General features: G+C 45.7%; 3 protein-coding genes and 1 long non-coding RNA gene across 21 annotated transcripts in view; 1 reads left to right on the top strand and 3 right to left on the bottom strand.

Moving 5' to 3' along the window:
- Positions 1-60,171: 60,171 nt before the first annotated feature.
- IFT43 (intraflagellar transport 43) lies at positions 60,172-169,039 on the bottom strand. Of its 4 annotated transcripts, XM_027552495.1 has the most exons (10): positions 168,730-169,039; positions 164,563-164,616; positions 161,384-161,476; positions 119,160-119,224; positions 88,776-88,808; positions 88,020-88,138; positions 61,427-61,499; positions 61,110-61,185; positions 60,568-60,630; positions 60,172-60,438 (listed from the first exon to the last, which is right to left on the bottom strand). In XM_027552495.1, exons 2-10 carry the CDS (start codon positions 164,572-164,574, stop codon positions 60,319-60,321), a joined length of 654 nt encoding a protein of 217 aa, XP_027408296.1. In that variant the 5' UTR covers positions 164,575-164,616; positions 168,730-169,039; the 3' UTR covers positions 60,172-60,318. The 4 variants fall into 4 exon arrangements, with proteins under 4 accessions (XP_027408296.1, XP_027408297.1, XP_027408295.1 ...); XM_027552496.1 differs by lacking the exon at positions 164,563-164,616 and having other exon boundaries at positions 168,749-169,038; XM_027552494.1 differs by lacking the exons at positions 164,563-164,616; positions 168,730-169,039 and adding an exon at positions 164,348-164,452.
- LOC113899143 lies at positions 98,697-106,934 on the bottom strand. The gene is made up of 2 exons (XR_003512847.1): positions 105,671-106,934; positions 98,697-99,096 (listed from the first exon to the last, which is right to left on the bottom strand). It is a non-coding gene; the product is annotated as an uncharacterized LOC113899143 (long non-coding RNA).
- Positions 161,462-194,535, top strand: TGFB3 (transforming growth factor beta 3). 2 transcript variants are annotated; one of them, XM_027552492.1, is made up of 8 exons: positions 161,462-161,549; positions 169,737-170,948; positions 179,865-180,028; positions 180,524-180,653; positions 186,488-186,595; positions 189,194-189,359; positions 191,957-192,110; positions 193,283-194,535. In XM_027552492.1, exons 2-8 carry the CDS (start codon positions 170,471-170,473, stop codon positions 193,439-193,441), a joined length of 1,359 nt encoding a protein of 452 aa, XP_027408293.1. In that variant the 5' UTR covers positions 161,462-161,549; positions 169,737-170,470; the 3' UTR covers positions 193,442-194,535. The 2 variants fall into 2 exon arrangements, with proteins under 2 accessions (XP_027408293.1, XP_027408294.1); XM_027552493.1 differs by having other exon boundaries at positions 161,474-161,549; positions 170,119-170,948.
- Positions 194,536-197,686: 3,151 nt separating this feature from the next.
- The window catches only part of TTLL5 (tubulin tyrosine ligase like 5), a 317,823-nt gene continuing 227,151 nt past the window's right edge, over positions 197,687-288,358 (bottom strand). For 11 of the 14 annotated variants that reach the window (XM_027552476.1, XM_027552477.1, XM_027552475.1 and 8 more), the window contains 4 exons: positions 277,791-278,008; positions 252,640-252,722; positions 248,659-248,781; positions 197,687-198,339 (listed from right to left, as the gene is read on the bottom strand). In XM_027552476.1, coding sequence (XP_027408277.1) covers positions 248,660-248,781; positions 252,640-252,722; positions 277,791-278,008 — 423 coding nt within the window. In that variant the 3' untranslated portion in view covers positions 197,687-198,339; position 248,659. The remainder of the gene's footprint in view (positions 198,340-248,658; positions 248,782-252,639; positions 252,723-277,790; positions 278,009-288,358) is intronic. The other 3 variants (XM_027552486.1, XM_027552484.1, XM_027552485.1) reach the window with 1 other exon arrangement.

The following is a 288,358-nucleotide window of genomic DNA, read 5'->3' as shown; positions in this document are numbered from 1 at the left end:
TTTGTTGGTTGGATAAATGGGTAAAAAATCATGGAACCTTAGAAAGCCTCCCATGTGAAGGCTCTGGAGCTACCGCATTCTATTCACCGCCTCCTGGCACTCCGAGGTGGGCGGGGCAGGATGTGGTTCTGTCCTCCGTGTGGCAATGCCCTGTTGGTGGACACTGTGGTTGTTCCTGGTTCGTCACTACCTGGTGCAGCAGTGGACAGTGTGCACTTCTCAGCTGGTGCACACGTGCACAGGTTTCTCTAGAATAGACGTGGCTCCGTGGGTCACAAGGAATGCAGGGTTTTAATTGTCTCTCCCAAACAGTCCTTTCCAAGAGGCTTTACAACTTATTCTCCCTCCAGCAGTATGTATGCCCGAATTCCTGATAATCCTTGATATTGCAAGCGTGCGTGCTAAGTCACTTCAGTTGTATCTGACTCTTTGCGACTCTGTGGACTGTAGCCCACCAGGCTCCTCTGTTCATGGGACTCTCCAGGCAAGAATACTGGAGTGGGTTGCCATGCCTTACCTTAATGGGATCTTCCAGATCCAGAAATTAAACCCATGTCTCTTATGTCTCCTGCATTGGTAGGTGAGTTCTTTACCACTAGGACACCTGGGAAGCCCCAATACTTGATATCATTACACTTGAAAATATTTACCTATTTAAAGGGTAGGAAATGGTACCTGCTTTTTTTTTTTCACATGATTACTTATACCAAAAGGTTCCTACTATAATTTCTGTGCAAGAAAAGTAGAGAGAAAGAGGAATCCCAGAGTATATTCAGGGAAACCTAGTGAAATTATAATAGCTGACATTATTAAACACAGCTCTGTGTACATGCTAAATCCATACCTGGGAGGCAGACACATCTGAGTTTGAATCCTGGGAAAGCCCCATGCTAGCTGTGTGATCTCAAGGGAGTCACTTAGCCTTTCTTGGTCTTGGGCCTCCCTATCTGTTAAATGGGGGAAATAATGGTACCCACATTACAGGGTTGTAAGAAGAATTAAATGAGTTAACATTTGTCAAGTTCTTAACATGCCCGCCCATCACGCTGTATAAGTGGTCATTGGATAACTAAAAATGGATAGTTATCCACTGGATTACTAACATTAGAGTCTACATTTTTTTATATGTATTGATTCATTTCAGTCTCCCATCAGTTTTAATGAGGCAAAGACAATTGTTAATCTTGTTTCAAGGGCAGAGAGGTTGAGAAATTGGTCCAAGGTCACATAGGGCAGAGCTAGGACTTGAACCCAGATTTCCAGCACCACTTAACCACTGCACTGTATGTCAATGCTGGGAAAGGAAAGAGGCAGATTTTTCTTTTTGTGGGAGCTGTGAAAAGTGGAGGAAAACTCTGAAGTGTTGAGGAAGAGGCCACCGCAGCCTCCATCAGAGGACACCGCAGCCTCGTCCAGGGGAGCACTCTTCCCTCCATCCGGACTAGTTCTGGTCCAGAGTCCAAAACCTGTGTCCACACGCAGCCCCAGCACTTCCTCGATCTCTGAGCTTGGGCGAACCGCCCACCTGGAGAGCCTCCTGTATTCCTATGTCAAAGTGCCATCTGAACAGTCTTCCTAGGTGGCACTAGCAGTACAGAACCCATCTGCCAGTCCAGGAGACAAAATGCCAGCAGACTTCCCCTGAGGATTAAAAGCAATAATACCCACAAAAGCCCTGAGTCTGACAGAGGCCCAAGAAAACCTCATTGTCCTTCCTTCCTGGGGCTTTAGGGCCATTTCTCTATTCAACCTCTTCCTAATTCTCTCCCCTTGAGACTCACATCATCATGAGGGTGGACCAGTGACATTCCAGGGATGGGGTGCTGAGCACAGTCTGCTCCAGGTACCACAGTAAAGGGCTGCATTTTCATAAAGAATTTAAAGACACATCATTGAAAGTCAGCCTGCTTTTTATTATTAACATGCTCTAGTGATTTTAAACTATACCAGTGATAAAATCAGAGAAGGCAATGGCAACCCACTCCAATACTCTTGCCTGGAAAATCCCATGGGCGGAGGAGCCTGGTAGGCTGCAGTCTGTGGGGTCGCTAAGAGTCGGACACGACTGAGTGACTTCACTTTCACGTTTCACTTTCATGCATTGGAGAAGGAAATGGCAACCCACTCCAGTGTTCTTGCCTGGAGAATCCCAGGGATGGGGGAGCCTGGTGGGCTGCTGTCTGTGGGATCGCACAGAGTCAGACACGACTGAAGTGACTTAGCAGCAGCAGCAGTGATAAAATACTCCTCCTTGGGGAAAAAAAAAAAAAAAAAAAACCTTTTGTTGATTTAAGTTCTAAATGCCTGCACTCAGGGTGAACCAGCTCCCTACCCAGCCCTTGGTACAACACTGGGCAGGAATTCTACTTGGTGCAGGAGCATCTGCTCCAATAATGAGTCTTCACCTGGACTTCTTTGGGGGAGGGTAGCAAGAGGCAAGGAGCCAAGGGAGCATGACTCTATGGACCACAGATGAGAGCCCTTTGCTGCTGCTGCTGCTAAGTCACTTCAGTCGTGTTCGACTCTGTGCAACCCCATAGACAGCAGCCCACCAGGCTCCCCCATCCCTGGGATTCTCCAGGCAAGAACACTGGAGTGGGTTGCCATTTCCTTCTCCAATGCATGAAAGTGAAAAGTGAAAGTGAAGTCACTCAGTTGTGTCAGACTCTTGGTGACCCCATGGACTGCAGCCTACCAGGTTCCTCAGCCCATGTGATTCTTGCTGCATAACAAACCATTTCAAAGCAACATGGCTTAAAACAAGCACCGTGTTAATGATTATGATACTGTGGGCTGGTTGGCCAGGGCTCAGCTGGGATGGCTTATCTCTGCTCCATGTGGTTCACCTGGGCTTGGTCTGTGGCTGGAATTTGGGCTGAAAGATACAAAGCCTTCCTCTCATGCCTGGCCCTTCAGTGGAGATGGCTGGGACACTGCAACTTTTCTTTACTCCTAATTTTTCATCTTCTAGACCCTTCTTTGCATGTGACTGTTCTAACAGTATGACCTAAACAGTTTTTACCCTGTGGCTCAGAACTCCAAGACAGTGAAAGTAGATGCTCTCAAGGGCCTCTTTGGACCTGAGCCTAGAACTTGTACAACCTTCCTTTGGCCACCAGTCATGGACCAGCCCAGGTTCAGTATGACAGGGAACTACACAGGAATGTCAATCAGAGAGGCTCAGTACCCCACCCAGCAAGGCACCATCTGGAAGCTGTGACTGTCCTGTAGTCAGGGAGTGGTTGAGCCTGGGTGACAGAGCTGTGCAGCTGAGGGTTTCCTCTGAAGCCTTCTATAGCCCCACCCCAGGACACACTTACCTTACTCTGGGTAAGGCCTGGTCTCCCCAGGACCACCCCTCCCCCTAAATTCACCCGCTGGAATATCCCTTTCCTACCCCCATGAAAACTTACTCTCGGGATTGACGTGCCCTACTGACCTGTGCTGACATGTCATGCTGTGTGTGAATAAGCCCCGAGCAGTCCTGGGCCTGGCCCTCCCACCTCCCAGGAGGCCACAGCAGTCTTCTGGAGCAGTGAGTGAAAGTGTTAGTTGCTCAGTCATGTCCGACTCTATGCAACCCCATAGAGTAGCATGCCAGGCTCCTCTGTCCTTGGGATTCTCCAGGCAAGAATACTGGAGTGGGTAGCCATTCCCTTCTCCAGGGGAATTTTCCCTATCCAGGGATCGAACCCAGGTCTCCTGCATTGCAGGCGAACTCTTTACCATATGAGCCACCAAGTTCCTTGGTAAAACTCCAGGCACTTCAGCAAGTGGGTGCAGGAGAGGTTCCCGAGCAGGTGGGGGTGTGGTATCTCCTGGTTGCCTGTGTCCCTGACTGACTATATGCCAGTGGGAATTGCCCATTTGTCTGGAAAATTAGAGCCCCCTCAGTCCAGGCCATTCAGGGGAGTTTTCTGTTCATTACCTTCTCAGCTTGTTCTCTGGGTGCCATTCCTTAATCATTTCCTTCAGAGCTAACAGCAATCACTACCACACGGCAAGTACTGCTTCTCTGTCCCAGCCTTTGTGTTGAGGTCTTGGGGAACTGCCTCACTGCGTGGAGGGAGCTGCTATCTGAGGGGGTGGGGGAGCCCACTGATGCTCCTCCATCTCCTGTGCTCTGAGCCCAGGTGCGAGGCCCATTATCCAAGACCCCTTCCGGCAGGCCCTGCCAGTGCCTCTTAGCGTCTCGCCCTCCCCCTCTCTCTGAGCTGCACCCAAGTGTGTGTGTCTATTACAAGAAGGGGGAGAACAAGCCAGCAGTATGTCACAGGAGTAATAATTACATCCCCAACTCCCATCATGCCGTCTGCTGCTGACCTTTCACCCTTCCTCTCTTTTAATCACCCCCCAGCATCACTCACTCTGACAGAGCAGCAGCACGGGCCCTGTGACCTGTCAGCCCGGGGACATGACTTATAGGGCCTCGCAGGTGGACAAAGGGAAGGGAGATAGGCCACATAAATCTCCCTGGTGAATAAAGGAGAGTAATGGAGTGCGCTCCCCAAGCCCTCGATAGCAGACTTCCGTGGTCCTGTTATTCGGCGCAGAGTTTCGGTGATGAGGAAGTGGCCCCGGCTGACGTGTGGGTCCCAATCAACCTTGCCAAAGCCAGCAGCCTCTACAGGAGCCCCAATGTCACATCCACCCTGATGTCCCCGGAGGGGGCAGGACAGGGGAGGGCAGCTGGCTCCCAGGCTGGTTTATTGCATCTGCAAGTGGAGGAGTGCTTAGTTGCTCAGTCGTGTCTGACTCTTGTGACCCATAGCCTGTAGCCTGCCAGGCTCCTCTGTCCAGGGGATTCTCCAGGCAAGAATACTGGAGTGGGTTGCCATTTCCTTCTCCAGGGGATCTTCCTGACCCAAGGATTGAACCCAGGTCTCCTGCATTGCAGTCAGACTCTTTACTGACTGGGCTACAAGGGAAGCCTGCAAGTGGAGAGGAGAAAGGGAACCCACCTCAAGCCAAGCAGCCCCTGGCCTGGCTGCTCCTTGGGTGGTGGTCCCTAAGCTTGGTCAGGAGCTTCTTCCAGGAAGGGGAGAGGGCAGGAGCATCCACAGGCCTGGAGCTCGCTCTCTAGAGAGAGCCCGGAGTGGTGCCCCTTACCTGGTAAGAGGTTCCCTGGACAGAGAACATTGAGGGGGTGACTTGGCGGATTGTGTGCAGGATTCATCGGGATCCTTTCAAGCTTCACTAATTAGCATGAGAGAACCTGTTCTCACTAAGGCATCTGAGAAGGAATGGGTACCCAATGGCCTGGAACCCTGAGCTGGGCAGGAATATCCCCCTCCCACAGGCAAACCCTCGAGTGGGGATGAGTTGCTGATTCTGAAACTCATTCATTACGACACCAGCCGCCTCTCAAGTCTTTCTTTACCTGTTCATTTCGCTGTGGGGCTGCAAGCTAGGGCCCATGGGTGTCTTTTGTTTAGTCTGGAGTTGTTTTATCAAATTAGAATTTGCAGTTCTTCAGACAGTACTGGCTCGTTCCAGTCCACACTCCACAGACACCTGCCATCACACTTAATCATGGTTCCAGTCATCTACATCACCTGCCTCTTCCCTATAGATAGTTTGACCCCAAGGAACCCCCTGAAGCCCAGGCCTGATTCCTAGGTGGTCCCAGTCAGACCCTCCATCCTTCTTGAGGACAGTTTCTGCCTCACCTCCTACATCTGTCTGGAGAGCACATTAACTTCCTTGAACCTTTTATAGCTTTTACTGCATTTGAGACTCAGAATAACTCCCTGAGATGTCAAATGGCATCATCCCCATTTGGACAGCTGGAGAACATGAGTAAGAAGAGTAACTGGCTTGCTTTAGGCCACACAACTGGTCAATGAAAGACAGAGGAGGACCCAGAGATTTTTATTTCAGATGTCTTTTTTTCCACCAGACCATCAGTTCAGTTTAGTTCAGCCTCTCAGTTGTGTCCGACTCTTGGTGACCCTATGGACTTTAGTACACCAGGCTTCCATGTCCATCGTCAACTCCTGGAGCTTGCTCAAACTCATGTCCATCGGGTGAGTGATACCATCCAACCATCTCATCCTCTGTTGTCCTTCTCTTCCTGACTTCAATCTTTCCCAGCATCAGGGTCTTTTCTAAAGAGTCAGTTCTTCGCATTAGGTGGCCAAAGTATTGAAGCTTTGGCTTCAGCATGAATATTATTAGCATGAATATTATTCACCTTGCAATGAATATTAGGATTGATTTCCTTTAGGATTGACTGGTTTGATCTCCTTGCAGTCCAAGGGACTCTCAAGAGTCTTCTCTAACACCACAATTCAAAACATCAATTCTTTAGCATTCAGCTTCCTTTATGGTCCAACTCTCACATCTATACATGACTACTGGAAAAACCATAGCTTTCACTAGATGGACCTTTGTTGGCAAAGTACACCAGACCATAATTCTAATGAATTGTTGCCCCCACCACACTCAACTACACATTTATAGTTGGATCATCATATCTCAGACTGCAAGGGCTATTGGGTCCAATTCTCTACCTTTATGCACAAACAGCCTTCATGATAACTCCAACACAGAGAGTCCCACAGCCCCTGCTGACACCTTCTGGGGCCAAGGGACTCACCATCTCAGAGGGATGGTTTATTCCATCCTTGTGGAGTGTATTTGCCTTTAGAAAACTCTTTCTCATCTTCCTGGAGCCCAAATATGTGAGGTCCTCTTACCACCACCATGGACTCTTCTGCTGCTCTCAGTATCCACATGGAAGTGGCCCTCTCATTTGAAGGATTTGAAGACCCTTTGTCAGGTTCAACAGGCTCAGTTGCTGTATTGGTCAGGATCACAAGGGACAAAATACTGACCCTAAAGGGAATTTATTCATTCATGAAACTGGCACGATCCAGGATTAGGCATTAGGGGACCCAAGGGTACAAACAGTGTTTTGAGGTGCCTGTCCCCATTTCTCAGCTCTGCCTTCCTCTACACTGACATCGTTCTCAGGTAAGTGCTCCTGATATGGAGGCATCTGGGTAGACTCAGCCTAAATCCCACCAACTCAGTAAATGCCATGAAAAAGAGTTCCCCTTTCCCAAGAATTCCAGAAAAAGCCATGGGTAGGACTGTCTCTGACTGAGCTTGGGTCACATGTCCACCCATTAACCAGTCCCTGTGTCCAGGAAGATGGAGATCTCTGAATGGTCAGGCCCAGGTCATACACCCACCTCCGGGGATTGGCCCCACCTATATGACATGCCCAGTGAGTTGGGGGGAGTCCCTGAAGGAAAATCATGGAGCACTTTACAGAACATGGGAAGATGGAGATTGGCCCCCTGTAGTAGTCATGGTTTCAAGGCCTAGCCATCCTGCTCATTCTCTCTCTGTGCGTTCTCTGGTATGTTTCTTTCCTTGTGGGGTGTAGTTCAGAGAGTAGAACTGAGTCTCCCACAGGTGGTATCATCTGTGAAAAGTGGGTTCCAAATGTGTCCTACCTGACTCCTGGACACTCCACTTCTATCAGACATGCAGGGTCCCATTCGGGACCACACTGCTGTTCTGGCCCCCTGCGCCTGCAGGCAACTAACACACCCCGGTCTTGTACTGCCCTTTGTCTGCCAACCTCCACCTCTTGGTTATCACAATGAGGATTTTAAAAACAAAGGAGTAACACCATTCAAGGCAAACCGTTCAATATCACAGTAATCCAAGTCTATGCCACAACCAGTAACGCTGAAGAAGCCGAAGTTCTATGAAGACCCACAAGATCTTTTAGAACTAACACCCAAAGAGGATGTCCTTTTCATTATAGGGGACTGGAATGCAAAAGTAGGAAGTCAAGAAACACCTGGAGTAACAGGCAAATTTGGCCTTGGAATACAGAATGAAGCAGGGCAAAGACTAATAGAGTTTTGCCAAGAAAATGCACTGGTCATAACAAACACCCTCTTCCAACAACACAAGAGAAGACTCTACACATGGACATCACCAGATGGTCAACACCAAAATCAGATTGATTATATTCTTTGCAGCCAAAGATGGAGAAGCTCTATACAGTCAGCAAAAACAAGACCAGGAGCCAACTGTGGCTCAGACCATGAACTCCTTATTGCCAAATTCAGACTGAAATTGAAGAAAGTAGGAAAAACCACTAGACCATTCAGGTATGGCCTAAATCAAATCCCTTATGATTATACAATGGAAGTGAGAAATAGATTTAAGGGCCTAGATCTGATAGATAGAGTGCCTGATGAACTATGGAATGAGGTTCGTGACATTGTACAGGAAACAGGGATCAAGACCATCCCCGTGGAAAAGAAATGCAAAAAAGCAAAATGGCTGTCTGGGGAGGCCTTACAAATAGCTGTGAAAAGAAGAGAAGCGAAAACCAAAGGAGCAAAGGAAAGATATAAGCATCTAAATGCAGAGTTCCAAAGAGTAGCAAGAAGAGATTAGAAAGCCTTCTTCAGCGATCAATGCAAAGAAATAGAGGAAAATAACAGAATGGGAAAGGCTAGAGATCTCTTCAAGAAAATTAGAGATACCAAGGGAATATTTCATGCAAAGATGGGCACAATAAAGGACAGAAATGGTATGGACCTAACAGAAGCAGAAGATATTAAGAAGAGATGGCAAGAATACACAGAAGAACTGTACAAAAAAGATCTTCACGACCCAGATAATCATGATGGTGTGATCACTGACCTAGAGCCAGACATCCTGGAATGTGAAGTCAAGTGGGCCTTAGAAAGCATCACTACGAACAAAGCTAGTGGAGGTGATGGAATTCCAGTTGAGCTATTTCAAATTCTGAAAGATGATGCCATGAAAGTGCTGCACTCAATATGCCAGCAAATTTGGAAAACTCAGCAGTGGCCACAGGACTGGAAAAGGTCAGTTTTCATTCCAATCCCAAAGAAAGGCAATGCCAAAGAATGCTCAAACTACTGCACAATTGCACTCATCTCACATGCTAGTAAAGTAATGCTCAAAATTCTCCAAGCCAGGCTTCAGCAATATGTAAACCGTGAACTTTCAGATGTTCAAGCTGGTTTTAGAAAAGGCAGAGGAACCAGAGATCAAATTGCCAACATCTGCTGGATCATGGAAAAAGCAAGAGAGTTCCAGAAAAACATCTATTTCTGCTTTATTGACTATGCCAAAGCCTTTGACTGTGTGGATCACAATAAACTGTGGAAAATTCTGAAAGAGATGGGAATACCAGATCACCTGATCTGCCTCTTGAGAAATTTGTATGCAGGTCAGGAAGCAACAGTTAGAACTGGACATGGAACAACAGACTGGTTCCAAATAGGAAAAGGAGTACGTCAAGGCTGTATATTGTCACCCTGTTTATTTAACTTATATGCAGAGTACATCATGAGAAACGCTGGACTGAAAGAAATACAAGCTGGAATCAAGATTGCCGGGAGAAATATCAATAACCTCAGATATGCAGATGACACCACCCTTATGGCAGAAAGTGAAGAGGAACTCAAAAGCCTCTTGATGAAAGTGAAAGAGGAGAGTGAAAAAGTTGGCTTAAAGCTCAACATTCAGAAAACGAAGATCATGGCATCTGGTCCCATCACTTCATGGGAAATAGATGGGGAAACAGTGGAAACAGTGTCAGACTTTATTTTTCTGGGCTCCAAATCACTGCAGATGGTGATTGCAGCCATGAAATTAAAAGACGCTTACTCCTTGGAAGGAAAGTTATGACCAACCTAGATAGCATATTCAAAAGCAGAGACATTACTTTGCCAACAAAGGTCTGTCTAGTCAAGGCTATGGTTTTTCCTGTGGTCATGTGTGGATGTGAGAGTTGGACTGTGAAGAAGGTTGAGCACCAAAGAATGGATGCTTTTGAACTGTGGTGTTGGAGAAGATTCTTGAGAGTCCCTTGGACTGCAAGGAGATCCAACCAGTCCATTCTGAAGGAGATCAGCCCTGGGATTTCTTTGGAAGGAATGATGCTAAAGCTGAAACTCCAGTACTTTGGCCACCTCATGTGAAGAGTTGACTCATTGGAAAAGACTCTGATGCTAGGAGGGATTGGGGGCAGGAGGAGAAGGGGACGACAGAGAATGCAATGGCTGGGTGGCATCACTGACTCGATGGACGTGAGTCTCGGTGAACTCCGGGAGTTGGTGATGGACAGAGAGGCCTGGCGTGCTGCGATTCATGGGGTCGCAAAGAGTCGGACACGACTGAGCGACTGAACTGAACTGAACTGAACACTATTCAATTAAGCTTAATCATTTCAGCCTCATCATTGCAGTTCATTGGAATCATTTAACAAAAGTTAGTTCTGGCAGTCTGAAACTCTGGTCATATGTTTTTTTATTCTAGTCCCTGTCATATAAAGCTTAGTAGGACAGGATTGAGAGCACAGCCCTATGGCCTCCCTCTAGAGACTTCATCCAGCCTGATCAGTTCAATGATTAGAGCTCTTTAGTGAGACTAACAATAGAACCAATCTCAAAAGATTGTCATGATGATTAAATGAGCTAATATTTGTAAAGCCCTTAGAACAGGACCTAGCACATGGTGAGTAATATGAAGGTGTTGGCTAAACAGACAGCTTGGGCTTGATTAATCAAGAGATATGAACTAGAGCTGTGCTATTATTCAACCCCCATTTTCTGTACCAGGCCCCACGCCTCTTGTGATAGGTTTTATCAAATGCCTTGACATACAAGAATGATATCTCTGCCTTTCCCCTCATCGGTATTATAAAACACAGAAAGTGAGGTTTGGCTGGTATGAACAATGATGACCCCTTGTGACCCACATTCCTTTCTATGAGCTCCAAATCCATCTACTTGATAAGTGTAGTGTTCTAAAACTGGGGACTATCAATCTTTCTGATCAAGAATGTGTGGTACCACCTATTGGAAATTTTGGACAACATGGTATTAGTGTCTCTGTGCTTGGAGTCAAAGTTATACTCAATCAAGAAGAGTAAATTCAGTTTCCTTGAGACCCGAAAAAACAATCCCCAAAGTCAGGACCCTGCCCTTGATCACTCACCAAACCAAGCTAAGCAATAAAGGAAGGTACTTGGATCAGTTAAAAATGCTGTGACCCACAAGTAACAGAACACACAGACACCACAGCTTGATCGTAAGGATTGGTCTAACCAAGAAGTTCAGAGGTGGTAGGTCTCAGGACTGGTTGAGCATTGGTTAACCGCGTATTGAGAACCCAGACGCTCTCTGTTCAGTTCTGCCATCCTTAGCTTTTGATGCCTCATAGTTAGAAGGCAATGGCACCCCACTCCAGTACTCTTGCATGGAGAATCCCATGGACAGAGGAGCCTGGTGGGCTGCAGTCCATGGGGTCGCTAAGAGTCGGACACGACTGAGCGATTTCACTTTCACTTTCATGCATTGGAGAAGGAAATGGCAACCCACTCCAGTGTTCTTGCCTTGAGAATCCCAGGGACAGGGGAGCCTGGTGGGCTGCCATCTATGGGGTCACACAGAGTCGGACATGACTGAAGTGACTTACCAGCAGCAGCTGAAGCTCCAGATATCATGGCCTTCAAAGAGGCACAAAGACAGTAGATTCTCTTCCTTTTCCTATGGGGTAATAAAATATATTAGTTACATGGTTTTCCCTAGCTACAAGTAAGGCTAGGAACTGGAGTATCTATATTGTACAGAGAGTGATGGCAAGGGATAAGTGGGTTAGGAATGGCTGCTGGGTAGCCAATAAACAAGGCCTACCATGACTTTCTAAGCAGGATGATAGCCCTATTTATCCACCACCACACCCCAGAGCCCCTGGAGGAGGGCATGGCAACCCATTCCAGTGTTCTTGCCTTGAGAATCCCCATGGACAGAGGAGCCTGCAGGGCTGCAGTCCATGGGGTCACAAAGAGTCAGACACGACTGAGCAACTAAGCACGGCACAGCACCCCCTAGACCATATGTTAGCACTGGAAGTAACCTTCAATTCGTCTTGTCCAACTTCATCTGGCTACGATAAAACAGAGGCCCAAAGAGAAAAAGACTTGTCCAAGGTCACACAGCTAGTTAGTAACTAGTTAGTAGCTGAACAGTGTTTTTATACATAAATGAGGATAATAATGTTTTAGTCAAGGCTAGACTCTCTCTCAAAGAGAGAGAGAGTTAGGCTCGTGTAATTCTGAGAGTTGACAGTCTGAAATCTATAGGGCAGGCCAGCAGCCTGGAAATTCAGCTAAGAGTTGATGTTGCAGTTTTGAATTCCAGCTTTTAAGGAGGGCAGCAGGCTGGAAATTCAGGCAGGATCTCTATGTTGCAGTCTTGAGAATTCCTTCAGGAAATTTCGGTCTTGAGATGTTCAACTGATTAGATGTGGCCCATCCACATCGTAGAGGGTAATCTGCTTTACTCAAAGTCTAAGTGCTAATTATATCTTAAAAAATACCTTCACAGCAACATCTAGACTGGTACTTACCCAAACAACTGGCTGCCAGAGCCTCACCAAGTTGGCACATAAATCAATCATCACACAGTAGCATCTATCCCATAAGGTTGTTATGATGATTAAATGAGTTAATACTTATAAAGCTCTTAGACGTACAGAGTCAGTACTTGAAACTGCGCTAAATAAATAGATGTGTAAATGAACAAACAAACAACTGGGACTTGCACCCAGGTCTTCTAGTACCATGGTTTTCAAACTGTGTTTCCACACTGAAGCCACACGCACAGGGGCATCAGGATGCTATAAACCTTCCCAGCAAACAGTCAGCATCTGCCAGTGTGGAGGAAATGCTTGCTATCTGCCAAACACAATGTGAATGACCAACCTGAGGTAGTTCACATCTTCAGCGTTGGCTCATACTACATTCTTTACAGTGGTCGCAAGAGGTTCAAGAAGCTGGATTTTCAGTGGTTGCTACAATAAAAGTCAAAGCAGAACTGGTCAATCTTATTCCAAAGTCTGAGAAGATGTGCGGTGTCCAACAGGCACATATATCCCATCAGTATGTGATTACAGTTAACAATGAAATAAAATCTTTTTAAGTTTACATTTATGTCAGGACTTCCCTGGTGGTCCAGCAGCTAAGACTCTAGGCTTCCAATGCAGGGGGCCCAGGTTCGATCCCTGGACAGGGAACTAGATCCCATGTGCCTCAACTAAGAGTCAGCATGGCACAGCTAAAGATCCTACATGCTACAATGCAGATGGAAGACCCCACATGCCACAGCTAAGACCAGGCTCAGCCAAATAAATTACAATAACTTTTAACATTTAAGTTTGTGTGTGCCTTTTTTTTTTCCCAAATGGCTAATCAGTTGTGAAAACACAAATGTTTCAGCTATTTAGACCTAACTACTTAAGAAAAACAACTTTTAGGTATTTCTTTTGACCCAGGGGTATCGCCAAAAAAAAAAAAAAAAAAAAGATCTAGACCCTAAGAGTATAGTGAACCAAGAATGTTTAGGAAACTTTGTTCCTTCTATTTCATTACATTTCTCATGATTGCGCCTAATACTTGTCCACCTCAAACATCCTGAAAGACAGCAGGAAGGGTAAGGAGTTTGGCAAGGCTTCATTTACTCAGTGACTGAAAAAAGCCCTGGGTGGGGGCGTTCCAGGTAAAACCAGGAGCCTGGCAGGTGGGCCAATGGGTCGCCCTGTCTGGCCCTAGAGACAAACCCAAACCGCAGCCCTCTTTTCCTCTGGGGCAGCATCTGGATGCTAAGCCTTGTTCCCCCATCCCCACCTCCGCCAGCCCCCACCGCCAGAGTGAGGCTCAGCTGAATGGCTTCGTTCTTGCTAGAAAGGGCACTGCCATGCAGTCCTGGGGCAAGGGAGGGGAGAGAAGACCCTCCCTAGCCTCCCCAGCTGGGCGGGTACCTTGGAAGAGCCGCAGTGCACAGCACCCCTGCCCTCCCCCCATCTGCTGTTTAACGATGATGGAAGCTGCTGTCAGTGCGCGGCGACAGTAATAAACACTCTTCTTAATAACACAGGGTGTACCTCTTATTAAAATGAATGGACTCCCACAGCGCAGCCTGGGGCTACACGGCTGGCAGCCAGCCGGGGATGGCAGCCCTCAACTGGAGCAGTTTATCTGCTGTAATTACTGGCAGGACAACACAGTGGGGGCTTCTGGGGGCAGGCTGGGAGTGGGTCCAGGCCTAGACTCAGCTTAGAGTTAAAATCACACATTTGGAGATACCCCACACAGACCTCACACCCAAAAGCCCACCTTTCCACGTCCAGGGGTATAAAGACACACCTATCCAGAGTCACATGCACACACCTGGAGTTGACACAGGAACGCTTTGATGGGATCTGTGTGCCGACATGGTAAAAGGCAGCAAGAGGGACGGCCGTGTTCTCAGGGGTGGCCCGATACCTCAGGGATGGGTGAGAAATGCGCGCTGTGCTTAGTCGCTCAGTCATGCACAAGTCTTTGCAACCCCACGGACCACAGCCCTGGCAGGCTCCTCTGTCCATGGGGAGTCTCCAGGCAAGAATACTGGAGTGGGTGGCCATGCCCTCCTCCAGGGTGAGAAATAGGGCTCTGCAAATAAATAAAGCTCAGGGATCACCCACAGAACTTCAAGGGGTGCAGGAACCAGGTGGTAAGCTGCTTGGCAATGCTCGGGATCAGAGAGATCTACAGAGAACTCCGGGCCTATGACATCACAGTAACATGGGCATGTGCTCTTATGGCACCACGGGAGGCACTTAACAGAATTGACCATTTTAAGATTCGTTACTTAAGAGTGCTAAAGGAATGTGTGACTGGACGAGTGAGTGAATTAGTGAAGTAAACACAAGTTCTGCAGGGAATGTGATGAGCGTGAGGACTTTTCTGGGCACACGTACACAGACGCACATGTGAACACACACTCAGGCACAGACACACACACAGAGGCACACAGACACATACACATGTAGATGGACACACACACGGGAACATACAGTCACACATGCACACACCGGCAGACACACACACGTTCACAACTCATATCTGACACGCCCCTTTTTTTGGCTCAACCAGTGCTAGAAACATCAGTCAGTGCTAGAAACACACACTGTCAGCTCAGGAAGGTGACCTCAGACCCACCATGAGAGACTCTGCTTTTTAAGATATTTTCCTTTTGAGAAGTGAGAGAAAGGTGTTCTGTGAAGACCCAAGAGAAGGTGAGACAAAGGGACTTGGGGACCCACAGCATTCCTTCCTTGCAGCCCCCAGTTCAGCCCAGCCTGCCCGTGATGCAACTGAAGCCCCATCAAGCAGAGGCCTCGCCCTTCCTTCCACTGAGCCGTGTTGCCCTGTTTTTACAGGGACCTAGACGCCCCTCCAGGACTCTCCACAAGGAGGGGTCTTCCCACAAGGTGAGTGAGTGAGTGTGTGTGTGAAAGTCACTCAGTCAAGTCCAACTGTATAGTCCATGGAATTCTCCAGGCCAGAATAATGGAGTGGGTAGCCTTTCCCTTCTCCAGGGGATCTTCCCAACCCAGGGATCGAACCCAGGTCTCCCGCATCGCAGGCGGATTCTTTGCCAGCTGAGCCGTAAGGGAAGCCTCCCACAAGGTAGTGGTTTCCAACTCCATTCCTCCCCGGCCTTTGCAGGGGTTCCACTGGAGGAGGCCGTGGGGAAACTGAGAGAGAGAGAGAGATGGAGGGACAGAGTGAGGCAGGGAAGGCACGAGTCTGTAGGTGGGTGTGCGTGCGGAGGAGGGCCAGAATTTCTACTCCCCAGGAGGAGCGAATCTCCTTTTCCATCCTAGTATGAGGCTACACAAAAGAATTTGCCCAAAGGGCTCCATTCTTTACAAATATACAGAAATTGAAAACCACCAAACTAGCCTGGAACAACTGTATCTTGCTTATCTCAGTTCAAGCTGGACCTCAGAAGCCATGGAGATGAAGCTTTAACCCATGAGATGCTGATAAAATCAGTCATTTCCGGCTTCTACCAAGCATTTCCTCTGGGCCAGGCCTGGCTGTGCACTTTAGAGAGGCCATCTCATCTAATTCCCACATCAACCCTGTCATCATCTCCACTTCATAAAGGAACAAGCAGATAGGAAGTAACAGTAGCAGGATTCACTCCCAGGCTGCCTGGTCCCAGAACTCAGGTTCTCCATCAGTGTACAGCACTGCCTTTGGAGGTAGCAAGTACGTGAACTTGACCTCAGGAACCAACACTGCAACCCTCAGCATTTTCCAGCTTCTTGGAAGCGATTCCTCACAAATGAGATGCTAGGTGGGAGGCAGCCTCTCACACTAGCCTCCTACAGGTGATCGTGGCTGCTGTAGGGGAGCTGTTCCTACACCTTATAGCCACGGGAGTTCACTGCTTCTGGATTTGGACGACTAGCTTGTATCTGGCCAACTCCAGCTTCCAAGAGTAACTACTAAACCTGGACTTAAAAACAATACATACAATCACGGGTGACCCTTGGGAACATTAGACCAAGTGAAATAAACGAGTCACAAACAGAAAACACTGCAGCAGCTTTTCTGATCACAACTGTGCGAAACTAGAAATCGATGGTAAGGAGGAAACTAGAAAAGCCACACACGTGGAGATTAAACACCATGCTAGTGAATGACTACTGGGTTACCATTTCCTTCTCCAGGGGATCGTTCCGACTCAGGGATTGAACCTGGCTCTCCCTCTTTGCAGGCAGACTCTTTACCGACTAAGCTACAAGGGAAGCCCTTAATGGGTCAATAAAGAAATTAAAAAATACCTTGAGGCAAATGAAAACAGAAATACAACCTACCAAAACTTATGGAATGCAGTTATAAGAGGAAAGTTAATAGAAATAAAAATGCTTACTTGAAACAAGAAAAATCTCAACCTAACTTTATACAAGGAACCAGAAAAAGAACAAATGAAGCCCAAAGTTAGTAGAGTAAATAAACAAGATCAGAGCAGAAATAAAAAAGAATAAAGAGGAAAAATATAAGATCAATAAAACTAAGAGCTGTTTCTTTAAAAAGTTCAATAAAATTGACAAAACTTTAGACTCACTCAGAAAAAAAGAGAAAGGACTCAAAACCAGAAATGAAAGAGGTAACATTACAATTGTTACCACAGACATAGATGATGATCTGCAAGCAATTTTATGCCAACAGATTGGATGACCTAGAAGAAATGGATACATTCTTAGAAACATAAAGCCTTCCAAGACTGAATCAAGAAATAGGAAATCTGAATAAACAAACTACTGGCATGAAGATTGACTCAGTAATCAAAATCCTCCCAATAAACAGAAGTCCAGAACCAGGCAGCTTTGTGGTGAATTCCATCAAAGAGTCGAGAAGAATTAATGCCAATCCTTGTCAAACTCTTCCAAAAGATAGAACAAGAAGGGACACTTACCAATCATTTTATGAGGCCAGCATTATCCAGACGCAGAAACCAGAAAAAGATACCTCAAGAAAAGAAAGTCACAGGCCAACATCCTTGATGAATAGGCTTCCCAGGTGACTCAATGATAAAAAATCCACCTGCCAATGCGAGAGACACAAATTTGATCCCTGGGTTGGGAAGACCCCCTGGAGAAGGAAATGGCAACCAACTTCAGTATTCTTGCCCAGAGAATCCCATGGACAGAGGAGCCTGGCAGGCTGCAGTCCCTGGGGCTACAAAAGAGTCAGACATGACTTAGCAACTAAACAACAGTCCCTGATGAATAAAGATGGAAAAATTCTCAATAAAATATTAGCAAACCTAATTCAACAATATATTTTAAGGATCATCACCTCAATCAAATGACATTTATTCCAGGAATACAAAGACGGTCCAACATATATACACACATTATTAATATTATTATGAATATTATTCAGCCAGAAGAAGAATGAAATGTTAACATTTGCAACAACAGGATGGACCCTGATGGCATTATGATAAGGAAAGTGAGTCAGACAAATACAATACACTCTCAATTATATGTGGAATCCAAAAGAAAAAACCAAGCTCATAGATGCAGAGAACAGACTGGTGGTTGTCAGAGGTGGGGGAGCATGAAAGGGGCAAAAGGAGTCAAAATGTATAAACTTCCAGTTAGAAAACAAGTCGTGGGGAGGTTGATATACAGCCGAGCGACTATAGTAAATAATACTGTATTATACATTTGCAAGTTGCAAAGAGAGTAAATCTTAAAATATCTCAGCACAAGAAGAAAATCTGTAACTGTGTATGATATGGAAATTAACCAAACTTGATTGTCGTGATCATTTCACAGCACATACAAATATTAAATCATTATGCTGTGCATCTGAAACTAATATAAAATTGTATGTCAATTATACCTCAGTAAAGAAAAAGAAGAAAAAAAAAAGAAAGTGGTTAAAATGGTTAAGATGTGTATTTTCCCACAAATACAAATGGAATGAAGGGTTTGGAAGAGCTAGGCTAGCAGGAAGTGTCCTCGGAGAGGGCTGCAGGGGATCTAGGTGTCAAGCCTTCAGCATCCGTCTCTGGTCCTCCTGCTGCTACTGCTGCTGCTGCTACTAAGTCGCCTCAGTCGTGTCCGACTCTGTGCGACCCCAGAGACGGCAGCCCACCAGGCTCCCCCGTCCCTGGGATTCTCCAGGCAAGAACACTGGAGTGGGTTGCCATTTCCTTCTCCAGTGCATAAAGGTGAAAAGTCAAAGCGAAGTCGCTCAGCCGTGTCCGACTCCTAGCGATTCCATGGACTGCAGCCTACCAGGCTCCTCTGTCCATGGGATTTTCCAGGCAAGAGTACTGGAGTGGGGTGCCATTACCTTCTCCAGGTCCTCCTGCTACCACCACCCATCTTGAGCCTTCCCACACTCCCCAGATGTTGAACAGGCCAGTCTTCAGCTGAGGGTGGCCCTGCAGCAACCTCTCCAAAATTAACCCCTTGCTCCCCTTTTCCTCCTCCTCTTTTCCCTTCTCCCCCTCCCCATGGTTTGCCCTCCTGACCTGAGCCACAGCTACAAACAGCTGGGATGCTCCTCTGGTTCCATGTTTCCACTGTGCTTAACTTGGCTCCAACTATGGGAACCACAGTGAAAGAGGAGAGTGAAAAATGTGGCTTAAAACTCAACATCCAGAAAACTAAGATCATGGCATCAGGTCCCATCACTTCATGGCAATAGATGGGAAAACAATGGAAACAGTGAGAGGCTTTATTTTGGGGGACTCCCAAATCACTGCAGATGGTGACTGCAGCCATGAAATTAAAAGACGCTTGCTCCTTGGAAGAAAAGCTATGACCAACCTAGACAGCATATTAAAAAGCAGAGACATTACCAACAAAGGTCCATCCAGTCAAAGCTATGGTTTTTCCAGTGGTCATGTATGGATGGGAGAAGGCAATGGCAACCCACTCCAATACTCTTGCCTGGCAAATCCCATGGACGGAGGAGCCTGGTAGGCTGCAGTCCATGGGGTTGAAAAGAGTCGGACACGACTGAGTGACTTCACTTTCACTCTCATGTGTTGGAGAAGGAAAAGGCAACCCACTCCAGTATTCTTGCCTGGAGAATCCCAAGGATGGGGGAGCCTGGTGGGCTGCCGTCTATGGGGTCACACAGGTCGGACACGACTGAAGCGACTTAGCAGCAACAGCATGTATGGATGTGAGAGTTGGACTATAAAGAAAGCTGAGCACCAAAGAATTGACACTTTTGAACTGTGGTGTTGGAGAAGACTCTTGATGGTCCCTGAGACTGCAAGGAGACCCAACCAGTTAATCTTAAAGAAAATCAGGATTTCCCTAAATATTCATTGGATGGACCGATGCTGAAGCTGAAACTCCAATACTTTGGCCACCTGATGGGAAGAATTGACTCACTGGAAAATACCTTGATGCTGGGAAAGACTGAAGGCAGGAGGAGAAGGGAACGACAGAGGATGAGATGGTTGGATGGCATCACTGACTCAATGGACAAAAGTTTGGGTAAATTCTGGGAGTTGGTAATGGACAGGGAGGCCTGGTGTGTTGCAGTCCACGGGGTCACAAAGAGTTGGACACGACTGAGTGACTGAACTGAACTGAACTGATGGGAACCACCAAGTTAAAGCAGAGCCAGTTCAAAACTGCATTTACCACCACAGTTCAGGTGGTTCTAGGACCAGCTTTTGATGGTGGGTGAAGAGGAGGCAGGGTCTAGAATTTAATGATCATAAAATGACATGCCTTTGGTGCACACCATGTGAAAAGGGTTTCACAATCATTGTTTCCTTTTATGTTCACCACAAAGCTATGGTGGTAGTGTGAGCCCATTTTACAGATGAGGAAACTGAAGCTCTGTGTGATTACACAAATTGCCCAAGGTCCCAAGCTTTTAATCACTGAGCTATGCTGCTGCTGGTGGAATCCAGACACCTCTTCCCCTCCCATGAGGAAAGAGGATGGCAAGTGCCTTCTCTTGGGATGAAGGATAGGGACTGTAATGACTTCCGTCAAGCCTTTGGGCAGCTGTGATGACAGGAGTGAGAAAGTGGCTGGGCAACACCCACTGTCGAGGCCTCCAGTGACTAAGCTCATCAGACCCTGGGTCTAAAGACGTCTAATGAACAGGCTGGCCACTGGGCCACCCGTGGTGGGGCCCTGCAGGTGAGGCGATCAATAAACCCCACTTTGGGCCCCTCCAAAATTTGTGTCCAGGTGTTCTCAAGGGAAACCTTAAATGGAACAGGAAGCTGTGAAGAAGGGCGTGGCGCAGAAGGGGCAGTCTCACCTGATTTGTGTTGGCAGTGATGACATCACCATTGGCAGTGATGACAACACCATTGGCAGTGATGACATCACCATTGGCAGTGATGACAACACCATTGGCAGTGATGACATCACCATTGGCAGTGATGACATCACTACTGGCAGTGATGACAATAATAACCAAAGCACCACTGTTTGCGTACCTACCATGAACCAGGCACTTGCTCTGATCGTCTGCATCCTTGTTACTAACATCACCTGGAAGCTAATTACAAATAAAGGCACTCAGGCCCTACCCCAGCCTTGCTGAGTCAGAATCTCCATTTTTCACAAGGTCCTCAGGTGATTCACAGGCACTGCCTCACACCTTGTCTTATTCAGTCCTTAGTGCCATGTTCCCAAGAAATTATGTTTTTTCTGTTCAGATTTTACAGATGAGGGAACTGAAGCCCAGGGGGGTGAATTTCATTGTCCAGGGACAAGAGGAGGAAAGAGTTGGAATCTGACCCTGTGGACAATGTGACTTCAAACCTACGAAAGAGGCGAAGGGAAGTTTATGAGCTGTTCTCTGATTTTGGGCTTTTGATTCTTGTCTTTTAACCAGGCTGCCCCCCAGAAGGACACAGGAGGCTCCCTGCAAGCAGGAGGAGTTACTCGAGGCCTGCTCTGGACCTCAGCCTTGCCCCTTTCTCCTGCACCCCAAGTGGGGCTTCCCTGAACTTGGGCACAGCAACCCCTTGAGGGAGGCGCTTGGGAGGGCAGTGCTCAGAGGGAAACAAGGATGCTCTCTCACCTGCTGCTCCAGCTTGGTCCTCCTGACACTCATAGGCAGCCAAAGACATTCTCTCCCCTGCCCAGGAATGTGGCGCCCACTCCCTCCTTCAGGAACCCCACGAAGCCACGCGGCCTATGCCAGCAGCATCTTGGCCTGTGGGGCTGTGGCCCACTCCGTGTCTCATTCCAAACTCCTCAATCTCTCCCATTAGCTGAGATTGCAGGTTCAGAGCACAAACATCGCCACCTGTCACTGCAGCCGCAACTCCTCCGCCAGCCGGGAATGGTCTCGTCTCCTTCAATCCATCACGGAGGGTTTCTATCGCTCTCCCTCTGTGAGCCCTTCCCCCAGCGCCTGGCCCAGGGGAGTTGCTTCACTGCCAGGTGGGAGGAGAGAGGCGGCAGGAAGCCCAGGGCAGGGACCTCTCAGGCCCTGAGCCTGGTAGTACCTGGAGAACCCAGCCCCGACCAGAGAGCACACCTGCTTCAGACCCAGAGGAAGCAAATGAGGTGGTGGGAACAGAGGGGTTAGTTGCTCAGTCGTGTCCGACTCTGCAACCCCATGGACTGTAGCCAGCCAGGCTCCTCTGTCCATGGGGATTCTCCAGGCCAGAATACTGGAGTGGGTTGCTATGCCTTCCTTCAGGGGATCTTCCTGATCCAGGGATTGAACCTGAGTCTCCTGCATTGCGGGCAGACTCTTTACCATCTGAGCCAGCGAAGCCCCCAGCAGGAGCAGAGGGCTTCCCTAACACTCCCCAGGCGTGGGATGTACACTTGCTGCCCTTGGAGATGAAGTCACTGTAATCTGGGGGCCTCATCCCTGGGCTTTCTGACTCCGGGTATCTGGGGCAGAGCCTGAGAACCTGCATTTTTTAACAGAGCTGCTCCATGTGATTCTGAGGCCATAGGTCCCCGGATCCCAACGTTGAGCAACTTGGTTGATGGAGCCTCTTATCAGTAGGTTAGGCCGGATGGTGCTGTTGTAACAAACAACCCCCACACCCTCAGGGGCTTAATACTATAACGATTCATTTCTTGCATCTCCATGCCCAAAGCTAGCTGGCTGGAGGTTTCTTTCACTGAGGTTATTCAGAAACCCATCTGAGGAAACTCGTCTAGACCAGATTTCTGTGATTGCGGTGAGGAGCACAGCTGGGGGGTCCAGCGGACAAGTGCTCAAGCCTGAAAGCGACACAGAGCACTCCTGCCCACAACCCACTGGCCAGAACTAATGCTAGCTAGCACCCTGCCCAGCTTTGAGAGGATGGGGAGAAGTAACCACCCCCCGCCACGTGTGCCAGGGGAGAGAGAGAGGAGTGGGATACGGGGGAACCGTCTGGGCGTTCCCCCTGGACGGCACTGAGGCTGAAAGCCCAGCCCCTGCCTCTGACGCCTGACCCACTGGCTGCAGCCCAGAAGACACGAAGGAAAGCACGAGGTGAGTGCCTGGGCCTGCCATCTGTTTCCATGGCACTTAGTCTTTGCCAAAGTTTAGTCACATGCGTTATTGCATCAATGATTCTTGCTGCAGCAGAATTATTTATACATGTATATTATTTGTTATGTTGTGTGTGTGTATGTGTGTGTGTGTGTGTGTGTGTTAGTTGCTCAGCTGTGTCTGACTCTGTGCAATCCCATGGACTGTAGCCCGCCAGGCTTCCCTGTCCATGGAATTCTCCAGGCAAGAACATTGGAGTGGGTTGCCATGCCCTTCTCCCATTTGTTACAGGTTACATCATTTCTCTTAGCTTTCAGAGCAGTTGAGCCTATAACCCTTGAGGCCACAGTTAGTTACAGGGGAGGACTGAGGTTAGTGCCCAGGTGTTTGGGCTCCTAGGCCAGGGCCCTTCCGATCAGGCTCAGGCCAAAGCACAGCCAGGGCAGGCTGGTCCCATGAACTTCAGGCTTGTTGGTTTGGGCTGGGCTTCCCTCAGTGGACGGGGTCCTCTGCCCTTGGAAGTCTCACATTAGGTCTGCAAGGATCCAACTCCGCTCTCCTACCACTATGATGCTGCTGTCAGCCCCAGAGCTAACCAACTTTCTTTCTCTGCCATCTGCTGGGAAAAGGGAGACTCCATCAGCCCCTGACCACCAGCAGTCTCCCTAATAATATTTAGGCCCACCTCTCCAAGCCTGGGGCTTCCCTCATAGCTCAGTTGGTAAAGAATCTGCCTGCAATGTAGGAGACCCTGGTTTGATTCCTAGGTCGGAAGATCTCCTGGAGAAGGGATAGGCTACCTACTCCAGTACTCTTGGGCTTCCCTTGTGGCTCAGCTGGTAAAGAATCCACCTGCAATGCAGGAGACCTGAGTTTGATCCCTGGGTTGGGAAGATCCACTGGAGAAGGGAAAGGCTACCCACTCCAGTATTCTGGCCTGGAGAATTCCATGGATACAGTCCATGGGGTCACAAAGAGTCTGACACGACTGAGCGACTTTCATTTTTCACTTTCACTCCAAGCCTGGCAGACAACACGTGCCAGGATTCAAATTTAAGGGTGATGGGGAACTTGCAAGTGAGTGGTGTATCTGAGACTAGGTAGGTTTTTCTGTGGGAAGTCAGGGCAGGAGTTTGGGGGCAGGAAGACTTGTCCAGTCATTTTTGGGAAATTAAGGAGATGAAAAAATTAGTCTAATCAAACTCTTATTTTACTGCCTAGCTATGAAATCCCGGCTAGAAAAGGCCAATGGAAATAGGAAAATCTGGTTACACAGTCCACATTCTCAAATGTTCCCAGGGCCCCAGGAAACCGTGGAGGCCCACAGAGGTCCTGAGGCTGTCTTCAGGCAGGGCTGAGTGCTCGCCACAGCCAGTGCAGCAAAGCAACTCTAAGTACTGAAATGTGGCCACTTCTGTACTTTTCATCTTAAAATAGGTTTGTGCCGCCTCATACATGCCTTTTATTTTCTCCTAAGAAAAATACAACATGGGGGCTCAGGGGTTCCCAGATCCCCTGAGAGACTGTGTGCTGTCACTGAGCCACTCCACAACCTTCAACCCATACCTCATTTTCCTCTGCCTCATCGTTTTGCACCCACTCTCAGCCCAGATAGTCAAGGGTCGGGTGGAGAAGAATGAGCCTGGGCCCGCTGACCCTCTGCTGGGGTATACTTATGGGGTGTATGGCCTCAGATCATGAAACTTCACAGAGACTGGGAGTTGGGGGACAGGGGGATGGGATAATTTTCAAGTTCAAAGACCTGGGACGGAGTTCCCGGCTCAATGATTTCCTATCTATGTGGTCTTGATAAATCTCTTATTCTTACTAACTTCCTTATCCATAAGATAGGACAATAATAACTGTCTGCTTTCTAAGACTTCAGTTCATTCCTCCAACAAATATTTACTGAGCAGGTGCAGCAGTTGGTGGGGGTGGGAGGGAGTGGACAATAACCAAGGACAGTAAGGAGGTGCTTACCGTGGAGGTAATGCCATGAAAGAGGCAATCAGGATGGTGAGATAAAGGGTAACAAGGTGAGGCTGGGAGACGGCTATTTGGACTAGGAGATCAGAGAATGTCTCTCTGAGGAGGTGGCATTTGATCTCAGACAAAAGTGCATGTGAAGACCTGGGGCAGTGCATTCAGACCGAGGGAAGTGCAAAGGCCCTGTGGTAGAAAAGGGCTTGTCAGGCTGGCAGGCACTGGGGCAGTGTTTTGGGAGAAGACAAAGTACTCAGTGAGGCCAGCCCTGGGAGAAAAGTGAGCTCCAATGCAGGCCACAATGAACAAGGCCTAGGGACTAGTCCGTGGAAGTCCAGGCTTCCTGCTTTGTGATTTCTCCCCTCAGACCTGTCCCTGCCTTGTAGCTGCCCCAGGGGAACCAGAAGTGGTTAGGCAGCTAGCTAGACTGCCCTGGGATCAGAGAAGCCTTCCCACCTCACCTGGGCAAGCTCAGGCACTCAGTTGGCCTGGCTCATAGGAGGGGAACAGCTCATGACCTCTCAGGCCCAGACAATGGGAAGGGCTGGTGTGCTCACTCCTGGCCAGGTGGACCTGGATGAATCCTCCCAGGAGACGCCTGGGCACCCACTCAGCAGCCCTATTTCTGCCCTCCAGTCTACACACACAGAGGAAGAGTGACCTCTAGTGATGGATGCCTGGCAGAGAGCTCAGGTGCCCAGCTGGCTGCCACCAGGCCCTGCTTCAGAGCCCAGAGTGGGCAAAGGTGGGGCAAGACTTCGTGGGAACCAAGGAAGCCAGGGCAACTGCAGACCCAGAGCACAGGCTGTTCTCTGAGGGGTGAGAAACAGCCTCGCGTGCTGGCCAGGGCACTCAGCTGGGCTAGGGAGCCCTAAACAGAACCCAAGGCTGGGTGACCTAGGGGTCTGAAAGTCCCCCAGCCTCGGTTTCCCCTTCTAGGCTGTCCAAGATTCCCATGAGTCTCCTATTAAGACTCTACAGTAGGTATTGGTCTCTTCATTTTAGAGATGAAGACATGGAGGCACATATGGGGAAAGTACCAGAGCCAAGATTCAAGTCAAGATCAGTGTCATCCAAAGGCCACCCCTTTCTATTGTGCCTCACCCTCCCTCAGCCTGGACCTCACCAGGGGACTTCTCAGGACACTGGTGAGCTCCGGGGCATGGTCAGCCCTCTGGGCACCCATCTGGGGCTGCATAGTATGGGAGGCAGAGACAAGTCAGTGTGCATGAGCAGGAAGCCCGTGTGGGCAGGGTACTTGTGGGTGCAGGACCCCTGTGTATTCAGGGTCCACGCATGTGTGCAGGCTGTGTGTGCAGGAGATGGCTTGTCCAGCAAGCCCTGGGCCTTCCCAGGTCTACCACGCATCCACCTTTTATTCTTACCCAGGAACTAGCTGAAACCCCCATCTCAGGATTGAGGGCAGGGGTGGGAGGTAGACGCTGAGGCTCCCCTTTATTGTGTCTTCCTGTTCATTTGCACTTCCATCCACACAGTTGAAGAACTTGACAGGAAGACCCTCAAAGGTCCTGATGTCTGAGTCTTCTCTACAACATCCAGCTTCAGGAGGGATGCCTCCAATGGCAGAAACCCACTGCCTCTATCACCACATCCCATTCCAATCTGTAGCATCCATTAGTCACAGAAAATTCCTCTTTATGCTAAGCTGTCATCTGCCTCCAATGAACTTTGAACTATCAAGTCTGGCTTTCTTCCTAGAGTCATATGAGATAACTCCATGGAGCCTTCTTACGATATCTTTGACGATTAAAAACTCTTCTAAGAAAGCTCCTGCAACTTGCAGAGGGATTCCCTCTGGTTATTGCATGAGAACTGGTCAGAACATGTGTGAGAAGCTACTAGAGGTTGAGAAAGAACCACTGCAAAGCAGTAAGTCCAACAGCTTCTCAACTTCACATCCGACTGGAACTAGTTTGTGTTCCTGCCAGCCCCAATGGAAAGACCTCATAATAAACTGGGCGTGGGGTAAAATCCCTGGAAGTGGGGACATGTTAGATCTAGATGACAGACTATTCTGGATCAGCATAATAAAGCACAGAAGTGATGACACCTCCTGGATGAATGATTGCAGGGAAGAAAAGGGGAGTTGAGGACCAGGGTCAGGGCTTGAAGTATAGCTTCCTGTTCACTACACACCTTTTTTCACTGTTTGGAATTTTTTTTTTTTTTTTTGGCTTTGTCCACCTCACAAAGCCTCCAAAAATTATGAGCAGCACAGCCTATATTTCTTCCGAGGCTTGGAATTTTTACTGTGTGTATATATTCCTTTTAAAATACTTTTTTTTTTAAAGAGGGCAGGCTCTGGAGTCAGACTGTTTGAGAATCTGGCTCCCTCTCTTGTAAGCTGGTTAAACTCAGGCAAATCGCTGAAACCCTCCAAGCCTTGGGTTTCTCGTGGATGAACTGAATTTTGTCCTTTTGTTTCAGGTGACCATGACCATCCCTCAGTTCCAGAGATGGGCATATTACTATGATCTTAGGTGGTGGGGTCTCTAGGGTGATTAGATCATGAGGATGGAGCCCTCAGGAATGCAGTTAGTGCCCTATATAAGAGCCCCTGGATTTGAAAAAAAAAAAAAACTGAAAAAGAAGAGATACATGTATATGAATAACCGAATCACTTTGTGGTACACCTGAAACTAACACAACATTATTAATAAACTGTTCCAATATAAAATAAAAAGTTAAAAAAATTAAACTCTTCTGCAGGGAAGATCTAAATAGACATTTCTCCAAAGAAGACATACAGATGGCCAACAGACACATGAAAAGATGTTCCATATTTCTAATTATAAGAGAAATGCAAATAAAAATTACAATGAGAATTATACTCCAATAAAAAAAAAAAACCACAATAAGGGGTCACCTCACACCAGTTAAAATGGCCATCATCCAAAAGTCTGCAAATAATTAATGCTGGAGAGGGTGTGGTGGAAAGGGAACTCTCCTACACTATTGGGAATGTAAATTGGTGCTGCCACTATGGAGAATAGTATGGAGGTTCCTTAAAAAACTACAAATAGGGTTACTGTATGATCCAGCAATTCCACTCCTGAGATATATATGCAGAAAAGACCTGACCACCAATTCAAAAAGATACATGAACCCCAGTGTTCAGAGTAGCACCATGTACAATAACTAAGACATGGAAACAGCCTAAATACCCACTGATGGCTTCCCTGGTGGCTCAGATGGTAAAGCATCTGCCTGCAACGCAGGGGACTCTGGTTTGTTCCCTGGGTCGGGAAGGAAATGGCAACCCATTCCAGTACTCTTGCCTGGAAAATCCCATGGACACAGGAGGCTGGTAGGCTACAGTCCCTGGGGTTGCAGAGTCGGACATGATATCTATCCATTGATAGATGAGTGGATAAAGAAGATGTGGCATATACATACAATGGAATACTACTCAGCCACAGGAAAGAGTGAAATAATGCCATTTGCAGCAGCATGGATGAACCTAGAGATTATCATACCAAGTAAGTCAAAGATAAAGGCCATATATCACTTATATGTGGGATCTAAAAACATTATACAAGTGAACTTCTTTATAAGATAGAAATAGATACACTGACACAGAAAACAAATGAATGGTTATGAAAGGGGAAAGAGGGGAGATAAATTAGGATTGACAAATTCTGATTAACAGATATATACTACTATATATAAAATAAACAACAGGGATCTACTGTATAGCACACAGAAGTACATTTAATATCTTTTAATAACCTATAATGGAAAAGAACCTGAAGTGGTACTCCTGAAACTAGCACAGCATTGTAAATCAACTAAAGTTTAATAAATAAAATAAAAATGAAAACATGGAGAAGAAATGAAGAAGATTCTCTTCTGCAAGAAAAATAGTCTGGGTTCCTTTGAGCATTTCTAATTGTCTAGCTTCTCTCCCACTCTGGCCGCCTCCTGACAACTTGTCTCTTCAGAAGCGAGTCAAACACGTTGGGAAACTGTATGTGAAAAGGACTCTTTATGGTAAAGAAGCTTGGGCAAGAAAAAAACCCATGAACATAACCCAATTTTACTATATATGCTGTACGTTCCTACAAAATAGGAGGAAAGATCGGAATCAATCAGTTTAGAAAGAGCAGAAATAGTATAGTTTCTTGTTTATGTTGATTCAACAGCCATCCTAGAGCTATCAACAAAAACCCATATATTTAGTCAATATATAGTTGCTTAATGAAACCAGAAGGTAGACGAGAAGAAGAGAGAAACATACCATCGCCTTATTTTCCCCACCCCGTCTCCCTGCCATCAACCACTGGGCCCTAGAACATACCTTCAATTCAATAAATATTTATAGAGAACTTGGAGGCCTCAGAGCTCTGGCTCACCTTCCTGTTGGGGAATAAATCCTTTTTTTTGCTTTGTTTTGGTTGCACTGGGTCTTCGTTGCTGTGCTCAGGTTCTTTGTTACGGCACGGTGCCCCGCAGCATGTGGGATCTTAGTTCCCCAACCAGGGACTGAACTCACGTTCCTTGCACTGGAAGGCAGATTCTTCACCACTGGATCACCAAGCAAGTCCATGGGAATAAGTTCTTGAATTGTCCTTATGTGAAGTGACCAGATATTCAGAGTGGAAAAGAAGCCATTGTGTGAGTGATAGAAAATTTTTTTTAAGAGGAAAATTTTTTTCTTCCAACTTGATACCTGTATCCCAGTTCCCTTCTGAGGAACTGTTTCTCCTCCGGTCTCAGCCCTCTGCAGCCCCAACTCAGAGCTGGTAATCTAGTCCAGAGCCAATTCCAGCTTCTGTCATCCTGTTCCGCCAGCTGATTTATAAACAGGGACCTGCCTCAGTCAAAGCCAATGGGACACAACGAGTCTATTATTTCGGGGAATCTGAAAAGAGGCTCCTCTAGATAGATCTGAGGACCTAGCGTGTGAGATGAGTGCAATTATGCGGCAGTTTGAACATTCTTTGGCATTGCCTTTCTTTGGGATTGGAATGAAAATTGACCTTTTCCAATCCTGTGGCCACTGCTAAGTTTTCCAAATTTGCTGGCATATTGAGTGCAGCACTTTCACAGCATCATCTTTCAGGATTTGAAATAGCTCAACTGGCATTCCATCACCTCCACTAGCTTTGTTCGTAGTGATGCTTCCTAAGGCCCACTTGACTTCACATTCCAGGATGTCTGGCTCTAGGTGAGTGATCACACCATCGTGATTATCTGGGTCATGAAGATCTTTTTTGTACAGTTCTTCTGTGTATTCTTGCCGTCTCTTCTTAATATCTTCTGCTTCTGTTAGGTCCATACCATTTCTGTCCTTTATTGAGACTCTTGAGAGTCCCTTGGACTGCAAGAAGACCCAACTAGTCTATCCTAAAGGAGATCAGGCCTGGGTGCTCATTGGAAGGACTGATGTTGAAGCTGAAACTCCAATACTTTGGCCACCTGATGCGAAGAGCTGACTCATTTGAAAAGACCCTGATGCTGGGAAAGATTAAGGGCGGGAGGAGAAGGGGACAACAGAGAATGAGCTGGTTGGATGGCATCACCAACTCAATGGACATGCGTTTGGGTAAACTCTGGGAGTTGGTGGTGGACAGGGAGGCCTGGCGTGCTGTGGTTCATGGGGTTGCAGAGTTGGACACAACTGAGCGATTGAATTGAACTGAAAATCTGGAGCTGCTGCAGCTATCTTGTAACGATGAAGTGAACAGGCTGTAACATATTTAAAAATGTAAAAATGAACGCACTGATTTTTCCCCAGAAGGCTCTTGCTGTCCTGCCTCTGTATGTTTAGGTTTATATGGTATGGGGGACAATCTCTGCTCCCTCCATCTAGCCCATCTTCCCTCACAGCCATCCACCTGGATCTCTGAGCTCCCAGACTTGGTATACATTCCAGGGCCACTGCCTTCTGCATTACCATTCTCTGTAGACACTTTCTTCCCATGGTGCCCAAGAACACTAGATCCCTTCGATGTCCACAACCAGAGTTTCTAGATCAAAAGTCAGCACCCACACCTGACCAGCCTGGCTGGAATGGCTCAGTTAATGAGACCAGGGATTTGCCACCTCTGCTTTCTGGAAAAATCTGGAAAATGTTTTGCCTACGAAGGGTGCTGGGTCTTGATTGAACACACACACACACACAAAAAAACCATGAGCATGGTCCTGGCTCCTAAGTGAGGAGAATCACCCTGAACTTAAAGGGTCAGTTGCACAGCCCAAATGTAGGCGGCCCAGCATCACCACTGTCCACTTATTGTTCTTAGTCCTGGAGAAAAGAAGAGAAGAGAAAAGAGAAGGCAAAGTCTGAGATCAAGTGCCTTCGGACCTGGAGGAAGCAGTCTGTCGGCAATCCTTATACCCAGTGCTGGGAGGTGGCGTCCTGAGGGGGATTTTGGACCCTGGAAGGGACCCAGGCCCTGCCCTCTGCACTCCTGCCCCTGCCTTCTGAGTCCCACAGCCCTGAATATCCTCTCCAAGGTTGGCCCTGATCTCTGCCTCACCCTAACTCAGGTTCTGGTTCATAGGGTCTTCAGGAGTGGGGACCAAATCTCAACAGCTCCCTGGGGCCTCTCACAGCATTGAGCACACTAGAACCAGCCTTCCAGCCCCAGGGGAGGGATGGAGAGGATTTGCAGGGCTGGGTCAAAACAGGGAGAGTGTGGTTGCTGTGATGGTGTTTTGGGAAGGGCTGGGGGACAGTATGAGGCCTCCAACATTTCTGGGGCTTGGAGACATAAGCAAAGGTCTTCCCACCCACTTCTCAGGTGGAAACGTCTTCTTCCCCATTTGCCCATCACAAGGAATGGCAGTGCATGACAGCCACGTCGGGCCGTTCTCAGGCTGGAATAGACCTCATGTGATTTCATTCATGTAACAAGTCAATGAGCTACTATGTGCCCCTTCTAGGAACTGGAGAGATGGAGCGCACAAAATAGAATCTCCATTCTTTTGAGGACTGTGTTCTAATGGGGAAAACAATGAATAAAGATGAACAAGAAAATATCCAATAGCAAATACATGCCAGGCAAAAAATTTCAATGGGGTGAGGTGATAGAAGACTACTTCAGCCTGGGTGGCTGGGGAATCTGAATTAAAAGGAGTCAGCCTTGGATGTCCCTGGGGTCCGGTGGTTAAGAATCCACCTGCCAGTGCAGGGGACATGGGTTCAATTCCTGGTCTGGGAAGATCCCACATGCTGCAGAGCAACTAATCTCTAGCACCATAATTACTGAAGCCCCAGCGCCCCAGAACCCATGCTCCACAACAGGAGAAGTCACTGCAATGGGAACCCGAGCACCGCAACCAGAAAGTAGCCCTCGTTTTCTGCAACTAGAGAAAGGCCCACATGCACCAATGAAGACCCAGTGCAACCAAAAATAAATTTAAAAAAATTTTTTAAAGGAGTCAACCTTAGGAAAATCTAGGGAAGAACCTTCTGGATAGAGTGATGGGCTAGTGCAAAGGCTCTGGAGTGGGAAGATGCTTGGCCTGTTGGAGGAAGAGATGCCAAGTAACAATGTCTTGCCTTTTATCGAGCACTTATTAAGTGTCAGGCAATGTTCTAAGACATTTACATTTCATTTAATCCTCACAATCGCCCTACGGGATAAAGGACTTCAACACTGCCTTTTCAAAGATGGCAAGCCCGACACATACAAAGGTCGCCCAAGGTCTCATAATGAATAAATGGCTAAAGTGAAAAGTAAAGTCACTCAGTCGTGTCTGACTTTTTGCTACCCCATGGAGTGTAGCCTACCAGGCTCCTCCGTCCATGGGTTTTTCCAGGCAATAGTACTGGAGTGGGGTGCCGTTTCCTTCTCCAGGGGATCTTCCCGACCCAGGGATTGAACCCAGGTCTCCTAAATTATAGACAGATGCTATACCATCCGAGCCACCTGAGAAGTCTAATAAATGGCTAAGTTGAGACCCAATTCCAGGCAGTCTGACTGTGGAGTCTGTCCTCTTGACCACCATGCAAGGCAGCCTGAGGCAAGGGCAACGCTGCAGAAATAGACTTGAGAGCCTCAGACATGGATGACACTTAAAGTGGCAGGGCTGCCCTAGGTGGCTCAGGGTCAAGTCGAGAGAGAGGAAAGAAAGAGAAGAATGCCGATAGGAGCCCTCCAACCTTAGGAGGTGGAGCAGAGAACAGGGAACAGAGATGGAGCAGCCAAGGAAGCGGGAGGGAAACTGGGGCCTGTGTTGTCATGGCAACCAAGGAGGAGGCTGTCTCAGAAAGAAGAGTGAATTCAGTGGTACCTGTGTAATACACTGTGGAGAGGCCAAGTGAATTGAACACAGAGAAGTGACCATAATTTGGTATCAAGAGGGGTTGCTGTTGATCTAGAGAAGAACAGCTTCAATGCGGTGGAGGGGTCAGAAACCCCACTGGAGAGGTTGAGAGAAGAATGTAAGGTGAGCAAGTGGAGATGGCAAATTCAGTTGGCTCTGTGATGGAGGAAGACCAGGAATCCCAGGATTCCCCAAGGACTGGGCCTGTGGTCTTCAACCAGGGGTCTAACTTTTCTAAGCCTCAGTTTCCTCATCTGTAAAATGGGGATGACGGTGATGCCTCTTCTGCAGGACGGCAACGAGGAATCAAATGAAAGAGATGAAAATGCTTCAAAACCCACAAAGCCCTGTGAAGACGTAAGATGTTTCAGGGGTCTCGAATGCCTCTCTGTGTGTGAGTTGGGATTTGCTCCCTCCCCCTTTTTCCGGTTTAACCATCTGTCTCTCCAATCTGAAATCTGTTCTGCCTGACCCCTAGCTGACCAGAGCCTTCCTTCTCCCTCTGTCCTGCCACAGCCTCCTCTTCACAATCCTGGCTTGGCTCTGGGGGGCTCTGTTGAATATGCAAATGTCTCCCCAGCCAGCTGGTGTCTGCCTCCCAGAAACACATGTTCCAAAGCCCCTCTGCCTCACCAGGGAGGGGGGCCAGAGCCTCTGCTGCCTCCCCAGCCCAGAGAGGACACATGGCCAGGCAAGGAACAACACAGCCAGCAGATGGGGAAGGGCTGCTAGGCACAGGCGAAGATGCCAGGAGAGGGGCTGGGGATGCACACCAGTGGGCAGGGAGGAAGGGGCAGTGTCAGAGGCGTGCCCACACACCACGAGAGCACGCTGTCCACCCAATGCATCTGTCCCTATTCATCCATCCATGGGGCTTCTTGGTACATTTTACAGCCTCCAAAATTCTACTGGGTTTTGCAAAATCAGCCTTGCCTACATTAAATATATATATATGTCATAAAATACTTGAGACCTACACAAATGTATCAAGAATAACACAAAAAGACAAGTATACACTGCGATATTTAACATGTTTAACTAATAAGGACCTACTGTATATATAGCACAGGGAACTCTGCTCAATGTTATATGGCGGCCTGGATGAGGAGGGGGGTTTGGGGGAGAATGGGCTTCTCCTTGCGGTGTCTTTTCTTGTTGCTGGGAAAGACTGAGGGCAGGAGGAGAAGGGGGAGACGGAAGATGAGATGGTTGGAGTTTGAGCAAGCCCCAGGAGATTGTGAAGGACAGGGAAGGCTGGCGTGCTGCAGTCTGTGGGGTCACAAAGAGTCGGATACGACTGAGCGACTGAACACCAACAGTGCCTAGTAGGGCTGGAAGGATGAGCTGGCTGAACAGGGCTGCTAACTACCAGCAGCCCCACCATCACCCAGCACGACACAGTGTGCCAAGCGCCACTCCAGCACTTGTTCAAAACGTTTAATGTATTTACTTCCCACTGCACTGTGTCTTTGTTGCAGCGAGAGGGCTTTCTCTAGTTGCGGTGAGCGAGGGCTACTCTGCTGCGGTGCATGGGCTTCTCACTGTGGTGTCTTTTCTTGTTGCAGAACGTGGGCTCCAGGTACGCGGCCTCAGTTGCTCCGCAGCATGTGGAACTTTCCCAGACCAGGGATTGAACCCATGTCCTCTGCATTGGCAGGTGGATTCTTAACCACTGGACCATCAGGGAAGTCCCCATTCCAAGCCTTTTATATGCACTGATTCATTTAATTTTCATACAACCCCATAGGGTAAATACTATTATTTCCTCCATTTTCCAAGTGAGGAAATGGAGGTGCGGAGTGTTGAAATGACTTGCCCAAAGTCACAGTTATAGAGCCAGGACTTGACCCGACCCTGCATGCACCACAACACTGTTGCCCCACGTGTACCCCAAGTTTCACCATGTGCCCCTCCTCATCAGCCAGGTGATGGTCACATCTGGACCCCAGAAGTTGGTGCCCAGAGGCTAAGGTCCCGAGCCTGGGGACACAGCTAACTTGGTGCCTAAGGAGCCCCAGGAAAGCATCAGGCACAGACAACAATGGAGCAGGGTCCTTCTTTCCAGGGTATAGGTGGTTGTGAGCTCGGTGGGAGACCCACCCCCGAGGGCAGCCTGGAACAGCTGCTCAGATGCAATAGGCATTGTCCTGCTTATTTGGAAAATTGTGGATAGAATAAGAGAGAGTCAAAGTTTTTGACTGTAGTTTCTAAGATCTCTTTCATCTCCCAAGTCGCATGACTCTACAACAGAAGCTGGCAAATATATCTGTGGTATATGCATGTCTGACTCTCTGTGACCCCATGGACTATAGCCCATCGGACTCCTCTGTCCATGGGATTTCCCAGGCAGGAATACTGGTTGTGCTCATGCTAAGTCACTTCAGTTGTGTCTGACTCTTTGCGACTCCATGGACCATAACCAGTCAGGCTCCTCTGTCTGTGGGATTCTCCAGGCAAGCCTACTGGAGTGGTTGCCATTTCCTTCTCCAGGGGATCTTTCTGACCCAGGGATCGAACCCATGTCTCTTCCATCTCCTGCACTGGCAGGCAGATTCCTTACCCGTTCCGCCACCTGGGAAGCCCATTTCTGTAAAGACCCAGAAAGTAAATATTTGAGGCTTTGAAGACCATACAGTCTGTGTCACAACCAACAAACTTTGCCAGTGAAGGGCAAAAGCAGCAGACAGTATGTAAACAGCTGGGTGTGGCTGTCTTCCAATAAAACTATGAATATTAGGAAGTTGAATTTTATATCATTTTCACTTGTCCTTAAGTACTGTTTTTTTTCTTTTCATTTCCCCTAACCATTTAAAAATGCAAAAACCTCTCTTAGTTCACAGGCCACATGAAAATGGGTGGCAGGTGGCAGTTTGCCAACTCCTGCTCTAGAAGAGCCTGGATGGGGAGACTAGGAGTCCTGGGTTTGAATGGCAGGTCTGCCATTCTCAGCTGTGCCATCACGAGCAAGCACGTAACTTCTCTGAACCTGATACCTCCTACATACAATGGAGATACCACCGTCGACCCACCCCCACCAACTTGGACTAAAATGAGAAGATTCGAGAGCATACAGTCAGGTTTGGCAGCAGAGGTGGTCCTCCGGAATGTCAGCAGGTCCATGATTTATCCCCCTAAAGCTCTTCCAAGCTGAAAAGTTGAGGACACGGCTGGTCCCTTTCCATCCTTTGCTGCCACCTCTTCCTCCACCCCTAGCCCTGGGTCACCTCAGCTGCCCAGTGCCTGCTCCTCTGAAGGTCCAAGCCATATGTCACAGAAAGCCCAGGGTCAGAGCGTGCTCTGCTGGCCTCCATGAAGCCTGTGGCCACAGGCCTTCCCTGAGAGGGCAGTGTCCATTGTGTCAGGGTCCTTGGGAGTATTCACACACATTGCTCATATCAGACATTCAGACCTTGGAAAGCTCTTTATTCATGCCTCCTTTTTTTTTTTTTTTTAAACTCTTTGCCATGGAACTTTACTGACTGGGTGATTCTAGTTATACCAGGAATCTGGCTTCTGCAAATGCCCTTGTGTCACCAACATGGGATACTGTTTTCTGAGGAATGGCAAAAAGGGATGAGGCCTAAGAGCAGGAGCAAGGGATGGAAGCTGGACCTCATAGATCTGTAAGCATCCCATCCCCAGGGCCTGAGAGTGGGCAGCACTGAGCCTTGGAGGAAGGACCTGGGCAAAGGCTGGCATGCAGAGTCCCTTCTTGCAGTCACGTGTCATCTAGATTCTGCCCCATCGGGAAAGGGAAGCGGCTAGAGTTTCCGTCTTTGGTACTTTTAAGCCCACATTATGTATGTCTGGGCCAGGGAGGGAGGGGACCCAGGGCGAGGAGCATCACAGGCAAGGTTCCCCCTGCATCTCACCCTCTGTGTTAGCTTGCTAGGGCTGCCAGACCAATGTACCACACTGACTGGCTGGCTTAAGCAACCGGAATTTACTTTCTCACAGTTTAGAAGGCTGGACGTCCCAGATCAAGGTGCTGACAGGTTGGTTTCTCCTAAGCCCTCCCTCTCTGGCTTGCAGATGGCCACCCTGTGACCTCACAAGGCCTTCCTCTGTACGAGCATCCCTGCTATCTTCTTCTAGGGACACCAGTCATTTGGGCTTAGGGTCCCCTTATTGGACTTCCCATTACCTTAACTGCCTCTCAAAGATCCCCATCTTCACACACGGTCACAGTCTGTGGTACTGGGGGTCAGGACCCCAACATAGGAATTTTGCGAGGCCCCAGTTCAGCTCAGAGCACTGTCTCTCCACCTCCAAGCCTGAGCTCCTCAAAGCCTCCCGCAGCCCATGATGACGTGGGCAGTGGGGGAGCCCTTGAGGTCCCCAGCCCTCAGGTTCTTGCAGACAGGAAAGGGCAGCCTTACAAGGGATGGGGTAAATGTTTTTGGAGGTGGCGGTGGAGGTAGGAATGAACAGCACGTGAAGTGGGTAGGAAAGGCGGTCGTATTCGTGTAGAAGTGGCACATTCCTTGAGGACCTGAAGGAGGAAACAGACAGAACAGGCTCCTCCATCTTGAAAGCAGGACTCCATCTTGGGCTGGACTGTGGACTTTGAGCTATATGCCCAGTATCTATGGAAACAACATACCAACTGGAAAACCAGACCCTCTGGATGGAAGAGCCCCAGGGCTCGAATCTAGACTCTCCGTGGCCTAAAAGAATACCCTAATTATCTATGTAACTGAATAGAATCATAAAGTCTATTATGCTTATTGGGGTATGACCACAGGCCTATTAATAATTGTCCACTGTTAACTACCTAGGCTTAAGGCATATGAATCACCGGTTAACTTTGATTGTATCTTTCTTTTCCTTTGTTCGGACTAGTTTCAGGGAATTTGGGGAGGTGGGTTTGGGCACATACACTTAGGGTATAAAAGGTTTTCACAAAAACTGGTCAGGGTCCTTGGCTAAGAGGAGGCTCTGCCTTGGGCCCGCGGGTGTAATAAACTGCACTCCACTATCTGCATTGTCCTTCTGAGTGAGTTTGTTTCCCGGGTCGCGTGGCTTCAACAGACTAACATGACCGTCTGTGATTCCAGGGACTAATGGGTTGGCGGGCTCCCAAAGGAAAGACACTCTTGACGCATGCAGACCCGCAGCCTGGAGGCAGCATCGGCCCCTTGAAGGGCAGCACCGGCCCCAGCTCCACGTATGGCTGGCAAAACCGAGTAGCAAACCGAGGAGCAGCCCAGATCAAAGCGAGCCCCACTGCTGCCGGTTCAAAATCACTCCATGGCTCCCCTGAGCTCCATCCACCTCGCCCTCCAGTGGGCGGAGGGTGCAGCAGGGTGGGAAGAGAGGGCACCCAGCACATTGGCATGGCCTTCACCTCAGCCTCTCAGGCCCGCCCCAAGCCGTGCCCTCTCTCCCGCCACCGCCCCTTGGAGAAAACTTTCTCCAACTTGTGAGCTTCCTTCTTGAACTTTTCCCCGCTCGGCCGGGGAACGGGGCCGGGGGGGGGGGGGGGGGGGGGGGGGGGGGTGTGCGGCGCGGGGGGGGGGGGGTGGGCGGTGCGGCCCGGGGGCGGGGGGGGCGGATGGCGCGGGGGTAGAGGGAGGGCGGCTGGGGGGCTGGGAGCTGCCTCACGCGCCGCCTCTCCCCGTGCGGCCGGCACCTTCTGGTACGATTATTAAACGCAAATTACAAAAGACGTGACCCACGCGATCTTTATTTCTTCTTTCAACAAGTGCTGCCTGCAGGGCCCTGATTCCGAATTCCGTTTCAATTATCTCGGCTATTTTAGACACAAAGCGCCCGGTGTTTGTGATCGGCCAGCGACGAAGGAGGCGAGAGAGGAAGGTCCGGTGGCTCAGAAGGGTGATGCCTGCCTCTCCCGTCTGAACTTGCATTTGCGGCAATTAAAGGCACCTAAAGCCAAAGAGGAGACCGGCTGAAACAAGTCGCATCCCCGCAGTACCCGATGCCCTGGGTGTGAGGTTACAGACCCACAAGCCCCAGTGGCTCCCCGGGCAGGAGAAGGGGCTGGAGCAGCCTTCCTGGGGGCTTCCCTTACTGCTCCCTGTGCTCCTCCGTGCTGACGGCAACCTCAATACTCCCGGATGGAGGAGGCTTCCCCACCTCTCATCATTGGTTCTGGGGTGAAGATGCAACACAGCTCCCCTGTACAAGGCTGATGGTGCCGGCAGGAGGACCCTCAGGAAGCAGAGAAGGAAACCAGTGGTGAATCCATTATCTTCCAGCAGGACCCACAGTGCCCCAAGCGCGACATCAGAAACCCCGGAGAATTACATCTTGCTCCCGGACATGCCCAGCCCTGGGCCACGCACACAGGACATGGTGATGAAGAGCCCCAGTTCCTGAGTCGCGGTCCCTGAAGAGCCCTGAGTCCCGGAAGTCCGCCCTCCCGGCTTGCCATTTACAAGCCAGATGACCTTGGGCAAGCTCTGTGACCTTGCTAGACCGACATCAGGGTTTTCATCTGTGAGAGATAGGGACGGTCATGGTAACTGCACCCCATAGAGTTTTGGGGAGGATTAAAGACAATATGATGGCGAGCCTCAGCGTGATGCCTGGCACGTGGAAGCATGAAGAGCGCCAGTGGATCTCTAGGCCAAAACCAGTGGAAGTCTGAGTGGCTCCAGCCAAAGCCACAGGTGTAAACATGTCAGGGGTCCCTGCCCTCCCACCGGCCACCCTGCCCCCTCCCGGACGCCTGTGATCCTGGGAAGGCCTGGGGGTGCTGGCCAAGTGCTGGTCCGCTGGCCGCCCATCCCTACTGCCCGGCTGCGGGGACCGGGCCTGCCCAGTCATGGGAAGGCCGATTTATAGCTGCGCTTAGATGGCTGGCGAGCCATCTGTCACAGGGGCTCGGGCACCTTGTTCCACCTGTGTTGAGTGTGTTTTATTGGTGTTGAGCAGAGTGAGGCCAGAGCCGAGTCGGGGATAGGAAACCCACTCAAGTGAAAAATGAGGAGAGCCAAATGGGATTGAGAGAGCGATAGGGGGAGAGCCGGCGAGAAGGAGGTGAAGGGGTGGATTGTAAAACACAAGACAAATGGGTGCTGTGGCCTTGGGGTTGCTGGAGACGGGTACTGAAGGCTGGGGCCTTCTACACCTTCCCCGCTCTCTCGGGGACCCATGGGGGCCTAGGGAGGTGCCAGTAGCTGCAATGGCAGGCAGGTCAAAACCATCTAGAGAGGGAGAGAGACATAGCCACAGACAGAGATGCAGGAGTAGGGGCTGCAGGCTCTGGACTGATGGAGCCTCTGAGTCTGCAGGTCATGGTACAAAAAAAAAAAAAAGGTTTTAAATAGAAAAGCAAACCCATCTTGGGGCCCAGGGCTCCCCAGTCCTCTCCTGGCAGAATCTCGCTCCCCAGCCTACTCTGGGAAAAGGAGGCCGGGCTGATCAGCTTCCAATTTTACCCCATTGCCTTATCGTCCCTCAGCACGGAAGTTTCAAGTCCAAAACCATGAAAAGGGGCTGCGGTGAGGCAGATTTAGAGATTTCCCTGTTAGGAACAAGAAAGGAAAGAGAGGGAGACAGGCAAAGGAAGTGAGGGAGAAAGAGAGGGGGAGAGTGAGGGGGTCGGAGAGAGAGACACTAGGCTTTGTGCCTGCAACAAGCCACTGAAGGTGCATTTTTAATTAAATTTATACAAAATGTGTCAGTTTTATCTCTAGGTTTCAAACCTGACTCTTTTTCTATCAAAGAGGAGTATTGATCTCCATTGCCCCGGAGCTACCTGACTGAATTAAACAGAATAAATAGAAGGAGGAGGACTGAAAGGGCTCAGAAACAACTGCAGAGAGGCAAAAATCTAATGGCTCCACAGTCATTTGCTGCAATTAAAAAACAAAACCATTTAGAGAGCCTGTTAACACCTTGAAGTCAGAAAACTCTCAGTTCAAAAAAAAAAAAAAAAAGGCTCCAAACAGCTCCCAGGCAAAACATTTTAATTGCTCTAAATCCTTCTATCTCTGGTGGGCACTTGGGTATCTATGCATTTCCCTGTGACACCCAGGCACATGCGTGGTTCTGTCCCCTGGCAGTCCCCCCTCCGCCACCCCAACCGGCATCAGCCCCCTAGTTCTCTGGTTGTTTGCACTGAGCCACTCCCAGCCCCAGACGCACACTCAGGCTCCAGCAGCTGGCTCCCTCCCTCACTAGGCAAGTGACTGTACCTCTCTGCACCTCAGTTTCCTCATCTGTAAGAGACAGGCAATAACACACACTTTATGGGGCAGTTGCAAGGATAAAGTAATACAGGAAAGGACTCTCTGTGCAATGCCTGGAAAGGTAAAGGCATCCACAGACCTCAAGTTCTCAAGGTGGTGACTTTGCATAAATACTGGCCATGGCACCCTTCCCTGCATCTTACGAGCAACTTCTTTGAGGTATTATGACCCTAGCGTGTTTTCCTGGTTGGGCCTTTCTCCTCATAAGAGGCTCAGTTGCGATTCTGGGGCCCCGTGACCTCTCATTTGGTCTCTGTGGCATCGGGAGTGGACGTTCCCATCACTGAAGAGACTGGCAGTGACCGACAGGCCCCAGGATGGTGGCGGTTCTATGTGGCTGTGATGCTGCTGTGGGGAACCGCAGACAGGAGGCTTCCTGGCGTGTGCTCGTGTAGTGCCACAGAGCTCTGCACTTTATTTTTAGTATTTTTATCGGCGTATAGTTGTTCTGCAGTGTTGTGTCAGTTTCTGCTGTAAGCAAAGTGAATCAACTCCATGTTTACATATATGCCCTCTCTTTTGGGTTTCCTTCCACGTGGGTCACCGCAGGGCACTTGAGTAGAGTTCCCGGTGCTCTACGGCAGGTTCACGTTAGTTATCCATCTTAGCAACCCTGCACTTTAAAAAGGTCCCAACACTGGGCTAATGCTCTGTGGTCCTCACTTTGAAATTCTGAATTTTTGAATAATAGGCCCCGCATTTTCACTTTTCACTAGGTGCTGCAAGCTCTGTAGCTTGTCTTGACCTCGGCATATCCCCACCGCACCCTCACGTGTTCCCTTTGTACTTATTTCTGTCAAGTACCACGGTGCTGCCAGTTACTCAAAATCATGGAGGAATCTTCACGTCTCTCCTTCACTGCCCCTTCTGTCACTGAGACCCTGCTGCCGCTCTAGGCCAGGTGTCGAATCCACGTTCATCCCTTTCCTTTCAGTCTGAGCTCCCCTCAGCTCAGGCCCTCCCCACTGCACATGTGGGAACTGCAGGGATTTCCCCCTGCTCAAGTCTCTTCCTCTTCAGTCCATGCCCATCAAGGCACACTTGGGCCTGGCCGGGGTCTGTCACTCAGCTGAGGTCAGCCCGCTCGTTCGGGGCTACTCGAAAGTGTGATCCTGACACCTGCCGTAACAGCACCACGTGGGGGCTTACTAGGAGGAATTCAGATTCATGGCTGCCTACCAAATTAGAATCCCAGGCGGCCGCGACCGACCGGCACGCTAAGCGCGGCCGAGAGGAGCCACCCCACGTCTGAGGTCAGGGGCAGAAGCCGGGAGGGCCCCATGCCCGAAGGGCGGCGGCCAAGAGGAGTTACCCCACGTCCGAGGTCAGGGGCAGCGGCCGAGAGTACCAGCCTGTGACAGCGCAGGAACGGCCAAGAGGAGCTACCCTGCGTCCGAGGTCAGGGGGGCGGCCGAGAGGAGATACCAGTGTCCGAGGTCAGGGGCGGCGATGAGAGGAGTTACCCCGCGTCCGAGGTCAGGGGCGGCGGGCGGGAGGAGCTACCCCACACCCCCACGCCCGAGGCCAGGGGTGGCAGCCGGGAGGAGCAACCCCACGTCCAAGGAGCCGTGGCTGCCCGGGCGCAGGAGAGCCTAGAGGAGCTATCCGACGTTGAAGGTCAGGAAGGGGTGTGGTGAGAAGATACGCCTCGTCCAAGGTAAGGAGCAATGGCTGCGCTTTGCTGGAGCAGCCCTGAAGAGATACCCCATGCCCAAGGTAAGAGAAACCCAAGTAAGATGGTAGGTGTTGCAAGTGGGCATCAGAGGGCAAACACACTGAAACCATACTCACAGAAAACTAGTCAATCTAATCATACTAGGACCACAGCCTTGTCTAACTCAGTGAAACTAAGCCATGCCCATGGGGCAACACAAGATGGGCGGGTCATGGTGGAGAGATCTGACAGAATGTGGTCCACTGGAGAAGAGAATGGCAAACCACTTCAGTATTCTTGCCTTGAGAACCCCATGAACAGTATGAAAAGGCAAAATGATAGGATACTGAAAGAGAAACTCCCCAGGTCAGTAGGTGCCCAATATGCTACTGGAGATCAGTGGAGAAATAACTCCAGAAAGAATGAAGAGATGGAGCCAAAGCAAAAAGAATACCCAGCTGTGGATGTGACTGGTGATAGAAGCAAGGTGCGATGCTGTAAAGAGCAATATTGCATAGGAACCTGGAATGTCAGGTCCATGAATCAAGGCAAATTGGAAGTGGTCAAACGAGAGATGGCAAGAGTGAATGTTGACATTCTAGGAATCAGCGAACTGAAATGGACTGGAATGGGTGAATTTAACTCAGATGACCATTATATCTACTACTGCGGGCAGGAATCCCTCAGAAGAAATGGAGTAGCCATCATGGTCAACAAAAGAGTCCAAAATTCAGTACTTGGATGCAATCTCAAAAATGACAGAATGATCTCTGTTCGTTTCCAAGGCAAACCATTCAATATCACAGTAATCCAAGTCTATGCCCCAACCAGTAATGCTGAAGAAGCTGAAGTTGAATGGTTCTATGCACACCTCCAAGACCTTTTAGAACTAACACCCAAAGAGGATGTCCTTTTCATTATAGGGGACTGGAATGCAAAAGTAGGAAGTCAAGAAACACCTGGAGTAACAGGCAAATTTGGCCTTGGGATACGCAATGAAGCAGGGCAGAGACTAATAGAGTTTTGCCAAGAAAATGCACTGGTCATAACAAACACCCTCTTCCAACAACACAAGAGAAGACTCTACACATGGACATCACCAGATGGTCAACACTGAAATCAGATTGATTATATTCTTTGCAGCCAAAGATGGAGAAGCGCTATAGAGTCAACAAAAACAAGACCAGGAGCTGACTGTGGCTCAGACCATGAACTCCTTATTGCCAAATTCAGACTTAAATTGAAGAAAGTAGGGAAAACCACTAGACCATTCAGTGGCCTAAATCAAATCCCTTATGATTATACAATGGAAGTGAGAAATAGATTTAAGGGCCTAGATCTGATAGATAGAGTGCCTGATGAACTATGGAATGAGGTTCGTGACATTGTACAGGAGACAGGGATCAAGACCATCCCCATAGAAAAGAAATGCAAAAAAGCAAAATGGCTGTCTGGGGAGGCCTTACAAATAGCTGTGAAAAGAAGAGAAGCGAAAAGCAAAGGAGAATAGGAAAGGTATAAACATCTGAATGCAGAGTTCCAAAGAATAGCAAGAAGAGATAAGAAAGCCTTCTTCAGCAATCAATGCAAAGAAATAGAGGAAAACAACAGAATGGGAAAGACTAGAGATCTCTTCAAGAAAATCAGAGATACCAAAGGAACATTTCATGCAAAGATGGGCTCGATAAAGGACAGAAATGGTATGGACCTAACAGAAGCAGAAGATATTAAGAAGAAATGGCAAGAATACACAGAAGAACTGTACAAAAAAGATCTTCACAACCCAGATAATCATGATGGTGTGATCACTGACCTAGAGCCAGACATCCTGGAATGTGAAATCAAGTGGGCCTTAGAAAGCATCACTACGAACAAAGCTAGTGGAGGTGATAGAATTCCAGTTGAGCTATTCCAAATCCTGAAAGATGATGCTGTGAAAGTGCTGCGCTCAATATGCCAGCAAATTTGGAAAACTCAGCAGTGGTCACAGGACTGGAAAAGGTCCATTTTCATTCCAATCCCAAAGAAAAGCAATGCCAAACAATGGTCAAACTGCCACACAATTGCACTCATCTCACACGCTAGTAAAGTAATGCTCAAAATTCTCCAAGCCAGGCTTCAGCGACATGTGAACCGTGAAATTCCTGATGTTCAAGCTGGTTTTAGAAAAGGCAGAGGAACCAGAGGTCAAATTGCCAACATCCGCTGGATCATGGAAAAAGCAAGAGAGTTCCAGAAAAACATCTATTTCTGCTTTATTAACTATGCCAAAGCCTTTGACTGTGTGGATCACAATAAACTGTGGAAAATTCTTCAAGAGATGGGAATACCAGGCCACCTGATCTGCCTCTTGAGAAATTTGTATGCAGGTCAGGAAGCAACAGTTAGAACTGGATATGGAACAACAGACTGGTTCCAAATAGGAAAAGGAGTACGTCAAGGCTGTATATTGTCACCCTGCTTATTTAACTTCTATGCAGAGTACATCATGAGAAACGCTGGACTGGAAGAAACACAAGCTGGAATCAAGATTGCTGGGAGAAATATCAATAACCTCAGATATGCAGATGACACCACCCTTATGGCAGAAAGTGAAGAGGAACTCAAAAGCCTCTTGATGAAAGTGAAAGAGGAGAGTGAAAAAGTTGGCTTAAAGCTCAACATTCAGAAAACGAAGATCATGGCATCTAGTCCCAGCACTTCATGGGAAATAGATGGGGAAACAGTGGAAACAGTGTCAGACTTTATTTTTCTGGGCTCCAAAATCACTGCAGATGGTGACTGCAGCCATGAAATTAAAAGATGCTTACTCCTTGGAAGGAAAGTTACGATCAACCTAGATAGCATATTCAAAAGCAGAGACATTACTTTGCCAACAAAGGTTCGTCTAGTCAAGGCTATGGTTTTTCCTGTGGTCATGTATGGATGTGAGAGCTGGACTGTGAAGAAGGCTGAGCGCCGAAGAATTGATGCTTTTGAACTGTGGTGTTGCAGAAGACTCTTGAGAGTCCCTTGGACTGCAAGGAGATCCAACCAGTCCATTCTGAAGGAGATCAGCCCTGGGATTTCTTTGGAAGGAATGATGCTAAAGCTGAAACTCCAGTACTCTGGCCACCTCATGCGAAGAGTTGACTCATTGGAAAAGACTCTGATGCTGGGAGGGATTGGGGGCAGGAAGAGAAGGGGACAACAGAGGATGAGATGGCTGAATGGAATCACTGACTCGATGGACGTGAGTGTGGGTGAACTCTGGGAGTTTGTGATGGACAGGGAGGCCTGGCGTGCTGCGATTCATGGGGTCGCAAAGAGTCCGACACGACTGAGCGACTGATCTGATCTGATCTGATGGGGTCCGGGAATCTGCTTTTCAACAGGACCTCCCAGTGATTCTGAGGCAAAGGTTTGAGAAAAGCGAACGTGAAAGTCACTCAGTCGTGTCCGATTCTTTGTGACCCCATAGACTATACAGTCCATGGAATTCTCCAGGCCAGAATACGGGAGTGGGTAGCCTTTCCCTTCTCCAGGGGAATTTCCCAACCCAGGTCTCCCACATTGCAGGCGGATTCTTTACCAGCTGAGCCACAAGGGAAGCCCATGAATACTGGAGTGGGTAGCCTATCCCTCCTCCAGCGGATCTTCCCAACCCAGGACTCGAACTGGGGTCTCCTGCATTGCAGGTGGATTTGAGAAGCACTGATTTGAAGTGCTTTAAAAGGTTTGAGAAGCACTGCTCTAAAACAACAACAACAACAACAACAACAGAAAAACAACCTTTTTATTTTATATTGAAGTACAGCCGGTCAGGAGCCTGGTGGGCTACAGTCCATGGGGTTGCAAAAGAGTCGGACATGACTTAGCGATTAAACAACAAGAATAACATATTCAATCAGCAATGTTGTTCTAGTTTCAGGTCAACAGCAAAGGAACTCAGCCATACAGATAGATACATGTATTCACTCTCCCCCAAACTCCCTTCCTTTCCAGGCTGCTACATATGTAATAACACTGAGCAGCGTTCCCTATGCTATACAGTAGGGTTGTTGGTTATCCAGTTTAAATATAACAGTGAGTACACGTCGATCCCAAACTCCCTAACTACCTCTTCCGCTCATCCTTGCCCCTGGCAACCATAAGTTCGTTCTGAGAAGCACTGCTTTTGATGAGCATTGGTCATCAACCAGCCATGCCTCCCCAGCCTTCCAGGCCCAGTGTGGCCCTGCCTGGGACGTGTGCCCCTGCCCTCAGGCCCCTCTGGGAAAGTGGAATGTCCAGGCCACCGAGCCCATCCATCCCCTGCCTATCAGGAGAACTCATCATGCCCATTTCCACGTGGGCAGTAGTGGGCTGCCCAACGTGGCTTAATTAAACAGGGGAAAAGATCAGGTTAATGCCAGATAAGCAGGCAGGATTAAAACAGACAGAAAGAATGGACAAAGGGGGAGTTGTCAGCACCCTGGCCTGTCTAGAATGATTATTAATAATGATAAGCTGGAGAACAAGAATAATAAAGGAATAATGAACTGGTTCTGAAAGTGACAGGAGATGGGATCTGATAGAGAGATGAGCCCTGGGGGCCTGATGCCCTGGGGATGGGGAGCAGGGTTTGTGGTGGAGGCTCGGGGCTGGGGGAAGGACTCTCTTCCTTCAAGGAGGCCAAAGACCCAGGAGGCCGATTGGACCCAGGGCCCAGTTAAAGCTATATTCACTCTCCTCCCTCTAGATGACTGCAGATCTTAAAGCCGTGCAATGCATCAGGATCACCTGGGGGTACCACATTGAAAATGCAGATTCCCAGGCCCGACTCCAGAGGTGCTGATCCCCCAGGTCTAAGGTGAAGGCCAGGCATCAGCATTTTGGATGCCTTCCCAGGAGGATCTGTTGTGGTGGTCCGTGAACTTTGCTTTTAGAAACACTGATCGTATATGCCAGGGATGGTATCTACCTGGAGCAGGGGGTACATGTCATGCTTGGATCATTCTGAAAACACATCTGGCAGCTGCTGCCAAAGGAGAGAGAGAAGAGGGGTGGGGAGGGGTGAATTGATGCCTTCCATGTGAGCTCTGCAAAGCGGGACAAAGGCAGGCCTACATCCAGGGAGGAAGTTGCACCAGCTTTGGCCATGCTGTCATGCCCTGGCATTGGCACTGACAGATACAAGCACTGCTATCTCCTTTGGCCAGGGGTCACAAACTCACAGTGTCCACGGAAGCAAAGAAGAGGCAGGCCTGGGGGCGCCTCCAGGGTGCGCAGTATGGGAAGGCGGGTTCGGTACTACCGGATCTTTGCAAGAAGCGGAGGTCTGTTTGCTTTTTCCTGTGATGCTCCTGATTTTTATATGCTGTCAGGTAAGACATAAATGTCAAGAAAACTGTTAAACTGTTTCAGCCAATACATTGTGAGTGCAGACTGCAGTCTGTGAGATGACAGTTTGCATGGTTCTTGAACAGGGTCGGAGGTGGGCAAGGTGATAGTTGAAAGTGCATATACTCAGGTGCCCCCTGCCAGGTCTCTAATCTTGCAGGTCAGGCTTGGGAACCTGTTTGTTGGGTAAGGTCTGCGGAGTCCTCAGAAGCAGGCGGGCCGTGCCAGGCAGCCGCCTCTGAGAAGCCCTGGCTTGCAAGTATTGTCGTTTTGCCTCTAGACTCTAGGGTAACACTTTAAACAGCCCACTGAAAGGTGGGCAGACAGAAAACCTGACGTCCTTGTCGTCCTGTGCCCAGTGCTCCTGTCCTGCTGAGTGATGGGCAGAGCTTCAAGGCTCTGGCATTGCCGCGGTACAAAAACTGCCCCTCACGGAGGAGACCCCCGTGTGGGGTCAGAACCTTGCTGCAGCCCCAGTAAGGAGAAGGAACCAACAGAACACTGGATGTACCCCGAACAGGAATGGACTCTTCCCCAACTCATCCAGTGTTTGATGAAGATGAAATGAGAAAGCCCTAGGTTAAGCCTTACTTTCTCTTACCTGTAAAATGGGCACAATCGCAGTACTGCCTTGTTGAGTTGAGATGGTTGAGTGAGATACCCTACAGAGAGCATTGCATCTTTTGCCTGAAACCTGGTAAGGGCTTCATAAATGATAGCTATTATTGTTGTTGTTCAGTCACTAACTTGTGTCTTCACTCTTTGCAACCCCATGGACTACAGCCTGCCAAGCTCCCCTGTCCCTCACTGTCTCCTAGAGTTTGTTCAGATTCATGTCCATCGAGTCAGTGATGCCATCCAACCATCTCACCCTGTCACCCCCTTCTCCTCCTGCCCTCAATCTTTCCCAGCATCAGGGTCTTTTCCAATAAGTCGGCTCTTCACATCAGGTGGCCAAAGTACTGGAACTTCAGCTTTAACAATCTTTCCAATGAATATTCAGGGTTGATTTCCTTTAGGATTAACTTGTTTGTCCTCCTTGTGGTCCAAGGGACTCTCAAGAGTCTTCTCCAGGACCACAGTTCGAAAGCATCAATTCTTTGGCACTCAGCCTTCTTCTTCATTTTTTTTTTTTTTTATGGACCAACTCTCACATCCATTCATGACTACTGGAAAAACCACGACTTTGACGATACAGACCTTTGTCGGCAAAGTGACGTCTCTGCTTTTTAATATGCTGTCTAGGTTTGTCATAGCTTTCCTTCCAAGGAGCAAGAGTCTGGTAATTTCATGGCTGTGGTCACCATCTGCAGTGATTTTGGAGCCTAAGAAAATAAGGTCTATCACTGCTTCCACTTTTTCTCAACCTATTTGCGTTGAAGTGATGGGACTGGAGGCCATAATCTTTGTTTTTTTAATAAATGATAGCCACGGCTGGACATAAACATGAACCGGGACACATGCTAACAGGGACACAGGGGCCGCTTAGCTCTTAGTCTTAGCCAGGGACAAAGCTATCTCAGGGGACAGCGCCTGACACTGCCTGGCCCCAGAGTGCTCATCAGTGAGTTAGACACACGATCGAGAGGCCAACAGGGAATTCCCACTGTGGGACTGATTAGGACAGGCCCAGCCTCACCCTCCCCCACACGGACTGGACTCCCCTGTTTCTACCAGCGCCTTCTTCCTGTGGCCTCACAATCACTCTCCTAAGGCCCCCTTTGTCCTGGACCAGCCATCCCAGGGGACTGCTATTCCCTCTGCCATTTCTTACCTGGCGGGTGGCTGGAATGAACAGAAGAGCTGCCTGTCTTTTCAGGGGCTTGATGGGAGTCTGGCAGAAGGAACTAGAGGTGAGCCAGTGCTGGAAGGCAGCAGGTCCCTCAGAGCAGTCAGGGCGGAAGGAAGTCGGCTCCGTCTGAATGATCATTGCGTAGAAGGGCTGACGAGGGGATGGAACTGTGAGCAAGAGAATCTACAGAATAACGCCCATCATTGAAAAGGAGGCCGGAGAGAGGTACTGAAAGGAAGGTTCTGCAAGATGTGCTGTAGAGCAGAGAAAGCAAAATCCAGGCCATCCTTGCAGAATGGTCCCTACTACCTAAATAAAACTAAGCTCTGGATCTCTATTTGTATGTCCATGTATATGTAAGTGCGCAGAAATCTCTGGAATGATATCACAGTCACCTCTGGGGAGGGCTGTGGAATGGAAGGGGGCAGGATATTCACTATATTTAGATATACAGTTTTAAATGTAGTGATTATGTATCTATGTATATAATTTCATGAATATGTGCAAGTTAAAGATCATATTTTAAAAATGGGATTTGCGAGCTTTTAAAAAAAGAAATTTTTTATTTTAAAGAGCTGGCATCCAAAGTTCCTATATCCCTGCTCATCCCCCAGGTCAAAAGATTTATTGCAATGCAAAAGATGGCATACCCTGTTCTCTCTGGGGTCACATCTGTTTTAATCGGTCTTGGGTCTTCAAGGTTCCCTGTGTCCTCCCTTACTCCAGGCTCAGTGGACCTGGGCTTCCATTAGAAAGTCAAATATGAGTCCCAAATGCCTGTGCTTTCCTTCACATCGGACTACCTGTGGTAGTCAGACTTGCTGGCTTTTCTTTCCATGGAAACTCATGGAAGACTAAACTGCAGAAAAGACTGTGAAGCCAGCTCTGGAGTCTGAGTAGACTCCTAGTCTGAGGGGCGGGGGCTGAGGTGGCCTTTCCACAGGGCCTCTTTGCTTCCTGAACCGGTTCTCAGGGGCGGCCAGGCTGCTGGGTGCCAGGGCACAAGGGACGTTGAAAACACTGTATGATGCTGCAGAAACTCGGCCGCCTCCTCTACCTGAAGGGGGAGGGGACAACGGTGAGAATCAAGTTCACCGATGTACAATCGACATACCATAAAATCACCCTTTTTTAAGTGAATCCTTTGATGAGTTTTATAAACAGACATGTAACCAATTGCACAATCAAATTATGGAACATTTCCATCCCCCTAGAATGTTCCCTCCCACCTCCATGTAGCATCCCCCTCCTGCCCTCCCCTGTCTCACCTAGGTTTGGGTTTTATTTATTTATTTTGTTTTCTAGTTAAAGAAGTAAGTGTTAGTCGCTCAGTCATGCCCAGCTCTTTGCGACCCCATGGACTGCAGCCCACTAGGCTCCTCTGTCCATGAGATTTCCCAGGCAAGGATACTGGAGTGGGTTGCCATTTCCTTCTCCAGGGGATCTTCTCAACCCAGGGATCGAACCCAAGTCTCACGCATTGCAGGCAATTCTTTACCAGCTGAGCCACAAGGGAAGCCCAAAGGCTATACTAATTTTTTCTCTTTGCTTCAGCTTCCCCTGCCAGTGCTCTCTCCTCCAACTACACCCTAGGAGGTGGCTTTCTTGTTCAGTCTTGGTTCCACCGTCTTTGTCCTTAAAGTTGCATGAGCACCCCGGAGAGCATGCATCTCAGGTACAGTGTAGGACTGCCCACTGGGCTTCCGTCAGAACAAGCCTGGCCCTTCACAAAGCCTCCAGCAGCCTCCCCTCTGCTGAGGGAGAGCACGCCATCTCAACAGCTGTGTGCAAGGGTGGCGTGTCTACCGGGCCCCTGCCCCGGAGAGGTCTGGGGCACAGTCGTCTAAGTGGCATTTCTTCTCCCACCTTCATCAATGACCACCCCCCTCAGACTCCGAAGGAGGGCACACCCAGTCTCCTGGCAGGCCTGGTATCCGCAACACCCGCTGTTCTCTGCCCATAAAGCCACCAATAGAGTCTTTAGGCCTGACCTCAGCAAAAAAGAAGGAGCTGTTTTCTCCTCGGGCTGAGAGGACACCAGATTCTTTCATCAAATACCTGCTGGGGGGTTTCAGTTCCTCCTCGGTTGGATTAGGTTCTATGGTGGCACTTAAATGAGTGAGAGGGACTGAGCTCTGGCCAACCTCCCCCCGTCCCTCTCCAGGAATCCCAAACCCACTGCACCCCAGCCAGGCCACGGGGGTCTGGGAGGCGTCTGGATTTTGGAGAAGCCGTTGCCCACTCCTCTAACCAGCTGCCTCCTCTCAGCCCTGCTCCAGAGTCTCGGCTGGACCACCACATCTAGCTGGACCACCCCAGGCCCACAGTTTGGACCCTGAGGGAAGCAGACACCCAGACTGAAAGATAAAGAGGGGAAGATGCAGGACGCGACAGGAAGAGGCTTCAGGCGGGGATGAAGGGCTGACAGCTGTGGACAGAGAGGAGAGGAAGGAGGATTGGATAGCAAGGATCTCAGACTGCCGTGCAGCTCTGACAAAGCTGCCACCAGCCCCAGGAGGAGGTCTGGTGGGAAGACTGCTCTAGACTAGTCCTGTGCTGGCCTGGACTTGCGAGCCCCGAACCACATCAGGTTCAGCGACGGTCTGGGAAGCTCACAGCCTGGACCTGGAAGCAGATCCCAAAGGCACGTCACTTCTTGGGCAAATTTCCCAAAGGGTGCAACCATCACTGTCTGTCCTCCTGAACTCGGCATGGAGACCCGGGCGGCTGGCAGCCGGGGTGGGCTCTCCTGCCCCGAAGGCCTGGAAGCCAGACGCATCCCCGGCAGCCTCATCTCCATCACACCTCTGCAGCATGACTGAGGCACTGGTGGCAGCCACAGAAAGAAGGCAAACCTGCTAATGTTCTCCTGCTGAGCTGGACCTTTATCGGGCGCAGATGCCATCAGCTGCAGGGCAGAGTTTAAATGGTTCAATGGAGGGCAAATGACTGAGGGTCCAGTTATTGGCCCTGGAAATATCCCAGAACTCTGCTCAAACTCTCGTCAAACCCATACTGGACACCGGGTTAGATTTCTGATCAGAGGGGGATAACCCCAGAGTAGGTAACACTGGACCTCCTCCAGAGCTCATGTGGTTTTAGCGTGTCCATCAGGCAGGGGCCTGCTTACTGACTAAAGGACACTGCTCTGCAAGTCAGGACTCAGGTTCCAATACCCATGACCTTGGATGAATGCCCTTGGGGAACAGGATTTATTGTTGTTCAGCCACTCAGTCGTGTCTGACTCTTTGCCAACCCCAAGGACTGCAGCACTCCAGGCTTCCCTGTCCTTCACCATCTCATCTTCTGTGGTCCCCTTCTCCTTCTGCCTTCAATCTTTCCCAGCATCCTGGTCTTTTCCAATGAGTTGGCTCTTTGCATCAGGCGGCCAAAGTATTGGAACTTTAGCTTCAGCATCAATCCTTCCAATGAATATTCAGGGTTGATTTCCTTTAGGATGGACTGGTTGGATCTCCTTGAGTCCAAGGGACTCTCAAGAGTCTTCTCCAACACCACAGTTCAAAAGCATCAACTTTTCATCACTCAGCCTTCTTTATGGTCCCACTCTCATACTCATTGGCAAAATGAGGAGATGGGGCAGGGTCTTGCAGTCAGTGCCTGAGAGTGTGGTCAGAAATGTAAGTGAGGGCGGAGTGGGGTGTGTTGACCTGCCCCTATTCAATGGAGCTCTGGCCTCTCTGCTCATGGCAGTCTCTGCCTCAGGGACTGTGGCCTGGTAGACAGATCTCCCAATTTCATAAGAGAAGCTGGAAATCCAGGTTTAAAATAAAACCTTTCCATTTTAAATGTTGATAATTAACCGAACAATGAAAAAAATCTTGTGTTAGCCAAATCAAACATGTCCTGTGGGTCAAAATCAGCCTGTGGGCCTCCCGCTCATGACCTTGGGGTAGGTGCCCATGTGTAATCAGTGCCGAATATGCAGCCATCCGGGCGAGGGGGCATTGTCTGTCCAACCAGCGTGATCAGAGCTCAGCTCCATTGAGTGCTGGCTTCATGTGCCAGACACTGTACATGGTTAAAACAACACAATAACGCTTTGAGACAGGAATTGTTTTCTACAGATGAGAAAACCGAGGCACAGGGAAGCAGGGAATCCGCCTGAGCCCTTGAGGCTGTGACAGGAAAGCGCAGGGATTTGAACCTGGGATCGTCTCCATTCTCAGCCTCTGTGCCCTCCTGCCTTGCTCCCTCCATGCTGACTTCTGACTCCCAAGGGACAGTTAAGCACCAAGCAGGCTGAAGAGTACTCAGGAGGTAGGGGGGTGCAGATTCTGGGACTGGTACTTAGGAGGGCGCCCCATCCCTGTGCACCGCCCCTCCCAGCACCATCCCATCTGCGGGCAGGACCTGTGGCTGGTGGGTGGCGTCTCCTGCAGCCCGAGAGAGAGTTCTGGAAGAGACAGCCTTCTGCAGGGCTCTTGCTGGTCTTCGCCCAGCCCCTCCCCAGCAGGTGTTCTCTGGCGGGGGACCACTTCCCCCGCAAAGTGCTGTATGCTGCAGCTGCGGCAGATGCTGCCGGGCTGAGTTGGCCAGCCCTCGTTCTGTGGAAGCCAGGAGCCTCTGTAGCCCTGGGGAATTCAGGGCTAATGCTCAGCCCTGGCACGGTCCCCTCTCTTGCTGACCCCTCCGGTCCAGGTCACCATGACAGATGCTGGGAACATATGCCGGGAATTAATTCACTCCAACTCAGCCACGAGAGGGGCGGCCTCTTCCTCCACTTGCTCCCAACACCCCTCCTCTCAGATGTCTGCTTCACCAAAGGAAAAAAAAATCAGGCTTTCCCTTCCTCCCTTGCTCCTAACCTCCTGCCACTGGGCTTTCTCACCAGTACTCTGAGCCTGCTGCCCAAGGTATCTGAGTCCTGGAGTCTGCCCCCCTCGACCCCGCTCCTGCCTTAAACAGGACCAAAGGCTAAGAGCCTAATTGGTCTTTCCAGCTTTTTGCTTCCTGATAGATTCTGTCCCAACTGGAAATGATGAGGGGATTTTTTTGCTTTTTTTTTCCTTTTCTTAAGGGAAGTTTGTCTCTCTCTCTTAGGAGCCCAGAATCACCCCATCCTTCCAGCCTTTCTTTCCATCTAACTCAGCTCACTCTTGCTGTGATTGCTTTTCTGAATGGCGACAAGCAGCTGAACTTGGGAAGCCTGCGGCTCTTGTTGTTTCTCTTTTGTCTAAGGAGGGATTGGCAAACTTTTTCTGTAAAGGGCTAGAGAGTAAATAATTCAGGCTTTGCAGGACACGTGGTCTCTGTCACAACTGAGTTCTGCTCCTGTAGCCCCAAGGTAGCCACAGGCAGTATGTAAATGAAGGTACGTGGCCATGTTCCAGTAAACTTTACACAGGCAGGTGGCGGGCTGGATTTGGGCCACAGGCTGCAGTACGCTGACCCCTCTAAGCACACCAACCCCCTTCTGCATTTCTTGGTGGACAAACCAAGCTCCCTCTCTCTTCCTTCATCTGCACTTTACAGTGCATTATTTGGGTTCCTGCACTCGTCTGGAAAGCCTCTGTGTTTTTCAAAACCAATGCTTTGAGAACACAGAGGAATCTTGTGTCTTTAGGGCCGTGTCTTATTTGACTTTGAACTCCTGGAATATGCAAAAGCCTGGAAAGAAACTCAAACAACACCCGGTCTTATCCTGGAGAAGCTTATAGGCTGGTGGGGAGAGTGGACAGATGAGCTCTGTGTTCTCAGCAGAGAACTGACAGGAAGAAGGCGAGGAGGGAGGAACCAGGAGATTGTGCCTCCTATAAACTTGGGCAGTGACCTTTGAAAAATCTTACGGGAAGGAGATAAGAAAAAATCTTAATTTTTACTGAATTAATCCTGATACGATAAAGCACTGAAAAACCAAACAAATAAAACTGATGCCCCAAAGTTTGGCAGTTAAAAGTTAAACAGAAATATACCATAGAATACCGGAGTGGGTAGCCATTTCCTTCTCCAGGGGATCTTTCCTACCCAAGGACCAAACCTGTATCTCCTGAATTCCAGGCAGTTTCTTTACCATCTGAGCTACTAGGGAAACCCTAAATATACCATATGACCCAACAATTTCACTCCTAGGAATCTACCTTGGAGAAATGAAAATCATCTGTCCACACAAAGACATGGACATGGATGTCCACAGGGGTTTTATTCTTAAGTCCAAACTAGAAATGACTCAAATGTTCGAGAGCCGTGGAATGTTAAGCATAACATACTATGTGTCCATATTAAGAGAAGAACGTTCAGTAATCCAAAGGATGAACCGCTGGCGCATGGTATGACACGGAGGGACCTTGAAAATATGGTAAGTGGAAACAGCCAGACTCAAAAGACCACATGTAATATGAGTTCCACTGATATAAAATTCCCAGAAAAGACCATTTGACAGTGAGCAAGCAGATGAGTGGTTGCCTGGGGCTGGGCGTGGAAGAGGAGGCTAACTGTAAACGGACACAAGGGAGCCTTAGCGGATGATGAAAATGTTCCGGAGACAGAATTATGGTGATGGTTGCATAACTCCATCAATTCACTAAAATCACTGAATGGCATACTTTCAGGGGGTAAATTTTAAGGCCTGCAAATTATACCTCAATAAAGTTGTTATAAAAACAAAACAACCCCAGTGCCAAACCATTATCTGCCACGGCTGAGAGATGATGCTGGCGGGGGAAGGGAGGGTGGGAGCCCCTCGCGAGATGCAGGTGCTTATTGTCGCAGTAAAATACCCAATGTGACTTTCCCGAGGTTCATTTCCTACCCCGTTCATTTCCAAACTCTAACAGCCGTCAGCTTTCACTGGGCATCCCAATCCTAAGATTATCCCCATTTTAGAGATGAGAAAACAGGGTCAGAAGGGGAAAGGAGCTTGCTTAAGGACCCACAGCGACTAAGTGGCAGAACTGGGCCTGGACCCTAGGACTGCCTGACTCCAGAAGCTGTGTTCTTGGACGCTGCTCCCTTCCCTCCCCCTTCCATGTATCTCCTTGCCCATTGACTCTTTGCCTCCCCCCACCATCCCCCCACCCCGGGTAGGGGGAAGCATAGCACTGCTTGGAGAAGCAGAGCAAGGATGCTAAAGCTTCCTTATCTCGAAAATCCTTTCATTCAAGCCTCCTGCAGCCATGCTCCCAGGAGCCACCCCCACAAAGGCCTTGACTTCTGTGAGCAGCAGCGCCCTGTGGTCTGGCAGCCCTGGACTGGCACTAGCAGCGGTTTCCATGTGGAGCCTGTAGTTCCAGAAGCCTGTCTGGGGGGTGTACTGCTGCTGCTAAGTCAATTCAGTCGTGTCCGACTCTGTGTGACCCCATAGCCGGCAGCCCACCAGGCTCCCCCATCCCTGGGACTCTCCAGGCAAGAACACTGGAGTGGGTTGCCATTTCCTTCTCCAATGCATGAAACTGAACAGTGAAAGTGAAGTCACTCAGTCGTGTCCAACTCTTAGTGACCCCATGGACTGCAGCCCACCAGGCTCCTCCGTCCATGGGATTTGCCAGGCAAGAGTACTGGAGTGGAGTGCCATCGGGTTTAGCAAAGAGGTAGAGATGACCTCAGGTTCAGCCACAGGCTGGCCTTGCTTCTCATCAGAGCTTCAGGTTTCCAGGGAGCGTCCCATGCAGGGGTCTCACAGGGCTGCCATCTGCCCTGCACACAGCAGGCCCCAGCCTGGGGGAGCTGACCACAGCCTCTGGACCTCTATTCCGTGTCTGAAGAGCTCATGGTTCCTCTCTCCCTCGATGTGGCATTAACCCTTCTCTTCAGGCCGAGGCATAAAGGGGTCCTGCAGGCATTTGAGGAAACTTTTTCCAAAGGCTGCCTGGTGAGCTCATGGAGGCCTGAGGGTGTTCGTGTCACTGGAGGGAGCGGACCACACATGTGCAGAGGCCTTTTCTGTGATGAGCCTGGCCCCCCAGCAAGACACAGCATCTCCTCTCCGCTGGCCCCCTCCCCACCAGGCACACTGCCTCCTGCTGCTACTCAAAGCAGCCAGGCCTCCACTGCACTACATGCTTTTGCAAATACTGCTCTCTCTCCTTGGAACACTCTTCCCCAGGTACCAGTCCCACTCCTTCCTATACCTTCTTCAAATCTTTGCCCGCATGTCACCTTCTCAGTGAGGCCTCCCCTAATGGCCCCACCTAACCCTGCACCCCCTGAGCCCAGCAGCCCCTTCCCTGGCCTGCTGAGTTCCTCTCCCCAGCACCAGATGACCAGCTGACATCCTCTCTTACTTACTGGTCCATCTCCCCCACTGGAACAGAAGCACTTTGAGGGAAGATAATTTTGCTTGTCCAGTTCCCTGTCTGTAGAGTCTGAAACAGCACCTGGCATGTATTACTACATAGTCTCTACCAGAATCTCATGAATGAACTTTCCCACCAGGGCCCAGCCTATGAACTGCAGCTCTGTGGCTACCACCCACACCAAATTTAGCCAGGTACCGGCTGGGGCTTCTCTGACATGAGCCAGTCTGGGAGAAACCAGAAAGGAACCCATCAATCCACCACATGAAGGAGGCCCACTCCATGCCTCCTCGCCGCCCCCCACCCCCCGACCCCACCATGTCTGCAGAAAACCACGCTTGGGTACCTGTCGAAGCTTGTCCAGTCTATCGGGCCTCTCGCATCATCTTCTTGGGAGGCCCTTGAAGTCTTGGGTGGGCTGGCTGGCATATAAAGAAGGTGTCTGAGAAGTAAACGGAGGGAGTCAAAACCCAGCCCCTGCGCGAGCTGCTGGCCGAAGACCTCCAAGGTTACCAGGGTCCCGAGGTACTTGAACTTGCCAGGGGTTAAGGTACTAGAAATAGACAGCCTTTCCTCCTCTGGGTTTCAGAATCTTGCAGGCTCAAGAAAAACCAGCCTGGACGGAAACTTCTCAGTGACCACGGGAATTATTCCAAAGAGGGGCCGTCTGGGCTAAAAGTGTGACTCTGGAAAAGGAGGAGACAGGACCCCAAAGCCCCTGAATCCCTGAGTTTATAATTAACAGACACGTGTTCTCTGCCTGCTCTGAGCCGAGCCCGGTGGTTCACCGGGGGAAGGGCACCTTAGTCAGACAAAATCACCCCCTAGTGGGTTTTTGAAGTGTTGAGCCTCTGTTTTCCTGAATTTTAATGAAGGGCTTTCCAGGCAGGATGAGAGCAGCACTCAGGGCTCCCCACAGCCTGGAGTGGACCTTGGCTAGCGGCCGCCAGCCTGCACAGGCCTGATCCAAAGTAGCACCTAGAAGCGGGCGGGAGACGTCCTGTCCTCGGATGGGATGTCTTGGGGAGAAAGAGAAAAACAAAAACAAAAGATGCCTCTGTTTCGAACAAGGGCTGGGCTCTGCTCCAGATCTTAGCATACGTTGGAAATAGGCGGTGATGATGCTTGGAGTAGGGGGAGAGCAGTGGAGATAAACAGCTCTGCGTCGGAAAGGTTGGGGGTAATCGGGGGAGAGGCCTGGGGTTCCCTGAGAGTTTTTGCGGACAACTCAGGGCTGCCGAGCTGCCCTCTGCTAATGAGAACGAGAAACAGGGCCCTGGGAACCTGGGGGGACAAAGGGAAACACATGCTTTGGGAGCTCCAGGCCTGGGTTGCAGGAAGCAGGAGGGAAGGGGCACGCTATCAGAAGAGCCACCAAACCCTGACATGGGCAATGGGGTCACCTTATCGCATGTTCTGTGTGCTGTCTTCTCAGCTAAGTGGCCCTGAAAGCACAAAGGAGACAGTGCAATGTCACCAATGTCACTGACCATCCAAAGGGAGAAAGGTGTCTAGCCAGGCCCTCCCCAGGACCCCAGCAGGAGATGCTCCCTGGAGCTGCTGTGGCCTCTGTGAACGGAATGGTTTCCAGGCGCACAAAGCCTTCCCTTCCCCCACCTAGCTTTCCCTCATGCTCCTCAGCGATGGGGCGAGTTCCCATCAGTGGCTCAAAAGATGCCTTCCTTCAGCCTTGACGGATTTTTCCAAGAGGGCGGTGCAAACGAATGGAAGAGAGGGCAACAGAGCAAACGCAATTTCTTGCCACAGAACAATGCAATTTCTTACAAGAGAAAATATTTTTATTACGAAATAGTCCATATATAAAAATCCCGAGCCTCTTGCGAGCTTCTTTAGGTTTATGGCCTTTTCCTCAAGTCCAGAGCGGAGGTGTGCGTGTGCAGGGAGAGCAATCCCCCGGCTCAGGTGTGTGCGGGCTGCCCCACGGGGCCCTCCTTTTCTGTCTGCAGTGCGTCCCACTCGCTGAGGAGCTCGGAGGACACCTCCGTGTACAGGTGGTCCCAGTCCCAGCTGACGTCGTCCTGCGGGGAGCAGCATCCTGGGGTGAGACGGGGGAGGCCCTCCCCTCGGGCATGGCCAGCCTCCCACCAAGGTCAGCCTTGGGGCCCGCTGCTCATGGCCGAGGGGCAGGACCTGCTGCTGCCACGTACCTCTCGAACCTCGTGCTCCGGCGCCAGGACTTTGGTGAGGAGCTTCAGGTCAATCTCTCCATCCTGTGAATGTCAGGGCAGGAGGGGGGTATGTGTACCGTGGGGCTTTTGGACAATGACCTCTGGGGACCAAGTTGAGTGGGGTACAACTCTCCAAACCCAGCCCTGCAGGAACATCTTGTGAAACAGCAAACCTGTGGGTGGACCACACAGCCGCTGAGAGCTGGGGCGGACACCACGATGTCCTATGGCTGGGCACTCCTTGGGGCAAAGTGAACACCAGGGAGGGGCAGGCATGGCGCAGCACATCTACTGATGCCAAGAGGGCAGGCGGGAGCATGGGGGAGACTGGCCCTGAGAGCACTGGGACAGGCTGGGTCCAGGGATGCTCTATACCCGAGGAGGATGCCTCTGGCAAAGGGATTGTCGCCTGGCAGCCTCAGAGCCTCACGGAGAAGGGGCTGCAAGGCCTGGGAGAAACTGAGAAATCCCCGCGGATGTCGATGGGCGCCTGCCCCTCTGTGTAGCAGCTGTCCACTCACCAAGGTCTGAAAGGCTGAGTACTTCATGAGGTCATTGTCCAGGTCACGGTAGGTCATCACTCGGTTCACCTGGATGCTGTGGGAAAGACAGAATGTGGGCAGGAACCGATGCCAGCAACGCTGCCAGGCCGCCATCCCCAGAGCCTCCTGGGCAGCTGGGAAGGACCAGAATGGGGAAAAAGTGTGCAATAAATGGGAACCCTGGGATTGGGCCCATCACTAGAGACGTGTGGATCTCCCCAAGGGGGCAGCATCACTGCTGATGGCGCCTGGCACGGTCCCCAGCCTCCCTCCAGCTTCAGGCGAATATAACATACCTGGGAGGGGCTGCCACCTGCAAGACGAAGTCTTCCTCCTGTACCTCCTCCAGGTCCGGAATAACAGGGATATCTGCAACCAGAGGGTAGGCAAAACTGTCAGCAGCATGACTGGGGATCTAGCCCACTTCCCCACTGATGACTCAGCAGCTTCAATACCCTGGCCACCGTGAGGGCTACAGGCTTTGGGTAGAATGGACACTCGGATGGTCTCTGGCCTCCAGCACCCCCACTCCCCCATTCAGGCTGGTGGAACTGAACTTGAGGTGTGCATGAGAATCGAAGGCAGAACTTCAACAATTTCCAAATCTCAGGTTTTACTACCCCAGAACCTGCGGGAATTAAAAGTTTCCTGGGTGGGGCCTGGGAGGCTGAATTTTTCCCTAAGATTTCTCGGCTGGTCCTGACATTTGGTCCATGTTAGGAGCCATGGGAGTAGCTCTCCAAGGAGAAATGTAAAGAAATGAGAAGTCCTGGACAGCCCTGGGGGGAAGCACTTAGAGGAGAGGAAGGAAAAGAGGAGCTGAGTGAGTGTGGCACGGTCAGAGACAGAGGAGTGGGGGACACGCTGTGTCACCAGGCGGACGTCTCCATGAGCGCACCTCCTCATGCCCGAGGCCCACGTGTGCATCAGCTCGTCCTAGTCTTCACAACCGTCACAGCCCCGAGCCTGTATCTGCAAAGTCACTTTCCACCTAATGATGTGACCTGGCTTCCCGGCAGCATCCAGGATCAGAGTCTCCATTCAAAGTGAAAGTGAAGGTCGCTCAGTCGTGTCCGACTCTTTGCGACCCCATGGGCTGTACAGTCCATGGAATTCTCCAGGCCAGAATACTGGAGTGGGTAGCCATTCCCTTCTCCAGGGGATCTTCCCAACCCAGGGATCAAACCCAGGTCTCCCACATTGCAGGTGGATTCTTTACCAGCTGAACCGCAAGGGAAGCCCAAGAATACTAGAGTGGGTAGTCTATCCCTTCTCCAGGGGATCTTCCCGACCTAGAAATCAAACCCGGGTCTCCTGCATTGCAGGCAGATTCTTTACCAACTGAGCTACGAGGGAAGCCCGAGTCTCCATTGGCCAGGTCTAATATCCTAAACAATGCTGATTCTAAAGATGACACTTCCCTTGCTGTCTCCTGGAGATTCTTCTTTTCTGAATTCTCTGTATGAGACGGACATACAGACACAGGAGGAGACAAGAGGCCATTCCTTTCGTCAATCTAACGAGCTCATGCAAAGGGAGAAACAGAGACGGCGCATCACTTAACAGCGGCAACTTGCTTACGGCAGAAAAGCCAGCATCTTCTTGAACATCCCAGAGAAGGACTGCCTTCTCTCAGGGAGTATCACTGACTGGCAGAGGGGGTTTCTTTGCTTTAACCAGTCTGCACAGAGATAAAAAGAGATGGGGCAGGGAAAAAAAAAAAGGTGAAGCAGGGAGAGACAGTCCTGGAAGTCCCAAACCAACTACGAATATTAAAAATTCCAGAGAGGCAAGAATAGTGAAGACACCCTTCCTTTTTGCTTCTATGGACTAAATTAACTTTTTTTTTTTTTTTTTTAAAGAGATACAGAATCATTCCAAGAACAGCTGAAAAGGACCCTTCCCACTTTCAGGCTATTCATTATTTAGACTTTGCAATGGTTCTAGTCAAGCTTAGCCTGAGTATATATAAATGTCAGTTCCCAGACTGGTGTCTTTATTACTGCTTCCGATGGCAGAGTTATAGATGTTGTACCTGGAAAGAGAGAGAGAGAACATGCGAGGGAGAGACAGAGACACAGAAAATAAGACGAGAGAGAAACAGACAGGCAGAGAAAGACAGAGAGTTAGAGGATGAAAATAAAAAGAAATGGCTGATAAAAGGGAAATAAAGAAGACGCACACACCAGCCCAGAAATAATGAATCACACTCTGCAAGTCCTCTATCCAGAAAGAAGCTGTTCAGAGGTTAGATGGTATCTCTCTATCCTGCTAGAGAATTGGATACGGAATTCTCTAATTTTCTATTTTTTATGCTAATAGAAATTCAGCTTGCTCTGAGCGGATCCAGTCCACTGCTGGCTGATGGCACCGTCCCTGAGTCTGGGGTGAGGGGCCTCCCAGGCTGGTGAGACCACGTGGGCCCTGCAGCCAGGCAGGGAGGAAGCTGGCCGAGCCATGTGCCATCAGCACCATGACAGGTCTGGTGTGAGACAGCAGGCTACTCTTGGCTCTGCTCGGCGTGGGGCCCAGCCTGAGATGAATATTCAGAAGCTGGTAAGAAAATGCCCCCCCTTTGCTGAGCTTCAGGCTCAGGATCGGGTCTTCCCCAGTCCTCCCTCGCTCTGCAATGTCAGCCTCTGGGCCCTGTCAACCCTGCCCAGCTTCTCCCAGCACCAAGTAGCTGTGCTTCGGCCCGCAGTCCGCTCCAGGTCCCCAAGGGCTTCCCCGTTCATCCCTGCCTCCTTCCTCCAAATGCACAGGAAAGCGAGTGGGGCTGGCCCCATCTGCGCCAGAGCAGAGGTCAGCGTGGGCCTTGGCAAAGGGGCCGCTTGGAGGGACGCGGGTGGCGCTGGCCACACAGTGGGGTCTCTCTCTAATTGGAAGCCTGGTGCCCGACAGAGCCCAGTGAAGCACCGGAGTGGGATGGAGCCAGCGATGACAGCCAGGCCGAGGCAAGCTGGAGCATTCTGGTGCAGCGACAGCTTGAGCTCGTCACTGCAGAGCCTGGCCATCCAACTCCCGGCCCCGGAGGAACAGGTGGCCGTGGAGCAGGTCTTGGGCAAATTTCAAAGAACTTCCTCATTTTACAGTTTCTGATGTACAGTCACAAACAAGGGCTTGCTTATGAATACGTGACACGTTCCCAACAGTTTCTGTCCTCTTGGCCTCTTTCTCTCCCCCTCGTCCCGCTCCCCTCTCTCTCACACACACATATCATGAGGAACCAACCTAGAAAAAGAAAATGGGCTTGAGAAATCAATCCGCTTCCTTACAAAATGACCTGCACGGAACGATGCAGCCGTGTCTGCAGTCAGCGATGGCTATGTCACCTGTAGGCCTGGTCCGGAGACCCGGTCTGATTCAGGGTGTCGAGTTTAACATCCCAAGGTGTATGCGACGATATACCTTTAATAACGATGATAAGAGGAATAAAGGACTCTGCTCCAGCACCAGTGAAAGTTCATTCTACTGACTTTAGTCTCATTTTCTTCCATGCTGCTAACAATAAGAATGTTAACAGAAACAATGGCCTTGTTAAGCATGTGGGCAGGACTCCTGTCTGGTGGTTAAGAGTGCAGGCACTGGAGGCATTCACAGCCTGGTTCCCCCACGGACTAGCTGTGTGACTTTACCCTCTGGATGCCTCAGTTTCTACGGCTGTAAAATGGGGAGCATAACTACACCCATTTCATATGTTGCTGTAAGGTATACATGGGACACTTTTTATAAAACACTAAGCGCTATGCTGGGCACCTAATAAATATTCTGTACTATTCTTACTTTCCTGACAGATAAAACACTGAGCATGGAAAGAAGCTATACGGCTTTATCCTCATTTTCGCATTTAATCCTGCCCATTTGCCTCATTTTCCAGAGGACACTGAGGCTCAGCAAGATGGAGCAGTTTGCGTGGAGTGAGGCATTAGGAACAGACAGAGCAGGCTTCCCACTCCAGTTCAACTGCAACCACCCCCGACTCCCAGCCTGTGCCGCCCTCAGGCTTTCTTTGCAAAGGTGCAGTGACTTCAAGCCGCTTTGGCTAGTGGAGGGGTGAGACGACCGCCTAGAGTTGGGACAAACTGTTTTGCCTGGAGACTCAGGGTCCTCTGTTTTCGGTTATTCCTCTGCCTCCAGGAACCATAACTAAGCTAAGTCTCTCCCTCACCATTGCCTACAACAAGGCCATTGGAACAGAAAGGAAAATGGACCAACACGCGAGAGCCCAGAGACTCCCTCCCCTGCTGGTCGTGTGGCGTTAAACCAGCCGTGACGAGGAGGAGGTGGCTGAGATACCTCAGACACCCCCAGGAAAGGGGCTGGCGAGGCAAGAGGGTTGACACGCCAGCACCCTGGGAGCGGAGCCCTCATCCTTGATCTTGGTCCCCAAAGAGGGCGCCCCCCCTCAACAGGTCACCTGCCACTCTCTTCCACTTGGGCTCCTTAATAACACGGGCCTTCCCTGCTGGGCTTTTGCTCTGGGCCTCTCAGGTCAGCCGTCTCATTTGCTGTTCACCTGCTTCTGGGCCCCATGTGGTGCCCAATTAGCCACACAGTGGGGAAACTGCATTTGTGTGACTCCATGGACTGTATGGTCCATGGAATTCTCCAGGCCAGAATACTGGAGTGGGTAGCTGTTCCCTTCTCCAGGGGATCTTCCTGACCCAGGGATCGAACCCAGGTCTCCCGCATTGCAGGCGGATTCTTTACCATCTGAGCCACCAGGTAAAAGTAACATCATATGTGGTAACAAATTCAAATGCTACAAATTCGAAAGTTTAAGATGGAAGACATCCTTTCCTTATATGAACCCGTCATCTCCCTAGAGGTGACTGCTATTAATCATTTCTCATATATGATTACTGAAGGGAATTTCTGCATATACAGCACGTTTGTCCTTTTAAAAATGTTCGCAAGTGGCATGTTACATATCCAACATCCTATGATTGATTTTTATCTTTCCTTTTCAGTGTACAGATTCATCTTATTCTTTTAAATGGCCATCTAGTATTCTATGGGTTTCCCTAATGGCTTAGATGGTAAAGAATCTGCCTGCAATGTGGGAGACCGGGGTTCAATCCCTGGGTTGGGAAGAGCCCCTGGAGAAACAAATGGCTACCCACTCCAGTAGAGTTGCATGAAGAATTCCATGGACAGAGGAGCCTGGCAGGCTAGCACTCTACTGAATGGATGCTGCATAATGCACTTAATTCCATCCAGAGAGAATCTAACTTGGGATTTTGAGGGGTGGTGTGAGGGGTGAGGGGAGGTCTCAGAACTTGGACAGAGCAGCTGGAGGACAAACAGCACTAAGCCAGGCAGGGGACAGCGTGCTCAAAGGCACCAGGAGACAAGGAGCAACTCTCCGAGGAAGGCTGGTGTGCCTGATGTGGAGGGCTCGGGAGAGCCGCACAGAGTAAGGCAGGAGAGAGGGCATCAGGTGCCAGGTGGGGAAGAACCTGCATCGACCAGCCAGGAGACACGCGCCTGATGGGTGCCTGCTACAGGCAAGACCCCTCCAGAGGCACGTTAGGGGCAAACCAAGACGGACTGAATAAGCATGAACAAGTTGCAGTAGGAGGGTCTATACACTTACAAAATGATGACAAATGAACAGAATAAGTAAAATGCACATCCCTTCCTTTGTAGATCATCTGGGAAGCCAAAAGCAGAATTCAGAGCTTCCTCTGTCTTTCCATGATACTTTATTCAAGGCCATGAGATGGACCTGATCACCTTGCTGTAGGTGGAGTAAGTGAAATTTTCCCTCGGCCTACCTCCTATTTGAGGGTGAAGACTGTGTCTCAGTCACTTCTGCATTCCCAAAGATGGGCAGACTAAAGGACAATCGAACAGAACTGACATCAATAAACGTCTCTCAAATCTGAAAGCCACACCCGTAGAAGGATGCCATGTTTATTTTCTCTAGATCATTCCGGTTGTAGGATAAGTGCTATTGAGTCTCCGAGCTGCTTAAGCAGGGTTCATTTCACAAGAACAACCAAGAGCCATCCTTAGACACTTCCTGGGTTTGATGGCATCATAGCAAAGGCTTTGCCTTACTTGAGAGCTGCAAGGCCTGCTGGGAAGGGCCTGTGCATATACAAGAAACGATGGAGCAGTGGGGACAAAGTTACAGAGGAAGAGTCACTCAAATATGGTCCGTACGGACCCCTCGGCTTCCATCCTGAGGCTGGGTCACACTGTCCTTCACCAATCTCCCTGAGCTTCCTCTCGATCTCTGGTGTGCCCCAGTCTTTTCACTCCACTTTCTGGGAGTCCCAGTAAAGGCTTGTTGATGTACAGCAACAACAGTAGGAACTAATTCCAAAGGGAGAGGTTGCCAAATGGAAAACTCATTGATACCAGTACATCAGTCTGCCAACAGGCCTACCAACCAACCAACCACCAGATGAAACCACAGAAATAAATGAGGGGTGCTTAAATAAATAATAGAAATGTGGGAACACCAGCAGGATCAATTACAACTGATTTCAAAGACGTGAGAAGCTGCCATTTGCCCTGAAATCCATTCATTATGAATAATACCATCACACCGTCGCACTAAAATGCTAAGTACCCAGGAAGTCCCAGTGGGATCCTTTTTAGCCCCTGTGGCTTGACAGCAAGAAGCCTGCCTGCCTCTTGCAAAAACCCTGGCCCCAGGTCGCTGCGATGAGCCTGCCTTCACACCTGGCTGTCGTCTGCTTGTTTTGGTACAAGAACAGAAGGTGATTTCTTGGACTGGACTCCACCTGTGATGAGGGCACCCTGAGCATCACTCAGGCTCTTTCCCTGGAGCATAAATCTTCCTGCAGAGGAAGGAGAGAACAAAGGAGACACCCTGACCCGGGCCCTGGTCCCATCCAGGCAAGGATGGTGCAGGCAGGGAGCTGCTTCTCTCTGCATTTCTTTAGCTTCTACTCTGTGCTGATGGTTCTTGGTTGGGGATTTCTGAATGGGATTCTGTAGTTGTGGCCAGAAGGGTTTCTAGAGAGCTACATGAAGTCTCTTCTAAACTTCAGCACATTCTGATCCTGATGCCTTAGTAAACGGTACTAGGGTTGGCCTACCTGGCCTGGTCCTTCTAGATGCTGACTGATGACATCTGTCCCTCTCGCTTCACTCACTAACCTCACCCCGGCTCCGCAGGGTAGAGGACCCACAAAGCCCCACACAACTGCTTCTCCAGCAGTACCCCGGCCACTGCAGAGCACTTGTGGGCTGCCAAGGGCTCACGTCCACCCTTTATAAGGCACAGCCATGTTCAACAACCAACCCACCTGAAAGGGACCTGACACCCTGCAGGGGGGACACCCCAAGAAGAGCAGTTGAGACAACCCCCAATGGTGTGTTCAAAGTCAACAGACCTTCAACAGAGCTCAAGAGCTTTTGAAAGAATGTCCATGTTTCTAGGAGATGGCAACTTTAAGCCTGAGATCATTATCATTTTTCTCTGCAGCTGCAAAACTTTGTTTTACTGAATGCTGTTACCTTCTGCATCACGTATGGGGAATTTTAAACAGGCAAATGGAAGAAGGTCTGATTGAAGATGAAGTTAAGTGAAAGAAATTGGTCTCATTTAGCACATGACAGGATTCATCTGTGTTCCCAAGTCCACTGAGGTGGCATCATGGGCGTTTCATATTCATGAGCTGCTGCGACACTGTGTCCCCTCATTTACAAAGAGCCGTGTTCAGCAAATTCTGTCCCCGTGGACACTCCGTGCATTTCATGGTCTTGTCAGAGAGACATCAAACGCTCCAGTAACCAAATACCAGAAAATGGCTTTAATTAGTGGATCTCAATCGTATAAATAATTTTTTTTTCTAAGTGAAAAAATGGAGCATTTTTTTTTAAGGGAAAAGAAAAGGGGAAAGCAGTAGGCAACAGGCTTCAAACACCCGAAGGAACAAGGGGAAAGGATGCTCTCAGAGGAGCTCTGGGCCCCTGCAGTCCCTGGGTGGACTCGGGTTCCAGGGCAAAAAGGCACCTGCGGATCCCGGGCAGGTCTGCTTCATGAAGACCGGTCCCTGGTGAGTCCCCCTGACCCAGCTGGGCCGCTCGGCCGGGAGGAGACGGGTGGCCCTCAGAGAAGACAGGCTGAACATTGTGACACCATTGGCCAGAGCGCCCACTGCAGGGGCTGAGAAACAGGTTCTGACTATGAGCAAAAGGAGCACAAGCAGGTCCCTGAGGAAATCAGTGCCAGGGACAGAAAGAAGATGCCCGTCTCCTGAGGGGCTGGCTGGCGGGGGCTGTGGGGGGCTTCATCCATATCCCATATATGCTGAGAAGTCTCTGTGCTTCTACCCAACCGACCCCCTTCCTCGTGCTGCTGGGGAAGGAGATCACTGACTTCAAGATGAACATCAAAACAGCTGGTGTTGAACCTACGTGCAAAGCAGAAATAGAGACAGGGACGTAGAGAAGAGACGTACAGACGCCAACGGGGGAGCAGGGTAGGATGGACTGGGAGGTTGGCACTGACGTATATATCAGCACGTTACTGTGCAAAGAACAGATAAGTAATGGGAACCTGCTGTATAGCACAGAGAGCTCTAGTCAACCCTCTGTGGTGACCTAAACGGGAAGGAAACCCAAAAAGGAGGGATAGATGTATACATCCGGCGGATTCATTTTGTTGTATAGCAGAAACTAACACAACACTGTAAAGCAATTACAGTCCAATAAAGACTAAAAAAAAAAAAAAAGAAAAGAAAATAGAGCCGGTTGCTCCGTCCAGCCCCCACACTGTGGCAACCGTCCTGGCTGACGCTGGGCCGTGAGAGCAGGGCTGGGACTGAGTCTGTGTCTGAGACCAGCCGGGTCTCAGCGGGTGTGGTGCTGGCTGGACGGTGGGCAGACGGGAGGCTGTGCTGAATGCTGACTCAGCTTGTGGCCTGCCTCAGGCATGCAGGCCCGGCCTCATCGTATCGCCTGCAGAGGGGACAGTAGCACGTTCCAGAAGGAGCCTGGAATGCGACACCCCAGGAGACTTGCCCAGTCATCGCAGCCAGTCCACCATGGGCTACGGGAGAGTCCCTATGGACCACGCGAAGGGTCGTTAACCAGGACTGACCCTTTGCAGCAATTAAAGGTGGTGCTCCTGACAGACAAAGCAGACCCAATGATGGTTCTCCACAGGGAAACGCCCCGTTCAGCCCAGGGGCCTAACACGGGGAAGGAGCCCAGTGTCACCTGAGAGGGGTGACCTCTAGAGAACGACTTCCCTGGTGGCTCAGGTTGTAAAGCGTCTGCCTACAGTGCGGAAGACCCAGGTTTGATCCCTGGGTCAGGAAGATCCCCCTGGAGAAGGCAGTGGCAACCCACTCCAGTATTCTTGCCTGGAAAATCGCATGGATGGAGGAGCCTGGTAGACTACAGTCCATGGGGTCGCAGAGAGTCGGACACGACTGAGCGACTTCACTTTTTTGATACACTGGTTACTACTTGAAGGAAATTAAAACAATGAACAGGGAGGCTCCCAGTTACTGCCAGCAGCTCTCGGCACTTCACGGCAGTTCCAGCTTTGATCCAGAGAGACGTGTTAAGGATGACGAGGGCTAAGGGCCTTTAAAGGTGACAAAGGATGAAGCGGCCGGAAGAGACGGAAAAGGGAGGACCTCTCCGCTCTCTTCAACAAGGCCCAAGACACAGCAAATACAGACTGAATGTGACAGACAGCGGCCTTCTCAGAGCCGCCACTAGAAGTGTTAGAAACCAGGCATATCTGATTCTATTTCATCCTCTTCGTGTTATGCTGAAAAAAAAAAAAAAAAAAAAACAAGACAAACTACACTGCTTTTATTCTAAATCCTTAGGTTTTGTGTTTTTCCTTATATATATTTATTAAAAAAATGCTCCTTTGATCGGTGCCACCCGTGACACCCCCACATACGGAACGGCTTCTGAGCGGTTTCCTCCGTGCAAGGCCACTGCTGGTGACAGCCAGCTGGTTTTGATCACAGCCATTCCAAATCGGATTTTCATAAGATAGATGAGGAGTCTTACCGCTGCTCTCTCTCTTATCAGATGCGAAACAGAGGGGGAGGGGGGGCGACGGGTCCTGAGGGAACAGCCCAACAATCAAGGGTTGCCTGGTTCTCTCTCTGTCCCTCCGCTGCTGCAATTTTCAAAGGCGTTTGCCTCGGGCACTTTTAAATGATGGTGTCTCAATTCTGTAATCATCTTTCAAGAGCTTTCTCTTAAAGGGTCTTTTAGGTAAACCCAGTCCGTCAACCACACTTATGGACTCAGGAATCATTTTTCCCAATATCTGCCCTCCTGCGTGTGCATACGTATAGGTGAGTATACCCACACACATGGCAGACATCTGGGCATGTTTAGAAAGCTGGGAGGACCTGAAACTGGAAAGGAAGACCCTACCGGTTGGCCATACCAAGTTCACATCTCGCTAAGGTAAGAGGGTCCCCTATCACCGCTTCCCTGGATTTCTGCTATACCTAGGCTTTGCTTATCTGCAGGTATTAGAAGGGAAGACTTCTCACACTGAGGCCCAAGTGATATGCTGAGTCCCAACCTCAGATGCACAATCAAGCCTGTTCCTTCCCGTCTCACCTAAGTGTTGTCTGACTGTCAGACTTCAAGACGAGTAAGGGCACCACGGCCACCTGCTTGGAGAATGCAGTCCCCAGGCCACAGCTGACTGTGGCTTTAGTTACAGACTATTTGGAGCAACTCCTACAAATCCATCTGTCTCTTTTAGTTGCAGAGAACACCATGCCTCTTCTCTATACAGTCCCCATCGCTTGAAACAGACATCCTATGGCATCGAGCCTCTATTTCTTTCTAATCACATAAAAATCTAAGGAGCCTAAGATGTCCCTGGGCAGTGGTTCTCACCAAACTGGCTTCGTCTCCTCTCTTCCTTCATCCATCATTCCTTTCACAGCTGTGTGGAGAAGGACCTGTGCTTCTCCCCAAAGCGGGACCGTGGCCCACAGTCACACCTAGGACTGTCTCACAAAGCTAAGTGGGATTATAATAATAATCCCTTTTCTGTATTCGATAGGGAAAGAACCCAAGGAGTTACAGAATAAACACCCAGGTCTCCATAGCTATTTCAGGGAGGGTGAGCTCTCTTTTGCTTTTGTCAGTGCCTAATGTTGGAAGATTTATTATTAATCACATTCCTCCAAACAGACTACGGCACCGTGGGATGCTGACGGAGCCTTCCCTGTGTTCCTGGAGGAAGGTCAATACAGACTGCTTCGTTTACAACGGTTGTGCATGTGTGGTCCAAGGCTTGCTTCATCCTCCCCATCCCACCTCTTCAGACAGGGACATCCCAGAAAGCTGCTCACATGAACAAGGAAACTGGAGCCCTAGACACTGGTCACTGGCAACTGCCTTTTGGGTAGAGATGTTCGTGATGGAGAGTTTGGGAAGGCTGGTGTGACCCAGACATGGGAGGGGACCGCCAAGGGGCCTAGAGGACGCTGTTCGGCTCTGCCAGTGAGCGGGAGGTCTGGTCAACGCTCCAGGCTGTGCTGGGCAGCTGGACCAGGGGAGGTAGGGGACAACTGAGGGGACAAAGCAGAACAACCGAAGTCTGGTCCAAGCTTAACTCTGTTTCCAAAACCTGCCCTGACACTGCCTTTTTGAGAGGCAAGGAGAACAGAGCCAAACCAGTCTCTACTAAGCTTGCTGAGTCAAGACAGTCCATGAGCTCCCAGATACCTACTCTGTGATGGCATATGTTTTTCCCATGGTGGGATCATGGGACCTTGAACACAAAACCAAGTTAAAACAATTTCTCTTGCCGCATTAATGAAACTTCAGGCCAATTCCCTGTAACTTCTCTGGTGTCTCATTGGCTCTGGGGACCAGCCCTGGCCAAACCCACAATGGGGAGCCGTGAAGTCGGCCACTGGGGCCTCAAGAGTTTCCATCTACTAGAGTTCATTTCCCCACGAGGAGTGTGGCTTTCACTGTCTATCATGGAAGAACCAAATCCAGACTCTTGCTGTGCAGAGCTGAACCAGAGGGCAGACCCAATCAGGAGTCAGGAAAGCTGGGTCCCAGCTCTGCCCCTGACTTGCTGACTTAGTGCAGCTATTTGTCAGCTCTGCTCCCAAGTTTCCTTATCACCAAAATGAGGTGCCTTCTATCTCGAAGACATCCTTATCTCTGGGGTGTCCACTGGAATATATCTCATGGTATAATTTTTAAAAAACACCTGTCACATTGGCCTGTGGAGCAGTCTTCCCCAATATTCCAGCTAGATACACCACCTACGTGTCTGTAAGGCAAGCTGGGTCTTTTGTTTAGAGAATCACTGTATAGGGGACTGCCCTGGTAGTCTAGTGGTTAGGAATCCACCCTCCAGGGTAGAGGACCCGGGTTCAATCCCTGTTCGGGAAACTAAAATCCCACATGCCATGAAATATTGAAGGCCAATGTAAGATCCCTCATGCTGCAACTAAGGCCTCATGTAGCTAAAATAAATACTAAGAAAGGAGAATCGCTGTATGGAAAGTTCATTTTCTCTAATGCAATGAGCCTACACAGATCCCTCCTGTGGCCCACAGCGAACTCAGCTCCGTATTCGCACCTTATAATCCGACACCCCTGACTGGGGAATCTTTGACGTCCCATACAGCGTCTGAGATGTCCCAAGTCTCCGTGACGTCAATTTGCTCACCCTCAGCTGCGTCTCAAGGATGACGCTGGTGGGAGAGCTCCAACCAGAGCCCTCCACGGCCCAGGGAGCACCCTGTGGGGCCTATGTTCTTCTAAGTGTTCCACACTCCCTGGTGCTCACACTGCCACCCTCATAAGACTCTCTTTCCTCTCACCCTAAAACAGGAGCCTCTCTGGAAGACCTAGCAGAGGCGCAAGAATTCCTTATTTAAAAGCAATCTCACGACTTCTTGGTGGTCCAGTGGCTAAGACTCTGCTCCCAATCCAGGGAGCCTGGGTTTGATCTCTGGTCAGGGAACTAGATCCCACATGCCACAGCTAAAGATCTCACTGCAACAAAGATTGAATGAACAGGTGAATATTTTAAAATGTAATAATAAAAAAGCAATCCCAATGGATCTGATAGAAAATAAAACATAAGATGGGGGAGGAATGGTCCAACCTGAAGGTTCTGTTCATGCCACACAGCTTTAAAGACCTAACTTCTCTGGCTTTTCTCTACTCAGCCTGGGTGCTGCTGACAAGACTTCAGAGAGAGAGGATCGGCAGAGCCGAGGACAGGGCCAGCAGGGTAATCTGAGAACCAGGAAAGGAGAGCAAAGCTGCATCAGGGCGCTGGGAAGATGAGTGGAGGCCAGCTTTCCGGATAAGCAGGCTGGAGAAACGAACCTAGCGCTTTGACGGTAAGGAGGAAGGCGCTGAGAGCAGGTGATCAGGAGTCTTGAAGGCCACGTCCCAGCAGCTTCAGCTCTGTCATTTACTAGAGGTGATGTTCTGGAGCAGTTCGGGCTGTCTAAAATGTTTGGGAATTTCGCATGCAGGTTGTTACGCAGAAACATTATTAAAGATTAAATTATACATTGTTGTTGTGACCCCATGGACTGCAGCATGCCAGGCTTCCCTGTCTTTCACTATCTCCTGGAGTTAATTAAACAGGGCTTCCCTGATGGCTCAACAGGTAAAGAATTTGCCTGCAGTGCAGGAGACACGGGAGATGCGGGTGTGACCCCTGGGTTGGAAAGATCCCCTAGAGGAGGAAACTGCAACCCACTCCAGTATTCGTGCCTGAAAAATCCCATGGACAGAGGAGCCTGGGGGCTACTGTCCAACAGGTCGCAAAAAGTCGGACATGACTGAGCAACTAAGCACAACACAACACAGCGTAATTAAACAAATTATATTAAAAACAAAGGTAATACTCAAAACTTGCCACTTTCTAAGTTTTATTGCATTTTACTTTACCTATGCTTATGAACTTATTTACATCCAATGGACTGTGCGTTTAGTCACTCAGTCGTGTCCGACTCTTTGCGACCCCATGGACTTAACTTTCCCCTATGGAGCCCGCCAGGCTCATCTGTCCATGGAATTCTCCAGGCAAGAATATTAGAGTGGGTTGCCATTTCCTCCTCCATCCAAAGGACTGGTGTGATGGAAACATGATATGCTGGTGTGCTACTGTTCATCTCTTCCCAGTTTTGTGGTCACCGGTGTCATGCTGGGAGCTTGAAACCAGCCATGGTAGGAGTATGTGTGTGTTCAATCACTGTAGCCCACCAGGATCCTCTGTCCATGGAATTTTCTTAGCAAGAATACTGGAGTGGGTTGCCATTTCCTCCTCCAAGGAATCTTCCTGACTCAGGGATCGGACCCTAGTCTCTTGGGTCTCCTGCATTGGCAGGCGGATTCTTTACCACTGCGCCACCTAGGAACCCAATGAGGACTTTGCCCCCTCCCCACCCCAGAGAGCTGGTTGTTAAATAAGTACATCTCTGTTTATTAGTTATGTGACCTCTGTTAGCTATTTAACTTCCCAAGGCTTCAATTTCTTTCCCTGGAAAAGGGTAACGATCACAGTGTCTCCTCGTAGAAATGCTGAGGACTGACTAGCATTGCAGGGAAAACAGCACAAAGCCTGGCTCTCGGCAAACACACACATTAATTATGAATCCCATTTTCCTGTAAGAAGGACTTCTTTTCCAATCTCACACCTACTATACTATAAACAACAGCAAGTTTAACAAGGCACAGACAGCAGACAGGACAGTAACTCCTGGGATTAATGAATCCCACCCCACTCCACCCCTGCCCTCTTTCCTGCTCTATGTTTAGCTAAAAGGAACCCGGGTTAGAATAGATTTTAAAAAAAAATCAGGGAGGCAGGACTTCCCAGGTGGTCCAGTGATTAAGAATCCACCTGCCAATGCAGGGCACACAGGTTTGACCCCTGGTCCAGGACAATCCTGCAGGCCATGGGGCAACGAAGCCCATGTGCCACAGCTACAGAAGCCCAAATGCTCTGGAGCCTGTGTGCTGCAACAAGAGAAGCCACAGTGATGAGAAGCCTGCGCACCGCAATGAGAGGAAGCCCACAAGCAGCAACAAAGCCCCAGTGCAGCCCAAAATTAAATAAAATAAATAAATAAAATTAGGGAGGCAAAGGGACTAGGTTTGGGTACCACCTAAGAAGTCCAATGCGCTGTGTTAAGCTTAAGGAGTGAATGCCAATATAATGGAACATTCTGACTAAGCAAGAGAAAAGAATTGAGACATCAGGGTTCCAATTTATCCGCATTAAAAGAATTCTTCCCACTCTCTCTTTCTCCGCATGAAAACTGCTTGGGCTAAGACTGACTGTTGTTTTCAGGAGAATGGATGAAAGATATGGTGGCAGAATTAAGCAAGGAATGAGAAAGAGCCCAAATGAGCCACAGAAAGCCTGGGGACAGAGATGAACAGGGAGAGGGGCAACAGAGCAATAGCCTACTACAGATAGCGTTTTTCTAATTCTGCTGACAGTCTGGCATCTCACATCTCATCCAACCTCATTGCTGGGATGTGTTCAGCCACTTTTACCTATTTTCCCTGTTGACATGGATAGAAAATTGAGCAATTACCCTTAAACTCAGAGCTCTCAGATCATCCAGATTGTTACACTCGCAGAATTAAGTCCCCAATTGCCCCTGGCTAAAAGTGGCTCAACTCCGCCTGTCCTTTAGGAATTACACACTTTTGGGTTGGCCATGGGATTTATTATTCCTGAGGTTTTGAGGTATTTGATTCTGTCAAAACTGGACCCCAGGATACAAAGAGCGCCACCCTCTCCAGTGAGAAGGCAGCGGGCCCCAGAGGCGTGGGAGCTGCCAGGAAGAGTTATTGAAAATTCCACCTGCAGTCTTGGATGACGCCAAGATGCGATGGTTACATCCAAAAGAGCTAATTCTTTTTTTCAGAGCTCTTGTTTTCAGAGACTTTCCACTTTTTAAACCAAGTTCTTTCCTAATTTGAATTTACCTGGGAGATAAGCTTTTTGAAAGTTGAGTCCATATCTAATTGTGTTTTCAGAGATTCTCTCAATCTGAAGACTGTTCATCTTTTCTAAAGACAAAGAGTTCTTCTCTCCCATTTGTGTGCTGCTCAATGTTTCAAGTTTTACTATTCATCGGAGTTCAGTTTCTGAGAGCTGGATTTTAGAGCTCGAACAGCCCTGGGAATTCTATTCTCTGATGCTTCTGGTATCAGAGAGGTGACTGGACTCTGCGCCTGCTGGCTCCTCTACCAGGGTTCCCCTAGCCCCCAGCACCCACCCCGCTTTTGCTGGCAACTTCTGCATGTCCCCCAAGTTTTGACATTTGAAAGCCATTTCTTCAGAGAGGTCCTCCCTCCTCACCTAACCCAAATCAGGTCTCCCCATCATTCTCTTTCATGGCACCCGACTCTTCCTTCAGCAGACTAGACTACAATCTGTCCATACTCATTTAATGCGTGATTATTGGCTTAGTATCCCCTTCCCCGACTAGACTGTAAGCTGCATGAGGGTAAGGACTGAGAATGTCTTCTTGTACACCATCATGCCCCCAGTGCCAGCCCCAAGCATCGTGCATAGAAGGTATTCAACAAATGGTGGTTAAAGAAATAAATAAATGAATTACCTGCCCAGTATCACCTGTAGAGACTGGATCCAACTCTATTCCAGATGTGAGGCAAACTAAAAAGTTGATTCTAAGAATAGGGATGGATAATTAAGCCACTAAAAGGAAGGTCAGCCATCCTACAATTTGGGGACCCTGAGATCATTTGGGGGCTCTGGCTGTCCATTAGAGGGCTTTCCCCATGGCTCAGCGGTAAAGAACCCAATTGCAATGCAGGAGACACAGGCTCTATCCCTGGGTCAGGAAGATCCCCTGGAGGAGGGCATGGTAACCCACTTCAGTATTCTTGCTGGGAACATCCCATGGACAGAGATGCCTGGTGGGCTATAGTCCACAGGGTCACAAAGAGCTGGACATGACTGAGCAACTGAGCACAGAGCTGTCTACTATGGTCTCCACAACCACGAATCCTACCTTCCCTGAAGCACTTTATCGGTTCTAGCTGCGAGCCTACCCAGAATCAGCAAATTAGATGACTGGCAATCTTCAAACTTCATGAAAGGCGGTTTACATAAGGATGTCGAATACGAGTAGTTGAGAATGGCCCAGAATCAGGGCTTAGATCTGCAGAACCAGCTTCTCTCCTGGTGACGGTGAACTCTTCATTCATCCTCTAAGCAGAGTCACTCCTGATGCCAGGTGGCTTACCGTGGAAGGTTGTGCCCGTTTCTCTGCCTAACCTAATCCTATCTAGCCTACAGGACCCAAGCAAGTTCTACTTTCTTCCTGAAGGGCTGGCAGCCCATGCTTCAAAGCACTTAGCAAGGAAATCACTAATATAACAATAACCACTTGTTAACTCTGCCACTCACTACACTGCTACTTTAGTTACTTAATCCTTGTCTGGATTTTCATTTTTCATGTTTTGTCTCCTTAACAAAGTTCAGTGTCCCTTTAGAGCAGAGCCCTCCAAGGTCTTATGTTGTTGTTTGCTGTCGTTCAGTTGCTCAGCTGTGTCATGACACTTGGCGACCCCATGGACTGCAGCGTGCCAGGCTTCCCCGTCCTTCACTATCTCCTGGAGTTTGCTCAAACTCATGTCCATTGAGTTGGTGATGCCATCCAACCATCTCATCCTCTGTCACCCACTTCTCCTCCTGCCCTCAATCTTTCCCAGCACGAGGGTCTTTTCTAGTGAGTTGGCTTGTCGCATCAGGTGGCCAAAGTATTGGAGCTTCAGCATCAGTCCTTCCAAAGAATATTCAAGGTTGATTTCCTTTAGGATTGATTGGTTTGATTTCCTTGTTGTCCAAGGGCCTCTCAAGAGTCTTCTCCATCACCACAATTCAAAAGCATCAATTCTTAGGTGCTCAGCCTTCTTTATGGTCCAAATCTCACATCCATACGTGACTACTAGAAAAATCATAGCTTTGACCATACAGACCTTTGTCAGCAAAGTGGTATCTCTGCTTTTTAATACACTGTCTAGGTTTGTCAGAGCTCTTCTTCCAAGGAGCGAGCATCTTTTAATTTCATGGCTGCAGTCACTGTCCACAGTGATTCTGAAGCTCAAGAAAATAAAATCAGTCACGGTTTCCTCTCTTCCCCCATCTATTTGCCATGAAGTGATGGGACTGAATGTGTCATGATCTTAGTTTTTTGAATGTTGAGTTTTAAGACAGTTTTTTCACTCTCCTCTTTCACTTTCATCAAGAGGCTCTTTAATTCCTCTTTGCTTTCTGCCATTAGGGTGGTATCATCTGCATATCTGAGGTTGTTGATATTTCTCCCAGGAACCTTGATTCCAGCTTGTGATTTATCCAGCTTGGCATTTCACATGATGTATTCTGCATATAAGTTAAATAAGCATGGTGACAATATACAGCCTTGACATACTCCTTTCCCAATTTTGAACCAGTCCATTGTTCCATGTCCAGTTATAACTGTTGCCTCTTGACCTGCATACAGGTTTCTGAGGAAACAGGTAAGGTGATCTGCTATTCCCAACTCTTTATGAGTCTTCCACAGTTTGTTGTGGTCCACACAGTCAAAGGCTTTAGTGTAGTCAATGAAGCAGAACAGATGTTTCTCTGGAATTTCCTTGCTTTTCTATGATCCAGTGGATGTTGGCAAGGTCTTATGAAGGATTTACAAATCGCTTCCTAAAGGCCTACTCCAATTCGAAGATGCATTTTGTTCTGTTCGTAAAGTGATGTTTAAAACTTGTCATTATTTAAAATATGAATTTGACAACTTTCACGTCATGCCATCTCCCCTCCAAGCTCACCACAGGCCTCACCATTGTTTATGGTCAAACACGCCTGCTGTTTCAAGTGTTTATATTATCTGCCGAGCCCCTAGAAACATTTGAGTTCACAACCTGCCTTGGTCTTGCAAACAGTCCCTCTGCAGTACACTCTGGTTAACCAACAGAACCCCACACCACCTCTGCACAGCACTTACTCTCTGCTTCTCATTTAAAAAACATGTCTCATCCCAACAGCTCCTTCCTTTCTCTGTTTTTCTGTTCTCTTCCCTCAGAAGCCTGAGGGAAACATCAATAAACAAGAGGATGTGTTTCTCTTCTTTCCCTCAGCTTCTTCCCCAGGGAAGGAGGAGCAGCACCAGGTATCAAGAGAGATCCAGGACTTCCCTGGCGCTCCAGTGGTCAAAACTCCATGCTTCCAATACAGCGGATGCAGGCTTAATCCCTGGTCTGGAAAGGAAGTGAGTGAGTTAAGAGCATCAAAAGGAGGGAATGAAGGAGGAAACAGACAGAGCTGGACTCCATCTTAGGCCAGGCTGCGAACATTAGGCTACAGGCATGGTCACCCTCCCAGTGGACTCTGAACTTTGTGCCTGGTGTCTGTAGAAATGGCATACCCATGGAAAACCAGACCCCTGGATGAAAGCGCCTCAGGACTTGTACTTGGACTCTCCCTTGCCTAAAAGAATATGCTAATTATCTCTGTAACAAAGTGGTAAATTCCATTATGTTTATGAGGATATGACCCCAGGCCTATTGATAAATATCCACTGTTTATCTAGTCTTGTGACACATGAATCATGCGTTAACTTTGATCCTATCTCTCTTTTACCTTGTCCAGACTAGTTTCAAGGAATCTGGGGAGGTGGGTTTGAGCAAGTACACTTAGGGTATATGAGGCTTCCCTGGTGGCTCAGACGGTAGAGCGTCTGCCTGCAATGCGAGAGACCCAGGTTCAATCCCTGGGTTGGGAAGATCCCCTGGAGAAAGAAATGGCAACCCACTCCAGTACTCTTGCCTGGAACATTCCGTGTACTGAGAAGCCTGGTGGGCTCTGTGGGGTCGCAAAGAGTTGGACATGACTGACGCTTCACTGGAAAGTAAGATCCCACATGCTGCTCAGTATAGCCAAAAACAATAAAAGCAGAAACATCTTTTGAAGAGTGATCTAGGGAGGCTGAATGATGAGAAATATATCTCAAGAGACATGGCTCCTCAAAGTCTACATAAAAGAAGAGGAGGAAAGAAGGCTGGGCATGTCTCACCAGACCAAAGAAACCTGGAGGGCAGGGACTGTCTCACTCACCACCATTTCCGAGACCTGGAGCAGCACACAGGAGACGTTTCATGAAGACCCCCTGGCTTTCCTCGGTGAAGGTTCATCTCCAAGATGCTCAGAGGAGGCCCTGGACCTTGGCTCCTCACTTCTATTCCTGGTAATTCATCTTCTCCTTCGAGATGGCTCGTCAATCACACAGCCCTACCAAGTACCAGAAGAGGAGTAGCCCCTTCCAAGGTGAGAATACACCTCACTGATGACCTCAAAGAACCTGGATGTGATTATTTTAATTTAAAAAAATGTATTTATTTATTTGGCTGTGCTGGGTCTTGGCTGCTGCGTGGGCTTTTCTTTAGTTGCGGGGAGCGGGGGCTGTTCTCTGGTTGCTGTGTGCAGCGTTCTCACTGCGGTGGCTTTTCCTGCTGTGGCGCACGGGGGCGAGGGTGTGCAGGCTTCAGCAGTGGCAGCACGTGGGCTCCAAGGTTGCAACTCCTAGGCTCTAGAGCACAGGCACATGGCCTTAGCTGCTCTGAGGCATGTGGGATCTTCCCAAATCAGGGATTGAATCCAGGTCTCCTGCATTGGCAGGCAGATTCTTGAACACTGAGCCACCAGAGAAGCCCCCAGATGTGATTTTATTAAGGGAACCAGTAGGTTTCCTCACAGGTGCCCAGAGATCTATTTAACGTCATTGTTGAATGAGCGTCCATGTCCATGTCCAGGTTCAGGGCAATCATTCACGGAGTTTCCCCACCCACTGGTTATTCTAAGTTCAAAGGAGCAGGCTTAACTAGCCAACCAAGTAATTCTCTGAGCAAAGATAATTCTAGAGACTAGTTATATGTAACATATGATTCCTACTGCAAAATGGATTCTAAACATTCACATACGGTGAAATGGACTAAGTCGAGTGTGAAGTGTAACATATGAACTGATTTTCCATTAAAGGACTCAGGGATAACCACATGGAAAACAGATTTATGCCAGGGCAGAGACATACCTCCTAGAAGGTAACATTAAGTGTACTCTGACAAGAAAGGCTTTTTTTGCTTCAAAGTCCTGGAGCCAAAATAAAGGTCAAATCACAAATTTCACATTCCAAGTTTATGAAAGGGAAAAGAACACCAGAGGTATTCTCCGAAAACAGCAACTCTCTTCTCTCCTTCCTTAATGGAATTGCATCAGGCATCCTGTCAATCATGCCAGCACTGTGTCTTACACACTGGGGAGCTGACACTTACACAACCGACCTGTGCAAGGAGATGCCAACACAGGAGAGGGTCGTGCTATTTGTTACAGCCCAGGGGCCAAGAGCAAGGACTCTGGGGCCAAGATATGTGTTCAAATCCTGGTGCTGGGCTGCGTTGTGCTAGTAACACATGGTGAACACAGCTGCCTTCCAAACCCTGGTGTTGGCACTTACTAGTTGTGTGACCTTCGGCAAAGTTGCCTTTCTTTGCCCTAGCCTCCCCATCCTTAAAATGGGGATGATGACCAATTAAAATGTCCCTTAACAAGTGAATAGATAACCAAGATAACCAAAAATGTGCTATGTATCCATGCAATGGCATATTATCAATAAAAATGAACCGGCTAATGATACATGCAACCAGCTGGATGGATCTCAAAATCATTCTAATGAGTGAAAAGAGTCAAACGCAAAAGCATACATATGTATGATTCAGTGTCTAAAATTCTAGAAACTACAAACCACTCTATCATGACAAAAAAAAAAAAAGAGATCACAGTTGCCTAGAGACAGGGGCAGAGGGAGGATGGACTGAAGAGAGTGAGAGCAACTTCCGGGCATGATGGGCACGTTCTGCACATTGATGGTGGTGGAGGTTTCACTGGGTATACACAGCTGTAAAAATTCACACTGTGCACTTCGAATGAATGCAGTCTATCATATGCAAATCAGACCTCAATAAAACTGATATTGAAAAAAAAAAAAAACCTCTCCCACAGATTTGTTTTGAGAATTAGATGAGAAAAAAATGTGCAACACCAGGCTTGATAGCTGGCACATGGAAATGTTTGGTAATGCTGGTGAGGGCAGTGGGGCTGGCGGAGGCCGCGGCACGAGGACAGAGAGCGCCCCTGGGGTCAGAGGACCTGAGTCCCTGTTCAGCCCGATGATGCCGTACAATAATGCTTAGGCCTCAACCTCTCAACACGTCAAACAGCAGGCCTGGGCGACATGGCGTATAGAGACGCCAAAAGCTGCAACAACTTGATTCTAACGCGATGACGCCACAACCGCAACCAGCATCGCCTTCTAACGATGCATGTGTGGTGTATGTAAACTTCAGTATTCAGAGGGTTTTGCTGTGATATAGTTACTCCTTGAAATGGAGCATTTTCACACAACTGAGGGCTTCCCTGGTGGCTCAGACCATCAAGAATCAGCCAGCAATGCAGGAGACCCGGGTTCGACCCCCTGGGGTTGGGAAGATCCTTTGGAGAAGGGAATGGCAACCCACTCCAGTATTCTTGCCTGGAGAATTCCATGGACAGAGGAGCCTGGCGGGCTACAGTCCATGGGTCTGCAAAGAGTTGGATACGACTGAGTGACTAACACTTTCTTTTTCTCCCAATTGAAAAAAAATGGAGAAGGTAGGATTTCAGAAGTCCTTTGAGGGGAGTTGAAAACAAGTCCAAGCTAGGGTGGGAAGAGGTGTGAAGAGTTCCAGTTGAGTAAACCCTCTGCAGATCAGGGATTCACCGAGCACCCCAGCGTCATCAGCATCACAGTTTCCAAGCACACTGTACCTTGACCACCTGGTAGGGATCCTGCCTCCTTGAGCCCATTGGCACATCCTCCTGGTTGCTCTGCGGCCCTGTGTAACCAACGGCTGAAGCAACAGAGCCTCTGAGGCCAGGCTGACCCAAAGTGTGGTAGAAGCCACCAATCAGTGAGCATCACAGCTGTCACCGTAGCGGCGGCAGAGGATGTCCCAGGAACACGTCTGGGAAGACAGACTTCTGGGGACAGAAGCGCAGGGTACCTTGTTGACCAGCGCCACCGGGAATTAATAGCGGGTGGAGTAGCTTGGCAGCTGAGACGAACTGAGTGAGAAGAGCTGAGGCAGAATATCTAGCAAAAATAAATGACCTTGTTGATGAGAGAGAACGGAAAAGCAATCAAAGGGCTGAAGAATGATAGAAGGAGACTCAGGGGCTCTTACTAACCCTTAGAGCGAGTGCAGACTCAATTCCTGACCTCTAGTGACTACCTTTCTACCTTCATACCCCTTTGGGATGAGATGAGACAGAAGTACTTGTGCACACGACTCCCTCTCCAGTCCTCAGTCCTGGCTTTGGAGGGATCACAGCAGGGCTGTCAAATGTCAGTGTGCAAAATATTTATCTGGGGAGCTTACTTAAATTAATGCAGATTCCCTGGGCCCCAATCCCAGCTTCTACTTTGCCAGTGGCCTGGGAATCTGTATTTTTAAACTTTTTATTTTGTTCTGGGGTGTACCCAATTGACAATGTCGGGATGGGTTTCAGGTGAACAGCAAAGGGACTCAGCCATACATATGCATGTATCCATTCTCCCCCAGGGCTTCCCCAGGTTGAGATGGTAAAAAATCTGCCTGCAGTGTGGGAGACCTGGATTCGATCCCTGGTTGGGGAAGATCCCCTGGAGAGGGGAACAGCTACCCACTCCAGTACTCTAGGCTGGAGAATTCCATGGACAGAGGAGCCTGGTGGGCTACAGTTCAAGGGGTCACAAAGAGCTGGACACGAGTGAACAACTAAGCACTAAGCACATTCTCCCCCAAAAGCCCCCTCCCACCCAAGCCAGCACTTAACATTGAGCAGAGTTCCCTGTGCTATGCAGTAAGCCCTTGTTGTTTATTCATTTTAAATACACCAGTGTGCACACATCCATCCCCAACTCTGTGAATCTGTATTTTAATCACCCTCCTAGCATATTTCACAATTGTCCTATGTGACTCTCACCCTGATCCTGTGTGGTAGCTATGGCACAGAGAATCATCTATGTTCCCCAGATTCAGTTCTCTCCTTCACCTTAGTCACATGCAAAGGTTAGTTAATAGAAGGCTTTGGAACTCCACTTCTGGCCATGAGAGAGTAACTGGTACCAGACTTGCCTTCCTGTTATAAACAATCAGAAAACTAGAAAAAAAATACGAGAAACAGCTGCTTTCACACAGTGGAAAGAGGTAACCCAGAACCAGGACCCCTGAGGGCAGGAAATGAATGGAGTGGGCCCTGTAGTCACCCTAGCTTCCACTTAGAGGTGCTTCTCGGGCACTGGTACAGGGTAGGGAACCCCGAGTCAGGCACAGGCAGTCTGGAGGGTTGAGGAGACACAGGTCAAAGTTTAGGTGGCTGGGATTTGAGAAACAACCTAAGTGTCCACTGATAGATGAATGGATACAGAAGACATGGTGTGTATATATACGTGTGTGTGTGTATACAGACACACAGACACACACACACACACACACACACACACACACACACACATAAGGCTTCCCAGGTGGCGCTAGTGGTAAAGAACCCGCCTGCCAATGCAGGAGACTTAAGAGACACAGGGTTTGATCCCTGGGTCAGGAAGATCCCCTGGAGGAGGAAATGGCAACCCATTCCAGTATTCTTGCCTGGAGAATCCCATGGACAGAGAAGCTGGGTGGGCTACAGTCAAAGGGTCGCAGAGTCAGACATGACTGAAGCATCTTAGTGCACAGCACACACATACATACATATATATATATGCATATATATATGTATGTGCATGTGTGTGTGTGTGTATATATATATATATGCATGTGCTCACGCTGTGTGCTAAGTCGCTTACGTGTATATATATACATATGTAGGGCTTCCCAGGCGGTGCTAGTGGTAAAGAACCTGTCTGCCAATGCAGGAGATGCAGGAGACCCAGGTCCAATCCCTGGGTTGGGAAGATCCCCTGGAGAAGGAAATAGCAACCCACTTCAGGATTCTTGCCTGGAAAATCCCATGGACAGAGGAGCTTGGTGGACTATAGTCCATGGAGTTGCAAAGAGTCGGGCACGCCTGAAGGGACTCAGCACAGAATACATATACACACAAACATGTATATGTGTATATATACACATACACAGTGGAGCGTTGCTCAGCCATGAGAAAATGAAATCTTGCTGCTTGTGACAACAGGGATGGACCTGGAGGGTATTAGGCTTAAGTGAAATCAACCAGACAGAGGACGACAAACACCATATGACCTCACGTACGTGTGGAATCTAAACCACAAAACAAACACAATACAGGAACAGACTTCAACACACAGAGGACAAGCAGGTGGCCGCCAGAGCAGGGGGCGGGGTGAACTTGGGCAACAGCAGGAAGAGGCACAAACTTCCGGGGATAACGTACATAAACCGCTGGGAAGTTACATACAGCATGAGGAATATGGTCAATAAAATCATAGTAACTTGCGTGGGGACAGATTTATCATGAGCTCATTAATGGGCAAACGTCAAATCAATACGTGGCACACCTGGCACCAGCATAACACGGCCCATCAACCACGCTTCACTTAAACCCAAAGAAACAACGGCCACAATGATCTGAATCTGATGAAAACCACAAATCCACAGACTCAAGATGTTCAAGTAGGATAAACACAAAGTAACCCACAACAAGGCACATCGCGACCAAATTGCTGAGAATAACAGATAAGGGAAAATAAGTCTTAAAAGCAGGACAAAAAGACAGTGCATACAGGGGAGCAGAGATAAGGAGGACCACTGGCTTCTTGGCAGACAAGCAAGCCAATGGACGATGAACCAAGTACCTCAAAGACTAAAAGGGAAAACCGAGGTGTCAGCCCAGAATCCTTTATCTGGTGAAAAGTAAAGACATTTTTCAGACGAACAAGACTGAGAGAATTTCTTGCCAGAGGACCCGCTCTACAAAAAAATAAAACATTACATGAAGCGCTTCAGGCACAAGGAAAATGATACTAGATGGAAATTGAGTTCTACACAAAGGAACAGACTGAGGAAATGGTAAATATGTGAGTTAAAAAAGAGGCTTTGATCATTCAGGTCCTAAAGATAACCTCCCCTCTAGTAGGTTTCCTGCAAAAGGTACACACAAACTTTATGTCTTTTTGAGTTCTGAACACGGGCTTCAGCTGTGACACGGCTGCTAGCCGCTGAAGCACTGTTTCTCCCTTATTTACAGCATCAGCCTTTAACCAACTATGTGCCATGCACTAGAGATGCAAAGATAAACAAGACAAGGTGTCCACTATCAAGGAGCTTAGAGCCTGGTGGGAAGAACAACTGAGCCAATAAAGCGTTAAAGCATGACGGTCACTCAGCCCTGTGTGACCACAGGCAACTTCATCGCTCTGTACTTTAGTTTCCTCAAATATAAAAGTGGGATAATAACAGTACTACCTCGTAGGGCTGCTGTGAAAATGAAATGCTTCAGCATCTATAAATTGGGAGAACTGTGCCTGAGACTAATAATAAAGAACCAATAAGTACCAGCTATTATTGCTGTGGGGGGTGGTCGTTACAATGGAGGTTTGCCCAGGAGGTTGTGGGCACAGGGAGAAACAACACCTGAGTCAGAGACGGCGGGTGGGAGGGCAAGGGAAGACAGTTCAGAGGAAGTGATGCTTCTGGCCGAGTGCTGAAGGACAAGGAGGATTAATGGATAAGGAAGTGGGGAGGAACCCCAGGCACGGGAAGCAGCACTTGGCCAGGCACAGAGACACAACCCACAGGCCAGGACGAGGCCACAGGGATGTGGCCAGTAAAGCCTGCAGCAAGTGGCACCTTGGCTGTAGCCCAGGAGATGCTCTGGGACGTCTCTGGAAGCCCTTCTGACTTCCTCCACGGGCATCTTACCTCCTCCGTCATCTGATCTATCCAGGCTCTGCTGTCTGAGGCGGTGGCTGTCACCAAAAAAAAAAAGGAAAAGAAAGGAGGAAGTGAGTTTGAAACACAGGAAGGAACAACCTATTATATTTTGATGGCTTCCATTGCTTTTCCTAGGTGAAAATGTCTCTGGACCCACCTTCCTCCACCAGCTTGGTCAGGCCTGCTTCGTCAGTTTGGTCTGCTGTGCAAGGCGCACAAGCTGTACCATCCCACCAGCAGCATCACACGGACTGCGAAAGGATGCTCCTTCCGCCTACCCGCACACTCCGTCTTGACCCAGAAACCTGCCTTCTTTCTCTTTGATATGTCTGGGGAGGAGGCTAGGATTAGAAGGCTGGTGTTCCTTCTGCCCATCTTCATCAATAAAGCAGAACCTAAGGGTCAGTCCTGTTGACACCTGAACGTACAATCTAAGACCCAGGGCGTGGGAGACAGGACATGGCCATCCATGCCAGAGTCCAGCCCTTCAGCTGCAGAAGCAGCATTCGCTGAGCCCCTGACTATCACTCTGATCTCCAGCCCGAGCCCAGCCCGCTCCCTGCTGTCTATGTTCGGATGCTGCGTTCAACAAAGGCTGAGCTGATGAGGACCACACAGACCGCATGGTGGACTAGGGTCACACAGGATGCCGTGAGAATACTTGAAACATACTCTTGTATTTCTTCAGAAGCCCTCCTTTGTGACCTGAAAGAGAGAGAGACAAAGTTCATGAGAAACTGCTAGTCTCTGCACTGGGTGGGACACTGGAGGGGTGTTTCAAAAGTGGGGTAAAATGAGAATAACTCAAGTGATCTATCTGTCTGGATTCCTCTTTATAGACCAAGGCCCACAACCGACGAGCGAGTGACGGTGATGCCTTCTTACGCCCTTTTCTCAGCATGTCGCCACATTAAGCTGTTGAGCTCGAGTGCTTAAATTGAAGGAGAAGCTCAAAACTCAAAAGCGGTGTGGATGATACCGTGCCTTCTTTTTCTTTCAACAATTAACTGATCAGTTTACAGGAGCACGCTCTTAGGACGGAGGCCATGGGTCTCGTTTGGAGCTGTTCTGCTAACACACGTAGTTCCCCGTGAGCAGAAGGGGATGAACCAGCCGTGCAGTTCAGGCCTGACTTCTTGCCTCCCCTACGGGAAGGACCGCAAGGCCCTGTGAGTGATGGTGGCCTGTTCACACGCTTATGTGAGGCCCGGGTTCTCCAACCTGAACGTGTGTACAGACCATCTGGGAAGCTTGTCAGACATGCAGATCGCTGGGCCCAGCAGTGAGAGATTTCTGGATCGGCTGTCTAGGGGAGGGGGAATACATCTTAACTTTAACAGTCGTCACCCTTTAGCCAATCTTACTTAGAAGACTTAAGACCAGAGTTTCTCAGAGGCTCAGTAGTGACCTGCTTGGATTAGAATTCCTGGGAATTTGAGCGTGCACTACACCGAGATTACTTTTCTGTATGTGTGACAATCTCTGTGATAAGAGAGTATTTGTTCTCTTTATGAAATCTTTTAAGTCAGAAATCAATCACCATGATCCATGCGGGCACAGGGTGATGGCGATGCCTTAATGGCTGGGAGGCAGGATGCCTGAGAAGTCCCTCCCCAGGAAAAGTGACCTCGGGACCAACCGGCACCTTCTGCAAAAATGCAAATAATTCTCCCCGAGAGGGGAAAGGTAAAGTAAACCCTGGGACCACTGCCTCTGACTGTCGTGGTGAAGCTGAACGCTATAAACCTGCTGTCCGAAGGAGCCGGTCCTGTCACCAGCAGCAGGAAGGCTTGTATGGAAACCGGGATCAGAGGAGAGGAACAGGCTTCAGGAAGGTGGTCGCCCAGGCCTGCACCTTCCCGCTCTACAGAAGGGGCAGTGCCATCTCTGGTTACCCTCAGGAGTCTTAACAGAATCGTTCTTTCTGAAGCCCTGTGCCAGAGGAAGCAGCAGCAGTGACTCGGTCGGAAGGAAACCATAATGATAAGGCTACTCTTCGGGGGAAGGCTGATTAATTGCCATTTATTCACTCATCATCTGAATCGGTGTAATTGCTGCTGAACCCACGTCCTGCTCCACCCCACTCTCAGGGTAGCCCAGTATCTTCCTGCATCTCGTTGCATCCCGCAGGGAAGGAGTTGGAACTAGAGACCACGGCCCCCAGGGATGGAGGGCGGGGATGTCCTCAGGTGGCATTCTGTCTGTCTGTCTGTCTCTCCATCTCTCCTGCCAGAAACAGCAGGTTCTGGGCAAGCCTTCTGCTCGGGAGATGGAAAGCCTAGTGGGAACCTGTGTGGGGCCCCAGAGAAATGGCGTGAAACCCTGCCTGTAGAACAGTGGGCCACTGTCAGGCCATACCAAGCTTCAGGTAAATTTGGGCTGCGCCACACCACTGATTATTTTGGTTTGGTTTCATTTTGTTCTGTTTTAACATGAATTTGGTATCCAAATTGGTTTATTTTGTACAAAAAAAAACCCCTGGATTTCTGAATTCTTCAAATATGAACACTGGCAACACTGCACTTACATTCCCTTAAGGAAAACTCGGGGAAGCTGGGCTGTGCCCAGCGCCCTCCCCACTGCAAGCCTGAGCTCTGCCCTCCTAGAACTGGGGGTCCCTACTAGCTGAGGCTGGGAAAGATTGAAGGCAGGAGGAGAAGGGGACAACAGAGGATGAGATGGTTGGATGGCATCACCAACTCAACAGACGTGAGTCTGAGTAAACTCCGGGAGTTGGTGATGGACAGGGAGGCCTGGAGTGCTGTGCAGTCCATGGGGTCGCAAAGAGTTGGACACGAATGAGCGACTGAACTGAACTAAACTAGCTCTTTATCACTGAGCCTGTGGTGCCGGCTTGAGGAAGCAAGTGAAGCATTTCCCGTAGCTGTGCAGCTACCAAAAGTGAGAAAGCAAAAGGCAGTGGGAAGCATGCTTCAGGAGAGCAGGCAGAGGGTACATTTCTTCACAGAACCGTGATTATGCAAGTAACTTCTGTTCCTCGGTGATATAAGTCAAGTGGCTATTCTGAAACGATCCCCACTTCACAGAGTTACTATACCTGACCAGTCAGTCCCCAAAGGCACCTCAGGCCATGCAGTGACGTGAAGTCTAGCACAAGGATTTTCAAACCACAGGTCGTGACCCATTAGTGAGCCGTGAAACCCATTTAGAGGATCACCAGCAGCCTTTCTTTTTTAATCTTTCTTTTTTTTTCAATAGCAAAGAATAGTGAAGAGGGTATATTGCAAATCGTAAAGATAAATATTATGTAAGTTTTTTTTTAGGTTTATATACGGATATACCCAGTCATGATGGAGAGTGCATTTTTAAAACTGCTGGAGACAGGTTAAAAAAAAAAAAAACACGTGGTGTTCTATCACCGCCCAGCAGGTAACCCAAGAAGGAAGGACGTGGGGCTGCAGTCCCGTCTCTCCCAGGCTGTGTGGGTGGGTGGAGGCTGACAGAGGGGACAGCGGGTTCTGGGTCATCTCGTCCTCGCAGACACATTTCCGGGGACACGGTGTGAGCCGGGCCAAGCCTGAGGCAGGAGGACTGCAGAGTGGCGGCCAGCTCCGCCCCAGGCTCCCCCAGAAGTGCTGTGAGAGGGTTTGGGAGCCTGGCAGTTATCATACTGGGGAGCCCACTGTATAGAGACACAGCACGCTTTGGGATTTTCAGTGACTCTCGTGCATATCAGCAGTCATTCTGGAAAGGAGGCAGCCGCAGGCTCCGGGAGCATCGTGTCACACACAGACTGGGACCGTGGGTGCCGCGCTGTGCACTTCTGTCCACGCCACAGAGCCGGTCGGTGGCGAGGCTGAAACGAAACTCCCCATCGCCCACCTTGCACCCCCGATTCGAAATGCGCTGCCCTGAGCCCTTGCAAAAGCAGGTACCCGCTGATTCTTAGCTGTCCCCTGGGCTCCCTGAACACTGCTTGGATTTACTGGGCTCGCATGTTTTCCATACTTACAGGAGACAACAGACAGCTCATTGAAAGCTTGACAGAATCCTTTACACGAGGAGTTCTTAACCAGTGGACCACAAGAGAATCACCCCTGGGAAGCTTTTACGGTGTCCACCCCAGGCCCCACAAGCGAGTAATTTCTAGAAAAGGAACCTAGTCATGGATGTGAGAATCACCACTTGAAACCTTATGTCAGAGAGCAGGCTGAACTCACTAGTTGCTAAGCAGCAGGAGGTAAGCCTTTTTGCCTTGTCCTTCCGAGTTGCCTACTTTCTCCCCTGTGTGTTAGTCGCTCAGTCGTGTCCAGCTCTTTGCGACCCCATGGACTGTAGCCCACCACATTGCTCTGTCCATGGAATTCTCCAGGCAAGAATCCTGGAGTGGGTAGCCATTCCCTTCTCCAGGAGATCTTCCCAACCCAGGGATCGAACCTGGGTCTCCTGCATTGCAGGCAGATTTTTACCACCTGAGCCACCACGGAAGCCCTTTCTCCTAACACAAGTGACAGGCTGAGGGGAGGAAGGAAATGGCCTTAAGGACTGAAGGCTCCATTCCCGAGTGACCCGAGACTCAGCTGGGATTCCCCAGTGTTCATAAAAGCTCAGCAGACGCCCTCCACCCGGGGAGGCCCAGAAGCAATTCAGGTCCGATTAGAGATGCTTGTTCAATATTCAAAATGTAAAACACAGAGGTTGCTGAACCAGCACTTTGAAAAGTTAATTAAATGCCAGGTTTCTTTTTAAGAGCTACTCCATCACTTGCTGATTGCTTTGGCCATTTTGCAGAATGAAGCTTTAACTCCAGACAATGAGAGTACATGTTCTCCCTCACCTCTCACCTTGGGGAGACAGGGTGACGGGAGTAAGGGCACCCTGGTCTCCTGCTTTGCAGCGAGGGATGGCTGGACCTGGTAGGTAACTTGCCAAGAAGGGAAACCATGGCCCTCTCTGTGGGGAGCTTTACAAGTCACTAAGATCGCTCAGCTTCATGAGAAGCTGTCTGTTCTTTAAACACTGAGTTCCCAGGTGGAGACTTCAAGGTTAGGGGCATGGTCTGGTTTTCCCTATTTTATTTTTATTTTGTTTATTTTTAAATTATTTTTATTTGTTTTTATCTTTTGGCTGTGCCACACAGCATGTGGGATCTTAGTTCCCTGAGTAGGGATCGAACCTGTGTCCGCTGCATTGGAAGACAGGAGTCTTAACCACTGGACCAACAGAAAAGTCCCTTGGTTTTTCCTTACTTTTCTTTAAAGCCCAGTCCTTCAGCTCCACATTCAATCAGTCTCCTCCTGGTGTTCACCCCCACTTCTCTACCATCCACACACTGGGTGTTTCCTCCTCAGCTCCACACATTCACCTTCAATTCTCAGGGAAAAGACCCTTCCCAGGCCCTCGCCCACACAGACCTGTAAAGCTGATGACTGATGACAGCAACAGTTACCATTTATAGAGCTTGCTGGGTGCTGCTGCTGCTGCTGCTGCGAAGTCACTTCAGTTGTGTCCGACTCTGTGTGACCCCACAGACGGCAGCCCACCAGGCTCCCCCGTCCCTGGGTGCTAGGCACTCTTATTTATATATCCCTGTTATATAACACTATGTAAGCATTACATATTACCTTGTTTATTTATCACATTATCTTCTTTCACGTGCTCCCTTTTATAGATGAGGAACCTGGAGCTCAGAGAAGTAAAGTTAATCTGACTAAAGTCACCCAGCTAGAAAGTGATAGGGCCAGAATACAAATTCCAGTTCTTAACCCCTACGTGATACAGGCACGCAGGCAGCTCTGCTGACCAGGGGAAGGGCTCATTCTACATTCTGCTTGAAATTCAATTCATATTTTCCACGATGAGATGAGGATATAGACTGTAAGACTTCTGACTTAGAGGAGCACGACAGCTTTGTACCAGGGGGTAGTTAATGTTGGCTTAATTGTTCTGCGTCACTGTTCGTGAATTTTTATTTACAACCTCACAGCTCGTGTAATGGCAGAGAGGAGACCTCATCTAGCCAGGTCACCCTTCGCTCCATGTCCTCGCCTTCCCAAACTTCCTCTGGTCAGATGCAGTTCCTTTCTTTTGACATTTAGAGACCACGCTGACATGCACTGGGCATGATTTTGGTCAGCGGAGGACAAGCTTGCCGGCTTCCAGCACATCTCCCCTGCAGCAACACAGAACCACAGCCTGATCCCGGATGCTCGGTTTCACCCTGGGGCTCAGCGGCAGAAAAGGACCTCAGTGTGAAAACCCTCCCGGCCTGTGCAGCCCATCTCCTCTGCCTGCCCTCCTGCGTCAGGCAGAAGGCCTCAGCTGCTGCCTACACGGGTCACGTGCTGAAGGGTGAAAGGCGGCTCTAATGTAGACATCATCTCAGTTAAAATGTTGCTCTCGAGTTTAATGGAATACCGCAGAGATCTAAATGGAGATAAAGCACCACGGCTCAGAGAACAGCCAGGATGCTATCTTTATGCGGCATGACAATGTTCAGTGGTTAATTAGACACCGTTAACCTATTTTAGCAGGGGACATAACTGGGATAAATGGGGGGAAGTGTCCTTGAAGTCTCTTAATATCCACAGCACATATTGGACCCTAGACTCACCTCCCTGCTGCAAGACAGCACAGGCTTAAAATAGATCAAAGTGCTGGACATGGAAGCGCCCAGTGGAAGACACTCTACCAGCCCACCCTGCCTGGGCCACGGTCTCTAAACGGCGAGGGATGTGAAGGGTTTGGACAAGTGGTTACTAGTACAACTTGTGGCCCATGAGAGAAGCGCTAAAGCCACTGTAAGGGGCTTACAGGGCTCCCATGATAAAAAGAAGAAACTCTGCAGCCAGGGACCAAATTCATAAATACTTAGCAAGGGCAAGAGCGGGAGTGAGAGACCAGCTGAAGTGAAGCTAAAGCTACCTTATATTTTCAAAACATACCACTCCTCTGGAGGAAAAGCAGGCAAAATACCACTTTCTTGCGAGGTTTTCAACTCTCATAATTCTTAAAGGTCCAATAAAAATCTCACAAGCCTCGCTGAGGTCAGTTTTACCAAGATGTGAGAGAGGGGAGGTCATTTGTCCCAGGTCATATAACACATCACCAGGACATCCAACATCGAGGCTCTACTTTATAAATTGTATGACCCAGCAAATGAGCCTTCACAGCAAAAATCCGAATCTGAGCAGACGAGAAATCTTCCATTGTAATCTCGGCTACCAGGTCCATTCAGCATCAGGCAGGGGACCACTAAACTGGGGTCCCGCTGCTCCAAGTGTCCCCATACCTACAATACTGATTAACAACCAGATAGTTCTCATGAACTGAAGTTTTCTTTGGCTAAAAGATTTCTCTTTATTGAAAATCTCTCCTGAAAGTTGAAACCCCCTCTTTCCCCCTGGGTTCCTAATTCTTGTCATTCATGCATTTAGTGTCTAGAATATTTTTCTAGGTATTGTTCGTTTTCCTTTCTTTTTAAAAACAAACGAGAACTCCCCAGCACCCAAATTCTGGCACTTTGTAGTTTTAGATCACCTTAGAGTACAGTTAGCGCTTACTGGCATTATCAGCAAATAAGGTGTCTAGTAGAAAGACGAAAGAACAATCTCCAAATCCTGTCTGTAGACTCCCAAGCCATACCAAGTGGAAGGGATAGGGAATTACAAGGCAATTCCTGGGTGAAGTTTGCCCCCTGCTGGTCAGATTCAAAACAACATCTTTGTTCCGATTCAAACTCAAGAGAAGCATTTATTTATCAGGAGGGAAAAAAAAGATTGAAATATACAGAAACAGTCTTAGTAGCTAAAAATAATTATTGGAACATATACTATGTATGTATATGCCTTATATGAATAAAGTAAAAAGTTGAAGAGTTCACACCTCTAGAACTTAGGTACCTTGAATGAACACTATTTTGTTTAGAACAAATGGTGGGTGTTGGGATTTGTGGATCTTTTGCTCAGGATTTTACAATTTGGCTGCACAAAAAGAACATTATAGAGATGGCAGTAATGCCTCCAGAAGTCTTACCCACCGCAGTGCCTGAAAGACTGTGGCTACCATCCCACCTGCGCATCTTATAGGTGAGGAAATAAAGAGACCAGGAGATGCAAAACGACTTCATTACAGACCCAAGGCGAACTGGACACACAGCTGGAACTAGAAACCAACATTCCCTCATCTACTGCTGCTTCTATTACGGCCCAGATTTAACAGAACAAGTGTGTTGATCACTCAATTATATCTGACTCTTGTGACCTCATGGACTGTAGCCTGCCAGGCTCCTCTGTCCATGGGATTCTCCAGGCAAGAACACTGGAGTGCACAGCCATTCCCTTCTCCAGGGGATCTTCCCAACCCAGGGATTGAACCTGGGTCTCCCGCACTGCAGGCAGATTCTTTACCGTCTGAGCCACCAGGGAAGCCCAGAAGAACAAGTGAGGTCAGAGCAAAACATCATGGCAGCACTAAAGACAGAACTAATCTTTCTGGTTGGGTGACGCTGGAGAGACTCCCTAGAAAACGTGCTTGAGACTGGCAGGAAAGTCACAGGCGGAGAAAAACCTGAATAAAGGCAGGGGCCACAAAAGGGCCAGGTGTACTCAGAAAAGAGCAGGGGAGCTGGTGCGACTGAAATACAAAGGGTGGTGGCTGAGAATGAGAAGGGCGGAGGAACTGGCTGGACGTGCTGACAGACTGGAACAAGATGCTCTTCCATGTAGGTATCAACCCCAGAAACACAGACGCTGATACCGCTCAGGGATGGAACGGGGTGGGGGGGCGCGGGCTACACATTTTCGCTGGGCTCCTTTTTTCCCCTTCAAGTTACTAAGACGATTGAGAGGGGGTACAATGAACAGTAGGCCACCTACCACATATCTGGCAACGCAAAAGCAGCACGAAGGGTTAAGTGGATGACACTCGGTCATCCTTCCTGCTGGAGAAGGATGGGGAGGAAAAATCTCCGGGAAGAAGTGCTGCCGAAAAATCCGCCACGCTCAGATGCCACCCTCACGCAGTTTGCTGTAAGTGGACTTCCTGCAACTACTTTATACGTTGACTCCTTACTTTTAATTTACTTAAAAGAAAACTTTACATTCTCAGTGGAAATTCTGCATTACCAACCATAGAGAAAGTAGTTACAAAAAAAAAAAAAAATACAGCTTAAACAAAACACAAAATTTATTATAGCTACATATTGCTATTTGCCAAAGTCTGAGCCTATGGCATATTCCTCCTTTGTTAAAAAGGTAGATTAGCAAGGTTAGAAAGGTATTAAGGAAATACTAGGTGCAAACTGCAACTTTCCCATTGATACAATTGGAGGGGGCTGAAAGCCGATGGGAAAGACAGTAACTTTAAGACTTAGGGCTGGTCTTTGGGAAATGTAGCCACAAGGACGAAAAGTGAAATGACACAGGACGTGGTAACCAAAGTAAGTGGAAATCACGGCTCCACAAGTCAGTTTTTGCTGTTGTTCAGTTGCTCAGTCATGTCCGACTCTTTGTGACCCCATGGACTGCAGCATGCCAGGCCTCCCTGTCCTTCACCATCTCCCCGAGCTTGCCCAAACTCATGTCCATTGTGTCAGTGATGCCATCCAACCATCTTGTCCTCTGTCATCCCTTCTCCTGCCTTCTATCTTTTCCAGCATCAGGGTCTTTCCCAGTGAGTCGGCTCTTTGCATCAGTTGGCCAAAGTACTGGAGTTTCAGCTTCAGGATCAGTCCTTCCAATGAATCTTCAGGGTTGATTTCCTTTAGAATTGACTGGTTTGATCTCACTGCAGTCCAAGGGACTCTCAAGAGTCTTTTCCAGCACCACAGTTGAAAAAGCATCAATTCTTTGGTGCTCAGCCTTCTTTATGGTCCAATTCTCACATCCATACATGACTACTGGAAAAACCATAGCTTTGATTATATGGACCTTGGTTGGCAAAGTCAGGGGGCAAACTTTCATCAGTGCTTCTAAAAACCTTTATTTCAGTCCATTTTTTAAAAAACTAGAGATGATTTACACTGAATGATCAGGGTCTTTTACTTCTCCTAGAATTTTCTTCTCCATAATAAAGAAACCGGTGGAGACTTCCTTCTGGTCACTCACTAGTTGTTCTCTCTGCCTTTCCGTTGCATCCTGTGGTCCCCCACAGGCCCGCAATCACACTGGGACTCACCCAAGTGAGAAGCTACCCACAGGGAAGGTGGTGCAGTGGTACCTGCCGCTAGAGGTGGCCCCCTCCACTGCCGATGTGCGAGGCCCTCCCGGGGCCTGGCAGGGTACTGTGTGGGGCAGCCTTCTGGAAGGCTCCGGATCCAACCCAGTGACCCCCTGGTACAGAACCGAGGACACTCTGGCACTTCTCAATATGGCCTCTTGTGCGATGACTGCTGTGAAACCAGGAGAAAGAGGCCTAGCCCCCAGTAACCAGCGGTGGTGAGGGAAGACGGGACAAAAAGTAAAACCACCAGCAGACCCACCAGACCAGAAAAGAACCGAGCTTATACAAAAGGGGTTCTATTTCGTGTGCATAAATTATACCTATGTCTGCCCGGGCTGTGGCTTCGACAACGAAAACGGCTTTCAGTTACTTCTCAATAAAGGACTAAAAAGAGAAGGGAAAAGGCAGGTATGATGTTCACAGATGCATTTTATTTTTGAGAGACTGAATCCATCAAAGGGAGAACAAGGAGATCATGTATGCCGGGAGAATTCTAACCAATGGCAGGCGCCCCCGTCCCTCCCTGCTGGCTTTCAGCTGGCTCACTCTGCAAAGCAGTGCATCCCCCTTTAGCAGACGGGCTGGCTCAGGGGACACAACTTCTTTTCCTTGAAAGTTTTTTTTTGTTTTGTTTTGTTCAGTAAGATTGCTTCATATGATCAACATCTCATTTCTGCGAGGGTCCCGGAGGACCGCAGTAAAGACGGGTTTTATTCTCACAGATGCGCTGTTGCACAAATAGCGTAGTGCACGGCCTTTTCATGAACTTGAGATGAATGCCTGCCGCTCTCCAGGTTTGAGGATGGCATGGCTGCAGAACGAGAGGCACATTCTATTACACTAATTAGCTGGACGACCTTGGGCAGCGGGGCAAGGTGACATCTGCCGGCTTTTCTAAGTCTTAAGATTCCACCCCTGAGCCACTTAACCGCCCCAGGCCTCATTTCCTCCACCTCCAAACCGAAGGGGCCACCTCGTGACCTCTCGGGTCCTTCCTCAGCTCTGTGAATGACGCTGACCCTGCCTCTACTGGCCCCCACCGCCCACCCCCCGAGTCTGTTCCCATGAAAACTATTTCCTACTCTGACAACCTCCCAAGCCGCCCCTTTCCCACACCTGGTCTGTGTGCTCAGTCGCTAAGTCGTGCCTGACTCTTTGCGACCCCATGGACTGTAGCCCACCAGGCTCCTCTGTCCACGGGATTCTCCAGGTAAGAACACTGGAGTGGGTTGCCATGCCCTTCTCCAGGGGAATCTTCCTGATCCCCACAGCTGTTTAATCCAGCCCTAAAATTTCAATCACTGTCATGTGCTGGTTTGGAGATTCCCAAAGTCAATGCGTGGGGAAAACAAAACCAAAGAGGAAAGTGGGGAGGGAGCAGAAGGGCAGGGAAAGAGGACAGGAACAGCGGGGAAAGGAATTGGGGGACCCTTCTCCCTTATGCAGTCATTCCTAGAGACAACAAAGTTCACACAGACTCTCTTCCTACTGAAGACCTGAAGACATTTTCCTCCTTGGTCCCCCCTTCCCTTTCCCTGTGTGCTCAGTCGCTTCAGCCGTGTCTGACTCTTTGCAACTCTAGGGACCATACCCCACCCGGCTCCTCTGTCGGTGGGATGCCCCCAGGCAAGAATACTGGAGTGGGTGGCCATGCCCTCCTCCAGGGGATCTTCCCAGCCCAGGGACTGAACTCGCATCTCCTGCGTCTCCGGCATTGCCGGTGTGTTCTTTACCCACTGAGCCCACCCGGGAAGCCCTCTTTCCTTGAAGAAGTGAAGTTGCTCAGTCATGTCCGCCTCTTTGTGACCCCATGGACTGTAGCCCACCAGGCTCCTCTGTCCATGGAATTTTCCAGGCAAGAGTACTGGAGTGGGTTGTCGTTTCCTTCTCCAGGGGATCTTCCTGACCCAGGGATCAAACCCAGGTCTCCCGCATTGTAGGCAGATTCTTTCCCATCTGAGCCTCCAGGGAAGCCTCTTTTCTTAGGTGTTGTCAAAACCTGCCACACTCTCCCAGCTTCACCGGGAGCCTGTACCTCCCCTTCCCACTCCTCTGCTAAGCGCCTCGGTGGCTCACTTCCTCCTGATTATGACTCCTTTCTGCTTTCTTTCCCTCTAAGCAGCTGGAGAGAAGGACCTGCTGACCCTCTGGACCTCCCAACAGGGCACCTCAGAAGTCAACCCTCTGCTCTCCGGCTCCCAGAGGGCTGGAGGCCCCGGGGCTCAGAGGGCTCAAAGCCGAGCATCACCATTCACTGGCTGTGTGCTCTTGGGCAAGTCACTTAAACCCTGCAAAACTGGTGATAGTACCACATTTCGCTTCACGGGGTTGTCATTAGAATCAAGTGAGTTAATTTACATCAAGTATTTAGCACAGTACTTGGCACACAGGATGAGACGGGGAACAGCCGTTGCTACTTCCATTACGATGATAATGAGGATGCTTTTAACTCCAGTCTCCACTCCCTGTGCTCAAGACACTGTCTTTCTCCTCCTCAATCCTATAGTGGAACCCTTGCCCAGAGATGGGTGCTGGCTAGGTGTGCACAGCCATTGCTCCATACTTTCTGCTTCTAACCCCCTCGCTCCCCTGCTTCCCAGGTTACTGCTGCCTCTGGCTGAAACTGTCGGGGAATGAGACACACCCACTCTCCCCACTTGGCCAGCCGCCCGCCACCTACACCCCCCAAGTCCTCACGCCAGCCGCCCGCCGCTTCCCCGATGCTAACTCTCCCCCGATGCTGACTCGGTCTCCAGGTTCATCCTCAGCCTTCTCGGTGCACACCCTTCTCACGCTGTCCGTCTCCTGCTTTCCACTTCCTCTGCCACTTGGCCACTTGGCTCCCTTCCTTCACTTCAGCCACTTTTGTTTATCCCTGTCTCAAAAGCAACTTTTTCTGCCTTTTGAGGCCTTTCCCAATGATTCCCTACTTCTAAGAAGCTCCCAGCATTAGGTGAGACTGTTTTTACGCTCCTTAGCACACCCGACTCTCTACATCACATGACACAGTCTCAGAAAGAACCCCAACCAGTGGTTTCTGTCTCTCGGCCTGATGGAGTCGACCACAGAAAACAGCATGGTGCCTACTCAGAACTCCTGTCCTCGTCCTCTCAACTCAAACCCTAATTCTGCTTTAGTTGGTAATGAGCCTAACTAAAAATATTCCACTCTTCAGCCTCTTTTGCACTGAGGGGTGAGCATATACATTCCTGATCAATGAGAAAGGTGCAGCAGTCCGTGGAAAGCATATTCTACCCCCTCACCTCCAAAAAACAAATTCTTACTAATAAAGAACCCTTTTTCTTCTCCTCCATATCATCCACCATTCTTCTTGCCTGGAAAACAGAGGTGAGGTCTGGAGGTACAGCAGCCATTATACCACTATGAGGCATAGCATGATGACAAAGGCCCACATGCAAAGGATGGTGGGCAGGAAGATGGAAAGAGTTCCATCCCTGCTGTCACCACGGAGCTGCCACATCAGCCCTGGACCACGAAGTTCTGGACCTCCTATTTTCTGACATAAACCTCTTTCCATTTAGAGCTCTACTAATATGGTTCTCTGCTGCTTGCCAGTGCAGGAGCCTCAGGAGACAGGATTTCAATCCCTGGGCTGGGAAGATCCCCTGGAGGAGGAAATGGCAATCCACTCCAGTATTCTTGCCACAATAACACCATGGACAGAAAAGCCTGGTGGGCTAGAGTCCACAAGGGACACAACAGAGTGACTGAGCACACACATATGCTGCTGCCTGCAGATGAATTCAACCTCAGATGAATTCAACCTCACTAATACAACAAAACTAGTGGCAAATGGGAAGTCATTCCAGGTGAGGAAGAACACATATCCTATGGAAAAACCACCCTCATGAAATCATAATTAGGTAACCTTAATAAACAGTCTCATAAGAGAAAGCAATGATTTGAAATGGACACATGAGGAGAGCAATTCACAGGAAATGGATGAGTCACATCACCAAAATCTGCCAGAAAAAAAAGGGATGTCAAACTCAAGGGAAAAGCTGAGCAGGCCTCTCCGCAACTCCATCCAGCCTAGAGAGAGAAGCACTCACTATACAGAGTGGAGCTGGGGCAGCCCTTAAGAGGAGGCCTCTATGGGAGAAACAGGCGTCTTTTTACATCTGCAAATTCCCCAAGATGGTGCCACATCAGAAAAGCATTCAAGAGAGGTGTAATTGTGTGTCCCTTGCACCACCGGTCGCAGCTGTCAACACATCCAAGGCTCCTGGTAAAGCACATGCCTGCAACTCACAGCCCTGCATGCAGGTCCTTCTCTGCCTTGTCCACTGACTTCCTTCACTTCTCCAGGCAGACCATGGGCTTCCATCTCCCCCAGGCTCTGCCTACTCCAAGTACACTGGGGCACACCCAGGCCTCCTCCACTGGCCCCTGTGCCTGGGAGGCATGCGGCGTCTCGGGGTCTGTCAACTGTTCCATGGTTTATGCACCCAGATGATTTGTCTCAAGTGGCTGTCCAGAAAACACAGTTCAGACTGGCAGACACTCTTTCCGAGTTGTGCAGGGCCTTAGAGACCATTCAGCTCTAACGCTGAAGAGACAGAGCCCAAGGGTGTGAAGCTGGGGGCATCAGGAGAAGCTGGACTGCCCCGCTTTCTCCCAGACAGAGCTCGGTGGAAAGAAATCCCGGGGCCACAGGGCTTGAACATCTGGGATTTCCCAGGATTGTGACATCCTACAGCTGAAATGGGGAGCTTCGAGATCACCTAGTCCAAAGCCCTTTGGAGCCTCAGCCCACACAGTCCACATGACCCGCCTGCGCCAGGGTGACAGGGGAGTGGGTGACAGACATGGCGATGGGACTAGACCACAGGCAGATGTTTCAACTTCCAGCAGGCACGGGGAGGGGTGGGGGGCGCGGGGTAGAAGGAGTGACCCTTGGAAGGAGGGGGATAGTGGGGGGGGATGTATGGGGGAGATGGACAGGGGAAATACCTCCCAGGCAGATGCCTGCCTTCATTTCATGAATGCTTGGAGTGCCTGCTCTGGGCTGAGAGCCCATAGACCACTCTGCCCTCGGCCTTGGCAGGAGTCACGGCCGAAACCTGTAACTAGAACCGGCTTCCGAGCTGGCTGCCTGGGGACGGATCCAGTTCTTGGAGGGCACAGCAGGCTTAGAAGGAACGAACGTTTCTGATGCCTAACTGAACTGAACCACGAGCCCAACTGGGTCTGTTGACCGTGTGACTGGCGTGGCCTTGGCCCGTGTGGACCGCATCCTTTGTGCTCACCATCTCTGCGGGCAGGCAGCCAGGGAAGCCGGGGGTCACGCGTTCACCGCGTGCTGCCCTGCCCTCAGGGGACACCCACTGAGACTCCCGCCAGTGCACACACACAACACCAGGGGTCAAGGGCACGAAACAGAAGGTGTCAAGGCGCAGAGAAGAAGAGCAAGACCCACGGTCAGACTCACCCAATTCAAATCCTGCCGGGCTCTTACTGGCTGTGTGACCATGAGTAGGTTAGTCAGCCTTTCTGAAGTTTTGTTTCCTTGTCTTTTAGTGGGGATAATAAGAGAAACTACCTAATGGGGTGGGGAGGGTACTTTGAGGATAAATTAAGACAACTGTGCTTAGCACAGCAGCCAGCGCCAAAGCCACAATAAGCACCGTGTGTCTGTGTGTTTTCCCATCCATACAACAAGAGGGCTGGGCATGACATGTGGGTTGTCTACACGCGGTTCTGCAGTGTGGCCCCAGAAGGTGGAATCTGGGTCAGAGGATGGAGCTGCAAATTTCCTAAAGAGGAACTGTTTAAAAAAACATGGCGGGGGTGGGGGGGATATTGTGTGTTTGTATATATGTGTATTTATGTGTAATATTATGTGTACTCACACACACACACACACACACACACAGTCCTCCCTCCATATCCATGGGTTTTGCATCTGCGGATTCAACCAACCACGGATTGAAAATATCTGAAGGAAAAAAAAAATCTCAAAAAGCAAAACTTTAACTTGCCACACCCTGCCAACTCTTTACATAGCATTTGCATTGCATTTACAACTATTTACATAGCATTTACATCGTATTAAGAATCATAAGTAATGCAGAGATGATTTAAAGTACATGGGAGGATGTGTCTAAGTTATATGCAAATACCATGCCATGTGATAGAAGGGATTTAAACACTGATGATTTTTATACCTATGGGTGTCCTGGAAGCAGTCCCCCTTGGATCCCGAGAGACAACTACATATATATACTTCTGAAAGTGTATCTATTGTGCAAAACTATATAATATATCTATTGTTGGTAAAAGATACCAATGAACTGTTATGAGTAGCCACTTCTAGAGAGATGACTAGGATCGGAGGAAATGATAGTTTCAGGCAAATTTAGCTTCATGTCTTGTTTGAATTTTTATATCATTAAAGTGTCCTTGGTTTGCTTATATAACTACAAAAGACTTAAAAAAAATATAAATGTCTCCATTGAATCCCCCAGCAGTGGAAGGAGTTCAGGCAAACCGAGGGCAGCACTGTAAAGGCACCAGAATCTGAAAGGATTTGGACAGAAGCTTCTAATTTCACTTCCCTGGTGGCTCAGACAGTAAAGCGTCTGTCTACAATGCAGAAGACCTGGGTTCGATCCCTGGGTTGGGAAGATCCCCTGGAGAAGGAAATGGTAACCCACTCCAGTACTCTTGCCTGGAAAAGTCCATGGACAGAGGAGCCTGGTGGACTACAGTCCATGGGGTCTCAAAGAGTCGGACACGGCTGAGCGACTTCACTTTCACTTTCTAGTTTCAAGATCTCTGCACTAAGTGATAATCCAGAGAGGCACAGGAGCATTCCATAGGACGCTGTGCTTTCTCGGCTACTATAAATTAAGGGACCCCTCTGTGGGCCTGTCAATCCCTTCCCGAACCTCAGAGACTCCCTCTTTTATGATCCTACCCCTGGTTCCCAGCTCCAGTCACACAAGAATTTGCACCTCTGCAAAACTAGAAACTGCCAAGTACCAAAAGTCAAAGCCTTCACAGGACATGCCAAGAACCTATTCTAGAATTGCTCCTGGCTTTCAGTCATAAAGATAAAACTCAAGGGTAGTTTAACTAGTCAAGAAAAGCTGCAGGCATGAGGGAAGCTGGGCGCAGGCTCTGGGCAGGGTAGGGATGGATCTCAGCCTGTTACTTTGCAGTCTTAGGCAGCCCTTCCAAAAGGCCTCCCCGCAGGCACCTGGGAAGCAGGGCTGCTGACGTGGGCTCTAGAAACGCGGCTCCTGGGCACCGTGCAGCCTCCGGCCTCAGCCGTCCCCTCCCGGGTGCACACGCACAGGCGGCAGGCCCATCTCCAGTCACTGCACGCACCCTCCCCACCTCCCTGAGCACCAGGCACTCACCTCTGCTCCAGGGAGGGCCTGCGCAGGGCTGTCCAGACAGCCTTAGTAGCAGCCCAGTAGTCTGAAGACTGCTCCACCTTTCAGAGCGGGAAGGGAAGTATCCAAATGCTACTCCACGTGGGGCTTACGGGAACAGACTGCTATCACCTTCAACTGGGAGGCACTTGACAGAATTGCAAGATTCCAATTATTTCATATTTAGTCATTTGCATAAGTAAACTGCTTCTGTGACACTAGACGAGCCATCCAGGCCCCTAAACTGCAATGAACAGAACACAGAACATCACTTTCATCAATCCAGATGGGAACGCATGAAAATGCGCCTCTCTCAATCTTCAATGAAAAAAACGATATATGCTTCCTATTCGTTCTCCAGCCTATGGAATTTATATGTACTCCTTACAGTACATATAAGCCTTTGATATTTTCTACAGAGTCATGTTATGGCAACTACATGAATAAAAAATACAAGTCTGCTTTTACAGCCTGGGAGAATATCATGTCTATTGTCTGCTCATGACTACTTCTATCGAGACAGGAAATTTTGGAGTACTATGCAGCCCTTAAAAATGATGCAGGTCTACTCTGTATTGAGATTCAGAAAGATCACCAAGAAATACTCTTATATGATAAAAGAAAAATGCAGAATAGATGGGCTACCATTTATGGGGGGGGGGGCGTAGTTATAGAGCACATTAACTTATTTTTTTGTAAATGCACAGAGTATCTTTGGCAGGAAACTCAATAAAACTAGTGAACAGTGGTTGACACAGGAAGAGGATCTGAGTATCTGGCAGGGGGGGTGCACAAAAAATAGAGAAAGAAACTTTCCTTTTATATCCCAGCCTTTTTTTTTTAAGCTTTAATGAGGCATAACGGACAGAGATTATATATATTTAAGGTGTACAACGTTTACCACAATCAACTTAATACATACATCATCTCACACAGTTACCATTTGTGTGCATGCAGAGTGGGAATATTTAAGATCTACTGTCTTAGCAAATTTCATGATCCCAGTCTCTTTAATCTTTTGAATTCTATACCATGATTTTTTAAATACAGGGAATCTAGAAAAATGGTACAGATGAACCTATTTGCAGGGCAGGAATAGAGACAAAGATATACAGAATGGACTTGTGGACACAGGACGGGGAACAGGGAGGGTGGGACGAACTGGGAGAGTAGCTCTGACATATAAATACATTATCATGTGTAAAACAGCTAGCAGGAAGCTACTGCATAGCACAGGGAGCTGAGCTCGGTGCTCTGTGATGACCTAGAGGGGTGGGATAGGGGATGTGGAAGGGAAGCTCAAGAGGGAGGGGATACCTATATATATATAGTTGATTCACTTTGTTGTACAGCAGAAACTAAAATAACATTGCAAAGCAATTATACTCTAATAATAAAAATAATAAGAGTTGAAAAATAAAATTTATTTAAAATAAATAAAGTTAAACACTCAGAGTTCTGATGTCTCAAAAGACAGGTGCAGTGATAGTGTCTACAGCGTAAGGATCTGCACTGTCTCTGCATTCTACTCTTTCTCTCTGTCACAGTTGTCTTCACAAAGTGAGCCACCTTTCTCAACTTTGCTACATTTGAGTTTTAAGGTCAAACAGACCTTAGTCCACAAAGAGGCATAATATCATCACTATGAAAGGGGGTTCTGTCGACCAGAGTTAGACCTGGCGGCACACGCTGGCCGAGGCGCAGCAGTCTGTCCCTGTGTCTGCAGCATGAACCAACGCTCACCTTCGCCTCTGCCCATGGAGAGTGACCTGCAGTGAGTACCTCACAGCTGTGCGCACTTTGGGGCTCAGTTGGAGAGGACAGTTCAGCAGAGAGTTCAGCAGAGTCCTGCCTTCATGCCCGCTACCTACCAGCCACCAACACAGTACAAGTGTTTGAAGACAAGAGAGTGTAAGGACAGAATGAGCTCAACAAATCACACACTCTTCCCCACTTCCTGAGGACACATTTTTTCACTCGTTATGTTAATGGATGCAGTTTTGGTATCTATTTCATCTTCAGGTTCGACTGAACATAAATGATTTATAGCGATAAACAACGCAATGAAATTCTCAATGGTCTACACAAATAAATCAACAAGCTGAAAAAATCCCTGTGAATTCTCTAAGTTTATTAAAGTAAAAAAGTTATCTAGATTGTCCTTTATCATCTTTCCATCCAGGTTCTGAACATGGCTTGAGAGCAAGGCGAGAAATTCCTTTTCTGGGAGCCCATACAGATCGAACAAATGGAAGGTGTACATTAAAAATGTATGTTGTTGCTTGGTCCTGAAGCCACCTTGTTTTAATCTGTCGTGTCTCAGAAGCCACGTGGAGGAAAAGCATATGTGCAGGCAGGAGCAGTAAAGACAAAGACAAGAAGAGGTTCAAGCAGGGGGCTCACATGGGCATCTCCGAAATCCTCAGTAACAGGGCCATGGCGCCCGAGCCCTGGACACAGCTTTTGGAAACGGATGCACAATAACCTATCAAGACTTCCCTTCTCAACCATCTCATGTGCAATGGACTCATCTGATTTCATCCAACACTGGACACTCATCTCTGATACTTGATCAACCTCGCTGAGAGCTAAATAAATGTTCACTCGTGGTGCTCAGGACACCTGCAGACATTGCCAGGTCATGCCAATTCTGGGATCCCAGGGCAGCACACGGCTCAGGGCAGCATGTGGAAAAGAAATTCTCCATACTGCTAAACAAAATTGTATCTATTGATGAAAATTCTGAAGGTCAAGGGCTCAAGGATATCTGGTCCCTTTTTAATTACTGGAGCTCTGTAAGAAATGTCCAAAAGACTCAGTGATCACGTATGTACTGAGAACCTGTATATGTCAAGTGGTAAGTAATACAAATGCAAACGCAGCTGCCACTCTCAAACAGTTCAGAAAAAGAAAAAAAAAGAAAATGAGGAAAGAGCCACATTCGGTAAAACATCAGCAATGGGAAGGATGTTTTGTTGTGCTATTCTTGCAACTTTTCTATAGATTTGAAAATTTTCAAACTAAAAAGACTGGATGGAGTAGGGGAAAAGGCAGGATGAAAGGTATAATGAATTGTATTTCAGGCAACCAAACAGTTGGAGAGGAAGTATTTTATGGAAGAATTTCTAATTTTCTATGAGTGAAAATTAGAAAATTACCATATGACACCTGTTAATGAAATCACAGCTCAAGTCATCAGTGGGTACTCTGACCAGTAGGTGGGCGTCTGGTGGGCCATGTAACATGGAGGCCACACCCCTGACTCCAAGGACCCATCACAGCTTCACTGACAGTGGGAGCCGGGACACCTGTGCCTACGGATGAGATGCAGCGGAATGTGCACAACACGACCTGGGAAGCGCTCCTGCCAGATGGTGAGTCTGTGTCTAACCATCAGCTGACCTAGATCTAACTTCCAGCCTCACTGGGACATGGGGGCCAGAGGAGCAAGTCAGACACCACGACTAGGAATCAACAGGCCAGATCCAGAATGTAAGCTACCCTGTAGGACAAGTTTCTCAGAGGAAAAAAAAATCAATGGCGTGGGAGAAAAAAAGAGGCGGGTGTGGGGTGGGGATGGCTCAGAATGAAAGAGACTAAAGACATCTAATGACTATGTACAGGTGAGGACCTTGATTTGCCCTTTTTGTTATACAATCAACCATAAAAAGACATCAAGACAATGGAAGTGCTCATGAATATACTCTAGCTATCAGATGACATTAAGGAACCATTATTAATTTTGATAGGCATGATAATGGAAGGATGGTTAATAAACAAAAACAGTCCCTATCAGTTAACAAAAATTATCTTCAACAGGAATGGAAGGAGGGAGGAGGGCAATGACATTTTAATACGTTGTCGAGCGCCTCTGCTCATCCTTGGCCTCATAAAGGATAAAGGATTTTTCATACCCACAGTAACTATATACCATTATATATATCTAGCCCAGCACCTCCCCATCTCTTTCAAGACTTGGGGGCACTTAATAAAAGCTGAATAGAAAACTGAGGTTGGACAGATGAGACTGCTTGTGGCCGCTGGTGACAGCTCAGGGTCCTTGGCAGCTCTAAGCCGGGCCCCAAAGGCCCACCTATATCCTGCACACAGCACACCAGTGGGCAGGCTCCAGCTAACCCACCTTCGGCGACATCTTTCTAAGAAACTGACTTCTATGGGGATGGCCAGCTTGGAACAGAGCTGCTTTAAATAGGATAGAACACAGGTCTGCAACTGTGCTCACAGATCTAGGAGCCTGGCGGCTCTGAATTTTTTGCCTTTCACACTTTGGTAGCCTAATAAGAATTAACTACTCGCTGCTAACAAGAAGGTAAAGAGACTCTGGTATGGCAATGACACCGAGGGAGAGGACAGAAGCCCTTTAGTATTCTTGGAACATCTCTGCCATTAAAAAAAAAAAAAAAAAGCAAGAGGGAAAGAGAGAAGGAGGAGGGAAGGGGGCAACCTCAGGACCAGCACACGGGCTGTTCTACCGCCATCTTGATGTCCTTGACGCGTGCAGATGCTGTGGAAGTGGCTGGCACCAGAACGGCCCATGAGAAGGAACGAGCGGCCAATGGAGATTTATGTGAGGAGAGTGAGATGGACAAGGTAAAATTGTCAGGAGGAGTTGTTAGAAAGTAAAATATATTGTGACAATTCCACTCCTGCCGTTCATCAATAAACTGACAGATCATTTAGTGTCAATTAGGAGTGATAGATGGACAAGTCCCCATGATCCTGGGCCAAAATTAATGGCTGGGAGGGAGAGGGTGATTGAAAATGACGGCTGACATTGAGAGCAAAGTCCTGAAAGTCCCCGAGGGGCCATTACTTGCCTCATTCCTTTGCAGATCAATGCAGGGACAAACCCAAAAACAGACACTTTGAGACAAAACTTAATCAGACTACCTTTCCTTCCTCTCTTTCCCAAGTCTAGCTGACTCTTGTTCAGCTCTATTCCCCACTGGGTACAAGTACCCCACCTCAGACAACTTCAGAGCCGAGGCCAGCCTGGCTCCAAGATGGATTCTTTGGCATAGCTATGTCTGGGGTGTCGGGAGAGGGAACAGGCAGTGATTCCAGGTCTCGGGCCATTCCTGAATACAGCCCTTCCCTAAGTGGCTCAGGGGTGAGTATTTGGGTTCCAGCAGCCAACAGCTCTGGCCAGGGAGGTGGGCAACATATGCCTGCTTTCTAGCTTGGACAGGTTTATGCAAACAAAACAAAGTTATCCCAGAAATTCACACCCCTGTGGCTGTGGGCTGTGAGCCTCTCAGTAAACAGCCTCTTCCCTATTTCCCACTGGGGACAACACAGGCCTCTCTAAGCCTCATCTTCCTTCTCCCTGCCTTGTACTGGGATACCTTAAAAACTAGAATCTACCCAATATGGTTGGTGTAATGCACAGGTAAGGTGCAGCTATGGACTGAAAGTTTATGGCCCCCCAAATTCAAACGTTGATACCCTAATCCCCAATTCAATGGTGTTTGAAGGTGGGGCCTTTGGGAACTAATTGGGGTTAGATGAGATCATGAGGGTGGAGCCCCCATGATGGGATTAGTGCCCTCATAAAATAAGGAAGAGACATGAGATCTCTGTGCACGCACGCACCAAGGAAGGCCATGTGAACCCAGCCATGCTAGCATCCAGATCTCAAAATTCTAACCTCCAGCACTGTGAGAAACCAATGTTTGCTGTTTAAACCACCCTGATTATGAGACTGTTGTAGAAGCCTGAACTGACTGAGACAAGTGACTAGCACATCCCCAAAGAATTTAAGGGCACACTATTTTTAGTGTGACTTCTCTGTTCTAACCAGACTGACAATATGGTAACTGCTCCCACCCCCAAGACTTACACCTACACTAATCCTTTCCCATGATCCTCTTTGCCCACCAGAATTCCCCCAGCTTGACCCCCAGCTCCTCTTCAAGGGATTCCTTGACCACCATGATTACTCTCCTCTGACGTCACATCATAGAGGTTGGGCCACTCCATTAGTTTCTCACTTATGATGTGCTCTAGGTGATCCTGATTTTTGCACATGAAAATGCCTCATCTCCTCAACTGGACCCAAGTTCTTGCGGGGCAGAAAGCCTACTAACTCTCTGGACTCCCTGAGGCGCCTGCAAATAGCAGGAGTTCATGTTTCCAGCTTCATGGGGCAGGCCCTCAATGCAGCCCAGCAACTGCCTCTCTTATGGCTAGCTGATCCCCTTTCCTCTTTCTGCTTCCAATCTGTTCTACTAGGCTCCAGATGCCAGCTCTCCTTTGCTTGAACAAGTTTAACACTCAAGTTTGCCCTCCCACTTTGAAAATAAGAAGGGGAAAAAAAGAGGTCAGTTAAAAATGAAGTAGCCCCCAATTCCCTACTTCCCTCAGCCTTTCTTGATAACTTACAGGCCTTTCCAAACCCCCTCTTGTCCTGAAGGAAAAAAATGTCCCTGCCTCTTCCTGTCCAAGGTTAGTTAGCCTTTCTTGGAAGGTTTTATCCCATCCCTCAGGATCCTACTTCTTTACACCACCTCCCTTTCATCTGTAATCACTCTTTGCCAGGTATTACACACATGAGGCTCAACACAGATTCCTCCTTCCAAATACTGTCCCACCTGTGTCCGCACCTTCTCAGAGTAGCCTGTACCACTGTTCCCAACCCCCTCACTTCCACCTTCCTCTTCCACATGCTGTAACTGACTCTGGCCCCAACACAAATCACTATAATCACTTTCTCAAAGGCCCCTAGTAATCTCCAAACAGCCAAATCCAAGGCTCTGTCCTTGTCTTCTATTTGTACAGATGGCTCAAATTGCAACTGCTTTTCAACCTCTCCCCTAGACTCCTACACTGAGGAAATGATCTATATTCGCTGCCACCGGCTCCCAAGTCAAGTCTCTCTTTCTGCCTTCCTCATCTGATGACACCACTACCCAACCAGGCAGCGAGATCAGGCACCTTGCAATGACCTTAAACTTAAACCTTAAACCCTGTACCCAACCAATGGCACGTCTGTTAACTCTTTCTCCAAAATGTCTCCAAATCTCCTTTCTGTCCACGCTCATACCACTGCCTTGGTTCAGGCTCTTCATACAGAGCATCACCTCCCCAGTAGAGCTGCCAGCCTCGAGTTCAGGTCCCACACTGACACAGTAAGTGACCCCTCAGAACTACTGATCTCATCATTCATGTGTTCAATAAATAGTCACTGAGAGCTTATTGTGGACTGGCACTGTTTGAGGGACCTGGGGGCATGTGAACAAGTGTATGTCTCCTCCCACAGAGCTAATAAGACAGTAGAGAGAAAAAGACAATATGTGTATATGTGTATGCACATGTGCGGGCTTCCCTGGTGGCTCAGATGGTAATGAATCTGCTGCAAGGCAGGAGATCTGGATTCTATCCCTGGGTTGGGAAGATACCCTGGAGAGGGGAATGGCTATGCACTCCATTTTTGCCTGGAGAATTTCATGGACAGAAGAACCTGGCAGGCTACAGTCCATGAGGTTGCAAAGAGTCTGAGCAACACGCGACTGAGTAACTAACACACACACACACCATACACATGTATATGGACGTATGTCAGGCGGTGACTCTCCCAGCAGGAGGTGGGGAACAGTGATGAAGGGTGCTACAGACAGTGAGGTCACGTGGAGCCTGGGAAGCCATGGGAAAGACTGTGTGGTATACTTTTGCGGGGAGATGCCTCTGGGGGGTTCTGAGCTGTTAAAAGTGAAATGACCTCACCTATGCTGTAAAGAGGTCATTCTGGCTCCTGCAGTTGAGACTGAAGGAGGCAGAGGGAGGCAGGGAGGAGGGCCTGGCTCGAGTCAGCGCCAGGAATGATGCTGGCAGTGCAGACGACAGGTGTGCTTGAAGTTTAGAATGAACATGGTTTGCTGATGGACTGAACCTGAGTGGAGACGGAAGGGTCCAGCGTGATCCCAAAGTTCAGAGTCTGAGTGAAAGGGAAGGTGGAGTCCATTTACGGAGACCTGAGGAGGCTTGGGGAGGTGCAGACTAGGGGACAGGGTGGAAGGGGCGGAAGGGGCAGAAATTAAGAAGACAAATTTGGATACGTTAGGATTGAGTTGCACATTCAAGTAGAAAGGAGGTGTGGATGGCTAGATGCTAGTGGAAGGATTGGGATAGAGATACAAACTCTGTGCGAGGGTCAACAGTGTGCAGGTGATGGGAGAACACCCAGGACTGAACGGAGATTATGCCAAGAGTGAGCGCTGACAGAGAAGAGGAGGCTGGTGGATAAGCCCTGGGCACACTGCCATTGAGTGGTCAGGACTGGGTCATGGACCAAGGAAGCTGAACAAGGAAATCCTTTGAAAAGTAACACGGGAAATGGAAAAGTGCCTCCCTCCCAGGAGAAGCTGATCTGATCTGGAAAAATCTTTAATATATTCATTGAGGACTTAATATGAGATTCCCTTTTTTTTTCCCCCTTCTAAGAAGCAGATATAGGATTTGTCTCATTTCCATATTTCAAAACAAATTCCAGATAATACAAACACAAGAATCCCCTAATAACTTAGTAGCTTTTCACTAGAACTTCTCACTCCACTTCTTGTACTTGGTTAACATGAAAAACGGAGAAGGCAATGGCACCTCACTCCAGAACTCTTGCCTGGTGAATCCCATGGACAGAGGAGCCTGGTGGGCTGCAGTCCATGGGGTCGCTAGGAGTCAGACACGACTGAGTGACTTCATTTTCACTTTACACTTTCATGCGTTGGAGAAGGAAATGGCAACCCACTCCAGTGTTTTTGCCTGGGGAATCCCAGGGACGGGGGAGTCTGGTGGGCTGCTGTCTATGGGGTCGCACAGAGTCGGACACGACTAAAGCGACTCAGCAGTAGCAGCAACATGAAAAATGAGTGTTATGTTCGGCAAGGAGCAGTGTGGTACTTAATTATACATGAACAGAAAGACCACTGGAACAGAATCATGAGTCCAGAAACAGACCCAGGCACATGAACAGAAGTCGGCTATGGAGAAGGTGGGGAAGGATGAATGTTCAAATAAATGATGGGACAAATGTCACTTAGGAAAAAGAAATAAAACTGGATCCACACCTCATATCATACACCAGAATTAATTTCACATGGATGAGAGATCTAATTTTTAAAATGTAGATTTACATACCAATGTTCTCTTATGTCAGTCTCCCAACGCAATTGAAAACAACAACAACAACAACAAATGGGACTTAATCAAACTTACAAGCTTTTGCACAGCAAAGGAAACTATAACCAAAATGAAAAGACAGCCCACAAATGGAAGAAGGTATTTGCAAACAATGTGACCGACATGGGCTTAATTTCCAAAATACACAAACAGCTCATATAACTCAACAACAAAAAAACAAACAACCCAATCAAAAAAGTGGGCAGAAGACCTAAATAGACATTTCTCCAAAGAAGACAAACAGATGGCCAGTAGGCACATGAAAAGATGCTCAACATCACTAATTATTAGAGAAAAGCAAATCAAAACTACAAGGAGGTACCACCTTATGCCAGATGGTGAGAATGGCCATCATTAAAAAGTCTACACACAGTAAGTGCTGGAAAGGCTGTGGGGATAGGGAGCTCTTTGACACTGTTGATGGGAATGCAGAATACAGTATGGAGGCGCCTCAGAAAACCAAAAACAGAATGGCCACGTGATCTGGCAATCCTACCCCTGGGCAGATTCACAGACAAAACTGTACTTCAGAAAGATGCATCGCAGCGCTATTCACAATAGCCAAGACAGGGAAACAACCTCTGTCCATCAACAGAGGAGTGGATAAAGAAGATGTGGCACTTACATACGATGGAAAATTACTCAGCCACAAAAAGAATGAAATAACGCCATTTGTAGCAACACGGCTGTAACTGGAGATGATCGTACGAAGTGAAGTTAGAAAAAGAAAGACAAGTATCATGTGGTATCACTTACATGCAGAATCTAAAATATGACTCAAATGAACCCATCTATGAAGTGGAAAGAGAATCAGGGACATAAAAACTAAAATGGTAGTTGTCAAGGGGCAGGGGGTGGGAGAGGGGCGCAGTGGGAGTTTGGGATTATCAGACGGGTACACACAATGGATACACAACAAGGTCCTACTGCACAGCACAGGGAACTATATTCAATATCCTGGGATAAATTATAATGAAAAAGAGCATGAGAAAGAAGTGTGTATCTATGTAAAACTGAGGCGCTTTGCTGTACAGCAGTAATTAACACAACACTGTAAATCAACTATACTTCAATTAAAAACAAATAAATAAAATGTAGGTTTATAACATGGTCATGTTCCAGGAAAGCATGATCTATAAAAACAGGTGGCTGTGCACTTATGGTCAACTGACCTTTGGCGAGGGATGCACGAATATACAATGGAGAAAAGCCGATTTCTTCAACAAGGGGTGATGGGAAAACTCGATAGCTACATGTGAAAGAATGAAATTACAACATTCTCTAATACCATATACAAAAATAAAGTCAAAATGGATTAAAGGCAGGAATGTAAGACCGGATACTATAAAACTCACTGAGGAAAACATAGGCAGAACACTCTGACACAAAATTGCAGCAATGCTTTTTTTTTGGATCTCCTAAAGCAAAGGAAATAAAAGCAAAAATAAACAAAATGGGACCTAATTAAACTTAAAAGTTCTTGCACAGAAAAGGAGACCATAAACAAAATGAAAAGACAACAAACTGAATAGGAGGAAATATTTGTAAATGACAGGACCAATAAGCAGTTAATATACAACACATATAAACAGCTCATAAGATTCATATTAAAAAAAAAAAAAAACACCAAACAACTCAATTAAAAAATGGGTGGAAGAACTGAACAGACACTTTTTCAAAGAGAAAATGCAGATGGCCAACAGGCACATCAAAAGATGCTAGATATCACTAACCATCAGGGAAATGCAAATCAAAACCACAATGAGATACCTGTCATACCTGTCAGAATGGCTATCATCAAAAAAAAGGCACACAAACAATAAATGTTCGTAAGGATGTGGAGAAAAGGAAACCCTACACACTGCTGGTGGGAATATAAATCGGTGCAGGCACTGTGGGAAACTGAAGGTTTCTAAAAAAAACTAAAAATGGAACTACCATATGACCCAGCGACTACACTCCTGGGTATACACTCAAAAAGCAAAAACACCAATTTGAAAAGATACATGCACCCCAATGTTCAAAGCAGCATTATTTACAATTGCCAAAATATGGAAGCAACCTAAATGTCCATCAACAAAGTGACTGGATTAAGAAGAAATGGTGTACACACACACACACACACACACACACACACACACACACACAGAATGGAATACTACTCAGTCACAAAAAGAGCAAAATTTTGTCATTTGTAGTGACAGAGATGGACTCGTAGGGCATTATACTAAGTGAAAGAAGTCAGGCAGAGAAAGACAAATACTGTGTGATTTCACTTATCTGTGGATTCTAAAAAAATACAACAAATTAGTGAATATATCAAAAAAGCAGCAGACTCACAGGGAACAAACCAGTGGTTCCCAGTGGGGAATGGTGGTGAGGAAGGGCAACACAGCGAAGGGGAGTGGGAGGTCAAACTGCTGGGTGTAAGGTTCAAGGATGTATCACACAACACAGGGGCAGATAGCCAATATTCTATAATGATTACAATGGAACCTTTAAAAACTGCATAAAAAGCAGAGGACTGGCCTGTGGGCCACAGTTTGCTAAGTCTTAGTATATATAAACAAATAAGGATACATTAAAAATTTTATACATACACTTATTTATTTTGCAAAAAAGAAGTATAGGAAGGGTAAACCAGAAACTAATAAAAAAGTTACCCATAGGAGATGAATAGAAATGAGGTGAAAAGAATAAAGATGGGAGTAGGATATCTCTGAGTATATTTTTCTATATCATTTGGAGACAATAAAAAGTATACAGTATCATTTGTTCTTGCCAAAAACCCTTAATTTGAATCTAATCATGAGGAATCAATCAGCAAAATCCAGAATGTGAGACATTCTACAACTGACCTGGATTCCTCAAAAAAGTCAATACATTGGGTGAAGTTATGGTAATGGGGAAGGGGAGCTGGAAATATTTTAAAGTGTAAAAGATTCTAAAAAGAGATAGAACTACCAACACAATATATGAACTCTGATTGGCTCCTGGAACTATAAAGGACATTGTGGAGACAACTGGGGAAATTCAGACTATATTTTAAATATTATTAAATCATTATGAAATTTCTTAGATGTGACAATTATACGGTGGTTATTTGGAGAATGTCAGTCTTTAGAGATTCATGCTAGAGTATTCAGAGATCAAATATCATGATGATTGCATCTTGTTTTCAAATGCTTCAGGAGAGAAGAAAGCATATGTGTGGTGTGTGTCTATATTTAGAGGTGGGGAGAGGAACAGAGGAGGAAGAGGGGAACACTGGAAAAAAATATTTTTGATAATGCTATTTTCAAGGCAACAATTGCTGAAAGAAATTCAGAACAAAAGTAATACCTATTCTTTGAGAAAAGGAAATTCCTCTCCTGAGTTTATCTTTAGTTAAACTATATTGTTGGCCAAGTGCAGCAAATATATATACATATATATGTGTATTGGTTGACCATTCATCTAAGACTTAGTACAAGGGAACTGAAGGCCAAAATGATTTGTAATCCAGCAGTAACTAACAGGCAATTCCAATCTGTTTAGAAAAGTAACTTAAAGAAGAACACCAAATGTCAAAATATGGACGAACTTTTAAAACATTACGCCAAGTGGAAGAAGCCACTCATAAAAGACCACATAATACAGTAAGTCCCCAACATAAAACCTTCAAGTTGCAGACTTTCAAAGATGCAGACGTGTGTGCCAGTCCCTGTGTGCCAGCTGCTGAACTGCACTACTGTGCTTTTCAAGGTACTACATTATAAGATTAAACATGTTTTATTTTTTGTTTGTTTTTTTATGTATGTATTGTTTGTGTAAGAAGTGTTATAAACCTGTTACAGTACAGTACTATGCAGCTGGGTGTGTTAGGCGTGTACCTAGGCTAACTCTGTTGGACTTCTGAACAAGCTCTCAGAATGGAACTCGCCTGCATGCAGTGGACTTATGGCACGTGATTCCATTTACACGAAATGCCCAAAAATGGCATCAGAGTCAGAAAACAGGTTGGTAGTTGTCTAGGGCAGGGGAGCTTGCGGGGAAAAGGGCAGTGATTGCTAATGGGTATGGGGTAAGAAGAGGTGGTGATAAATATGGTCTAAAAGTGATTGTGGTGATGACAGTACAACTCTGAATACACTAAGAATGACTCAACTGTACATTTCCAATGGGTGAACTGTCAGGTATAGGAATTACATCTCAACAGAGCTGTTATAAGAAAACAGAAGAACGACACAGAAGCACAGCATTCCCCGTTCCACCCCAACCCTGAGATGCTGGCACTCACTTGGAAACCTTCACGGAGGCCTCTGCCCAGCGTCCTTGCCGGCGGGGTGGCTTGGGAGGGGGAACCTGCAAGGGACAGAAGCCACAAAACAGTCACTCAGCATCACCGTTCCAGCAAACCGGAGCTGAGGTTAAGGTCACCTAAACCCTCCTTCAACCTACCAAAAGCTTCTGAATAAAAACACAATACTATGAAACCTGCGTGCTTTCAGACCTTTCATACCAGGAGGGCAGTCTGGCACTGTCAACTGAAAGCCCTAGAAATGCTCGCACTTTCTGAGCCAACAATTCTAACCCCAGGAATTTATTGCAAGGAAATAATCAGAGAGAAATGTAATGTCATTTTTAAATATAGGGAATAACTGGAAACAATCAAGGGGGTTAGTCGCTCAGTCATTCTGACTCTTTGTGACCCCATGGACTGCAGCCCACCAGGTTCCTCTGCCCATGGGATTCTCCAGGCAAGAATATTGGAGTGGGTTGCTATTTCCTTCTCCAAGGGATCTTTCCAATCAGGGATTGAACCCAGGTCTCCTGCATTGTGGACAGATTCTTTACCGTCTGAGCCACCAGGGAAGCCCTCAGAAACAATCAAAATGGACATCGACAAGGAATTAAGTAAATCACGAAATACACATGTGAAAATACTATACAATAATGAGAAACTGTTAAAAAGAATAATGATATGAGTTAATGATATAAATGTTATATAATGTTACATTATGATATAAATGTTAACTTTTTGAAACATATTGCAAAACAGTAGGTACATGCTTCTGACTTTGTGAAAGAAAATCATATACATAATACCATACATGATTGAGAGGAAATCCAGGATAGAATTAAGGCAATTTTTCTTTTTTCTTATGTGTACATTTTCTAATTCTTTTTTTTTTTTTTTTACCAGTCAACTTATACCACTTTTACAAACAGAAAAGTATGAGACAGGCTTGCTTCAAAGATATAAAACTCAATCGGTGGGTTAAAAATCTACTTAAGTTATTTGGGCAAGAAGCATTCACTTGCAATAGATACATTCAGAAACCCAAGTCCAGGAATTCTTGTCTAACTATTTCAACTAAAAATACCAAGGTGGGAATTGACCAATCTACTGAAATACACTGGACAAAAGAGCAAAAGCCTTTCCTATTTTGAATGACCCAGGACTCATCTAGGACTGCTGAGTTACCAATTTTCTGTTTTCTAAGAACCTCACATAATCATAACTGCTGTTCTCAGTCTGAGGAGATTTTTAGATAAGTGGACTAAAATGGTGATTGACAAACTTTTTCTAAAAGGGCTAGGTGGGAAATATTTTTGATTTTGTGGGTTGCAAAGGCTCTGTGTCCGACCCTTTGGAGACTCCATGGACTGTAGCCTGCTAGGCTCCCCTGTCCATGGGATTTTCCCAGCAAGAACACTGGAGTGGATTGCCATTTCCTTCTCCAGAAACAAGAAGTGGGCCAAATTTTGCGGGAAGTATGTAGTCTGCAGTCTCTGGTGCTAAAATCACTGCAATATCCTTTCAATTTGTTGCTTAAAACCTAACTTGCAGCTTGGAAAAAATTTTCATTTATTTATTTTAATTGGAGGCTAATTAGCATACAATATTGTGGTGGTTTTTGCCATACTTCGACATGAATCAGCCACGGGTGTACATGTGTCCTCCCCCATCCTGAACCCCCCTCCCACCTCCCTCCCCACCCCACCACTCTGGGTTGTCCCAGAGCACCAGCTTTGAGTGCCCTGCTTCGTGTATTTTGTGCCCTGCTTTGTGTACTGAACTTGCACTGGTCATCTATTTTATTATGGTAAAATACATGTTTCAGTGCTATTCTCTCATATTGTCCCACCCTCACCTTCTCCCACATGGTCCAAAAGTCTGTTCTTTACATCTGTGTCTCTTTTGCTGTCTTGCATATACGGTTGTCATTACCGTCTTTCTAAATTCCATATATATGCATTAATATACTGTATTGGTGTTTCTCTTTCTGACTTACTTCACTCTGTACCTCATTAGAATGGACTCAAATGCATTCTTTTTTATAGCTGACTAATATTCCATTGTGTATATGTACCACAGCTTTCTTATCCACTCGTCTGCTAATGGACATCTAGTTTGCTTTCATGCTCTAGCTATTGTAAACAGTGCTGCAATGAACATTGGGGTACACGTGTCTCTTTCAATTCTTCTTTCCTTGGTATGTATGCCCAGCAGTGGGATTGCTGGGTCGTATGGCAGTTCTGTTTCCAGTTTTTTAAGGAATCTCTACACTGTTCTCCATAGTGGATGTACTAGTGTGCATTCCCACCACCAGTGTAAGAGGGTTCCCTTTTCTCCACACCATCTCCAGCATTTACTGTTTGTAGACTTTTTGATGGCAGCCATTCTAACTGGCATGAGATGGTACCTCACTGTGGTTTTGATTTGCATTTCTCTGACAATGAGTGACACTGAGCATCTTTTCACGTGTTTGTTAACCATCTGTATGTCTTTGGAGAAATGTCTGTTCAGTTCTTTGGCCCATTTTTGATTGGATCATTTATTTTCCTGGTATTGAGCTGCATGAGCTGCTTGCATATTTTTGGAGATTAATTCTTTGTCAGTTTCATTTGCTATTATTATCTCCCATTCTGATGGCTGCCTTTTCACCTTCCTTAGAGTTTCTTTCATTGTGCAAAAGCTTTTAAGTTTAATTAGGTCCCATTTGTTTATTTTTGTTTTTATTTCCATTACTCTGGGAGGTGGGTCATAGAGGATCTTGCTATGATTTATGTCAGAGAGTGTTCTGCCTATATTTTCCTCTAAGAGTTTTATAGTTTCTGGTCTTACATTTAGATCTTTAATCCATTTTGAGTTTCTTTTTATGTATGGTATTAGAAAGTGTTCTAGTTTCATTCTTTTACAGGTGGTTGGCCAGTTTTCCCAGTAACACTTGTTAAAGAGATGGTCTTTTCTCCATTGTATATTTTTGCCTCCTTTGTCAAAGATAAGGTGTCCATAGGTGTGTGGATTTATCTCTGGGCTTTATATTTTGTTCCATTGATCTGTATTTCTGTCTTTGTGCTGTATACTGTCTTGATGACTGTAGCTTTGTAGTATAGTCCAAAGTCAGGCAGGTTGATTCCTCCAGTTCCATTCTTTTTTCTCAAGATTGCTTTGGATAGTCAAGATTTTATGTGTTTCCATATAAATTGTGAAATTATTTGTTCTAGTTCTGTGAAAAATACCATTGGTAGCTTGATAGGGATTGCATTGAATCTATAGATTGCTTTGGGTGGTATACTCATTTTCATTATATTGATTCTTCCAATCCAAGAACATGGTATATTTCTCCATCTAATTGTGTCATCTTTGATTTCTTTCATCAGTATTTTATAGTTTTTTATATATAGGCCTTTTGTTTCTTTAGGTAAATCGATTCCTAAGTATTTTATTCTTTTCATTGAAGGAGACTATAGCAAAAATCAACAAAACTAAAAGCTGGTTCTTTGAGAAAATAAATAAAATAGACAAACCATTAGCCAGACTCATCTAGAAAAAAAGAGAGAAGAATCAAATCAATAAAATTAGAAATGAAAATGGAGAAATCACAACAGACATCACAGAAATACAAAAGCTCATAAGAGACTACTATGAGCAACTATATGCCAATAAAATGGACAACTTGGAAGAAATGGACAAATTCTTAGAAAAGGATAACCTTTCAAAACTGAACCAGGAAGAAATAGAAAATCTTAACAGATCCATCACAAGCATGGAAATTGAAGCTGTAATCAAAAATCTTCCAACAAACAAAGGCCCAGGACCAGAGGGCTTCACAGCTGAATTCTACCAAAAAGTTAGACAAGAGCTAACACCTATCCAACTCAAACTCTTCCAGAAAACTGCAGAGGAAGGTAAACTCCCAAACTCATTCCACGAGGCCACCATCACCCTAATCCCAAAACCAGACAAAGATGCCACAAAAAAAGAAAACTACAGGCCAATATCACTGATGAACATAGATGCAGAAATCCTCAACAAAATTCTAGCAAACAGAATCCACAATATATTAAAAAGATCATACATCATGACCAAGTGGGCTTTATCCCAGGGATCCAAGGATTTTTCAATATGTGCAAATCAATCAATCTGATACAACATATTAACAAATTGAAAGATAAAATCCATATGATTATCTCAATAGATACAGAGAAAGCCTTTGACAAAATTCAACACCCATTTATGATAAAAACTCTCCAGAAAGCAGGCATAGAAGGAACATACCTCAACATAATAAAAGCTATATACAACAAACCCACAGCAAACATTATCCTCAATGGCAAAAATTGAAAGCATTTCCTCTAAAATCAGAAACAAGACAAGGGTGCCCACTCTCACCACTACTATTCAACATAGTTTTGGAAGTCCTAGCCACAGAAATCAGAGAAGAAAAAGAAATAAAAGGAATCCAGATTGGAAAAGAAGTAAAACTGTTTGCAGATGACATGATGCTCTAGACAGAAAACCCCAAGGACATCACCGGAAAATTACTAGAGCTAATCAATGAATATAGTTAAGTTGCAGGATACAAAATTCATACATAGGAATCCCTAGCATTCCTATACATTAACAATGAGAAAACAGAAAGAGAAATTAAGGAAACAATCCCATTCACCATTGCAACTAACTTGCAGCTTTTTAAGAAAACATTCCTTCAATGTGCTGAAATACATTTAACTTCTGATGTTTTTATTTTACACCAAGATGCACTCCCTTTCCTGGTTCTCCCATAGCCTGCCAAGGATGAGCGCCATCGGGAGACTGGGCCTTTCTGTCGGGAGAGGAAGAACCTGCTGGAAAGGCCTGATGGAGGAGAAGCCAAGACTTGGAAAGCCTACATCCAAAAGACATAACTCCCGAGAAACCTAGGCAGTACTTTAGAGAAAACAATCTTGGGTAATGGCGCTTTGTACTCTCAGAAATGACAAAAATGTGGGAGTAGAAAGTGAACTAGTGCTTAGGTTCTCAGCAGGGCACCCACAGAAGATGAAGGAAGAGATCCCACCGTCAATTCCCAGTCCACACATCCTTTTTTGGTGTCTCTGCCACCCACACTCACCTGTCCCAAGGAGAAGCCTTTCATCCCAAGACCCCTCCTTCCTAAGACACAGCTGAGTGAACTAGCAATGCACTAGTCAGACCCAGTCAGAAACAATCCAGTTCTTGGTCCCAGAAATCTGGAATTGAAGCTCAGAGGTTAGGCTGCTCGGACCGCACCAAGTGCTGGAACTGTAAGGACCAGCTAGAATCAGAATAAAGCCAAATGGACACAAGCCAAAGTTGTGTATAAGCAGAGATCGGGAACCTTGTCTTGGTCAGCTCTTATTGTGCTTGCAAAGGTTAAAGAGATTGGAACTGAACCGTATCAGGTGCCTCCAGGAGGTTTTAAACCAATCTGGCTCACAGCTTTCTTCCCTATGCTTTTGCAGATAACATCCCACTCTCCTTTACCCTAAGGGTAGGACCATCTTGTGACAAGGGGCATTAATGAATTTGGAGGTCAAAAACTAGGAACCACAAGTTTGGTCTGGCCATACAGTGGCTTTTGTCTGTTTCTAAATTTAAATTACTATTTTAAAAACTGCAAGATTTCCGCACAAAACATCAGTTTCCGACTTCTCTCGGAAAACTGGACGCTCTAGTGGCTCTGGGGCTGAGCAGCAGCCGCCCTCTGGTGACTGGACATGTGCGTTCCGGTTTGCCACAGTCCCCACCCACCCTGCCTGGCTCCTTCCTGCCCCGTCAAGTGCCAGTGGACATCTATTACGATGGCGATCATGCTGCTGTTTCTCTTCCAGTACAGCATTCCCTCCGGTTCCTATGACAACAGGAAGTGGGAAAATGAAAGCTGTGTCCAGTGTTTTGACAAAAACGGGAATGAGCATATACTTCTTGGTTGGAAGTGGGATCTCTTTACCGCATCAGCGTGCAGACCGCAGGTGTGCCTGTGCCTAACCCTAGGCCTGCTTCACTTCCCCAGGCGCCCTGCCTGCCCCTGGGGCTTCCGGGTGTTGGAAGGACAGGAGGAACCCATGTGAAATCCATGGTGCCCACAGGGTCAAGAGGCCCAGATCTACCTGGCGCTTTTCCACCGAGAGCCTGCAAGAAGAGAGGGATCCTGCTGCCTCGGCGCTTTTCCACCGAGAGCCTGCAAGAAGAGAGGGATCCTGCTGCCTCGCCAAGGTTCCTCAACCTGTGTGTCACAGCCCCGCCTCCATTTTCTGCCATGGGGTGTGGGTGACAAGGGGGCAGGAGATGCAGACACCAAACTGGGGAAGGATTGTGAGAGACTAGGCAGCAGGGAAAAGGGGTATAAGTGATATCAAATGAGGTCAAGATGCACTCACTTGAGAAACCACTAACCTGTTGAGGGATTAAACGAGTGACTACATGGTAAGTGCTCAGAGCAGGGCCTGGCACATAGTAAGTGCTGGATCTTTACTGTTAGCAGCAGCAGCAGCATCACTAATGTCAATATAGGAAAGGTTAGACCACGTGTAATAAAATACACCACACCATCTGGGGGCAAGATTCCTCTGAGCCTGGCCTGAGCTGTCATTTTGATGATTAATCCATCATGTGGTTCATAAAGTTCCCTAACATTCCCAGGGCTTCCCTGGTGACTCAGCTGGTAAAGAATCTGCCTGCGATGCGGGAGACCAGGGTTCGATCTCTGGCTTAGGAAGATCCCCTAGAGAAGGGAAAGGCTACCCACTGCAGTACTGTGGCCTGGAGAATTCCATGGACTGTACAGTCCTTGGGGTCGCAAAGAGTCGGACACAACTGAGTGACTTTCACTTTTACAAGATTCCCAAACCCAAAATGATCTGCTTTATCCTCTTCAACTACAAACCTCAGAAAGTCACAGCCATTGGGAGGATGAGTGAGAATCCTTTCCGTCCAGAGGTCACACAAAGACACGGTTCCTCTCATCTTTCCATTCTGAAACCGTGGCAACTGCTAACCCAGCAGCTTCCAAACAGAAAGACCACCATCCAAGTCACTCCTCCACAGCCAGAAGACCTTAACACCTCGTCCCCAAATCAAAGGGACTTGTGCACTAATAACTGAAGACTTCAGGAGCTGACAAAATGCTGTAAAAACTGCATAGGCTGCTTTTCCTCGAGATCACTAAGAGTTACAAAGACCTTCTCTACACCAAATGGGCAGGGTTTAGCGGCCTTCCCTGCTCCCCACCAGGAGTCTTGGCTACACTTGGGAGACAGCACTGAAGTGGCTGGGAGATGGGGGTAGGTAGAACTCAGCTCTCTGCAAGGTAGGGCTTGGGTGTTTAGTGGGGGGTTGTCTTTTCTGATGGGGAATCCCTAAGCTCATGATTTAGTACCCTGAGTCCAAGGGTAAGAAAAAACATTGTTTTGTAAATCTTCCTAATGAGTCTTATTATGGCCACCCACAAATACCCTATCTGCATGAGACAAATGTAATTAACCTCTACTAAAAAGGCAATGGCACCCCACTCCAGTACTCTTGCCTGGAAAATCCCATGGATGAAGGAGCCTGGTAGGCTGTAGTACATGGGGTCGCTAAGAGTCGGACACGACTGAGGGACTTCCCTTTCACTTTTCACTTTCCTGCACTGGAGGAGGAAATGGCAACCCACTCCTGTCTTCTTGCCTGGAGAATCCCAGGGACGGGAGAGCCTGGTGGGCTTCCGACTGTGGGGTCGCACAGAGTTGGACACGACTGAAGCAACTTAGCAGCAGTCAGTTTAGTCACTCAGTCATGTCTGACTCTTTGTGACCCCATGGACTACAGCACGCCAGGCTTCCCCATCCTTCACTATCTCCTGAAGCTTGCTCAAACTCATGTCCTTTGAGTCAGTGATGCCACCCAACCATCTCATCCTCTGTCGTCCCCTTCTCCTCCTGCCCTCAAACTTTCCCAGCATCAGGGTCTTTTCCAGTGAGTCAGCTCTTTGCATCAGGTGGTCAAAGTACTAGAGCTTCAGCTTCAGCATCAGCCCTTCCAGTGAATATTCAGGGTTGATTTCCCTGAGTTTAAGATTGACTGGTTTGATCTCCTTGCTGTCCAAGAGACTCTCAAGAGTCTTCTCCAGCACCACAGTTCAAAAGCATCAATTTTTGGGTGCTCAGCCTTCTTTATGGTCCAACCCTCACATCCGTACATGATCCAGTGATAAAGGCTCCTTCCCAGAATTCAACTTTGCTCCTCTGTGGAGAGCTGAGTGCTGCCCTACACACACCAGGTGAGTTAGAGAAAGCAGAAGTCATCCCTGTTCTCAAATGAGACCCCAGTCCAGTGAGGCCAGGAAGACGCAGAACTCAGGGTGTATCAGGTCTTTGAGAAATCTACGTGGTGGACATCCGGCTTAATCTGAAACTACAAAGGCCACACTAGAGAGGGGACGCAGGCATCAGGGATGGAGGAACTGGGGCGTCCTTCCAGGGAGATGCTTCATCCAGAGTCCAAAGGTGCAGCTGAGGAGGAAGCCCTCGGCCATGCGGCGGTTCCACTGAATTTTGCCGTTTTCTCATCACCTGTGGTGGTTTTTTGGAGAAGGCAATGGCACCCCACTCCAGTACTCTTGCCTGGAAAATCCCATGGACGGAGGAGCCTGGTAGGCTGCAGTCCATGGGGTCGCTAAGAGTTGGACACGACTGAGCGACTTCACTTTCACTTCTCACTTTCATGCATTGGAGAAGGAAATGGCAACCCACTCTAGTGTTCTTGCCTAGAGAATCCCAGGGATGGGGGAGCCTGGTGGGCTGCTGTCTATGGGTCGCACAGAGTCAGACACGACTGAAGGGACTTAGCAGCAGCAGCAGCAGGGGTGGTTTTTACTGGGCCACACTCTCCTGGGGCATCATTCAGGCAGTGCTCTGAGCAGCACGCATAAGCTTGCAAGACAGACCTGAAGGCTACACAGAACCATAGCAGATGGGCAGTGCTGGGGACGAGGAGACTGACAGAAGCTTTACGGGGTAAGTGGGGCTTACCCTGCACTGGGGAGATGAGCAGAAATGAAAAGGAAAAGCAATCCAGAAGCAACTCGAAAAGGTGCCATGCTACCAGGACAGCACATAACACAGGGGCTGTAGCAGATGCTGCTCCCCGATTATCGTCCTGGTGGGGAGCCAAGGTCCTCAGCAGCCGTTATATACAGTGCTGGCTGGAAGTGAAAGCTGATGCGACTTGATCATAATGGAGTAGTTTAAAATCAGGTGCAAACGATCTGTTTGAAAATGTAAGCAATGACTGGCTTTTCACAGTATGATTTAAAAGGTCTGGTGGGTTCTTCTGTGCAGACAGTCTAGCCCCTGAAAGCCTGGCTCCTCTCCGTAAAAGCTATGACGATGTCATGGAGACACCTGTTAGCACTGTTTCAGAAAGAGCCCTGAGCTGTCTCTCCAGGACAATTTGAAACACGGGACACACTCTAAACCGAGATGCTACCGTTGCTCCTCTTAGAATCAGCTGCCAGGACTGCTACGTTCTCCCAGCCACGGTGACAGAGAAGATGCTGGGGGCACTCTGGGAGCTGGAATGCTCTCCCCAGCGCACGGTCAGAGCCCAGTCCTCACAGGGAGCTCTGAGAAACCGTCACCCTTCATTACAGAGCCCTCCATTCGGACCAGGGGAGGTCCTGCCCACCAGGTGTGGGTAAGACAAGAGGAGACATGAATGTGTAATTTATTATTTCTCAAATCGTGTGTGTCTGAGGTCTCGGTGCAAAGGCCTAGGCATTTAAAGAAAAAGGAATTGACTCTTGCCCCATCCTTGAAACTAGAAACTCAGTCTAAGACAGTGGTGACCTTTTGCATGGAGCCCACAAACACCGCAATCCTCCTTGACCAAGCACTTGGGGAGACAGTACCAATCTGTATGAAGCATGGCTCTGGGAGAAATCTGTTTCCTAGCCCTGTGTTAGGAAAGAGGGGGAAAAAAACCTAAAACCCTGGGTAGGTGAGACAGAATAGGGCTCAAATGGATCTTAAAAATGAAGAGAGGACCCAGACCTAGAATTCAAAAGCCCTGGTTTATTCTTCACATTGCTCCACTTCTGAAATTCAGAGGCACAGCCCCAAGACATCTGCTGGGCAAACGATTTCCAATTTTGGCAGATTTAGTGCCAGGTAATGTTACCCAAACTTATTTTTTTTTTAAAAAAAGAAAGTCTTAAAATGTGCAACACCAGTAGGGACAAAATAGGAGTGGGTGACGGTAGCCCTGAGGCAGTACATCCCTCGCGTTCTCTCCTAAAAGCTGGAGTCATATCTCGAGTGTGGGAAAGCGGCACAGCCTGCCGGGGCTGCCGCCTGATGGACGGAGGGGCCAGGACCCCGCATAGCTCCTGGAGAGAAGCAAAAATGTGCTCTCTCCAAAAATAAACAGGCGCAGGAATGACTGCGAGTAAAGGGTTGGAAGCACGTGACCAGTGGTTGCGGTCCTGAAATACCAGCTTTCGACAAAAAGGAGGCAGAGAGCAGGAAATTCAGGAAACGGCCACTTTATATGGTCTCATCCGAATGGGCAAGGATTCAACTAACTGGAATTACCAAGTCACAGGGAGCCTCGAGGGCTAGACTTGTTTCTGATCTTTATATGGTTCCCCCAGATTCTTAAGATGCCGAAACAGAAAAGACACTGCAGTGCCAAAAAAGGAGCCTTTCGAGTTTAGAAACTTCTCACACACTCTCAGAAGTCCTGGAGAAACCCCACAGTGCGAAGCAGTCCAAACTCCAAACTGCATCCTATTTCAAAAAAGCCAGTCCAAACGTATGCGTGAATTCCCAACAGAAAAGACATTCTGTTCAGCAAGGATCCACTGCACACCTCACATCTCCCATCTTCCAGCTTCTAGGGGCCATACACCTCCCATGTTCAACCCTAGCTAGAAACAAACTTCCTTTCCTTTCTCCAGCAACCTGAGAAAAGATGCAGGAAAGCTTATGTGCTTCATAAAAGAGAAGATTAACCCTTATTAATATGTGCATACGCTGTAGAGGCGGTGTGTGTTCTTCAAATCTGTCCACCATGCACAGTTCCATCTCTTTTAAAAAAAATTTTTTTTGATGTGGACCATTTTAAAAGTCTTTATTGAACTTGTTACAATATGGTTTCTGTTTCATGTTTTGGTTTTTTGGCCACAAGGCATGTAGGAGCTTAGCGCCCGGACCAGGGATCAAACCCACACCTCCTGCGCTGGAAGGTGAAGTCTTAACCAGTGGACCACCAGGGAAGTCCTCCACAGTTTCATCTCTGCCAATTTCTCCCTCTAGCCTCACACTGGGTCTGACAACTAATTCACCACAGACTTGAGTTTTCCCCTCGTGGGTTTAAGGTCATGGCAGGTAATGGGCCATCCGAGCTTATAACTGAACCCTTATGAGGAAATGTAGCTCTTTCAGGCTGTAACGGACCTAACAAAATGCAAGATCTATTTTAAGCATGAGACAGAAACCTGACCACCAAGAGATGCTAAAGCCACTAACTAATTGATTAACAGGGAATCGTACATTCTCCTGGTGCCAAAGAATCACCCCCAAGTGTGTGCCAGGTGCGAGGGAGAAAAATGTTCCTTAACAAGAGATATCTATTGGCGTCATAACTCAGGGATCAAACTTAGCCTGTGAATGGTGAGGACCAATGTACTGCCGCTAGAGGCACATGGTGCCACCCAGAAAAAACTGTTGCCACAGAGCCTTCACTGGGAATGCAATTAAGCCTTCTAATCTGATTACTTCTAACCTGCTTGCTGCAGGTCAGGTCAGACAGGAGGAAGTTTAGTGACACTAAGGAAGAAAGAACCAGAAAAATCCAGCACGAGGGAAAATAAGGGGCTCCAACTCTTCAAAAAGTCAACACCATTAAAAAGAGGGGGTGAAATAGGAGACTATTCCAAAACAAAAGAGACTTAAGAGAGAGAAACTTAGTGGAGTGGTTCTTGATTGGACCCTAGTTTGAAAAAAATTAACTGTAATAGATTGTTTTGGAGACAAGTGGGGGAAATGAACATGGTCTGGGTAATAGATGGCACTAGGGAATTGCTAATATTGTTAGGTGTGGAGTTGTGGATTTCGAGGAAAATGTCCCTATTTCTCAGAGCTGTGCACTTAAATTACTTAAGTGGCATTTTATGATGGTGGCTCTCAAATAGTTCAGCAAAAAATTACATGTAAAACGTGTAAATACATATTTTTAGGTATTTTTTAAATACCTAATATGGTATAATATGGTTTAAATACCTAATACCTTTCCAATATGGAAAATGTTGAAAACAGCTGAACCTAGGTGGTGGGTGTATGTTTTCCACAGTACTATCATTTCTACTTTTCTAGATGTTTCAAATTTTAATGAAAAGTAAAAGCTAAAACAGAAAAACTGGATGCATGAAGTTTAGGCTAACAAAAGGGAAAAAAGGCAGGCGGTGAGGAGGAGAGTTCCAGTATGAGGGTTGTTCATGGGTACATCTGCTCAAGGAAGACCTGTGCCAAATAGGAACAGAGACCTTCTCCACTTTGGAGCTGGAAACTCCTAACATCAGCATCCTGAAGGCCAGAATATAACTCTACACCCAAAAGATCGGGTCAGATCCCTGCCAGGGCTAGATGTGATGGGAGAATGCATTTATAAATAAAAGTGCCTCCCCATGCCTCCTACCCCCACCCCTCAGTCTACCATCTTTTAATTGTGTATACATGCATACATGAAATTTGGTTAAGGAAACAAAAATGTGGTAGAAAGTATACTAGGCTAGACTGCTTCTAATCTGGGTTCTGTTTCTGACCCTGCCACTAACTAGTTTCATGATCCTGGATTTTAATTCATAATAGAGGTGATTCCCCCCAGTTCTATAATTTTGTGATTCTTTGAATCTGTGAAATTGTTATTTTTCAATTTGGGGAAAGGGTATCTAGGCAAAAAGATGTAAATGATGACATGAAATGTTTACCATCAATTTGAACTTGTATTAAGCGGAAGGGGACATAAAACAAAGAACACAAGGTTACAGAGAGAAACGAGACTACGTACGCACAAAGACTTCATCAGCGGTGAGACAACCGAAGCAATGAGAAGCAACACGTTAATCTATAGCTAATAATTATCATTTGATTTGGACAGGAAGGAGATCAAACTAGTCAATCCTAAAGGAAATCAACCCTGAGTACTCATTGGAAGGACTGATTTTGAAGCAGAAGCTCTAACACTTTGGCCATCTGACACAAAGAGTTAGACTCATTGGAAAAGACCCTGATGCTGGAAAAGACTGAGGGCAGGAGAAGAGGGTGACAGAGGATGAGACGGTTGGATGGCATCACTGACTCAATGGACATGAGTTTGAGGAAGCTCAGAAGATAGTGAAGGACGGGGAAGCCTGCATGCTACAGTCCATGGGGTCGCAAAGAGTCGGATATGACTGAGCAACACAACAACAAATAATTATAATGATGGCCAACACCTACTGAGGGTTTACTCTATGCCAAAGCTTTAGTAGGATTACTTTGCAGAATCCCTGTGACCCACTGAACTGTCCATCACCTCATAACAAATTTACTCAAGAGGAAAACTGAGGCTTAGATAACATTAACTCACCTAAAATCACTTGAGCGGTACAAAATGGAGCAAAGGTTCAAATCCAATTTGCTTTTTGACACCAAAGCTTCGCACTAAACCAGATGGTATCTGACTCCCTAGATGCTCAGTGCATGCCAGCTAGCACAGGCTTGAAAGAACACAGCGGCTACAGAAAAGAATTTGTCTGGGCTGCAACAAAGTGCCCAAGTACAAGAGAGACTAGATCAATGACAAGGGTAAGACCTGGGAAGTCTAAACCAAAAGGAACATCTCCTTCATATATCTTCCAGGCACAAAGTACAGTTGACCGTTGAACTATACTGGTCTGAATTGTGTGGGTCTACTGATTTGCAGATTTTTTTTTTCAATAAATACAGAGCAACACAATCCATGGTTGCTTGATTCCATGGATGAGGAGCCATGGATACGGAGGGCCGACTATGGGACTTGACATCTGTGGATCTGGATATCCATCAGTGGAAGAGGGGTGTCTTGGAACCAAATCTGTACCTACTGATAATACAAATATGTTCAGTAAGACAAAGAGGCTTGGTCTGACCCTTACCTCTTTAGTGAGGCAAGCTGAGGGAAGCGTTAAGAGTAAAGTCAGGATTAAAACCCAAAATAAACTACAACAGCTTGCATTCAGCTTGATTAAGGCTGAATTCAATATAAATCTCTGTACCGAGAAAGTAACTGTCTCTTTACTGCCCATCACAGATATCCTGCACATACCAAAGTCCAGTGCTGTGCCATGCTAAGTCGCTTCAGTTCTGTCCCACTCTGCGATCCTATGAACTGTAGCCCATCAGGCTCCTCGGTCCATGGGATTCTCTAGGCAAGAATACTACAGTGGATTGCCATTCCCTTCTCCAGGGGATCTTCCTGATCCAGGGATTGAACCGGCGTATCTTACATCTAACCTGCATCGGCAGGAGGACTCTTTACCACTAGCACCACCTGGGAAACCCCCCAACAGAGCAGTAGCTTTGAAGAATGAGTGACTAGGTGGAAGACAAGAGTTTGGCAGAAAGAAATAAAGAGGCAAAGCTATAATTTGAAAGGGTTAGGTTAAGGGGGAGGGGAGGGAGGAGTGAGAAAGGAGGGAAAGGAGGGGTGCTCCTGGGCTCAGATTCTAGAATCCTTTCTAGCTACGGAAGCCTTGGGCTAGTCACACCTTCACTAAGTCTCTTTTTCCTCTGCACAGAACGAAAGCGGTCTGTGCTCTTCTAGGGACCCGTTGTAAACATGGGAGACAAACTTGGGCATAAATGCTATATTATTTATCAGAAAAAAATAAAAGCAATGAAATGCAATCTTTGGGGGCTTTCCGGGTGGCTCAGATGGTAAAAAATCTGCCTGCAATGCAGAAGACACGGCTTCAATCACTATGTTGGGAAGATCCCCTGGAGGAGGAAATGGCAACCCACTCCAGTATTCTTGCCTGGAGAATCCTATGGACACTGGAGCCTGGCAGGCTACAGTCCATGGGGTCACAAAGAGTCAGACATGACTGCACACATGCAGCCTTTGGAGGAAACAAACAAACGAACAAAAGACACTTCATTAATGCCCAGGATTGAGACAACGGGGAGTCTGAGGGAGGTAAACACAGTAGCGTCTCTTATTTGGGACTGCCGTGCACAAGTTCACGCCAGGGATCCAACTCCTACTTTAGTCCACTTTCTCTGAACAGAGAGAAATGCTTTATTTTTTTTTTTTTTTTTTTTAAATTTTATTTTATTTTTAAACTTTACATAATTGTATTAGTTTTGACAAATATCAAAATGAATCCACCACAGGTAAACATGTGTTCCCCATCCTGAACCCTCCTCCCTCCTCCCTCCCCATACCATCCCTCTGGGTCGTCCCAGTGCACTAGCCCCAAGCATCCAGTATCGTGGATCGAACCTGGACTGGCAACTCGTTTCTTACATGATATTTTACATGTTACAATGTCATTCTCCCAAATCTTCCCACCCTCTCCCTCTCCCACAGAGTCCATAAGACTGTTCTATACATCAGTGTCTCTTTTGCTGTCTCGTACACAGGGTTATTGTTACCATCTTTCTAAATTCCATATATATGCGTTAGAATACTGTATTTATGTTTTTCCTTCTGGCTTACTTCACTCTGTATAATAGGCTCCAGTTTCATCCACCTCATTAGAACTAGAAATGCTTTAAAGTTGCCTGAACCAAGAGGAGGAAGCCACAGTTCCTCTGTGCACTGGGAGATCCGTGCGATGTTCAGACAACCACAGTGTCTGGCGATGACTCTCGTGGTGTCATACTTCCCCCAATATTCCCACACGCCCTATCGTAAAAAGGCCCAAATCCCATATCTCAATACAGTCATCAAACTGCCCACTTCAAATGACTCATGCAACAGGGCCGCCAGCCATTTGTTGGAGAGGCTGATCCAAAGAGAACAGATTTCAGCCCGCAAATCGTTCTTGAAATTCATCCTGGATGTTCCTAATTTGGGTGGCATACTCTTAATCTCAATTATACCCCTTCTGGTCATTCGAAATCAGCTTTCTCAGGTCTGTGCCTTCCATACACTTGTCAAGAAACGCCCTTGTTTCCCCCAGACTTTCTTCCGTTCAGCCAGAATAAACATTCCTTTTAACTTTTATCATAAATCAAGACCTGTATGTCTGTGTCATTCCCTTAACGCCTGTCAGTTTGTTAAAACCCATCCGGCATGTATGTAACCAGAAGGATGCACAGCGTTGTGGGTGGAAGTGCCCAGCCCTCCAGGAAGCGACCCCTCCCAGCACCCGTGACTCTGGATAAGCACCATCCAGACTCGCTCCCTCAACGAAATCCAGACTGGGATGACCTGGAACAAGTGGAGAGCAGAGGAGGAAATGGTAACCTCTCTGCTTTAGGAAACCTGATCTCTCATGACCCCTCAAGGGCGATGATGGAAAAGAAGTTGGGGGGAGCGAGGAGCAAGTGTTAACCCGTGAGTCGTCGGAAGTGGGCAGTTTGAGGATGAGCACTGAGATACGAGGCTTGGATCTTCTTATGGTAGGGTATGCTGGGATAGTTGGGAATATTCCCCTTACTGTGAGAGGCAGAGAGGAATGCCCGTCTGCAGCCCCTACTCCATTCAGTACCTTGGGACCACAGACATCACAGGCCTCGCCTTACAGTTCTTTATCCTGCTGTGGTCCCGGAGGTGAGAGGAGGAGATAATCTGGGTGAGTGCAAGGTCATGGCTGGCAAGTTAGCCCTACAACCCCCAGCCCCGCGACATGGCAAGTGACTCTGGCAATCCTAAAAAGTTGTTGTAACCTTCTAGGACTGTGTTTCCTAAACTTTTAGATTTCATGGACAGCCAATACTTCAAATGACAAATTTTATTTGGGGAGGGGGGGCAAGCAGGAGCAGATATGGTTGGTGGTACCTGGTGGCTCAGATGGTAAAGCGCCTGTCTGCAATGCAGGAGACCCGGGGTTGGATCCCTGGGTTGGGAAGATCCCCTGGAGAAGGAAATGGTAGCCCACTCCATTATTCCTGACTAGAAAATCCCATGGACGGAGGAGCCTGGTAGGCTATAGTCCATGGGGTCACAAAGAGTTGGACAAGACTGAGAGATGTCACTGAGTTTACAGTTTTTAATTTTGTTGAGAATCTTAAAACACACACATACACCATTTCATCTCACCACTATTTCATTAAAGAAGGGAGCTTTTCAAGCTCCCCAAATTAGGAAGGACATAAACCAGAATAAATAATAATCCTTTAAGCTGAATAAATTCAGTTTATGAAAAACATGCTACATTGTTCTTGGTTTGCTCATTTTAGGAAAAAAAAAAAAGTCCTCCTATAGACCAGTGTTAAGGAGTCCTATACTCTTTCTCTTCTTCAGCTTTTCAGGCCAAGCCCAAGGATGACTTCTCAGGCTCCCTTCCCACCCTTTCTCTCACAAGAAAGGCTGAAAGCCATCTGTTTGACTGCTCCCAGATGACAGCAGCCTGACGCAAAAGGCACGGCCTGGGTTCACTTACCCCATAAATCTTCCTACTTGGTTTGAGGCTTTACATGAAGAACCCCTGCCCTTGATATAGCATCCTGTCAACCTCTCCAACTCTAGAGGCCTTCCTTTTTTTTCCTTCCAGTTTTGTTGAGATTTAACTGATGTACAGCACCATATAAGTTGAAGGTGTACAGAATAATGATCTGATTTTCATATATCATGGAGTGATTATCGCTGCAAGTTTAATGAATATCTGTCATCTCATACAGATACACAATTAAAGAAATAGAAATTTTCTTCCTGTGATGACAGCTCTCAGGATTTACTTGCTTAACAACTTTCATATGTAACATATAGCACTGTTCATTATATTTATCATGTTCTATGTGATAGCTCAGTTGGTAAAGAATCCACCTGCAATGCAGGAGACCCCAGTTTGATTCCTGGGTCAGGAAGATCTGCTGGAGAAGGGATAGGCTACCCACTCCAGTATTCTTGGGCTTCCCCGGTGGCTCAGCTGGTAAAGAATCTGCCTGCAATGTGGGAGACCTGGGTTCGATCCCTGGATTGGGAAGATACCCTGGAGAAGGGAAAGGCTACCCACTCCAGTATTCTGGCCTAGAGAATTCCATAGACTGTACAGTCCATGGGGTTGCAAAGAGTCAGACATGACTGAGCAACTTTCACTTGCACTTTTCATGTTAAATCCCTAGTACTTATTTATCTTATAACTGGAAGTTTGTACCTTTTGATTGCCTTTTTCCAACTCCCTCTCCCACTCCCACCTCTGGTAATCACAAATCTAATCTCCATTTCTAACAGTTTGTTTTTTGAAGTATAAACTGACCTATGTTATTCCTGTTACACAACATAGTGATTTGATATTTGTATACATTTCAAAATGATCATCACAATGAGTCTAGTTATCATCTGTCATCATACAAAGGTCTTATGGTTATTGACTATACTCCTCACGCTGTACATTTCATCCCCACGACTCATGTATTTTGCAGCTGGAAGTTGGTAGCTTTTAATCTCCCTCGCCTATTTATTTCCTTGCCTGGCTCTCTCCCCTCAGACAAACATCTCCTGTTCTCTGGATCTATAACTCCAGAGTCCCTTCCAGACTGACTTTTCAGAGTGCTCAGGACAGAACATGCAAGGATGAGCGCTTCCATCCAGGTGACGGAATCCCAGGTCTCTGGGCCTCTTTTCTACCCATGTTTCTGATCATCACTACCAATTCACCACTGATACCAGAATACTTCCTGTCCCAATAGCTAACATACCTGAATGCCCATGTCAGTTATCTCAAGAGAAAACAGACACAATCTGTTTCTTCAACAACCACTCTCATTCTTTTCTTGCCAACAGTACCACTCAAAAACAACCACAGTGTTTTCTGAAGCAATCTCAAAGCAATTTGCAGCTTCTGGATCCAATAATGCAGGAGCAGTTTGTGTTCAACTAACCTTCACATAGATATCAAATATAAACTCTGGACAAAATATATGAAACAACTATTTGAAGGTCCTGGAGGGCAAACAAAAGCTGTAGGGGAAACTGGAAGGGATCTGACCCTTGAAAGACAAGAACTGCACTGGGTAAAAAAAAAAAAAAAATCCGTGTTTAAATGGACTTTCCCTTTGAAAGTGCACTCTCTAGTCTGGGCAGTGACTGAGCACCTAGAATTCAAGCAGAAAGATGTAGTTTTATTGGTTTGAGGACAAATTTGGGGCTGCCAGAGTCACTAAAAATAGACCAGGAGAAATCCTGGGAAGGAGGGAGCCCCAAATCTGCATATGAACTCCCCTAAAATCCTTTAGTCAATACCTGAACTACACATCCATGGAGAAGACTCCAAGAAACTTGGTGAAAAGCAATTGCAGTAGGGCTTTTAAAAAAATGAATGAAGGTAATATTTCAGCTGCTGCAGCCTGTAGGCAAGACAGAGATTGGAATACGAGTTTCAAGTTAAAGGTATTTGGTACACACCTCGGGGTTTTCCACTGATACTCCAGAAAAACCACACCTTAGGAGTAAACTCTATGTCCTGGGTCTATGGTATTTGCTCTGGGATTAAGGCCAAAACCAAAATAGACCTGACCTAGCACAGCCTAAAACCAGTCTTCATAAATTCAAGGTGATCTGCAAATAATTAAACTGCCTGCTCAAACAAAAATCAAAACTTTCCAAAGAAAGATAACATAACCCAGAGTTTCTAGGCTTTATTATCCACGACATCCTGCATACCAAAAAAACTACTTGACATGTGAAGAAACATGAAAACATGACCTATAGCCAAAAGTAAAAACAATAAAAACTGACCCCAAGATGACCCAGATACTGGAATTAACAGACAACGGTTTTAAAACAGCTATTATAATAAATATGTTCAAGGATTTAAAAGATGCTTTAATGAATGAACGAATGGGAAATCTAATAAAGAAACAGAAGCTATGGAAAAAAAAAATATGGAAATGTGGAATTTAAAAGTTCAGTATCTGACATGAAAAGTTCAAATTGGAGACAGCAGAAGAAATAATCAGTGAACTTGAAGACAGATTGACAGAAAATACCCAATTTGAAAAACAAAAAGATAAAGGAAAGAGGAAAATAAACCATGCTTCAGGGACAAAAAACACAGGACAAACCTATGGGACAATAGCAAGCAGTTTAACAAACAGGCAACTGGAGTCCCAGCAAGAAGAGAGGAAATGGGGCAGAAAAGATATTGGAAATAGTAATGGTCTAAAATTCTCCAACCTGGTGAGACATACTGATTTACTAAATCTACAAACTGCAGCAAATTTCAAGCAGAATAAATACAAAGCCAATCGCCTAGGCACATCAAAGTCAAACTATGGAATCCAAAGATAAAAAGAAAGCCTTTAATACAATCAGAGGGAGGAGAAAAGACTTACATAATGGAGAACAATCATCAGAAACAATGAAGGCAAAGGAATGACAACCTTTAGTGTTGAAAGCAAAAACAATTCTCAATTCAGAATTCTGTACTGATAGAAAAGATCCTTCAAAAATGAGGGTAAGATAAAAATATTTTTAGTAGAGCAAATAGAGAAGTTGTTCTTGGCAAACCCGTACTAAGAGTTGTTCTTCAGGCAAAACAGAATGACACTGTTGCAGTGAAAAGGGAAAAAGAAGAACCAGTTTTTCTTTCTTTTCTTTCCCTTTCCTGAGAACATAGATAAAAAGAACACCGAATAGGCCTCATCACTCCAAATTTTTACTCTAGCTATTTCTAATCTGTAGTTGGTAACCAAATTTGTTTACTTCACAACTACCTGACTAGGTAAGTTACACCCTGCACCCTTTAACTCCTGCTAATTACATCCTGTGCCTTCATCCGGTTCCCTTCAGACCACCCCTTGTAGCTCTTTGCGTTTCAGAAAGGAGGCTGCAGGGGAATAAACCGGAGACAAACGGACCCATTTCCAGGACTGCCAGACCCAATTACCGGGCAACCTGACGCCAGCTACGGCTGTTCTACAGCAAGGCAAGAAGAAGAATGTTAGATTCTTACTACTTTGTCTCTTATCCCTTCGCCCAGACTGTGAGCCCTATCTATGGGGAGGGGGAGGGCGGTGGGGGGCGGGGGGCACAGATCGTGAGGCACTAGCCTGCAGTGTTCTCCCCGCCACCGGCTGTGGATTAAAGCCATCTTTCTATTTCCTCCAAACCCTGTCTCTGTATTTTTTAATTCAGCTTTGGTGGGCAGAGAAAGCCAAGGTTTTGGTCGTATCAACACTTAGATGGAAATCTGCATCTACAGGAGGAAATGAACAATTATAAAGGTAAGGATTTATTATATATATACTGGTACTCAGTCAAGTCCAGCTCTTTGCAGCCCTAGGGACTATGTAGTCTGTCAGGCTCCTCTGTTCATGGAATTTTCCAGGCAAGAATACTGGAGTGAGGCGTTATTTCCTCCTCCAGGGGATCTTCTCGACCCAGGGAATTCGTCTCGACCCAGGGAAAGCATCTTGGATTCTTTACCGCTAGCGCCACCTGGGAAGGCCATGTGGGTGAATATAAAAGACTACCTTTTTTTCTTAATTTCTCTACGTGGCAACTGTGTGAAATGGCAACTGTATTGCGGGGTTTATAAAGTACGCAATTTTTTTAAAGTATGACATTACTAGTACAGAGAATAAAGGGACAAATGGATTTATTCTGTCACAAGGGTCTCGCATGTCATGTGAAGTGATATAATACTATCTAGCCAGTGATAAGGATGCATAGTCTAATCCCTAGAGCAACCACTAAAAAAATAGTTCAAAAAGCTATACCTGAAAAGCCAACGGAGAGATTAAAATGGAATATAAAAGCAATCAGCCAAATACAGTGACATAATTCTCTATTACACTGGGTAAAGGCATGTGACCAGAAATGTTTCAGTCTATCGCCAGTGACATTCAACATTAGGCAGAACCCTTTTCCTGTAAAGTATCATTATTAAAAGAATATTTTACGACCATCCTGCTCCTTTTCAGTAATTATTGACATGCCACATAATGAGAAGAAATCTAGCCTAGCTAATGATTTCAATGAGGCTTTCCGACCACAATCCTATGGTTCCCGAGCAGATCAGACGTTCCATATTCACAGCCCAGACTTTCCATCTCTTTGCCTCTCTTAAATCCTGGCTTTCCCCCATAGACTTCATTACTCTTGCAGCTCTTTCAGGTAGGGCCAGCTCATTCTTCAAAACCCCCTCAGGGTCCCAAGATAATCCTCCCATCTCACTCCCCAAAGTTCCTCTAGACCATTGCTCTTTCAAATTACTACGGAACATTTCCTTTGAAACTCATATTGTTCAACTATATCACTTCTCTTCCCTTCTTCATTCCTGTCACTAATAATTGCCTGAGAGCACATTGAGCAAAAATGTGGGCGTTCCTGGGCCACAACCAGCCCCACTGATGTTCAGATGTAAAGTCAATGCTCACATGAACAATCTAATGTGCAACATCTAATTAGCAACAATCTAATGTGCAACAATCTAATTAGCAACATCTAATGCTTGGCTTCACAGTTCCTGGACCCTTTAAACGCCAATGACCTTGCTACTTTCCCAAATTCGTTATCACCTGAAACTGCTCCAATGTGAAATATCTAGCCTTCTCCTCCCTCTGGATCTAGGAACTTCCTTCTTGGTTTCTCTCCCTTCCCCATCAACCCAGCTCACTGCCATGGTCCTGATGGTGTTCATGGCCTCCATGTCCCCTAGAACTGCCCCAAACCTGGATCAAGCCAACACTCTGCCTTCACTGTGTCAATACTGTGCTGGGGGGTATTGGAGGGACGGGCACAACCGTGCAAACAAAGGCTTCAGAAGCTCAAACTCTGCCTTCTCTCAGATGGGTCCCACCTGGGCTCCCTGCCTCCAGTCTCTCCTTTCTCTAATCTATATACTCCACCTATGCACAGGTCCCTAGGAGTTCCAGAGAGTTCCAGATGAAGATGAGAAGCTAGCTCTCAATCAGGAGCCAAATCTACACAAGCATTTCAGATACACTGCCTGATAAGAACTCCAAGAAAGAAATCTGAAAATCCAAGGCCTAGTAACTTGGCTGTGAATTCTCACTACAAGGAAGTATTCACTTTCATATCTATTTTGAATTCATAATTTTCAATTATATTTCTTAAAGAACGTCTCTAAATTGTGTAAGTCTCAGGACTACAAAACCTGGATCCGTCCTTGACCAATTATTGTCAGTGTACTCTTTCTAAAATGCAAATCTGATTGTATCTCTTCTCAGCTTCAGATCACACATTTGCACCTAGAAATAATGAAGGGTCCCTGCGCCATAGAAAAGAATCAGAAGCTCTTTCTATATGTTCCTCTTAGAGACTCCAGAATGTATGATATTAATATATGCTGGTCACTCCCACACCTATTAACACTCATTTCCAACTTTCTCCCTTAAGCTCCAGACCAAATTTTCAACTGTTTACTCAGCAGCTCTCTTTGAAAATCCTGAAGGCGATTCACATTCAACAGGCCCAAAATTAAAATAATCATCTCTTTTTGCTCCCCCTACTGCTGAGACTTAAATTCTCGGTCTCAGAAAGATCATTATCCATTCAGCCTTCTCAGCTACACATGGAGTCCACACAAGACCTGCCTTCCCCTCCTACCTCCAACAGCCAATCTGTTACCACCTCTTACCCATCTTCCTTGAAAAATGCCTCTGAGCACTGTCCTGGCCTATTCACCTCTCTGCCAGTCTTTAATTTTTGTTTCCCAGAGTAGGGTACACATGCCAATGGTGTAAGCAAGATGATTGGGGGGTGGTACACAAACGTGCCTCTTAAAAATTGCCACGTGTGGAACTTCCCTGGTGGTCCTGTGGTAAAGAATCGGCCTTCCAATGTAGGGGACGTGGGTTCGATCCCTAGTCAGGGAACTAAGATCCTACATGCTGGGGGGGGCAACTAAGCTCACACACTGCAACTAGAGTCCACACACTACAACTATGGAAGCCTGTGCCGCAGCTAGAGAGAGCCTGTGCACCACAGTGAAGACCCGGCATAGCCGAAAAACAGCAACGAAACACACAGCCATGTGTGCATTTTAATACGTATTGGAAAAAAATATAGCTTTCACAAACGGCACTTTCCGTTCAAAAATAAATGTCTTTAAATATAAACAGGGAGCTGATTTAAAGAAAATTGTTAACACTCATGCTAGTGGTATGTGAATACCCAAACTACCAGAACAGTCTGGGAATGCCTGAAGTTTGGGAACCCTGCCTGCTTCATGGCTCATCATCTCCGGAGGAGATGCTCCAACTGCCTCCCTCCCACCAGACTCCCTGCCAACAAGCCCTCCCCCTCTAAACTATCCTCCACGTAGCTGCCAGACTCACCTTCCTAGAAAACAAAGTCAGCAACATCATTTCCTGCTTTAAAAATCTTTGTGGAATCCCCACAACATACAAAATAAACCAAACCCCTCCACTTGGAATGCCAGGCCTTCATTCCTAAGACACTGAGTTGTTCGCTGTGTGTTGGAAACACCAGGCCCCTGAGAGACACGGGTCTTGGTATAGCTTTTTCTGCTGCCCTTCTTTCTCACTGGAAAAATCTCTCCTCATTTACTGCAACCCACCTCCCAGGTCACCTCCTTCGGGACACCTTTCCTAAGTCCCAGGCAAGGTCAGTTGCTCCTTCCATGCTCCCACTGATGCCACTTAACTATGTTATAATTCTTTTGTCTGCAGAAAAACCAGAGATCAAATTGCAAACATCCATTGGATCATAGAAAAAGCAAGGGATGTCCAGAAAAACATCTACTTCTGTTGCACTGATCACATTAAAGCCTTGGACTATGTGGATCACAGCCAAGTATATAGACTTTTCTTAAAGAAATGGGAATACCAGACCACCTTACCTGTCTTCTGAGAAATCTGTATGCAGGTCAAGAAGCAAGTTAAAACTGGACATGGAGCAACAAACTGGTTCAAAATTGGGAAAGGAGTACGTCAAGGCTGCATATTGTCATCTGTTTTCTTAATTTCTATGCACAGTACATCATGCAAAATACCAGACTGGATGAGGCTCAAGCTAGAATCAAGATTGCAGGGAGAAATATCAATAAGCTCAGATATTCAGATGACACCTCCCTAATGGCACAAAGCAAAGAGGAACTAAAGAGCCTCTTGATGAAGGTGAAAGAGGAGAGTGAAAAAGTTGGCTTAAAGCTCAACATTCAGAAAACTAAGATCATGGCATCCAGTCCCATCACTTCATCACAAATAGATGGGGAAACAATGGAAACAGTGAGAGACTTTATTTTCTTGAGCTCCAAAATCACTGCAGATGGTGACTGCAGCCATGAAATTAAAAGACACTTGCTCCTTGGAAGAAAAGCTATGACAAACCTAGACAGTATATTAAAAAGCAGATATATCACTTTGCTGACAAAGATCCATATAGTCAAAGCTATGGTTTTTCCAGTAGTCATGTATGAATGTGAGAGTTGGACCATAAAGAAAGCCGAGCGCCGAAGAACTGATGCTTCTGAACTGTGGTGTTGGAGAAGACTCTTGAGAGTCCCTTGGACCACAAGGAGATCAAACCAGTCAATCCTAAAGGAAAGCAACCCTGAATATTCATTGGAAGGATTGATGCTGAAGCTCTAGTAGTTTGGCCATGTGATGTAAAGAGTTGACTCACTGGAAAAGACCCTGATGCTGGGAAAGACTGAGGGTAGGAGAAGGGGGTGACAGAGGATGAAATGGTTGGATGGCATCATCAACTCAATGGACATGAGTTTGAGCAAAATCTGGGAGATAGTGAAGGACAAGGAAGTCTGGCGTGCTACAGTCCACGAGGTTGCAAAGAGTCAGACACAACTGAGCAACTGAACAAAAGTTTGTGGTCTATATAACTAGATATGGAGTTATCATACTCATTTTTGCATTGGAAAGTGTATATGAAATGTACAAATAATAAGTGAATATATGAATGAAAGGATAAAGTGCTCTTATAAATACATCAATAAAAATATGTAAGAATGGATGGGCAAAAGGCGGTGGTATAGGGGATGGAGTTCTCTGTTATCACTGGTAAAGAATGAAAAACAGGAAGAGACAGGAAAAAGAGAAAGAAGAGGGAAAAAGGGAGAAGCAGAGGAATGCTCAATAACAGAAGAAAAGGAGAAAAAAGATCTGGGAAGGAGATGGGGAGTGTCATAATTATTCATGCAATTCTTTCAACAATATTTGAGAACCTACCTGGTGTGGGGCGTGTGGGACTGCATCAGGTGCACGCCGCCCCTCTCTGACTGCTTCCCTGTGAGTACAGAGAGGCCTCAGTTGCTCAATCAAATAGATCCTGCTCCAGAGGGAGGGTCTGGTCTTCCTGGACCCTCTTAGGGGCATGAATCGCTCTTGACCCCTGAGTCCTTGACCCTCTCTCTTATCTTGGTTCTGGACGCCAAAGGGACCTGCTGTTGCCCTCTCCCCTCTGGCCATCCTCCTCGGTCTCCTCTTGTGAGCTTTTCTTTGGCTATGTGTGGCTTAAATGTGGGTGTTCCTCGGGTTCTACTGACTCCCCTTTAACTAGAGTTGGGTTCTCATTTACCACCTTAATAGCAACGACTCCCAAACCTTTGGCTCCAGCTCGGAGCCCAGTCCAAAGCACAGGTCCCATAGTCAAAGCCTCCTGACTGACCTCCAGCTAGTGGTCTCACAGGCCCCTCAAACTAACTTTATCCCTGAACTGAACGCATCACCCCCCCACACACACCTGGGCCCCATTCACTGGACTGGGGACCTACAAGGTGCAGCTCATGGGAGCAGAACAGGAACTCCTGGAAAGAGCAGGTAGTGAGGGAGACGCACCTGAACAATGACAAAGACATACAGTGACAAGCTGCAGGTGAGGTGATAGAGGAAATGTAGGAAACTAAAAAAAAAAAAGTACTATGAGAGAGTACAATACAGGGCGCTAATTTAAATAAGAATATTCTCATTTAAATAAGAGGATATTCAAGCTGAACCCTTTGAAGACCTTGGAGTTGATAGGGACAGAGTGGAGGGACAATGTAAGTGATTAGTTAATCCCACTAGGAGATTGTAAATTTAAAAAAAAAAAGGCAAAAAAAACAGGAGACCCCAGGAAGTTAATGATGACTCAGAAGAACAGGTTTGCTTAAGCACAAAACCATGCAGCCGAAGCACGGGACATGCTCCAAAACAATAAAACAATGGCATGAAACCCACATTCTGCCCAGTAAGCTCAGTGAGTTAATGATCCCTAGGACATGCTCTCTGCAAACATGAAAAACAGCACTTTGTGGACCCTGCTTGACTGTGTAGGGGCCAACAAAGCCCCCTGCTCGACCTGGAGGAGGAGCTGATAAGGGAAGCAGGACATCTACTCAGGAATGACAAAGACGTTCTTTTCCCTCTCCCCACTTTTTGTTTGACTGAATTGTAGCCCAGTACGGTTCTCAGGGCACAGCATCCTCTCACCAGCCCGCCTGTAAGTCTCTCAAGTGTCCTAGTCTAATAAATTACTTACTATCCACCACTTTGCTCTTGCTGAATTCTTCTCTGAGACATGAAGGACTACGGTACTGGAGCTCTTTGGAACCCCGCAAACACCACCAAATGGTTTGAGTCAGCCCAGCAAAGAGTCTAGATAAGTATTCCAGAGAATTCTATCCTATGGAATTACAGTACTCTAGGGAACTAGAATCATAGAGCAAAGTAAAGACTCCCTGTGACTGCCACAAGGAAGCAGGTGTGAGATGGGGGTAGAGACACAGGAAGGCCCAAATCACAAAGGGGCAAAGCATTTGGGATTGTTCGCCCTGAGGGCAATGGGTGTCCTTGAAATGGCTCTGAGTATGAAATGAATTATGTACATTTTATAAGACCACTGCAGCTGACCTACAGGAGAACAAGAAAGTTCAGTTCAGTTGCTAAGACGTGTCTGACTTTGCGACCTCATGGACTGCAGCACACTAGGCCTCCCTGTCCATCACCAACTCCCAGAGTTTACTCAAACTCATGTCCATTGAGTCGCTGATGCCATCTAACCATTTCATCCTTTAAAGGAGAGACCAGTCATGAGGCAAATGACTCAGTCCAGGAGAGTTTATAGTGGCTTAAGTTTGAGCAAGCTCCAGGAGTTGGTAATGGACAGGGAAGCCTGGCATGCTGCGGTCCATGGGGTTGCAAAGAGTTGGACATGACTGAGCAACTGAACAGAACCCATTTCTTTACTTCTCAATTTATTTTTTCCTACCAGAATGCTAAGTACACTCAAAGATTCTTAGAAGTCTGCTCTGGGAACTTTGCTTGAAATATTAAGTCAATTTTCATTACAACAAAAGTATTATTACCATGAAAATTTTCATGTACAAAAAAAAAAAAGAAAAAGAAAATCTCTTAACATAAGTCAGTAGTCTACTCCTTCAAGGAGTCAAACCAAATTCCAATATTACAGTAGAGTGAGACCCACAGCAAACAGGTCAGATATGACTGAGAAATGGATTATTTCCTGCCACATCAGTAAACAAGGATGTCACAGTCATCAGTGATAACTGCGCAACCCTCCAATACTGAAGGCGGGAGGGGAAGGGGACGACAGAGGATGAGATGGCTGGATGGCATCACAAACTCCATGGACGTGAGTCTGAGTGAACTCCGGGAGCTGGTGATGGACAGGGAGGCCTGGCGTGCTGCAGTCCACGGGGTTGCAGAGTCAGATGCGACTGAGCGACTGAACTGAACTGACTGAATATGAGCTGGTGAGCCCTAAAGGCACTCAAGAAGAACACCTGCGACGTAGCAGCCATCAGACTGCAGCCACTCCCTACGGTGAGGAAGCTCCAGATATCAAAAAACACAGGATGCTGGCCCCAGATAGCTGAGATGCATATGAAAGGAATGATTTCAGTGAGCCCAGACTCTTGCATCTTCCCATACATAGAAAAGCACTAAATTCCTTAACTTGGGTTATCTGGTTTTGATTAATAAAAATTTTTGATGTTCAGATTCCCTGCCCTTTGTTGCAAAACTTCTATATAACCTGGCTCCTCCACTTGGCTCCTTGGAGCCCTGTCTCAGGGCTACTTAAATGCTGCCTCCCAGGCTTAAGCCCTAAAAATTCCTGCCAAACAAACTATAACTTTTTAGGTTGTGACTGAACTTTTAGGTTGCGACTATTTTTTAAGTTGATTCGACCTATGTTTGACAATCATGTATATGCAAATTAGGAATGCTGAGAAGAAAAAGACAAGGGTTCTCATCTTTCTTGAGGCAACAAAGTAGTAAGAGGTCACAGGCACTAAGCCCTTCCTTATAAAGAATGAGCCAGAAGAGTTTCCAAGCCATCAATACTATACTTAAGCACATCTCAAAAGTTCAGACAACATACATGCATAGGGAGAGAAGTGCAATGGCTGCATTGAAGATGCATCAATGAACAAGAAACATTGAAAAATATTGAAATGTCAGAATCTAAATCTCATGATATTGCCAATTATTTCAGTGTCAAACAAGAAATGCTGGCCTTATATGGTTCATTTTCAAAAAAGGCAAGGGGGCTATTTTTTGAATACTGGAAAAACGTGACATTGCTTGCAAAAGTCACTGAGGACCACCACTCCATCGCCTGAATGGTCAACTGCTCCACTAACAAATCTGATGTGCCATGCTCTCCCTCATCTCCAAAACCTGGCAGGTGCTCATGCCTCTACTTGAAGTATTCTCCCTTCCTTGGCCCACTCTGGCCCACCCCTTCCCTTGGCTAACTTCTACTCATCCTTCAAGTCTCAACTCAAACATGATTTTTTCCTAGACCACCTTTCCAGATGTCCCTAAGAGTAAAAGGGTTCAGTGATAGCATTCCCATATCCTTCTGTGTTCACCCCAACCTGTCAGTTAGTTCTCTGCAGCTCTGAGAGGAAGGTTCTAAGTGGACTGGGAGCATGTCTGGTTTATCACCATACTGCCAGCTTCAAGCCTGGCACACAGAAAGCTCTCAATCAAGTTTCATAAGTGAATGAATGAAGAAATGAATGGATGTCACCCTCTACTCCAAGGTCACTGAGATCACCGAGGTCATTCCTGCCCTCTTCATTTTCAACCCATGTGCCCCAGAACAACAAAATGATGTTAAGTCAGCAACTAAGGATCATTCTTTGAAAAGACCGCCAACCTTTAGACAGAGGCCCGGGTTGTGAAAAGAAGATGAAAAGGTATTAGCAAATAAGAAAATCTCTGTATCATGAACAGAACTGCATCTGAGGATAAACTGAGAATACTTTTTAATTCTCATCAGTTCAGTTCAGTCACTCAGTCGTGTCCAACTCTTTGCGACCCCATGAACCAGGCCTCCCTGTCCATCACCAACTCCCAGAGTTTACCCAAACTCATGTCCATTGAGTTGGTGATGCCATCCAGCCATCTCATCCTCTGTCATCCCCTTCTCCTCCTGCCCTCAATCTTTCCCAGCATTAGGGTCTTTTCAAATGAGTCAGCTCTTCACATCAGGTAGCCAAAGTATTGGAGTTTCAGCTTCAACATCAGTCCTTCCAATGAACACCCAGGACTGATCTCCTAACTTTAGGATTGACTGGTTGGATCTCCTTGCTGTCCAAGGAATTTTCAAGAGTCTTCTCCAAGACCACAGTTCAAAAGCATCAATTCTTTGGGGCTCAGCTTTCTTTATAGTCCAACTCTCAAATCCATAGCCTTGACTAGAAAGGAAAAACCATACCCTTGACTAGATGGACCTTTGTTGGCAAAGTAATGTCTCTGCTTCTTAATATGACACAAATAATGACAATAATAGTTAGCATGTGGCAAGCACTGTCCTAAGAGCTTTTTACATTCTCTTATTTAATCTACCAGCAATCATAGAAGATAGTTATTACTATCAGCTCCATTCAGCAGATGAGGAACAGGCTCAGAGTGGTTAAGCAAATTGTCCAGGATAGACACTGAGGAATTGGCAGAGCTGAGATTAAAGATAAAATGATCATTGTTTCTACTTCTCAGGTTGTACAGATAGTAACAATAGCTAACTTATTGGAGCACTGAGCTAAATAAACTCTCCCATGTAGTTCTGACTTAACCCTCCCCATAGGAAAGGGAAGGAATTTTAGGTGCTCTTCAAGCACCACCTTTCTGTACGAAGCCAGTTTTACACATAGTTGAAGGAAACATCTACTTCTGCTTTATTTACTACACCAAAGCCTTTGACTGTGTGGTTCACAACAAACTGTGGAAAATTCCTAAAGAGATGGTAATACCAGACCACCTTACCTGCCTCCTGAGAAATCTGTATACAGGTCAAGAAGCAACAGTTAGAACTGGACATGGAACAACGGATTGGTTTCATATTAGGAAAGGAGTACGCCAAGACTGCATATTGTCACCCTGCTTATTTAACTTCTATGCAGAGTACATCATGTGAAATGCTGGGCTGGATGAAGCACAGGCTGGAATCAAGACTGCTGAGAGAAATATCAATAACCTCAGATATGCAGATGACACCATCCTTATGGCAGAAAGCGAAGAAGAACTAAAGAGCCTCTTGATGAAAGTGAAAGAGGAGAGTGAAAAAGCTGGCTTAAAACTGTACATTCAAAACACCAAGATCATGGCATTCAGTCCCATCACTTCATCACAAATAGACAGGGCAACAATGGAAACAGTGAGAGACTTTATTTTCTTGGGCTCCAAAATCACTGCAGATGGTGACTGCAGCCATGAAATTAAAAGACGCTTGTTCCTGGATGCTTGGGGCTAGTGCACTGGGACGACCCAGAGGGATGGTATGGGGAGGGAGGAGGGAGGAGGGTTCAGGATGGGGAACACATGTATACCTGTGGCGGATTCATTTTGGTATTTGGCAAAACTAATACAATTATGTAAAGTTTAAAAAAAAAAAAAAAAAAAAAGACGCTTTCCTTGGAAGAAAAGCTATGACCAACCTAGACAGCATATTTAAAAGCAGAGACATTACTTTGGTGACAAAGGTCCATCTAGTCAAAGCTATGGTTTTCCCAGGAGTCATGTACGGCTGTGAGAGTTGGACCATAAAGAAAGATGAGCACCAAAAAACTGATACTTTTGAACTGTGGTGTTGGATAAGATTCTTGAGAGTCCCTTGGACTGCAAGATCCAACCAGTCCATCCTAAAGGAAATCAGTCCTGAATATTCATTGGAAGGACTGATGCTGAAGCTGAAACTCCAATACTTTTGCCACCTGATGTGAAGAACTGACTCATTAGAAAAGACCCTGATGCTGAGAAAGATTGAAGGCGGGAGGAGAAGGGGATGACAGAGGATGAGATGGTTGGATGGCGTCACCGACTCGATGGACTTGAGTTTGAGCAAGCTCCAGGAGTTGGTGAGGGACAGGGAAGCCTGGCGTGCTGCAGTCCATGAGTTCGAAAAGAGTCGGACACGACTGAGCGACTGGACTGAACTAAGCAGGAGGCGTGCGGCAGTGCCCTGGGGCACTGACAGAGCCCGAGGAAGCGCTGTAGGGGAATCATGAATGCTGTTCCCAACCGGGTGATCTACCCCCGGGGATGATGTTCCCGCCTACACAGTGAGCAGCCCCAGGGATGGGTCGGTGAAGCACACGGGCCCATCTCCGAGGGAGAGTTCAAAAGTCAGGCATACGGAACGTGACCTGAAGACAAGGGTGGAAAACACATTCCTTGTGAACGGGTCCACGGTGGATTCCCCTGTATTCCTCTCTGAACGACATTGTCAGAAGCATCATTCAACCCAGCCTGTTGGAGAGGGACTACGAAAAAGGCTGAAAAATGTGACTAATCTAGGAAAGTTATTTTTGTGAGAAAGAAGAAAAAATGTCACCAAAAAGGGTCAGCAGATAACCCTAGCTGGGCTGAAAATAACTGCCTGCTGGCAGACCAGTGAGGAATAGGCGGAGGGCAAGAGACGTAATACAATTTGCCAGGGGAGCTCCAGCTGAGAGGAGCTGCTGGGGGATGAGGAAACTGGCCTAATTTGGGAACATGAGCCCAGCAGCATTGCTCAGATTCCTGCAAGAGAATCTGGCTGAATTTCAGTTCTGCGTCCTGAGAGGAGCACCAGAGGGATGGTGGCCACGGGGGGGCGGGGAGGGGGGCCCCGGAGGAGGAAGAGAAAAGAGAACAGCTGTGTCTCAAACGCTTTTCCAGACAAGTGGACGAATAAGGATGATCAAGTGAGAACTCACATCCTCGCCAAAAGGATTCCAAGAGGAAAACCCAAAAGTCTGTCAGCTCCCTCCAAAAGTCTTTCTCTATACTGGGACGTCTGTGCATCTAACCATCCAGGAGGTAGGAGAAGTGGTGATTAAGCACCTGCCTGGAGGGAGAGAGAGGAGAGTCATATGTTAGCTGAAGGACTGTGGATAGGTCACTCGACTCCTTGAAGGCTCGGTGTCCTCGGAGCTAAAATGAGACCTACTTCAGGAGTGACCACAAGGCTTAAATAGGACAGTGTGTGTAACTGGCAGCTGCTCCAGTGTCAGCTATCATTATTATTATTACAAGGACAATCTGCAAAATGGAAGCTAAGCTACAAACTGGTCTAGACCCAGCTGAGAAATACTCATTGAGAAAACAGGCAAGGGAATCCCCTGGAAGTCCAGTGGTTAGGACTCTGTGTTCTCACTGCTGAGGGCCCACATTCAATCCCTGGTTGGGGAACTAAAATCCCACAGGCCTCACCAGGCAGCCAAAAAAAAAAAAAAAATCCCCCCAAACAAAAAACAGGCCAGTCCTGAGAGGTTCTGCACGAGATTCCTCTTCCCCAACCTCAGTGTACGGCAGTGTCACTTCCCAGGAGAAAGTGTCCAGGTCTTTTCTTGAGGCTGAGTAGGCGCAGTATCATTTGAACTGACGCACGGTGAAATTCAGGAACATAAATCCAGTTTAATGCCCAGGGCTGCTCTTCCAGAGAAAGTTATTCACTACAGATGTGGAGATGCTTATCAGGGCACCAGTTAAAGTGTCCACAGTTGTAACACCAACCTGAATTGCTAACTGAACCATGCATCTAGTGATCTAAGCCTGATTGGTGACAAGTGGCAAACACACACACACACACACACACTAGGGGTGCAGTCATAAACCTTCTAAGTACTTACAACTTCTTGAGAGATGCCTTTGTGCAGGGACCTTTATGTGCATTACCTAATCCAACAGGACTCTATAGTCAACTCCGAGCTAGTAAAACTACTGAAAGAGCTCATCTTTCTGGTTCATCAGTATGATTAGACAGGTAAATTCTTTAAAATTTTTTAAAAATTTATATGGTTGGCTGCAGTCCATGGGGTCACTAGAGTCGGACACGACTGAGCGACTTCCCTTTCACTTTTCACTTTCATGCACTGGAGAAGGAAATGGCAACTCACTCCAGTGTTCTTGCCTGGAGAATCCCAGGGATGGGGGAGCCTGGTGGGCTGCTGTCTATGGGGTCGCACAGAGTCGGACACGACTGAAGCGACTTAGCAGCAGCAGCAGCAGATTGACCAAGCAACTAAGGCAACGGCACCCCACTCCAGTACTCTTGCCTGGAAAATCCCATGGACAGAGGGCCTGATGGGCTGCAGTCCACGGAGTCACGAAGAGTCGGACATGACTGAGCAACTTCACTTTCACTTTTCACGTTCATGCATTGGAGAAGGAAATGGCAACACACTCCGGTGTTCTTGCCTGGGGAATCCCAGGGACAGGGGAGCCTGGTGGGCTGCCGTCTATGGGGTCGCACAGAGTCGGACATGACTAAATCGACTTAGCAGCAGCAGCAGCAGCAAGCAACTAAAGAGACCCTTCCTCTTCTTTCAGAGAGGGAGGAAGAGTCTAATTACCTGGGCTGAGTCACAGGTACTCTACAGGTAGAAAATCCTGAATGGTTACAGATAAAACAGGAAGAAGGAAAAGGTGGAGAAGGGACAACACTGGCAAGTGCATCGAGTATCTTGGAACTTCGGGGCATACAGATTTTCTCTGAACTCTATACAACCCCAAATTAGAAAACTGGAGAGGAATGTGGATTATTTTTTCTTTTTTGGCTACTAAAAATAATTCTTTCCTTTTATACCCAAGCCTAGGAGAAAAAAATCTTTGCATACATCTTTTTTTAATTGATATGTCATAAATTGCCTACTCAGTGATTCCTCTTCTCCCTAACCCCCCAAACCCCAATGTGATGGGTATGGCAACGTGCCCAGCTGAAAAACTCCTTTGAAATTTAAAGTGGTTTTAAGACCTAGTTCTGACCGATGACATGTAACTAGGAAAGTCTACTTGGTGAAGTCTCTGGCTATCACTTTCCTGTCAAGAAGGCACAGAGTTTCTTGGTAGGACCCTGGACTCTTCCCCCCTTCCCTCTCTCCTCACCTAGAATACAGATCACATCGGTGGGGAATGACCGACTATGATGTGAACAATCACGGGAACGCATTACAAGCTCCAGAGGGCAGAGCGGGCATCCAGAAGGGGCGAGGGCGACCCAGGGCCGTCCCCCGTGACCGCACCTGCCCTGCCCGCCACTGGGCTTCTTGCTGTGAGGAAAACCACTCCCGTCTGCTCCAAGCCCCGCGGCTGAGTTTCTGATGTGTGCAGTCACATTTAATACCCATAGATACATAAGGATACCTGGAAAATCAATCCATCCTAAAAGAGCAGGAGTTTTAAACTCAAATGGAAACAGGAGTCAGGCACATCAGATGTGAGTAAATCTGACCAGGTGTATTCAAGTAAGAAAGCGTGAGCTGGAGAGGGCAGGCCATGTGGAAGCAAGCACCTTAATCAGCTCAGGCCAACTGCTGCCAGGGGGAATGCCAGCCTGGTTTCAAAGAGGAGCCCCAAATCTGGATTTTCACATAAAGTTTCCTAATTTACAAAAGATAACACCCAAGTTTAAAAAGTGCTTAACTCTGTCTGGATCAAAGAAGACTTGACTATAGGCTAAGACTAGCCTGAAGGCCACCAGCTTTCAACCTCAGTAGAGAGGGTTAAGGCACAATAATAGAATACCCAAGCTCTGGAGAGATAATAATATAATGAGCACTTATGTGTCAGACTGGGTTAAGGGCTTACTTTACACATGCTTATCTTGTTTTTTCTTTCTGGCCATCCTATTCAATCCCAAAGAAAGGCGATGCCAAAGAATGTTCAAACTACCACATAATTGCACTCATTTCACATGCTAGCAAGTCAAGTCGGACTCTTTGCGGCCCCATGGACTGTAGTCTTTGGAATTCTCCAGGCCAGAATACTGGAGTTGGTAGCCTATCTCTTCTCCAGCAGATCTTCCCAACCTAGGAACTGAACCGGAGTCTCCTGCATTGCAGGTGGATTCTTTACCAACTGAGCTATCAGGGAAGCCCACATGCTAGCAATGTAATGCTCAAAATCCATCACACTAGGCTTCAGCAACACACGAACCAAGAACTTCCAGATGTTCAAGCAGGATTTAGAAAAGGCAGAGGAACCAGAGATCAAATTGCCAACATCTGTTGGATCACAGAAAAAGCAAGAGAATTCCAAAGAAAATCTTCTCCTGCTTCATTGACTACACTAAAGCCTTTGACTGTGTGGATCACAACAAACTGTGGAAAATTCTTAAAGAGATGGGAATAGCAGACCACCTTATATGCCTCCTGAGAAACCTGTTTTCAGGTCAAGAAGCAACAGTTATAACCGGACATGAAACAACAAACTGGTTAAAAATTGGGAAAGAAGTATGTCAATGCTGTATATTGTCACCTTCCTTATTTAACTTATATGCAGAATACATCATGTGCAATGCGGGGCTGGATAAATCACAAGCTGGAATCAAGATTGCCAGGAGAAATATCAACAATCTCAGATATGCAGATGATACCACCCTAATGGCAGAAAGTGAAGAGGAACTAAAGAGCCTCTTGATGAGGGTGAAAGAGGAGAGTAAAAAAGCTGGCTTAAAACTCAACATTTAAAAAACTAAGATCATGGCATCTGATCCCATCACTTCATGGCAAATAGAAGGGGCAAAAGTGGAATCAGAGACAGATTTTATTTTCTTGGGCTCCAAAATCACTGGGGATGGTGACTGCAGCCACAAAATTAAAACACACTTGCTCCTTGGAAGAAAAGCTATGACAAACCCAGACAGCATATTAAAAAGCAGAGACATCACTTTGCCGACAAAGGTCTGTATAGTCAAAGATATGATTTTTCAAGTAATGTACAGATGTGAGAATTGGGCCATAAAGAAGGCTGAGTGCCAAAGAATTGATGCTTTTGAATTATGGTGCTGGAGTAAACTCTTGAGAGTCCCATGCACAGCAAGCAGATCAAACCAGTCAATCCTAAAGGAAATGAACCCTGAATATTCATTGGAAGGACTGATGCTGCAGCTGATGCAAAGAGTCAACTCACTGGAAAAGACCCTAATGCTGGGAAAGGTTGAAGACAGGAGGAAAAGAGGGTGGCAGAGGATGAGATGGTTGGATGGCATCACCGACTCTATGGACATGAGTTTGAGCAAGATCTGGGAGATGGTGAAGGACAGAGAAGCCTGGTGTGCTATAATCCATGGGGTCAAAGAGTCAGACACAACTTGGCGAATGAACGACAACATTTTACCAATGAGGAAACTGAGGTTTGAAAAGGTTAAGAAACTTGCTGAGCCACTGAGCTAACCTGTGGCACAGACAGGATTCCAGCCCATGGCTGTCCGACCCTGAGGCCTGTGTCCTTGTCCACCTTTTGGGAGGAATGCCCACTGCATTTAGAAAGCAAAAAACCTGCTTCATATTGTTACTCGTCAGCCTGTGGATAAATGAGTAGCAACCCTTGGAAAGACTTCCAGTTCTAAAAGAGACCAGGCTCACATCCTCCTTCTCTGCAGCCCTTCAATAACAAGAGCAAAGCTCTGTCCAAATATTCTTATTCACCACTCACTGAATGAATGAACATTTGTTCTGTGCCTTTAAGTTTATTAAAGTGCTTTTAAACGCATATCTCACTTAATCCTCACATCAACCTGGTGGTGTTGTTACCACTGTTTGACAGATAATGAAACGGAGGATTAGAGAGCTTAGTGGGTTTGTTCAAGATCCAGGCAATTAGCAGAGTCCAGGCTCGAGCCCTGGTCTTTCTGATGCCAAGCCTGTGTTCCCTCTATTTCAGCAGACCGATGCCAGACTTCCTGTATGAGTTCCCCGCCTGCCACCTCACTTTAAAGTCATCATTTGGGATTTCTCATATGGCCTCGTGTCTAAGACTTCACACTCCCAATGTGAGCCTTGGACAGGGAACTACACCTTGCATGCCCCAGCTGAAAGTTTGCTTGCCATAACTAAAAGATTGCAGCTAAGACCAGGTGCAACAAAATAAATAATATTTTGAAAAATTAATAAAGTAAAAAAATCATCATTTGTTTGAACTAATTACTGCTGCTAAGTCACTTCAGTCATGTCCGACTCTGTGCGACCCCATAGACGGCAGCCCACCAGGCTCCCCCGTCCCTGGGATTCTCTAGGCAACAACACTGGAGTGGGCTGCCATTTCCTTCTCCAATGCATGAAAGTGAAAAGTCAAAGTGAAGTCGCTCAGTCGTGTCCGACTCTTAGCGACCCCATAGACTGTAGCCCACCAGGCTCCTCCATCCATGCAATCTTCCAGGCAAGAGTACTGGAGTGGGGTGCCATTGCCTTCTCTGGAACTAATTACTACATGGATCCAAAGTAACTCCAGGACTTCCCTGGTAGTCCAGTGGTTAAGAATCTGCCTGCTAATGCAGGGGACAGGAATTCAATCCCTGCTCCAGGAAGATTCCACATGCCACAGGGCAACTAAGCGTATGGATCACAACTACTGAGCCTACATGTCGCTCCAGAGACCGTGCTCCGCAACAGGAGAAGCCACTGCAATGAGAAGCCCGCACACTACAGCCAGAGAGCAGCCCCTTGCTCGCTGCAACTAGAGAATGCCCGTGTGCGGCAGCAAAGACCCAGTGCAGCCAAAAATAAAATTAAAAAAATTTTTTAAAAAGTAATTGCAGTATGTCTGACAGCCCCCAGGTACCATATTTATGTTTTCATGAATAGCTTCATCCTAGAATATACTCAGTGAGAGGACAAAAATAAATATATCAAGTAATATATTCAGAACTGGAATGTAAATGGGCACACACACAAGTCTTAGAAATCTAATTTTAGAAAGAATCAGTCAAAAAGTCCCACACAGCACAGTGTGCATCTGGCCTGAGGGAGGCTGCCCACACTGTTTTAAACCTCAATTAACTCAGGGAGAGAAGGAATCCTGGAATTCTTACTGGCATTTTGCTGTCAGAGGCACCAGGTAGGTAAAGAACAGAATGACTTTTCATCATGTTTTCCCAGAAAAAATACTAAGGCCCAGAGTTGTTTTTTTTTTTAAAAAGAGTACATGGCTCAGTGGAAATAAGTAGGTATTCCAAAAAGGCTGACATGCTGATAGGTGCATTATTCTGGACTTAGGTGCTCACAGCCCTGACTCTCACCTGAGCTCAGGGGAAGGCAAGTGGGCAAACCTGCCTAGTGACCCCAGCCCGGAAGCCGATCCGGGGTGGGGCCACAAAGGACTTCCCATCAGGACACCTCGGCCCATCTTGGGCTCACTCACCTCGCCACTTAAGGTGGCTCCTCCTTATAACCTCCTCCACAATGGGGTTGGCTTGTAATTAGCCTTTGTGACTGCCAGCGAGCATGCAAATGTAAGTTCCATTACTATATGGGATTTGTCTCTTGTTCACTGAAATATGCCAAGCCCCTAAAACAGTGCCTGGCACACAGTAAGCATCAATAAATACTTGTTAAATAAATGAATTGATGATCTGGGTGTGGGATGGATCTTCCCTGGCCCACAGGCTGAAGTGGCCAAAGGGCAAGAACAGACGTCCGTTACCCTGGTCACTGGCTGGCTCATCTTCTCTTCACAGACATACACCACTGCAGTTCAAGCTTCTTGAGATCCAGGCTTGGGTCTGGTAGCTCTTCTTTCACTGTCTCCCCTCCACTGTACCCTTTTCACTATGCCTCCAATGTCCCACTACCTGCCACCCCAACCCTGTAACGCTCTTCTTCAGCTTCCAAGGGCCCTCATCACACACTATGAACTTCACCCCACTCACCCTCTGCATGCCTGCTCTGTGCCAGGCACTGTGATAAACAAAGGCGATAGGGACTTCCTTGGCGGTCCAGTGGTGACTGGATTCTGCGACTCCACTGCAGGAGGCACAGGTTCGATCCCTGGTCTGGGAACTAAAATCCCAAATGCCAATGCAGCATGGCCAAAAAAAAAAAAAAAAAAAATTGTTTTGTTTTTTTTTAAACACCCCTCGCCTTCCAAAAGGGAACATCTGAGGAAGCCAAGAAGATAAACAATTAGAATACAATACAGTGGGTTGGCCAAAAAGTTCATTTGAGTTTTTCCATGCACTCTTATGGAAAAATCCGAATGAACTTTCCGGCTAATCTAATAAGCTCTATAAAGGAGGCACTATGGTCAAAGTCACAAACTGACAACCCTCAGGCCTAATAGAGCCCATATAGTGATTTAATTATTATAATTAGTCACTGATCTCTAAAAATATGTTGCTTTTACATAAAATTTCAGACTGCCAGAGTCTCTCGGAAAATCAGAAGAGCTGGCAGTACAGGACCTATACTCTCCAGACATCAGCGGCTGTGACCAGGAAGTGGTTACTCCAAGTGTGGTTACCTGTGGCCTCCACAGTCCCTCCCCGACCTCTCCCTACTGACTTCAGACCATGAGGCCAAGAGTCAGCCGCCAGTTTTTCTGTGTTGGCATGGTTGTTATCTGGGGTCACCTGGGTGGCTCAGTGGTATAGAATTTGCCTGCCAATGTAGGAGAGGCTGGTTCAATCCCTGGGTTGAGAACATCCCTTGGAGAAGGAAATGGCGACCCACTTCAGTATTCTTGCCTGGGAAACACCACGGACAGAAGAGCCTGGTGGGCTACAGTCCGTGGGACTGCAAAGAGTTGGACACAATCTAGCAACTAAACAACAACAAAAAATTGTTATCTGAGAGGGAAACTGCTTCTCTGTACCCGTATTTCTATAATCAGTGAGAAAATAGAAGAGAAACTGAAAGGCCCATGTGGACTGCTTGAAAGCATGGTAGAGAACTTATTTCTGATGAAAGTGAAGGATATTCCTACTTATGTGATATGTAAGTCAAGTGTGTCTGTCTTGTCCCCAGCATGCTGTGCTCACCTACCTACCCGGTCCATCAGGCCTCCCAGCAGAGCTGCCCTCATAAACCCACTGTAGGCTAATGAGCTGGGCAACTGAGTAGCCATGTTGCACGTTGCCCAGAAACTCACTCTCTAGTGGGCCAGACGCATAAACAGAAAATGAGGGCCTGAAACAGGTACCATGGCAATTGAGAAGTACGAGCCCTAAGTCAGCCTGGAGAAGTGAGGAAAAGCTGACAGTGAGAATTACCCTGAAGCCAGCTCTAGAAAAGGGCAGAAGTTTCTTCACATAGGGCAGAGGAGGGTGAAAAGAAGTCCTGAGTAAACTGCCAAAAATAGTGCTCTGGCATCAAAAGTATTGCTCATCAAGATTACCCACCCTCCGCGGAGAAGCTGGATAAATTCCCACGATTCCAGGCCACTTGGAAAAGCTTCCAAGAAAGCAAGGCCAGTACCAGTACGGGTTCCCTTCCCGCCTGAAAACTGTAGAAAGCGCAGGTCACCACTGAGAACAAAACGTCCACTTGTGTAATTCAACTTTACGTCACCAGCATGCCTCACTGGCTTTTATCTGGCAGGAATAAAAACCCGGATTTTGGCTGGATTTTGAAAGCTCCCAGTCCCTTGCTTCAGTTAACGTACAAAACTTCTTCACTGGGAATATAAAGCAATGCAGAGAAACTAGTCTGGCATCAAAAGAAAACAGCTACTCTTTCATTTCTTGCTAATAGGACAAAGGCTGGGGAAGGGAATTCCCAAATCAATATAGGAGGAAGGCTGACATTAAAGAAAAAGAAAATAATAATATGAAAGGCCAAATCCTTGCTCACTGAGTAACTGCCAACTGTTAAGAGCTGAAAACTTTTTAGCACCCACCTCTGCAGTCAGAGTCAAAGAGGAATTCTTGCCACTGAGATGATTCTCGGCTTGGGTGGACTCCTGTTGAGCTCGGCGCCCCATCTTGGCCCCCTGTAAGGAGAGATGAGAGGTGCTGCTGACTCAAACGTCTCTGAGCCACTATGAGGAAGACATTTCTGCCAAGGTAAGCAAGGACTGGGTTTCTGATGACATGGGGTGGATGGGATTTGAGCAACTCGAACATACTTAGAAAATGTTCCAAACCCTTCAAACAAAAGTGCCCAAAGTCAGTTCTATGTGGTAGGGCAAGAAACCCATGTGTTGATCACTTAGAAAATACTCCAAACCCTTCAAACAAAGTGCCCCAAGTCAGTTCTATATGGTAATAGGAAATTCATGCGTTGATCACAATGTTTTCTTTTAATGGCCATAGAACTATTCTACCCAAAGAAATGCACCTAGAACTTCCTCTAGAATGGACAGGCAGCTCATGCCACAGCTCACGCAGAGTATGGTCAAGGCTCCCATGTCCCGATGTGGGATTTCAGGAGGGCCTAATTTCAAAGCTGCAGCTTGGCATGAAAATAGTTATCAAAAAGGCTTGGTGGGGGAAGAAATTCCATGGAAACTGAAACCAGAGAAATACAGATAGCATTTCCTTTGACGTATATGCTAATTGGATTTGTACTTACAGACATTAAAGGAAAGCTCTTACAAGAATTTTTTGAGACATCAGCTTTGGGAATCAGAACACTTCAAATTCTGAGTCATCAAAGGAACCATTTGCAGGTGTTTCCCAAAGCCCTCCTAGGGTGGAGGGCTCCATCTGTGTCTCCAATGCCTCCCAGCACATACAAACATTATTTGGGCAGACTGGAGGGTGTTGAAATGTTTATATTTTTCTTTTTTTGCTCTTTAAAAAAATACAGCATTACTGTAAGCATTTTTAGATCTCATCTGATGTAGCTTCATTTGATTTCACAATAATAGGGACTGGGACTGAGGCCATTTTACAAATGATGTAATTGAGACCCGGGAAAGCAATAAAGTGGCAGATAAACATAAGAGCAAAATCTTCTGCCTTCAAATTCTGAAGGCTTTTTCTGTGCCCTGCTGGAATTTCAGTTCTAAGATGTTCTAAGAACTGACTGCATCAATAAATTGAGAGAAGTTACATGAGAGCTGCATAAAAACCCTCATGTAGTGTTTACACATGAAATTCTAATCAATCATTTAGATTTCAGGAATGACAGAAACAATATTTTGGACAATAAGCAGCTCATTTTCTTCCCAAGGTAGACAATTCTATTCCTTCACCTGTGGCTGCCCTTTTCCATGTATTGGGTATCTGAATATGGCATATTACACGGAGTGATTGTGGTCAAACAAAACTTCAAGGATCTTGTCTCTACTGTTTATAGATGGTTTCTCTAGTATATTTGGCAAGGATTTTAAGGTTTTAAACTTTTGGAAGACCCTGTATAAATCCATAGGAATGACTGGTAGGGAAACTACATTACTACCTGGTTTTATATATTTTAAATGTATGGTCTCTTTATTGCCCATCTTCCTCCACTGAAACAGAAGCCCCATGAGGGCAGGGACTTAGTTTTTCTTTTCACTGTTATATTTCTAACACCTAGGACAATCAATGCCTGATACACAGAAGGAGCTCAGTAAATATTTGTTGAAAGAATAAATGAGTAACTACACTCATTTTCTCCCGGCACTAAAAAATACACATATCAAGAAAGGCCTGATGACATAATATTCTCCTTGGTCAGTCAAGCAACCTGCTTCTTTCTAGAACAATTTGCTCCCATTCCTCATATCTCCTCTCTAGCAATTTGAGGCTATCTGATGTTATTAGGGCACTTCAAGACATGTAGAGATTCCACAGCAGAAACTAAAGACTTGTGGGCCAATCTTTTAGTGACTCTGATCTTCAGTAATTTTAAAGGTAAAAAGGCTTGGTGAGCCCATGATGGAATTAAGACACACACACACTGAACTTGGGTCTTGAATCTAGCTCAGTTATCTATATATATATACGTGCTAAGCCGCTTCAGTTGTGTCAGACTCTTTGAGACCCTATGGACTGTAGCCATTCAGGCTCCTCTGTCCATGGGATTCTCCAGGCAAGAATTCTGGAGTGGGTTGCCATGCCCTCCTCCAGGGGATCTTCCCGACACCGGGCTATAACCTTGGGTAAATCACGACCTCAGAAGCAACAGCCGCTAACCTCTTCTAAAAAGTCAGCATATGCCAGTTACTGTGTTAAATGCTTTCCAGGCACATCTCATTTCATCTTCACCTCCTTGAAGGAGACATAAATCTCCATTCTAGAGATAAGGAAATCGATGCAACCCATGCAACAGCTTTACACTCCCTCTGACCTCTGGGCTCCCCATCTCGCTTCCGACCACGCCCTCGATCTTTAAAAATGAGGTAACGCCCACCTCCCCTGGGGATGAGTTGAAAGAAAGGCCCTCCCTAACCCCTTTCCCTCCTTCCACTCCGAAAACAGTACGTTTTTTACTTCAACTCCAGGCATGACATGGTCAAGGGAAAAAGCTCTAGCATGAGTGCAAGTGTGACCCTCGCCAGGGCCCCTCCAGTCACTCTCAGATCTATCTGTCCATCCTTGGGAAGTTGGCAAGTTGGAGCTCCAGAAAGCGGAGAGAAACTGGGAAATTTCCCACCGTTCTCACAGGCCGGCAGGGGAAGGATCTGTTTTCCAGTCTTTGAGAATTTTAAAGAAAGCAAACCCTAGGCCAGCATTGGAGCTCACCGCTGCCCCAGGGGCGGAGCGAGGGAGGCCGCCTCCTCGCCGGCCTCACCCCCGCAAGGCTCAGAGCCTGCTGGCTCCTGGCGCCAGGGACAGGCTGGGCCGAGGCGGCTCAGGAAAGCCAGGGCCGGCGGGGTCGCCCCTCCCCACCCGCTAATTCTTGGCCCCGATCCCCGCCCCGAGTCGGTCCTCACGGAGGTGGCCGGGCCGCGACGCCGCTCCTCGCCTAGGTCCAGCAAGTCCTCCATCTCTGCGGCTGCCTGACGTCACTTCCTGGAAACCCAGACGCTCAGTCGCGTCCCTGACGACGGCTCCGCCCTTTCATTCTAGGACTTAAAGGGTCCGCTTCAGTGTTTCCTGGAGTGCAAGTGCCATCCTCAAATTTAAACCAAATCTTTCCTAAACCTACCTTTTCTGACATTTGGAAGGAATCTCCACATATTAAATCCTTATGAGGGTGCTCCTGTGGGACAGTGAAAAGTTTTAGTCTTTAGAAACTGCCTACCTCTGTTCAGTTCAGTCATTCAGTCATGTCCTACTCTTTGCAACCCCATGGACTGCACAGCACACCAGGCCTCCCTGTCCATCACCAATTCCCAGAGTTTACTCAGACTCATGTCCACTGAGTCGGTGATTCCATCCAACCATCTCATCCTCTGTCGTCCCCTTCTCCTCCCGCCTTCAATCTTTCCCAGCATCAGGGCCTACATCTGTGTAGATCTGTTCAAATAGGTAAGTTGTAAAGTGCAAAGCACTATTATTAATAGTAGTAACTATTCTCATCCTTTTCATGTGTATAGCTCTTGTCAATGTACAGAGGAACTTCACAGTTATTAGCGCATGGAAAATGCATAACAACTTTGTAGGAGACAAGATAAGTTATACTGTCTCCATTGGATGGACACCCTGAGGGTCAGGTGCTAATAAATGGTTTACAATGAAAAGTGCAATATACTTAATTTCTGCCTTCAAGAAGTTGACAGAGCAGTTGAACCAACACATCAAATATAACTTTCAAAAGTACAAATAACCCCTCCAAGCCCCCATGAAGTGAGCAAAAGTAGTATTTCTATCCAACAATTGAAGACAGTGAGGTACAGAACAGTACCTTGAGGAAAATCACCTGAGTATTAAGCAGCAGAGCCACATGCTTTTCTGACACCAGGTCTTACTGGTGTTTTTCTCTGGCGTGTATTGAGACTGACTGGGTGCCAGCCAGTCTCCTGGGCCAGTAGAGGAAGATGGTCCCCAAATTCCCAGCCTAATGGGACTATCAAGTCTTCATTGACTCTACATGTAAGGTTCCCTACGTCAATAACACTGACCAATCCTTGGTACTGGGGACTCCCAGCTGGGACCCCAGAACTTGAGTTCATGGCCCTGAAAGTGAAGTGTCCCCAGCATCATCCTAGGGGTAAGGCTTTAGATGGCTTCTCAAAAGCAAAGATGTGTAAGAGGGATTACCAACCCTAAAACTGGAATGTAGGATTTCTTCAATCCCTAATAAATGATTAGGTCCAACCATTTATCCACACGTTTACTGGGTAGGGCTATGTGCTAGCATGCCCGTGACAACAACAGTAATGCCTGGATGTCAGAAGAGTTGAAACCTCATACTAGCTTGGCAGATACTACCTGTGTAGCCCTGCAGAACTTTCTCAGCTTCCTCCCTTGTAGTGACTCTTAGAGATTACCCCTAAAACCTTTTACTCATGAGTTCTGATTCTCAGTGAGAGTAATACCCTGTTAGATTTTAACCTGAATAAACATTCACTGCCAAAGATCTAAGATGGATGAAATATAGGCTCCAGCGAAGCCCTTGTTCCCTTCTTCCTTGGTGCCAGATGAGGAAGAAGGGATTAATCTTAGGATTTTCCCATTTCTTTTAATTGCTGTCAAACTGTAATCAATATGGAGGCTGCAAATAATAAAGAGCTTTATTGAGGGGGTAGGGGTCTGAAAATTGCAATTCGGGAGACACAGATTCTGGTAAAATCAAGAGTGTTCCAGGAAAGAGGAAGGGAAAGGAGATTACAAAGGCAAAGGCCATGACGCTGTTCTCTGATGCTAGAAAGGAAATATTTGTCTTTAAGGAATCAAGAATTGTTTTAGAGTAAGGGTCTGATGCAAAGAACCGATTCATTGGAAAAGACCCTGATGCTGGGAAAGATTGAGGGCAGGAGGAAAAGGGGCCAACAGAGGTTGAGATGGTTGGATGGCATTACCGACTCAATAGACATGAGTTTGAGCAAGCTCCAGGAGATAGTGAAGGACAGGGAAGCCTGGTGTGCTTTAGTCCATGGGGTCGCAAAGAGTCGGACAGAACTGAGCAACCAAAAAACAAGTGATAAGTAAACAGGCTGTCACAAGTTATTATAAGATAGGGGTCTGATAAGTATCTTGAATTTCTGGCAGATCTTCTGGATGCCTTCATTAGGACAGTGAGTGGACAGAAGGTTAGGTTTTACTCAGGCTGAGACTCACATAATTCATACTTCCTTAATGGCCTTCTGGTTCCATTTTAGAGAGCTCTTTTAGCAATACTGACTCCATTTCTATTTTCTTTCCACTTTTTATAGCCACATCACCACCACCAGTTTCCAAACCTTCACTCCCACTTCTTCCCCAAATTCCTGAAAGCAAAAGATGCTCACTCTGGGCAGAAAAAAGCCCTGGAATAGTGGCTTCCAAACCTTGCTGAGCACCTGAATCACCAGTGAAGTGTGTTGAAAATACACGTGTCAGAGCCCTGCCCTGTGGACTCTGATTGGTAGAGGTGGTATCCAGAAGGATATAACTTTAATAATTTTCCCTCCCATTTTGCAAGTATTTACTTAAAGGTCTCAGTAAGGCCTTCTCTGATTTTAAATTGCAACAGCCCCTTAACCTGGGCACTCTGTCTTCTCTGGTTTATTTTCCACCATGGCACTTACCTTTTATCACACCACATTATTTACATATGTTAAATCAGTTATTGCCTTCCCCATGGTTCTACCTCCACTTCTAGAATGTAAAGTCCTTAAGGGAATGATTTGGTTGGTTTTTTTCACTGCTGCCTCCACAGAGCCTAGAACAGTGCCTGGCATATAGTAAGTGTCAAAAATATTTTTCAAATGATAGCTGAATTCCAGAGGAAATAGAGCATAATATTTAAGTGCACTGGAGGAGGGCATGGCAGCCCACTCCAGTATTCTTGCCTGGAGAATCCCCATAGACAGAGGAGCCTGGTGGGCTACAGTCCACGGGGTCACAAGGAGTTGGAAAGGACTGAGCGACTAAGCACAGCACATTTAAGTGAATAGATGCTGGCAACAGACTTCCTGTGTCCCAATCTCAGTGTTGACTCCCCCTGATTATATGACCTAAAAGTAATTCAAACGCAAGTTACTTTAACCTTTTTACACCTGCTGCTGCTGCTGCTAAGTTGCTTCAGTCGTGTCCGACTCCGCAGCCCATCAGGCTCCCCGGTCCCTGGGCTTCTCCAGGCAAGAACACTGGAGTGGGTTGCCATTTCCTTCTCCAATGCATGAAAGTGAAAAGTGAAAGTGAAGTCGCTCAGTCGTGTCCGACTCTTCACGACCCCATGGACTGCAGCCTACCAGGCTCCTCCGTCCATGGGATTTTCCAGGCAAGAATACTGGAGTAGGGTGCCATACACCTAGGATCCCTCATTTCTTATGCAAATAAAAATAATGTCTTCCCAAACCAGAGAGCCCGTGTTAAATATCACCTCCACCCCTCACAAGCAGTGAAGCCTCTTAAACAGGTCTGTGTCTTCATTTCCTCAACTTAAGCTGATCAACCACAGCCCTGGGGATGCAGAGAACGTTCTTTCCGTTAATGTCCTAGGATCCAGGGTCAGGCAGGCTGGGGCGGAGTGGGATGGGATGGCGGGGAGCAGCACCGATTCCCTGGAAAGCCATCAATTCGGAGATTATCCCGTGTCGGAGCGGGGTGGGGTGGTCGGGGGTGAGCGGGCAGTGGGGTGGAAAGGGCGCTGGCATTGTGGTTTGCCCTCCCGAAACTTTTGGTGAGAAAAGACCTAGAAACTTAGGCTGAGAGAAGGAACGAAGGCGGAGGAGAAAAAAAAAAACAAAAAAACCCTCCCCTCACCCATCTGGGAAATGGGCTCGGGCCAACTGCTGACTCCGCGCTGGCTGGCGCAGCTCCCCGCGGAACCCTCGGCCGGGGAGGGAGGCCGCGCACATCTGGAGGACATTTCTGCGAGAGCGACGGCGGAGCGGGGCTCGGGGAAGGGAGAGGTGCCCGTGTGCGCACGTGGGGCCCGGAGAGAGAGAGAGAGGCTGTTCCCCAGGGCACCCCGTCTTGTTTCTCCTCGCCCTCTTTCGAGCCCTTCTCCCCAGGTTCCCGGCATGACACACCTCCCCAACCACCCCCGCAGACTCCCCTCAACCAGCCCCTAACCACCCCCCCACCAGCCCTCTCTTCAGCTGCCCCCGCCCTCCAGCTCCCCCCGCACCCCCCCAGCCCTCCAGCTCCTCCCTCCCCTCCCCCCTCAAGGTCCCTCCCATCCAGCCTCCCCGCATCCAGCCTCCCCCCATCCAGCCCTCCAGACCTTCGCGGCTCCGACCCACCGAGCCTCTGTCACTGGCGGTCTCGCCTCGCCAGGGGGCACCCTCGGTCTGCCGGAAAACGCCACCCCTTTTTCAAGGCCCCTGGAGCATCTCCAAGCTTCCGGGAGCCACCCGACTGCACAGTCTTGTCAATGAAGAGTCGGGGCCAGGATAGCTGCGGGGCTGAACCTAACTCCAATCCTGTTCCGAGGCCGGGCGTCAACCTCTCCCACCCCAGCCCCGAGGGGTGGGCACGGCAGCCGTGCCCAGGCCCATGCCCAGGGTCCTGCCAGGCCGGGGGACGGGGGACTGGGGTAGGGGGGAGCGTCTAGGAGGGAGCTGAGAGGAGAGGACCGACTGACAGCTGGCGAGAGGGCGAAGGAGTTGGGGGAGAAGGAGGGGAGGGGATTCATCGGCCGTAACTTTCCAGAAAAACAGTCAACGTGTAGCCGGAGTAACTCCAAGGGGCGGGGGGGTAGGGGGGAGGAGAGAAAAAGTTCAGTTACCACGTCGATCGAGAGGGACTCGCAAAGTATTTTTCAAATGGGCTCGGCTTTTCCTGTGCCTGTTTAAAACATTAAAATCGTGCAGCAAAGGAGCCTGCGTGGTGCTCGGGTCCCTCCCCCCACCCACTCCACTCTCCACCTCTCTTCGCCCCCTCCTCGCCGCTCACCACCCACCCCCGCCCCCCCGCCCCGGGGCCAGAAACGTCATGGGAGGGAGGTATAAAATTTCAGCAGAGAGAAATAGAGAAAGCAGTGTGTGTGCATGTGAGTGTGTGCGAGAGAGAGAGAGGGGGAGAGGAGCTTGAGCGAGAGGGAGAGGCAGAGAGAAGCTGGAGGGAGAGAAAGGGAGGGAATCCGAAAGCCAAGTCCAAGGGCATGAGCAAGAGAGGCGAGAGATAGGGGAAGAAGCCTGAGAAAGAAGGAATAACAGCTTTCCGGAGGAGGCGTGCAGTGAACTGGCTTCTATTTTATTTGTCTTTTCTTTTTTTTTTATTTTTTTAAAGAGAATCAGGGAACAGAAGCAGAGGCCGAGGGAGAAGACGAGGTGCTGGTGACCTGGGCGTCCAAGTGGATTAACTGGGGATGCTCTCCAGGGGCTGTACCCCCCCTGCCTTCCAATTGCAAACATAAGCCCACATCCCAGCCAATGAAGATGAGAGGCAGCGTGAACAAAGTCATTTAGAAAGCCCCCCCGAGGAAGTGTAAACAAAAGAGAAAGCATGAATGGTGTGCCTGAGAGACAAGTGTGTGTTGCGCTGCGCCCCACCTTGAGCTGGGCCAGCAGCCGCCTAGCCCTGCCTCTCCCCACCTACTCACTGGTGATTTTTATTTTTTAATAATTTTTTTCTCTTTTCTTTTCCATCCTCTTTTCTTACTCTCCTTCAGGGCAAGGCAAGGATTTTGATTTGGGGACCCAGCCATGGTCCTTCTGCTCCTTCTTTAAAATTACCCACTTTCTCCCCATCGCCAAGCGGCGTTTGGCAATATCAGATATCCGCTCTATTTATTTTTACCTAAGGAAAAACTCCAGCTCCCTTCCCACTCCCAGCTGCCTTGCCACCCCTCCCAGCCCTCTGCTTTGCCCTCCACCTGGCCTGCTAGAAGTCAGAGCCCAGCAGAACCTGTTTAGACACATGGAGAAGAAACCCAGAGCTTCACGGCACACAGTCGGCTTCTTCGCGCTCAGGGTTGCCAGCGCTTCCTGGAAGTCCTGAAGCTCTCGCAGTGCAGTGAGTTCATGCACCTTCTTGCCAAGCCTCAGTCTTCGGGATCTAGGGAGGCCGCCTGGTTTTCCTCCCTCCTTCTGCACGACTGCCGGGGTCTCCTCCTGCCAGGCCTTGCGGCCTTTCTCCCCGGCCCCCGCCTGAAGATGCACTTGCAGAGGGCTCTGGTGGTCCTGGCCCTGCTGAACTTTGCCACGGTCAGCCTCTCCATGTCCACTTGCACCACCTTGGACTTCAACCACATCAAGAGGAAGCGGGTGGAAGCCATTAGGGGACAGATCTTGAGCAAACTCAGGCTCACCAGTCCCCCCGATCCATCCGGGTTGGCCAGTGTCCCCATCCAGGTCCTGGATCTTTACAACAGCACCCGAGAGCTACTGGAGGAGGTGCATGGGGAGAGGGGAGACGTCTGCACGCAAGCAAACACCGAGTCGGAGTATTATGCCAAAGAAATCTATAAATTCGACATGATCCAGGGGCTGGAGGAGCACAGTAAGTCCAGATTCCCCGCTGGGGGTGTCTGCTCTGGAGGGTCTGAGCTGGGGTGGGGAGCTCCACAGAGGACGGGGGTTGCCTAGCGATGACCACAGGGCAGGGTGCCTCAGCTATGCCCCGCACCAGGGATTGGGGGACACACGAGGTGCGATGCGCAGTTGGGGCTGGGTGGGTGAGGAGGGGGAGACAGAGCCATTCTGCTCAGAGCCCAGTGCCGCTGGGAGGCCAGGAGCCCTGGAGTTGAGCGGCGTAGCGAAACTCACATCACATCGCTGAGGGATTTTAATTTGGAGTGACAGTGTCCCGTTTTTGTGCTGTGGCATGTGTGGTCAGACAGGTAACTGGAAGCGTGCGGAGCTGTAGAGGGGCAGGGCTGGGTGCTCTTCTAAGAGAGCCCGCAGGGTTCCAAGAGGCTAGAAACCTTGGTCTCCTCCCTGCTGTATACACCTCATTGTGACACGTCTCACGTTCCATTTTTCCAGTTCTGGGAAAGAAGCGTATACCTGCTCCCAGTTCATGTCTTGTCCAGCTTCTTGAAGCCCAAGCAAGAGGCAGCCTCTGATTGCTTAGGCCCTCGGTCCACGCCACGCATGCGACCACGTGAGCTGTGTGCGTGGGGGGATGGGGGACACACCTATGTTCACACGGCTGTGTGCTTGACAGCGATGCATTGTCCGGTTTTGTCCCATAGACGGACTCGTGTGCACAACATGGGCATCCTCCGGGCCCGTGGACGTGGGGGAAAGCGAGGATATGGCTCTGGACATGTAGATGGCTGCTGGCAGCCCTTTTGTGTCTGCGTGTCAGGGGAAGAGAGGGTGGGAGGTGTGGCCGTGGGTGCACAGAGGACATGTGTCTGGGAGCGTGTTTTCCCAGGAGGCTCCTGTCTGTGCCGAGAAGCCGGGAGGCTCCTGGGTGAGCCGTCTGTGTGTGTGTTTGTACACGTGTGGAAGTCATGTGTGTTTACTGAACGGGGATTTAAAAAACCTCAATACAAGAGAGAGAGATTTGGCAGATGCTGAGAAACTGACAGCCCGGGAAGGAGGAATGTGAGTCCACTCACAGGCCTGGGGGCTCTGGAGCAGGTCTGTTTGCTTTTCCTACCAGCAGGTGTCCTCAACGGCCAGGCTACCTCGAGGTAGCCGAGGCTCACCTGGGAGGGGGCCATGTCAGGAGTGGGGGTGGGAGAGTGGGATGGTGCGGCCATGTGAGGGTGGTCCGCTGGGGCACTTGGATAGAAAGAAGGAGGAGTGGGCAGCCCAGGGGTGCACCAGCTCTGGAAGAAGGTGTGGAAGGCCTCGCTGGGAGCTTGCCCATGCCAGGCCCAGGAGCCTGTGGTTACTGGCGAGGGGCTCCCACTCTGGTTTCCTGTGGCTGCCTTGGGAGGTAGCTCCCGTGTGGGGCAGAGGCCGGAGAAGGAGGTGCTCCCTGCCCGGGGTCCTCCAGGCTGGGTGACTCCTGGTCTCCCAGGGCCTTGTGGTTCCCAGCAGTACCAGCAGCTGAATGCCTGGATAAACCCCCAGCACCCTGGGCACCCACAAAGGCAGGAGGTGGTGGCCAAACGTGGGAGGAGGGTGGAAAGCTGAGACCTGCAGGAGAGGTGTGAGGAAAGTCCAGGGCGGGAGAGAAGGACTGGGACCTTAAGGATCCGGGTCAGGAGGAGGAGTCCCAGGGAGGAGGAATTCTGAGTCACCCGGGCCCTCCCAGCCTGGAATCCCAAGCTGAGAACGAATGAGCCAGAGAGACGCAAGGGCACACAGGTGCGGGTGAACGTGTGTGCAAAGACTCAGAGCACAATTAGTGGACAGCCCTGGGATCCTCCAGGACAGGGCGGCACAGGATGCTGGGCAGCTCTGGGCTGCAGCAGCAGGACCTTCCTTGAAACTGTAGTAGGTGAGGGTGGCCCTGGCCCTGGGGCCACGGAGCTGTGATCAGGCCGGGAGGAAACCTGGCACAGTGAGCAGGAGACTACTTGGGATATCATGGAGGATCTGGGGCCCCATGGGACCCGAGCGATGCCAGCGAGGCTTGCAGGTGCAAACAGGAAGCAGGCCCAGACTGTGCAGCTGGTGGAGGTGACACAGAGGCTGAGCAGACGCAGGCCCGGCCCGCCCTGCAGCTGGTCAGGTGCTGAGCCAGCCCCAGAGAGGCAGACGCGCAACGCACGCTAATTATAAAGAAGGCAGTGGGCAGATGCAAACGTCTAACAGATGCCGAGAGGGAGCAGAGCCACCCTCCAAGGCCTGGGGAGAGGGAAGCGTGTCTAGAACTCACGAGGGTGGGCTGGGGTCTGAGTGCCAGAGCCCTGGCTGCTGGACTGATGGGATTCCATCCCTTCCACATCTCATCATTCCCAGCCCCTTCCGGTACCCAGTGGGACAGGCTCTCAGAGGAAAGTGGCAGCAGGAGTTGGGGCAAGCAGACAGAGGTGCCTGGAGGGCAAAGTGGAAGAAGGAGTAACCACCAGAGGCACAGAAAGGGCACCAAGGTGAGAGCAAAGAGGATAAGACCGTTCTCTGGCTCTGCCTGTCAGATGGGTACCTTGATTTCCCTATTTTCCAGATGAGAAGACTATAACGTGCCTCAGTTAAGTGCTACAGCCCTAAAGAACCAGGGCTGTAACCTAGACATTCTGTCTACAGAATGCATGCTGTTAAGCACTAATGCAAACTGTAAAAATACATATAAAGTCCTACCTTTAACCTTTAGGCTCCAAGAGAAGTTTGGTTTATAATATGAATGAATTGGGCTTCCCTGGAGGCTCAGACAGTAAAGAATCTGCCTGTAAGGCAGGAGACCCAGGTTCCATCCCTGGGTCGGAAAGATCCCCAGAAAAGGAAATGGCAACCCACTCCAGTATTCTTGCCTGGGAAATCGCATGGACAGAGGAGCCTGGTGGGCTACAGTCCATGGATCACAAAGAATTGGACATAATTGAGTGACTACCACACACACACACATACACACACACATGAATGAATCACATTTTGGACCAAGCAGGTAGGCATAGGAACCTGTAACCCTGGTGACACATTGCATAGAGGGATCACTGGGTGTTTTCTTTCTTAGCTCTGCCTATTTTTATGACTGGGAGATTCATATAGCCACAGACATTCTCCTGGAAGTGTTTTCTTTATCTGCTGAAGAATCCCAAGCAGGTTAAGCAGCTACACTGTGTAGAAGTGAGCAAATCACGTCTCTGACCCTCAGTTTCCTCATCAGTAAAGTTAACCTCTAAACTCCCTTTCAGCTGAAACAATTCTATTGGGTTGGCCAAAAATTTCATTCGGGTGTTTCCAGAAGATGTTACAGATGAACTTTTGGCCTACCCAGTATATATACGTCTGGGATGATTCAGCAGATCTCTGCTGGGGAGTGAAGACAAGACTCATATATATTTTATTCCTTTATATTCCCTAGGATTTTGCTATGGGAGGTGGGTGGAGGCTTTCTCTGACCCACGTGGTGGGGATCCACACATCTTTTTCAGTTCTTTTGTCATCCTTGTTATCAAGATTTACCAGTGTAGGTGTTGTTTTAACTTCTGGCTTGTAATTATCTGTGTCTGGCAAGAGACTCTTGTTTTTATCCAAGGTCTGGCGCTGAGACAACCAGCCAAACCAGAATTCATGAGCAAAGAGAGAACTTGATATTTTAGCATCTCTTTTCTGGATGCTACTTTTAGATCATGTTCATTCTGAAAATTAAAAGATATTTCCTATTGAAAGAACCCATTCGTTCTAAGTGCCAGTGCCCTTGGCACGCTAGGTCAGTGTTTCTCTAAGTGTGGACCAGAGGTTAGGTAAATGTGAAAAATGTCCATTCCCAGGCCCCAATCCACCCTTACAGAGTCAGAGTCTCTGGGGGAGGGGGGCAGTGTCATCTTGGAGAATCTGTATTTTTAACACACTCCTTATTGATTTGTAAGTGCACTGATGCTTAAGACTCAATGAAAGAGGACAAAACCCTTCCTTAGAGGGGCTGCAAACACAAGTGCCTACAGAAGCCAGGCAGCTGATGCAGATAATCTGGAGGAAAAGCTGCAGCACAGGGACCACAACAAACTTCACAGGACACTTGGCCTCAGGGTCACAGAGAGAACAGACTGTATAGAGGAGGCTGGTGGGAGAGGGGCCTGGAAAATCCCATGAAAAGATGGGACCTACTGCTCAGCTCCTGCAGATTTTTGAATTTGGGAATGTGGGTCCAATTCGACTAGATCTTAACTGCTTCCCAGAAGAGCAGAAAATCTGAATCTTTCCGTGAAGTTTCCCAGTTTTTAACCTGCTGCTGCTAAGTTGCTTCAGTCGTGTCCGACTCTGTGCGACCCCATGGACTGCAGCCTACCAGGCTTCTCCGTCCATGGGATTCTCCAGGCAAGAACACTGGAGTGGGTTGCCATTTCCTTCTCCAGGTTTTTAACCTACCTGGGCTTAAAACATTTCTGGCTTCTAATTCAAAATTTTATAAAATGATGCATTGGCCAAACAGTATTTTAATGGGTTAACATTTAAAGGGTAAATCCTTAAAGTTGTGGTTTATCAAACTTGCAGGGCATCTGGATGCCACAGTACCCTTTGCAGAGCACTATATACTATGGTTCTCAATCCTGGCTACATCTTAGGATCATCTGGAAGTCTTTTTTTAAAAAAAAAAAGAAGCTCTGGACCCACCCTCACTCCAACGAGGTCATCAGAATCTCTGGAGAGCAGGTCCAGACATCATCTGTTTTTAAAACTCTCCAGGTGATTCTCGGGAACAGCTGGGGTGGAGGAACACCGCCACACTGATGTATGTGGTCCCATCATTGGAGCCGGCAGCAGTTTTACTAGCAGAAATGATGGACACCGCAGAGGCACATCTAGGAGCCCAGGTGTCTGAAACATTAAAAAAAAAATAAAATGCACGGTCTAAACAGGGTCAGCTGTTTCCAGGCTTTTCCATGAATACTCTGCATGAATATTCTTTGTTTATTTTTCTTTCCCTATAGCAAAAAAGGAGAAAATGGCACCCATTAATACATATACTGTGTGTGCAATGGAAAAAGTTGGTCATAATTTAATTTGTCAAGGTGGACCCCCTCATCCAGCTTTCAATAATACTAGTGTTCTGCAGAAGCAGGGCTTAATCACCAAACTGACTGGGAACTGGCTTTTGTCTGAGGCTTAAGTTGGTACTCAAGGCCCATTTCATGGAATCCTGCTACGCTTTGTTGGTGAAACCATCCCTCCAGTAGATGATCTCTGAGGTGCCCTCGAACTTCCAGATTCTCTGTTTCAGTAAATGAGGTCAGAGACCTGGGTTCAAATCCACCTCTGCCACCTACTAGCCGAATGATTTTTTTAAAAATCTTTATTTATTTGTTGATTTTTGGCCATACTGGGGCTTCGTTGCTGTGCGGGGTTTTCTCTAGTTGCAGTGAGTGTGGGCTGCTCTCTCGTGTTGGTGTGCGGGCTTGTCTCAGAGCACAGGCTCTGGAGTGCATGGGTTTCAGTAGTTGTAGCGCGTGGGCTCAGTAGTTGCGGTGCCTGGGCTCTGCAGCGCAGGCTCAGGAGTTGCGGCGCCTGGGCTCTGCAGCGCAGGCTCAGGAGTTGTAGCACACAGGCTTTGTTGCTCCATGGCATATGAGGTCTTTCCGAACCGGGGATCGAACCCGTGTCTCCTGAATTGGCAGGCGGATTCTATACCACTGGGTCACCAGGGAAGCCCTCAGCTGAGTGATCTTGAAAAAGTGATTTAACCTTCCTGATGTTGATGCTTCTCTTTTTAAAATGGTAAATTTTACTTATTCTCCTCAAGGATCATTAGAGGGTCAGGTGAGTTAATAGACGTTCTATGAAATGTAAGAGAGTGTTATTACATTTTATTTATTTATACTCTGGCTCATTCCATGGAATATTTAAGGCATTGTTAGTATTCAGTGGATTTAATGGTCAAGGAGTTTGTGTTTACATTTTATTTTCTCTCCCACTAATGATAGTGTCTGAGCTTTGCTTGCTAGTGTCAGTTTGCATGTGTCAACTAATTTATGTGTCACCCTGGCCAAGACCCCTCTGGGCATGAATTTCTTCATCTGAAGTGGGTTGTACTAGATCAGCCATCCCCAGCCTTTTTGGCACCAGGGACCAGTTTCATGGAAGATGATTTTTCCACGGACAGGGAGTGATGGGAGTGAGGTGGAGCTCAGGCAGTAATGGGAGTGATGGGGAGCGGCAGTAAAAACTGATGAAACTTCACTAGCTCACCCTGCTGCTCACCTCCTGCTGTGAAGCCCGGTTCCTAGTTCCCTGAGGAACTAGAGGACCCCTAACATTCCTTCTGAGTCTTTTAGAAATCTGTAGATCCTAAGGAGTTAAAAATGACTTTTCCCACTTCCTTGAAATCTCCCTGAAATTCCCACCAAGAGGAGTCTATCTTGGGGAACAGTAACTGATGGATGAACTGGAAGAAACAAAGAAAGAGAGGTGACTAGGGTGTCCTGAAGATCCTCTTGGCTTCTCATTCCCCCATCTCCTGGCTCCCCACTATTTTGTCCCCACTCTGACTCACCTCACTGGCTCAGGCTATCTTGTTTCTCTTTTCCTTTTTATAGCAATGTGCACACTGCGCTGAGATACCTTTTATCCCCTCTTGCAACAGTTACTGGAGGTACTAGTCTTGTTGCTTTGCTGTTCAGTCGCTCAGTTGTGTCCCACTCTGCAACCCCATGGACTACAGACTGCCAGGCTTCCCTGTTCTTTACCATCTCCCGGAGTTTGCTCAAACTCATGTCCATTGAGCTGGTGATGCCATCCAACCAATCTCATCCTCTGTCATCCCCTTCTCTTCCCGCCTTCAGTCTTTCCCAGCATCAGGGTCTTTTCAGATGCGTCAGCTCTTCACATCAAGTGGCCAAAGGATTGGAGTTTCAGCTTCAGCATCAGTCCTTCCAATGAATATTCAGGACTGATTTCCTTTAGGATGGACTGGTTGGATCTCCTTGCTGTCTAAGGGACTCTCAAGAGTCTTCTCCAGCACCACAGTTCGAAAGCATCAATTCTTCAGTGCTTAGCCTTCTTTATGGTCCAACACTCACATCTGTGAGGAGCTTACTTATATCCAGGGGATTACAGACTTTCAAACTCAAAAACTGAACTGCCATCATGATCCCTCTTTCTGGTTCTATCTGAAATGGTTTAGGGGAATCATTGGCAGTGTTCATTCTTTCAGAGCCAGTTATTAATCAGGGCTTCATTAACTGGCATTCACACATTTGTTTTCCCAACATCTGTTCCATTAATTTTCTAAGAGCCAGTGTCAGACCCACCAGATGGCAGTTTCCAGAAACACTCACTCATCCTTTCCTAAAGCTCAGTAGCACGTGTGCTTGTGTCCAGGCCTCTGATCCTCCCGCCCTGTCCATGACTTCCTAAACCACCCCTGGGGTGATTATGGGCTTGTTCCAGCCATGTTCATTATGTGTGGAATCTGGGTCTCTGAGCTTGAATTTCAAGTTCTGGCTGTTGTTACCCTTTGTGTAGAAAGTGTTCCTCTGGGGTGTTAATGCTGCTCAGACCTTGGGGTTGTAAAGAAAAGGCAGGATCTTTTTGTCTCCCTTGTCTCGCTCTGATAGGAGTGGGAAAGAGCATGTGCTGTCTTCTGTCTGTGGACAGAGGTGCAGGAGCCAGCAGGGTGCAGAGGCTGGCATAGCGTGTGCAGTCAGGGAAAATAATCCTTAGCAGCCAATGGTGATGGACCCGCTTACACGCAGTGAAGAAGCATCTGGGGGTCTGCCAGGCTCTAGACATGGGCTCTTTGCCACTCCTGTGCTATCTTGTTAGAGCTAAAGTGTCACTTTCCATGACTCCCTACTGTTGATGATATAAAATCAACCCCTTGATCTGACGTTTCAGCCTCCCCACAGGTAGATCCCAATCAACTGTCTTGACCTTGTCTCATGGGCTCCAGCCTGGCTGCTTCAGGTCCCTCTTACTCACTTGCATTTTCCTCTCCTTCTGTCACTCTCTCCCTCCTCTGACCTGTTAACAGCGACTTCCAAGCGTCTCCAAAGACCCTTACTGCTCTCTCTCTGGTCCTGTTGTTTGGTCCACACACTAAACAACCTCTGTTAATAGCCCCACCTCTGAATGTTAATCTCCCTGAAGGCAGGGCCCCTGTCTGTCCATTTTTTTTTAATGTTATTTATTTGACTGTGTCGGGTTTTTGTTTCTGCACACAGAATCTTCATCGCTTCGTGTGGGATCTTTCGCTGTGGCGCGTGGGCTCTCTGGTTGTGGCACGTGGGCTCAATAGTTGCAGAGCTTGGGCTTAGTTTCTTTCTCCCCAGACACCTGAGATCTCAATTCCCTGACTAGGGGTTGAATCCATGTCCCCTGCCTTAGTAGACAGTGGACCTTTACCACTGGCCCACCAGGGATTTCCCTTGTCTATTCATTTTTGCTTCCCAGCGTTAGCCTGTGCTTGGCATGTAGCATTTGCTCAATGCACGCCTGATGAATGAATAAATGCTTGAATGAAAAAAAGGCGTGAATGAATCAGCTAGCTATGCAGTGATTAAACTCCTAGGGGAAATTGCTGATGCTGTTGGAGAATCTGTATTTTTTAAAGGAGTAGGAAAGCAGGTTGGACAGCCTGCCAGAGTGGAGATAATGAGAAAGGGGTTGGAGGGGCCAGTTGTCAGTGCCATGTCCTGGGTGGGGCTCCATGCCTTGCTTCTCCATCAGGCCTGTGTATGGTTCCGGGCCACTGAGAATTTCCCTCCCATTTCTTACCTGTAGGTCTGAGGCCTCAAGGCTCTAGCGAGGTCACAGGTGGGCCCCCCAGCCCCTTGATGAGTGTCCGCTGACAGCACACTGTCCCCATGGGTGTCGCTCACACTGTGCTTCCCCCCTCCCCCAATGCTCTGCCTCCTAGATGACCTGACCGTCTGCCCGAAAGGCATCACCTCCAAGATTTTCCGCTTCAACGTGTCCTCAGTGGAGAAAAACGAAACCAACCTGTTCCGAGCAGAATTCCGGGTCTTTCGGATGCCCAACCCTGCCTCCAAGCGCAGCGAGCAGAGGATTGAGCTCTTCCAGGTGAACCTCTTCCCAGGACAGACACCACATGGGGGGTAGAAGTCAGTTCCTTTGCCAGATTGAGCCTGCGCTCTGCTCGGAGTGCAGCAGGCCTGGGTGTGAATCCTGCCTTCTCTGAGCCTTAGTTTCTATACCTGTGTCTGTCATTAAGAACAGGGGTCCCTAACCTCTGGGCCACGGACCGGTACCTCCTGTCAGATCAGCGGCTGGCGGCATTAGATTAGAAATAAAGTGCACGATAAAGGTGATGCACTCGAAACATCCCAAGACCACCCCCCTCCTTTCCGATCTGTGGAAAAGTTATCTTCCATGAAACTGGTCCCCGGTGTCAGAGTTTGGGGACTGCTGCTTAAGAGGATTAAGACTTAACTGAGGAGCTCGAAAGAGCATTTCAGAAGTCTTAGTTGGCTCCTGTTCCCCTCCCCATCCTGCTGCACCGTGACGCTCAGGTGCCCTGTCCTGGCCTCGGGACTTACTCCTTCCTCTGCCCCGTAGATCCTCCAGCCGGGTGAGCACATAGCCAAGCAGCGGTATATCGATGGCAAGAACCTGCCCACGCGGGGCACTGGCGAGTGGCTGTCTTTCGACGTCACAGACACTGTGCGTGAATGGCTCTTGCGGAGAGGTAGGTTGACTCAGGATGAACATTTTGGAAGGAACCTCTGGTCCCTTCTTTCTTCATGACACAGGGAAGGGGATGGCACTAGGGGAGACAACAGATCTGGGTTCAAAGCCCAGCTTAGCCATTAACTTGCTGTGTGTCCATCATTCCTTCATTCAACTGACACTGAGTAAATGCTCCAAGCCAGGCCCTTGGGGATTCAGCAGTGAACCAGACAGGCAGGGTCCCAGGTCTCATGGGGCTTTTGTTCTGGTGAGAGAGACACATAGTGAACAAATAAATGCTGAGGAATAAGACTTTCCAACAGTGATGAGTACCAGGAAGAACAGAAAGAGGGCGAAGTGCTAGTGCCTGGGTGGGGCCCGTCATCAGATGCTCAGCGGGAGTCTCTGTGAAGAAGGAGCTGGTGCACTGAGGTCTGAGGGATGAGAAAGAGCCAGTCTGTGAAGGTCAGGATAAAGGATGTGCTAAAGCAAAAGCAATGAGACCCAGGCTCAGTTTGTTCTGGCAGCAGCAGACTGCCTGGTGTGACTGGAGCTGCGGGGCTCAGAGAGGACCAGGAGCCAAAATATAGGACCCGCCAGGCCGTGGTCAGGCATTAGAACTTATTCCAAGTGTGAAGAGATGTCCTAGGAGGGTTACAAGCAGGGCTGGGAATGTAGGGTGAGGTGATTTGGTTTAAGATCCTCTGGTTGTCACGAGGTCAAGGGAAGAGGTTAGGGGCCACTGCAGCAACCCATGTGAGAGCACTGTGGGCTTTGGCTGGGGCAGTTTGCTCTGTATTTTGGGTTGGTTCTGTATTTTGGAGGCGGAGCCAATAGGATTGATTGGGCTGATTAGGTGTGGGGTGAGAGGACAGAAGAGGAGTCTAGATGACTCTGAAGATTTGGGACTGAATACCCAGATGGTAACTCTTACTGAAATAAGGAGGCCTGGGAGACGAGCAGGTTTGGAGGTAGGTTCTATTTTGTTGATTAAGTTTGAAAGGCCTGGTAGTCAGTCATACAAATAGGGCTGTCTAGTACGCATATCAGACTTCCTATGGTCCAAATCTCTCCTCCACTGGTTCTGCTTCCTCACCTTCCCTGCATGCCTCACAGAGCCATTTTAAAGATCCATTGTATTTCAGAGAACCTCCAAGTTTTCGGCTCATTATGTGAGTGCTGTGTGTGGCCACTCGGTTGTGTCGACTCTGCGACCCCGTGGACTGTAGCCCTCCAGGCTCCTCTGTCCAGGGAATTTTCTGGGCAAGAATACTGGAATAGGTTGTCATTTCCTACTCCAGGGGATCTTCTCAAACCAGCAGTTGAACCGTCTTATGCCTCCTGCATTGGCAGATGGATTCTTTACCACTGCGCCACCTGGGAAGCCCGTTATGGGAGAGTGAGCTTCTATTAGGTCAGGTGAGGAAATGGATGCCCAGAGAAGTTAAGTGGCTCGACCAGTCTTTGAGCCTGGATTAGAACTTGAACTTCCTGACTAACAGTCTTGGGGACTCAGGACATCACACTCCACTATTTCTCCTCTTCTTTACTTGGTGGCACTTCCTGGTCTGTGCTCAGTGGGGCGAGGGCACCTAAGGCAGTCCTGTCTGTTCCTTGTATCCCCCTTGCGAAGAATTTTCTGCCTTCATCAGCTGCCGTGGCTCCACAGTCCACCCACATATGGATAGCCAGAGTCCCTGGGACAGGTGGGGCCTTCCTTGTCCTCCTCGATGGTTTAGGAAGTTAAGGGTTAATGCTCGAAGGCAGAGATCACAAACATGTTGGCCTATGTATTGTTTTCAATTTAACTAGCGGTTAACAGTTTTTACGGAGAAGGCAATGGCACCCCACTCCAGTACTCTTGCCTGGAAAACCCCATGGACGGAGGAGCCTGGTAGGCTGCAGTCCATGGGGTCGCTAAGAGTCGGACACGACTGAGTGACTTCACTTTCACTTTTTACTTTCATGCATTGGAGAAGGAAATGGCAACCCACTCCAGTGTTCTTGCCTGGAGAATCCCAGGGATGCGGGAGCCTGGTGGGCTGCCGTCTGTGGGGTCGCAGAGAGTCGGACACGACTGAAGTGACTTAGCATAGCATAACAGTTTTAATTAATGTCCGGAGATTTCACATAAAACCTAGACATTCGACTTTTCTTGACAAATGGGTAACGATCCATCAGAGATGAGTAGGACCACCTCTTGAAGGTGGGGCATGTGGTCTTCATGTCACCCCAGGCCCCACCATTCCCCAGTGTTCTCCATGAGTGAGGCTGGTAGCCCCAGTTCAGCATGACGCACTGGCTCACTTTGCTCACATAACCTGCTGGGCTCTCTCGGCATCTGAGTGTGCAGGCTCCCATCTGAGGGGCATAACCTGGTGGCTGAGCTGACAGATGGTGGGCTGGAGGTCCTGCCTCAGCTCCAAGGGTACTGGGAACCCCATCGGATCTCCCCAGCTGCACACGAAAGGAGGAAACCTCGGAGAACCCAGGCGCATCAGCTGACGGCAGCACCGTGGGAAATCTGACTCAGCCAGCACACTGCCTAGAACTCAACATGGCTACAAAGAAGAGAGGCGGGGAAATTCATCTCTTAGCTCCCTGTCTGATTCTGATCGGCTCCACCTGGATTTCTTTGAAGCCCTCGGCACTTAGAGTTCTTATTTTCACAGCTGCAGAACTCAATGAGAAGTTTGCATTGAGAATGATTTCCATCCTCCTTGAGACATCAAAAAAGATAATTTCGTAATAAAACCTATGGGTGTCCCACCCACCATCCACACCGCTGCCAATTCTGAGGTTAGTTCTTCCCTGGAACCTTCCGTTCCCACTCCAGCAGATGCTGCCCACCCCGTGTTCGGGGGAGTCAGACACAGACCTTTACTCTGCAGAGTTTCTGAGTCTCTTGAGGGTTCTTGGCCCCAAACAAAGTGGTAAATGGACTGCAAATGGAGGAGTCGGCGGTGTGGACTGTGAGGAAACTGAGTCACAGGTCCAGTCTTGTATTAGTTCAGTAAACATCAGAGAGCCTGCTCTGCACCAGTTCCCTTCTGGGCTAAGAGCCAGCTGGAGCCCTCTCCAGGGTTGGGGGCCCAGTCCCCACCCTCTTGTGCAATTGGTCCAATGTGTTGGCTCTGTGTGCACAGCCAGGCCTCCCCGAGCAGGGCGGGTGGGGAGCACGCCAAGTGCCTCGGCTCAGGACAGGGGCACACTGGGAAAACACAACTGTTTTGTGTCTCAGTGACTGGGTGGGCATCTTCCTTGGTGGTCCCTGCTGGGCCCTCTTTGTTCCTCTTTGTTTCGAACAGTCATGAGTGTGGCTGTGATGTCAGGCTGCCTGTGTTTTAATCTTGGTTCTACCACTTCCTGGACACCCCCATCAAGCCATTTAATTTTCCCTGAGCCTCAGTGTCCTCATGTGGATAATGGTTGGGGAGAAATAACAGTCCCTGCTCTGTAGGATTAGTATGATTATATACATGAGTTAGGGAGAAGGCAATGGCACCCCACTCCAGTACTGTTGCCTGGAAAATCCCATGGATGGAGGAGCCTGGTAGGCTGTAGTCCATGGGGTCACTAAGAGTTGGACACAACTGAGCGACTTCACTTTAACTTTCCACTTTCATGCATTGGAGAAGGAAATGGCAACCCACTCCAGTGTTCTTGCCTGGAAAATCCCATGGACGGAGAAGCCTGGTGGGCTGCCATCTATGGGGTCGCACAGAGTGGGACATGACTGAAGCGACTTAGCAGCAGCAGCATACATGAGTTAAGGCATGCAGAGTCTTAGAGCATGTAGGCAGCAACACTCAACAAATGTTGGTGATTGTCCCCATCATTCTGTGAGCCTCCTACCTAGATGGAGCCTGTTAGCTAAGCCAGGCACCATCTCACATTCACCACCTGTACCCTAACCCTAACTCTCCCCAACACGTCTGCATCTCACCCTTCTAACTCACAGACCCATGGGACTTTCAGTCTCTCCTGGACTGAAAATTCTTCTGGGTAATAGAAGTGTACTATTTTTTATGTAGTTTTATGTTTTTATGTTTTATGTAGCCCGTTTCAGCTACTCCAGCTCCTACTACCTGCCTTAAACCAGAAAGAGTACACTCCTTATGCCTCCCTCTCTGTTCACTTCTAGTTCTCCATCTCGGGCTCAGCATCCTTCTTATGTTGACTCCTCCCCTCCCTACCAGAGCTCACCTGGAACAGAAGGCTCAGCAGGTGTCAATGTGTCCCAGATGCTGCCATGACTAGGGTGGGATAGATAAAGCTGGGATCTGGAGTTTATGGAAGAAGGGACTGAGCTGGTTTTTTTTTTTTTTTTTTTTTTTATTTATGACTATGCTCATCTTTGTTGCTGAGTGTGGGCTTCCTGTAATTGTGGACAGCAGGGGCTACTCTCTAGTTGCGGTGCACAGGCTTCTCATTGTGGTGGCTTCTCTCGTTGCAGAGCATGGGATCCAGGGGGCACGGGCTTCAGTAGTCTATGCAAGTGGGCTCAGCAGTTGTGGTCCCGGGCTCTGGAGCACAGGCTCAGGAGTTGTGGTCCCGGGCTCTGGAGCACAGGCTCAGGAGTTGTGGTCCCGGGCTCTGGAGCACAGGCTCAGGAGTTGTGGTCCCGGGCTCTGGAGCACAGGCTCAGGAGTTGTGGTCCCGGGCTCTGGAGCACAGGCTCAGGAGTTGTGGCCCACGTGCTTAGTTGCTCTGCAGCATGTGGGATCTTCCCAGATCAGGGATGGAACCCGTATCTCCTGCATTGGCAGGCGGATTCTTTCCCACTGAGCCACTGGGGAAGCCCCTTGAGCTGGTTTTTAACCAGTAGAACTGGGACATCCAGGTCTGCCCAGCGCTGCCTGCGGTCTCTGGGGTTGGGCCATTCTGCCCATGAGAAGGATGCTGAGCTGGGCTGGACTCTTTGGGGTTTTCCCTGATGACATCAGATTTCGGGAAGACTCCAGGTTGGCCCCAGGGCTGGATGCTCACATAGAACTAGGGTGATCTCAGACAGCAGTGCATCTCTGAACTCAGGCTGACCCTGAGCTCAGAGGTCATCGCCCACGTCCTCCCATACCTGGGCACTGCCCTGGATCAAGAGAGCTTCCCTGGTTCTTACCCACCAGAATTGGCACGATCCTAGACTCAACCTGGTTTCCCTGTACAAAACTACTGGATTCAGTTCAAATTTTTCATTTATTTTTCTCCCTTTCTTCCTTCCAGTTTATATTCAACCCCTTTTAGTAATTTCCTTGCTTTTCCAGTTTTAGTTACCAAAATACCTAATCCCACAGCCAATAGGAGAAAGGGCCAGAGCTGGCCTTTTAGCCCCAGAATATGAGTCACCAAACCCTGGCAGTCCAGGCTTCCTCACACTTGTCACCTCTTGTTCCTCTTCCTCTCTGCTCCATCCTTTCTCAGCGGGTTGGTTGAAAGTCTCCTCTCCCAGCTGACACGTCGGGGAGCGGGGGGTGACTGTTTCCCTCCTCCTTTCCTGCACCCTCATTCTTTCGCCCTACTAGGCTGGTGACAGCTTTTCCCTAATACCATCCTTGGAAAAATAGATGACTATTAAAATTCTCCTGCATGAGGCCCACTAGTTTATGTCTCCATTTGGTGACATATAACACAACAGAAATACGAGGCAACATGCTCATAAAGGTCCTCGATAGCTCTGGGAGCACTTTCTGTCTCCTGTGACCCTCAGTCCACTCTGGCCCCATGACTGTGTGTGGCAGGAGAGACCTTGGCTCGTGCGTGTGTGGCTGTGGGTAGACAGCTACGTGGGTATGTGGGCTGCGAGCTTCATCACGCAGACTGCTTTTCTCACCAGCTCTGTGTCTTATTTTGCAGAATCCAACTTAGGTCTGGAAATCAGCATCCACTGTCCCTGTCACACCTTTCAGCCCAATGGGGATATCCTGGAAAACATTCAAGAGCTGATGGAAATCAAATTCAAAGGTAACAAAAGGGATGTTTATGGTAGGATGGGTGGGGGGAGTTAATAAAGCTAGATAAAACAGGAGACCCCTGGCCAGACCCTGAGAAGAGGAAGCAAGCTCCCTCACAGAGATGGCTGACTGTTTTGTATCGGGTTGGCCAGAAAGTTCTTTTGGGTTTTTTCCATATTCTGTTTTGTCCTCAAAGCAAGAACTCCCTATTCTGTAGAGAGTGCATGAGCATCTGGAAGACAGTATTGTGCTGATAAGACCTCTGAAATCATATAGGCAAGCTGGTCTACTTCTCTGTACTCAGTCAGCAAACTGGGGGTGAGAGTACCTCTTTCATAGGGCTGTCATGAAATTATATGAGCTTACATATGTGAAATAGAGTGCTTGGATACTCAGCAAATGAGAGTTGTCTTCACTTCCCCTAAAAGAAATGAACTTTGGTGGCCATGAGCATGAGCTCTCTGACTGCTGGGCTTTCCAGATGTTGCAGAGCCCACCCAAGGCGTGTCGTCTGGGTTTGAGCTGCTTCGGGCCTCAGGGTGCTTGCATGGAGAGGGCAAAATAGTTGAGAGACATTTCTGGTTTTCCAGTATGTTTTCAAGGTGCTGAGCCTAGACAGTCTCTGAATTTCAGAGAAATTATGTTTTCTTTGTGGAGCCCTGTTGTGGGTTCACAGAGGCACTCCTGAGGCCAAGTGGTTTGTCAAAGTCAAACTAACCAATTTAAAACCTAAGGTCAGAGATGTATCTGGAAACAGGTACCCATTTCAGGGCCTCTCTTGACCCCCAGCCCTGGGAAGTCCTTCATGAACTTTATTTCTGAACCAAATTTTTTTTTTTTTGGCTGTACTGAGGGTCCCTTGGACTGCAAGGAGATCCAACCAGTCCATCCTAAAGGAGATCAGTCCTGGGTGTTCACTGGAAGGACTGATGCTGAAGCTGAAACTCCAACACTTTGGCTACCTGATGCAAAGACCTGACTCATTTGAAAAGACTGTGATGCTGGGAAAGATTGAGGGCAGGAGGAGAAGGGGAAGACAGAGGATGAGATGGTTGGATGGCATCACCGACTCGATGGACATGGGTTTGGGTGGACTCTGGGAGTTGGTGATGGACAGGGAGGCCTGGCGTGCTGCAATTCATGGGGTCGCAAAGAGTCGGACACGACTGAGCGACTGAACTGAACTGAGTCTTTGCTGTTGCACTCGGGCTTTCTCTACTTGTGGCATGTGGGGTCTTCTTTAGTTGTGATGCAAGCGCTTCTCACTGAGGTGCAGGCTTTTCTTGTTGCAGAGCATGGGTTGGGTTCTAGAGTGTGCTGGCTCGGTATTGCCATGTGCAACAGAGCTTTTTTTTTTTTTTTAAAGCAAATAATTTGACATCCTAATCACAGAACCTCACAGCTCAAAAGACCTTTGAAGTCCTTACCTACATTCTGAATTGGGATGAAATCCTCCCACTTCAGTCAATAGTTATCTTGTTCATAAAGATGTTCAGAAACAGAAACTTGCGACCCAGCTTGCCTTCGATCTCCCAGTCCTAATATGTATGCGTGAGGCCCGTGTCCCTCCTCAGTTCAGTTCAGCCGCTCACTCGTGTCCGACTCTTTGCTACCCCATGGACTGCAACACGCCAGGCCTCCCTGTCCATCCTGTTACCACGCAAATCTCACTTCTCCCATTCCTGTCCCTGGTGGAGATGGACAGCCGCCAGCAGCTGGCCGTCAAAATAGATCTTCTTGTAGTTGAGACTCAAATTCAGTTTTCAGGCTTTGCAGATGAACTAGCAGGTTTCCTTTGGAGTTTCTCTGCTGTTTTCATACACCTTGTGATCCTATCTGAGTTTTATAGAGAAAACATTTTGAAACTATAAGTGCAGTGTGAATGTTGTGTGTGTGTGTTAGTCCCTCAGTCGTGTCCAACTCTTTGTGACCCCATGGACTGCAACCCGCCAGGCTCCTCTGTCTATGGGGTTTTGGAGGGAAGAATACTGGAGAGGGTTGCCATTCCCTTCTCTAGAGATCTTTCCAACCCAGGGATCGAATACAGGTCTCCCTCGTTGCAGGTGGATTCTTTACTGTCTGGGCCACCAGGGAAGGCCTGATGCGAACGTTAGCAATTGTTGATTCTTGTTCCTCTGGCTCCCATTCAAACTGTCTTAAATTGTGACATCTGGAAAGCATAGGGGGACTTAATGCCATCTTGACCAGTTCAGATTATGAGAGGAGACTCACGCCTCAAGCTCTAAGTTTCAGGATCTAAACCGACAACTCAAAGGAATGTGTTAGAGCCTCGTAGTGACAAGGATGCTTCAGGAATCTCTGTAAATTCTCTAGGAAGCATCCCAGGAGGGGCTGTGCCCTCTGGAGGATTACCCTCAGGAGTCACGAGGGCATCTGAGCACAGGCGTCTTGCAGGTCCCTTGATACCAGTTCTTCCATTGGGTCTTCCCGTTCCTGCAGCTGGACAGTAGCATGAAGCTGTGTCTTACCCATGCCTTCCTTGAATACCCCACCGTCCCACCTCCTGAACAGGGTGGGGATGGGATGAGAAAGTAGCATCCACCCTGCCCTCCCAGACAGGAGACCATCACCTTCCTTCCTCCTGCAGGTGTGGACAGCGATGATGATCCGGGCCGCGGAGATCTGGGGCGACTTAAGAAGAAGAAGGAACACATCCCTCATCTAATCCTCATGATGATTCCCCCAAACCGGCTAGACAGCCCAGGCCACAGTCAGAGGAAGAAGCGGGCCCTGGACACCAATTACTGCTTCCGGTAAGCCTGGGCGCACTCAGGACCCATGAATTCCTGAAACAACATTGACCGCTCGCCTGTTGCCCCACACCTAAGCCTTGTGCAACTGAGGGCCCTCGATGCTTTTCACACACACCTTGGGGAATGGAGATTTAGAACCTCTTACAAATCTGTTTTTCTGGGAGCCCCACTGTTTTTCTGCAGCACAGTCCTGTAAAGGCCTGGACGAACTAAAGGAGGACGAGAGTGTTGCTGAGATGACTTGGATTAGAGGCTTGGTCTCTCCATGGTTTTCATGCTTTAAAATACTCTTAAGGTCTGCTTGTGTGGCAGGGAGATTAATGCAGAGTTTTCCATTAAAGGCTCAGTTGCCTAGGAAGGGTCCAAGGATGCTACTGGATGAGCGAAAATAAGACAAGTTTACATTTGCAACGGGGAAGTGAGCTAGAGAATTTATGAATTTGGAAATAGTTGGACAGCCATTGTAAAGAGGTTCAAAAAAGAGCATCCATTTTCTCTTATTTCAGAGTAGTTTCTCATTTATAAGGAAGGAGGGTAAAAAAGCACAGACAGTGATTACTTAAAGATAGACAATGACCACATCCATGGGAAGGTCTGAAGGATAAAATGCTTTAAGAAGCTGGGACATGGGACTTCCCTGGTGGTCCAGTGGTTAAGACTTCACCTTCCAGTGTAGGGGGTGTGGGTTCAATCCCTGGTCGGAGAGCTAAATCCCATGTGCCTCTCGCCATAAAACCAAAACAGAAATAACAAGTATTGTAACAAATTCAATAAAGGCTTTAGAAGTGGTCCACATTAAAAAAAATAATCTTAGAAAAGAATTTGGGACAAGGAGCTCATCTGTGGATGCAGGGAAGGCTTCAGAAGGGTGTGGAACTGGAGCTGGGTCTTCAGGGATGAGTGAGGCTTGGGTATGTAGGGTTATGGGAGGAGGAAGCACTTCCGATAAAGGAAGGTGCATGAATGGGTCATTTTGGCTGGAGAGGAGGACGCCTGAATGGAACTGGGGAGAATGAATTAGGAGATTTTTAAATCTAAAACCAGGCCTATTGTGGAACAACAGAATGAACTGGGGATGTTGAGTGAGGAACGGAGTGTATAGGGAAGGCAGAGTGGTTGCCTCCAACTGTCTGAAGGCTGGCATGTCCATTTGTTCTGTGTGGCTCTCCTATCAGATAGGAATGGATGATCTTGGCTGCAAGGGCCAGTGGCTTAAGCCATGGGGGATTTCCTGTTCATAAGAAGTATGTAGGAGCAGCCCCAGGGTTGGTCTGGCTGCTTGCTTAATGCTGTTGAGGACACAGGCTTTCTCTCTTTCCAGTCTACCATGCCAAGTACGTTGGCTTGTCACCCCCTTGGTTATGGTCACATAAGCGTAAGCAAGACTGCTAGAGCTCTCGGCATCTTGTCTGTGCTCAAGACAAGAGGAGGAGGGAAGTAGCAGAACCAGCAGCTTTCCTTTTCCATCTGTGACTTTTTAAAAAATACATTTATATATTTATTTGGCTATACCAGGTCTTAGTTGCAGCACACGGGATCTTTGATCTTCCTTGCACCATGTGAGATCTTTAGTTGTGGCATGTGGGATTTAGTTCCCTTACCAGGGATTGAACCTGTGTCCCCTGCATTGGGAGTGTGGAGTCTTAGCCACTGAACCACGAAGGAGGTCCCACATCTTTGACTTTTATAAAGAATCAAATATCTGCCAGAACTTGCCCTTGCCCACTACATACTTCTGCTTCTGTCTGATTGATCTATGCAGGGTTGTATGAAAATCTCTACCTGCAAGGGAGGCCAGGAAAACAAATATCTGGTGTTCCAGACTGTAATGGGAGGTGGCAAGAGAGAAGAGGAGTAGGAACGGCTCTTGAGTATAAAAACAAGAATGTCTACCATGGTTCACCAGGGAACCCACAAGAAGTCAGATTTTGGCCAATAGCTGCCTTTGGAAGTAGCAAGTGTCTAGGTCTCAGCACAAGCTAGATGCCCACTTGGCAAGGGGTGTTGCCAAATGGAATCCTGCAGGCAACAGAACTAAAGTGGCCTGAGAGTCACACTGGGGGTAATCTAGGAATCATGAGTCTAATGGAAGGATGTGTCTCATTTTGATTCAATAGACTCTAGAATTGGACTGAGCAGTCATTTACTATAGCGTGTAAGTGCCTGAGCTTAGAGTTCATTTCTGGTTGCGTGCACATTAGGGAGGTAACAGTAAAACCAGCTCAACAAAGTTGAGTTGGCTAATAACACTTAGGGCTTGGTTTTAGGTGGAACACTTCAAGTCTTTATTTTGATTCATGATGTAAAAGGGACAGGACCACTTTTGCCTTTTTTCTCTCCATCATATATTATTTATGTATGTATCTATACCTTCTATGTCCTTGGGATTCTGGTCTTCAACAGAGGAAAATGCTTTTATGGTTAATACAGCTCAGTGCACTTGAACCTGGGGTCCCACTGACCAGAGCCACCTCTTATGATGACCAGGAAGGACTCCAGGTGCCCAGATGAGGGCCACTTGTGGAGTTTTTATGTTAGTGATTTCCTTGTCAGTTTTTTTTTTCTTTTTTTAGTAATTTATTTTTCTATTGTTGCAGCAATTTGGAGGAGAACTGCTGTGTGCGTCCTCTCTACATTGACTTCCGACAGGATCTGGGCTGGAAATGGGTCCATGAACCTAAGGGCTACTATGCCAACTTCTGCTCAGGCCCATGCCCATACCTCCGCAGCTCAGACACAACCCACAGCACGGTATGGTACAGGGTCATGCCTTATGGGGTGCTGGGGCTGAGCTGACCAGGCCACTTGTTTAAAAAGGATGCATGATGGGCTGCATGTTAAATGAGTGGATGGATGATGATCTGGGGTGTAAAATCCCTTATGGTGAAGGTTCTGATTTGGGCCCAACTCCAGTGGGTGACATTCTACCCTTTATAACTTTCTTGCATAGTTTCAACCAGACTTTTAAGTTGTTTATTTGCTCTTGTACTATGGGAATTACTTAGCTGTCACATGCCACTCCATATGTCAGCGAGTTTGGGGGCCAAAAGACTTCTACGATCAGATGCTGCTGCTGCTGCTAAATTGCTTCAGTTGTGTCCGACTCTGCAACCCCATAGAAGGCAGCCCACCAGGCTCCTCTGTCCCTGGGATTCTCCAGGCAAGAATACTGGAGTGGGTTGCCATTTCCCTCTCCATCTACGATCAGATAAAGAACTCTAATAATTCTTTTCTCTTGAAAGTAGAAGTTATTTTAAAAGATAACGTAAAACACACAGAAGAAGCCAACATGAAACAAAGGGAAGAGACAAGAGAGAGGGAAGTCGACGTCTGAAGCTAGCTTGTCTTTCTCTCCAGGGGAATTCGAGAGAGGGCCGTAACTTGTGAAGCATATTTCCTCATAGCTCCTCACCAAAGTGACCAGTTACAGCTAGGAGGAACCAACATAGGCATGTTTCTTCCCAGCCAAGAGAATTTCATGATCAGTTCCAAGTCCCTTGGTTGTGGGGGTCATGCTTAAACCAGTAATGCTCAGACCAGTGCCGTATGTTGCATTCCTGTGAGCAGCAACCTGCCACTCACCCAAACTGGGTTCCGCCAGGTCCTCTGAAATAACATCAGTGGCCTATTTTGGTGGCTCAGACGGTAAAGAATTTGCTGGCAATGCAGGAGACCCGGATTTGATCCCTGGGTCAGGAAGATCCCCCTGGAGAAGGGAATGTCAACCCACTCCAGTACTGTTGCCTGGAGAACTCCATGGACAGAGGAGCCTGGCAGGCTACCGTCCTTGGGGTCTCAGAGTCAGACACAACTGAGCGACTAAGCATGCAGACTATGGAGCAGCCCCAAGACCTTGTAGAGTCCCTGGGACCCCGGCTTGAAGCTCGGTTTTCCCAGCCTCTTAGTGATGCCTCTCTCCCCAGGTGCTGGGCTTGTACAACACTCTGAACCCTGAAGCCTCAGCCTCCCCTTGCTGCGTACCCCAGGACTTGGAGCCCCTGACCATCCTGTACTATGTCGGGAGGACCCCCAAAGTGGAGCAGCTGTCTAACATGGTGGTGAAGTCCTGCAAGTGCAGCTGAGGCCCGACCTCCACAGGGAGAGAGGAGGGATTACCACTGCCTGCCTGCCTGCCCCTCGGGAAACACAGCAGCGACGGACCTCACTGCGAGGCCTGGGGCCCGCGACCTCCGGCTCCAGGCAGATGATGGCTGAGACGGGGGTTCCCCTTCTGGAACATTTCTTCTTCTTGCTGGGTCTGAGAATCACTGTAGTAAAGCAAGTGTGGGTTTGGTTAGGGGAAGGTCGATTTCTTCAGGAGACATGGATTTTCCGTGTCAGAGGTGGTGGGGATGGAGGAAGAGGGGTGGTTGAGTCGACACATCGCAGGGTTCACGGGATTCGGGACACCCTACGGGGGAAGGTGGGGTGGAGAATGGCCTGGACAGGACCAGACTGGAAGACCCTTGGCGCTGAGGTCAGATTGCTCATCCATCGCTGACCCACGTCTGCTCGAGGGGCATCTGGATCACGTTATACCAGGCAAGCATCTTTCTTTAGGCAGGTTCCCAAGACAAAAGTCCCGGAATTGTATCTCGTACTTACCTGGGATTAAGGACAAGTCTGTTAGTTTTGCAAATTGTCCCCTGGACGTCAATCGGCATTGAGGGTTGTTCCGGGAGAAGATCTAGGTAACGCAGGTCCTGGGGGTCATCAACTATATTGGGCCCAATGGATATGCAGAACTCCGAGGTAGAGGGTGGGAACTGACCCTCTCTGGTCTGCTCCTTGGGTTCCTCCTCTCGCCTTCTTCCTTGATCGTTATTTCTCCTTGGACATTTGGCTAGACACCTTCCAGGTCAGGGCGCACACGACTGGAGTTTGGGTCTCTGCAGCCTTGGGGCATCATGGGTTTCCCCTCCTGACCCCCACCCCCCACCCCGAGACCCCGTGTTCTTCTGGTGTTCCTGGAAGCAGGTGCTACGACGTGAGAGGCATGCAGGGAAGTTGCACGCGTGCCACACAATGACTTGGCCCCAGACGCATAGACTGAGGTATAAAGACAAATACAAATATTACTCTCAAAATCTTTGTATAAAATTTTTGGGGAATCTTGGATCGTTTCATCTTCTGGAAGATTGTTTCTAAACAATAAAAGCCTTATTCTAAGGTGTAAGTCTTGACTCGTGAGGTATCCTTCTTAATGCCATGCCCACATCTAATGATCAGAGGGAACTGGAATCTGAAGGCCGAGACTCTCAAACACTGAGGCACTGCTGACTGTGAATTCCCTGGACAGTGTGCACTGCGCTGCCCTCTGCCCGCCCTCTGCCCTGTTCAGGGAGTTCACGGTGGGGGGAGGGGGGGCTGTACTTCAGTCTGTGTTTTGTTCCTTCTCGCAGCAATTATCCTCAGACACACAGAGGTGGTGGCTGAGATTTGGGCAGAAATCATCTCCATTTGACCTCCATTTAACTGTGGGCAAAAATCACCCGGTGTGATTTTTGCATATGGAAATGTGTTGGCTTGTGTATTCACTATAAATTCAGGTGAGAATGAGAGAAACTGTCTGTGGCAAATGGCCCACAAATATGAGGCTGATTCTGTCCTCAGGTGGACCCTAGAAGAGCTCACCGGGGCCTCCTTTTCAGAGGATGGGCCTCTTGTCAGGGAGTTTTGGAATGGAAGAGGCCAAGGAAAGCACAGCCCCACGTTCAGTCTCTCATGTGAGGTCACGGGTGCCTGAGCAACGCACAATTCTACTGTGGTTTCATGTCCACCTGAAGCAATCAACTACAATAAGTGAGGAACCATCTAGCGTGTTCCTCTACTGAAATTACCACTGGTTAAAAAAAGAAAAGACTTTCTGAAGCTAAAATTTGAGGGTGTAGGATGTGTACAATATGTTAGTGCCTGTATGTATGTGTCTGTCTCTGTGTGTTCACCTTGCTCCTTCTTGAGTTGTCCCAAATTAAACTCATGAATTTGGTCACTAAGACTCTTCTGCTTTGTCTACTGCTGCTGCTGCTGCTAAGTCACTTCAGTCATGTCCGACTCTGTGCGACCCCATAGACGGCAGCCCACCAGGCTCCCCTGCCCCTGGGATTCTCCGGGCAAGAACACTGGAGTGGGTTGCCATTTCTTTCTCCAATGCAGGAAAGTGAAAAGTGAAAGTGAAGTCGCTCAGTCGTGTCCGACTCTTCACGACCCCATGGACTGCAGCCCACCAGGCTCCTCCATCCATGAGACTTCCCAGGCAAGAGTACTGGAGTGGGGTGCCATTGCCTTCTCCCCTGCTTTGTCTACGCCCAGCCAATTCTGAGGGCTCCTCTATCACACTCCATCCCATGTGACACCCATTTACTTCCACTCTTATTTCAGGAACTATGTCCTGGCTGTAAAATCAGCGCTGGTGGGATTGTCCTGTCTTACCAAAGGGAGCCTGTGGGTCTGGAGAGGAGATACAGCATGCTTAGCTCATCAGCCATGGCTACAGCCAGCCCAGATTTTCAGTCTGTTCATTGATGGCAGTCCTTCTCAAATTTCAGTGGGTGAAAGAATCACCCAAGTGCTTATTTAAAACATGTAATTTCAGGCTGCAGCTTTAGAGATGTTGTTATGGCTGGGTTAGGTCCAGCCTACCTAGAAACTGTATTTTGAGAAGTGGTGCCTTATAGCTGATATTGTTGGTCCTTGAGGCTTAACTGAGAAGAGGGAAATAATCTTACAGGCCCTAGAATACTGCCCCCCCACCCTCGACCCATCCCTGGCTATTTATTGGCCGAACCACGGCATGTGGGATCTTAGTTCCCCAACCAGGGATCAAACTCAAGCCCCCTGCAGTGGAAGCATGGAGTCTCAATCTCTTAATCACTGGACCACCAGGGAAGTTCTAAACCCTCCTTTTTATCCAACCTCATTAGACATCACTAGAACACTGGCCTCTGTGTTCACACCAATAAACTAAGGCCATGAGCAGTGTTTCCTGAAGGATCCCAAAGAAAAACAGCCCTGCTGTGATTCCAAATCTTCTTTCTGTGTTAGGGCTCTATTCTTATCTTAGCTGATACAAATATGGGCAGGGGTCTGAAGCCCAGCCTCCCTGTTCCACATGTCACTTACAGGACTACAGAAACCCAAACCATTTTTCTGTCCATCTTTTAAAATATGTGCCTCTTTAGGGGAAGGGTAAAGAGGGGCTCTGTTCTTTAAGGGTAAAGAGGGAGGATCATATGATTTGCTCAGTTTGTTACCAAGAGAAGTCCAGTACCAATAATAAGGACGTTAAAATACTTGGGTAAATGAAGGAAGGGACCTGGAGTTCTGGAGTTCTGGTCTTACACTTGATCAGCACGTGGTGAATGCAATAAGCAATTAGCCTGAGGAGTCAGTTCTGATGGTTATCTAGGGCAATTTTAAACACTCGTAATTGGTCGAGAAGTTCTTTTACTGGACTCATACCTTCCTATGCTCTTTTGTAAGAACTGCATGGTACGTCTCCCCAAACACCTTATTTCCCAGTTCTACACATCAGCAGGGGGCTATGGGGGAATTCTAATTTGTCTACTAATCAATTCATAACCAAATTAGCAAAGATGGTCCTCAAACTACTCAGAAGTCTCAGGAACATCTGAATGCATTCTTCTCTTCTCTCCTGCAACGGACAGACTTCATCCCTCATGAAGAAAGAGAAGGCTTCCATGTTCTCAGACCTGTTTTCATTCACCAAGAAGGCAACAGAGCCCCTCTTCTCTCCGCCTTTCTGGGTGTCCTTTTTTTTTAAGGATTTCAGTGCTGAATCGCTACCACCCTGTTGTAGAAACCCCAGATGCTGGATTCTCCTCCAATAGCTTCCTGCGGTAGCTAAGTCAACCTTTAGTGGGCTCTGCAGTCACCTTTTAACCTTTTCTCCAGTGGAAGCCAGAGAGAAGACCTGGATAGGGTCCACCTAGGATGGATGAGGAAGCATGAAAGCAGAGGCTAAGCAGGAAGCAGGGCTGAGCTGTATCATCCTGAGAACTGTTTGGGTAAACACTGTGCGACTGGATACAAATCCACACGCCATGGGAGGACCCGTCTGCTGCGGTCTGGTAATGGAGACGTGCACACGCACCAGCACCCCAGGTGCTGGAACTTCCCTTGGGGAAGAGCCTGGACCCACCATCTGCTGAAACCAAATGTAAGAATGAAGCATCTCTTTTAGAGCTCACATTTCTTAACCAAAGTTTAAAAAATTGCCCAGCAATGAAATAAAATGAGAAGTTGATCCCATTTCAGTCTTGTTTGTGAATACTGATTGTTGGGAAATTAGTAAATGGAAAAAAAAATAAAAATAGACTTACTTTATTAATTTTAGAAATCAGTTAATTCCAAAGGGTGCATTTACCATGGCTCATGTGGTCAGCGGCACACCGACTTTGTCTTTACGCCCCAGGAAACTTGTGATGCAAGCCCCCCCTTTCTCCCAAACCCTCCGGAAAGGGAAGAACAGCTTTGGTAGATAACGTTGTTGGGATTCTAGGTTTGTAGGAGGTAAAGCTTAATACTGCAAAGTCTGGAAAAGAAGAGGAAGCAAAATGCAAATAGCCAAAGAGCCTCTTTTATATCATCTGTGTGGTAGCAGGAGAGGGGCAGAGAAGACCTAAGCAGGTGGGGGAATGGGGGGGAAAGAGGGAAAAGATACACGTGTGCTCAGATGGGGTATATATCGCATCCGCTGAAGGTCCCCACTGCCAAGTTCCATCGAAACCCAGCTGATACGTTTCCCTGTCATCTCAGAACAAGCCTGGACTGGCTGATGGGCAACAGTCTACTGCCACTTCTGCTGGAAGGCATTGGGGACTGAAGCAGCAAAAAAATACTCTGGACCCCTTGCAGCACTGGTGAGTGCTTCACTGGAGTCAGGCACCCAGGGGGAGTGGAGCAGTGAGCAGGTTCCTCCTCCTCGGGTCTGTGCTTCATCTTTTAGTGTGAATGGGATCTGGAAGAGAGGAAGTCAACCACTGAGTATCGGACATGACCACGTGGGCTTGTACTAATCTCTGGCAATGTTTGGATAAGTTAGCGTTACTGAAGAATAAAGTAGCTGTGGCCCAGATAAATGAAGGTCATTGGAAGTAGAAAACTATTCAGTTAATAATTTTTTAAGTTTATTTTTTAATCGGAGGATAACTGCTTTACAATGTTGTGTGGGTTTCTGCCATACAACACCATGAATCGGCCATAAGTATACACGTGTCCCCCAACTCTTGAACCTCCCTCCCACCCTTCTAGGCTGTCACCGAGCACCGGGTTGAGCTCTTTTTATCTACTTTTGTTGGAAACAGAAACACTCTCAGAACAGAAACAGAAACACCTGTTCTAAAACACTCTCATTTTGCTGCTGCTGTTTTTTTGTGTAGTCCTCTTAGTTTCTTCCCCCACAACAACATTTATCCCTTTTGCTTCTTCAATACAAGTTACCCTTTTCTCGAACCTCAGAGTCAGCATTTTTAGCATTCGATATTGAACTGCGTGGAAAAACTATTCTATGTATGCTCCAGTTTGTCTAAATCTTCTTTCCATGTGGGGTTATCAGGTAACACTTGGCCTTGTATCCCCTGCGCTAGCCCCCAATATCCCTACACTCCTCCATCCAGTTTAGGAAAAGAACTACCTCAAATCCCCCGTGCTGCTGCTAAGTCGCTTCAGTCATGTCCAACTCTGTGCGACCCCACAGACGGCAGCCCACCAGGCTCCTCTGTCCCTGGGATTCTCCAGGCAAGAACACTGGAGTGGGGTGCCACTCCTTCTCCAGTGCATGCACGCATGCTAAGTCGCTTCAGTCGTGTCTGACTCTGTCCGACCCCATGGACAGCAGCCCACCAGGCTCTTCTGTCCATGGGATTCTCTAGGCAAGAGTACTGGAGGGGGTTGCCATATCCTTCTCCAGTGAGACTCTCTTAATTCTTTCCCATCCCCACTACCCTGAATTTTGGGTTTATCTTTCCCTTGTTTGCTTTAAAACAAAAAACAGGTTTGGTTACTATATATACTCATATCCTAAACATTATATTTCAGCTTTATGTAGGTTTGAATTTTACAATGCTATTTTGTTATGTGGCTATTCTTACATGTGATCTCAGCACACAACTGGAAGAATTTCTTTAGATAGATACTTAGGAGTGGAATTGTTGGGTCATAAATACTTGCATCTCCAACCCTCTAAAAATAATGCCAGATTATTTTTGAATGCAGTTGTACCAATTCACACCCCCTCTGACAGGGTAAGAGCTTCCCCCACCCCCTGGCCTTCTCTACATGTGGAAAAGTGGTATTGCCTGAGTATAAAATTTTTGTGAATCAACTGAGATACGATGGTATCCTACTGTGGCATCTGCCTGATTAGGAATGAGGTTGAGCATTTTTTCAAGTTTATCTAGTATTACACATACACTTCAACAAAATTCCAGGACATGCCTTTTGCTTATTTTCCAAAAGTTATTGCTTTTTAGTGTTTGTAAATAGCTCTATTGGGATATAATTCCATACCATTCAATTCATCCATTTAAGGTGTAAAATTCAGTGGCTTTTAGTATATTCAGAGTACACCCATCACCACAATCAAGTCTAGAACATTTTCACTGAAAGGAAATGAAAACCCACATCTCTTAGCCGTCACCCCCATACACCTCATCCCCTACCCCTAGGTGACCATGAAGCTACTTTCTGTCTCTGTAGGTTTGCCTGTTCTGTTGTTGCTGTGCAGTCTCTAAGTTGTGTTGGACTCTTTGCAGCCCCTTGGATTGCAGCACTCCAGGCTCTTCTGTCTATTATTATCTATCTAATATTGCCTCTTCTGTGTGCTCAGTCGCCTCAGTCGTGTCTGACTCTTTAGGACTCCACGGACTGTAGTCTGCCAGGCTCCTCTGTCCATGGGATTCTCCAGGCAAGAATACTGGAATGGGTTGCCATGTCCCTCTACAGGGGATCTTCCCAACCCAGGGGTTGAACCTGCATCTTCTGCAGCTCCTGCCTTGCAGGCAGATTCTTTACCGCTGAGCCATCAGAGAAGCCCATTCTGGACACTGCATATTAAGTGGAATCCTTTAATATGTAGTCCTTTGTGTCTGGCTTCTTTCACTTACCATAATGTTTTCAGGGGTTGTTCACACTGAAGAATGTATCAGTATTCTATTCCTGAAATGGCTGAGTAATACTCTCTTGTGTATATATACTATATTTACTCACTCACTAGTTGCTGGATGTTTGGGCTGTTTCCACCTCTTGGATATTATTAATAATGCTGCTATAAACACAGAGGGTTATGACCAACCTAGATAGCATATTAGTAGCATATTCAAAAGCAGAGACATTACTTTGCCAACAAAGGTCCGTCTAGTCAAGGCTATGGTTTTTCCAGTGGTCATGTATGGATGTGAAAGTTGGACTGTGAAGAAAGCTGAGCGCCGAAGAATTGATGCTTTTGAACTGTGGTGTTGGAGAAGACTCTTGAGAGTCCCTTGGACTGCAAGGAGATCCAACCAGTCCATCTAAAAGAGAACAGTCCTGGGTGTTCTTTGGAAGGAATGATGCTAAAGCTGAAACTCCAGTACTTTGGCCACTTCATGCGAAGAGGTGACTCATTGGAAAAGACTCTGATGCTGGGAGGGATTGGGGGCAGGAGGAGAAGGGGACGACAGAGGATGAGATGGCTGGATGGCATCACGACTCGATGGACATGAGTTTGAGTGAACTCCGGGAGTTGGTGATGGACAGGGAGGCCTGGCGTGCTGCAATTCATGGGGTTGCGAAGAGTCGGACACGACTGAGCGATTGAACTGAACTGAAGTGAAACATTCAAGTTCAAGTTTTTGTTTAGACATATGTCTTCATTTGGGTTACATACATAAGAGTAGAATTGCTGGGTTATAATGGTAATTCTATGTTTAATGGTTTGAGGACCTGCCAAATTGTTTTCCAAAGTAGGTGCACCATTTTGGATTTCCACAAGCAGAGTATAAAGCTTCTAACTTCTTCACATCCTCATCAACACTTGTTATTGTCTTTTTTTGAATATCGCCATCCTGGTGGGTATGAAATGATATTCTGATGTGGTTCTGATTTGCATTTACCTAGAAACTAATGCTGTTGAGAATGTTTTCATATGCTATTTGCATGTTTATCTTCTGTGAAGAAATGTCTTGTTCAGACCATTGCCCATTTAAAAAACTGAGTTGTCTTTTCAATTAATGAGTTGTAAGACTTCTCTACATATTCTAGATATAAGTCCCTTATTATATATACAATTGCAAGTATTTTCTCCCAGTCTGTGGTTTGCCATTTCATTCTGATGGTGTCCTCTGAAGCACAAAATGTAAAAACTTTGATGATGTCCAGTTTGTCTATCTCTTTTCTTTTTGTTGCTTATGCTTTTGATGTCATATCTAAGGAACTACTTACTGAGTTTTAAAGTTCTTTGCTTAATACCTGGACAGTAAGTTTTTGAAGGTATGTTACAAACACCCTCACTGAGTTTGTGACTTGTTTCTTCAATCTCTTTAGAGTATCTTTTTTTTTATAGAGCTTGTTTCATGATTTATTAATGTATAAGTAAAGTCCTATTCCGAGGTAAAAATTAGGTTGCATTTTCAGATATACACTTAACAAGCGACCTTTCCAGAAAATGACTTCGTTTCAAATGTTAAGACTTCTAGAATATCCAGGGCAGTCACCATAAAAAACAGATAATTTCTTTAAAATTCTTCTTTAAATTAAAAATTTCAAACATGCACACAAACTAGAAGAGTATCAGACACTTTCCTGTTCCCATCCTCTAGCTTTGATCACCATCAGCATCCTACAATTATTTCATTTCTCTCTCTCCCCGTGCATGCTTTTTCTTCTGGAATACTTCATAGAAAACCCAAGATAACACATCATTTTATGCATAAATACTTTAGCATGTATTTCATGTAGATAAGGACTCAAGGATAAAAGGAAAACAAATCAAACCCCCCCACCCCCCACCCAACATAGTTAGGGTGTCTTAGAAGTTCTTAATTTGAACAAAGTCAACTTGATCAGTTTTCACCTTTCTAGTTTGCACTTTGGGGATCTGACTTGAGAAAGCATTTCCTTACATTATATATTGTCATATACTGTCTTATAAAATATGGACACTTTTGCTTCTGTATTTAAGTATTTTAATCCAAACTAAAATTGTGTACAGTATCAAGCACATATCTACTTTCAGTTTTTATCACACAATAACAAATTTTCCTAGCATTATTTATTGAAAAATCTACCCTTTCCTCCTTTAACTGCAGTATTTCTCTACCATACACTGTTTCCATGTAGAAGAAACAGTTTACTGTGCCAATACCACATTTTCTTAATTTCTTTACCTTGATAATAATTCTGCTTATGTGTAAGACAAGTCACATGTGGCCCCTATCTCTCATTACTATTCCGTAAGAGTGGAAGGGTTATTACTTGGCCTTTTTCTTTTCTAGGTAAATTTCAGAATCAATTTAAGTTTTTAAAAAATGAACAACTAATATCCTCTTCTCCAGTCTACAGATCAATTTTGGAGTGAACTGACATCTTACCAAACTGATTTTTAATCTATGAACATGTATCTCTCTTCACTGTTTTTTTTTTTCTTTCTTCTAAGTGACTCTACATAGGGCTTTTGTAACTTTTTAAACACTAGGTTTTAACTATTTTTGTTAGATTCTTCCCTAGGTATATTATATGTTTTCATGATTATAACTTTGATACAAAGGGTCTGTGCTAAGTAGCTTCGGTTGTGTCTGACTCTTTGTCATGAGCCCTTGGACCGTAGCCCGCCAGGCTCCTCTGTCCATGGGATTCTCCAGACAAGAATACGTAAGTGGATTGCCAAGCCCTCCTCCAGGGGATCTTCCCAACCTGGGGATGGAACCCACGTCTTTTATGTCTCCTGCACTGGCAGGCGGGCTCTTTACCACTACCACCACCTGGGAGCCCGATACAAAGGCTATCTTTTCTATAATCTGTAATCGATTTTGGAAAATGCTTATAAAGCTAAAAATTTACTTGAACACTTGTTTTGGGTTTCCAATCAGACAGATGCATTATGTGAGAATAATGACAGATTTTCTTCAGTCCTTTCTTCACTTTTTCCCTTGTGGTACTTTATTGACCAGGACTTTCAGTACAACACTCAATAGAAGTGATGGGTTCCCTTGTCCTGTTCTGCACCTTAAAGGAAATATTTTCAAGGTTTCCCAACTAATAGTATGATAGTTACTGTTGACTTTTTGTAGAGATATTCTATTATTAGGTTCTTTTCTGAGTTAGCTAGGAATTTTTTTTATTTAAGTCATGAAAGTACTGAATTTATCAAATGCTCATTCTGTATCCATTGAGAGGAGCATATGATTTTTTTTCCCCTTTGATCTGTTACTGCAGAAAATTACGAGTCAATTTTTAAATATGACATAATCCTTGAAGCTCTGGGTGGCCCTAACTTGATCATGATTTTTTTTAACATTGTTGGGCTCAGTTCGCTAATGCTGTAGCCAGATTTTTTTGCATTTATATCCACAATTAAGAAATTATAATTTCAGAACTTTTGGGGTAGACTGTCTTTGTTAGGTCTTGATATTAAGATGATAAGAGTTAGGGTGTTCCCCCTTTTCCTTGACTCTGGAACAGTTCATAGAAGATTCGTATATGTGGTTCTTGAATGTCCAGTAAAACTATAAAAGCCTAGGGTTGAGCTTCTGAGAAGACTTGTTCTTGACTCAGTTTTCTAATAAGTAAAAGAATATTTGGGCTTTATATTTAGTAAATTTTTGTAAGCTAAATAACTAAAATTGTATCCATCCCTGGTAGCTCATCTGGTAAAGAAGCTTCCTGGAATGTAGGAGATGCCAGTTCGATCCCCTGGAAAAGGGACAGGCTACCCTCCAGTATTCCTGGGCTTCCCCGGTGGCTCAGATGGTAAAGAATCAGCCTGCAATGTGGGAGACCTGGGTTCAATCCCTGGGTTGGGAAGGTCCCCTGGAGAAGGGCATGGCAACCCACTCCAGTATTCTTGCCTGGAGAATTCCCATGGACAGAGGAGCCTGGTGGGCTACAGTCCACGGGGTCACAAAGAGTTGGACGCCACTGAGTGACTAAGCACACACATCCAACTCAACAAAGTTTTAAAAATGTATCAAAACAAGGTTATTCATAGTATCTTCCTACCATCTGTTTTATCTCTGAAGGATGTATAATGTCTTTATTTGTTCCTCACAACCCCATGTTTATTTTCTATTTTGTTAATTTCCTCTTTTATCTTTATCATCTTTGGATTTATATTGTTGCTCTTTTTTTAACTTCTTAAGTCAGACACTTAGCACATTAACTTTCAGCCTCTCCCCTTTCCCTAGAATAAATTTGCCTTTAATATTCCTCAGGTTTTGATAAACAGTGTTTCCTAACTACGATTTTTTTGATGAATTAACTCTTTCTTAATTTCTAAACACATGAGACTCTTCCATTTATCCTTCTGTTATTGGACTGTGATCAAGGAAGATGGTCTTTGATTTAAAGCCTACTACATAGTCTCTACAGATACTAATGTTTATTATGCACTTACACAGCATGATGTTCTACAAATATCTATTATGTCAAGTCTGTTAACTGAGTAGTTCAAACTTCCTAAAATGTTTTCAAGTTTTTCAGACTGCTTGATCTAGCAATTACTGAGTCACATTAAAACATTCCATAACAAAGATGGATTTGTCTGTTTCTCTTTGTGGTTCTGTTAAGTTTTGCCCAATGTATATATATTTTTATAACTATTCATTTTATTTAATTTTAAAAATCAGTCAATATGCTAGTTAAAATAAGCCCACAAGGAAAGGTTACTTTCCTGGTGAATCTTTCGAACTTTTTGCCAAAATGTAGTGATCCCTTTTATTTTTCAATATACTTTTTGCCTTAAAATCTATTTTGTCTGATGACTATAATGCATCCTCCTAGTATATCTTTTTCCAACTTTTCCTTTCATGCTTTTTTATATACTTATGATTGAGATGTATCTCTACTTTTAAACAGTCTACAAGTGGCTGCTTAAAACTGAGGCTGACAATATATCCTCTTCTGGTTGAACACTTCTCCCCACCTCCCCTGCTACTATCTTGCCCTGTCTGATGCAGCAGCCACAGAGATGATATTAGATCCAAAGTCAGCTCCTGCACGCCTCTACCCCGAACGCTCTGACGGCTTGCACTTCCCTCAAAAGGAAAGTACAGGTCCTTTCCTTAGCTTGTGGGGTCTTCGGGATCTGACCCCTCATCATCTCTGAGGCCCATCTGTGCCCACTCTTCCTTGCTCCCTACTGGCCTGCTTGTCTTTCCCAAACACGGCAGCCATGATCCCTTTCAAGGCAGGCGCTCGCGCTGTTCCCTCTGCTTGGAATTCCCTTCCCTCATCACCACCAGTTCAGGCCCTCACCCCCTTCAGGTCTTCACTCAAACGCCACCCCTCCTGACTACTGTTCAGAATAGTGCTTCTCCTCATTCCCTGTTCGCGTTCACGGCTTCACTTTTCTCTGGAACACTTACCACTATCTAACGTACTATTTGTGTTCCTTATTTGGTTTCCCGTCTCTCTCCCACTGGGGACTCTTGGTCCTTTTGTCCACTGCTCTGAGCTGTGTGCCAGTGCTGACCCCCGTGTGTGGCACACAGTGTGGTTTTGTGCTAAGTTGTGTCTGAGCCTTTGGTGACCCCACAAATTGCAGACAGCCAGGCGCCTTTGTCCACGGAATTTTCACATAGTGGATGCTCAGTAAATATGTGTCCAATGAATCAGTCTCTGACTTTCACTGGAACATTTAGTTCATTCACATTTCCGTAATTACTAATATTTTTATTTATTTCTTAAATCGTGCTATTTGTTCCACCTTTTCTGTGTTTTCTTACGGATTTATCATTTTTATCATCTCATTTCCTCTCTACTATTTTGGAAGTTTCACATTTGTAATCTTTTAGTAATTACTCTACTCACTTCTGCATTTGTATAAAGTATGTATGGCTGAAGTTAATCAATATCTTCATCTTTTCATTGTACCATGTTGGGTTAGATGCCTCTGACTCTGATCATACCTTCTCTCTTGATTTATATGATATTGATGTTGGATATTTTCATTCCCTTCCTCTCCCTTTTAACCTCACAAGAACATCATTATTACTTCACTGGTCATTATGTTTATATTTGTCCATATTTTTACACAGTCTTTGCTCATAATTCCTCCTTGCATCTAAAACCTTTTTCGGTATCATCTTTCTCTATTTGAAATACGTTCTTTAGGTTCTTTCCTTTTGTGGCGGTTTGTTAGGGGCAAATTCTTCAGGATTTTGTATGTTAAAAAGTGTCTTTTTTTTAATTCTCATCTGTGAAATGCTTTAAACATGCTTTAGGTTTGGTAATTCTTTCTTGTCATCAATGGTAAGGTTTCCACTATCTCTGTTGAGAAGTACGCTGGCATCCTTTGGTAAGGCTTCTTTTTTCTCTAGCTGCTTTTAACACCTTTCCTTTGTCTCTGTTATTCTAAAGTTTAAGTATGGTGTGTCTAGGTGTGGATTTCTTGCGATTCGCTGCAATTTGTGTATCTTTCATCAGCTTTGGAAAGCTTTTAGCCATTAACTCTTCAAATATTGCCCCTGTCCCATTTTTCTTTCCAGAACTCCAATTAGATATCTATTAGGGCTTCTCGCTTGGTTTTCCACCATTTTATTATTTTTTTCTGTACTACATTTCAGATAGTTTCTTTAAAAACAACTTCAGCTCATTGAATCTCTCTTCAGCTGGATCTAATCTGTACTGAAGCCCATCTGTTGATTTTTAAACTTTAATTACTACATTGTTTTCAATTCTGAAAGTGCTACTTAGTTCTTTTTCAAATCTATTTGGTCATAATTTCAATCTCTTGGTTTTACTCATAGTTTCACTCCCTCTTTTAATTTCCCTAAACATATGAGCACGTTTTTTTGTGTGTTTGTTTTTAGCTATTTTTTAAAAAATCTATTTATTTTTAATTGAAGGATAATTATAATATTGTGGTGGTTTCTGTCACATCAGCATGGATCAGCCATAGGTATATATGTATGTCCCTTTTCTCTTGAGCCTCCCTCCCACCTCCCACCCTATGCCACCCCTCTAGGATGTCACCGATCCCTGGTTTGAGTTCCCTGAGTCATACAGCAAATCCCCACTGGCTGTTTTACACGTTAGTGCATATGTTTTCACGCTACTCTCTCCATTCATCCCCACCCCCTGCCTGCCTATGTCCATAAGTCTGTTCTCTCTGTCTGCGTCTCTGCTGCTGCCCTGCAAATAGGTTTATCAGTACCATCTTTCTAGATTTCACAAATATACATTAATATACAATATTTGTCTTTGAGAAATATTTTTTTAATTGTACGTCTAGTTATTTCAATATCTTAGTTTTTACAGGTCTGATGTTGTTAGCTGTTACTTTTGCTGACTTTTACTTATGGCGCCATGCTTCCCTCTTTGCTAAACTGTGATACCATGGTTCTTAAAACGTTACCTGTGGGAATTATTTGAGATTTGAATTGAAGGATGATTTCTCCAGAAAACAAAAAAAAAGTATTTAATTCTACTGGGTGCCTTGGGCCACTACTAGCTTAGGACTACTTAAATGAAATTCTCAGTTTGAAGTTTTTTGGAGCACCTAGGGAATAGGGTTGTAAATGGACAGGGGAGAGTCCCCTACTCCATCTCACTCCCCACCAAGGTTTAAGACAGGCAATTTCTTTCAGTGCCTGAGCAGCGGAGGTCAGGTGCGGGGGGGGGGGTCGTTTATTTCTGGTTAAACTTTCCAAGGAGGAGATAGCCCCGTGGGGTCCCATCTTTATGTGAAAGGTCTCCAGTTAGACTCTCACCTTGAGACTGGCCTGTTGTCCCTTACATCTGCCATAATTCTGGTCGAGAGCTGCTTCCACCCCTTCTCCTGCCTGATGACCTGGTGCTGGATAATTGGGGCAGGAAGGGTATAGAATGATAATGTTACTGCATTTTTCCCCTCCCTGCCTCTGTGGTCATGATCACAGCCCAGTGCTTTTTTGTAAGACTTAAAAAAAAAACAACAAAAAACAGCTATTGAAGTTATCCCATCTTCTTTTTCGCTTTGATGTCCTAGTGTGGAAATGCTTTAGTGTTTTTTGGTCAAATGTCTATGGATCATACTATCTATTTATACACTTGGCTTTTATCAAATAAAGTTACATCTTATTAGGTTAGTTCTAAAGTCAAGAAGCAACACCGGCATAACATCAGAGTTACTTTTGAAAATCATAAAGCACCTGTAAACTACATTATACTGGTTTGGCAACTATCAGAGTCCAGCAAACCTAATTTTTCTTCCAGCCTAGCACCAGATTAAAGTAACTGCCTTCTGTTACTTTAATACAGTGAATAAAAATACTTTTAAACATGGGGCAACATTTGCAAAGGCGAACCACGCCATTGGAGGTACCTGGGAGGAGAGGCGACCCAGCAGATCCACCCTCCGCGCTCACTTTAGAAGCACACGTTCCCTGAGCAGAATGCTTGACAGACTTCCCTAAATTGCCCCAAACAGTTTCTTGCACCTTTTCTGGGGGGTGGGTAGGGGGAGGGGACTGTGTCTTGTACATGTCCCTCCCTCACTTCCCCTGCGATGCTCTTCTAAGGGCAGAGACCGTGTCTTACAAATCTTTATGTGGCCCGAGCTCCTAGTATTTTGGTGTGCGAGTATTTACAGGGGGACCGCATGGTAAACGCCCTGCTGACTGCTGTGGAAATGATCAGTAGCACAGTTCCCAGTGGGAAGCAAAAGGCTCCCAACTGACAATACAGACTGTACTTCTTCAAGCGGCAAAAGGCCTGGTGTGACAAGCAGCAATCACGCTCCAGACCAGCGCTCTACCACGCGTCAGCTGTCTCAAGGAAAGGGGTGCAGATTTCCAGTGAGATCCTCTGATCACGGCTTTTCTAACTGAGAAAAGACAGAACATCATCAGGACTTCTATTCCAATAAAGACAGCCCAGACCTCAACCACCATGATATAACTAGTGATCTTTCTCCCCGCAAGGTCTGAAGTGAGTAAGAGAAAATTAATTTTTAAAATTACCTAAATGCACAAAGTTTTTAAAGTTGTGCCTTAGATTTGCCCCTAAGGCCTTTCCAACTGATCTGAGTCGCCCTGGTAGTACCCTGGCAGCATTCTGGTTTGGTAAGAACGAGAGTGAATGAATCACTTTATTTTTATCCTGAGTGACACAGGGGAAAGGAGACAGCTGGGGAGTGAGGGCCAACCTGCTGGCTTCCCCCCTACCTTCCTGGGCACAGCTCGAGTATGCAGGAGTGAACAACACAGGCGCAAAAGCAAAGATCCATTTCAGGAAGCCCTGCCCGGGTGACACACAGGCGCACCAGGCACAGCTGCGAGGGGTTTGTTCAGAGCAAAGAGCCCCCGAGTGACGCTGAAAAGCAGTCACGCGGGAGAAGGGAGCTGCCCGACCACAGCAGCACCATCGGACTCTCACGCCCTCCCAGAAACGCTCCTGCCTTTCTAAAAAATACAGGCACCTGGTGTAACTCTCTGATGCCAACACCAACATGGGCTCAAGAGACCATCCATGGGGGCAGATGTACTTCCTACTTGCAAATGAGCATTGAATAGTTTTAATTGCCGTTTAAAGGAATTCTCCTGTAAAGAACTAAAGTCACATAGACAATAAGCCTAATTCTTCTCAGAAAATTGTACTCAATGAAACTCTGAACGTATATTTCATTCTTACAGACCTGTAAAAACCATATTACGCTTATTCGGGTTCATTTTCTTACTACAATAAACCCTAAGATGAGTGTGATAAAGTTACAGCATGGAACAGAAAGATACAAATCTATGAGAATGACTTTCAGATGTCACTCAGTCAGAAGTGTTTCTTTTTTTAGCTACATTCAAGTGAAAGTGAAAGTTGCTCAGTCCTGTCAGACTCTTTGCGAACCCATGGACTATACAGTCCATGGAATTCTCCAGGCCAGAATACTAGAGTGGGTAGCCTTTCCCTTCTCCAGGGATCTTCCAAACCCAGGGATTGAACCCAGGTCTCCTGCACTGCAGGCGGCTTCTTTGCTAGCTCAGATAGCGAGTATACTAAGGGCAGACTATTTAACATACTTGCATAGAGGTTTTTTTTTGGCATGCTCGTGCTGCTTGCTCTTTGGCTTCAGTTGTGTTCTGATTCTTTGCGACTCTATCAACTAGAGTCCACCACGCTCCTCTTGTCCATGGAATTCTCCAGGCCAGAATACTAGAGTGGGTAGCCTGTCCCTTCTCCAGGGGATCTTCCTGACCCAGATTTCGAACCAGGGTCTCCCTCATTGCAGGCAGATTCTTTACTGTCTGAGCCACCAGGGAAGCCCTTTTTTGGCATGAACATTTAATAATTTCCTTTTTTTTTGAAAATTTAAAAATTGCAAGGCTGATCTAAATAAAACTGCTTGGGATCTATTAAAAATTCTACGATCTATCTACAACTATCTAGCTGTGAAGCATAATTCACTTAAGTATATCTGAGATATATATATATATTTATATATGTTTAGATATTTTTATATGTTTTTTAAAATTTTATTTTTTAATATAAATTTATTTATTTTAATTGGAGGCTAATTACTTTACAATATTGTATTGGTTTTGCCATACATCAACATGAATCTGCCATGGGTGTACACGTGTTCCCCATCCTGAACCCCCCTCCCACCTCCCTCTGCATACCATCCCTCTGGGTTATCCCAGTGCACCAGCCCCGAGCACCCTGTATCATGCATTGAACCTGGACTGGCGATCCGTTTCACATATGATATTATACATGTTTCAATGCCATTCTCCCAAATCATCCCACCCTTGCCCTCTCCCACAGAGTCCAAAAGACTGTTCTATACATCTGTGTCTCTTGTTGCTGTCTCGCATACAGGGTTATCATTACCATCTTTCTAAATTCCATATATATGCATTAGTATACTGTATTGGTGTTTTTCTTTCTGGCTTACTTCACTCTGTATAATAGGCTCCAGTTTCACCCACCTCATTAGAACTGATTTGTATTCTTTTTAATGGCTGAGTAATACTCCATTGTGTATATGTACCACAGCTTTCTTATTCATTTGGCTGCTGATGGACATATATAATATCTATATGTAAAATGTTTATATATAATATACCTGTAAATAAGTTTGGATTTATAAAATAGACCACTAAGTTATTAAAAGGGAAATGATTTGTTTCAAAGAAAGTTTTTACCTTGAAAATAATTGATTTCTTATGCAAATTTAATGATGGCCATTCTGACTGGTGTGAGGTGGTACCTCATTGTAGTTTTGATTTGCATAAGAGTAATTAATTGCATAAGAAATTAATTAATTAAGTAGACTTTTTAATGATGGTCATTCTGACTGGTGTGAGGTGGTATTACCTCCTTGTAGTTTTGAAAGCCTGCTAATAATAAAAGTTGGAGAGGATATGGAGAAAAGGGACCCCCTTACACTGCTGGTAGGGATGTAAACTGGTGCAGCCACTATGGAGAACAGTGTGGAGGTACGATAAAAAACTAGAGTGGCCACAAAAAGTGAAAGTTGCTCAGTCGTGTCCAATTCTTTGCAACCCCATGTACTGTAGCCTACCAGGCTCCTCTGTCCATGAATTCTCCAGGCAAGAATACTGGAATGGGTAGCCATTCCGTTTTCCAGGGGATCATCCCAACCTAGGGATTGAACCCAGGTCTCCTGCATTGGAGGTGGATTCTTTACCATCTGAGCCACCAGGGAAGCCCAAGAATACTAGAGTGGGTAGCCTATCCTTTCTCCAGCAGATCTTCATGACCTGGCAATCGAACCAGGGTCTCCTGCACTGCAGGTGGATTCTTTACCAGCTGAGCTACCAGAAAAGCCCCCCAAAACTGCCATATGATCCAGCCATCCTACTCCTGGGCATATACTGAGACAAAAGTATAATTTGAAAAGATATATGTACTTCAATGTTCACAGTATTACTATTTACAGCCAAGACATGGAAATAACCTAAATGTCCACTGACAGATGAGTGCATGAAGAAGATACTGTATATACACACACAATGGAATATTACTCAGCCATACAAAGAGTGGAATAATGACATCTACAGCAACATGGATGCACCTAGAGATGATCACACTAAGTGAAGACAGAAAAAGACAAACACCACACGATTATAACGTGTATGTGGATCTATAATGTGACACAAATTAACTTACCTACAAAACAGAAGCAGACTCACAGACACACGGGAACAGACCTGTGGTTGGCAAGGGGCAGAGGGAAGGGGAGAAGGACCGGACTGGGAGTTTGCAATCAGTAGAGGCCAAGTGGTATGTATAGGATGGATAAACAAAAAGGCCCTACTGTATAGCACAGGGAACCACCTTCAGTGTAGTATAATAAACCAAAATGGAAAAGAATATAAAAAAGTATACATGTGGGTAAGGGAATCACTGCTGTACAGCAGAAATTAATACAATACTGTAAATCACTATACTTCAATAAAATTAAGAAAAAATACAGTAACAATAAAAAGTTAAAAAAGGATTTAATTTCTTTATAGAGAGTTCTAGAAATGAAGAGTGGCAGAGTAACACAATGCTATGAACTTTAATCTGATTTCTTCTATTTACTAACCTTCTAATCTTTGGAATTTAATGATTATTGTTTTCTGACTATAAGAAAAATTCATGATCACTGTAAAAAATCTTAGGTTTAAGAAGAAATTTTTATATAGCTTTGAGTTCAAAAGCACTGATGTATAGAGGGATCTTTCCTATTCTAGAACAATTATTTTTAGCCTGATAAAACTTCAGTCTCATTCCTCCTATAGTAAATGCAGCATTACTTCAAAAAAGCTACTGGATACCAAGGATCAGGAGAAGAGCAGATGTTCAATTACCTGAGGAAAGTAAATGAAGGGACCCCAAACCAGTGACTTTCAAGCTTTTTAAAAATTGCAACGCAGAGTATAAAAACTACATCTCATGTGAACACACCCATAAGTAGCTTTATGACTTAAAGTCTCACAGAACAATTCTTACTTTTACCATAGATGGAACTGGGTGTTTTTTCTTTCTACCCCATTCTGTTCCATTGTGGGGGGAGGGAGGAAGAATTGACCATTACCACCAGTGGTATGCTAGTAAATGTTTAACAACTGGCCCTTTGCGGTAAAATAAGCAAACAGAAGCCCCGACTTCGTGTGGCTGGCTGTTTTCCACCACAGCTGAGTTCAAGTAAGCAACGTGAAGTCACCGAAGGCAGGACTAAGAAGAGGCAGGCACCGCGGGCTCTTGTGAGTCTGGCTGTGACCCACTAAATTGATTTGATGACCCACTCATAGGTCATGACCCACAGTTTAAAAACCACTGCTCTAGAGTCTAGACAATCAAATTCCTCAGCAGTTCACAGCAAGCTGAGAGAGGCCAGCAAATACTGTTCCCAGGAGGTACTGAATGAGCGCACAGGCGCTGGGATGACAAGCCTCCTGGGCGCCAGAGGGGAACAACCTCCCACCCCGGGCATCTCTGAACCAGCCTTCAGCTTCCCCAAGACTGATCATGTGGAGAAAGTAAGTGGTACCAGCAGTAACCTTAGGAAAATTACCATCTCTCTGAGTTTCCTTTTCTTTACTGTTAGATAGAAATTGTGTACTTCAGTGGATTCTTATAGGATAATTCACATGAAGACATTCTGAAAATTGTAAAGGGATCTACAGGACAGTACTCATATGAAAATGACCACATTTAACAAAATCTTATTCACAGGGAATTAAATATCACCTGTCTTAGCATCTGAGTTCATCGATCATGCCCACCTTCTTGACCTCTCCTACGTGGTTCTCTGAGATTATGAAATATCCAGGTGCCTCCTCTCGAGGCTGGTTCCTTGGACTCCTCCACTGGCTCCTTTTCTCCTTCGCACTTTGTTGCTCCTTTCCCTCAGGAGAATTTGTCCACTGACAGGTAGCTCTAAGGACCACTGCTAAACTCTACATCCAGTTTTGACTTCTCCCTGGCTTTTGAGAAGACTTTTCTGAATTTAATGTTCAGGCATCATCTAAATCTGACTTCTAAAATACTATCCAGGAAGCACAGACTCTCCCAAACAGAATCAATCCAAAGAAGGTCACACCAAGACACACTATAATTAAAATGGAAAACATTAAAGATAGAGAATATTAAAAGCAGCAAGGGAGAGGCAACAAGTTACATCCAGAAGAACTCCGTAACACTATCAGCTGACTTTTCAGCAGAAACTTTCAAGTGATGAAAGGGAAAACCCTGCAACCAAGAGTACCTGGAGAGACGTTCATTTAGATATGACGGAGAGATCAAAAGCTTTACAGATAAGCACCACCAAAAAGCTTAGTACCACCAAACCAGCTTGACAAGAAAGGACTTCTCTAGTGAAAAAGAAGAGGCTACAACTAGGAACATGAAAATTATGAAAGGAAAAGTCTCATTGGTAAAGGCAAATAAACAGGAAAGGTAGTAAATCAGCTGTGTATAAAGCTAGTGCTGTGCTTGCTTAGTTGCTTCAGTCGCGTCCGACTCTTTGTGACCCCAGGGACTGTAGCCCACCAGGTCCTCTGTGGGGATTCTCCAGGCAAGAATACTGGAGTGCGTTGCCGTGCCCTCCTCCAGGGGATTTTCCCAACCCAGGGATCAAACCCAGGTCTCCCACATTACAGGCGGATTCTTCACCATCTGAGCCACTTAGGGAAGCTCATGAAGCTAGTAGGAAGGTTAAAAGACAAAAGTAGTAAAATCATCTATAGCCACAATAAGTTGTTAAGGGATACACAAAGCAAAAAGATGTATAATGTGATGTGTTGTTCAGTTGCTAAGTTGTCATGTCCGACTATTGCGACCCTGTGGACTGCAGCACGCCAAGCTCCCCTGCTCATCTTCATGTCTATTGAGTCATGCATGATGCTAACCATCTCATTCTCTGCCACCCCCTTCTCCTTTTGCTGCCTTCAATCTTTCCCACCATAAAACCGGTAAATGCGAGGGTGGGGGAGTCAAAACACGTACTGTGTGGGGAATGAAGCAAATAACTATGCAATATCTTTGCATGGAGACGTAACTAGACTTATTATGGCGATCATTTTGAAATGTAAAGAAACACCAAAATCACTATTTTGTGTAACAGGAGCTAACATAGTGTTGTAGGTCAGATATACTTCAAAAACAAACACACACACAGAAAAAGAGATCAGATTTGTGGTCATCAGATGCAGGGGGTGGAGGGAAGGGGAATTAGATGAGGGTGGGCAAAAGGTACAAACTTCCAGTTATAAGATAAGAACTAGGGATGTAACACACAAATGGTAAATACAATTAACACTGCTGGATGTTGCATATAAAAGTTGTTAAGAGAGGAAATCCTAGGAGTTCTCATCACAAGGAGGAAATGTTCTCTCTTTCATTTCTATATGAGGTGATAAATATTCCCTAAACTTATTATGATATCATTTCATGATGTGTGTAAGTAAAATCATTTTCAGTTCAGTTCAGTCGCTCAGCTGTGTCCAACTCTTTGAGACCCCATGGACTGCAGCACACCAGGCTTCCCTGTCCATCACCAATTCCTGGAGCTTGCTCAAACTCATGTCCATTGAGTCGGTGATGCTATCCAACCATTTCATCCTCTGTCGTCCCCTTCTCCTCCTGCCTTCAATCTTTCCCAGCATCAGGGTCTTTTCCAATAAGTCAGTTCTTTTTTTTTTTCTTTTAAGTCAGTTCTTTGCATCAGGCGGCCAAAGTATTGGAGCTTCATAAAATCATTATGCCATATACCTTAAACTTGTCCAATGCTGTATGTTAACTATATCTCAATAAAACTGGGAGAAAAAATCTAAATATGAAATTCATAAAAATAAAATATGAATAGTATTATCTGCCCCACTCATCCACAATGCTGGGTGCTCTCATTCTTTCAATGGCACTTATATTATCTCAGTTATCAAGGTTCAATTTAAAATGGCTTACACTGGGCTTCCCTGACAGCTCAGTTGGTAAAGAATCTGCCTGCAATGGAGGAGACCCCAGTTTGAATCCTGGGTCAGGAAGCTCCCCTGGAGAAGGGATAGGCTACCCACTCCAGTATTCTTGGGCTTCCTTTGTAACTCAGCTGGTAAAGAATCCACCTATAATGCGGGAGACTTGGGTTCGATCCCTGGGTTGGGAAGAACTCCTGGAGAAGGGAAAGGCTACCCACTCTAGTATTCTGGCCTGGAGACTGTATAGTCCATGGGGTCGCAAAGAGTTGGACATGACTGAATTTGAAGGCTTTTATATAAAAACTTAAATTTCATTTCTTCAAGGTCTTCTTTTCCCCCTTTGAGGGTACATCATATGGCCTGTGGGATCTTAGTTCCTTGACCAGGGATTGAACCTGAGCCCGTGGCACTGAAAGCTGGGGTCCTAACCAGTGAACCACCAGAGAATTCCCCAGGGTCTTTCTCTTTAAAACACTCCTTTTATTTGTGCTTTTAAAAAGTAATCTGTGCACAGGTTTGAAAAAAACAAACAACCAAACAGTACAAAAGGGTATAGAGTTAAAAGTGTCTCTTCTCCTCTAGACTCTGTTATTGCTATGTATGTCTATATCCTTCTCAGAATAGTCTATGCCCACACAAACAAATGAGGGGCTTCCCGGGTGGCTCAAACGGCAGGGAATCTGCCTGCAATGTGGGAGACCTGGGTTCAATCCCTGGGTTGGGAAGATTCCCTGGAGAAGGGAACAGTTACCCACCCCAGTATTCTGGCCTGGAAAATCCCATGGACAGAGGAGCCTGGCAGGCTGCAGTCCATGGGGTCACAAAGAGTCGGACACGACTGAGCGACTTTCACTTTCATACAAACAAATACATGATAAACATATATTCCTTCTCCCCTTTTTACACAAATGGGAGCATAACCCACAGTAGAATTTGAAAAAGTTTTTCACTTGACAATACATTTCTGAAATTGTTCCATATCATCATAAACATCTACTTTAGGAGAACTCTTTAGGTAACCCATAGAAATATTACTGAAATTCCAAGACACCATTTCAGCATGGGTCATCTTGTGAGATCTTCCCACTGTCTGCTTCCACAGTTTTTTATAAGGAAAACTGAAATGGACCCTAGAACCAGTCTGTCATCTTGTTATGGTGCAACCAGGAGATAACAGGAAACAGCCTCTTCCTCTCTTAAAACAAAGGGCCACCCACAGGGGAGTTCCAGCAAAGCAGGAGCCAGATTACCAGAGCTTAATATTTGGAGACGTTATTACAAGTGATAACTCTTAGAGTCCTCTGGGAGGTAAAGGGAGAGTTTAGCCTCACATTAGCATAATTTTAGAGACCAAAAGAGGGCTGCAGGTGAAGAGAGGTTTGCCTGTGAGTGGGAATAATGACAGCTTTGCCACCTAGATGCTGATGGTTAGACAAACATGAGACACCCAAGCTGACAATGCTACTAATTTTAGAGGCTAAAGCTACTGGAAACTCAGCGTAGTTTCTGAGGATTCAGACGTCAACTCACTATCACCACAAAGCAGATGTCCCTTGCATCCTTTGAACTAAAGCTCGAGTTTTAACTATCATCCATCCTTCTCTTGTAAAGATCTTCCTATTCGTTCTCCAAAGGCTCCTGAATATGTCTGTTACTTTATATTTATCTTCCAAACTAATCCGTACCTCCCACTAATCATTTTTATTACTTTTCACTGCATTTTCTAAACTGTATCCTCTTTCTGGGTTTTATGGTTCACTGCATGCCCACTTCTAAGCCACTATCTTGTATCCCTCTTTTTTGTCTATTAACAATAAAAGAGCGATTACAGCAGTTTCTCGACCTTTTATAACCTATGCTCTGTCAGCCAAAAAGATTTTACTTTCTGCAGTTTGTTTTATGAAAGCCATAAATTTCCTATCACTCTCCATACATAAAATTATATTATAGCTTGACATGCTTTTTAAAACTTATGGTCGCTACCCTCCTCTTTCCCCACTGCTATGCACTGCTGGTTGAGAAGCACTGTATTAGACATAGACTTCAGGCTCCACTGTACCATTTCTCTTCAATCAACTCCATAAGTGCTCTTTTTCACTCCCAGAAAAACTTGTCCTAAGTGTCAAAAATTTCTATCAGCCAGATCAGAACTATCTTAGCTTCACAGGATGGTCAGATCAGATCAGATCAGATCGGTCGCTCAGTTGTGTCCAACTCTTTGCAACCCCATGAATTGCAGCACGCCAGGCCTCCCTGTCCATCACCAACTCCCAGAGTTCACCCAGACTCACGTCCATCGAGTCAGTGATGCCATCCAGCCATCTCATCCTCTGTCGTCCCCTTCTCCTCTTGCCCCCAATCCCTCCCAGCATCAGAGTCTTTTCCAATGAGTCAACTCTTCGCATGAGGTGGCCAAAGTACTGGAGTTTCAGCTTTAGCATCATTCCTTCCAAAGAAATCCCAGGGCTGATCTCCTTTAGAATGGACTGGTTGGATCTTCTTGCAGTTCAAGGGACTCTCAAGAGTCTTCTCCAACACCACAGTTCAAAAGCATCAATTCTTTGGCGCTCAGCCTTCTTCACAGTCCAACTCTCACATCCATACATGACCACTGGAAAAACCATAGCCTTGACTAGACGGACCTTTGTTGGCAAAGTAATGTCTCTGCTTTTGAATATGCTATCTAAGTTGGTCATAACTTTCCTTCTAAGGAGTAAGTGTCTTTTAATTTCATGGCTGCAGTCACCATCTGCAGTGATTTTGGAGCCCAGAAAAACAAAGTCTGACACTGTTTCCCCATCTATTTCCCATGAAGTGATGGGACCTGATGCCATGATCTTCGTTTTCTGAATGTTGAGCTTAAAGCCAACTTTTTCACTCTCCACTTTCACTTTCATCAAGAGGCTTTTGAGTTCCTCTTCACTTTCTGCCATAAGGGTGGTGTCATCTGCATATCTGAGGTTATTGATATTTCTCCCGGCAATCTTGATTCCAGCTTGTGTTTCTTCCAGTCCAGCGTTTCTCATGATGTACTCTGCATATAAGTTAAATAAACAGGGTGACAATATACAGCCTTGACGTACTCCTTTTCCTATTTGGAACCAGTCTGTTGTTCCATGTCCAGTTCTAACTGTTGCTTCCTGACCTGCATACAAATTTCTTAAGAGGCAGATCAGGTGGTTTGGTATTCCCATCTCTTTCAGAATTTTCCACAGTTTATTGTGATCCACACAGTCAAAGGTTTTGGCATAGTCAATAAAGCAGAAATAGATGTTTTTCTGGAACTCTCTTGCTTTTTCCATGATCCAGTGGATGTTGGCAATTTCATCTCTGGTTCCTCTGCCTTTTCTAAAACCAGCTTGAACATCAGGAAGTTCACGGTTGACATATTGCTGAAGCCTGGCTTGGAGAATTTTGAGCATTACTTTACTAGCGTGTGAGATGAGTGCAATTGTGCGGTAGTTTGAGCATTCTTTGGCATTGCCTTTCTTTGGGATTGGAATGAAAACTGACCTTTTCCAGTCCTGTGGCCACCGCTGAGTCTTCCAAATTTGCTGGCATATTGAGTGCAGCACTTTCACAGCATCATCCACAGAATGGTAGTATGGCCTAAAGACTGCATCAGTAAGGGAGTGTTCATGTAGTTGATGAAGCTGAATCTGCCATGTAAAAACTGCCAATTTGTCCATCTCCTGACTTTTTATTTTTCCTTTACTAAAGACAAAACAAAACTGGTGTGGTAGGCAGTCTTTACAGCGGCCTTGTGTGATGCCTGCCTGCTGGTAGTCATGCCCTTACGTAATTTCCTTTCCAGAGTACAGACCAGACTTACTGACCCATTTCTTACAAAGAGAATTCAGCAAAAGTTGTGGGATGTCACTTCCAAGGTTAAGTTATAAAAAGACAGTGGCTTCTGCCTTGGGTGCTTTCTTATTCTTTCCTGTGTTGCTTGGTCACAGGAGGCGAGTTGCCATGTATTAGTCTGCCCAGGCTGCAATAACCACAGAACGGTTGGCTTAAACAACAGAAATTTATTTTCGCACAGTTCAGGAGGCTGGCAGTTTAGATCAAAGTGTGGTCTTTTTGTTTCTGAGGCCTCTCCCTCGACTTGCACATAGCCACCTTCTCCCTGGGTCCTCAAAGGGTCCCTGATGATTCACTGCATGTCCAAATTCCCTCTTATAAAGAAACCAGTTGGGCTGGATTAGGGCCCACCCCAAGAGTCTCCTTTTAACAACCCCTGTGGAGGCCCTATCTCCAAATATAGTCGCATTCTGAGGTTCTGGGGGGAGTTAAAATTTCACATACAAACCTGTAATGGGGTCACATTTCAGTTCATGCAGAGGTCCTTCAGAGAGGACTGAATGGAAAGAGGCTTGCCCATTACCATGTGAGTGTGCCTGGAAGCAGATCCCCCAGCTAAGCCTTCAGATGAGATCACAGCTCCCACCTGACAAGCAACCTCAGGCCAGAGGTTCCCTGCTAAGCTAGGAAGCCTGACTCATAGAAACTGAGACAATAAATGCCTGTTCTTTTAAGCCATGATTCTGGGGTAAAATTTGTTATGCGGCAATAGATAAAAATAACAATAACCTCACGTACCAACAAAGAAAAACCAGTCTTAGCTGGGTTGCTTGGGCAAAGAATATTTAGGCTACTTGAACGTCTTTGTTAAATGGGGTTAAGGCCCAATTTTTCTTTGCTTCAAACCTTGCTGCAAATGAATCAGTCTACTTTTCTGCCCCAGTCTCTGAAGACTGAAACTGTTCTATTTGTTGCTTGATAAGAAACAAAACAAAACAATATTTTCACAAGCAATATCTCAGCTAGTTTTCACAGTGAGCCCATGAAGAAGATGTTGCAGCTGTTGTAATTCAGGTGCCAAGCAAAGCACCTGATACACAGTAGGCATTCAAAAACTACCTCTAAATGAATGTATTTCCATTTTACAGATGATGAAACTGAGCCTGTAGGAGTTAACTAACTTGTTTCAGATTGCACAGTTACTAAGTGGTAAGTATGGTAATAGAATCCAAGTCCAGGATTTCCTACTACAGTCACCTGACATATTTGCTATCTGCATCTTTCCTCCTTGAAGTTATGGGTAAAAAAATTAAAAAAATAAGAATTTCAGCTAACTGACACTTTACATTTCACCCCTCTGGGGGCTGTGTAGGTGTAAGCGAGTAGCTACATTCTGGAAATGATTAGTGCCTAAGGTACGGGCACATACGCCCCTGTAGTTTGCTACTGGGTCAATCTTAGAAGATTTGTATTTAAATCTGACTTCCTTGGTGGCTCAGATGGTAAAACGTCTGCCTGCAATGTGGGAGACCTGGGTTTGATTCCTGGGTGGGAAAGATCCCCTGGAGAAGAAAATGGCAACCCACTCCAGTATTCTTGCCTGGAAAATTCCATGGACAGAGGAGCCTGCTAGGCTACAGTCCATGGGGTCGCAAACAGTCGGACACGACTGAGTGACTTCACTTTATCTTTCTTAAATTAATTTTTTAATTGAAGGATAATTGCTTTACAGAATTTTGTTGCTTTCTGTCAAACTTCAACATGAATCAGCCATAGGTATACATATATCCCCTCCCTTTTAAATCTCCTTCCCCTCTCCCTCCCCATCCCAGCCCTCTAGGTTGATACAGAGCCCCTGTTCAAATTTCCTGAGACATACAGCAAATTCCTATTGGCTATCTATTTTACATACTGTAATTAAATCTCATCTTTCTAGAGTTAACAAGTAGTGGATTTAATATCTTAAGCCAATTAAAGATAGGTACTCTACTGTATGTCTGTTCTATTCCCCATATGGTTTTCTGGGTGAAGGAAAGAACATAGCCCTTGAACACCAGGAAAAAGCTGGTTGAAGCTGGTGAAGTTTCATGAAGTCTTTTCTCTTCCTCTCAAGAAGTCCAATGGACAGAAAGAAGGATAGAAATAGTTACTAAAATGTTCCAAATTTACAAAATGTGAACACTGTATAGTTGATCTAACATTGTCCAGAGACTTATTTGGTGAATGTTACATTTTATAATAGTAACAGAAACTGACCATTTGTCCCAAATTCACTTACTGAATACCTGCTAAGTGCCCAGCACTATGAAAAGTATTGGTGATACAGAGGTGAATGATATAATTTTTAATTCTCAGGTTTACAATCTAGTGATAGAAGTCAATGAGTAAAATAAAATAACATATTTTAGAAAATTCCATTACAGAGGAAGGCAAAGGGTATTACAGGAGTTGATGGTTAGAGGAGGAAGTGGGTCCTGTGGTCAGTGAAGGACTCTGGAAGAGATGACAAGATCTGGGAGTGGAAGCGTGGCTGCAGTTAGCCAAGGTGAGAATGGGTTTCTGCAAAGAGGAAACAGCTTGTGCAATGGCACGGAAGTGTGCAGCAAATAGTTTAGAATGACTGGAATTTACAGGTACGTGTTGGGAGAGTAGTGGAAAACATGGATAGAGAAGAGAGTAGACCACAAAGGGCTTTGGTTACCCACTGAAGGATTCTGCACTTGTAGGAAAGCTTTTGAAAAACTTTTAGTGGGGAAGTATCATAATTATAATTGTTTTTAAAAGACCACTAAGAACAGTGCGGAGGATAAAAGCAGAATGGGGTTGAGGGCAAAGAGACCTGTATGGAAAACACCACAGTAATTCAAACAAAAAGTGATACATTAAGTCTGAGAAAATGAATGAGATTAGACATAAGATCTGAGAGGTATTTAAAGGGAAAAGTATAATAATTGATAACCAGTGGGATGTGTGGGTTGATGGGAGTAGCTGGAATGGTTCTTGGGTTTCTGGCTTCATTTAATGAAGGTAAATAGGGAGGGGCCATAAGGGGAGTGTGGCCAAGATGATGATGAGCACAGTTTTGGATGTGGTGGGTCTGCGATGACTGTGAGACAATCAGGAGAGAAATGTAGAGGTATCTGGGATACAGACATCCAGAGAGAAGTTTGGGCTGGAGAAGGGCTGCGACATACATGCTTTATGCATATGGCATTTCCAGAATTATGCACTGCACAACTCATCTGTGAGGCCATACATGAAGGCCCTGGCTGGAGGTACAGGTTTGGAACTGTCAAATGGAGGTCAGCCAAAATTACGGGAAAGAACTAAGGCCCACATCCAGGTGGTGGACGGTAAGCTCAGGCTGAGCACAAGATTCCTGGAGTACCACCGTGCTACCTCACCACCAACCAATCAGAAGAAAGTCATATACCCTGCAGCTCTCACCCCAAACTTTGCCAATAAAAACTTTCCCCCAAAACCATAGGCGTTTTGAGCATAAGCCACCCATTCTCCTTGCTTGGCCCTGTAATAAACCTCCCTCAAAGGCAGGATTCTAAAGAATGAAAATCCACAAGTAAGCAAAGGATAAAGAGCTTTATAAAAGTGACTAAGAAGTTTTCAGAGAGATGAGAAAGAGGAAAGCCAACCTTATCTAAAACTCATTAAAGATGAACACTTTAAAGATGTGGCTATTTCTTCAAACTGAATGATTAAGTAAACCATTCTTATTCATTCCTTACAAGGTTTATTATTAGCTTTTTTTTTTTGTTTTAAATGATGTTAGTATTGTCTGGCTATAGTTGATCTTAGTCAGACCTTATTTCAGTCCCAGGTGAATAATTTTATATCAGGTGAAGTCACTACTTTCTTAAGTTACTAAAACTACTGCTTTGCTTGATCCTACTTTCACATTTCTCCTTCATATATCTTCCATTTCACCCTTGATCCAGTTATTCCTTGAATTTTGGGTTTCATGTTTTATTTACATTAATACATCTTAATACATCTAACCTACTGAACATCATAGCTTGGCCTGGCCTACCTTAAACATGCTCAGAACATTTACATTAGCCAGCAATCAGGCAAAATTGGTGAAAACAAAGCCTGTTTTGGAATATAGTATTGAATATCTTGGGGCTTCCCTGGTGGCTTAGTGGTAAAGAATCCACCTGCCAATGCAGGAGATGCGGGTTCGATCTCTGGGTCAGGAAGATCCTCTGGAGAAGGAAATGACAACCCACTCCAGTATTCTTGAGAGGTAAATCCCATGGACAGAGGAGCCTGTTGGGCTACAGTCCATGGGGTCACAAAAGAGTTGGACGTGACTTAGCAACTAAACAACAATATCTCATGTAATTTGTTGACTAACTGTACTTAAAGTACAGTACAACAGACGGTTTGTCTAGGTTCAGAATGGTTGGAAGTATACCAGCTGTCGATCCGCATGATCACCTGACTGACTGGGGGCTGTGTTCACTGCCGAGCATCACGAGAGAGGATAATACCTAGCCTAGGAAAATACCAAAATTCAAAATTTAAAGTATGGTTTCTACCAAATGTGTATTGCTTTCAGACCATCGTAAAAGGAAAAAACTGTGAGTTCCATGATCTAAAGTTGGGGACCATCTGTGTATATTAACATTTGTCAAAATATGAATTTGTATTTTGCTTCACTCTGAAGTTGTTTTTCCTTGTGTATATATTTAGTCTGAATCAAGGTTGGGAATCTTGTGTTTCACTTTGTTACTCCTTACATGTACTTACTAGAGTGTTGAACGTAATTATTCATAGAAAGTTCCCATCACACACTCGAAGGCCACATTAGAATGCTAAACATCTCAAAGGTAGAAAGAGAAAATAGCAGTTCCAGAAAACGTTTTCAAAACTCTATTTACAAGCCTGTGTTTCTTTGAGTAATTGCTTTGGCCCTTAAGTTCAGTTTTTAAAACTAGAAGTCACCTTGCCACATGTGAAATTGTTTTTCCTTTTCCCATGAATAAGATTTGAAAGTTGAAAAGTTATTCTATTGAGGTTTTTAAGCATAACATGTTACAGATTATATAGACTTGAAGCATTTTGGAGTTGAACTTCATTTTTCAGTGTCAAGATAGTAATCAGCATCCTAGGAAAAAACAACTTCAGGTCAGATAAATTTGAGAAATGATGGGAAAAAAAAAACAAACAAGTTTCTTTACTGAAAGATTCCTCACAGCCTTTAAACAGACTAATACATATTATGCCTCTTTAAGAAATGGCATAGAATAAATGGCATTTCTCAAATTTGTTTGACCGTGACGACCTGCATTTTGCAGAGCACACGCTAGGAGACACTGCCCTAATTCCACAGACGGGGGCTTTGAGCCTGACGAGGTTTAGTGACTTGCTCAAGATCACACAAATAGCAGCCAAGGTGAGATGACAGCTAGTTCCTTTGATTTTTAAATTGGGTCCTCTTCCTATATTATACCACACTGCTGGTGTGCTCCGCACTTTTTCTCCTAAACACTTCCTGGAGAGCACAGCACAGAACTGGTACCGCTGATCCACAGACATTCTGACTTCAGAATGCCCTCAGAGATGCCCTCCTGCTCTAGCCATGACAGGATGATTTCTTGGGGAGCCTGTCAGCTGCTCTGTGGCCGTGAAATAAACTCTAGAGGCGGGGAGGGTGTTCTGGGAGGAGGAGCTCCCTGGGATGCTTTAGGATGCTTAGAAGAAAAGTGGATTTATGCCGGGGATAATTCCTGGAACAGATGTGAAACCAAATACTTCATATCACAATCCTGCCCCCACCCTTTCTGAAAGGGAAATGAAATAGCAGGATTAACCTGCTCTTCATCAGATCGTGCTTTGTTTCTTTCAAAAAAAATCCCATGACCGGGGCAGATTCCATTTCCTGCTACTCCCCTTCCGAATGCAGTGAGGGGAGAACCCGGGAGGGGTGGAGAGGCTTTCCTTAGGCTCTGCAGGCACCAGGAGCACGAGGGTGGGGGTTAGAGAGGCACGCATGACAGCAATGGCTGGGTAAGGCCCAGCACCAGCTCTTACCCCCACAAAACCCAGCTGGATTTCTCCTTCCAGAAGCCATCAGGAAGCATTCTTTTGCAAATGTAATAAACATCTTACGATGCTGATAAACTCACCAGTTTGAGAAGAGGGAGAAATTAGAATTAGCTTAATTCTAGGGCTCTGTGAAAAAAGGACATATAGACTGAAAAGTGACTCATTTTTGCCCCCCTTTTGGTCGTAAAGACTCAGTTCAGTTCTGTGCAGTTCAGTCGCTCAGTCGTGTCTGACTCTTTGCAACCCTGTGGACTGCAGCACGCCAGGCCTCCCTGTCCATCACGAACTCCTGGACTCAAGGTTTGTGAAAGAGATAGACAAACTTTAAAATAAACTATAATGTCTTGACCAGGGAATGACACAGCAAAGCAGGAATAAAGCAGATAATACACACACACACACACACGTACGTATATAATCATCACAAAGCCAGTTGTTCCATGCTTAAAGTGATTTGGAACTCAAGTATCATAAACTCTTCTGTAAGAACCAAGAGACTGGCAGCTTCTCACTCTTTACACTTCTCACTGATAGGCTGCTCCCTCTCGTGACCCCAGCACTGAGGCCAGGACCATAGGCGAGTCAGCGGCAGCTACCTTCTCTCAGACCAGGCTTGACTGCAAGTGGTATCTGCCCACAGAAGATCTCTGGTGCCCCATGGCAATGAACATCAAGAGCATCCCCGCAAGCCAGAGGGCTGGGTCACTTGAGGTGTCTCTAAGAATCACCTTTCAAAGCCAAAACCACTTGCTCAATCATATCACAAGTGGGCAACAGGACAGTGTGAAGGGAGGGGTGCCTGCGGACGGCAGAATTAAAGGGATTAACAATGGGGGAGAAGCAATTGGTGGCACGGCTAGCCCCATTCTCAGCTGCTCTGTCTTGGATTTGGAGCATGAGGTGAAGCTTAAGGCTCTGAAACTATAATCAGGGTCCTCCTTGCTCCGTGCTGACTAAGGCAACGGAAATACCCGACACCTTTCCAAACGGGGAAAAAGCAAGTGAGGCCAGGCCAGAGACAGCTGTTGTCCCCAGGCACACCACCTTCCTCGGAAGCCTGAAAACGAGGAGACAAAGCTAAGCCCGGGCATCTTTCTCCCTAGGACCTCGAGAGCACACCTAGGGCAAGGAAGGCAGCCAATTAATTGCTGAATTAATGAACACGAATAAATACTTTGTGTACAAGGTTTAATTAAAGAATTTTGTTAAATTCTTTAGTAAGAAGTCAATACAATTTGACTGCTTACACTGAAGGCTTTTTGTTCTGTTTTTTACTTTTTAGGTATCAACTACTAACTTTTTAAAGGTCTGAGATCTATTTCACACACTAATAAAATTCACCCATTTAAAGTGTATCTCAGGGTGTAGTGTAACCATCACCCCACCTACTTTTAGCATATTTTTATTATTCAAAAACAACCACCCCGAAAAACAAAACCCTATGACTACTGGCAGTCATTCCTCAGTCCCCCTTCCCCTATTCTAGTCCAGGGACCTACTGATCTACTTTCTGTCTCTACAGACTTGTTCCAGACATTGCACATCATAGAATCTACAGTATGTAGTCCTTTACTTAGCATTACATTTTCCAGGTTCACCCATGTGGTAGGCATGTCCCAGGACTTCATTCTTTTTATGGCTGAGAAATGTTCCATTGCACACACACCACCCTGTTTACTCATTCATTATCTGATAGACGTTCAGGTTGTTCCTACATGTTGGTTACTGAGTAAGGCTGCTATGGACACTCAGGTACAGATTTTATATAAACGTACGTTTTCATTTCTCCTGGATATATATTAATACTTAGGAGGAGAACTGCTGGGTCACGTGGTAACGCTGTGCTTAACTGTTTGAGGAATCAAGAAACTATTCCCAAAGCAGTTGTGTTTTACATTCCCACCAGCAAGACTCTAGGGTTCTAATTTCTCCGTATCCTCGCCAACACTTATTACCTGACTTTTTATTGGGTGTGAAGTGGTCTCTTTTTGTAGTTTTGACTTGCACTTCTCTAATGACTAACCATGCATCTTTTCACGTGCTTATTGGCCATTTGTAAAAATTCAAATTCATTGTTCAGTTTAAAGATTGGGTTATCTGTCTTTTTATTGTTGAGATCTAAGAGATCCATATGTAATCTGAATAGAGTTTACTTGCCAGATATATGATCTACAAATGCTTTCTTCCATTCTGTGGGCTCTTTTCACTTTCTTTATGGTGTCTTTCGAAGCATATATATTTTTTCACCTTCATTCAATTCTTTTTTTTTCAAACTGAAGTATAGTTGATTTATAATATTACGTTAGTTTCAAGTGTACAGCACAGCGATTTGTTATTTCCATAGATTATACTCTATTAAAAGTTATTACAAAATAATAGCTCTAATTTCCTGTGTTGAAAAATATACCCTTGTTGCTTATCTAGTTTATACATACTAGTTTGTATCTCTTAATCCCAAACCACTATCTGGCCCCTCCCCCTCTGTCTCTCCACTGGAACCACTAGCTTATTTTCTGTATCTGTGATTCTGTTTAGCTTTGCTATATACATTTGCTTATTTTTAGATTCCACATATAAGTGATATCATATGGTATTGATCTTTTTCTGTCTGACTTATTCCACTCAGCATAATATTCTCTAGGTCCATCCACATTGCTGCAAGTGACAGGATTTCATTCTTTTTATGACTAATATATATATACATATGACTTTATGATTATGAGTCACAAATCATATTATTTATGAGATAAATCTCATATGATTATGATATTATATTCTTATAATCTCATATGATTGTGGAAATATAAATTATGAGTATATTTATATACATATTATGGCATATATATTTATGACTGAGTAATACACACACACACACTCTACAGCTTCTTTATCCACTCATTTGTTGATGAAAAATTGGGTTGTTTCCATATCTTGGCTACTTTAAATAGTGCTGCTATGAACGGTGGGCTGCTTGTATCTTTTCCAATTAGTGTTTTCAGTTTTTATGGATATATACCCAGGAGTAGAATTGCTGGATCATATGGTATTTCTATTTTTAGATTTTGAGGCATCTCCATACTGTTTTCCATAGTGGCTACAGCAAATTATATTCCCACCAGCAAGTGTATGAGGGGTTCCCTTTTCTCCTCATCCTCGCCAACATTTATTATTAGTGTTCTCTTTGATGACACCCATTTTGACAGGTGTGATGTGATATCTCTTTGTTATTTTTATTTGTATTTCTTTATAATTAGCAATATTTAGATCTTTATATGTGCCTGTGGACCATCTGTATGTCTTTGGAAAAATGTTAATTCAAATCTTCTGCCCATTTTTTCTTTTAATTGGGCTATTTGTCTTTTTGGTTGTATGGATTGTTTATATATTTTGGATATTAACCACTTGTTGGTCATAACATTTGCAAGTATCTTCTCCTATTCAGTAGGTTGTCTTTTCATTTTGTCAATGGTTCCCTTTGCTATGCAAAAGCTTTTAAGTTTAATTAGGTTCCATTTGTTTATTTGTGCATTTCTTTCTTTATCCTTAGGGGACAACAGATCCAAAAAATACTACATGATTTATGTCAAACAGTATTCTGCCTATGTATTCTTCTAGGAGTCCTATGGTTTCCAGTCTTACATTTAGGTCTTTAATTTTGAGTTGACTTTTGAATAGTGAGAAAATATCCTAATCTCACTGTTTTACATGTACTTGTCCAGTTTTCCCAGGACTTACTGAAGGGATAATCTTTTCTCCACTGTATATTCTTGTCTCCTTGGTTGTAGATTAATGACCATAGGTGCATGGGTTTATTTTTGGGCTCTCTATTCTGTTCCATCGATTTGTGCCAGTACCATGCTGTTTTGATTACTGTGGCTTTGGAAGTATAGTCTGAAGTCTGGAAGGACAATACCTCCAACTTCGTTCTTTTCTCTCAAGATTGCTTCAGCAATTCAGGCTCTTCTATGGCTCCATATAAATTTTAGGGATTATTTAGTTTATTAGTTCTTTGAAAAATGTCATGGGTAATTTGCTAGGGATTTCATTAAATCTGTAGATTTCTGTGAGTAGTATGGCCTTTTAACAATATTAATTCTTCCAACCCAAGAGCAATGGATATCTTTCCATCTCTTTGTATCACCTTCAATTTCCTTCATCAATGTTTTATAGTGTTAAGAGTAGGTCTTTCACTTCCTTGGTTGTTTATTTCTGTTCTTTTTGATGCAATTTTAAATGGGATTTTTTAAACTTTTCTCCTTCTAATAGTTATTAGTATATTAGAAAAAAACAGAATTATGTATATTATTTTATATCCTGCAATTTTTACTGAATTCATGTATTAGTTCTAATAGTTTTTTGGGTGGAGACTTTAGGGTTTATATATAAAAGCACGTCATCTTCAAATAGTGACAGTTTTACTCCTTCCCTGTCAAATTTGGATGACTTTTCTTTCTTTCTCTTGTCTGACTGCTGTGGCTAGGATTTCCAATACTATGATAAACAGAAGTGACAAGAATTGTATCACACTGATTGATTTGCAACTGTTGAACCATCCTTGTGTGCCTGAAATAAATATAGCTTGATCACGTTGTACGATCATTTTTATATACTGTTGGATTTGATTTGTTAATATTTTGTTGAGGTTTTTGCATCTATATCCATCAAAGATATTGACCTGTAATTTTCTTTTCTTTTTTTAAATGTCTTTGTCTGGTTTTGGTATCAAGGTAACGTGGCTTAGTAGAATGAATTTGGGGATGGTCTGTCCTCTTCAATTTTTTGGAATTGTTTAAGAAGAATAGGTATTAGCTCTTCTTTATGTGTTTGGTGGAATTTTATTGTGAAGTCATCCAGTTCTAGACTTTTATTTGCCAGGAGTTTTTTTTTTTTTTTTTTTTTAATTACAAATTCAATACCACTACTAGTAACTGTTCAAACTGACCATTTCTTCTTGATTCAGTCTTGACATGTTCTTTGTTTCTAGAAACTTGTCATTTCTTCTGAGTTGTCCAATTGTTGCCACATAACTGTTCATAGTATTCTCTTATGATTTTTTGTATCTCTGTGGTATCAGTTATTTCTCCTCATTTCTTATTTTATTTGGATCCTCTTTTCTTCTTGGTGAACCTGGCTAATGGAGTATCAGTTTCATTTATCTTTTTTAAAAATCAGTTCATGATTTCATTGTTTTCCATTGCTTCTGTTTTTTTGGTCTCTATTTTACTTATTTCCTTTCTGATCTTTATTATTTCCTTTCTTCTGCTGACTTCAGGACTTGTTTGTTCTTCTTTTTCTAATTCCTTTAGGTGGTGGGTTAGATTGTTTATTTGAGATTTTTCTTATTTATTGAGGAAGGTCTGTATCACTATAAACTTCCCTCTTAGAACTGCTTTTGCTGTATCCATAGATTTTGGAGTGTTGTGTTTCCAGTTTCATTTGTCTTGAGGTAAATTCTGATTTCTTCTTTGATTTCCTCATTGACCCATTGGTTTTTTTAGTAGCATGTTGTTTTGTCTCCATGTTTGTTCTTTTCCCATTTTTCTTTCTGCAATTGGTTTCTTGTTTTATAACACTGTGGTCAGAAAAAAATGCTTGATATAATTTCTGTGTTCTTAAATTTGCTGAGACTTGTTTTGTGGCCCAGCGTGTGACCTATCCTGGAGAATGCTCCATGCGCACTTGAAAAGAATGTGTATTCTGCTGTTTTTGATATAATGTCCTGTACATATTTATTTAGTCCAGTTGGTCTGTTGTATCATTTAAGACCACTATTACCTTACTGATTTTCAGTCTGGATGATCTGTTCATCGATAAAAGTGGGGTATTAAAGTTCCTTAATATTGTACTATTTGTTAAGTATCTGCTTTACATATTGAAGTAAGTACTCCTGAACTGGGTGCATATATATTAATGAGTATAATATCCTCCTGAAGCATATAAACTTTTCTTTAAGTGAGACAGGGGTCATTAATAACCTCTCTCACTTTTTAAAGCAGCTGTACTGTGATTACAGTAGTTAAGAGCAAGGGCTTAGAAGTCAAATCTCGGCTCAAAGCCTAGATTTGTCATCAGTCAGTTATGTGAACTTGGCTGTTTCCTAGTGTCTACACCTTAATTTTCTCTGTTAAGTGAAGAAGAAATTGCTAACCCACTCATAAACACCATGGCAAGCTCTCTCTATAGTTTCTCTGCTCAACCCTGGGCATGTAAGGGTGAATAGCACAGTCCTTGTCCCCAAGGAACTCAGAGTCTAGTGAGAAAGACAAACACTAAGAGGAGATCACAAAGGAACTGTAACAAATGCTACAAAGGAGAAGCTATACAGTTGCTGTAAAAGGGGGACATGCCCTAATCAGAGAGACCAGAGAAAAGAAATTCACCTGAGGGTAAGGAAAGAACATTCAGGTGGAACAGAATCCTCAAAGGCTCTGTGGACTGAGGAAGTGTGGGGAGTTCAGAGAAGACCAGGATGGTTAGTGAGGAGAAAGCATGTGAGAAAGGTGGTGTAGGGGCTAAGAATGGAAGGTAGGCAGGTCATGTAAGACTTTTTATCCTCTTTTGTTTTGATCCCAAGAACAGTGGTAAGCTTTGTTTTTTTTTTTGAAGGGCTTCAGGTAGTACGTGTATGTGTATGTCAGAAACAGTTTGCATCTTGAAATGCTCACAATGATGTGAGAATGGAAAGGAGGAAGAAGAGAGATGGCAAGGGTGGATGGACTAAGAAAGCAGTACAGTAGATCCAAGTGAGAATGTTTGGTGACTTGACTTTGAATCCTTGCACGTGGGGAAATCTAACCCATGTTTCAAGCTAGGGAGTTAAGTCAATGATTATGAGTTTTGGGGTTATTCTGAGAACACTATCCAAAAGACACAAACGCAGCACACCTGATATTCTGTATACGATTTCAGGGGATTCACAGATCAACTGAAGTTATAACCATGGCTTGTACTTGGGTCATACGCCCCAAATTAGACAAGAAAGCTTTATAAACCCTTTGAATGTATCACGACCCCTTTGTTTTACTTCTACTTCTTTCCTGAAGGACATGCCCTGTTTGTCAGACCTCCTTTCCCTGTCCTCTTACCTCCCTACCCTTACATCAAATGTCCCAGGAGGATCACAGGAGATGAGTCAGTTTTCCTAGTTCCAGGAATAGAAGATGCCTGATGACTCTTACCTTGTTAAACAAGAAACAGTCTTTGTTTCTTTCATCTGCTAGATCCTTGGGTAGGTAATGGCCTTAGAACTACTTATACCTGAAACCTGTGATGCTGATGGTGTTCCTAGATTCAGGCCAGGCTTGAAGAGAACTATGGATTCCTCAAGAATAGCAAAAGATCAGATCTCTAGATTGAAGAATAACACTCACTTAACCCATATATTGCCAATGTCAATTTAGAAGGTCATCAGCATGGCTTAGTGGTAAAGAATCTGCCTGCCAAGCAGGAGATGCGGGTTCAACTCCTGGGTCAGGAAAAGCCCCTGGAGAAGGAAATGGCAATCCACTCCAGTATTCTTGCTTAGGAAATCCCATGAACAGAAGAGCCTGATGGGCTTCAGTCCACAGAACTGCAAAAAGTTGGATACAACTCAGTGGTTAAACAGCAGCAGCAGCGACAATCATTTGTAAGAATCCTGTAACCCAGAATTATTTAGAGTGGAGTCCCAGATTGGTACCAGTTTTGAGAACTCTTTGTTACTAGGTTACAATGAGATAAGTTTAGAAATTGAAAGTGGGCAGTTAAAACCTTTATAGCAAATTGTCACAGCAATTTTACGTCTGATGAATCTGTTGATAATAAATTTGAGCATATCTGTTATATGATTTCTTATTTATCCAGTAAATTTTTTTGTGTATGTATTTTATTAAAGTAACAGTCCATGTAGGACTTAAAAAGGAAAATAACTAGTTCTTAACCACCAAGGATTTGAAAAGAAATGCTATACTCAATGGAAAGTTCCCTAGTTATTGCTTTAACAATGTGAAAGATATAACATGGGAATTTTACTCATGAATACAGAGGACTAGAAATGAGCCTGAATGGACTCGGAGGCACTAAAACCTGAGTTTTACTTCTAAATTTTTGCTATAGTAATGCATGTTCACTCCCCTCCTCTGCAGGAATGAAAGACATTCCCCACCTCCACTGCTACCCTCAGCCCTTTCTAGCGACGGCCCCATTACTCAAGGTTACATTCTTGTCCCAGGCAGCCCATATCCAAGGACAGGTTGGCAGAGAGGAAGTATGTAAACTGTGCCCTAGCCCCCCGACCATGACTCACAAATCTGAAAGGTCATTTCAGTTCTATAGCATCCTTGGGGGCCAGCTGAGGCCTCCTTTGTCACTGCATCACAGTGTACTTTCTCCCACTGTCCAATCCTGCTTCTTTCCATTCCCTTCCCTTCTATAGGTGCTGATCCCAAGAGCACTCCTTAATAAACTTCCTGCACGCTAATGTACATCTTAAAGAGTTTGCTTTCTAAGGAATCTAACTTTTTAAATATTATTTAACAGTAATATGACTTCAAGGATCATAATGAAGCCACGTGCCTTGAATGGTGACACCACAGTTAAGAACTACCATTTATTAAGAGCCTATCATGTACCAAACACTACGAGGTGCACTGTATACAGACTCTATAGTTTTCTGTAATGTGGAGTAAAATACTCATAACATAAAATGAGACTGGATCAATAATCAAAAACCTCTCAACAAACAAAAGTCCAGGACCAGGCAGCTTCACTGAGTCTATGAAACAAGAACACCAATCCTTCAGAATTCTTCCAAAACACAGAAGAGGAGCACTTCCACACTCACTTTACAAGGGTAGCAATACTTCAATACCAAAGCCACATAAGGCGCCACAGAAAACGAAAATCACAGGCCTGACGAACAGATGGAAAACGGTCCTCAACAAAATATTAGCAAACAGAATCCAATAATACATAAAAAGGATCATACACCATGATCAAGTGGAATTTACTTCAGGAATGCAAGGATAGTTTAACACTCACAAATCAGTGTCTATATCACACTTAAAAAATGAAGGATAAAAATGATACAACCATTGCAACTGATGCAGAAAAAGCATTTAGCAAAACTAGCATCCATCCAACTTAAAAACTCTCAATATTAAGTGACTACAGAGGGAATATACCTCAGTATAATAAAGGCTATAGCAGGAGACTCCAGTTTGATTCCTGGGTTGGGAAGATCTGCTGGAGAAGAGATAGGCTACCCACTCCAGTATTCTTGGGCTTCCCTGTAGCTCAGATGATAAAGAATCTGCCTGCAATGTAGAAAACCTGGGTTTGATCCCTGGGTCAGGAAGATCCTCTGGAGAAGGGAACGGCAACCCACTCCAGTATTCTTGCCAGAAGAATCCCCATGGACCAAGGAGCCTAGTGGGCTACAGTCCATGGGATGGCAAAGAGTCGGACATGACTGAGCAACTAACACTACTATGCCAAGCCCATGTTAATATCATACTACTATCATACTCAATAGTGAAAAGCAAAAAAATAATGACAGCTTTTCCTCTAAAATCAGGAACAAGACAAAGATGTTCACTTTTATGTGATACAATACCATCCCTGCCAGAAGTTAGACAAGAAAAAAATAAAAGCCATCCAAATCAAAAAGCAAGAATGAAACCATCACAGTTTGCAGATGACATATTGTATATCAGTCAGTTCAGTCGCTCAGTCGTGTCCGACTCTTTGCAACCCCATGAACTGCAGCATGCCAGGCCTCCCTGTCCAACACCATCTCCCGGAGTTCACCCAGACTCACATCCATCAAGTCGGTGATGCCATCCAGCCATCTCATCCTCTGTTGTCCCCTTCTCCTCCTGCCCCCAATCCCTCCCAGCATCAGAGTCTTTTCCAATGAGTCATCTCTTCACATGAGGTGGCCAAAGTACTGGAGTTTCAGCTTTAGCATCATTTCTTCCAAAGAAATCCCAGGGCTGATCTCCTTCAGAATGGACTGGTTGGATCTCCTTGCAGTCCAAGGGACTCGCAAGAGTCTTCTCCAGCACCACAGTTCAAAAGCATCAATTCTTCGGCGCTTAGCTTTCTTCACAGTCCAACTCTCACATCCATACATGACCACTGGAAAAACCATAGCCTTGACTAGACAGACCTTTGTTGGCAAAGTAATGTCTCTGCTTTTGAATATGCTATCTAGGTTGGTCATAACTTTCCTTCCAAGGAGTAAGCGTCTTTTAATTTCATGGCTGCAGTCACCATCTGCAGTGATTTTGGAGCCCCCCAAAATAAAGTATATAGAGAACCCCAAAGATTTCACCAAAAACTATTAGAACAAATGAATTCCATAAAATTTAAGGATACAAAATCAGCATACAAAAATCAGCTGAATTACTATACACTAACAATGAACCAACAGAAAGAGAAATTAAGAAAACAATCCAATTTATAACTGCATCAAAAAGAATAAACTACGTAGGAATAAGCCAAGAAGATGAAAGACCTGTACAATGAAAGCTATAACATGTTGATGAAAGAAACTGAAGAAGACATAAATGAATGGAGAGAGATTCTGTGCATGGACTGAAAGAATTAATACTGTTAAAATGCTCATATTACCCAAAGCAGTCTTTGCAACCCAATGGACTACAGCACACCAGGCTTCCCTGTCCTTCACTATCTCCCAGAGTTAGCTCAAACTCATGTCCATTGAGTCAGTAATACCATCCAACCATCTCATCCTCCTGTCGCTCCCTTCTCTTCCTGCCTTCAATATTTCCCAGTATCACAATCTTTTCCAGTGAGTCAGCTCTTCACATCAGATGGCCAAAGTATTGAAGTTTCAGCTTCAACATCAGTCCTTTCAATGACTATTCAGTGTTGATTTCCTTAAGGATTGAGTGGTTTGATATCCTTGCTGTCAAAGGGACTCTCAAGAGTCTTCTGCAGCACCACAGTTCAAAAGCATCAATTCTTTGGCACTCAGCCTCCTTTATGGTCCAACTCTCACATCCATACATGACTACTGGAAAAACCATAACTTTGATTATACGGACCTCTGTCAGCAAAGTGATGTCTCTGCTTTTTAATACACAATCTACATTTGTCATAGCTTTCCTTCCAAATAGCAAGCACCTTTTAATTTCATGGCTGCAGTCATCGTCCCCAGTGATTTTGGAGCCCAAGAAAATAAACTCTGTCACTATTTCCACCTTTCCCCATCTATTTGCCATGAAGTGACATCAATCTTGGAGATGATTTTTTGGATTTGACACCAAAGGCAACAAAAGCAAAAATAAACAAGTAAGACTACATTAAACTAAAAAACTTCCACACAGCAAAAGAAATAATCAACAAAATGAAGGCAACTTATGGAGTGGGAGAAAATATTTGTACGTCATATATCTGATAAGCAGTTAATATCCAAAACTTTCATATACATATATATATATATATAACCTCATACCACTCAATAGCAGTAAAATGAAACAATCTAGTTAAAAACGGGCAGATAATCTGAATAGACACCTTTTAAAAATTTTTATTTATTTATTTTTTGGAGGCTAATTACTTTACAATATTGTACTGGTTTTGCTATACATTGACTTGAATCTGCCATGAGTGTACATGTGTTCCCCATCCTGAACCCCCTCCTACCTCCCTCCCCATCCCCTCCCTCTGGGTCATCCCAATGCACCAGCCCCAAGCACCCTGTATCATGCATTGAACCTGGACTGGCGATCCGTTTCACATATGATGATATACATGTTTCAATGCCATTCTCCCAAACCATCCCACCCTTGCCCTCTCCCACAGAGTCCAAAAGACTGTTCTATACATCTGTGTCTCTTTTGCTGTCTCCCATACAGGGTTATCGTTACCATCTTTCTAAATTCCATATATATGCGTTAGTGTACTATATTGGTGTTTTCTGGCTTACTTCACTCTGTATAAAAGGCTCCAGTTTCATCCACCTCATTAGAACTGATTCAAATGTTTTCTTTTTAATGGCTGAGTAATATTCCATTGTGTGTATGTACCACAGCTTTCTTAGCCATTCATCTGTTGATGGACATCTAGGTTGCTTTCATGTCCTGGCTATTATAAACAGTGCTGCGATGAACATTGGGGTACACGTGTCTCTTTCAGTTCTGATTTCCTTGGTGTGTATGCCCAGCAGTGGGTTTGCTGGGTCATATGGCAGTTCTATTTCCAGTTTTTTAAGGAATCTCCATACTGTTCTCCATAGTGGCTGTACTAGTTTGCATTCCCACCAACAGTGTAAGAGGGTTCCCTTTTCTCCACACCCTCTCCAGCATTTATTGCTTGTAGACTTTTGGATAGCAGCCATTCTGACTGGCGTGAAATGGTACCTCATTGTGGTTTTGATTTGCATTTCTCTAATAATGAGTGATGTTGAGCATTTTTTCATGTATTTGTTAGCCATCTGCATGTCTTCTTTGGAGAAATGTCTGTTTAGTTCTTTGGCCCATTTTTTGATTGGGTCGTTTATTTTTCTGGAATTGAGCTGCAGGAGTTGCTTGTATATTTTGTATATTAGTTGTTTGTCAGTTGCTTCATTTGCTATTATTTTCTCCCATTCTGAAGGCTGTCTTTTCACCTCGCTTATAGTTTTCTTTGTTGTGCAAAAGCTTTTAATTTTAATTAGGTCCCATTTGTTTATTTTTGCTTTTATTTCCAATATTCTGGGAGGTGGGTCATAGAGGATCCTGCTGTGATTTATGTTAGAGAGTGTTTTGCCTATGTCTTCCTCTAGGAGTTTTATAGTTTCTGGTCTTAATGTTTAGATCTTTAATCCATTTTGAGTTTATTTTTGTGTATGGTGTTAGAAAGTGTTCTAGTTTCATTTTTTTACAAGTGGTTGACCAGTTTTCCCAGCACCACTTGTTAAAGAGATTGTCTTTTCTCTGTTGTATATTCTTGCCTCCTTTGTCGAAGATAAGGTGACCATAAGTGTGTGGATTTATCTCTGGGCTTTCTATTTTGTTCCATTGATCTATATTTCTGTCTTTGTGCCAGTACCATACTGTCTGGATGACTGTGGCTCTGTAATAGAGCCTGAAGTCAGGCAGGTTGATTCCTCCAGTTCCATTCTTCTTTCTCAAGATTGCTTTGGCTATTCGAGGTTTTCTGTATTTCCATACAAATTGTGAAATTATTTGATCTAGTTCTGTGAAAAATACCATCGGTAGCTTGATAGGGATTGCATTGAATGAATCTATAGATTGCTTTGGGTAGTATACTCATTTTCACTATATTGATTCTTCCAATCCATGACCACGGTATATTTCTCCATCTCTTTGTGTCCTCTTTGATTTCTTTTGCCAGTGTTTTATAGTTTTCTATATATAGGTCTTTTGTTTCTTTAGGTAGATATATTCCTAAGTATTTTATTCTTTTCGTTGCAATGGTGAATGGAATTGTTTCCTTAATTTCTCTTTCTGTTTTCTCACTGTTAGTATATAGGAATGCAAGGGATTTCTGTGTGTTGATTTTATATTCTGCAACTTTACTATATTCATTAATTAGCTCTAATAATTTTCTGGTGGAGTCTTCAGGGTTTTCTGAATAAACACTTTTTCCAAAGGATATATACAAATGGACAATAGCTATCTGAGAAAATGTGGAACATCACTAATCACCAGAAAAAAGCTGGCAACCATACTTTCTGTCTCTGTGAATTTGACAACTCTAGGTCTCACACATAAGTGGAATGATACAGTATTTGTCATTTTCTGACTGGCTTAATTAACTCAGCATAATGTCCTCAAGGTTCATTCACGCTGCAATGCAGAAATTCTTTCCTTCTTAAGCCTTAAGTAATAACATTTCATTGTATATGTATAACTACATTTTGTTTATCTGTGATCCATTGATAGACACCTGGGTTGTTTCTACCCTGTAGCTATTGGGAATAATGCTGCTATGAATATGGGCATACAAACACATGTTCAAGACTCTGCCTTCAGTTCTTTTGGGTATATACACAAAAGTAAAACTGCTGAATTATATGGTCATTCTGTTTTTAATTTTTTAAGGAAGCACCATATGAGGCTGCACCATTTTACATTCTCACCAATGGTATACACAAGATTTCCATTTCTCTAATTTCCTTGCCAAAACTAGTTATTTTCTATATATATTTTTGTAAATAGTTGCCATCCTAATGAGTATAAGGTAATATCTCATTATGATTTTGCTTTGTATTTCCTTTATGATTAGTGATGTTGAGCATATTTTCATGTGCTTATTGGCCCTTTGCATATCTCCCTTGGAGAAATGCCTATTTCCAGTCCTTTGCTCCTTTATAAATCATGTTGATTAGTTTTTGTTGTTGACACAATCTGTAATCTTTCCATCAATCCTGCAAGATAGATTTTTTTTTTTTTTTGGTCACATGGGCATGTGGGTCTTTAGTGCCCCAACCAGGGATCGAACCTGTCCCCCATGCAGTGGAAGCATGGAGTCCTCACCAGTGGACCACCGGGGAATTCCTAAGGTTGATGCTTTTTTGCTCCAAGTACAGATGAAAAAACTGATTCAAAGAGGTTATGTGATTTAGCCCATGGTTGCCAAGTGGGAAGTGGCAGAGCCCAGAAAGGTCACTCTAACTTCAGAGTTATGCTCTTTTCAGTTTACATTGGAATTCTTACAAAAGTTAGGTATTATTGTTGATGATGCCAGTGATATTGGCATATGGCACTGAACTTGAAGGAAGAGGAAGCAGGGAACGTAAGAGGTAATAAGGGCTGAGAGAACTTTAAGTTTTGGTTTTGAGAATACTATATAAATATAAATAAAAACTGTAACATATGACTTGAGAACCATAATGACAAATTTTAAAATATAATCAATACTAAGCAGAGCACTAATATTATAGTATCCAATGTCAGGTATTATACAATTTAAGAGGAGCCTAAAGAATTCATGGAGAACTTCCCTGGTGGTCCAGTGGTTAAGAATTCACCTACCAATGCAAGAAACATGGGTTCGATCCTGGTCTGGAAGATCCCACATGATGTGGGGCAACTGAGCTCATGCACCACAACTGCTGAGTCCGCATGCTCTAGAGCATGTGCTTTGCAACGAGAGAAAGCTACTGCAATGAGAAGCCTGCACACTGCAACTACAGAGTACCCAGCTCATGCATCAAAGAAGACCCAGAGCAACCAAATTAAAAAAAAAAAAAAAAGAATTCATGGAGAGTCCAGAAGAGAATAAAAAAGACACTTCAGTGTTGAGAAGCAAAACCTGATCTATGTGATAAAGTTAAAGAGCTCCAATTAGTTAGTACAGAAGGAAAAAAAGCTGAAGGATAATATTTTTGAAAAACTATACCTCATTTTAATTGTTATAAAGAGATCCTTGATGTGTCTAAAACAGAACATCTTTATCCTGAATTCTGCACTGTAATTGAATATGGCAACGTTATGAATGTGTATGAGGTTGTTATCTGAAAAGTAATGATTAGTCATTCTTTATTTTGTAGGAAGTAGTTTTAAAATACTGCAAGAAATAGGTTAAAACACTAGGTAATTTATAAGGTAGGTGATTTTAGTTTTGAAGACTATTTAATAGTAAAATGCTTTATTTATAAAATTTTCATTGTAATCTTCTGAGATTAGGCATTTTACTTTATTTTTTTTTTTAGGCATTTTACTTTAAAGTGAGGAGAATAAAGGGCATAAACTATTTTCCAGAAGAATTTTATGTGTGTTAAGTATTTTTTTTTTCTTAAGGGCTGATACTTCAAGGTAATGCATTTTGGATATTGCTAGAAGTTTAAGAAATTTACAGAACATAATCCTGCCCTCAAGGATTTCTGGTCCTACTGAAAGAGGCAATTTGCTCCAGAAGTAAGTAATGAAAAAAGATGACAAAGTACTTGAAGCACTGAACTTCGTGGTATAAAATATAAGTGCTCTAGGGATTTTTTAAAATGGCAAGATAAATTTAATTACATGAATAAGCATTATTGGAGGGGAAAAAACTTAACTGGATCCTTAAAGGATAAGAAACATTTGTACAGGTGAATAGGTACTCCAGATGTTGGCAAAAGAATACACACAGACAGAAACATGAAATTCCACTCATTCATCTATTCAATCTGAATTTTTTAAGTCCCTACTGCTGGCTGGTCATTGTGTTAAGCCTTGGGGTTTCAGCATCAAATCACAGCTGATCCTTGCCTTCCAGGGAATTATAGTCCAATGGGGGAACCAGTCAAGTGATCCCTGAGGATATTAGAATGTTGCAAGTGTCATATTCTAGTAGAGGTAATCACAGGGTTCCACTCAAGCATAGTCAGAAAGCATCTAAATCAGATAGGGCATGCAAAAGGGCAAGAGGAGGTGGATGGTGCACAAGCAGAGGGAACTACATACAAATAAAGGCACAGAGAAGAAATATGCCGTATGATGGGGTGAGAATATAATTTAGCCTCCACAGTGCTCACAAAATGTTACCTGCGCCACCTGTTTTCCAAAGCATACAGAGGCATCTTCAACCAGCAATGTGGAAGACCAGGTGTCTGGACTTTAGCCTAAGAGTACAACTAGCTCTTACTAAGCAATCAATATTGTAAGAAGTTGTATTTTCAGATTGTCTGTGGCATATGCTATCCATCCAGTCCTCTAAATGACCAATCCTTTACACTTGGACTTTGTCGGACCACAAAGAAACTTAGATTATATTAGTTCTGTCCTTCACAAAACTGTCTTCGTTGACATGCACTGAAATACTTTGCCTTCGTTGTCGGTCACGCCAAGCAGTGTGACCTACTTCTGTTGTGTTAGGGTGCTGAGGGCACTATCATTCATTCAGGGGCGCTCAGTGTCCTCTGTGTAAAGTAGGAAAACACAGGTTTTGGAGTAAGAGCTAGGAAGAAGCTTAATTTCCCCCCAGGGTATTTCTCCCTTTTTGGTAATGAGAATTATATACTTTTATTCATCACACTTCCCATTTTGTCCTGGTTGTTAGGAGATTCAGAACCAGATTCAGCCTCAGTTATAGTAATTTTACTTGGTCTGATATTTGAAAAATTTGAAATATATACTTCTTGGCCTTGATTTTCTCTTTATATTTTATTATTTTATTGCACATGGTATTATATTTTTTAAGACTCTGCTAGAGATGAGACGTCTATGCTGTATCTGCCTAGCTACAATCTCAGCTGACGAAAATTGCCAGCCGTGCATAGACTGGAAACTTTTTAATCACATAATCAGGCTAACACTAGAAGCAGCCTGACATCTATCTGAAAGGCAGCAGCTACCTAACTTTAGTTCTGCACACCAGTGACACTTTGCTAGATGAGTGAATGGAAAATATTCTGATTCTGTCTTTTAAAGCTGAACGCAGCAAGTGGGGAGAGAAAGAATCACACAGAGAGGTCGAGCCACAAGTAAGGGTCATGAGCTGTTCACCCAAGAACAATGAAAGCTAGTTGCTGAGGAGACAATAGATGACCTGGTCATAGGGATGGCCTAACAGACTCATCATTTAGCCACCATAGCTGCTAACTGTCCCAGATAAGGCTGCAGGTTTTCATGAGGTCTGACTTTTGAGACTGTCTCTCCCCTGAGCTTATGTACAATAACTTTCTGCTGCTGCTAAGTCGCTTCAGTTGTGTCTGACTCTGTGCGACCCCATACACAGCAGCCCACCAGGCTCCACAGTCCCTGGGATTCTCCAGGCAAGAACACTGGAGTGGGTTGCCATTTCCTTCTCCGAATAACTTTCTGTACCAGAGGTAAACTGAGGGCCTCTCTCACCTCGATAATCAAAAGGCTACTGTAGACAACCTAAATCCTCGGCATGAAAAGAGGAGGGTAAGGATAGGTACCAGGAATAATGGCGATTTGCAGTGGAGAACAGTAGAAAGGATGAGTAAATAGAAAATACAAGGCCTGAGAGAAGTCACATTTCTAGAAATTGCATATTTTAATGTCTGAAGATTAACTATGAATGATTCATTATTTACTAAGACTTGAAGCTCAGCCATAAAAAATTAAAAAATAACTCATCAAATGTCTTGTCACATATCTTAATTTCCCTGGGAAGCAAACCAGAAGTGAATGGCAGGGAGGAAAGTCACTTTTTAATCCAACTGATCCAAAAAAAGAAAGAGAGTGATTCTTCTGCCCAACAACAGAAGCCACCAACAAACAGGCAACACTGAAACAGCAGCTTCTACCCAGCTGACTTTCTCCTTCACACCCTGACAACCGGGTTGGATTTCTCAGGTATATCCCCATTTTATACTGGGGACACGTGCTATGTTTTATTGATGAAGCTGAAGGGACATTCCACACATTCAAGCTGCTCCCCTGTGGTATCACATAACCAGTTAACCTGGGTATAGGTTTCAAGAGAAGAGGGCTCGCTGATACTTACAGAAGCCCCAAATGGACATATTGCCATGTCCAAAAGGTGCGATCAGAGAACTGTAAGAGACCACTGCTTTACTAGTGATGATCTTCATTCTGGGGACTTAAGAGAATCTGAGTCTTTTGCCTTATAATCCTGACTTGAAAGAATACAGAATAAATATAAATGTGAATCATGCCCACAGGGCAATATAGTTCAACTCACCATTCTCCACACCTTGCGTTACCTACCTACACACTCTTTGGGACCCAGTTCAAATTCTACAGGTAGGGCAAGCAGAGCTGTAAATATTTCCACGGGCAAAACTTGCTTTTTCCAAAGACAGGCATGGCTTAGCATGCCGTTTTCTTTCTTTAGAACATTTAGGAGCAATTATGTCCTAAGGATAAAAGGATGGCAGAGCAAAGGTATGTGCCTATAACAAGCATCTCATTGAATCCAGAAGCATGGTGTGTGGGTTCACTGGAGGAATAACCACGGAGTATAGATTGATGACTTATAGCGATAAAGTATAAAGGCTCCCAGGGTAAGGTAACTTTATGCTGGTTGCCTGCCCAATTCAGGACTGCAAGAATAAACAGGATCTTTTTCCACCCAAAGTGAATGGATACCACACAGGACAGCACAAACCTGCTACAAGATGCAGTGGTAGGTAGAGCTCTAACAGTCCAGGGTGCCAGGCAAATTTTTTCCAGAAGGTGATTGTGCTTCCTTAATACAAATGTAAGTTGAGAAAGGAGCCACCACACTTCCCTCCTCTGTTTATAACAAAGTAGTAATTGTTAACAATTGAAGAATCATCACTCCTCTCTTGGGACTTTGCCAGCTCAGCAAGAGACAATATCCATTTTCAGATGTTATCTCAGTAGTCCATTTCTTAATCCCTTTCAGAAGCAGAGTTCCCTGATTTTCTTTAAGGCAAATGAACCCCCTTTGGGTGGGTTCTTAGAAGCACCCCCCCACCATTTCCCCTTAAACTGAAAGACGGGCTGTTTCCTACCCCCTATTTCCACCCAGGTTGTTCAGCTATGCCTGAGTTTTGTTGCTGAATGTAGAAAGAGTTACTACATGAAATGAAAGAGGCCTCGGGACAGGAAAGCATGAAATTTCAATGGCTGGCAGCCAGGCGATGTTGCCATGTAGAGGGACCCACATCCTTCTTGTGTGGCTGCAGCCAGATTGAGACTAGAAAACACCTACTGTTCAAACATCACTTGTGCAATACAGCCTGTAATGAAGTACTAAGACCAGTTGCTTAGAACTGGGTGATACAAACCTAATTGATTCAGATTTTTTCCTGGTTCCTTGTACAACAAATCAAAGCTATTCTTCCTATTGATGTCTGTTCTAAGAAAGTACATGTTGGGTATGGTGTGCTGAAGTCAGCACGGTTAAGGGGCGGGTATGAACAAGGCCTGGCAGGACGAAGTTGATTTTGGTCGTAGGTCCCAGACAGGGGGTCATGTCCGCCATCCATGGGCAAATGTCAGTGTACTCAGAAGACAGAGGTGAGGGGAAAGGCTAGGCCAGAGCCTTATTTGGAGTTTCCTTGGGAAAGGTGAGGCGGGGCAGGGTAAACAGCTTAAAATGGGCTAGTTTAAATAATTCTGGAGGGCTTTGGGCTATAGGGGTGGTATCTACTTGCTTGGTCCCTGGTCCCAGAGTGACTTAGGGCAAGGGAAATTTTGACTTGCCATGGAAGAATTAGATAAGGAGGTAGTCGGGGATATAAACTTGGGATTGGCTGGTTTGTATATGAAAGGCACATATGTGGGCAAGTTGTCATTATCTTTAGGCACTAGCTTGCCTGGCAGGGGCAGTCTGTAAGGTCCCCAAATGCCAAAGCATCAAGAAAATAGAGTTGACATAATTGACTCTGAGATGAATGGATGCAAGTTGACAATAAAGACTCTACGAAGACACAGAACAGTGCATGTTTTTAAATATGCCACTTGCCTGGGGCAGCATTTGAGGATCTTAAACTGTCTTGAGTCCCCAGTATCCTTCAGCACATCTTTCTCATTTTTTGATAAGAACTGGTATTTTTTCAGTCTTATATAACATGCTATGCAAACACGTGTCAAAATCCTTGAATTTAACTTGACTGCCTCTCTAAACCCATATATGGAGAGCTGGTGATGATCTTCCTTCATGACTGTGGCTAAAGGGACCTCTGCCCAAGCAGTGATTCTGTCTGCTGCATTTAAATGGGAATAAAGCACACGTCTGGGTGATGGGCTGTGGACTCCTGGGGTTCTGCCTCCTTACTTTGTAAACTACCTAACTCCTCTGCTCAAGGAGAGGCAGCCCACTGCCATCTGCTGTGCTGGCGGCCTGCCCCCGGGGCCCCCCCCCGCAGTTATACTGCACCCCACTGTCTTCTGGGCCCATACACACTTGGCGTGTGGTCTCACCCCCACCTCCCACCCCTAGCTTAGGTACAGCTCAGGCTCAGCGGGATCTGTGTCTCCAACGGAGATTTAAGTGTTGAGAGACAAGCTCTTTCCCGGGGCTTCTTTGCTGATGAGCCTATGTTGCCAATGTATCTTCTGGGTGGACTGTAAGGGCTACTAATGAAATAGGTTCAAGGAAAGTGATATTACAACCGAGGCAAGTCCAAGTCTCACAGTCCTGGAAACGGAGGGACATTAGTACTTCTTGGCAGGCCGCTGGTTTGGTTTGGAGCTTGATGTCACATTCATTCTCCTGGCTGCCAGTCTCCTGAAGGAAATATTGACCTTCTCGCTTTAGTTTTCTATATTTTATGCGTTGCTCCTCACTGGATAGGCTGCTTAGTATCAGAACTGCAGGACACTGGTAAGCATTACCAATAGCACTCTGGTTGGTTTCAGTTTCTCTGGTACATTTTGGTAGATAACCAAGCCATGGATTTGGTGTTCCCTCCTCTCTTCTCATTCCTTTTTGGAAAGAGTTGAGATGGGCTGGGGAAAGATATTTGAAGCTTTCTGATCCAATGTAAATGAATCCTGTGGTGGGTAAATAATTTTCCTCCCTCCTTTGCCTCTCCTGGGGTAGTTTGCTGAATAATGCTTCTCAAATAAGTTTATAAATATTCCACTAGAGGTAAGAGGAGTATTAAGCTCATAGCAGGTGTGCCATTAATGCTTTAGTGTGTAGGGTAGAGCAAAGAGGAAAGGAATCATCAAAATTTTGTGGTTTCATAGAATTTTCTGGAAGTGAGAGCGGGGAACAAAATACTGGGGGCGGGTAGCACTGGTGAAGTGTGGGTATAACCTCACAAGATCAAGTCAGGGCATTCCTTCAATGAAGGAGCTTTTTTTGGGACAAGTGGTAGGATGGAGTTAAAGTTTTGTTTTTCTTCCAGTTATAGTATATGTTTATCTTAACTCAGAAAGAAGCATAATTAATCAATCTCGCCAAAAAATTAAAAAATAATTTTTTTTCTTTCCCTATCTCCTATTATCTCAAAGTCCAATTCACAAATTACTCAACTGTAGTCTAAAAGTCTTCTTTAATAATAAATATTCATCTTCTTTAGATGCTACTGCAATTTGGTCTTCAAATATCATGCTTTTCAACATATCCTGTTACATTTTATTTGTGAATAACTCAATTACGGTTTTAGTTTCTTCTTTGATTGGCCTTAACGTCCCCATACTTTTAACCAAAAGCCTCCATAAGAGTTAAGGAGATTTCTTACTGCCACAGCGCCACCTACTGGTAGGTCAACACAGACGCAAGATAGCGGTAGCTTAACTTGGACCCACAATTTTGGAGAGTCCTTCTGAGCTTCGGTTTTTATAAAATGCCAATTTCCTTGTCATTTTGAGAAACTATCACTTCTCTTGATAGCTATTAATACTCTTGCTGTGGCATAAAGTCAGCAAGTTATAATAAAAAAAAAATAAGCTCTTATTTCTTACTGTTACCTTAAATTGGCCCTGACTTCACCGACTTTGGTTTTCTGTGTCCTATAACTGTAGCAAGGGCTCCAGATTGTGTGGGCAAGGGTTTGGATCTGGCGAAAATAACCTGGGGAGCTTCCAAAGATCCTGAAAAATGTAAGAAAAACCCCCACTTAACACTTTATTTAATCTTGGCTGAAAGGACAAGAGGTCAAATCTAAAACTAGGCTTTAGGGGATCATTGTTCACCCTGATGCTGGCGCCCCATTTCCTGCCAAACATCGAATCTATCCTCTCTCTCTTGCTTTCTAACCATGTTAAGAGTGGGTAATAAAACCAAATTCTTGTCCCTCTGGCTCTGGGGAGAGAACAACGTTTTGGGAGCAGTGAAGTGTATAAGACACTAACTAGGGCAAGAATCTCAAGGGTTTGTTTATTTTTACTAATTTATTATATTCCAAAGCCACCCCGGATCTCCAACTGTACCATGCGTGTGAAAAGAATAAGAATCTGAGAGTGAAAAATAGGTCATCCTGCCAAGAGCGGCCAGGCAAATAATTTCATTTGAAAGTCAAAGTGATTTCTAGATCCTTAGGGTCTGACTTCCACTGGCTTTACTTTGTATTGAAATAAGTTCCTTTCCCTTGTTGTCCCAGAGACAACAAAGCAGGCGGGCAGAGGCCCACTGAGGTGCTGCTGCCATGTCCCCATGCGAAAAGCACAAAGCAGCACAGAATTTTACCAGGGCCCACATGGCCAAAGCTTAGCAGAGGACACTGCTTCTCACTACTTGTAAATGAAACCCACACTGGTGTTCGAAAGGCCAGGTAAGGTCCCTTTCTCTGACTGTAGATCTACAATAGCTTTAAAAAAAAAAACGCCTGGGGGAGTGTATATGGAGGCTGGGCTCCAGGACAGGAAAAGCTTAGGAGGAAGCAGAGGGACAGGGATGAGGGCAGCTGGTGTGGCATCAGGCCTTACAACAATGGTGGTTTACACCATCAAATCAGCACGAGAGAAATGCCAGTTATCTAATCTGCCGCGCTCTGCTATTTTCGTTCACCGTTACCACTTCGGAACTCAAGAAGAACACCATGCTTACAAAGGAGGAGAGCCAGTGGCTTTGGCTTTAAGCCAAAGGCCCTCATTCCGGCTTCCTTCTCAAATTTCCAAATCTGCTGACTCTACACCTTCCCTTCTATAGCACACACAGAATATAGCTGGAGGTAGGGAAGTCAAGGAAAAGTAACATTCACGGTGCATTCCAGGCACTCTGCTAAGAGCGTTCCCATTCACTACCTCATTTAAAGTTCATAACAAAAAGAATGTCACTATGCCACCGTCAGCGGGAAAGGACTTTTGAGTGGTTTTTCAACAGCACCCTGGGATGAACTGTATCTTGTTCAGACGGCCTGACGAGCAGGGTCTCACAGCTTAAAGGCCTGGTTGGCTAGACTTGGGGAGGGGGACAAGAGGTCAGGAAGCAGACTTCTGCTACATTCATGGACTCAATCACTGAGTTAACTGGACCAGACAGGAGCTAAAACACCTTTCTCAGGCAGTTTAGTGAGCCCTGTACAGGAAAACTTCCCAACTCTCAAAGAGATGTGCAAACCTTCTGACTTGTTCTCCCTTCTTGTGGGTTTAAAGAAAAATGCTTTTAATAGCAGCCTAACCTCCTCCTTTTTATAGGATGTGCTTCTGAACCCCCAGAATAATGCCTTTAAATCTATGTGTAACACAGAAAAACAGATAATTTGTGGGTGAAACACTGACGTGCCAGGTAGTTATTTAGTTATTATTATATTGTTAAGGTAAAACATTTATTGGGAAGTCTGGAAAATGCCTGAACCTTAGTTACTGCACATTCATCCGCATTTCTCTAAGGATCAAGAACCCCAAGCGAGTCATGGAAGAGAACAAATTCAAAGGACTTTGGAGGCCCAGAGTCATTTGGAGACAAAAGCAGTCCGCAGAATCCCGTGTAAAGAAAGCGGGAAGACAACGCGCTCATCTTCAGTTAGAAGCATGGAGAGACGTATTCATAGATAAGAGAAGCTTAGGAGAACCAGGAGTGCAACTTCCCCTTGTCCTGTGGTTTTACAGCGATACCAAATTCAGTACAACTGTTACAGAAACTTCTAAGTACCGTCAACAGTCAGTCAACACTACTTCATGATCAAGATGCTGGAAGTGTGACCTGCCTGGTCGCTCAAATTTCCAACTTCCTCGGCCAGAGTGCATGCAAAGAGTTCAGTTTCATACTTAATGTATCAAGGAGACATGCAAATGAAATAGGCAGGTTTCTTGGATCTCCTAAGCTTTGTAAACCTCTCCAGCCTCAGCAAATTTGAAGAGCTGCCGAGGCTCTAAGAGCTCTATCTCATGGAATTCATTCCAGGTAGGCCATGGTTCTTTTCACCTCCCACTACTCAGGCCGTAAGAGTTCCAGGTGAAAATTTAACCTCCTTAAAAATAACTATCATGTTCTAGGAGTTCTTTTTAGGGGGAAAGGGGAGGGGTAGTTATATACCCATCAACTATTTCTTGAATTTAGGTTTGAAGACTTTAAGTGGAAAACAAAATCTATACTCTTTCATATTATTATCTGACTTGGGTGCAGTTACAGAGCCTTTCTCTATATACAGTAAGCCTATGAGGTATATGTATTAATAATTATCCCCATGATACAGGCAAATGAACCAGATTCCTTAACAATCTTGTCATCATTTTAAGGTGCATTGTATCACACACACACACCCTTGCACCCTGCCCTTAAGCCCTCTGCTCAGAGGCCCTAGTTCCCAGCCACACTGATACAGTGGGGCTCCCAGAACACAACACCATTTCACCACCAGCCCCCTTCCCTCACTGGCCTTTGCCCACACTGGTCTCTCTTCCTGGACCTCCTTCCACCCCAGGCCTCCCCGCTCCCGGCTGATCTGTCAGAGTCAGACCCCAGTTTAGACGTGTCTTCCTCTAGGAAGCCCTCTTCTATCCCTAAAGAGCCTGGGCCAAGTTGCTTGGGTTCAAATACTGCTCCACCACTGACCAACTGTGGGAATTTGGATTATGGTTCATAATCCGTCTGTGCCTGTATTTCTTCAGCTGTAAAACAGGGAATACAGCCCCCATATGGCACGTGTGCTTTGTGAACAGATGAGTTATGGCATGTGAAGCATCCAGAGGTGTGCCTGACACACAGCAACACTGTCTTCTATTATTCCCTGTGTCCCCAGTGCCTGGCACTCCCTCCCGCATCCACATCCCGTCAACCTCTCTCTCCCTGAGACTCTAAGCTTCTTGACCGTAGGGAAGGCCTAGTTCACTCTTCATGTGTCTCACTGCCCAGCATGCTACTTTCTCCACAGGAGGTGTTCAAAAATAAATACTTGTTGAATCGAATAGTGGATTTCCTTTCAATTTTCTGACTACTTATGAGTGCAGGAACTGCTACTCACAGGAAACTATCCCCGGGCCAGTGCTGCCTCATACGTTGAGAGGCTTGAGGCCCTCAGCTACTACCTGGCAAGACCGAGGTGTTAGCAGGCAGCACACAGCCCGGACCACAGCTCCAGATCTGCACCCACGGGTCAGCTCCCACAGGCTCTCCACTTCCTGAGCCTCTGTTTGCTCACATGGAGGGGACAGGGTACACCTCACAGGGCTGCAGTGAGGATTTAACTTAAGATGCTAATACTATGTGTGGAAACACCATATAAATGGTAAAACACTGGCAAGGTTTTTCAAATACAGGCAATTTTTACTAAATGCTACAAATCTGATAACACTCTGCCAGACTGGGAAATTTCACCTACCCCAAACTAAGCTCAGAAAAACCACTTTTTCCTAAAATGTATCATCTGAAAGAAGAGAGCGACTACATGCCCATTTGCCAACACTTCAGAAGCCTGGGAGGCTTCGTTCTCTGAACTGGAGCTCTCCTCAGAGGCAGAGGAGAGAAGGGTGGACCCAGTCCCTCCCCAATGCCCTGCCCAGACTAACCTGTGGAGCTGGTGATGGGCACAAAGGCTGCAGAGTTAAGGCTGCTCTGGAGTCCGTTCAGCTGCCCTTCTGCGGAGGCCCCTCTGAAACACAAGCGGCTTGGTTAGACCTGAAGACAGAAAGGCGAGGTCAACTACAGCCCTTCAGGGGCACTGCCTCTTGCTTCTGGGGTTGCCCCCCTCCCCGGCTTCTTTTAAGACTTCTTTCAAGTACAGATGTCATCTTATCAGAAAGGACTTCTACTATCAACCTATCCCCTTCTTCTGAAGTGTTACATGTTTTAAAATTGTCCATTTCTCCCCACTAGAATACAGCTTCAAGAAAATATAGGCTTGGATCATGACTGTGTCCCCCACCCCCCACTACCTATCACAACGCCTGCACCTAATAAGCACTCAACAGATAACTTGTTTACTGAATGAGTAAATTAAGTTCCTAGTATTGACTTAGACAAATCATAAGTAAAGACGTCAAAAAAAAAAAAAAGTTTTATGTGCAACAGTGGTTCTCAACTGGGGGAGGAAGGAGGGGCGGATTTAGGCCTCTATCCCCACCCTCCAGTAAGGGACATTTGGTGATGCTGAGATATTTGTGGTTGTCACAACTGCGGGGCCTGCTGGCATCTAGTGGGTAGAGGCCGGGAATGGTGCTAAGCCTTTCCCACAGTGCCCCTGGAAAGTGCCCCCAAAGAGTATTCTAGTCCAAGATGTCAGCTGTGCCAAGGTTGAGAAACCACATATAGAGGTAGCTCCCCTCACACCAAGTTTTGACAAGAGATAGGACAGAGTATTTTAGATTCTCCAGCACAGGTTCCCCAGCCGCCTGCTTTAGAAGTTCTTTCACTGGCTTGACGCCTTATAGACTATGCCAGGTCCTCCTGCCACAGGCTCTTACAGCTCTGTCATTCTTTCATTGCATTTACCAAAATTATATATTTTTTTCTTTTTAAATTTTTTTCCTTGACTGCATCTCATGGCATGCAGAACTTCTGAGGGGTCAAACCTGCATGCCCTGCAGTGGAAGCATGAAGGCTTAGCCACTGGACCACCAGGAAAGCCCCTGCCAAAACCATGGGACTATGGGGTAGCTGTGAGCTTAACATCTGTTATCCTTGCTAGAATGTGAGCTCCATGAAGACAGAGATTTCTTCAGTCCTACTCACTGTTATACACTTAAAATTTCTAGAAGTAATCTGACCCATTACCCCATAAATACACTTATTTGTTGGGCCTGTCTACCTTGATTTCAGTTGACATGTAAAAATTTTACCTGGGAGAGTCAGTAAACACCCTCTTCCAACAACACAAGAGAAGACTCTATACATGGACATCACCAAATGGTCAATACTGAAATCAGATTGATTATATTCTTTGCAGCTCTACACAGTCAGCAAAAACAACACCAGGAGCTGACTGTGGCTCAGATCATGAACTCCTTATTGCCAAATTTAGACTTAAATTGAAGAAAGTGGGGAAAACTACTAGACCATTCAGGTGTGACCTAAATCAAATCCCTTACGATTATACAGTGGAAGTGAGAAATAGGTTCAAGGGATTAGATCTGATAGACAGAGTGCCTGAAGAACTATGGATGCAGGTTCATGACATTGTACAGGAGGCAGTGATCAAGACCACCCCCAAGAAAAAGAAATGCAAAAAGGCAAAATGGTTGTCTGAGGAGCCTTACAGATAGCTGAGCAAAGAAGAGAAGTGAAAGGTAAAGAAGAAAAGGAAAGATACATCCATTTGAAGGCAGAGTTTCAAAGAATAGCAAGGAGAGATTCGAAAGCCTCCCTAAGTGATCAATGCAAAGAAATAGAGGGAAACAAAAGAATGGGAAAGACTACAGATCTCTTCAAGAAAATTAGAGATACCAAGGGAACATTTCATGCAAAGATGGGCACAATAAAGGACAGAAATGTTATGGATCTAACAGAAGCAGAAGATATTAAGAAGAGGAGGCAAGAATACACAGAACTATACAAAAAAGATCTTCATACCCAGATAATCTTGATGGTGTGATCGCTCATCTAGAGCCAGACATCCTGGAGTGCAAAGTCAAGTGGGTCTTAGGAAGCATCAAAGCTAGTGGAGGTGATGGAATTCCAGTGGAGCTATTTCAAATCCTGAAAGATGATGCAGTGAAAGTGCTGCATTCAACATGCCAGAAAATTTGAAAAACTCAGAAGTGGCCACAGGTCCGGAAAAGGTCAGCTTTCATTCCAATCCCAAAGAAAGGCAATGCCAAAGAATGTTCAGACTATCGCACAATTGCACTCATTTCACATGCTAGCAGAGTAATGCTCAAAATTCTCCAAGCCAGGCTTCAACACTACATGAACCAAGAACTTCCAGATGTACAAGCTGGGTTTAGAAAAGGCGGAGGAACCAGAGATCAAATCGCCAACATCCATTGGATCATATAGAAAGCAAGAGAATTCAAGAAAAACATCTGATTCATTGACTATGTTAATTAAAGCCTTGGACTGTGTGGATCACAACAAACTGTGGAAAATTCTTCAAGAGATGGGAATACCAGACCACTTCACCTGCTTCCTGAGAAATCTGTATGCAGGTCAGGAAGCAACAGTTAGAGCTGGACATGAAACAACAGACTGGTTCCAAACCGAGAAAAGAATACGTCAAGTCTGTATACTGTCACGCTGCTTATTTAACTTATATGCAAAGTACTTATATGCAATCATGTGAAATTCTGGGCGCATAAGCTAGAATCAAGATTGCCAGGAGGAATATCAACAACCTCAGATATGCAGAGACATCACCCTTGTGGCAGAAAGCAAAGATGAATCAAAGAGCCTCTTGATGGAAACGAAAGAGGAGAGCGAAAGTGCTGGCTTAACACTCAACATTCAAAAATGAAGATCATGACATCCAGTCTCATCACTTCATGGCAAATAGATGGGAAAACAGTAGAAACAGTGACAGACTTAATTTTGGGGGGCTCCAAAATCACTGCAGATCATGATTGTAGCCATAAAATTAAGACACTTGCTCTTGGAAGAAAAGTTATGACCAACCTAGACATCATATTAAAAAGCAGAGATGTTACTTTGCCAACAAAGGTCTGTCTAGTCAAAGCTATGATTTTTCCAGTAGTCATGTATGGATGTGAGTGTTAGACCATAAAGAAGGTTGAACGTTGAAGAATTGATGCTTTTGAACTGTGGTGTTGGAGAAGACTCTTGAGAGTCCCTTGGACTGCAAGAAGATAAAACCAGTCAATCCTAAAGGAAATCAGTCCTGAATATTCATTGGAAGGATTGCTGCTGAAGCTGCAGCTCCAATACTTTGGCCACCTGATGTGAAGAACTGACTCATTGGAAAATACCCTGGTGCTGGGAAAGACTGAAGGCAGGAGATGAAGGGGATGACAGATTGTACAAACTGTATTTTTCCGGGCAATCTTGATTCCAGCTTATGCTTCATCCAGCCCAGCATTTCGCATGATGTACTTTGCATATAAGTTAAATAAGCAGGGTGACAGTATACAGAGATGGTTGGATAGGATCACCAACTCGATGGACATGAGTTTGAGCAAGCTCTGGGAGTTGGTGATGGAAAGGGAAGCCCAGTGTGCTGCAGTCTATGGGGTCATGGAATCGGACACGACTGAGTGACTGAACTGACATGGGAGAGTCGAGTTCGTGTATACTCAGTTTTTTATCTGTTGAGCAGCATACAACCCAAGCTTTAGCACCTTCACCCAACACTATTTTTCCACTTATTCACTCATGCAAAAATTACCTACTAAGCATTCTCTATGCTCAGTGTCAGTGAGAAGGTAGACACCAGGCAAATACATAGGATACAAACTGTGATAAACGCTAAGAAGGAAAAGCACAAGGCGTTATGAGAGAATACGATGGGGAACCTGATTGAGATGGTGAGCACAGTGGTCCAGGATGGCCTTTCTCAGGAAATCATACTTCAACCAAGTCATGAAGACAGAAGAAGTGGGCATGAACCAAGAGTAGGGAACGGGAAAGAGTTTTTGGCAGAAAAGAAATGGCTATGTAATGATTCTGAGGAAGAAAGGGTCTTCGAATATCCTAATCCTGCTGCTACTGCTGCTGCTAAGTCGCTTCAGTCGTGTCCGACACTGTGCGACCCCATAGACAGCAGCCCACCAGGCTCCCCGTCCCTAGGATTCTCCAGGCAAGAGCACTGGAGTGGGTTGCCATTTCCTTCTCCAATGCATGAAAGTGAAAAGTGAAAGTGAAGTCGCTCAGTCCTGTCCGACTCTTAGCGACCCCATGGACTGCAGCCCACTAGGCTCCTCTGTCCATGGGATTTTCCAGGCAAGAGTACTGGAGTGGGTTGCCATTGCCTTCTCCAATATCCTAATCCTAGGAGCCTTTAAAGACCAGCAGGGCTCACCAAACATCCTTGACAGGAATCACCTGTGGTCACTTGTTAACCACACAGCTTTCCAGACCATTCCCTTGGAGATTCTGATTCAGTGGTCTGAGACAGGCCTTGAAAACTTAGGTTTTTTTTTACAGCCCCCAGGGGCCTAGGTGATTGGTACCACCAGAGAAGTCAGGGAAACACTGACTGGTGGGTACAGAGCAAGGTGGTATAAGGAGCTCTGGGAGCGCCTGGTAGAGGCTTAGGTGCCAGGTGGTCCCAACACCCCCAATGGAGACAGGCCACTTGAAATCACACTCCAGGATCATGCTGTCTTACAGCCCTTCCCCTGCAGTGAGCTGCGACCTGGGCCCTGCCCACCCCTCTCCACTTCTGAGGACAGGGGAAGCACAGATGCAAGGAGGAGAGGAAGGAGCAGAGGGCTTTCCCTTTTCCAAGCCTTCGCCTTGGAGACCTACATCTGGAATGCTGGTGCATTTTATTTCAGTCCCTCATGGACTCCTCAAAGCCATCCAAAGCACCTGTAAGGCTGATACTTGCTCTTCTAGGTCCAAGTGAGAAACAAAAAGTTTTGGAGGGTCTGGGATGGGCTCTTTCCTTTAAAAAATGTTAAAAATCTAAAGGCCTGTTCATTTGCGTTAGGAGCCACTGAGTCAAGAAAAGTTAAGGGGCTGATCCCAGTGTCACGGAGGAAGCCCTGAGTGTAGCAGTAGAAAGGCAAGTGGGCAGGCAGAAACGTGGAGGCAGTAAGAGAAACAAAGCAGGGGACAGAGGGCTACTCGGGAGGCGACTCCCTGGGGTTTAGGGCTAGTGCGTTCTCTTTCTCTGCTCCTCTCTGCAATTTCTACCCTACACTTCATCTTTATAGGCTGCCTGCTGGCCTCACCCAAGATCTCCTGCCCCTGTCCCCTCTGTACCCAGTTCCACCCACCTTTCCATCCTCCTCCTTCCATCAGCCCCCCACCACAGGCGTCAGGAGAATATTTCTAAAGTTCAGCCAGGCTTCCCTGGTGGCTCCGTGGTAAAGAACTGCCTGTCAATGTAGGAGACACAGGTTCGATCCCTGGGTCAGGAAGATCCCCAGGAGAAGGAAATGGCAACCCACTCCGGTATTCTTGCCTGAGAAATCCCATGAACAGAGGAGCCTGGCAGGCTACAGTCCATAGGGTCACAAAGAGTTTCAGACACGACTTAGCGACTAAACAACTACTGTTTCTCACATGAGGTCCCCTTCTCCCCAGTGGAGGAGAAATATGTCCATAGACATCCAAGTGGAAGCATAGAGTAAGTTTTCCCATGGAAACGCTGTATACAAAATGGTTTGGGTTTATGTTATCACAACTTTAGGCACATGAGGGGTAAATAGGCTTTTGTTGTGATTATAATATCACTTCCTTGGAAAATACATTTCAACTTCTGGACAACCCACTCCTAAATGAGACAAACACTGCTTGTCTAGAGCCTGCATGTTAACTTGCACTTGCTGATCTGATGATTCTTTGCTGTTTTCATAGGGAGTACTTGTATTTTAGGAAATATTTACATAGGAAGGTAAGTATATGTTCCCTCGGTTCTTTCTAAGTTAATCACTGGGCTTTAACATTAAGATAACAGGACCTATCTCATAACGTTGTTAAGAATTAAATAAGATGGTGGATGTAAAGTACATCTTAGTACAGCGTCAGGCATCACACTTAGGGCTAAATAAACATTAATTATTAATATAGCAGCATTATTTTTACTTAGAAATACATGGATCACAGCCTTGTCATGGTGAAGGGGCTTGTGTAACTCAATGAAGTTGTAAGCCATGCCATGTAGAGACACCCAAGACATGGGTCATGGTGGAGAGTTCTGACAAAATGTGGTCCACTGGAGGAGAGAATGGCAAACCACTCCAGTATTCTTGCTGTGAGAACCCCATGAACGGTAGGAAGAGGCAAAAAATTATGACACTGAAAGATAAGCCCTCCAGGTGGGAAGGTGTACAATATGCTACTGGGGAAGAGTGGATAGCAATTACTAATAGCTCCAGGAAGAACGAAGAGGCTGAGCCAAAGCAGAAATGATGCTCAGTTGTGGATGTGTTTGGTGGTAAAAGTAAAGTCCAGTGCTGTAAAAAACAATATTGCATAGGAACCTGGAATGTTAGGTTCATGAATCACAAATTCCAAGTGGTCAAGCAGGAGATGGCAAGAGTGAACATCGACGTCTTAGGAATCAGTGAACTAAAATGGACAGGAATGGGCGAATTTAATTCAAATGACCATTATATCTACTACTGTGGGCAAGAATTCCTTAGAAGAAATGGAGTAGCCCTCACAGTCAACAAAAACATCTGAAATGCAGTACTTGGATGCAATCTCAAAAACAACAGAAGGTTCTTGCTTCAGTTCCAAGACAAACCTTTCAGCCTGACAGTAATCCACTGTCTATGTTCCATCCTCTAATGCTGAAGAAGCTGAAGTTGACTGGTTCTATGAAGACTTAGATCTTGAGCTTCTTATTGCAAAATTCAGGCTTAGATTGAAGGAAGTAGGGAAAGTAGGGGAAAAAAGACCTAAACCAAATCCCTTATGATTATACAGTGGCGGTGATGAATAGATTAAAGGGATTAGATCTGGCAGACAGAGTGCCTGAAGAACTGTGGGTGGAGGTTCGTACCATTGTACAAGACGCAATGACCAAAATAATCGCAAAGAAAAAGAAAAGAATGTAAGAAGGTAAAGTGGTTGTCTGAACAGGCTTTACAGATATCTGAGAAAAGAAGAGAAAGGCAAGGAAGAAAGGGAAAGATACACCCAACTGAATGCAGAGTTTCAGAGAATAGCAAGGAGAGATAAGAAAGCCTTCTTAAGTGAACAATGCAAAGAAATAGAGGAAAACAACAGAATGGGAAAGACAGAAATCTCTTCAAGAAAACTGAATATATCAAGGAACATTTCATACAAGGATGGTCACAATAAAGGACAGAAATGATAAGGACCTAACAGAAGCAGAAGAGATTAAGAAGAGGTGGCAAGAATATGCAGAAGAACAATACAAAAAAAGTCTTAATGACCCAGATTACCATGATGGTGTGGTCACTCCCCTAATGTCAGACACACTGGAGTGTGAAGTCAGTGGGCATTAGGAAGCAGCTAGTGGATGTAATGGAATTCCAGATGAATTATTTCAAATCCTAAAAGATGATGCTGTTAAAGTGCTGCACTCGATATGTCAGCAAATTTAGAAAACTCAGCAGTGGCCACAGGACTGGAAAGGTCAGTTTTCATTCCAACCCCAAAGAGGAGCAATGCCAAAGAATCTTCAAACTACTGTAAAATTGTGCTCATTTCACATGCTGGTAAGGTAATGCTCAAATCCTTCAAGTTAGGCTTCAGCAGTACATGAACCAAGAAGTTCCAGATGGCCAAGCTGGGTTTAGGAAAGGCATAGGAACCAGAGATCAAATTGCCAACATTTGTTGGATCATATGGAGAGCAAGAGAATTCCAGAAAAACATCTACTTCTGTTTCACTGACTATGCTAAAGCCTTTGACTATGTGGACTACAACAAACTGTAGAAAATTCTTAAAGAGATGAGAATACCAGACCACCTTACTTGGCTCCTGAGAAACCTGTACGGGAGGTCCAGTTAGAGCTGGACATGGAACAACAGACTGGTTCTAAATTGGGAAAAGAGTATGCCAAGGCTGTTCACCCTACTTATTTAACTTCTATGCAGAGTATATAATACAAAATGCTGGGCTAGATGAATCACAGTTGGAATCAAGACTGCTGGGAGAAATATCAGCAACTGAGATATGCAGATGATACCTGTCTAATGAGAGAAAGTGAACAGGAACTAAAGGGCCTCTTGATGAGGGTGAAAGAGGAGAGTGAAAAGTTGGCTTAAAACTCAACATTCAAAAACTAAGATCATGGCATCCAGTCCCATAATTTCATGGCAAGTAGAAGGGGAAAAAGTGAAAGCAGTGACAGATTTTATTTTCTTGGGTTCCAAAATCACTACAGATGGTGGCTACAGCCATGAAATTAAAAGACACTTGCTTCTTGAAAGGAAAGCTATGACAAACATAAAGAGCATATTAAAAAGCAGAGGTGTCACTTTGCTGACAAAGGTCGGCATAGCCAAAGCTATGGTCTTTCTAGTAGTCCTATGTGGATGTGAGAGTTGGACCATAAAGAAGGCTGAGTGTTGAAGAATTGATGCTTTTGAACTGTGGTGTTGGAGAAGACTCTTGAGAGTCCCTTGGACCACAAGGAGATCAAACCAGTCAATCTTTAAGGAAATTAACCCTGAATATTCATTGGAAGGACTGGTGCTGAAGCTGAAGCTCCAATACTTTGGCCATCTGAATAGAAGAAATGACTCATTGGAAAAGACTCTGCGGGTAGGAAAGATTGAAGGCAAAAGGAGAAGGGGGCAGCAGAGGATAAGATGGTTAGACAGCATCACGGACACAACGGACATGAATTTGAGCAAACTCCAGCAGACATTAAAAGACAGGGAAGCCTGGTGTGCTGTAGTCCATGGGGTCACAAAGAGTCAGAGTTAACTCAGGGACTGAAGAACCACAGGAATATCAACAGTCTTTGCATTTACTATGGGCCTATCCATATGAAGAAGCATTTAAAAAACATGATTCATTTGGCTGTCATGTCTCAGGTATGGCATGGGGAATCTCCATCGAGCATGTGCACTCCAGATTACAGGCTCAGTAGTTGTGGTATGAGGGCTTAGTTGCCCCACAACATGTGGATCATAGTTCCCCATCAGGGATCCCACCCTGCATTTAAAGGCAGATTTTTAACCACTGGATCACCAGGGAAGTCCCCTACATGAAGAAATATTAAGTTGGATGAGTCACTGATTCTAATTCAGCATGGATTATTAGTGCTAAACTGTAGAAGAATGACCATGAGATGTTCAGAACCTGCAACTTAACAGCAATTCACTATTAAAGTCAAAAGGTAATTGTTGGTAACTTATGAGGCAGAAATTAAAATTAGTCAAAATTACTTTCAAACTCTCTTTGGAAGACAGGTCTCATTTGAGACTGAGAAGCAGTCTCAATAAATCTAACATAGGACTTCCCAATCTCCTGAGAAACCTGTATGTAGGTCAAGAAACAATGGTTAGAACTGGACACAGAACAACAGACTGGTTCAAAATTGAGAAAGGAGTACAACAAGGCTGTATATTGTCACCCTGTTCATTTAGCTTATATGCAGAGTACATCATGCAAAATGCTGGGCTGGATGAATCACAAACGCTATAGTTGAAACCAAGGAGAGTGTGAGGGACGACTGATTCTGCAGTGTTCCTCAACTGTTATTCCTGGAAATGGTGAAAGTTCTGGAGATGGAAGAAGAGTTAGACGTGGGCTTACTACAATCTCAGCTGCAGTAACTGGCCTAGTTCAGACCCTTCTCTGCAGATGAACTGTCTATAATTATCAAAAACTGCTGAAGGGCAGGATTCCTGATGAACTGAGCCACCTCAAAAAAGCGAAATAAGATAGGTGCCTACGTTAGTAGCAATGATGAATTAGAAGAACTCTATTAACGGTGACATCTCAACATAGAAAGGAAATTTCCTTGGGACATATTCAAAGTTAGTACCTAAGAGTTCCTCAAATATTAGATACATACTTCCTAACCCAGAATTCGATTCACTTGCTCCATTTCTTTCTACTCTTTTTGCCTCTTCCATTTTCCTGAGGTCTAAGAAAGATCCTGGCACTGAGGGGAACAGGCCTTTCAAAGATGCTGTTCAATAATACATTGCAAACAAACAGTGTCTCTGTAAGTGGAAATATGTCTGCATTTATTATTTTGAGAGATTTCTTCTAGGGCAAGTCTCTACTTAGGGAATAGCGAAGTTGTTCAGTAGTGTCCGACTCTTCACGACTCCAAGGACTGTAGCCTACCAGGCTCCTCAGTCCATGGAATTTTCCAGGCAAGAATACTGGAGTGGGTTGCCATTTCCTTCTCCAGGGGATCCTCCCAACCCAGGGATCGAACCCAGGTCTCTGCATTGCAGGCAGACTCTTTACCCTCTGAGCCACCAGGGAAGCCCATTTAGGGAATAGAAGATGATTAAATGGGTGGCTAGGAGTTCCACCACCATTAAGATCACATCATATAGCAGGCCTATGTAACATGCCATCACCAAGGAGGGTTATAATGGGTAAAATCCCCATTATCCATTTTGCTGGTGAGGGTGACTCTGTATTTCCTTTATTTGTGGTTTCCTCTCCCTGCCTCCGACCATTATTTTGATCGGTGGAAACTTTTCCTGAAAGTGATATTCTTTCTTTAAGATCTGTTTTGATCATTACTTCACAAGGTTGACTGTGGTCTGGTGCTATATTTCAAGACTTTCCACATCTCTAACGTAGAGGTACTAGTTTTCTATTTCAATGGTTTAGTGAAAGTCTATCTTGGATTCAAGCCACCATGTTAGGAATGACCTTTCCATAGAAGGGAGGACCCACAAAAGGAAAACGCTCAAGATTTTACAGAAAGAGTAGAGTTAGAAATGCTGATCTTGCCAGGGCTGTGGCAAACAGCTGTGGTGGCATTTATCAAGGTCCTGAAAAGAAACATCCTCAAACTTGATAAATTTTATAAAATATTGGTGACCAACACTTTTAATTCTCAAAGGACAGAAGAAATCCTAAGATGCAAATTAGGTTAAAGAATTGAATTCCACCTCTCCCACCTCCCGCCAAAAGACTTCAACTTTGCTTAGCAAACATTTCACACAGATTAGTTATCTTCTAATTCTCCATACAACATATCTATATGCAGATAGGTGTATGTGTAATCCTGTCCAGGGATGATATACACATTTCACAAACAGACACCAACATTCCAATCCTTAGCAAATAACAATTAGAACATTATTAATGTGACTCTGGTTCCAAAACCAATTCAAGAAACATTTAGTGAAGTCAATTTGTGTATTATTGGTGCACAGAACACATTTTACAAATTTACTTTTATTTCTTGTCACATTTCTTTTCATTCCTAATATTATTTATGTGTATCTTTTCACTTAAAAAATTATTAATCATTGGAGAGTTTTTGTTTGCTGTTTCATTCATTGCTTCACCAAATTTTTAATGAACACCTAATATGTGCCAGGCACTGATTGAGGCACTGTTCTCCCACATGCCAGGTTGTTCTAAGTGATTTCTGTAATTTTATTATTTGATTTTGGTTAATTTACTGTTGTTTCATTTATAGCATTTCAAGTTAAATGACTAACTCATTGATTTTCAAGCTTTCATATCTTTGGAATAAATGTATTTAAGGTTATAAGCTTACTTTAGAGTGCAGTTTTGACTATCCCACAAATCTGATATGTCATACTTTCATGGCCATTCAGTTCTAATGATTATTATTTTTGTTATGATTACCTCTTTAATAACTATTATATACTTTATTTTAAAAAACTTCTAAACACATGGGCCTTTAAAAAAAACTATTATTTCTAAATTAAGTATAATTATAAATTATATATGTAATTCTTCTCAAGTGGCTCAGTGGTAAAGAATCCACCTGCCAATGTAGAAGACGCAGGTTCGATACCTGGTCTGGGAAGATCCCCTGGAGAAGGAAATTGCAACCCACTCCAGTATTCTTGCCTGAGAACCCCACAGACAGAGAAGCCTGGTGGACTACAGTCCCTGGGAGGAGTTGCAAAAGAGTTGAACACGACTTAGCGACTGAACAGAGAGAGAGAGACAGAGAGATTATAAAGTGTGATACTGCTATTTTGAAATAGGTGGAGCCTTCATTTATGACACAGTATGTACTGAAATTTCGTAAATATTCCACATATACTTTACTTATTTTTTTAAATATCTGTTTATTTGGCTGCACCAGGTCTTAGTTGCAGCAAGCAGAATTTTTAGTTGCAACAGGAGACTCTCGGTGCAGCTTGTGGTGTCTAGTTCCCTGACCAGGGATTGAACCTGGGCTGCTTGCACTGGGAGCACAGAGTCTTAGCCACTGGACCACCGGGGAAGTCCTCCACACGTACTTTAAAAGAATGTATATTATCCCTTTTGGGCCCAAGAGACGATGCATAGCTATTCATATTTTCCCATGAGTAGTGACTCATAAGGGGTGTTTGTAAAATTAATTTAGGGGACACAATCAGCATTTTTAAAAGTATTATGTGAAACTTCAACTTCATACATATATAGATATTTTTACTGGGTTGCATATAAAATGTATTTTTAAATTATGAGTGGTTGTCAAAAAGATTAAAAGCCACTTATTAAAGCAAACAGTTAATTCTGTATTTCAAGTATTCAAAATCCTCAGAAATTTTTGAGTTACTTATCAGTTACCAATAGAAGTATATTTAAATAAATCACTCACTATGATAATTTGTGAATTTCTCTTAGATAATTTGCTAGCTTTTTATTTATATTTTTTGATTTATACACTTTGAAGTTATGTTAAGTGCATACAAGTGCTTTTCTTTATCCCTACCAGTGCTTTTTGTTTAATTTCCTTTTCCTATGGCTATCCAAGGAATTTCAGAAACAACATCTACTTCTGCTTGACTACTCAACAGCCTTTGTCTGTGGATCACAACAAACTGTAGAAAATTCTTAAAGAGATGGGAATACCAGACCACCGTACCTGCCTCCTGAGAAACGTGGATGTGGGTCAAGAAGAAACAGTCAGAACCTTACATGGGAACAACTGACGGTACAAAATTGGGAAAGGAGTACGCCAAGGCTGTATACTGTCACCCTGTGTATTTAACTTAAGTGCAGAGTACATAATGTGAAATGCCATGCTGAATGAAGCACAAGCGGGAATCAAGACTGCCAGGAGAAACATCAACCTGAGACATGCAGATGACACCAGTCTAACGGCAGAAAGCGAAGGGAAACTTAAACAGCCTCTTGATGAGGGCGAAAGAGAAGAGTGAAAAAGCTGGCTTAAAACTCAACATTCAAAAAACTAAGATCATACCTCTGGTCCCATCACTTCATGGCAAATAGAAGGGGAAAAAGTGGAAGCAGTGACAGATTTTATTTTCTTGGGCTCCAACATCACAGTGGTGACTACAGCTGTGAAATTAAAAGATGCTTGCTCTTTGGGAGGAAAGCCATGACAAACCTAGATAGTATATTAAAAAGCAGAGACATCACTTTTCTGACACAGGTCCACATAGTCAAAGCTATGGTTTTTCCAGTAGTAATGTATGTATGTGAGACCATAAAGACCATAAAGAAGGCTGAGCGCCGAAGAATTGATGCTTTTGAATTGTGCTGGAGAAGACTCTTAAGAGTCCCTTGGACTACCAAGAGATCAAACCAGTCAGTCTTAAAGGAAATCAACCGTCAACAGTCATCGGAAGGACTGATGCTGAAGTGGAAGCTCCAGTACTTTGGACATCTGATGAGAAGAGATGACTCATTGGAAAAGACCCTGATGCTAGGAAAGACTGAATGCGAAAGGAGAAGGCAGCGGGAGAGGATGAGATATCAGATGGCATCACTGACTAAATGGACATGAACCTGAGCAAACTCCAGGGGATAGTGAAGGACAGGGAGGCCCGGCTGGAGTCCACGGGGCGGCAAAGCTGGACAGACTTGGCAACTGAGCCACAGCAGACAGTTCTCATTCTAATTAGTACTGCATGGCTTATCTCTTTGCAATCTTTTACCTTTCTGAGACTTTCCTTTCGATATATCTTTTAAGCAGCCTATAACTGCATGTTTTAAAAATCAGAATTAGATAATATATCTTTTAATAGAAGAGTATAATCTGTTAACATTCATTGGGATTACTCGTGTTTTATTTTATCTTAGTTTTAATTTTCCACTTATTATCTTTTTCCTTTGCTTTTTTCCCCATTTCCTGCCTCCCACTGGATTCATAAAGTTTCTACATTCCCTTCTCTCCCCCTCTGTTGGTTTGAAAGCAGCAGACTGTATATGTATCACTTAGCTTCTATTTTCTAAGAAAGTCTAAAGCTATTCAGTATTTCCATCTTGCCCTTGAACTTGACACAGATGTGTTCACACATTTACTGTCCACTGAATACTCTTGTCCTCGAATCCTGTTGTTGTCATAAACGTGTTTAATCCTTTTAAGAAAACCAACAATTATTTTTATAGTTGTTAATGTGTACAGACATTTTACAGTTTTTGTACTTCATTATTTCATGTTATTCTGTGTTCACATTTATCTTCACTTATTTTTTCAGTGAGGGCCATGGGTATACTCTTAGACTTCGAATATCTCAAATTATTATTTTTTGGCTTCTTTCTTGAATGATAATTTAGCTATATATAGAATTCTAGACTGCAAGTTACTTTACCTCAACACTTTAAAGCTATTAGCTCTTGTCTTCTGCCACTTATTACTTCTGAAGAGAAGGTTGCTATTCTCTTTTTCTTTGTAGTTAAAACTAGGTTTCTTTCAGGTAATACATTAGACTACCCACTTATGCTTGATGGTCTGCACTTTCTATGCAGACACACTATGATGTCGCTAGAGGTACATTTATTTTGGTGCAAAGAATGATTTTTTTAGGTGAAGACCCATATCTTTAGCTGAGAATTCTGTTATTATTTTTTAAAGTATTGCTTGTTCACCTATCCTTTGGCTCTCTCTTCTGATATTCCTATTAGACTCACATGTCATATTCCACAAGATATGGCTAGATACATGATCGAATATGTCTCACCATTCAAAACATTAATTTCATCTGTGAGGAATTCATGGTTCAGGTTTGATTCTGCAGGCAATCTTTCTTAATATTAGATTTATTCCTGTGTTCTACAGTTCTGGTTTGCAGGCTCAGTTTGAATAGGAATCACTTTCCCCCTTTGTCTCTCCAACTGTTCATCCCTCCCTGTCGGAAGACTCCACCCAGTCCCCCTGACTCCAATCTAGAACCAGACTTTACAGTGGTATTTTGGTGCCTCTGCCACAGAGATGAATAGAAATTCAGAAGGCATTTCATTATCTTTCTAACTCTGTAGGCTCATGGCCTCATGTAAAGACGGAGCCTCAGCCAGTGGGTCCATGTCTGCTTTATCAGTCTCCTACAGACGGGCCCCATAGCATTCTTTAGCTCAGGATTTTCCAAGTGTGGTATACTGACATTTTGGACCAGATAATTCTTCACTATGGGAAACTGTCCTACGCTTCGCAGGATACCTTTTTTAGTTTTTTTAGTACCACCGCTAGACTCTACTCAGTACATGCCAGCAGCAACACCCCTCCCCCAACTCACAACCAATGACTCCAACACTGCCAAATGCCCTCTGGGGGCAGTATCATCTCCAACTGAAAAACTCGCTCTTTTGTGTTCTATGAATGAGTCTCGCCTCTTGGGTAGGGCACTCTCAGGCCCCAGTATGCCACGGGAGCTGAGGTCCAGGCTGCCACTGCCTGCTTCCACAGCAGGGCTCACAAAGCTTGTTGCTTCAGCCTCATTCACTGATTGCTATTTGTTGCAAGTACACTTTGGGGCCATGGAGATGCTTCCCTTGTTTCTTTTTTCTTCTTTAAGCTGTTTATCTATCACTGCTGTGTTTGAAGCAGAGAGGGAATACTAAGCATAAACTTATGGAGCCAACTTAACTGGAAGTCAGCAAGTCCAAATCTAATCATTAGTTTTGTTTGAAACTAAACCTTCACCTTCAATAGCCATCAGAGTTATTAGTGTTCAGGAAATCAGAATGTGTGTGAATTTCCATAGCCTGGTTAGCTAGAGCCATATTACACTTATGAACATCAGTTTAGTAACAACAAAAATGAGATTTAACAGGGAATAGTAACAGCAGCAGAAATTACAAACCACACCAACCAGCATGCAACGGACACTTACTATATGTCAGGGAAACACATGATCTCCTTTAAACCCAAGAACAACTCCATGATGTAGATAATATCTTACAGATAACAAAACAGAAGCTTAGAGATATCCCTAAATAACAGTCAATTAAGTGAAGGAGCCAGGATTCAAATCTAATTTCAAATCTTGGGCTATTAGCAGTTGTACTCCACAGCCTCCCATACTCTCCGTGGTCTAAATAATTAATGAAGAGATCTTAGTTACTTAGTGGTCCCTGATGCATTCACCCTGATGGAAAATACTAAGTCGCCACTATCTCCACCTTCACCACCACCTCCTCCACTACCATTTCCTGAGAACTTATCATGAATGTAAGTTCTATCAGGGGCTGGGGACCGAAATTCTCTCCTCTCTCAAAATCGATCTTCACGAATACAGGGCTCATGTCTGTCTTGTCCACCGGTGTTATCACCAGCATCCAGAGCAATGCATAGCAATGGACATTCAATATTTATATGATAAAAGGACAAAGACAAGACATCTGTCCCTAATAGAAAGCAGAACACATAGGAAAAGGAAAAATAAGACAAGGATGCAGATAGTAGAGCCAGCTGAGGAGCTGACAATGGGGCAGTTGGTCAAGCTACATCAAGGAGATAAACTAGAACCTGATCTTGAATAAAAGGCAGGACTTCGACTGAAGATGGAGAAGGGCATTCTGTGCAGGGGGCATGACATGGGCAGGTAGGGGCAATGAATGGAGCCGAGCAGACTAGAGACAGGATGGAGAATATACCGTAGAGGACTTCAATGTCCAGAGTAAGGACTCTCAACTTTATCTTGCAGGCAACTGGAAGCCTCCAGAGAGTGCAGAAGAAAGGTTCAAAGAGCTACTTTAGAGACGATATTTTAAAATTGCTTCCTAGGCCTATGCGTGTACCCTATTTCTTGAAGTACCTATTTGGATAGTTTAAAAACTTCTACTGTGTTCTACTTGGGTTTTCTTTTTATTCAAGAACCAATTTTGAGAGTTCACATTTTTCAAAATATCTTTCATCCAGTTTTGAAAATTTAGTAGCCTATAACTATGTGCAGTGTTCTCCTGATTTTTCCGTCTCCCCTATATCTACTTTTTAAAACTTTTATTAATTCTCTTATCTCTCTGGCAGAACTGTGTGAAAATTATTTTCTGCTTTCCTGTCCCCCTACCCTGAACTAAAAAATGTTTTGGGTTTAGCTAATTTTGCTGTTTGTTTTCAGTTTATATTGCTTTCTTCTTGATTTCCTTTGATCTGTTTTTCTTAGCTTTGTTTTATTGACCCTTTTCTAGCTTTTAGAGATGGAAGCTTAGTTCAGGTATGACAAATATGTGGCTTGCATAGTCACCACTCTCAACATCAGACATTACTAATCTATCACAGCACTCTTTCCTGCTGAGCTCAGAGAAGTCCTCAATTCTCTTTAACATGACACTGCTGTAATGAGTTGAAACCAGTTTATTGGTTGAAGCTAATTTGCCATTTGTATCTTGGTTAATTCCTTTACAATCTTTCCATATTTAACACAAAATAATTATGAGTTTAGCTTTAAGCACACTGTTGCCTACATTTCAAACATAAGTTTGATATATGTAATTCATTTTTTACCTTTAAAAAGTTATTTCAGCTTTATTGACTTGACAAAATTATAAGTTATTCAAAGTACATTGAGGTGATTCGGCATATATACTGCACAAGGATTCCCCCATCTAGTTATTTAACACATGTATCACCTCACGTAGGGCTTCCCAGGTGATGCTAGCGGTAAAGAACCCGTCTGCCAATGCAGGAGACGTAAGGGGTGGGTTTGATTCCTGGGTCGGGAAGATTCCCTAGAGGAGAGCATGACAACCTGGTCCAGTATTCTTGCCTGGAGAATCCCATGGACAGAGGAGCCTGGTGGGCTACAGTCCATAGGGTTCCAAAGAGTCGGACACAAGTGAAGTGACTTAGTACACACACATCACCTTACATATTTACCTTTTTCTTTCCCTTTCTCTTTCTTCTTTTTGGTGAGAACATTTAAGTTCTACTCTCTTGGAAAACTTCAGTGTCTAGAATGGGCTTTTCTGTCTTGTTTTGATATGTACAATTCTTATTTTTAACATAGTTTCCAAAATAATTTTGATCTAAACTACTTAAAAGAGTATTTTAACATTCTAAATTTATTTAGGCATTTGTCCAGATTTTAAGGAGCTTCCCTGGTGGCTCAGAGGTTAAAGCGTCTGCCTGCAATGTGGGAGACCAGGGTTCGATCCCTGGGTAGGGAAGATTCCCCTGGAGAAGGAAATGGCAACCCACTCCAGTATTCTTGCCTGGAGAATCCCATGGACGGAGGAACCTGGTGGGCTACAGTCCATGGGGTCGCGATGAGTTGGACACGACTGAGTGACTTCCAGATTTTAAAATCTCATTTTATTATAAAGTGGTCAGAGAATGGAGACTGCATAATTTCTGTTTTTTGAGGATTTATACTAAAATAGTTTTGAAAAATATTCCATGGGAGCTCTGCAGGGCATAAAATTGCATGTTATTAATTTAATCTCATTAATTATACTGTTCAAAACCCTTTATGTCCTTAGGTTAGATCTGCTTTGCCTGTAATAATGACTATTCTATTTTCCTTTTGGAATTCATTATTTTAGGTGGAATCTATCTTTTCTCTCATCATTTTTACCTTTGTACACTTTTTTCTTCAGAATTTTGGCAGAATTTTAACAGTCTGTCCTGAATTTCACTAATTCCATTTTCTACAGCACCCAATCTCTATTCACCATGTTTAATCCAATTTTTCACTCAGGTGTTCTTGTTTCTATTCAATCCTTCCTGACCCCAGACTACTTGCTCTCAGATAGCTTTTTTGAGCTCTACACACCAATGCACACTAGGGATTTTTCTGAAATGTTTTCTTTCTTGATTAAACTTACTTTGGAGGTTGACAGCTCCTCTGAATCTTCTCCATGGATCTTTCTTTAAAGCTATACTATTTCCAGGCCCCGAGATTTTAAAGTATTTGCTCATCCTCAGAGAAGAAAGTCAAGTTTGCCAATAAGGACTGAGGATCACAGAGGAACTGATATGAATTCTATCAAAGGCTATTTTAAATTTCTATCCAAATCTTTAAAAAAATTTTTTTTAATTTATCTATTTGGCTGCTTCAGGTCTTAGTTGTCCTAAGACGGGCTTCTCTCTAGTCGTGGTGTGTGGGCTCCAGAGCTCGCGGGCTCAGCAGTAGCAGCGTTGGGCTTAGCTGCCCCACACATATGGGATCAGGGACTGGAAGGCAGATTCTTAACCACTGGAGCACCAGGGAAGTCCCTATTCAAATCTTTTTAAAAGGGATTTTTTTCATAATCAGATAAGATAGAAGGGAAGTGAGAGATGGGAAATACCCAACAGTCACATTACCATTTTAACATCTCAGCAAGGATGAATGAAAAGTAAGATTTTAATTTAAATTATCTAAGTATAAAATCACCAAAGGAAGATTCATCATTCTATGAGTCTCATGTATTTCTCTCCCCATGGGACCATACATAATTCCAATGATAACAACTGGTTAGATGTGATTTAGAGTACCTATTTTCAGACTGATGTCATTGTCATCATGGCCAAAGCAAATCCTAAGATCTTCTAAGGCTACCACTGAGGTCCAAATGCTGAGAGCTAGTAAAGGAAAGAGAGTCTGAGTGGTGACTCGTCACCTGGCCCCCAGCCCTTTCTGTCTCCAGGCCTGCCCGCTTAGAGTGAGAGGGCTCTGTCTGGTGTGTTCCAGGGCTGCCAGTGTTTTCCTACACTGCGCTCCCACAGGCAGGCAGTATATAAAGCCCTCGATGAGGTTCTTCAATCCTTCTTGTGCTGCATCTAACAGACATTTCCCCAACACCTCACTAGGAGGGTGGCACTAACTATTCCTACTTTTGAGCATTTCATTGGCCATTTAAGTGGCAAAACTAGTGTGGAAAGGAAGTTTCTAAGTGCTGACACTGCATTTTCCCAAAGGCAGTATTTTAGGATGATTAATCTGTCCCTTGCTGCACAGAATGGATGTGAATTGATTGGTGGGGGGTCTCTGAAATCAGCGGTCTACTGGGATGAGTATGGGGTTAGCACAGTAGGGGATGTGAATTCTGGCTTTGGTTCTGCCACTGTCCATCTGTGTACCTTGCTATACCCAAAGCCCTGCACGGCGCCTTCCTCCAGGTTTTTATCTTTCAGCACTAAGAGTCTATGACTATATTATTTGGGAAGTGCATAAATTAGAAATCTCATATTTAAGGATGGATACACTACAGCTTCAATCATATTTCTCAAAGCTACACATAATAAGACTGAAAAGCTGATAAAGACGGTTAATAACCTACAACATGACATCTTCAATGCTTACCTCAAGACCCTACTTTTGGACCATTTTAACTCCTGATTACTTTGCCTCCTGTTCATGACTCATTTGTTAAAAAGATACAACATATTTTTTTCTTGATCCTTTATTTTTATATTTTTCTGACATTAATGTGAGCATCTCCATCACACTGCTGACCAAATGTTGAGGTCACATTAATTGGTGTTTGAATTAACATGCTCCTGGGTTTGGGACAGCTTTCCTGCCTCCTAATCCCTAGCAGCCTTTAGCAAAACACCACTGTCCTGGGTGCTGACACAGAATAGCAGTTGGCTTCAAATTCTACTGAGGTCACTCTGATGCAGAATATACTAAAACCTGGCAAGGAAAGGTAACTCCAGCTATTTAAAGAAAAGCCCTTTCATTGAGTCTGGTGTTTCTCGTGCAGTTTTCTTTTCTCAGGAAAGTCCCAAGGTAAACAGCTTTGACCCTGCCTTTTCAAATTCATCTCTAGTCTCTGAGTTTTGCCCACATCCCTGGCAAACACTGATCTTCTCAGATTTCTTTCTGTATATTTCCTGGAGAGTATGATTCTGGCTCTGAAAAAAGAGTCTTTTACAAGGAAGAGATAGTTCATATGCATGTAGTTGTTCAGCGGCTGTCATCCTTCCTAGTTAAGCTGCCTGCTTGGAAGAAATACCACAAATAGTTTTGAAAGGAGGATCTGAAGTTGGTACTAAATTATGAAGTGTTACAAACATTAGAGAGGAAAATCAAAAAGGGGTATTGGCACTGTGGAAAAGGCAAAAAAAAAAAAAAATCTAAATCATTCTCTTCACAGAATTGACAAGTGAGATTTAGCTAAAGGAAATAAAAGTCTATGAATCTAAGAACTATAACAAAGAACTGCTGGGCCAAGAAAGGATGGGGAAAATGGCTGTAAAGAGTCAGGATTAAAAAACAAACGTGCTCATAAAAAAGCTTTCAACAGAACAGACTGAAAACAAGTTATTTTGGTTAATTATTCAGTGGGGACAGTGAGTTTTGTTTTACAGTTAGGAAATTGAAACCTTTAGAGGGAAAGTGACTAGACTATTATCATAAAGAAATAGGACCCCACTGTTCCGATTCTCAACTCCCTTTGCACCAAAATTCAAAAGACATTCCATCTTTTATGTTCTATTGTTTTCTAAATTCAACCCTCTAGGATGTGGAAACTTTGATGCTCTTGGAAATTGCTTCTATATTCGTCCAGTGCCAACTTCTGCGCTAGGAGAGGTTTGAAGTTCAACCCAAAAACACAGGGCTTGGCACGGTCAAAAGCTCATTACAACTTCTCATTAGTTGTGTCTCTTGGGACAACTATGGCATTCCTGAGTGTGACTCAGTATCGCCAGTCATAACTGATCAGTTAGTCAGTCAGTTCAGTCGCTCAGTCGTGTCCGACTCTTTGCGACCCCATGAATCGCAGCACGCCACGCCTCCCTGTCCATCACCAACTCCCAGAGTTCACTCAGACTCACGTCAGTTCCTGATTAATATGAACCAAGCCCGCATCAGGGTGGCAATAAGCTCAAGCAAATGAAGCAACACATTTTGTAGGAAGAAAGCAAAAAATTACGTGAAAATTTCTTGGAGTATCGTCTTAGTATTAACCACAACACCTAAAACTCCTTTAGTATTTACCACGTACCAGGCACTGTATTTGTGCTTGACATTCATCAATTCGTTTACTTCTCTTAATAACCCCATGAGGCAGGTACTATTATCATTTCTATTTTAAACAGGAAACTGAATCACACAGATGTCAAGGAACTTGCTATGCTGGCTAGGAACAAGTACTTTGGAACAATAATAAGAATATGTCACCTGATACTTAGGATCCTGATTTCAGAAGCCATGAAAGGTTTCTCTAGATTAAAAATAACTTCAGCAATCCAAATGAAGTATGGCGTTTAGTTGATTGTAATGTATGGGCGACAGTTTCTTCGTATTGCAGTATCTTCAAATGTACCATGGCAATATAGGATGTTAACATGGAGAAAACTGGGTGTACGTATCTTTATGTGTACTATCTTTACAACTTTTCCATAAATCTAAAATAATTCTTACATGAAAAGATTATTTCAAAAAACTTTATCTGGATGCTTCCTAGGAAGAACTTTTCACTGAGTCAGTTCACAGAAAAATAGTGCTATTCTTCTTCCTAAAAGCCTGAGAGCAGGTTGAAAACAGGGGGGTCCTCAAGCCCTGCATTTTTCATGTAAAGGAGAGGATGTTCAGGTCTCCACTAGCGCTAACTTATTTAGCTTCACAGACTTGTGCTAGAGTTTTAAAGGCAAATTGGAAACTATTTCCTGGAACAACGCCTCAACAGCATGCCTTTTGATACTGGGATTATACTTTTTAAATTCTAAAGAAATCCTGTTTTCCCCCCCTCTTTTGTGCTTTTTTGGTGCTGAGCTGCTTCCGGTTTTCCCACACTCCTGCCTGTCAGAGACAAGAAACCACAAAAATGCAGCAGAGCAAAGCCTGTCCATAGAGCTGCAATTCCATCTGAGAAGTCTGAAGAGCTCTCCTGCCAGTAGTGAGTTCAGGGCAGTGAGTGGGGTCCTCCAATGTCTGGCCTCGCTCCTGCCAACAGAGCCCCCCTCTCCACCAGCACACGAACTTCATCGGCCACCACAGGCCATCTCAGCAATAACTGGAAAGACCACGGCAAACAGCACACTCGTCAATTCAACATTCATTTCCCTGCCTAACTGTGGGCTTTTCAAACCTGGGAAGGAGTGTGTGCTTTTGGAACGCTTATGATGGTTACTAAGACTTACAGAGGTCTGAAGTGTGCCAGATATTGTTCTATGTACTTTACATATTTTAAGTCTGCTCATCTTTATCAACTGTCCTATGAAACAGATATTATCTCCAAAAACAAGGGAAAAAATAACTGTAGGGGGTTGTGTTAGCTCTTCATTGCTGTCTTAGGCGCTCTCTAGTTGCCGCAAGTGGACTTCTCACTGGGGTGGCTTCTCTTGTTACCGAGCACGGGCTCTAAGCATGCAGGCTTCAGTAGTCATGTCTTACAGGTTAAGCTGTCCCACAGCAAGTGGGATCTTAGTTCCCAGACCCGGGATCGGACCCGAGTCCCCTGCGTTGGCAGGTGGATTCTTAACCACTGGACCACCAAGGAAGTCCCCAAGTAAGGAAATTGAAGCCAAGAGTTTAAGTAAATTGCAACTTGTTAAAGATCTCGCATCAATAAAGTGTGAAGAGGGGTCTGACACAGACAGTCAGGCCCCGGGGGCTGTGCCCTTAAGGAACCGAGAGGGGCCACACATCCTTCTTGTCGTGCCATCGGCTCTCAACCACAAACTGAACTGTCTACTGCTCCAGAGAGTTCTCTAAAGTTATTACGATGCCAGTTATTCCTAGAAGAGTGCTTGGCACTTAGTAGGCACTGAATAAATATTTGCTGAATAAACGAATCTGGCAGCAGTATAATTAAAACAACCACAAGGGATTGCTTTTCAACCCAAATTTGATTCATTATCCAAGGGGGCAAAAACACGAACTGTTTTTTCTGTGCCCTAGGATTCCTTTTTATAACTCGAGTTGGTTTTGTGAAGGACAAATGAATGGGGAACCCCAAGGACAGCAAGAGAAATACACAAATCTCTTCTAGGTGTTCATCCATCAGGGATTGCCTCCTCCTCCGGACAGCTTTGGTAAGTCCGACAGCTTTGGACAGCTTTGGTAAGTCCCCCAGTTTTAAATGGACAGGAGCTGCTAAAACCAACACTTTTTTTTTTTTTTTTAAATCAGTCCATTTCTAGTTTTCTAGGGAAAATGGCTGGGGGTAGTGTGAAGAATGTGACCTAAAACATGTATGTGATGCGGGTACAGAGATGTCTTTTTTTTTTCAGGTAAGACAGAAAGATGACAAAAGGTATTAGAAACATCGTTGCTCCACAGAGCCTGATGACTAATGTCAATGAAGTCAATTCATCTTATGAAATCTCAATCCTATGTCTTCCCTTTCAAATGCCTAAAAACAAATAAACAAGGGTGGAGCGAGGGAAGAGTGTTGGATTTTACATGAAATTGGAAAGATCTAACTCTGTAGAACGACTGAAGGAAGAATACATCCCGGAGGAAGTTCCCTCCTCCAAGTCCACAGTTCAGCGCCGTTACCAGCTGTTGCGTCTGGTTGAGGCTCCTGCCAGAGGCCATAAGCGGCAGCTGCCAACGACCCTGAACCTGCCAGCTGCAGTGCTCGCCATCACCCTTGGCAAACTTAGAAGAGCAGCCTCTGCCCCTCTCACAGGGGGACAGCCTCAACACTGGCCATGCTGTAATAGCTCCCCCGGTGATTCTAGCTTACAGCCAGGGCTGAGAAAACAGTTGGCCTTTATTCCCCATCAGGTGTTCTTTTCAACACTGCAGTACACATTGTCTGAGCCTCCATAAATAAAGAGCATCGTCAGCACAGAATTGATACAACTCAGAAGGAACTGAACAGAAGAATTTCGAAAACTTACTTGGAAGCCCTTTGGGATGCTGCCTTTCTGAGGACTTGTTTGTGACTGGATGGGGGTTTGGGGACCAGGGAGGAGGAAGAACTTGGAGGTGGCACCACTTTTTGTGGCAGAGTCGTTGGCTTCTGGCCACTGGCTGTGGCGCTTGGAATTCTGCAAGCTGCACCATTATTTATTGTCCATAAATTGGAGTTAGGTAGTGTCTGGCTGCCAAAGATCGCCTAGAGAAAAAGAAAAACAGAAGATTGATGGAGATATCCTTCACAGTCTGTTTGCTGTAAGTGAATAGCAGGTTTGCAATCCTGAGGGGAGGACAAAAGGAAAAGGGAAACCATTCAAATGAAGCAACTTTAAAGAAAAAACACCTCCTCCAATAATGCCAGTGCAGGTGTAGACTCACAGAAGGGAAATCTCTTTTAGCAGAGAGTGGAGACGGTCTTGTTGAAAGTGCCCTGGGCTAGGACTCAGGGCAGCTGGGTACTATGAATCGCCCATAGACATGAACTAGAGAAGCATTTGGTCTCCCCTTGTCTTAGTCTTTCCCTTCGTTGTTAAATTCAACAGGAATTTAATGAACGCCTCTTGTCGGACGTCAAGTACTAAAAATGCGGCAGAGAACAAAAGTGACTTGAACCTGGCTCAGTTCCAGCCCACTCAGAACTCTGAACTCCTCTGGAAGGTTTGCACCTTTGAGGAAACAGAAGGATCCAGTGTGGAGTAGTAACATCTTGATGACCTAAAGATTAACATAAGACCTACACTTGGAAACACTTTCAAAGTAAAATTACAACATGAATACTGGTTATTATACATGAATACAAGATCACAACAAGGGTATTTTCGCTTAGAAGGTAAGCCAACAGATACTAAATAAAGATCCCAAAATCACCATCCAGACATCACAAATACCAACACATACCTGTAGGAAGGATGTACACTTAATTTAATTGTACACTTCCTCAGAGAGAGGCTTAAAACAACTCTTGCAACTTATTTGCCTCATTATAAATAGTTTTTTGTGTGTGTGTTACAAATTTTGTTACTGATTCTTGAAATATGTTAACACTGCTTTCAGTAGGCATGAAAGCTTTAAATATAAAAGGGTATTAGGAAGAAAATATAAATGAAAAAATACATAGGACTTTTTATTAAAAGGATTTCTGGCAATTGATTTCTACCTATAGGCACTACATTTCAAGAGGCAATGGGAGAAATGTCATTTTCTCGTGGCAAGGACTGAAGGAATATCAAATGTTCTCAGGAGACATTCACCTTCTAGGTAAACTACACTGGCAGTATTTCTGTCCTTTACGAATTTTAGTTTTTGAGATATAAAAGATGAACTGAGTAGCTTTAGTAAAGAAGTGTTAACCAATCCTTCTACACTAATGCCTTGGAATATCCCATTTCAGGAAAATGTGTCCAAAGGTCCCTGGTTGGGCAGACACGGGGCAAGAGGGGTAGTCGGCAGTCTTGTGTGGAGGGAATGTGTGTGGTTGAGAGGCTTGACAAAGAGCAAAGCGATTTCAGAGGTGGACGCTCAAGGCAGTTTCTTACAGACCAACTGGACTGAAATGGTCCTCATCTCTGGAAGCCACCAGAGAGGGAATGAAAGAGTGGCTCACTCACCTCTACCTCTGAGCAGAGGAGGGGCGCCAAGGAAGACCTGAGTCCAGGACAAAGCCTAGCGTGCAGGGCTGCAGAGCGTGTACACGGGGCTGCACACGGGGACGTGGGCAGTGGGAGCAAGGGCGTGGGCCATCTGTAACCAAGGCGTGCAGCAGAGGCCAGCTTGCAGAACTGGCTCAAAAAGAAATCCACTCCTTTCAAGCACCATATCTAAGGGCCTAAAAAATCTGTGGGAGAGATTCAATTGGAAGGAAGGAGGGTGGCAGGAAAGGGTGACCCCACGACCTCCCAATAAATGAGCTTAGACTGAAGAGTGCTTGCAAGATGCCTCACTCAGGGTGGGGAGGAAGCCGGAACTGACCATGAGGGCTGACGAGGTCTACTCTGGCCCTCTATAAACACATTCACTGGATGAGAAGCAGAGGAGGAAAACCACTGTTAGTGAAGAACTCGTGGAAATAAAAACACTCTTTATTGAGTTAGGTTTTCACACAGTGACGGAACTGCCATCAGGAAGAACATCTATTCAATACATGTTGCCGTGGTGACAATAAATATATCTTTATATATAAAAATAAACATATCTTTATATGCCAATACACACACACAAAGATATATACCATGTTGGTATCTGCACAGAACAGTTCTGAAAGGATTAAAAACAAAAACTGGCAGCCTCCATGGAAAAGAACTGGTTAGCTAGGAGTTAGGGGTAAAGGGAAACTAATTTTTGACTATATATCGTTTGTGTCTTTTTGAATTTTATACCATCTAAATGTAGTTATTTATTCTAAAAATAAATTATTGAAAAGTCAAAAGTAAGTCAAGTTCTAATAAGATGTGAGCAGGCAGCAGATTAACTTTCTAAGTATAAATCAAAATATCAAATGAAGCCCAGCTGGTTCAAGGACTCGCCATTAGACTGTGTTGAAGAAGGAATTGACTGTTCAACACTTACTATGGCTTCAAGACCAGATCAGGTCATCAGCGATAGGCAAAGGCTCACGGAAGTGGAAAGGAACATGGCTCTACAGTCAGGTGTGACAAGTGGTTAAGGCGTGATAAGTCAGACATGCTCAGTCGTGTCTAACTCTTTGTGACCCCATGGACTGTACCCTGCAAGGCTCCTCTGTCCGTAGAATTCTCCAGCAAGAACACTGGAGTGGGTAGCCATTCCCTTCTCCAGGGGATCTTCCCAACCCAGGGATGGAACCCAGGTCTCCCTCATGGCAGGAAGAGTCTCTACCATCTCAGCCAGCAGGGAAGCCCATAGTCAGGTGTGCCTGGACTCAAATGTAGGCTCTGTCACTTATAAGTTGGGTGACCTTTCAAGTTACTTAACCTCTCTGAGCTTTAGCTTTCTCATCAGCAATTATAATCACTCGGCTGGACTGTGGGGGATTAGATGAAGATCAATAAGTAAACGTAGCCCAGGCACTCAGTAAAGGTTTCCTGAAATAAATCAAAGCCCCAGGCACACAGCAGAAACTGAAATGCCCCCTTCCTTCCCAAACTACCACCTCAGTTTACTGAGGAACCAAGCGGTGGCTGACATGCAAGTCTGCTTATCTGCAGTGACTTGTGAATGGTGGTTGGTTCCATGTTTTCCAGCATATTTTTCCAGTCTTATGACGATGCTCACTAGCTGCAAAAGCAAACTCATAAACTGAAAGCACATGTGTAGGTTCCCCAGATCATGTTTACGCAATTCTTTCTGGCAGAACAGCCTTTTTCTCTTCTAAACGCTTATAAAACTGCATTCGTATCTGTCTTATCACATTTAGCACAATTACCTTGTATCACAGCCACTTATACACATACTTTTTTCTGTGTCTGGACAATACATACTGGAAATGCCTGCCTTTGTACCAGATTAATTTTTGTTTCACTAACAGTGTCAAGAAGACTGGCTTGTGTACAAATGGTGCTTAATAAACATTTACTCCACAAGTGAAGGAAAAAACACCTCATATTATACCAACTACTAAATTCCTACACAAGAAAATAGACAAGCTTGTGTTTACATAGAGATGCAATCTCGTAGTAGGACCGTTCTCTGGAGTTTGAATAGTGAAAGTGCCTTCAGCTTACACTCAGCCACAATACATAAGTTAAGCCCTTCTTCAGATTCCAAATGAAAATAAATTCACCTTCCTAGACGCACATACTGTGGCAGGACCTCAGACACTTGTTCCATAGTAATAAGATGAGTCTTTACCTCAAAACCACAAAATAAACCAGGAGAATTTATTGCTTAGGAGACTCACTTGCCTGGATACTAATAATTCTTCTTTTCTTCCCTCCAAAACTATCCTGGTTTTTTTTTTTTGGGTAAAAACATGTGCCCACCTAGAACATTCTATTTCCCAGTCCCTCCTGTACCTTGAGATAACCCTGTGACCTGGTTCTGAATGGTAAATAGAGAAGTTTCCAGGTGCAGTTCTGGGAAAACTCTTCAAAGGGGGCAGGCTGGGCTGCCCGGTGCACAGCTGTTGCCCTTTACTGTTGTTCTTCACCCAGAACATGCCCCTCTACTTAGAAGCAGCCAAGGTGGAAGTCCCTTGCTAAGGATCGCAGAGGATAAAGACAGGAGGAGCATGGGTTCCTGACCGCACCACGGACTTTAGGAGCACCTCTATCTCTAGATACCTGGTTATACAAGGGAAAGAAAATAAATCTTTAACTTGTTTAAACAGCCATGGGTGGGAAGTGTTCTATTATATGCAGCCAAATGGAATCCTAACTGAGTTGAGATACAATTCTCAATCTACCAAAGAGTCAAGCTTGTTTCAGCTTCAATATAATAAAAATATAACTGCATCTCAAAAATAGCAGAGAGTCTTCCCAAATACAGTAAAAAGCTTCTAGGTTCTCATTTGTCATTTGGGGATCATATACTCATAAACTGAATGGATAATGAAATTATTGTAATTCTATGCCATCCAAAATTCCCCAAAGTCAGTAATGTGTCAGACAAGTTCCCAAGTGCTGCACCAAAGCCAAGGCTAAGTGGAATGAGATTAAAGTAATCAAAACTGATGAGAAGAAAACCAGAAAGTACTCAGGCAAAGATAAAAGAAGACATATAGATGTGTGTAGAATATTGGCAGAAATCAGCCTCCCCAACCCCCACCCACAACCTCCCCAACCACAGCCTGTATTGACCCTAATCCTACAAGTCTACCACTATGACAGATTATGTGAACTGTTTTGTCCTGGTATTCATTCATAAATAAACAGGAGCATTATATAAAGTTCTCGCCATGTAATTCCTAAGAACTGTGAGGTCTGGACAGAGTGTTAGCACTCTGCACTTGTGGGCTAACCCAGGGGTGGGGCCTGCGCTGTCATCAGTCACTGTCCTGGGAACGTGAAAGCTGTATCAGCACCAGCCTCCACTCAAGACCTGGTCAACAAACACAGGCCTTTGCTTCTTTATTGGGTGTGGGAAACAGCGATGCTTCGGCAAGGACACTCAGAGAAAACCACAGTTGGAGGCTTGGCTTGGCCCCAGACAAAAGAGTGGAAAGGCCCTCCTTCTCCCACAACAGAAGGGTAATCATGGGTGGGAAGGAGGAATCTGTGATAGACAGAACACAGACTGCAACTTGGAAGGTCACAGGGAAGCAAGATCTGGGTTCTCTTACTTGAAAGATAATACCGTTCAGAGATTAAATTCTGGGAGGTTGTGTGGTGTATGTGTGTGTTTTAATGCCTTCCAGAGAAACACCCCTTTCAGTCCTGACTCAGCCTTCTTGGTGATGGAGTATAACTGGATGCCTCCCTGCAGTGAAATAACTCTCTAAATTCATTTTCTAAAAATTAAGGTAGATGAAACAGGCAAATAAGAATCTCTATTTGAGTGGGTTAACGTCACTTTGTATCCCTTTTTCTCTGCTATCAGAACAGCAAACATTTTAGGCATCATTCTCCCCATGTGAGATTTTATCCTAACTTGGATAAAGTTCCCATAACATAGCTTCTAGTTCTGGCAACTCAAGTACTGGATGGTTTATCTGCCTGAGAAGGTAAGATGCTAATCACTCATCTTTACTACAACCAGGCTGAGAGTTGCTCAACGCAAAGAACACATTACATGCAACCATACAATGCTGTAGAGAAAGGCAGGGGGATAGTGCTGTGCTTAGCCGCTCACTTGTGTCTGACTCTGTGACCCTGTGGACTGTGTAGCCCGCCAGGCTCCTCTGTCCATGGAGATTCTCCAGGCAAGAATACTGAAGTGGGTTGCCATGCCCTCCTCCAGGGGATCTTCCCAACCCAGGGATCGAAGCCAGGTCTCCCGCACTGCAGGTGGATTCTTTACCGTCTAAGTCACCAGGGAAGCCAGGGAGAGGGTAAGGGTAGCTATATCTATTTTGGCAAAATCAAGCTTCCAAAAGGTCTTCATCCCATCCTATACGCAGTTCTTGGCTATCTTCATTTCACAGTGTTTGTCAGCTGGGGCAAGTCTGAAAGCTGAGCAAGATAAAGAGTACAACTTCTGGTACTGCAACCAGCAGTGGGTAATGCCAGGACCTCAACAGGGATGGCGCAGAAACCCTGAAGATGCTCTGGTTCATACAGACAGAGATGGATGACCTGGGCACTGAGACAGGACTTTGAGATGCCAAAGAGATCTGGAAGTCCTCTGGCATTCCCTCCCATTTCTAAAACCAGTTAAGAATTTTTTCTCCTTTAGCAACTAGGAAAGAAGGCTCTTAGTAGTTCCAGTGACCTATTCTAAAGGATGTGAATACAGGTGCTTACTGGGACAGAACAATTGAGAAGAGAGTATTATTCACCAACCAACTGAAAACACTGTGCTTCAGGCAGCCCCTAAATCAGTTGTACCTAACAACATTTGAGCAACAATGCAGGCCATGAAAAAGATATCCAAATATACTTACAGGCTCCAGACTTCCTGCAACTAAGCATACAAAGATACCAACAGTGTCTCTCGGTTGATTTATCAGTAGTATTGAGACACTTGAACAGATCTTGGGCTAGGTGTGTGTTACAAAGTCCTACTAGGAGGCAGCTGGCTAAGGCCAGGGCTGCAGCCCATGGTCACAAAGCTGCCCAGCCCTCAGACATCACATTCAAGACATTCCCTCACTAGCAGCCCCATCACCCAACCAAATGACAGTCGTACATTGGGAGAGGCTTATATTCTGACGGCAAATTTGGACTCCAATGACTGTAGACTCTGCAGTGCTTTCTATGTTTTCCTCCCTCAATGCTCAGAAATATTTGGCAGACTAATGGTTTTTTTGAAACACGTTCACTAAAAAAAAGGAAAGCTGTTTTAAAAGTCATTTCGAATTCTGTTCTCTGATAACCTCTAGTAATATTTAGACTTTTTTCTGTGTATAATCACCTATTTTCTATGCATATTATACAGTATTTCTGTGGGCTTACAAAAATTGGTATATGATATCTGATTTTCTTGAGACTTTTTTTTTTCATTCAAATATCGATCTTGAGCATTTGGTTCCATACCTATAAGGGTAGATCTAGATCACTGTTTTTAATGGCTATCTATTTTCTACTGGGCTTCCCTGGTGGCTCAGTGGTTAAAGAATCTACTTGCTAATGCAGGAGACATGGGTTCGATCCCTGGGTTGGGAAGATCCCCTGGAGAAGGAAATGGCAATCCACTCTGGTATTCTTGCCCGGGAAATTGCATGGACAGAGAAGCGAGTCAGGCTACAGTCCATGGGATCACAAAAGAAGTCGTATATGACTTAGCAACTAAATAACATTTTGTATTACAGTTTATCATAATTTAAGTCACCAACAGTAGAATACTATAAACGAACACAGTAGATCTATATACGCAATTAAGGAACTAAGTTTCCAATACATTTTTAAGTAGGAAAAAGTAGGCCCCCTAAAATTTTATCCTTTCATTTTGAAACCACACACACACACATACAGAAGTTTTCGCCAGGTTAATTCTCTATTTAAGAACAGTGTTGTGATAAACATCATGTTATTTCTACCTTTTGATATATGCTGGATCATTTCCTTAAAATAATTTCCTTGAAACAGAATAGCTAAGATCAGAAGGCTGCTGCTGCTTCTACATCTTTTTTAATACATATTCTCAAATTGCCCTCTGTAAAGGTTGTACCAATTATATTTCCATCAGTATGTTTGGAAGAATATCTGCCTTACCTTTCCTTGATTATTATAAGTAAACACAACATGTCCTATGGAAAGCTGGCTCCTGACTTGTTGCTAATGCTGTTTCTCTTTTTCTCTAATGTTTATAAGACATTTATGCTTTTGGACAAACATATTTTTTTAACCATTTTACCATGGTACTATTCATCACTCTTTTTACTCTTTCTCCTCACGTCTCTCTCTAGCAATAATTTGCATATAATTTCCTGCTGTCCAAATAAGTAAATCTTAGTTTTTAAAAATGTAGCTAATTAGTATTTTATGAGCCTTGAACTTCTAAACCACCTTCTTAAATATCATTCAAACCAATTTCTCCTTCTGGCATGAGGGGTTTGACTAAAACCCCAAGTTGAGCTATAATGCTATGGACATGTGCATGTATGCTCAGCCGCTCCATCATGTCCAGTTTTGCAACACCATGGACTGTGGCCCGCCAGGCTACTCTGTCCATGGGATTTTCTGGGCAAAAATACTGGAGTGGGTTGCCATTTCCTTCTCCAGGCAATATACCCGACCCAAGGACTGAACCCGCATCTCTTGAGTCTCTGCGTTGGCAGGTGAATTCTTTACCACTGAGCCACCTGGGAAGCCCCACAGATAGGTACATTTAAGGTTAAAAGTAATATACAATAGAAGATATGTCTGCATCTTCAGGTTCATTGAAGTCTTATTTGCAGTAGCTAAGATGTGGAAGCAATCTAAATGCCTATAGACTGATGAATGGATAAATGTATATACATATGACAGAGTATCATTAAGCCTTAAAAAATAAAGAAATCCTGCCCTAAACTACAATAGGTGAACCTTCAGGATATTATGGTAAATGAAATAAACCAGTCACTAAAAAATAATATGACATGATTTAAGTGATAAGAGGAATCCAAAGTAATCACATTCACAGGAACACAAAGTGAAGTGGTGAATGTCAGAGGCTGGGCGGGGGCTGGAGCTGCTCCACGTGTGCAGAGTTTCAGTTACGCAAGATGAAAACGTTTAGTAATCTGCTGTACAACCACGTGAACAGTTAAAAATACTGCACAATAAACGAAAATCTCTGAGAGGGCAAATTTATGCTATGTGTTTCTTACCACAATGAAAAACAAAGTAATACATAACAGTAAGAGCAACACATTTTTATGGAGCTTTTAGCATGGTCAGCATTGCTCTAAGTGCTTTACATATTGTATCATAGAACGTTCCCAACCATTTATGGCGGGTCCCATCATCACTTCCATCTACAGAAGAAATCAGAGCACAAAAAGCTTCCATGGTCTGTCCATGATGGCAAGTCCTGGGAGGAGTCTTATTCCATGGCCCCACTACACTACACTGCCTTCCTCGTTTAGGCAATGGCACCCCACTCCAGTACTCTTGCCTGGAAAATCCCATGGGCGGAGGAGCCTGGTAGGCTGCAGTCCATGGGGTCTCGAAGAGTCGGACACGACTGAGCATCTTCACTTTCACTTTTCACTTTCACGCATTGGAGAAGGAAATGGCAACCCACTCTAGTGTTCTTGCCTGGAGAATCCCAGGGACGGGGGAGCCTGGTGGGCTGCTGTCTATGGGGTCGCACAGAGTCGGACATGACTGAAGAGACTTAGCAGCAGCAGCACCCCCTTTTTACATCAACTCCACTGAAGTTAAATCCATCTCCCTTCCAAAGCAAAATTAAAGCAAACCTAGCAATGTGTTCAACTTTTACCAGATGCATTTAAAAGACAGAGATTTCACTTAATTTATTCCAAGAAAAAACGGTTGAAAAAAATTTGTGCATAAGCAAACCTTTGTTACTTACTTGGAAAGTTAAAGTGTGCAAGAATATGAGTGTGTGCATGTATAATAAATAAAGGTAACCTCAAAAGATCACCCATGACCCCAGACTGAGAGTTCAATTGGTTAAAAAAATAACTCATAGCCTTACTTTCAATTGTCTCTTTATCTTTTATTTACTAGTAGTTTTAGGGAATTATTTCTATATCAGTGTCCTTGTTCTCCTAATAATGTGTTTGCCTCATATCTTCTGATGAGTAAATGAAATAATTAGACAAAGTAATCTCTATGTTCCTTTACAACTTTAAATTCAGTTTCTAAATAACTTGCCTTTGTCTTCAAATGTATAGTTTATTTTATTTGGCTCAGAATATCACACATTGACCTACTGTTTATCTTATATAAACTTTGCTGTCATAGAGCTATTAAGTTTTTTTCCTGTGGCTGCATCCATCATGGATGGATGGGGTTCTTTATGTTTAAAGACGAAGTCTTTCATCATTTCACACAAAGTTACTGCTGTGAGTCCCTCATATGCCCACAGAAAAACAGAGAAAAGCCAGAGGTCAGAGAGTGAGGGGAGGGAAGGAAACTGGCCACCAGGCAACTGCAGCAGAACCCACGTTTTAAGGGTATGTGGCAAACAAGGCCAATCCCAAGCAGCTGGTAGGTGAAGAGCTGTCTCTGAGCACAACTAGACCAAGTGGGGTTTTGAGTTTTGATTCATTGTATTGACCTTTTCTTTCATATTTGTGTGTATGGATGTATAGCAGCAGAAACAATAAAACTCGAATGCCTTATCTGACTGATCATAAATGTATAAAACAAGGAGAAAATGAAGTGTCACTCATGGGGGAGGGAGGGGGAGTAGAAAAGGGCTTTAGAACCCTCTGACCTGGCTTGTCTATTATAACTGCAATAAAGCTAGCTGTACAACCTTGTGGAAGTTACTTAAAGTTTTTGAGCATCAATTTCCTCATTAGTGG

Source organism: Bos indicus x Bos taurus, chromosome 10 (assembly GCF_003369695.1).
Source record: "Bos indicus x Bos taurus breed Angus x Brahman F1 hybrid chromosome 10, Bos_hybrid_MaternalHap_v2.0, whole genome shotgun sequence".
In the NCBI taxonomy this organism is placed as follows: Eukaryota; Metazoa; Chordata; class Mammalia; order Artiodactyla; family Bovidae; genus Bos; species Bos indicus x Bos taurus.
This window is presented reverse-complemented; position numbering and strand designations above follow the sequence as displayed.

Excerpts from the sequence above, each read along its gene's own strand:
- IFT43 (XM_027552494.1), bottom strand. The coding sequence starts at position 164,401 with ATGGAGGACTTGCTGGACCTAGGCGAGGAGCGGCGTCGCGGCCCGGCC. Across the intron at positions 119,225-161,383 it reads CTTTGACTCTGACTGCAGAG|GTTCCCCCTCCCAAGCCACC; the intron begins GTGGGTGCTAAA and ends TGTCCCTTGCAG. Across the intron at positions 88,139-88,775 it reads GCTTCTGAAGAAATACAAGA|CCACCGCCTCAGACAGCAGA; the intron begins GTATGTTTCAAG and ends TTTTGGTGACAG.
- TGFB3 (XM_027552492.1), top strand. The coding sequence starts at position 170,471 with ATGCACCTTCTTGCCAAGCCTCAGTCTTCGGGATCTAGGGAGGCCGCC. Across the intron at positions 180,029-180,523 it reads AGAGGATTGAGCTCTTCCAG|ATCCTCCAGCCGGGTGAGCA; the intron begins GTGAACCTCTTC and ends TCTGCCCCGTAG. Across the intron at positions 180,654-186,487 it reads TGAATGGCTCTTGCGGAGAG|AATCCAACTTAGGTCTGGAA; the intron begins GTAGGTTGACTC and ends CTTATTTTGCAG.